Consider the following 288358-nt stretch of genomic DNA (forward strand, 5'->3'; position numbering starts at 1 on the left):
TTAGTGACAGACAGCATGGTTTTGTAAGAGGGAGGTCGTGCCTTACAAATTTGGTGGAGTTTTTTGAGGAAGTGACAAAAACGGTTGATGAAGGAAGGGCCGTGGATGTCGTCTATATGGATTTCAGTAAGGCATTTGACAAAGTCCCACATGGCAGGTTGGTTAAGAAGGTTAAGGCTCATGGGATACAAGGAGAAGTGGCTAGATGGGTGGAGAACTGGCTTGGCCATAGGAGACAGAGGGTAGTGGTCGAAGGGTCTTTTTCTGGCTGGAGGTCTGTGATCAGTGGTGTTCCGCAGGGCTCTGTACTGGGACCTCTGCTATTTGTGATATATATAAATGATTTGGAAGAAGGTGTAACTGGTGTAATCAGCAAGTTTGCGGATGACACGAAGATGGCTGGACTTGCGGATAGCGATGAGCATTGTCGGGCAATACAGCAGGATATAGATAGGCTGGAAAATTGGGCGGAGAGGTGGCAGATGGAGTTTAATCCGGATAAATGCGAAGTGATGCATTTTGGAAGAAATAATGTAGGGAGGAGTTATACAATAAATGGCAGAGTCATCAGGAGTATAGAAACACAGAGGGACCTAGGTATGCAAGTCCACAAATCCTTGAAGGTGGCAACACAGGTGGAGAAGGCATATGGTATGCTTGCCTTTATAGGACGGGGTATAGAGTATAAAAGCTGGAGTCTGATGATGCAGCTGTATAGAACGCTGTTTAGGCCACATTTGGAGTACTGCGTCCAGTTCTGGTCGCCGCACTACCAGAAGGACGTGGAGGCGTTAGAGAGAGTGCAGAGAAGGTTTACCAGGATGTTGCCTGGTATGGAGGGTCTTAGCTATGAGGAGAGATTGGGTAAACTGGGGTTGTTCTCCCTGGAAAGACGGAGAATGAGGGGAGATCTAATAGAGGTGTACAAGATTATGAAGGGTATAGATAGGGTGAACAGTGGGAAGCTTTTTCCCAGGTTGGAGATGATGATCACGAGGGGTCACGGGCTCAAGGTGAGAGGGGCGAAGTATAACTCAGATATCAGAGGGACGTCTTTTACACAGAGGGTGGTGGGGGCCTGGAATGCGCTGCCAAGTAGGGTGGTGGAGGCAGGCACGCTGACATCGTTTAAGACTTACCTGGATAGTCACATGAGCAGCCTGGGAATGGAGGGATACAAACGATTGGTCTAGTTGGACCAAGGAGCGGCACAGGCTTGGAGGGCCGAAGGGCCTGTTTCCTGTGCTGTACTGTTCTTTGTTCAGACTAATTAACCCATTCTGTCCCAAGCAGGATGGATCATCTTGTTTTTGTTTTGCAGGTAACTGAATAAAGCAAGATTTGCAGTAGCTTCAAGACGTTTGAGAATTTATTTGTAGACTTTCAATATAGCAGCAATTATCAACCTGAATCAAAATCTGGTAAAAGGGGGGAGAGGCAATCTAGTGAGGAGTTGCAAAAGATAGAATGGGTGGGGAGTGCGAAGTTGCATTCACCACTATTGAACAACTTTTAGCAACAGCACCGGCTTTATGGCTGTCAGATAATGATGGGAATTATTACACTGCCATAGTGACCCAACAGCATTCTAGTTGGACTGTGTGGTGTGGGTGTTCAAAGTTAGTGAACCGATCACAATGCTGGTTCTAAACACAAAGCACACCTTGGTGCAAATTTTGAAAAAGGGAAGGTTGAGAACTCTATCAGATGTGAGGTGTGCTCAATGGGAAAGCCTGCTCCTGCCACCAAACTGACAGATTATTATAGTTAGGGACGAGAGAAATAACCCAGTGGGATAGATGAACATTAAAGGACCATGTATGTGATGTGCAGATGAGATGTAAGGAACTGAACAGGGCAATAGAAGAGCCATTATAGCGGAGCTGATAGTTGAACAGTAGGACAGAATTAAAGGTGGGATTCATTTAATGGATATTGAGAGCAACAATGGTGAAAAAAGAGACTTTTAAAGGGATTCTAAGAGAAAAATAAAAACAGTTTAGGTGGTAGCTATGGATGTAGGAAGAATTTTTTAAAAAAGAGATAAGAGGCACTAATGGACATTTGAAAGCCCACAACACTGTTTAGCTTTGGACAATTCTGACATAGGAAATAGTGCTGTATGCAATTTACCTCAAAAATGATGTTTTTTAGGATAAAGAACAAGCAATCAAAATATGTTACTGCTTGAAATCAAATAGAAAGATTTGATTTCTGTTTTAAAGATGTTATGAAGCAAACTAAATAGAATTAAGTCATTGAGAACATAAAAATCAGAATTTAAACAACATTAGGGAACTAATTGAGTGCAATTTAATTCATTGGAATATTTTGACTTGGAACAAATGTATATTCTAGTGAAAAGGAAGTACTGATGGGCTAGTAAACTGATAGCTTTCCTTTGGTGATATTTGTGTCCTTGTTCGTGTTTTAAGAGAGCAAAATTTGATACTCTGACCGCCACCCGAGGCATCTGGACCATATGGGCAAAGACTTCAAAAGTGGGCAGATGGGTTACACGTGAACTAACTAATATGTAGGAAATCATCTAAATTGGGCCCATTTAAGGGCCTAGAAGAGCTTGCAATTATACATTGATGAGCAGGTTTCAGACATGCACACTATTTAGAGTCATAGAGGTTTACAGCATGGAAACAGGCCCTTCGGCCCAACTTGTCCATGCCGCCCTTTTTTTAAAAACCCTTAAGCTAGTCCCAATTGCCCGCATTTGACCCATATCCCTCTATCCCATCTTACCCATGTAACTGTCTAAACGCTCTTCAAAAGACAAAATTGTACCTACCTCTACTACTACTTCTGGCAGCTTGTTCCAGACACTCACCACCCTCTGCGTGAACAAATTGTCCCTCTGGACCCTTTTGTCTCTCTCCCCTCTCACCATAAACCTATGCCCTCTAGTTTTTGACTCCCCTACCTTTGGGAAAAGATATTGACGATCTAGCTGATCTATGCCCCTCATTATTTTTTTGACCTCTATAAATCACCCCTCAGCCTCCTACGCTCCAGAGAAAAAAGTCCCTGTCTGTCCAGCCTCTCCTTATAACTCAAACCATCAAGTCCCGGTAGCATCCTAGTAAATCTTTTCTGCATTCTTTCTAATTTAATAATATCCTTTCTATAATAGGGTGACCAGAATTGTACACGGTATTCCAAGTGTGGCCGTACCAATGTCTTGTACATAAGACGTCCCAACTCCTGTAATCAATGTTCTGACCAATGAAACCAGGCATGCTGAATGCCTTCTTCACCACACTGTCCACCTGTGACTCCACTTTCAAGGAGCTATGAACCTGTACCCTGAGATCACTTTGTTCTCTAACTCTCCCCAATGCCCTACCATTAACTGAGTAAGTCCTGCCCTGGTTCAATCTACCAAAATGCATCATCTCACATTTATCTAAATTAAACTCCATCTGTCATTCGTCAGCCCACTGGCCCAATTGATCAAGATCCCATTGCAATCCAAGATAACCTTTCTCACTGTCCACAATGTCACCAATCTTGATGTCATCTGCAAACTTACTAACCATGCCTCCTATATTCTCATCCAAATCATTAACATAAATGACAAGTAACAGTGGACCCAGCAACGATCCCTGAGGCACACTGCTGGTCACAGGCCTCAGGGATTTGACAAACAACATGGCATAAAATGGTTAATGGGGCAGTAGAGTCAAACAGCATCATTAAATGATTAAGGCACTGACACATACTCCATAGGGGAACCAATTTCAAAACAATTGGGACAGAATTAAACACATCAGTATCTGTCAAGAAAAAGGGAAAATTAAAATGAAAGAGTAAAGGAGCGACTCTCCCAAAGAAATTCTAGGTCTCGAATTTGCGTAAGAACAGTAAATCGCACTAATTTTCTCAGTGGAATTTCAAAATGAATCTCCCACACTGTGCACTGCAGAGGCTAAAATCAGCATTCTGAGCTGGCCGCCACATATATCTCTGGAGGATCGCTGAACAAATCCTCCCAGCATTGAAATCGCTGGCCTCAACCCCCCCCAGACATTGCTGGCTGTTCACCCTCTTCCCCCCACCAAAACAAAATCGCTGCTCTCCCCATCTCCCGCTGACCCCGAGCTGCATCACTGTCTGCAAGAAAATAAACGGCCTTCTTCGGGTTGCAACGGTCAGTGCGCATCCCATTCTGAAACCTATGCTGTGCCTACCAAGTCAAAACATCCCCTCAAGGGCAGCCATCAAGGCCCTCCCCACATCCCCCAGTACTGCCTCCAACTCCTGTGGTCCGCACCCCTGGGTGGGGGCATCGTGCCTCAAATGGTCACCGGCAGCCAGGTCAGCATCTGGCATGCAAGTGAGCATCACTTGAACCCTATTTCTAAGTCTTCTTTGAAGTGCCATACTGCACAAGCTGTTTTCCTTTCCTTCCCCTAATGTGTGCTTTTTAAAAAAGTGCTTAATCCTGATGCACCAGGCCCTTCTGGTTTCGGTGCCCCCCTCCCTTCTGCTCCTGAAGATAACCCCCTGGACACTTCGGACAACACCGCAGAGGGAGGTCCTGAGGAATCCTCCGAGGACAGCACCAGTGAATCAGCACAGGCATTAACAACGCCACTCACCACGCCAACATAGAGACGATCACCATGATGGGTCATGTTAGTGCAGAGGCTTCTGGGTCACTTACTGGTGAGCACATCACAGCCGCTGGAGTACATCGGGTGGAGGTGGGCACATCCGAGGGCTCAGGCACACAGAGGTCTGCCGGAGGTGAGGATTCAGCTGGCCCCAAGCCAAATTTCAGGATTTGTTCGTCCTTAAGCTGGTGGACATGCATCAGAAAACACAGAGTTGTGAATGGGCTGTCAGCAACCATGCTGCGACTGCAAGGCTGTTTAGAGTCAAACAGAGTGCTGTCGCAGGTGGTGGTGCCGGCATAACGTGTGAACCAGGTCAACACTGCAAGGGTGGCTTCCGTAGTGGAAAGTCTGGAACCATGGCTTCTTGGGTGATAGGCTCCAGGCCATCCTGGAGACACAGTAGGCCATTGCAGAGACATAATGAGCCACGGCTGGCATCCTAGAGGCCCATCGATCCGTGGCCACGGGTGTCGGTGGCATGTTGGAGACACTGCTGTCCATTGCTGGTGCTCTCTCTGGGATTCTGGAGACACAGCAGGCCGTGGCTGTGAGCCTCGACAACTTAGCCCAGTCTCAGAGGGTTAATGCTGAGAAGTCCCACAGCCTGGCTCGCTCACAGAATGCTGTAGCGGAGGGGCTTCAGAGTTTGGCCGAGTCTCAGAGGGCCAGGGCTGAGGGAACACATGGGGTAGGCACATCTGGGTCTCCAGGACTGCCAGAGCCAGGTGACGCCGAAGCTTGTGGAGTTCAGTCCAGCCATCCTGGCATCCCATGGAGTGTCCCCAGGGTCTATGGACACCCCGAGGGAGGAGGAAGGGCTAGAGCCAATGTCAGGGCCTTTCATCTCCATCTCTGATGTGCATCCTGGGGGAGCACCTAGATGAAGCAGGAGGTCGCACAAAATTAGAAAGTTGTTGGGCCACTAAGTGGCATGTGTAAAGGTCAGTAGTCAGGCTTAAGTTTTGGAAAATGTAAAAGCACAATTAAATGTTATTTTCACCTCACAGCTGTGACTAATCTGTCTCTGATTCTTCTCCTCCCACAGGGCTGAGTGCTCCCCAATCCCACGCATCAAGGCACAAACTGCTGTGCTGTGATAATTTGGAACCATTATTTACCTCACATACAAATTAAGCTTTCTTAACTTTCACCAGGGCAAACATGAATTAGTAGTCACTCAACCAGGAGGTCCAGTGAAGGGGGCTTCAAAATTCATTATGGTGGTACCACAGGAAAGTAGGTCCAATGAGATAGATTTGAATCATTAAGGACAGTTCACTGAGCTGGATCTAAAGGATACATGACCCATAAGGAGGATCTGGCATATTTGAGCATGACAGAATGCTGTTCAGAATCAACATTACATAGTGTGTGTGTCCTTGAGCCTCCAGGGAACACCAGCAAGATTATCGTTGATATTTTACCATTGAAGGAGGCATTTAAAGCAGTGCAGGTGGGCCCTAGGCAGTGGTGCAGAATCACTCCGGAAGCAGCGATCATATCGGGAGGTTTACTTTGTTAAAGTAATCAATTTTGTCTGCAAGTAACAGACTCATTGACTGTGGGAGGGTTCCACTTGCCAGGAAAAATATCAGGATATGTGTTTGGTGCCTGGTGGGATGACTGACGAGTCACCGGGGAAAGTAGTCCAACAGGCCGTGAGGGAGGCTATGGAAATTACCCATGAGTATATCAGGTTCTCCAAAGAATAGATACATAAGGGACGTATCCAGGTGAACCTAGCTACCCAGATTGCCATCAGACTGAAACGATCAGGAATACATCATTGTTGGACATATTTGTTCCGGGATTGACAGGGAACCGCCTAATCAATTGATGGGAAATCATCAGGATAGGGATGACCGTAGAGACAGGGGTAATGCTATTACAGGCCACCATAACGTGCTGTTATCAAAGAAAATTAGTTAAACTGCCTGCTCTGACAGTACTTTGCTATGCTCCTGTGGTTTCCTGTAAGGAAGAAGTGGGAAATTCAGAAGTTGAAATTTACAGCAGAATTGTTTAGGATACCTCCCGACATCTGGACAATGTGCCACCCGAAAGATTCATAGAGGTATTCTCAACATCCTATTGGCCTTTTTGGGTGGTCACCCAATGACCAAACGGGGGAACTGAGGGGGATTAATACCCTTACTAATAATTATGCAGGAAAATAAGTTAAATTAATAACTGTGTCCAGTGAAAAGGTTAACACAGGCAAATCACAAAAGGCTACACAATGTTTAACTGCAGGATAGTAAGCAGCTAGTTCCAGACACCTGACCTTCAGATAAAGAGAAAGATACCATGCTGGGAAAAGGCCTTTCTGTAAAATCATACACTGGACAAGCGAGTGATCCATGTTCTAATATCCACAGTTGGAATGCCTAAAAAACAGGGGAAACAATACTTGAGGCAAGTAAAAACCTTACGTCAATTGGATATTATAATTAAGCAAGTGTAAGGTGATTGTGATTGGTTTTAAAAACTGTATCTTTATATAATATAACCTTAATTAATAATTATCATTGGATGGAAGTAACTCCTATTCTTTTTGTTGGTCTATGCTAATTACTTGCAATTAAAATTGAGATTTTAATTGCCGATGTATTTCTGAAATTTTCATTCTGGTCTGAATTACTTTATTCAGAGTCCTATAGCTATAGTCTTCTTTAATAAATCATCTTAAACTACTGTGATTTTTGTCTGGCTACTTGAAGAGAACAATAGTTTTAAATACAAGAAAACAATCCTAACAGCCATGTAACAACAGGTGTGGGAAAATCATGTTTATTATAGCAGTTTACAGACAAGAGATTTCAACCTGTTCATGACCTTACCATTAGTATCAAATCTGGGGCTCGAATGATAACCATTGATGGACACAAATAAACTTTAGATTTGGGATACTGCTGGCCAGAAGTCTTTCTGTTCCATCAATAGATCCTATTGCAGAGGAGCTGCAGATGCCTTATAGGTTTACAACAACACAAGAAAGGACACTTTCAATCATTTGACAACTTGGTTAGAAGATGCTCGCCAGCATTCCAACTCCAACATGGTCATCATTCTTACTGGAAACGAATGACTTGAGAGTCAAGATGGGAAGTGAAGAAGGATTAAGAGGAAGTTTTTGCAAGAGAACATAGCCTCATTTTCATGGAGGCGTCTGCAAAAACTGCTTCCAATATTGAAGAGGTATTTAGTAATGCAGCTAGGGAGATCTATGAGAAAACACAGCAAGGAGTCTTTGATATAAATAATAAAGCATAAAAATTGGACAACAGCATGCTGCTACAAATGCATCACATTCAAGTAGCCATGGAGGGCAAGAGGCTGGTGGAGGCTGCTGTTGATGTCCTCATTTATTATCTGCTTGATTTGGGCCTATTATCTTACATCCTCTCCTACACCAGTCCAAGACCTGGAGCCATTACCATATGTTTATCTCATAGAAGATATTTGGAAAGTCCTTAGTAAACCTTGTAAGACTTACCGTACATACTGTTCTCAGCAGAAAACTAATATTTGCTTAAGACAGGATTTGAAAATTGAACTTGTACCTATTTAGTTTTCTGACTGCTTTTCTGACTATTTTGCCCTTGACTACAAAATTAATTGCATTAAACACCACAGTAGTTAAGCACAAAAGTGCCTTATCCTTATCTGCACATACTGGTCCAAGAAAGGGAGACCTTTGAGGGTACTTATGTCTGAAAGCATGCTCTTGCCAGTTGTTGCCTATAGGGAGTTTTGGGGAGATAGGTTTGCCCAGGTCAGGCTTGACCTGTGAAGAAAATGCTTATCAGCAGGCAGGGAAGGGGAGTCTGCAAATGAAAAAGGCAGAATTATACCTTAGTGTTTGCTAACCATGCTGTCTGGCAGTTGGTTGCCAGATTTCCTTCTGATGCACAGTCAAACACAGTGATGTCCTGCCAAGCTGCCTCAGCAATATTCCAGTTCAGAACTGTACTCAGAATCCATGCTTTGTGACATGTTTTCAATCGCTGCCCCCTCAACTGACAGTGTCTGCGCTGGCACCATATCCACAAAGCCAGAATCCAATACATTGCAAAGGTGGACAGGAATCTGCACACCTCTGTCAGAGTCTGCCATTGCAAGTTCAGTGTCGCACCATGTTTTCCAGAACTATTATACCCATCTTGTTATTACAAGTATGTGCACAAAGTATCTCAAAAATGAGCTATCATTGGCACAGAAGCACCTTGGCATCTATTACATAACCTCAATAATCTATTGCCTTTTTGTTCTTTTTTAACTTGTCTCAATTTTTAAAGGGCATTTCTATTGTTTTTGGTCCCAACATTTGTTCCAGATTATTCTTCTGCATTAAACTCCATTACTTATCTATATATAAGCTCATACCACAATCACATCACAAATGACTAGATCCAAGGACAATTGTTAATAATGCACACAGCTGTTAAACACAGAAGTTTGAACCACAATAGTGAACTGTTTTATTTACAATGGGACTTACATAAACAAGACTACTTTAAGACATTACAATCATTTTTGAGCTGTTAGTCATGTATATAATTTCAAAGCCTTACATATCGCTACATCTTAACAGTATATTCTACTGGTCAAATATGTTTTTTTAGTTTAACAAATTGTTGTCTTACTTTAATATTTAAATACTACAAAGCTACACTTTAGTTACAGTTTGGTACCAAACCAAACTCAAATCTGCATCACATTAAAAAACACTCATCAATCCTCATCAGGAATTTAGCTATCAAAAATATGGTTATGCTGGAACCATTAAACCATGCTGCAACATTAGTTTTGCATAAATGCTTGAACAGACTTAGTTGTTTACAGACATCTGGCTTTAAATAATTTATAAAGCAGTCATTTGGACATAATTTTTTAGTTTTACATGAGCATAGTAAAATTTGTATATAGTAGTACAAATGGCCATCTTCCTGGCAGTTGTCTTAAACACAATGACTAAAACTTAAAAAGATTGTGTGTAAAATTTGTCACCTCATTTCTACATAATCCATGTAAAATGTTCTCCATTTGTGAAGAGATTTACACGGTGATGTGAATCTGATCAGTAATCACCGAACTGAAAAATGTTGGTTGTGATGCACTGAACTGAGTTTAGTTTGTTCACGATTACAAGTGTAACATTTGTAACAAATTATTGCCAAGAACAATGGTACATCTTCAGAAGTTGCATTTTATGTGCTTAATGTATTTTACAGTAAAAAGGAAACTCTGTAATTATGTGTTTCAACACTTTTAATTTGCCATATACATTTTGAATGATACTGTCATAAATGATTGACCAACATTGGCTATCAAAAACACTAAGCTTTTCTGTTTTAATTATAATGTATAAGCGTCAGTGTGTAAGTTCCAAGGTCTGCAACTCTGTCTGCTTGGTCAAGTTCTGTTTCAGAGAGTGCTTTTGATCAACTGTTGCTGGAACATCTAATTAACCACTAGCCTTTGAAAAGATGAAATAAAAGCAGAACATGCTGGAAATACTGAGGTCTAGTAGAGTAGTTCTGACAAAAAGTCATGCAGCTGGAACATTAATTCTGGTTTCTCTCTCCATAGATATTGTCAGATCTGTAGAGTATTATCAGCATTTTCCATTTTTACATCAAATTTCCAGCTTCTCTTTTGAAAGAATGTCTCTTTGAAAAATTTGTATAACACTTTTACACTTCCATACAAAAAGTATTTAGAGAAGAAGGCAGCTGCATCCACAAATGTGTTCCTGACATTTGACTCAAAATGTTCAGTCAACTCTATATTAGCATTGTACATAGATATTTTGTATTATACTGAATTTAATTGATGTTAGTACTTCATTGTTAACAGTGTGTTAATTGTTATCTTAAACGTGGTGACTAAAGTGGAATTTGACTTAAAAATTGGAAAGATTTATGGTTCGAGGCAGTTCACTCTGAAAGACCTTGGTGGTTTACATTTATATCAAACCATTCACATCTACAGAATATCCCAACACACTTCACTGCCAATTAGTTCACTATTATGTGTAGTTACGATTATTTTGTGAGAAAATAGTACCATGTTACTAAGGCCTAGAGTAATAATCCAGAGAACGTGTTCAAATAGCTCCATGGCATTTAATGGACTGTTTTGAATCTCCAAAATACTGCTTCTGCAATTGTGTAATGACAGAACTGTTCGAGAGGATAAAATAATCCCTTGTAAATTGATTGGTCTTGCAGTAATTGCCCAATCTTTTTTTTTTATTTGTGTATTCTTTTAACTCTAAATACAGTAATAATGTTAGCTGTTAAATGCTTTGATCTGAGTTGTGATATGCTGTCTACTGCAGAACTAAACATGTAGATTGTTTCATGCATAATGTTTGGCAGTGTACTACAATTATTTATGGATCATGCAACCTTTGCAAGGAAAGATAGCGTACAGTTTCCAGTACATGGGAAACAAAATGCACTTGTGGGACTACTATGAAATAGCTAAAGAATAAAATGGCACCTCTAAAATCCAAATTATTACAAATCATGCATTTTAAGGATGATAATGGAAATTAACTTGCTAACTAACTTATAGAAAATAAATCATAAGTTAGTTGCATTTGGGCACTTCCCTCACAACTTAACGGTTGGATAGCATTGTTGCACATTTTGACAGCTGGCCTTCCAGATAACAGTGTGACACTGGTATCAAAGATAGCAATCAAAGTTCACAGTCTAGGTTCACAAATAAGTTCAAAGACAATAATTTTCAACTTGACTGGCTGGATCTCCTATTTGATTTTCATCCCACTGAAATTAATGGGATGAAAATTGAATGGATTTTATATAAAGCAGGTGACACCCTCTGTTCGGTTATTAAACCAGGCAATAAAGCTAAAAATTAGCCCCAACAAAACAAATTAATGTCACAATTAAGTTGTGATTGAATATGAATAAATTATATTAGCATTAAATTTTGTTCTATATTTTCATCCCAATATCAATTGTTGCACACACACACATACACATCATTTGTTGTATGTTGCACTAATGTGAAGTTTCCATCCACAACCTTTACATGAGGTAGCAAGGTCATTTGCATTGGCACATAAATTCTACCCTTATGTTTGTAGGTCCTGAAGCATTGAGTAAAAATGTAACCTACGCACCAAACACTGTGCTAATAATGATTATGTGTCACAACATATAAATGAAGAAAGCTAAACACTATTGACAGGATATCAAACCAATAATCTTCAGTTCTGCAGAAGCATAAGACTATAGTTAAGCCAGGAAAGTACACAAAGCCTACAAGTGATACTGTCCAAATATGTCCTTAATAGTTATTGAGTCTTCCAAGTTCCACAAACGTATGAGAATGTTAAGAAGTGTTACATAAGTTTTTAGGTAAATTGACTTCTAAAAATCTAATGAAAAACAAATTTCTGGCAGACCAGTAGGATAACAAGACACTGTTGTGGCATTGGAGTAGGGTGCAGCAAGTAGGTCTTAAAAGCAAGCAGTTTACCCTTTTGCAAGAGTGCATCATATGGGTGCTGGTAAGGTTTAGCTGTAACTACTTGTCAAGTATTTGGCAAACTGGTACACAAACTTCCAAAAATTCTTATTAATAATGTTATTAAGTTGGTCGATTTGCATGCTACAACCTACTTATGCACATCATTATTATCTTCCATTACTCTTAAAAGATGTAACAACAACTGTTGTACAAATCTATTGTTCAACTCACTATGTAATACAAACATACAGGGAATAATTTTAAGGCATAACGGATCATAGTACAGGCTCAAATTCACATAAGGAACAAATCTCCTTTTGGGTTCTCAACATTCTGTATTGTCATGGTTAACCTGAATACCGTCATCACAAAATGATTTAGGAGCCAAAACCTAGATCTCACATATATTTATAATACTTTCATAGTCTAAATGAGTATCAATGGATTTATAGACAAATTTTACAGACACATTTTAGCCCAGAGAAATTGTAGTTTAAGGACTGCATCTTGCTGAACATGGGCACAATTAAGAATCAACTGGCTGACCACTGTATAGTGATGATGTTTTATATGGTGTCAGTAAAGAAGGTAAGATGAAAAGAGTTATGACATCATAAACAGTATTTGACTACTGCACTTGTTAACATGTTTTTAAGTATCTGAAATTATTGCATGCTCGTTTAACATTTATATTTTTAAATAGAAAATTCAACTCTAAATTATTGTAAGGTATATATATTAGTTGTGAATTTAAATGATTTAAATTTTGATGAAATTTTTAAACAAATTGGCTTGGACTTTATTATTCAATCACCACATGGGAGAAGATTACTAGATGAACCTCCTAGAGTTATACAACAGGCAGGTCAGCATACTGGTTGGATATTAATAGTAAATGAAATGGTAGGGGCGAGGAGAATCCATAACTGCAGAGAATAGCAAAAGAGAATATTTTGAATTGCAATAATCCATCAAAAGTAACGTGTGCACTTTATTTTGTATGTATTTCTTTTAAAATGCCTTTTTCTTTAGTTTCCAATTTGTCTTCCTCTTGCTCCTATCCTGAAGGTAATGACAGTGCTGTAGGTGGCACTTGGTATCTGGTAACTCAATCAACCGATTATTATTCATATTTGAGTACCGAAACTGATTGAAAACATGCTATTCAACAATGAAAGATGTCACAATTGAACCAGATTTTGTTCTTATCAGTTAGCCACAAATTTGCCATTCTATTAATGATTGCTATAGGAGAACTCTGCTGCTTTTTTATTGTCCCTACTCTACAAGCATGCAGCTAACTACAATCCCACTGCTGAAATTAGCTAACACAAAACTGACCAAGAATTAAACCCGAGACCTTCCAGATCAGTATATCCCAGGAGCCTTTGGAATTTTCCAATATTCCTCACTTCTGCGCAGGTGCTTTTGAGGTGGAGTGCAGTGAGAGTGCTCCATTTGACAAAACCCAGACCTCCTGGACTTCAGTTCAGATTATTAACATGGCCTGATGGGGTCCATGTACAGGCTCATCCTGTTGCAGAGACCTGTGCCCAGAATTTTGGCAAAAATCAAGCAATTGCTGTAGGACTGTAATAACTTTAAGTACAGTTAGAATCTCCAAACTCATTTGCATTGACTTAAATTTCTTATGCCTGCTTTAGGCACAAAGTCCATCCCTAGGGTAAAGCTTTGGAAATTCCACAACTAATCATGTATGGTGGAGCTGGGGGAGGGGAGGGGAGGGCAATGCAAAGATTAGCAGAGTCATAGGTCTCTGTTCCTGTTCCCTCTGCTTTGCCATTTTCTCTGGAATAAAAGGAAAGGTCAATCTCAAGATTAAGGGCAAGGTAGGTTGCTTTTTTATATGCTTGGATATCTAACATCAGAAATAGTCCAAACCAACTTACTTGCAATGAAACCAAATGATTTATTGTGAAAGGACTCCACAGCTAGGTATGGAATAGCATGTCCACTCACAGAGCAAGAAAGCCATTTGTATGCCTGCAAGATATTCTGATCAGCCTTCAACCTGCATAAACCAATTTGTTGTTGCATCCTGAATGCAGCTTAGCTTTGTTCCTCCATTAATCAGAATCCTCCTTCTTAAAAGTACAGGTGAAATAAATTAAAAGCCTCTAAATACAAGTCATCAAATAATACAAAGGCAGTATATAATTCCTCAAAATGATGGTAACATTGCCAGAGAGCAGAAGATGAGGGAGAAGAAAGGAAGACAAACTGCATAGATTAGAGAAATCAGATGTTAAGAGTTGAAATAGGAAACCAATTAGCTGATCTTTTTGTGATGGTGAACGTGAAATACTACAGTATATAGAACAGGCCACCATTGTTGCAATGAGCAAACAACTAATTTAGTGGCAAGTCAAACTTGATCACGTGCCAGTAGCAATTACCTACCAAGCCAGATGAGATAAAAACTTCAGGGAGTATAATCAAAAATTCAAATCCAGTTTAGCCTATCTGAGGAGGAGGATGCTATTTTTGTAGAAACTAAACCTACTTCAAAAACAAATATCATTTTTTAAAGTAGTTAACCAATGTGCGAGTTCCAAAAGACATTTGGCACTCAAAAATGTTAATCTATTCGGTTTCATCTCAGTGATGTGTGCCTGTGGCAAAACATTTGTTTGACTTTTTTTGCAGTTCACTGCTGTTGTGACTAGTTTACTTCAAAAAGTATATTAGAATCAGCAGATGCTTCAAAGCCAAAGGTTGTGTTTATATTTAGCATCAGAAACTTTGTCAAGTTTCCAACCATAAAGTTGCCAGATATTGAATAAAGATATAAATTTGGTGCAGCAGAGATAAGGGGAGGTGGAATTCTCCCGATCTGCCCACATGGGAATCATAGTGGGCAGGGGACAGACTACACAAAGGTCCATTGGCCTCGGATGGGATTCTCCAGTTTTGGGACGAGTACATCCAGAGAATCCCACCCACTGTCTTCAATTCCTCTGAAATAATTTTTCAGAAATACAAGGAGAAAACAGATATGTAATTAGAAAATGAACAGCCAAACTGTTGAATGAACCTGGAAATGGTAACCAGTATTATTTGGGGCAATTAAACTGTAATGCTAACTTTAAAGTTGTGTTGAGTGTTCTGGCAAAATGCATTCAAAGCTATAAATATTATTTCTAATACGTTCCTATGTAGATTCCTTCCTGATGTGAACTCAAACTTTCAGCTCTATGGGGTTCAAAATCCAACTATTCACTGTATTTACCAGCGGTTTGTTTGAGATACAAAACAGAATGCTGTTTACAAAATCTTGTACCAAAACAAGATTAGAATGTAGGGTGGATCTGGCGATTTTAACCATTCCCACTAGGCAGGAAATATGTGGCAATGGCAGCTGCCCAATTTACACTCTGCTCCATTTCCTTTCCATTGATTTAAATGAAAAGGAAAAATTGGTGGTGTGTAAATCAGGCAAACCACCCCCTGTTGTAGTTTCTCAGAACAGTTAAATGGTGGGAACAGTTAAATTGCCCCACTGTCTCAGAATTGACACGGGAAAGTTTGGATAGTGTCAATTAAAAATAAAAAACATCTGATATAAATATTTATACTACCTCGAGCAAGTGGAACTGAAACTTATTTTTAATAGAACACATGCACTCACAGATACCTCTGTCTTATGCTGAAACAATAAATGCACTTAAATGTTACCATGTCAGATGAGTATTCAGGATGCACCAATTTGTTTTACTTCTAGAACTCTAATAATTAGTTAACTATACCTAAGTTACAACTAACAAACTAAACTATAGTAAAACAGTAATACTTCAACATCATACTAATCGTTTATCCTAGCTACGTAAAAACATGACATTTTAGAAAAATATGTATAAATGGGCAACACAATAAATAAAAGGTACTGTGTGCAAAAGTAAGTGGTCCAAAGGTCAGGGCTTTTTACTCAAGCCTTACACACTAAATAAACTATCCACATCGAGTGGGAAAGGGTAAAAAGGATCCCATCTAAATTAACTTACTATAATATTACAAAACATAATACTATAAATAAAAGATACACAAATGATAAAAAAAACTAATAGTATGAATCTATGTGGAAAATACAAATAATAAAAAGGAAACAATGTAAAAACGTGTAAACATTAAAACTTCTTAAAAAATTAGAGGTGCGACATTCAAGCTCAGAACTGAGGCTTGTTTCTTTCTTCCTGTTAAATAAATTTCTACTTCAAACCCTCCTGCTATTCCTCAAAATCAGCATAACTACTGCTCTGTACCCAACAGCCACATATTATGCCTGGTCTGGATAATTTGCAACTTCTAAGAATTCACATTGTTGCCATGATTCTTAAAAATATTCTAGTTCTAACTTACACTGCAAGATCTCTTCAGTTTGAAGTATAAAATGCAGACATGCTCAGACATATTAACTGTGGCATGTTTGATAACATAACATTTTCCAATTTACAAACCAAGATGCCTTACTTATTTTAAGCCTACACTATTTAACCAAATAAATTTTGTATCTTTAAGAATCACTTTTTACATGTACTTTCAAAGATTAAGACGTCGATTATGTCTCCTTTCATACACGTGTTCCAATCCAACAATGGCATTACAAATTCTTCTTACTTAACAGATTCAGTTGAAGAAGGTGGAGTAAGAATAGAATCTTCTGCTCTATATTCCTTCCTCAAATGATAATGTGGACTCCGTGTGTAACGAGGTTTTATTCCGACTGGTGGAGGTTGGGAAAAATTTCTTCTGACAGGATGCAACCTAGAATCCTGGAGGCAAAACACATAATACAGGATTATTGGCAACTATATTTATTATCAGTGCTGATACTGTTAGCCTAAACTAATTGTAGCATGAAACCAAAATTAAGCTTTCATGAATGGCCCCTTGCTTGGATAATAAAGAATATTAATTTCTATCATAGACAAAATGATTTCTCAATCAACTTGAAGATAGTAACTTTAAAAAAAAAAGACAATAATCTGCTTTAGCTATATACTTATGAATAATCCCAAAACCAATTAATTGGCTTTCTGTCTCCATATTTTGTTTATGGTTACAAGGCCCAAAATTGGCCTTATAAATACAACAATCAAAGCTTCAATTATTTTACTTAAAAGCAGAGATTAGTAAGTGGGTCTTCACTACACATTGCTAAATGCTGAGATGAATAAAATAATTAGTTATTAAAAGGAAAGCTAGTTAAATTCAACTGACTGTGTTCTTTCCCTGTACCTCAATCATTCAGAACACTGAAAAGACATTCTGCAATCAAACCTATTTGAAGTCAAGCATTTGAAAATAGGTTCTGGGGTTTTATATATTGTGGATGTTTGTTTGATGCACTTAGCAGTGGTTTTGGCTTGTACAGCAAAAAACTGTGTGCTCTTGCAGGCCTTTTAAATGCATTTTTTGTGAGGGCTTGGTTACATCAGTTACAATTTATTTTTGCTGTTTGCATCAATTTAAAAATGTATTTCTCTCTTGGAAGTTGTCTCTAATGTCTGACTAATATTGGATAAACAATTGCCCCAGTTTTGATAAAAGATGTTCCTGGAACATTATTGCAGGAGAGGGGATGGATCGCCTTCTTCCCCAGAGATGGCCATAAGGTGTCATGAAACTAAGAAGCGAAAAACATGAAAGGAGAAGGCTAAATGCCTCAATGCTGCATGCACCATCCATGGGAATACACCTATAGTGTCAGAACAATTCAACAACCTCACAAAAGAGGGGAAAAGCAGGATTCTTCAGTGCTAGTGCATGCTTATAAACTATCAATTATTAATATTGTAACGTCTTCTTTCTTACTAATGCATTTTTTTATTCCAGGAGGCACAGTGATGCAAGGATTAGCGCTGCTGCCTCAGTTTTTTGATTCCGGCCTATGTTTGGGCAACCCAGAACCCCTATAGATATATATCTTGCTGAGGCATGCACCATGGAGAGGTTACTCCTGTGACCCATTAGCATGCAGCCATTGTCTCTCGAGATAGGGAGGCAGGCGAAAGAAAGAATTTTTTAACCCAATACTTCCTAGATATCCATTATGCTGTAGTATGCACGTTCCAATAATTGTCTAACACATCGTTCAGCATAATGACACACAAGACAGTTCAACAATCAAAAGTTGATTGGGGGAGTCTGTTGGCAGGCAAAGGGACGACTGGTAAGTGGGAGGCTTTCAAAAGTGTGTTAACCAAGGTTCAGAGTAAGCACATTCCTTTTAGAGTGAAGGGCAAGGCTGGTAGAAATAGGGGAATGACTTGGATGACTTGGGATGTTGAGGCCCTGGTCTAGAAGGAGGAGGCACATGACATGCATAGGCAGTTGGGATTAAGTGGATCCCTTGAAGAGTTAGAGGGTGTAGGAGTAGAATTAAGAGAGAAATCAGGAGGGCAAAAAGGGGATACGAAATTGCTTTGGCAGATAAGGCAAAGGAGAATCTAAAGAGATTCTTCAAATACATAAGGGGCAAAAGAGTAGGGAGAGAGTAGGGCCTTTTAAGGATCAACAAGGTCATCTATGTGGGGATCCATGAGAGATGGGTGAGGTCCTAAATGAATATTTCTCATTGGTATTTACTGATGAGAAAGTCATAGATGTTAGGGAATTAGAGACAGGATCTATAGGCATTTAGAGAGGCAAGGACTAATTAGGGAGAGTCAGCATGGCTTTGAGAGTGGAAAATCATGGGGGCAATTCTCCCAAAAGTGCTGAATTGGCGGGAAAACTGTTCTAGATCGTGCTAATTCTGACAGTTCAGCTTCTCACCCGAATCTCCGCACTCTCCAGCATGAATCTCATTAAAAACCCAGGGGGGCGGGGCCTATTTGTGCCAGAGTTTGACAGTTCTGGAGCTCTGTGCATGCGCAGTGGCCCCAAACTGTCAAAGTCCTGTTTGCTGGCCAGCTCGATCTTTGGCCAGCCCGGGACTCCCACCCTGCCCCCCCCCCACCCCCCCTGCGGTCCCCACAACAATTCCCGGGCTAGCCCTGATCCTCCCCCCGTCCCAAAGTGCCCCGATGCCCAGGCCTCACGCCCCAGCAGTGGTGATCCCCCCACCCCCAGCAGACACTCCCCCACCGCCCCGGGGTCAGACCCCCCCCCCCCAGCCCGCCGGGTCACTGCCCTCCCTCCATCCCAGACCGATCCCAATGCAGAGTGGCAGCGGGACCTCCACTGATTGTCCCTAGACTCTGCCCACAAGAGGCCCTGCCCCCTTGGCACTGCCCAAAGCCCAATGGGCAGTGCAAAGATGCCCCCTGGGCATGGGCACTTTGCCCCTTGGGCAGTGCTAGAGAGCACAGGCTGGCATTGCCAGGGTGTCCATGCCCAAGGGGGCACCATCCCCCCACCACCCAACCCCTGGGGGGCCCCGATTGCCCTCCCCTTCATTCCGGTACGGTCTCCCACTAGCTCCCTGAACGTGGGGAGCTAGCCTGAACTCCGCCGGAATGAAGCACTCCTGGCGGGGTGGGAGATTCGATCGGGACCTGAAAGGTCCCAATAATTAACTAATCTACATATTTAAAATAGATTTTAAAAAGATTCAAATTACTTACCTGCCTTCCTGCCGGTTTCTAGCATGGTCTGGCTGGCGACTGCTCGCCAGCTCTGAGAGAGGCGGATGTGTTTCCCGTGCATGCGCAAATCCCCATTCAAGGCCGCAGACGCGCGTCTCCCGGTTGGACCCGCCAGAAAAGTGGTGGGCGCGGATGGGAGAATCGCAGCCCTTTTTTGAAGGGATAACCAAGAAGGTAGATGAGGACAGTGCAGTCGACATTGTCTACATGGACTTTAGCAAGGCCTTTGGCAAGGTACCACATCGTAGGTCGTTGCGGGATCTAGGGTGAGGTAGCCAGATGGATACAAAATTGGCTTGCTGACAGAAGACAGAGGCTGGTTGTAGAGGGTTGTTTATCAAACTGGAGGCCTGTGACCAGCGGTGTGCCTAAGGGATTGGTGCTGGGTCCACTGTTATTTGTCATTTATATTAATGATTTGGATGAGAATTTAGGAGGCATGGTTAGTAAGTTTGCAAATGACACCAAGATTGGTGGCATAGTGGACAGTGAAGAAGATTATGTAGGATTGCAACGGGATCTTGATCAATTGGGCCAGTGGCTGATGATTGGCAGGTGGAGTCTGATTTAGATAAATGAGAGGTGATGCATTTTGATAGATCAAACTAGGGCAGGACTTACTCAGTTAATGGGAGGGGGTTGGGGAGAGTTATAGAACAAATAAGTCACAGTGGTGCAGACGGCATTCGGCATGCTTGGTTTCATTGGTCAGAACATTGAATACTGAATACAGGAGTTGGAAAGTCTTGTTGAAGTTGTACAAGACATTGGTAAGGCCACACTTGGAATACTGTGCACAGTTCTGGTCACCCAATTATCGAAAGGATATTATTAAACTGGAAAGAGTACAGAAAAGATTTACTAGGATGCTACTGGGACTTGATAGTTTGAGTTATAAGGAGAGGCTGAATAGACTATGACTTTTTTCCCTGGAGTACAGGAGACTTAGGGGTGATCTTCTTGAGGTCTATAAAATAATGAGGGGCATAGATCAGATATATAGTCAACATCTTTTACCAAAGGTAGGGGAGTCTATAATCAGAGGGCATAGGTTTATGGTGAGAGGGGAGAGATACAAAAAGATCCAGAGGGGCAATTTTTTCCACACAGAGGATGGCGAGTGTCTGGAACAAGCTGCCAGAGACAGTAATGGAGGCAGGTACAATTTTGTCTTTTAAAAAGCATTTAGAAAGTTACATGGGCAAGGTGGATACAGGGGGATACGGGCCAAACGTGGGCAATTGGGACCAGCTTAGTGGTTAAAAAAAAAGGTGGCATAGACAAGTGGGGCCGAAGGGCCTGTTTCCATGCTGTAAATCTCTAGGACTCTAATCACCTTTCTCTCTCAAAATACGCATGACTGTTAACTGCTGTGGTGACGAGATCAAAGAAGGAATTTCTTCATATAAATAAATAACAACGTTTAACAATCCAGTAACTCAGCAGAACGTAATAACTATGAAAACAGGAGCACGAATAAAACAAGTCTTGCTTACAGGTCACCCTCTTGTAGACCGAAAAATCCACACAAGGGGGAGGGGGGGCAATCTTACCAAAAAAATTCTTAACACTGAACAAACATGAAAATGGGAGAGTTTCAGATGTTTTTTTTGGTGAGGTCACAAATGAAATCTTACCATTTGTGTACAATCTGTTTCCTGCCAGTAAGGGGAGGGGGAGTGACCCAAGCTCACCGGAAAGCCAGCTGCTCACAGCAGAGGGTGCAACTACACATGCGCAGATCTCTCTGTTCTGTTGCATCGAACAAAGGGATCTGTTAGTCACCTTCCCCCGCTCTGGATATCGTCCGCCTTCCCGGCCTATTGCACACCCCCACCCCGCCCGATTGTTAGTTGTAGAATGCGCAGTCCAGCCCCCCCCCCCCCCCCCACCTCCCCATTAGATCCTGTCCCCTCAGGCCCCACCTCTTGGCACTGCCTGGGTGCCCAGTGGGCAGTGCCAGGGTGCCCAGTGGGAAGTGTCAGGGTGCCAGGCTGGCACTGACCCCCATGCCCCCAACAACCCGGGGGACCTCAATGGTCCAGTCCTACCAGCGAGGCCATCACATCAAGTCCCTTTTAATGGGGACCATACGTGGATTCTCACCAGTGAGGACCTTCACTGGCAAAGCCGCTAACGCAAGTGAGCTCTGCGAAAGCGTATCGGGCTCACTAATAATACTTAAATCAGCATTAACATTGATTTAAATGTTGAGATCAGCCTCATGCCCTTCCTGGGTGCGAGGCTGATCTTACTGGAAATCCGGGCCCGGTAAGATCGCGAGAGATGAGAAACTGGGCGCGAACCCGATTTTTCGCCACTCGTGCAATCTTACTGGCTCGCCCTGCCCATCGACCGACGGGACGAAAAGATCACCGCTTGCTCAGAACCCTCAAAAGACATCAGTAAAACTATTACATAGGAGGAAGCCTTATAAGAACACTCTATACTTAAAATGACACTCTATAAAACCTCTTCCCCATTAAATTTCAAACCTCCATCCTCCACAATCACAATGAAAGTCATGTCTTAACCATACGGAAGTCTGTCAGGAGCTTTGCATTTGCGTTGCAACTTAGCAATCCTACTAATGCATCTTGCATCTGGAATTGTTGGGACATTGAGAATCTCTACATGAACATTCCTCTTCTACTCTCCCAGCAGAGTCAACTGGCACACCACCTCTTAGTGTATGTCCACAGCAACATTACCTTCAGCCATGTTATCTGTAATAGTTTCTGACTCTGAAATTTTTCCTGACTCCGAGTCACAACGTAAACGAATATGGGGCGGGAGGTGGGCTGGATTTTACCAAAATAATTCTAAGTTCGGAATGGACATGAAAATGCGAGTTTCAGATCCATTTTTTCGGCAAGGCCACCAGTCAAATCCTATGCACTCTGTGCAATAAAAAAAACCCTCGATCTGATTTTTGCCTGTAAGGGGAGGGGCGGGGCCTAAATTGCCCAAACGCCGGCTGATAGCAACAGAGGGCGTCACTGCGCATGTACAGGTCTTTGTGCTCTGAGAGCTAGGGACCTATCACTATCTCTGCTGGCCCCTGTGGCTTAGCATTCCCCCCCCTCACGGAGCTCAGCGGCTATTCTTGACATTCCATCCCCCCCGGAATGATATGGTCCCCAAAAAAGAGTAGGGGGTTTAGTTCAGACAGACAGCATGGTCGGTGCAGGCTTGGAGGGCTGAAGGGCCTGTTCCTGTGCTGTAATTTTCTTTGTTCTTTGAGATCAAGCACATAATAGAGTCATAGAAGTTGACACCATGGAAACAGGCCCCTTGGCCCAATTTGTCCATGCTGCCCTTTTCTTTTTAAACCTCTAAGCTAGCCCCAATTGCCCGCATTTGGCCCATATCCCTCTATACCCATCTTACCCATGTAACTGTCTAAATGTTTTTTAAAAGACAAAATTGTACCCGCCTCCACTATGACCTCTGGCAGCTTGTTCCAGACACTCACCACCCTGTGTGAGAAAAAAATTGACCCTCTGGACCCTTTTGTATCTCTTCCCTCTCACCTTAAACCTATGCCCTCTAGTTTTAGACTCCCCTACCTTTGGGAAAAGATATTGACTATCTATCTTACCTATCCCCCTCATTATTTTATAGACTTCTGTCAGATCACCCCTAAGCCTCCTCCGTGTTGGAATACCACTTGGAGGAAGTACCGAGGATGGCAAGGGCATAGAATGTACTCTGGATGGGGGACTTCAATGGCCATTGGTAATACCACCACAGATCGAGCTGGCCAATTCCTAAAGGACATAGCTGCTAAAATGGAATTGCGGCAGGTGGTGAGGGAACCAACATGAGGGAAAAACATACTTGACCTCATCCTCAGCAACCTGCCTGCCACAGATGCATCTGTTCATGACATTATTGGTAAGAATGTCTCCACAAGACTGTGTGGTAGCCAAAGTCCCGTCTTCACATTGCGGATACCCTCCATTGTTTTTTGTGGCACTATCACCATGCTAAATGGGATAGATCTTGAAACTCAAGACTGGGCATCCATGAGGCACTGTGGACCATCAGCAGCAGCAGAAATGTACTTAACCATGATCTGTAACCTCAGGGTCCAGCACATCCCCCATGCTATCACTACTACCTTGCCAGGGAGATCAAACTTGTTTCAGTGAACAGTTCAGGAGGGCATGTTACTACATCACTAGGTATACCTAAAAATGAGTGGGGGAATTTTCCCAGTCCCGCCTGCCACAGGACCATGCAAAGATCCATTGACCTAGGGCGGGATTTTCCGGTTTTGGGGCGAGCATTGACAGAAAATCCTACCCGAAGTGTCAACCTGGTGAATCTACAAGACGGGACTACTTGCCTGCCAAATAGCATAAGCACCAAGTAAGGTTGATTGACCATGATAAATTGCCCCTCAGTGTCAGGGGGATTAGGAGGGTAATATGTGGGGTTACGGGGATAGGACCGGGGTGGGATTGTGATCGGTGCAGGCTCAATGGGCTAAATGGCCTCCTTCTGCACTGTAGATTCAATGATAATAGACAGAGCTAAGTAATTCTACAACCAACAGATCAGTTCAAAGCTCTGCAGTCCTGCCATAGTAAGAAGTTTAACAACACCAGGTTAAAGTCCAACAGGTTTATTTGGTAGCAAAAGCCACACAAGCTTTCGAGGCTCTGAGCCCCTTCTTCAGTCCTGCCATATCCAGTCATGAATGATGATGGACAATTAAACAATTCACAGGAGGAGGAGGCTCCACAAACATCCCCATCTTCAATAATGTAGGAGTTCATTACATCAATGGAAAAGAGAAGGCTGAAGCATTTGCAACAATCTTCAGCCAGAAATGCCGGGTGCATGGCCCATCTCAGCTTCCTCTGGAGATCCCTAGCATTACAGATGCCAGTCTTCAGCCAATTCGATTCACTCTGTGTGATACCAAGAAACAACTGAAGGTACTGGATACTGTAAAGGCTATGGGTCCTGACAATATTCCAGCAATACTACTGAAGATGTGCTCCAGAAATTGCCTAGTGCCAAGCTGTTTCAATACAGCTATTACACTGGCATCTATCTGGCAATGTGGAAAACTGCCCAGGTACAAAAGAAACAGGACAAATCCAACCAATTACCACTCCATCAGTCTATTCTTGATCCTCAGTAAAGTGATGGAAGGGGTCATCAACGAATGCTCAGTTTGGGTTCCGTCAGGGTCACTTAGTCCCTGACCTCATTACAGCTTTGGTTCAAACATAAAGAGTTGAATGCTCGGGGACAATGGGAATTAGGGGGAAACTCTCTGCTGGTTGGAGTCATACTGGCACAAAGGAAGATGGTTGTAGTAGTTAGAGATCAATTAATTCAGCTCCAGGACATCACTGCAAGGGTTCCTCAGGGTAGTGTCCGAGGCCCAACTATCTTCAGCTGCCTCATCAATGACCTTCCCTCCATCATAAGATCAGATTTGGAGATGTTCGCTGATGACTGCACAATGTTCAGCACCATTTGCGACTCCTCAGATACTGAAGCAGTCCCTGTCTAAATGCAGCAAGACCTGTCCAATTTCCAGGCTTGGGTTGACAAGTGGCAAGTAACATTCACGCCACACAATTGCCTGGCAATGGCTCATTGCCCCTTGACATTCAATGGCATGACCATTGCTGAATCTCCCATTATCAACAATCTGGGGACTACAATTGACCGGAAACTCAACTGGACTAGCCATATAAATACTGTGGCTACTGTTATGAAGTTGGTGTTTGTAAAATTATCTGTAAAAAAGGTGATGTTTTTTTTTAAAAAAATGCAAGAATGCAGAGAGCCCAAGGTGAAGCATTTGTATCAAGAGGCCAGGCAGTAGTGTTGCCAAAACAACAGACGATTTTTGAATTTTAGTCAGTTTAAATTAGGCACTTAGATACCAAGCCCCTATTGAATTTGAAATTGATTATTTTGGCAACTGGGAACCAATCATAGTGTAGGAAATATTGATATGTCATCAGGGGTATAAAAGACAGGGGAATTGGCACAAACTGGGAGAGCCACCTGTCATCACTCAGCTCTGAGAGAGAGAGAGAGAGAGAACTTCTGGCTCTCATAGCTGCATTTATAGAAACATAGAAGATAGGAGCAGGAGGAGGTCATTTGGCCCTTGGAGCCTGCTCCGCCATTCAATACGATCATGGTTGATCAGCCAACTCAATAGCCTAATCCTGCTTTATTTCCATAACCTTTGATTCCATTTGCAAGTGCTATATCCAGCTGTCTCTTGAATACATTCAATGTTTTGGCATCAACTACTTCCTGTGGTAATGAATTCCACAGGCTCACCACTCTTTGGGTGAAGAAATGTCTCGTCACCACTGTTTTAAATGGTCTACCCTGAATCCTCAGACTGTGACCCCTGGTTCTGGACTCCATTGGGAATATCTTTCCTGCATCTACCCTATCTAATCCTGTTAGAATTTTTAAAGTCTCTATGGGATCCCCCCCTCATTTGTCTGAACTCCAGCGAAATCAATCCTAACCTAGTCAATCTCGCCTCATACATCAGTCCCGCCATCTCCAGAATCAGCCTGGTAAACCTTTGCTGCACTCCCTTGAGAGCAAGAACATCCTTCCTTAGAAAAGGAGACCAAAACTGCACACAATACTCTAGGTACTCTTTGTCTGCCTTTGTTAAATCAAAATTGTTTCAAAACTTGATGCAGTACTATTTTTAAAATTTAGATACTTCTCCAAACTTTTAAAATCCAGAGTTATTCAGTAAGGATGCTGCTTTTATAAAAGTCCTGGCCTCACCAAGGCTCTGTATAATTGCAACAACAAATCCCTGCTCCTGTACTCGAAACCTCTCGCAATGGAAGGTCAACATACCATTTGCCTTCTTTACCGCCTGCTGCACCTGCATGCTTACTTTCAGTGACTGTGCACAAGGACATCCAGGTCCCGCTTAACACTCCCCCTCCCAATTTACAGCCATTCAGGTAGTAATCTGCCTTCTTGTTTTAGCTTCCAAAGTGAATAGCCTTACATTTATCCAAATTATACTGCATCTAGCATTAATTTGCCCACTCACCCAACCTGTCCAGATCATTCTGAAGGATCTGTGCATTCTCATCACAGTTCACCCTCCCACCCAATTTGGCATCATCTGAAAACTTTGAGATGTTATATTTTGTTCCCTCATCCAAATCTTTAATATATATTGTGAATAGCTAGGGTCCCAGCAGATAAAGTGGCACCCCATTAGTTACTGCCTGCCATTTGAAAAGCACCCATTAATTCTTACTAGGAAGTTCCTCTCTGCCAAATAGTTTTCTATCCATCTCAACACACTTCCTCCAATCCCATGCGCTTTAATCTTGCACAATTATCTCTTATGCGGGACTTTGTCAAACTGAAAGTCCAAATACGCCACATTGACTAGCTGCTCCTTGTCAACTCTATTAGTTACATCTTCAAAGAATTCCAACAGATTTGTCAAGCATGATTTCCCCTTCATAAATCCATGCTGATCTGATCTTACCACTGCTTTCTAAATGCTCTACTGTAAAGTCCTTGATAATGGATTCGAGAATTTCCCCCACTACCGACCTTAGGCTTACTGGTCTATAATTCCCTGTTTTCTCTCTACCTCCCTTTTTGAATATTGGAGTGACATTAGCTACCCTGCAATCTGCAGGGATTATTCCAGAGTCTATAGAATCCTGGAAGATGACCACCAATGCATCTACTATTTCTAGAGTCACTTCCTTAAGTACTCTGGGATGTAGATTATCAGGCCCTGGGGATTTATCCGCCTTCAATTTTCCCAGCACCATTTCTCTACTAATATTGATCTCCCTCAGTTCTTCCCTCTCACTACATCTTGCATTCTCCAACATTTCTGGCATCTGATTTGTCTCCTCTTTTGTGACGACAGAACCAAAGTATGTATTCAGTTGCTTAGCCATTTCTTTGTCTTCTATTATACATTCCCCAGTTTCTGTCTGTAGGGGACCTACATTTGTCTTCACCAACCTCTTTCTCTTCACGTATTCATAGAAACTCTTAGTGTCAGTCTTTATATTCCCTGCAAGCTTATTTTCGTACTGTATTTTCCCCTTCTTAATCTCTTGGTCCTTCTTTACTGAATTCTAAACTGCTCCCAATCCTCAGGGCCTATTATTTTTCTTGGCCAATCTGTATGCTTCTTCCTTAGATCGGATACTCTCTCTAATTTCCTTTGTAAACCATGGATTGGCCCTCTTACCCATTTTGCTTTAGTGCCAGTTAGGTATAAACAGTTGCTGTAGTTCCCCCATGCCTTTCTTGAATGTTTGCCATTGCCTCTACGCTGTTATCCCTTTAAATAGCTCTCCCCAATCTATCAAGGCCAACTCATGCCTCATATCCTCATAGTTTCCTTTATTAAGATTCAGCACACTAGTCTCCGAATCAACTACTTCACTCTCCATCTTGATAAAAGTTTTTATCATGTTACGGTTGCTCATCCCCAAGGGGTCTTGTACAGCTAGATTGGCAATGATTCCCTTCTCATTACACAGTACCCAGTCTAAGACAGCCTGCTCTCTAGTCGGTTCCTCCACAGATTGGTCAAGAAAACCATCCCGTATACACTCCAGGAATTCCTCCTCTACGGCATTGTGGCTAATTTGATTTGCTCAATCTATGTGCAGATTAAAATCACCCATGATCACCGATATTCCCTTATCACATGCATCTCTAATTTCGTGTTTAATGCCATTCCCAATATCACCACTGCAGTTTGGGATATATATAAAACACCCACTAATGTTTTTTGGCCTTGGTATTTCTCAACTTTACCCATAGCAGACTCCACGTTGTCAGAGCTAATATTCTTTCTCACTATTGTGTTAATTTCCTTTTTAACTAGCAGTGCCACTCCACCACCTTTTCCTTTATGCCTGTCCTTCCTAAATATTGAATACCCTGGGACAATCAATTCCCATCCTTGGTCACGCTGCAGCCATGTCTCTGTAATCCCAATTACATCGTACCCGTTTACATCTAATCTGCTCGATTAGTTCATCCACTTTATTGCAAATGCTCTGTGCATTAAGGTAAAAGAGCCTTTAAGCTTGTCTTCTTAACAATGTTTGCCTTGCTCCCAATATTTTTCTCTATAGCCCTGTTTGAACTTTGTCCTTGGTTTCTCTGCCTATCACTTTTCTTACTCCCTTTTCTATCTTTTGATTCTGTCCTTGCTCCCTCCTTCTCTGACTCCTTACATAGGTTCCCACCCCCCTGGCATATTAGTTTAAACACTCCCCACTCGCTCCAGCAAACAGTCCCCCTAGGACGTCAGTCCCAGTCCTGCCCAGGTGTAACCCGCCCAATTTGTACAAGTCCCACCTCCCCCAGAACCAGTCCCAATGCCCCAGGAATCGGAAACCTTCCCCATTGACACCATCTCTTCAGCCACATATTTATCCGATATATCCTGTAATTTCTACTCTGACTAGCACGTAGCAGCACGAGTAATAATCCATCTGAATAGCAAAGGTACTAAAAGAAGACAGAGGTCCCAGACAGAAGAAACCAGAGAAGACCAGAAGAATCCGGAAGATGTCAAACCTGGTTATAATTTAGAGAGTGACTAAAAATTCTATTTTTTTTTGTTAATAAGTGGGAATTGTATTTATCTGAACAGCATTCCATTAGAATAGTGTTTTATTCAGTTTGTTAATAGTTTAGTTAACTTGTTCACTGTGGAAAAATAAAATGTTATTTGTTGAATTTTTTAAAGAGTCTCAGGTAGTTATTTTTGATTTAACCACAAAAAGTTGCTGAAGAGCAGATTGTACTACTTCTCACACACTTTAACAGATTATGAGGTGAGGTATTCCTCTTTGAGTGGTTAGGTGTTAGCTCTCAGAGAGGGGATCAACCTCCATTTCATAACACTACCACAGCAGGTCAAGGAGCGAGTAACTTATCTCCTGACTCCCCAAAGCCTCTCCACCATCTACAAGGCACAAGTCAGGAGTATGATAGAATACTCTTCACTTGCCTGGATAAGTGCAACTTCAACACTCAAGAAGCACAGCACCGCCAGGATGAATCAGCCTGCTTCATTGCTACCCATTCCACAAGCATTCAATACCTGCATCAAAGAATGAGACCATCCATAATACCGAACAATGTGAAGATATTTACACAAGTGCCTCATCAATAAAATATTTTTCTTTCCTTCATGGTAAGAATTGCAATCTTCACAGAACATTAAACCCCTAAATATTACCGGGCGGCACGGTAGCACAGTGGTTAGCACTGCTGCTTCACAGCTCCAGGGACCTGGGTTCGATTCTCGGCTTGGGTCACTGTCTGTGTGGAGTTTGCACATTCTCCTCGTGTCTGCGTGGGTTTCCTCCGGCTTCCTCCCACAGTCCAAAGATGTGCGGGTTAGGTTGATTGGCCATGCTAAAATTGCCCCTTAGTGTCCTGGGATGCGTAGATTAGAGGGATCAGTGGGTAAAATATGTAGGGATATGGGGGTAGGGCCTGGGTGGGATTATGGTCAGTGCAGACTCGATGGGCCGAATGGCCTCTTTCTGTACTGTAGAGTTTCTATGATTTCTATGATCAGCCAAAAAATCCTGGGATTGCAATTGTAATTTGCCCATTGCCACCCTACGTGTTGCTTTAATGGCCATCGTGCTCCTGATCCCTCACAGTCTCCCTCTCACTAGCAGTCTTGCACCCTTGCCGTCTATAGCTAGGAGCAGGGCAGTGAGCAAAGGGTCCAAGGGTTGAGAATGGGGTGGCGAAAAAAGCGGTGAGTGTGTGTTGACTTCCTGTTCCAGGCGTAATCAAGAGCACTGACTTCTTGTTTCAGTGTGGCAGGAGATATAATGTTGTGCAAAATAGCAGAGCATCATACAAGATCACAATTCACAATGCATTTCGTGCCACCACACTGAACCAGGAGGTTGGTGCCACTAATGTCATCATTATCATTATGTGCCTTGAACAAGAAGTCAGCACCCACTTTTGGCTTTGCTCCCCATCCCTAACGCGACTGGCACCACATCCCTCTAATCGCTTTGCTCATGACCCCACTCACGCTTTGAATCACAGAATCCCACAGTGCAGAAGAGGCCCTTCGGCACATCAAGTCTGCAACGATGCATGAAATGCCCTGACCTGCCCACCTAATCCCACTTACCAGCACTTGGCCCATAGCCTTGAATGTTATGGCGTGCCAAGTACTCATCCAGGTACTTTTTAAAGGATGTGAGGCATCCCGCCTCCACCACCCTCCCAGGCAGTGCATTCCAGACCGTCACCACTCTGAGTAAAAACATTTTTCTCAAATCCCCCCTAAACCTCCCACCCCTCACTTTTAACTTGTGTCGCCTTGCAACTCAACTAAGGAGAATAGCTGCTCCCTATCCACGCTCCTCATAATCTTGAACATCTCAATCAGCTCACCCCACAGTTTTCTCTGCTCTTAACGAAAACAACCCAAGCCTACCCAACCTCTCTTCATAACTTAAATGTTCCATCCCAGGCAGCATCCTGGTGAATCTCCTCTGCACCCCCTCCAGTGCATTCACGTCCTTCCAATAATGTGGCGTCCAGAAATGCACACAGTAGTCCAGCTGTGGCCTCACCAAAGTTTTATATAACTCCATCATGACCTCTGCTTTTGTAATCTATACCCCGATTGATAAAGGCAAGTGTGCCATATGCCTTTTTCACCACCCTATTTATTGCCTTTCCACCTTCAGAGATCCATGGACAAACACGCCATGGTCCCTTTGTGCTTCGGAACTTCCCAATGTCAGACCTTTCATAGAACCATAGAAAATTACAGCTCAGAAACAGGCCTTTTGGCCCTTCTTGTCTGTGCCGAACCATTTTATGCCTAGTCCCACTGACCTGCACTTGGACCATATCCCTCCACACCCCTCTCATCCATGAACCCGTCCAAGTTTTTCTTAAATGTTAAAAGCATTTACCACTTTATCCGGCAGCTCATTCCACACTCCCACCACTCTCTGCGTGAAGAAGCCCCCCCTAATATTCCCTTTAAACTTCCTTGTCAAATTACTCCTTCCAAAGTATATCACCTCACACTTTTCAGGGTTAAATTCCATCTGCCACTTATCCGCCCATTTGACCATCTCATCTATATCTTCCTGTAACCCAAGACACTCAATCACCCGGCCAATCTTTGTGTCATCAGCAAACTTACCTATCCTACCCCCCACATAGTCATCTATGTCATTTATATAAATGACGAACAATTGGGGGCTCAGAACGAATCCCTGTGGTACGCCACAGGCCACTGGCCTCCAGTCACTAAAGTAGCCGTCAGTCACCACCTTCTGTCGCCTACCGCTAAGCCAATTATGAATCCATTTTGTCAGATCACCCTGTATCCCATGTGCATTAACCTTCTTAATAAGTCTCCCATGTGGGACTTTGTCAAAGGCTTTTCTGAAATCCATGTAAACTACATCAACCGCACTACCCTCATCCATACACTTAGTTACATGCTCAAAAATTTCAATCAAATTTGTTAGGCATGATCTCCCTTTGACAAAACAATGCTGACTATCCCTGATCAAACCTTGCCTCTCCAAATGGAAATGATTCTCTCCTTCAGAATCTTCTCCAGTAATTTCCCAACCACAGACGTAAGACTCACTGGTCTGTAGTTCCCTGGATTGTCTCTACAACCTTTCTTAAATAGTGGGACCATATTAGCTGTTTTCAAGTCCTCTGGCACATCCCCGGTGGCCAGGGAGGAGTTAAAAATTTGGGTCAGAGCCCCTGCAATTTCCTCCCACAACAGCCTGGGACACAATTCATCCGGACCTGGAAATCTGTCCACTTTTAAGCTCGCTAATCTTGTCACTCCCTGTGATAATTTTCTCTAGAGCCTCAGTCTCTCTCCCCGAGTTCCATAACTACTTCCCCATTCTCATGGGTGAAGACAGATGTGAAATGTTCATTTAACACCCTACCAATGTCCTCTGCCTCCACCCACAGATTTCCCCCTTGGTCCCTATTCTTTCCCGGTTATCCTCTTCCAATTGATATACTTATAGAATATCTTTCCCTACTTTTAGCAGCTAGAGCTTTCTCATATCCCCTCTTTGCTCTCCTAATTGATTTCTTAAGCTCCATCCTGCACTTTTTGAACTCCATTAATGCCTCCGCAGGCTTAATACCCTTATACTTGTTAAAAACCTCTCTTTTCGTTCTCATTGTATCCTGAATGTCTCTAGTCATCCATGGTTCTCTAAGTTTGTTACACCTTCCTATTACCCGAGAGGGAACATGTTGGGCCTGTATCCTCCCCATTTCATCTTTGAACACCCCCCCCCACTGCTCTTCTGTAGATTTCCCTACAAGTAACATGTTCCAATCTACCATAGCCAGATCCTGCCTAATTTTGTTAAAATCTACACTCCCCCAATCCAAAACCTTTTTCTGCAACTTGTCAATTTCTTTGACCATAACAAATTTGAATTGAACCATGTTATGGTTGCTATCACCAAAATGCTCCCTCACCAACACATCAACCACCTGTCCGGCTTCATTCCCCAGAATTAGGTCCAGCACAGCTCCTTCCCTTGTTGGATCCTCTACATATTGACCGAAGCAGCTTTCCTGTATACATTTTAAGAACTCTACTCCATGTAACCATAACATGATAGCTATCCCAATTAATGTTGGGAAAGTTGAAATCACCTAATATAATTACCCTCTTATTATTTTTACATCCCACTGTGAATTGTACACATTTTGGCTCTTCAATTTCCCACTGACTATCTGGGGGTCTATTATAAACACCTAGCAACGTAGCTTTCCCTTTTTTATTCCTAACCTCTACTCAAAGCTTCATTTGATGCCCCCTCCAATATATCATCTCTCTTTACTGCCGTAACTATCTCCTCAACTAATAATGCAATGCCTCCTCCTCTTTTACCCCCTACTCTGTCCCGCCTGAAGATTCTATGTCCAGGACGTTGAGCTGCCAATCCTGCCCCTCACTCAACCATGTCTCGTGATGGCTATTATATCATAATTACACGTGTCAATCCTCACCCCTAACTCATCCGTTTTACCTTTAATACTCCTGGCATTAAAGTAGAGGCACTCCAGCCTTGTCTTAATCCCTTGAAACTGCCCCTGTATTCCTTCTGACCTGATTGCTTTTTCTATGTTATACTGTGTCCCTATTCTGCTACCAGTCTGGGTCCCCTCCCCTCCCCCGCCAAACTAGTTTAAACTCTTCCCAACAGCACTAGCAAACCCACCAGCAAGGTGTTAGTCCTGCTCTGGTTCAGATGTAGACCATCCCGCTTGTACAGGTCCCACCTTCCCCAAAAATGGTCTGTGGTCCAAGAATCTAAAGCCCTCCCTCCTGCACCAACTCTTAAGCCACGCATTCGTCTGTGCTATTGTCCTATTTCTGTACTCACTAGCTCGTGGCAGAGATTACAACCAGAGAGGTCTTGCTCCTTAGTCTATTGCCTAACTCCCTGAATTCTTGGTGCAAGACCTCATCCCTCTTTCTACCTATGTCATTGGTACCAACATGTACCATGACCTCTGCCTTTTATCGACACTTTTCTTGCTGCCGCCCACTACATGGTAAATATGGTAAGAAGTCTCACAACACCAGGTCAAAGTCCAGTAGGTTTATTTGCAATCACGGGCTTTCAGAGTGCTGCTTCTTCATCAGGTGAGTGGAGAGGTGGGTTCACAAACACGGCATATATAGGCAGAGACACAATGGCAAGATAATGGTTGGAATATGAGTCTTTACACGTAATCAAGTCTTTACAAGTGCAGACAGTACAAATGGAGAGAGGATAATCACAGGTTAAGGAGGTGCACATTGTCTCAAGCCAGGACGGTTAGTGGGATTTTGCAAGCTCAGGCCGAATGGTGGGGGTTACATGTAGTGTGACATGAACCCAAGATCCCGGTTGAGACTGTCCGGTTGAGGACAACTCTCCAGAATCAGTTGCATTCTTGGACACACGCATCTCCATCAAGGATCTCAGCACTTCACTCTACTGCAAGCCCACGGATGACCTCACGATGCTCGACTTCTCCAGCTTCCACCCTAAACACGTTAAAGAAGCCATCCCCTACGGACAAGCCCTCTGGAAACATAGGATCTGCTCAGATGAGGAGGAACGCAACAGACACCCACAGACGCTGAAGGATGCCCTTGTAAGAATGGGATATGGGCGCTCAACTCATTGATCGACAGTTCTGACGCACCACAGTGAAAAACCATACTGACGTCCTCAGAAGACAAACTTGGGACAAGACCAGAGTACCCTTCGTCATCCAGTACTTCCCCAGACAGAGAAACGACGACATCTTTTTCAGAGCTTTCAACATGTCATTGATGAAGACGAACATCTCGCCAAGGCCATCCCGACACCCTGACCACTTGCCTTCAAACAACCACGCAGCCTCAAAAAGACCATTGTTCGCACCAAACTACCCAGCCTTCAGGAGTACAGTGACCACGACACCACACAACCCTGCCACGGCAACCTCTGCAAGACGTGCCACATCATCGACACGAATACCACCATCATACGTGAGAACATCACTCACCAGGTACATCGAACATACTCATGTGACTCGGCCAACGTTGTCTACCTCATACGTTGCAGGAAAGGATGTCTCGAAGTGTGGTACATCGGCGAGACCAGGCAAACGCTATGACAATGGATGAATGGACACCACGCGACAATCGCCAGGCAGGAGCGTTCCCTTCCAGTCGGGAACACTTGAGCATTCAGCCTCCGATCTTCGGGTAAGCGTTCTCCAAGGCGGCCTTCAAGACAGGCAGAAACTGATAGCCAAGTTCTGCACGCATGAGGATGGCCTCAACCAGGATCTTGGGTTCATGTCACACTACATGTAACCCCCACCATTTGGCCTGGCCTTGCAAAATCCTACTGTCCTGGCTTGAAACAATTCACACCTCGTTAACCTGTGATTATCCCTCTCTCGACTCACACTGTCTGTAAAGACTTGATTACTTGTAAAGACTCGCATTCCAACCATTATCTTGCAATTGTGTCTTTGCCGATATATGCCGTGTTTGTGAACTCACCTGATGAAAGAGCAGCACTCTGAAAGGTCGTGATTCTAAATAAACCTGTTGGACTTTAACCTGGTGTTGTGAAACTTCTTACTGTGCTCATCCCTGTCCAACGCTGGCATCTCCACGTCTTGTTTAAATATGTTTACATTGCATAATATTATGGACAGTCCTCTATTTTTGATGCAGGCAGCTATTTGTGGTTGGCAGTGACATTGCAGGCACTGCGATTGCATGTCCTGTTGATGTGCCTCCTGCAAATGCTGTAATTACCTATGGGATTTAAACATTAATTGACCTTTAAACTTTCCACAGAAACTTAAATCTGGCAATTAAAGATGCAAGTACCCTTAACCATGTGATAACCGTCTCTGAAATGGCAATCAATCTCTCTGGTCCGTAAAGGGAATAATTTAAACTATTTAATCTCATTTCTGGATGCTGTCAATTATTATCAAGCAATTTCTAAAAGTGCCAATTTTTAATAACACTTTCTTTTTTTTAACCTGATCGACATGGCTCTCATTTACCCTCAATCTCCGTTGTTCCTGTTTCGTTCTCAATCCTAGTAACCCATCAGGTAAAAAGATGCAGTGTTGGTCCCTACACTCACTAAGGCCCCAGATATCTTCATGTCATAGAATCATAGAAGAATCATAGAAACCCTACAGTGCAGAAGGAGGCCATTCGGCCCATCAAGTCTGCACTGACCACAATCCCACCCCACATATTTACCCACTAATCCCTCTAACCTACACATCCCAGGACTCTAAGGGGCAATTTTTAACCTGGCCAATCAACCTAACCCGCACATCTTTGGACTGTGGGAGGAAACCAGAGCACCCGGAGGAAACCCACGCAGACACGAGGAGAACGTGCAAACTCCACACAGACAGTGACCCAAGCCGGGAATCGAACCCGGGACCCTGGAGCTATGAAGCAGCAGTGCTAACAACTGTGCTACCGTGCCGCCCTGATCACTTTGTATGTCCAGCAAGTTATGGCTCAAATTTTTCCTACATTGAAGAGTAAGAAAATCTAACTAGTGGTACATGCTGTAAGAATTCTCACTCCAGTAAGATTTGGCCAATTGTCAAATGAGGTAGGTTCCGTAGAAATCATAGAAACCCTACAGTACAGAAAGAGGCCATTCACCCATCGAGTCTGCACCGACCACAATCCCACCCAGGCCCTACCCCCATATCCCTACATATTTTACCCACTAATCCCTCTAACCCACACATCTCAGGACACTAAGGGGCAATTTAAACATGGCCAGTCAACCTAACCCGCACATCTTTGGAATGTGGGAGGAAACCGGAGCACCCGGAGGAAACCCACGCAGACACGAGGAGAATGTGCAAACTCCACACAGACAGTGACCTAAGCCGTGAATCGAACCCAGGTCCCTGGAGCTGTGAAGTAGCAGTGCTAACCACTGTGCTACCGTGCTGCCCCCTTACAGTTTAACTGAGGATAAAGTTTTCCCTATCTTGGCAGATTTAGGTAACGCACTAACTAAGTTGAGTAACACAAACCGTTTACTGAAAGAGTCAAATTCAATTCGAAACATGAACTTTGTTTCTCTCTTCTTTAATGCTCCAGTCATGCTGATGATTTTCAGCACTTAAAGGCAGGGGATTAAATTTGGAATCTTCAATCTATATACTAAATTATCGATTAAATAAGGTCTTATGAGGAAAGGTTGAGGGAGTGAGGGCTGTTCTCTCTGGAGCGCAGGAGGTTAAAGGGAGACTTAATAGAGGTTTATAAAATGATGAAGGGGATAGATAGAGTGAACGTTCAAAGACTATTTCCTCGGGTGGATGGAGCTATTACAAGGGGGCATAACTATAGGGTTCAAGGTGGGAGATATAGGAAGGATGTCCGAGGTAGGTTCTTTACTCAGAGTGGTTGGGGTATGGAATGGACTGCCTGCAGTGATACTGGAGTCAGACACTTTAGGAACATTTAAGCGGTTGTTGGATAGGCACATGGAGCACACCAGGATGATAGGGAGCGGGATAGCTTGATCTTGGTTTCAGATAAAGCTTGGCACAACATCGTGGGCCGAAGGGCCTGTTCTGTGCTGTACTGTTCTATGTTCTATTACCGCCCAGTACCGTTCCACCCGCAAATCACTAACACAAATTCTTGGTGTGGGATCACATCATGAGGGAAAAGAAATAATCATTGTGTTACGCTTCTTTCCCCAAGATGGGTATTACCTGGGAGAAATCTGAATAGTAAGGGAGGAAAAACATGTTCCTACCTTCACCTGTTCTTGCTGCATCACAGGAGCTGCTACTGCCATAGGGCTTTGGGTGTAAACCTGGTGGTACGGTGCTTGAACACTGTGATCAGCGTAGGGCTAAGGGGCAAAAGGTTATATTACTGTACAAAGTATACACTACACAATGCTCTGTCAAAATCCAAAATTGTGAATATTCACAAAACTCCATCAAGAAAAATCATGGTTACGTATGTTGAAGTAGGACAAAATTTTCAAATGTGTTTTTAAATATACCAAAGCACCACCATACCCTGACCTCAAGACATTATCACTTCTGTGGTTATCAGCTATTTGGAGCTCTAAGTTTTACTTCAGATCTTCCAATGGGAGGTGGCAGAAAAGTGACCACGCAATGAAAGAAGAGATGTGTGAGACAGTACTTGCACACAATTACCATTGCAGTTCCAATCAATACAAACTCTGCAACCTTTATTGCATCACCCTACAGGTATCAGCCTTAACTCAGTGGTTGCTCTTTCACCTCTAGGTCAGAAGGTGACCAATGGCTGGAGCTTAGTGGCAGATAATCACAGCTTGACAATTGACAAGGGATAAACACAGCTCAGAATTAGAGTGTGGTAGGGGTGGGTACATTACCACTTGCAGCAACAAAGAGAGGTTGTAATCAGCAGAAGGGAGGCCGAAGATTTGATTGAGGGGCTCAGGGAAGCACTGCTCTTACATTTAGCCCAAAGAGGAGTAGTCGTTAAAGTGCTTAACTGCTGGAGCTGGTCACCTGCTTTCATTTCATTGCCAGATAATTCAGCTGAGAGCTGTTTAACACAGAATCCCACAGTTCAATTAGAAGCCTGATTTTAAAAAGGAAGTATCCGATCTTCAAGATGGGATACACACACACCATATAACCCACTGGGCAAGTTGAGGACATATTCCCAATTTTTAATTCACCAACCCTCTCCAACTTTTTGTGGTGATTAATATTGAGGTGGAATTCCACAGGAGGCATATAATGAGTACAGAAAGGACAAGAACTGACTAATATGCTCCTGCATGGACGGCAGCCTTTCAAATACAGGGCCTGCTGTTCAAACTCATCATATAAAACCTTAATCCAATAATACATGGAGTATAGGTTTAAGGCCTAAAGGTGAACTTCTCACCAAATCAGTGTTGGAGGACAGGATGTCTGGCCTCCGAAGTTGTTAGCCGTGACCTGGAACAGGGTCACAGCCAGGACTTTAAAGAGCACTCTGGCACAGGGCAGTGTCAGGGGACCCAGCAAATGTCAACACGGAGCAGAATTCATCAGCATTTTTGTATGGGAAATATATTTGCTGGCCTTTAAGATAAGTGTGCATCTGTTTAATATCTGACATGTCCAAAGTTGCCTTTGTGATAAGGTGATATTGAGAACAAAGAAAATTACAGCACAGGAACAGGCCCTTCGGCCCTCCAAGCCTGCACCAACCATGCTGCCCGACTGAACTAAAACCCCATAGGCTTCCGGGGACCATATCCCTTTGTTCCCATCCTATTCATGTATAAAGATATTCTTAGATATAAACATACGAATTAGGAGGAGTAGGCCACTCTGCCCTTGAGCCTGCTCCGCCATTCAATAAGGTTATGGATGATCTGATTGTAACATCAACTCCACATTCCAAACCACCCTCGATAACCTTTCACCCCTTGCTGATCAAGAATCTATCCAGCTCTGCTTTAGAAATATTCAACAACTCTGCTTCCATGTCCATTTGAGGATCGGTGCTCCAAAGACTCATGACCCGCCAACAGAAATCTCTGTCATAAATGAGTGGTCCCTTCTTTTTAAATAGTAACCCTGAATTCTGAATTTTCCAACAAGAGGAAACATCCTTTCCACATCCACCCTGTGAAAACATCTCAATCAATATCTTAAAAGGGTTCAATCAAGTTGCCTCTTACTCTTCTAAACTCCGGTGGATACAGGCCAAATCTGCCCAACCATTCCTCATAAAACAATCTACTCATTCCTGGTAATAGTATAATAAACTCTCTCTGAACTGCATCCAGCGTATTTACATCCTTCCTTAAATAAGGACACCCATATTGTATACAGTACTCCAGATGTGGTTTCACCAGTGTTTTGTACAACTGAATCATAAGCTCCCTACTTTCAATTCCCCTCGCAGTAAATAATAACATTGTATTAACTTCCCTAATTACTTGCTGTACCTGCAAAGTAGCCTCTTGCGATTTGTATACTAGGACACCCAGATCAGGTGCAGTCATCTGCAGTTGAACAGCCCAAATTTCAGCAGACCTGGGGCAGATGGGGGAAGAGAGGGTGTTGGTGGCTGTTTTCTTAACCAGGATGTAGGTGAGGATCAGGTGCAGTTTGTAGCCTCCCCCAGTTAAAATACAGCCTCCTGCAATCGCAGTCACTATTTCTTTAGGCCTGGATGGATGGTGGGGACTTAAAAGGCACCCCAGGGAATCAACCTCCAGGCCACCATCTACATACCCCAGAGTATTGGGGTAGGTGGGGTGGGAGAAGAGACAGGAGACCAGATGAATTTCCCCCTGTCAAACAGTCTAGATACTTCTAGACCCTGGGGAAAGGTGATTAGGTGGGAATTCAAAGACAACCCAGGGGATCAGCCTCCAGTGCGTTGTCCGTGTTCCCCAGGGTGTTGAGGGGTGGAGGACCAAATGGAGATAGCTGCAGAGGATAAGCATCAAATGAAAGCAACTCTAAGGACACCTCTGATTGGGGGAGCATCTCCTCTGTCAGCCTGCCATTAACACAGTCCTTGTCCAGTGCTGTGGTGACAGAAGATCCTCCTGTCAGTCAGAAGGAGTTTTCCAATGTGGCAGCTGTTCAAGTCCTCAGCCGCTCAGAGGGCGCTGCCAAAGTCATCCAAGGCATTGAGGTAGCAGATCAGCAGATTCTCTCCGGTGCAGTTGCAAGCGAGGGAGGAGCACTGTGCCGGCACACTCAAATGCGTCAAAAGAAAATCCACAGTAATACCAAATGAGCCCATGGGTGCATTCCATATGCCTGTTAACGTTAAGTCCCATAATCAGTATGTAAATAAATCCTGATCTCTTTGTTTTTCATGCCAAGGTATTTTTAAAATACAGTTTACCTGTGGAACTTCTTTAAGGAGATAACTTTATAGTTTGAAGCAGACAGGATACACCTTCCTATTGCACACAATTACCATCGCAGTTCCAATGTATCCTCCCCTCAGTCGAACAACCTTGAGGAAGGAATGGGGAGGAGGTTCATAGACATCCCAGCGGATCATTTGATGGCTGTTGTCTGTATACCCCGTAGCGTCGAAGGATGGAATCAAGTGCAGCCTGCCCCATTCAACAGCTGAAGGTACATCCTCCCTCAATCAAATAGCCTGATTTCTCTTCAACACTGGGGAAGAGCAGAGGAGATGGGTACTCAAAGACACCCTAGGGATCAGTTGTGTATCCAGAGCATGGCAACTGGTGGGGGAGAAGGGGAATCAACTGCTGCCTCCCCTGGTTGAACAGCTCAAGGTGTAGCATCCCACAGTCATGACAGCCCAGGTTTGCCCAGATCCTGGGGTAAGGGGTATGGGAACTTCAAACTCCAACTCCGGACCCACAGCGGATACATGGTCTGGGAGCATTCTTTTTGAACATTAACAAGTTTTCACATCTTAGCATAGGGGAGCTAGATGTTATTAGATGCTTTTGTCCAGAGATGCCTGGGCCATCGCGACGAGAGGAGAGGCAGGCAAGAAGAACAAAACTGGACTCTCGATTTAATGATGACTTCCTGCGAGCCTTCCTCTCTGCTGCTTCAAACTGACAGGATCACTAATGTCATCCAGCGGAAAGAGAAGAAATCCATCTAAAATATTCAGCCTGGGGGGAGATCACTGCTGAGGTCAGCAGCATTGTGCTGGTGTAGTGCATGTGGACTTAATGCCATAAGAGGCTCAATGACCTCATGAGGTCAGCCAGGGTGAATAAGTCCCCAGTATGTCTAAATTTGTGCCAGTGTGCTATAGGTTTTGGGTAATGTGTGCTGGAGATATGTGATTTTGACTGGAACTCCAAGACAGCATGGTGAAAAAGACACTGTTGTTAGCACTGAGGTCAATGCGCATTTATCGCTTTGGTTCAGTTACAGGGTGGGGGCCTGTGCAGATGAGGAAGGTGCACAGCATCTAGATTGCCAAGCATTAATAATGTTTATAACGCGTAGGTGGGATGACATCAAATAAATTAACAGTGCTAGTGATTGCAATGCTATACCTATTTTCAAGAAAAGTGTGCCACAGAGGCTTGACTGGAGGAGGTTTGCCAAATCTTGTTGTACTGACTTACATTTGAGGAGGAGGTTCTTATGCTATTGGAATTGAAGCAATTCAGGTCCACTGGCAGAGATAAGATAGGAGGAAGGCGTCAGTCTGGAGAGATGGCACATGGCTAAACTGAGAGAAAAGAGGGATAGGGCAAGTGTGAGGTCGATGGAGGTTTGGCATGATTCAATGAAAGTCAAAAATCTTGATCCGAAGCTAAAACCCAGGGAAACTTCATACTCAGAAGCTAGCTGTTGCTGCAAGTGTGCATAGTGTCTGCATAGTCTCATCCCTCATGTTACATGTGCCTGAAATGTTGCTGAGCATTGTGCCTTTGCGTAGTTGTGGCAAGATTTGTAATGACTGCTAACCCCCTTATTTCTGTCTCTGTCATCTGACCCTCCCTCACCTACATACCACGCCAACATTCCCCTCCGAGGATGAGAAAGAACTTTTGGAGGTTGCAGCATCACATCCTCTCTCTGTACAAGCATCAGCACAGGTTCTGGCACCTCAGCTGCAATTAGCACATCAGGATGAGAGTAGGCATAGTCTGGGGAGGATTGCCAGTGGTGGAACAGGCTTCGGGCGGTTGGAACAATGTCCATGGTGATCCAGAGACTGATGATGAATCTCTGGAGTTGCCCGTGAGGCAGCAGATGCTAAATATTTAGTAAGAGGCCTGTGGAGGTTTGGTGGATGTACCAATGGGGTTGCGTACTCTGGCCTGTATTGTGGAGGTGTCCATCCAGGCCATGTGCACTGTGATAGCCCACTCTTCGGAGCTTTCTCCATGGACAGACTGCCAAATGTTCTGGAGGGATAAAACAAGCATATTGCACATGCAATCGTGGATATGCACTCTGACCTGTACACCATTGCCCTGGCTCTGGGTTCAGGGGCCCCGACTCAGGGCAAAAAGGGACTGGGAGCATAAGCAACTGCCCGAGGCCTGTTCCACCACTGGCAATTCTCCGCAGACTATGCCGATGCCCTCGTCCCGATGTGTTACTTGCAGCCGAGGTGCCAGAACCTGCGCTGATGCTTGGACAGAGAGAGGACAGGACCTCACAGGAAGGCATGGAGGACCAAATGGAGATAGCTGCAGAGGATAAGCATCAACTGAAAGCAACTCTAAGGACACCTCTGATTGGGGGAGCATCTCCTCTGTCAACCTGCCATTAACACAGTCCTTGTCCAGTGCTGTGGTGACAGAAGATCCTCCTGTCAGTCAGAAGGAGTTTTCCAATGTGGCAACTGTTCAAGTCCTCAGCCGCTCAGAGGGCGCTGCCAAAGTCATCCAAGGCATTGAGGTAGCAGATCAGCAGATTCTCTCCGGTGCAGTTGCAAGCGAGGGAGGAGCACTGTGCCGGCGCACTCAAATGCGTCAAAAGAAAATCCACAGTAATACCAAATGAGCCCATGGGTGCATTCCATATGCCTGTTAACGTTAAGTCCCATAATCAGTATGTAAATAAACCCTAATCTCTTTGTTTTTCATGCCAAGGTATTTTTAAAATACAGTTTACCTGTGGAACTTCTTTAAGGAGATAGCTTTATAGTTTGAAGCAGACAGGATACATCAAATGTCAATAATTGTAGACAGGATAAATGTGCTGAGAGGATGGTGACGTGAGTTTCACATTCCACATGGAAAAAGGTTTGGACCATGCCATGCACGCATCTCTGAGGCTGGGACTTCAGAAATAATTGAAAGGAATAGGAAGATCGTACAGCTTAACAAGTGGGTAAAGAGTTGGTGCAGGTGGAGAGTTCCAGATGTTTGGATCTTTGGGATCTTTTCCAAGGCAAGTGGGACTTGTACAAAAAGGACGGGTTGCATCTTAACTAGAGGGGCACTGACATCCTGGTAGGGAGGTTAGCTAGTGCAACTCAGGTGGATTTAAACTAATAAGGCAGGGAAGTGGGAACTATAATGATTTCAATGAGACCCATAAAGAGTATGAGCTCCCTGACAGAGGTCATAATTGCCTGCCCAAACAGGGAGCCTCACCCCTGTATATAAATATGGCAGTGTCAGGTCCACTTGTACTCCTGATTCTGGCTTTTTACCAGAAGCACTTCAGGAGTGGAATGAAATTTGTGAAAAACAGGAATCTGATGAAGGGACACCGGCCTCTGAAGTGTAAATGACAGAGATGAGGCTCAGTATTATCAGCGATTAATAAGGATGGAGAGTGCGGAAAGTGTAGTGTACAAGTAAATATTAGCAGAGAAAGACAAATCATAGGACTGATTGGGGGCGCATGGTGGCACAGTGGTTAGTGCTGCTGCCTCACAGTACCCGGGTTCAATTCTGGCCTTAGGTCACCGTGTGTGTGGAGTCTGAACATTCTTCCCGTGTCTTCGTGGTTTCCTCCGGGTGCTCTGGTTTCCTCCCACAGTCCAAAGATGTACAGGTTAGGTTGATTGGCCATGCCATTGGCCATTAGTGTCAGGGGGACTAACAGGGTAAGATGTGGGGTTATGGGGACAGGGCCTGGGTGGGATTCTTGTCTGTGCAGACTTTATAGGCCGAATAGCCTCCTTCTGCATTGTAGGGATTCTATGACTTATTTAAAAACCTTGCACCTAATCTGTGCAATATTTGGAATAAAGTTGAAGAGCTGACGGCACAAACCAGAGAAAAATGGGTATGACCTGGTGGGGATTACTGAAATGTGGTTACAGTCGGATCCTGATGTCCAAGGGGGCTCAGTATTCTGAAAGGGTAGTTGAGCAGATGGTGGAGTTACTTTATTGGTTAAGGATGACATCAAGAATGTATTAAGAAATGATATTGGCACGAGGAACCAAAATGTTGAATCAGTCTGGGTGGAAATAAAAAGGGAAGAAACCCCTTGGTTACAGGCCCCCGAACAGTACTTCTGAAGTAAGGCATAATATAAACCAGGAAATTATGAGGGCTTGTGAGAAGAGCACAATGGCAATTATGGGTGATTTTAACATGCATATTGAATCGATTAATCAACTTGGCAAGGGTAACCTCGAGGAAAGGTTCAGAGAGTGTATGAGGGATTGTTTCTTAGAGCAACATGTCACAGAGCCAACCAGAGAACTGGCTACTTTAGATTTGGTATTATGTAATGATTTAGGATTGATAAATGGTCTTGTAGTTAAGGATCCTCATGGAAGAAGTGACCACAACATGCTAGAATTTCAAATTCAGATTGAAAGAGTGCAGGCAGAGTCACATACTAGAGTTTTAGTGTTGGGCAAAAGTAATTATACAGGCCTGAAGAAGGAGTTGGCCATAGTGGACTAAGCAAAAATATTAAAGGACAATGGCAAATGTTTCGGGAGACACTAAATACCTCTCAATTAAAGTATATTCCTGAGAGGAAGAGGAATTGTAAAAAGGTGAAACATCATCCATGGCTTAACAAGAAAGTCAAGAATAACGTAAAGGTGAAAACTGGGGCAATTAAGTTAGAGGCACTCTGGAGGACTGAGAGCTTTAAACGTCAGCAAAGGGTCACTAAAAGCAAAATCAAAAGAGCTAAAATGAACTACGAAAAGAACCTAGCAGAAAACAGAAGCACTGATAACAAAAGCTTCTATAAGTATATAAAAAGGAAGAGAATAGTGAAAGTTCTTTAAAGGTTGATAATGGCGAAGTAATAATGGGAACCTTGGTAGAGGCACTAAACCAATATTTTGTCTGTTTTCACAGTGGAAAATAGTTTTTTCCCCAAAATCTACTGTTAGGACAGAGGAACTTGGTAAAATTACCATAACTAGGGACAAAATATTAAGTAAACTGGCGAAATTAAAGGCTGATGGCCTGCACCCAAGGGTATTAAAGGAGGTGGCAGTGGATGTTTTTGTCATGATATTCCAAAATTCCCTGGATTCTGGAGAGGTACCACTAGGTACCTGAACAATGTGGAAGAGAGGGATATAAGCTGTTGGTCGAGATAGGACAACATGATTGGCGCAGGCTTGGAGGGCCGAAGGCCTGTTCCTGTGCTGTACTGTTTTTTGTACCAGTGGGTTGGAAACACACTAATGTGACACCCTTATTCAAAGAAGGAGACAGGCAAAAAGTAGGAAACTGTAGACCAATTAGTTTGACCTCTGTGTTGGGGAAGTTGCTGGAGTCAACCATTAAGGAGGAGATAACTGAACACTTGGAAAAACACAAGCTCAATTACTGGTGTCAGTATGGTTTTATGAAGGGCAAGTTGTACTTGATAAACTTGCTGGAGTTCTTTGGGGATGTAACCAGCAAGATGGATAATAGGGATCCTGTGGATGTGGTATATCTAGACTTCCAGAAGGCATTTGACTAGGTGCCTCATAAAAGTCTGATCCAGAAGGTTAAATCCCAGGGGATTGGGGTAAAGTATTGGCTTGGATAGAGGATTGGCTGACTGACTGAAAGCAGAGGGTCAGGATAAATGGGTCCTTCTCTGGATGGTAAACTAGTGGGGTGCCGCAGGGTTCAGGTCTCGGACCTAAACTATTTACAATCTAAACAAATGAGCTGCAAACAGGGACGGAATGTAACATAGTAAAATTAGCAAATGATACTAAAACAGGCGGGGAAGCAGGCTGTGATGAGGAGATAAGAGTTTACAGATGGATACAGATAGGCTAGGAGAATGGCCCAGAATCTGCCAGATAGAGTTTAATGTGGAGAAGTGCGAGGTTATCCATTTTGGCTAGAAAATGAAAGGGCAAATTATTATTTAAATGGGAAGCAGATTTAAAGTGCATCAGTGCAGAGAACATAGAACATTACAGCGCAGTACAGACCCTTCGACCCTCGATGTTGCGCCGACCAATGGAACCGATCTAAAGCCCCTCTAATCTACACTATTCCAATATCATCCATATGTTTATCCAATAACCATTTGAATGCTCTTAATGTTGACGAGTCCACTACTGCTGCAGGCAGGGCATTCCACGCCCTTACTACTCTCTGAGTAAAGAAACTACCTCTAACATCTGTCCTATATCTCTCACACCTCAATTTAAAGCTATGTCCCCTTGTGCTAGCCAAGGGTGATTGAAAAGCAGCAGTGCTGGTAAGAGATTAATTGGATTAATTGAATTGTTTATTTATTTAATTAGTCAGCTAGTGTGTGTATTTTTTTGGCCTTTACTTTAACAGCAGTTTTTCAAGTTTAAAGTGAAAACTAGAAGTGGGCAGCAAAGGAGTCTGGGAAGGGTTTTTATTTTAACTTTAAAAGTCAGTTACCTGGGAGGTTCCCCCTCATTGATCCACTGGAGCAAGCTGAGAGGGGTGATTGAAAAGCAGCAGTGCTGGTAAGAGATTAATTGGATTAATTGAATTGTTTATTTATTTAATTAGTCAGCTAGTGTGTGTATTTTTTTGGCCTTTACTTTAACAGCAGTTTTTCAAGTTTAAAGTGAAAACTAGAAGTGGGCAGCAAAGGAGTCTGGGAAGGGTTTTTATTTTAACTTTAAAAGTCAGTTACCTGGGAGGTTCCCCCTCATTGATCCACTGGAGCAAGCTGAGAGGGGTGATTGAAAAGCAGCAGTGCTGGTAAGAGATTAATTGGATTAATTGAATTGTTTATTTATTTAATTAGTCAGCTAGTGTGTGTATTTTTTTGGCCTTTACTTTAACAGCAGTTTTTCAAGTTTAAAGTGAAAACTAGAAGTGGGCAGCAAAGGAGTCTGGGAAGGGTTTTTATTTTAACTTTAAAAGTCAGTTACCTGGGAGGTTCCCCCTCATTGATCCACTGGAGCAAGCTGAGAGGGGTGATTGAAAAGCAGCAGTGCTGGTAAGAGATTAATTGGATTAATTGAATTGTTTATTTATTTAATTAGTCAGCTAGTGTGTGTATTTTTTTGGCCTTTACTTTAACAGCAGTTTTTCAAGTTTAAAGTGAAAACTAGAAGTGGGCAGCAAAGGAGTCTGGGAAGGGTTTTTATTTTAACTTTAAAAGTCAGTTACCTGGGAGGTTCCCCCTCATTGATCCACTGGAGCAAGCTGAGAGGGGTGATTGAAAAGCAGCAGTGCTGGTAAGAGATTAATTGGATTAATTGAATTGTTTATTTATTTAATTAGTCAGCTAGTGTGTGTATTTTTTTGGCCTTTACTTTAACAGCAGTTTTTCAAGTTTAAAGTGAAAACTAGAAGTGGGCAGCAAAGGAGTCTGGGAAGGGTTTTTATTTTAACTTTAAAAGTCAGTTACCTGGGAGGTTCCCCCTCATTGATCCACTGGAGCAAGCTGAGAGGGGTGATTGAAAAGCAGCAGTGCTGGTAAGAGATTAATTGGATTAATTGAATTGTTTATTTATTTAATTAGTCAGCTAGTGTGTGTATTTTTTTGGCCTTTACTTTAACAGCAGTTTTTCAAGTTTAAAGTGAAAACTAGAAGTGGGCAGCAAAGGAGTCTGGGAAGGGTTTTTATTTTAACTTTAAAAGTCAGTTACCTGGGAGGTTCCCCCTCATTGATCCACTGGAGCAAGCTGAGAGGGGTGATTGAAAAGCAGCAGTGCTGGTAAGAGATTAATTGGATTAATTGAATTGTTTATTTATTTAATTAGTCAGCTAGTGTGTGTATTTTTTTGGCCTTTACTTTAACAGCAGTTTTTCAAGTTTAAAGTGAAAACTAGAAGTGGGCAGCAAAGGAGTCTGGGAAGGGTTTTTATTTTAACTTTAAAAGTCAGTTACCTGGGAGGTTCCCCCTCATTGATCCACTGGAGCAAGCTGAGAGGGGTGATTGAAAAGCAGCAGTGCTGGTAAGAGATTAATTGGATTAATTGAATTGTTTATTTATTTAATTAGTCAGCTAGTGTGTGTATTTTTTTGGCCTTTACTTTAACAGCAGTTTTTCAAGTTTAAAGTGAAAACTAGAAGTGGGCAGCAAAGGAGTCTGGGAAGGGTTTTTATTTTAACTTTAAAAGTCAGTTACCTGGGAGGTTCCCCCTCATTGATCCACTGGAGCAAGCTGAGAGGGGTGATTGAAAAGCAGCAGTGCTGGTAAGAGATTAATTGGATTAATTGAATTGTTTATTTATTTAATTAGTCAGCTAGTGTGTGTATTTTTTTGGCCTTTACTTTAACAGCAGTTTTTCAAGTTTAAAGTGAAAACTAGAAGTGGGCAGCAAAGGAGTCTGGGAAGGGTTTTTATTTTAACTTTAAAAGTCAGTTACCTGGGAGGTTCCCCCTCATTGATCCACTGGAGCAAGCTGAGAGGGGTGATTGAAAAGCAGCAGTGCTGGTAAGAGATTAATTGGATTAATTGAATTGTTTATTTATTTAATTAGTCAGCTAGTGTGTGTATTTTTTTGGCCTTTACTTTAACAGCAGTTTTTCAAGTTTAAAGTGAAAACTAGAAGTGGGCAGCAAAGGAGTCTGGGAAGGGTTTTTATTTTAACTTTAAAAGTCAGTTACCTGGGAGGTTCCCCCTCATTGATCCACTGGAGCAAGCTGAGAGGGGTGATTGAAAAGCAGCAGTGCTGGTAAGAGATTAATTGGATTAATTGAATTGTTTATTTATTTAATTAGTCAGCTAGTGTGTGTATTTTTTTGGCCTTTACTTTAACAGCAGTTTTTCAAGTTTAAAGTGAAAACTAGAAGTGGGCAGCAAAGGAGTCTGGGAAGGGTTTTTATTTTAACTTTAAAAGTCAGTTACCTGGGAGGTTCCCCCTCATTGATCCACTGGAGCAAGCTGAGAGGGGTGATTGAAAAGCAGCAGTGCTGGTAAGAGATTAATTGGATTAATTGAATTGTTTATTTATTTAATTAGTCAGCTAGTGTGTGTATTTTTTTGGCCTTTACTTTAACAGCAGTTTTTCAAGTTTAAAGTGAAAACTAGAAGTGGGCAGCAAAGGAGTCTGGGAAGGGTTTTTATTTTAACTTTAAAAGTCAGTTACCTGGGAGGTTCCCCCTCATTGATCCACTGGAGCAAGCTGAGAGGGGTGATTGAAAAGCAGCAGTGCTGGTAAGAGATTAATTGGATTAATTGAATTGTTTATTTATTTAATTAGTCAGCTAGTGTGTGTATTTTTTTGGCCTTTACTTTAACAGCAGTTTTTCAAGTTTAAAGTGAAAACTAGAAGTGGGCAGCAAAGGAGTCTGGGAAGGGTTTTTATTTTAACTTTAAAAGTCAGTTACCTGGGAGGTTCCCCCTCATTGATCCACTGGAGCAAGCTGAGAGGGGTGATTGAAAAGCAGCAGTGCTGGTAAGAGATTAATTGGATTAATTGAATTGTTTATTTATTTAATTAGTCAGCTAGTGTGTGTATTTTTTTGGCCTTTACTTTAACAGCAGTTTTTCAAGTTTAAAGTGAAAACTAGAAGTGGGCAGCAAAGGAGTCTGGGAAGGGTTTTTATTTTAACTTTAAAAGTCAGTTACCTGGGAGGTTCCCCCTCATTGATCCACTGGAGCAAGCTGAGAGGGGTGATTGAAAAGCAGCAGTGCTGGTAAGAGATTAATTGGATTAATTGAATTGTTTATTTATTTAATTAGTCAGCTAGTGTGTGTATTTTTTTGGCCTTTACTTTAACAGCAGTTTTTCAAGTTTAAAGTGAAAACTAGAAGTGGGCAGCAAAGGAGTCTGGGAAGGGTTTTTATTTTAACTTTAAAAGTCAGTTACCTGGGAGGTTCCCCCTCATTGATCCACTGGAGCAAGCTGAGAGGGGTGATTGAAAAGCAGCAGTGCTGGTAAGAGATTAATTGGATTAATTGAATTGTTTATTTATTTAATTAGTCAGCTAGTGTGTGTATTTTTTTGGCCTTTACTTTAACAGCAGTTTTTCAAGTTTAAAGTGAAAACTAGAAGTGGGCAGCAAAGGAGTCTGGGAAGGGTTTTTATTTTAACTTTAAAAGTCAGTTACCTGGGAGGTTCCCCCACATTGATCCACTGGAGCAAGCTGAGAGGGGTGATTGAAAAGCAGCAGTGCTGGTAAGAGATTAATTGGATTAATTGAATTGTTTATTTATTTAATTAGTCAGCTAGTGTGTGTATTTTTTTGGCCTTTACTTTAACAGCAGTTTTTCAAGTTTAAAGTGAAAACTAGAAGTGGGCAGCAAAGGAGTCTGGGAAGGGTTTTTATTTTAACTTTAAAAGTCAGTTACCTGGGAGGTTCCCCCTCATTGATCCACTGGAGCAAGCTGAGAGGGGTGATTGAAAAGCAGCAGTGCTGGTAAGAGATTAATTGGATTAATTGAATTGTTTATTTATTTAATTAGTCAGCTAGTGTGTGTATTTTTTTGGCCTTTACTTTAACAGCAGTTTTTCAAGTTTAAAGTGAAAACTAGAAGTGGGCAGCAAAGGAGTCTGGGAAGGGTTTTTATTTTAACTTTAAAAGTCAGTTACCTGGGAGGTTCCCCCACATTGATCCACTGGAGCAAGCTGAGAGGGGTGATTGAAAAGCAGCAGTGCTGGTAAGAGATTAATTGGATTAATTGAATTGTTTATTTATTTAATTAGTCAGCTAGTGTGTGTATTTTTTTGGCCTTTACTTTAACAGCAGTTTTTCAAGTTTAAAGTGAAAACTAGAAGTGGGCAGCAAAGGAGTCTGGGAAGGGTTTTTATTTTAACTTTAAAAGTCAGTTACCTGGGTGGTTCCCCCTCAGTAGTAGTTTTTTCTTTTCTCTCGGGCCCCTAGCCCTATAAATTGGTGCAGAGGAGATACCCGATCCTCTACACTGGTAGAGGATCCCACCCTTCCATCCTCCTCTAACCTAATTATAAGTGTGGGGAAGTTTTTTGTTTTCTTTTTTTCTTGCTGGTAATGGCATCAGGGATGGCAGTTCAGGCAGTATGCTGCATCTCCTGTGGGATGTATGTGGTGAGGAAATCCAGTAGTGTTTCAGGAGATTTTAGTTGTAAGAAGTGCATTAGATTGCAGCTTCTGGAGGAGCGTGTAAAGGAGCTGGAGGGGGAGGTAGAGGAACTCCGCATAATCCGGGAGGCGGAGGTGGAAGTTGATAGGAGTTATAGAGAAATAGTAACTCCTAGAAATGAGGCTTGGGTCAATTCCAGGAGGAGGGGTAAGAAGCAATCGGGAAGACAATCCCCTGGGGCGGTTCCCCTCCATAATAGGTTTTCGGTGCTGGAGGCTACAGTTGAGGAGGAATCAACTGAGCATAGAGAGCAGATCTCTGGGGGTGAGCCGAGTGAGAAAGCTCAGGTGGTTAGGGGCTGTAAAAGACTGGGCCTTGTGATTGGGGACTCCACAATTAAGGGGACAGATAGGAGGGTCGGAACTAAAGGTAGGGACTCAGGGTTGGTGTGTTGCCTACCAGGGGCTGGGGTCCGGGATGTGTCTGACAGGGTATTCAGGACTCTTAGGGGGGAGGGAGATAAACCACAGGTTATTGTACATGTGGGGACACACGACATAGGGAGGATAGGGGAAGGGGATATTAGGCAGGGATTTATGGAGTTGGGGTGGAAACTAAAGGCCAAGACTGACAGAGTGGTTATCTCTGGACTCTTGCCTGTACCACGGGATAGTTTAGAGAGGAATAGGGAGAGGGAAGGTTTGAATTCATGGCTGAGGGGATGGTGCAGGAGGGAGGGGTTCAGGTACTTAAGCAATTGGGGCTCGTACTGGGGAAGGTGTGACCTCTATGAGAAGGATGGTCTACACCTTAATCAGAAGGGGACCAATATCCTGGGGGGTAAATTTGCTAAGGCCATGCAGGGAGGTTTAAACTGATTCGGGGGGGGGAGGGATCCTGAGTAGTGGGGCTGAAAGTGAGGGATGCATGGATGGGGACTGCAATGCACGGCATTGCAGAGGTGGGGTGGAGCAGGGTTTGAAATGTGTATACTTCAATGCCAGGAGTATTCGCAATAAAGTGGGTGAACTTGCAGCGTGGATCAGTACCTGGGACTTCGATGTTGTGGCTATTTCAGAGACATGGATAGAGCAGGGGCAGGAATGGATGCTGCAGGTCCCGGGGTTCAAATGTTTTAGTCGAAGTAGGGAAGGAGGTAGAAGAGGGGGAGGGGTAGCATTATTGGTCAGAGATTGTATCACAGTGTCAGAGAGGAGGTTTGATGAGGACTTATCTGTTGAGGTAGTATGGGCGGAGATTAGAAATAGGAGAGGAGAGGTCACCCTGTTGGGAGTCTTTTATAGACCTCCTAAAAGTTCTAGAGAGGTTGAGGAAAGGATTGCGGAGTCAATCCTGCTTAGGAGTGAAAGTAATAGGGCAATTGTTATGGGGGATTTTAACTTGACTAATATTGACTGGAATTGTTATAGCTCTAGCTCGTTAGAGGGGTCAGTTTTTGTTCAAAGCGTGCAGGAAGGTTTTTTGACTCAGTATGTAGACAGGCCAACTAGAGGTGAGGCTATATTGGATCTGGTGCTGGGAAATGAGCCAGACCAGGTGCTAGACTTGGAAGTTGGTGTGCATTTTGGTGATAGTGACCACAATTCGGTTACGTTCACCTTAGTGATGGAAAGGGATAGGCATGAACCTCGGGCCAGTGGTTTTAGCTGGGGGAAGGGTAATTATGAGGCTATTAGGAGAGAATTAGGAAACATAGGTTGGACTAGGAGATTACAGGGACTGGGAACGTCCGACATGTGGAGTTTTTTCAAGGAGCAGCTACTGCGAGTCTGTGATAGGTATGTCCCTGTCAGGCAAGGAGGAATTGGTAGGGCTAGGGAACCGTGGTGCACCAAAAAAGTTTCTTTGTTGGTTAAAAAGAAAAAGGAGGCTTATGTTCGGACGAGACGTGAGCACTCGGGTAGTGCACTAGAAAGCTTTAGATTGGCTAAGAGGGAGTTGAAGAGCGAGCTTAGAAGGGCTAAAAGGGGACATGAGAAGACTTTGGCGGATAGGGTTAAAGAGAATCCTAAGGCGTTCTATAGGTATGTCAAGAACAGAAGGTTGGTTAGGGCAAGTTTAGGGCCAGTTATAGATGGCAGAGGGAAGTTATGTGTGGAACCGGAGGAGATTGGTGAAGCATTGAACCAATATTTCTCTTCGGTGTTCACGCAAGGGGACATGAATATAGCTGAGGAGGACACTGGGTTGCAAGGGAGTAGAATAGACAGTATTACAGTTGATAAGGAGGATGTGCAGGATATTCTGGAGGGTCTGAAAATAGATAAATCCCCTGGTCCGGATGGGATTTATCCAAGGATTCTCTGGGAGGCAAGAGAAGTGATTGCAGAGCCTCTGGCTCTGATCTTCAGGTCGTCGTTGGCCTCTGGTATAGTACCAGAAGATTGGAGGTTAGCGAATGTTGTCCCATTGTTTAAGAAGGGGAACAGAGACTTCCCCGGGAATTATAGACCGGTGAGTCTCACTTCTGTTGTCGGCAAGATGTTGGAAAAAATTATAAGGGATAGGATTTATAGTTATTTGGAGAGTAATGAATTGATAGGTGATAGTCAGCATGGTTTTGTGGCAGGTAGGTCGTGCCTTACTAACCTTATTGAGTTTTTTGAGAAAGTGACCAAGGAGGTGGATGGGGGCAAGGCAGTGGACGTGGTATATATGGATTTTAGTAAGGCGTTTGATAAGGTTCACCATGGTAGGCTTCTGCAGAAAATGCAGATGTATGGGATTGGGGGTGATCTAGGAAATTGGATCAGGAATTGGCTAGCGGATAGGAAACAGAGGGTGGTGGTTGATAGTAAATATTCATCATGGAGTGCGGTTACAAGTGGTGTACCTCAGGGATCTGTTTTGGGGCCACTGCTGTTTGTAATATTTATTAATGATCTGGATGAGGGTATAGTTGGGTGGATTAGCAAATTTGCTGATGACACCAAAGTCGGTGGTGTGGTAGACAGTGAGGAAGGGTGTCGTAGTTTGCAGGAAGACTTAGACAGGTTGCAAAGTTGGGCCGAGAGGTGGCGGATGGAGTTTAATGCGGAGAAGTGTGAGGTAATTCACTTTGGTAGGAATAACAGATGTGTTGAGTATAGGGCTAACGGGAGGACTTTGAATAGTGTGGAGGAGCAGAGGGATCTAGGTGTATGTGTGCATAGATCCCTGAAAGTTGGGAATCAAGTAGATAAGGTTGTTAAGAAGGCATATGGTGTCTTGGCGTTTATTGGTAGGGGGATTGAATTTAGGAGTCGTAGCATTATGTTGCAACTGTACACAACTCTGGTGCGGCCGCACTTGGAGTACTGTGTGCAGTTCTGGTCCCCACATTACAGGAAGGATGTGGAGGCTTTGGAGAGGGTGCAGAGGAGGTTTACCAGGATGTTGCCTGGTATGGAGGGGAGATCCTATGAGGAGAGGCTGAGGGATTTGGGATTGTTTTCGCTGGAAAGGCGGCGGCTAAGAGGGGATCTTATTGAAACATATAAGATGATTAGAGGTTTAGATAGGGTGGATAGTGATAGCCTTTTTCCTCTGATGGAGAAATCCAGCACGAGGGGGCATGGCTTTAAATTGAGGGGGGGTAGTTATAGAACCGATGTCAGGGGTAGGTTCTTTACCCAGAGGGTGGTGAGGGATTGGAATGCCCTGCCAGCATCAGTAGTAAATGCGCCTAGTTTGGGGGCGTTTAAGAGATCCGTAGATAGGTTCATGGACGAAAAGAAATTGGTTTAGGTTGGAGGGTCACAGTTTTTTTTTAACTGGTCGGTGCAACATCGTGGGCCGAAGGGCCTGTTCTGCGCTGTAATGTTCTAAAAAAAAAACACCATCCGAGGAAAAAGGCTCTCACTATCCACCCTATCTAATCCTCTGATCATCTTGTATGCCTCTATTAAGTCACCTCTTAACCTTCTTCTCTCTAACGAAAACAACCTCAAGCCCCTCAGCCTTTCCTCATACGATTTTCTCACCATACCAGGCAACATCCTGGTAAATCTCCTCTGCACCCTTTCCAACACTTCCACGTCTTTCCTATAATATGGCGACCAGAACTGTACGCAATACTCCAAATGCGGCCGCACCAGAGTTTTGTACAGTTGCAGCATGACCTCCTGGCTCCGAAACTCAATCCCTCTACCAATAAAAGCTAACACACCGTACGCCTTCTTAACAACCCTATCAACCTGGGTGCCAACTTTCAGGGATCTATGCACATGGACACCCAGATCCCTCTGTTCATCCACACTACCAAGTATCTTACCATTAGCCCAGTACTCTGTATTCCTGTTACTCCTTCCAAAGTGAATCACCTCACACTTTTCTGCATTAAACTCCATTTGCCACCTCTCAGCCCAGCTCTGCAGCTTATCTATGTCCCTCTGTAACTTGCCACTTCCCTCCGCACTGTCTACAACTCCACCGACTTTAGTGTCATCCGCAAATTTACTAATCCATCCTTCCACGCCCTCATCCAGGTCATTAATAAAAATGACAAACAGCAGTGGCCCCAAAACAGATCCTTGCGGTACACCACTAGTAACTGAACTCCAGGATGAATATTTCCCATCAACCACCACCCTTTGTTTTCTTACAGCTAGCCAATTCCTGATCCAAACCACTAAATCACCCTCAATCCCATGTGTCCGCATTTTCTGCAAAAGCTTACCGTGGGGAACCTTATCAAACGCTTTGCTGAAATCCATATACACCACATCAACCGCTTTACCCTCATCCACCTCTTTGGTCACCTTCTTAAAGAACTCAATAAGGTTTGTGAGGCACGACCTACCCTTCACAAAACCGTGCTGACTATCCCTAATCAAATTCTTCCTTTCTAGGTGATTATAAATCCTATCTCTTATAATCCTTTCCAATACTTTGCCCACAACAGAAGTAAGGCTCACCGGTCTATAATTACCAGGGTTGTCCCTACTCCCCTTCTTGAACAAGGGGACAACATTTGCTATCCTCTAGTCTTCTGGCACTGTTCCTGTAGACAATGACGACACAAAGATCAAAGCCAAAGGCTCTGCAATCTCCTCCCTAGCCTCCCAGAACATCCTAGGATAAATCCCATCCGGCCCAGGGGACTTATCTATTTTTACCCTTTCCAGAATTGCTAACACCTCCTCCTTATGAACATCAATCCCATCCAGTCCAACAGCCTGCATCTCAGTACTCCCCTCAACAACACTGTCCCTCTCCAGTGTGAATACCGATGAAAAATATTCATTTAGTGCCTCTCCTATCTCTTCAGACTCCACACATAACTTCCCACTACTGTCCTTGACTGGCCCTAATCTTACCCTAGTCATTCTTTTACTCCTGACATACCTATAGAAAACTTTAGGGTTTTCCTTGATCCTACCTGCCAAAGACTTCTCAAGTCCCCTCCTGGCTCTTCTTAACTCTTTCTTTAGGTCCTTCCTGGCTAACTTGTAACTCTCAAGTGCCCTGAGCCTTCACGTCTCATCTTAACATAAGTCTCCTTCTTCCTCTTCACAAGAGATTCAACCTCCTTAGTAAACCACGGTTCCCTCACACGTCTGCTTCCTCCCTGCCTGACACGTACATATTTATCAAGGACGCGTAGTAGCTGTTCCTTGAACAAGTTCCACATTACAACTGTGCCCATCCCCTGCAGTTTCCTTCCCCAACCTTTGCCAGCTAAATCTCGCCTAATCGCATCATAATTTCCTTTCCCCCAGCTATAACTCTTGCCCTGCGGTATATACCTATCCTTTTCCATTGCTAAAGTAAACGTAATCGATTTGTGGTCACTGTCACCAAAGTGCTCACCTACCTCCAAATCTAACACCTGGCCTGGTTCATTACCCAGTACCAAATCCAATGTGGCCTCGCCTCTTGTTGGTCTATCTACATACTGTGCCAGGAAGCCTTCCTGCACACATTGGACAAAAACCGACCCCTCTAAAGTACTCGAACTATAGCTTTTCCAGTCAATATTTGTAAAGTTAAAGTCCCCCAGTACAACTACCCTGTTACTTTCGCTCCTATCCAGAATCATCTTTGCAATCTTTTTCTCTACATCTCTGGAACTTTTCGGAGGTCTATAAAAAACTCCCAACAGGGTGACCTCTCCTTTCCTGTTTCTAACCTCAGCCCAAACTACCTCAGTAGACGAGTCCTCATCAAATGTCCTTTCTGCCACCGTAATACTGTCCTTGACTAACAATGCCACACCTCCCCCTCTTTTACCACCTTCCCTAATCTTACTGAAACATCTAAACCCTGGAACCTGCAACGACCATTCCTGTCCCTGCTCTATCCATGTCTCCGAGATGACCACAACATCGAAATCCCAGGTACCAACCCATGCTGCAAGCTCATCCACCTTATTCCGGATGCTCCTGGCGTTGAAGTATACACACTTCAAACCGCCTTCCTGCCTGCCGGTACACTCCTGCGACTCTGAAACCTCATTCATGACCTCACTACTCTCAACCTCCTGCACACCGGAGCTACAATTCAGGTACCCACCCCCCTGCTGAATTAGTTTAAACCCTCCTGAAGAGCATTAGCATATTTTCCCCCCAAGATATTGGTACCCCTCTGGTTCAAGTGCAGACCATCCTGTTTGTAGAGGTCCCACCTACCCCAGAAAGAGCCCCAATTGTCCAGGTATCTGAATCCCTCCCTGCTGCACCATCCCTGTAACCACGTGTTCAACTGCTCTCTCTCCCTATTCCTCTCCTCATTATCACGTGGCATGGGTAACAAACCAGAGATAACAACTTTGTTTGTTCTAACCCTAAGCTTCCACCCTAACTCCCTGAATTTCTGCCTTACATCTATGTCTTGAGTGCCTATGTGAACCACAACTTGGGGCTGGTCCCCCTCCCCCTTAAGGACTTCGAAAACACGATCAGAAACATCGTGGACTCTGGCTCCTGGGAGGCAACACACCAACCGCGAGTCTCTCTCGTTCCCGCAGAATCTCCTATCCGTCCCTTTAACTATGGAGTCCCCAATGACTATCCTCTACTCCTCTCCCCCGTTCCCTTCTGAGCCACAAGGACAGACTCTGAGCCAGTGACCTGTACACCATGGCTTACCCCTGCTAAGTCCCCCCCCCCCCCCAACAGCATCCAAAAGTGTACTATCCCCAATTTCTACTACATTTTTTGTTTCTCCCCCCACTTGGATGGCTCCCTGTACCTTGGTGCTGTGGTCAGTTTGCTCATCCTCCCTTTCCCTACCCTTCTGGGCTGCCGGGCCGGAGCCTGCGCCGGAGGCACGGCCACTGTTGCTTCCCCCAGGTAGGCTGCTCCCCGTAACAGTACTTAAATAGGAGTACTGGGTGTGTCCCTGTGCATGACTCGCGAAAAGTGGGTATGTGGGTGCAGCGTATAATAAGAAAAGCAAATGGAATCTTGGCTTTTATTGCAAAAGGACTGGGTTTTAAAAGTAAACAAGTGTTGTTACAATTGTACAAGGCATTGGTGAGGAGTATTGTTCAGAGGAGGTTCACCAGGTTGATTCCAGGGATGAAAGGGCTGTCGTATGAGGAGTGGTTGAACATTTGGGCTTATACTCGCTAGAGTTCATCAGAGTGCCTCAGAGGGATTCACGCCAGAAAGTGGGGGGCAGGGCTTCATCCCACTTGAGAAACCCGAATCAGCGCACTGAACGGGCCACTGCGCATGTACCGATTTGTCCTTGGGGAGACTGGTGCATGTACACTGCCACCCCCCCTCCCCTCACCAACTTCCTGGCATTTTCCCAGGCCCCCTTCTTCCCAATCGTTGGCCCTCCCACCACGATCGCTGGTCTCCTGATCCCCCCTAATCATACCCCCCATGGCCAGCTCTGATGGCCCCCTCACTCCCTCTCCCACTGATCCTATTGCAGAGTGGCAGCAGGTCTGCCACCGATCGGTCCCCCCCGGCACAGCCATTTTGCCTGGTGGGCAGTGCCAGGATGACACTGCTCAAGGGGCACCCCTCGTCCCTTGCCCCCGATCTCCTGGGTGGGCCTCGGTGGCCTCTGTCCCCATCAGCGGGGAAAGTATGCCTGTTCCCCGTTAGTGGGGAGCAATTGTAAACCCCGCTGGTGGGTACCTCTCTCGGTGGGGGTAAGAGACACAAGCAGGCCCAGAGAATACAGTCTCTGGCCTGCTAATCCAATAGAAATTGCTATTTCCATATGGTAATCAACTCCATGCCGATTTCCGGCACAGAGTTGACTACATTAAAAAAAGGGCCTTGGAGATTCAAGATCAGCCGGACGCTGGTCGCAAGTCCTGCTAAAGCCCCCCCCCGCCGATGTCTCCCGGCCCACTGTGCGACTTGAGCAGTGCAGTGGGCTAGGAGAATCCCGACGATAGAGTGAGAGGAGGATGCCATTTCCCTAGCCCTGCACTCAACCCTGGAACACCTAGATAACAAGGACACCTATGTTAGACTCCTATTTGTTGACTACAGCTCAGCTTTCAACACTATTATTCCCACAATCTCCAAACTCCGTGACCTGGGCCTCGGCACCTCCCTCTGCGACTGGATCCTGAACTTCCTAACTCACAGATCACAGTCAGTAAGGATAGGCAACAACACCTCCTCCACGATCATCCTCAACACCGGTGCCCCACAAGGCTGTGTTCTCAGCCCCCTACTATACTCCTTATACACCTATGATTGTGTGGCCAAATTCCCCTCCAATTCAATTTTCAAGTTTGCCGACGACACCACCGTAGTGGGTCAGATCTCAAACAATGGCAAGACAGAGCACAGGAATGAGATAGAGAATCTGGTGAACTGGTGTGGCAACAATAATCTCTCCCTCAATGTCAACAAAACAAAGGAGATTGTCATCAACTTCAGGAAGCGTAAAGGAGAACATGCCCTTGTCTACATCAATGGGGACGAAGTAGAAAGGGTCAAGAGCTTCAAGTTTTTAAGTGTCCAGATCACCAACAACCTGTCCTGGTCCCCCCATGCTGACACTATAGTTAAGAAAGCTGACCAATGCCTCTACTTTCTCAGAAGACTAAGGAAATTTGGCATGTCAGCTACGACTCTCACCATCTTTTACAGATGCACCATAGAAAGCATTCTTTCTGGTTGTATCACAGCTTGTTATGGCTCCTGCTCTGCCCAAGACTGCAAGGATCTACAAAAGACCGTGAATGTAGGCCAATCCATCACGCAAACCAGCCTCCCATCCATTGACTCTGTCTACACTTCCCGCTGCCTCAGCAAGCAGCCAGCATAATTAAGGACCCCACGCACCCCGGACATTCTCTCTTCCACCTTCTTCCTTCGGGAAAAAGGTACAAAAGTCTGAGGTCATGTATCAACCAGCTCAAGAACAGCTTCTTCCCTGCTGCTGTCAGACTTTTGAATGGACTTATCTTGCATTAAGTTGATCTTTCTCTACATCCTAGCTATGACTGTAACATTACATTCTGCACTCTCTCCTTTCCTTCTCTATGAATGGTATGTTTTGTCTGTATAGCAAGCAAGAAACAATACTTTTCATTATGATAATACATGTGACAATAATAAATCAAATCAAATCAAATTAAATCAGGTAGGTTCAAAATTGAGATGAGGAGAAGCTACTTCTCTCAGTGGGTTGTGAATCTGTGGAATTCACTGCCCCAGAGTGCAGTGGAGGCAGAATCAATAAACAGATTCGAGAAAGAGAACTGTTTCTGATGAAAAGTGGGATAAAGGGCTTTAGGGAACAGGCAGGAAAGTGAACCAGGATAGGGTCAGCCATGATCATGATAAATGGCAGAGCGGGCCTGAAGGGCAATTCAACCCACTCCCGCTCCTAATTCCTATGTTACTAAATATCTGCCTTCTTAAGACATTCCTGATATCACAGACACCCATGCAATCATGTCCAGGGCCTTCCACCTGAATGTCGCTGTGTTCCCTCACCTCATCTTCCCCATCATCCTGAGATGCATGGTCCCTATCTGCCCTATCTTCACACTGGAAGCAAAAACAAGAAGGCAGATTGAATGGCTGTAAATTGGGAAAGGGGAGTGTGCAGTGGGACGTGGGTGCCCTTGTCCACTAGTCGCTGAAGGTAAGCATGCAGGTGCAGCAGGCGGTAAAGAAGGCAAATGGTATGTTGGCCTTCATTGCGAGAGGATTCGAGTACAGGAGCAGGGATGTGTTGTTGCAATTATACAGGGCCTTGGTGAAGTCACACCGAGAACATTGTGTGCAGTTTTGGTCTCCTTTTCTGAGGAAGGACGTTCTTGCTCTCGAGGGAATGCAGCAAAGGTTTACCAGGCTGATTCCAGGGATGGCGGGACTGATGTATGAGGAGAGATTGCCTAGGTTAGGATTGTTTTCGCTGGAGTTCAGACGAATGAGGGGGGGAATCTCATAAAGACTTACAAAATTCGAACAGGACTAGACAGGGTAGTTGTAGGGAGGATATTCCCGATGGTGGAGGAGTCCAGAACCCGGGGTCACAGTCTGAGATTCAGTGTAGACCATTTAGGATGGAGGTGAGGAGACATTTCTAAACCCAAAGAGTGGTGAGCCTGTGGAATTCATTACCACAGGAAGTAGTTGATGCCAAAATCTAAGGGGCTGCATCAGTCCTTTTGCATCTCCTTTGGGGATGTATGGTGGCAACATTACCCTCTGGATCCGGCGCAGCTCTGGCACTCTCATGTACCATGCTTACATCCAGGATCTCCTGCAGTGCCCTTCTTCCTCTCACTCTCATCCTCCTCACTGGAGGTTCTGTCTCCCATAGCGATTGCAATCCCTGTGTTTGGCCTAGTTTGAAGAGTGATAGTCCAAATGGATCTCTCAGCACAAGGAAGAAGGCCTCTAAATTAAAAAAGTTCTAAATGCAAACTCTGTTTCTTGCATAAGGCACTTCCAGTAGTCGCACAACTCTGAACTGCTAAGCTGAAACTCAGGGCTCAGCTGAACCATTTAAACCCACCCTAACAAGCTACCTAATAAAAAATTGGAAACACACTTTACAAGCATTTTATTGCAGACACTGGCCAGAATTTTTCCACTGCAGAGCGGAATTCTCCACTGGCCTCGGGCGGGATTTTACGTGCCTCACCTGAGCGAGGTCATAAAATACCGGCCACTAAATCCAATTAATTGCAGTATTAATTAGCTTAAATATCCACTTTAATTAAATTTGAATAACACAGGTGGGCTCCTGGTTTTTATTGTCACCCTGCCAGCCGAATCGTCTGGAACTGGCGTAATGACTTGGGAACGCGACGACATCATCATGTCTGATAGTATATCAGTGCAGGAGCAGAACATTGCCGTTTTCAGAGCTTTTTATTCAGCTCCAAGATTCACTTGCACGTCGGCAATGAATTTGAGACACAGTGAACTGGCTGACAAGCACAAAGCATTGTGGATTAGGAAGCTGATGTCTCTCTTTTTCTTCCTGTGTGCCATCTGCTTGGGTTAGGTAACTTAAGCTTTCTCTCCATGGCTGCACACGAGTTTAAATATTGGGGAGGAAATGCAACTACATGTATCAAGCATGAAGCATTCTAGGCTACTGAGACTGAGACCTTTTTGACTGTTGCTGTAAGTAATCCTATGGGAACATTAAATAAAAGCGATTCATTTAGTTTACTCTTAATCAGTCTGAATATGCTTGCAGACCATCTGATCTGCACGGGCACAGGGATGGTCTGTTAGACCAAGGATCTTCAGGCAGTCCTGCACTGAAATGCCCATCAGTCAAATTTGGAACAAATAAAAGGCCAAAACCATTCTTCCCATTATACTCCCAATATCAGGTTCAAGTCTACTACAGGCACAGGTTCGATTACACCCACTAGAGAAGCTCTATCCAATACAGGACAGTGTGGGTTGCGACCTGATTCTTCAGGCACAATCAAGAACAAACTCTACTGACGAAAAAATAAAAATGTGGAAGTGGAAGACAAGAAGAAAACAAAACAGAACATAGGAGTCAGCAAAAATAAAATGCAGAAAACCAATACAGAGAAAGAAACATTAAGCCAAAGATGTTTTGTTCATGATAGAGAATCATAATAGAGAAGATAGCAACAAGAAAGTTACAATCAACCAGATATAAACAAAAACTACAATCTGTTTTTCTTTTAGTTAACCAATTTAGCATTTTTACCTCTGGCATAGAGGCTTCCATCACTGGAAGTGGAGGAGGTGCACATCCACCATCCTGAGGCATTTCCACTGGTTGATATATTATCTCAGATGGTTGTAGATACAAAACAGAGGCTGTAGAAGCTGGTGACTAATGAAATAAGTAAGCAATGTAAATGGCATACAAAAGTATTTCATTAAGGTACACATCAAAGTAAAACAATAAGACATTATGGTAAGTTTTAGAAAATATTTTGTTGTGTGCACACGAGGCAATGTGATACAACAATCCAGATTTCAGATTCCGACTGTATCACCAATCTACAAAGTGCAAGCGGGTAAAATAAATAATTGGAGATTGACTTCATTTTCATTGGTCTGTGAAACCAAGAATAGAATGCAGGAAATCTGAAAGCAATTTCTAATCAAAGATGCAAAACTTCATTAACCAGTTTTTCAAATATAAATAAAACTAGAAAAGTACAATAATGTGCATTTATGTATGAATATCTGAGGAGTCCTTTTCTTTAACCTTACATACATTTTTTGTGAAAGACTGCCTCTGATTTTCAGATTTGATATTATCTTATTTCATACTAATCATAACTATCGACAAGCTGGCATGTGAGCACCAACCTAAAATTCAGCAGCACTATCCCAAAAACGAAATGGATTTCAATTATATTTTTTCAGGAACTACTTTTGATAAAATTAATTAACTACTGCAAATAGGCTAAATAGCCACAGTGCAGTTTCAGTTTGCTATTCATAAAACTGCTGGAAAACTTGTAAGGCAGTCATTTTGATCTACAATGCTGCAGACAGAAAAAACCTTTTGGTGGAATTTTCTGTTTTGAGACTAAGTACGGTTTAGGTGGCTTCAGTGGTGTCTTTTCCGTTTGCCAGAATGGCAGAACCCTGCACTTGATTCTGCATTTGGAACTTGATTAATTATGCACGGATGAGTTCCCCTCAAAGTCACCTGGAGGCTGATTCATCTAGCTGCTGCCAGTTGGCAAGTTTGAAGGTCACGACGCCATATTTAAATATCAGAACAGCATACTCATATTACTCTCTCCGGCCTACCCACCTGTCTTTACCAAACCGTGCAGGATGTCAACAACCCAGAAGGAAAACCTAGCAGCTTCAAAAAGTTTGTTCCTTGATTTAATCATCTTCTCCCCACCCACCCTCCCCAAGTCCACCACCTGCAAGACATCTAAAGAACAAAGAAAATTACAGCACAGGAACAGGCCTTTTGGCCCTTCAAGCCTGCACCGACCATGCTGCCCGACTGAACTAAAAATCCCTACTCTTCTGGGGACCATATCCCTCCATTCCCACCCTATTCATCGTATATCATATATATCGTATCTGCTTCCACTACCTCCCCTGGCAGAGAGTTCCAGGCACCCCACCACCCTCTGTGTAAAAAACTTGAATCATTCATCTCCTTTAAACCTTGCCCCTCGCACCTTAAACCTATGCCCCCTAGTAATTGACTCTTCTACCCTGGGGAAAAGCTTCTGACTATCCACTGTGTCCATGCCCCTCATAATCTTGTAGACTTCTATCAGGTCGCCCCCTCAACCTCCGTCATTTCAGTGAGAACAAACCAAGTTTCTCCAACCTCTCCTCATAGCTAATGCACTCCATAACAAGCAACATCCTGGTAAATCTTTTCTGTACCCTCTCCAAAGCCTCCACATTCTTCTGACAGTGTGGCGACCAGAATTGAACACTATATTCCAAGTGCGGCCTAACTATAAAGCTGCAACATGACTTGCCAATTTTTAAACTCAATGCCCCAGCCGATGAAGGCAAGCATGCCAAATGCCTTCTTGACTACCTTCTTCACCTGTGTTGCCACTTTCAGTGACCCATGTACAGGTACACCCAGATCCCTCTGCCTATCAAAACTCTTAAGGATTCTGCCATTTACTGTTTATTTCCTATCTGTATTAGACCTTCTACAATGCATTATTTTACATTTGTCCGGTTTAAACTCCATCTGCCATCTCTCCTTCCAAGTCTCCAACCCGATATATATCCTGCTATATCCTCTGATGGTCCTCATCGCTATCTGCAAGTCCACCAACCTTTGTGTCGTCCGCAAACTTACTAACCAAACCAGTAACATTTTCCTCCAAATCATTTATATATATCACAAACAGCAAAGGTCCCAGCACTGATCCCTGAGGAACGCCACTTGTCACAGCCCTCCATTCAGAAACGCAACCTTCCACTGCTACCCTCTGTCTTCTATGACCGAGCCAGTTCTATATCCACCTTGCCAGCTCACCTCTGATCCCATGCGACTTCACCTTCTCATAGAAACCCTACAGTGCAGAAGGAGGCCATTCGGCCCATCGAGTCTGCACCGACCACAATCCCACCCAGGCCCTACCCCCACATATTTACCCGCTAATCCCTCTAACTACACATCTCAGGGACAATTTTTAACCTGGCCAATGAACCTAACTCGCACATCTTTGGACTGTGGGAGGAAACCGGAGCACCCGGAGGAAACCCACGCAGACACGAGGAGAATGTGCAAACTCCACACAGACAGTGACCCGAGCCGGGAATCGAACCCGGGACCCTGGAGCTGTGAAGCAGCAGTGCTAACCACTGTGCTACCGTACCAGTCTGCCATGAGGGGCCTTGTCAAAGGCCTTACTGAAGTCCATGTAGACAACATCCATTGCCCTACCCTCATCAATCATCTTCGTTACTTCCTCGAAAAGCTCGATCAAGTTAGTGAGGCACGACCTCCCCTTCACAAAACCACGTTGTCTCTCGCTAATACGTCCACTTACTTCTAAGTGGGAGTAAATCCTACCTCGAAGAATCCTCTCCAATAATTTCCCTACCACTGACGTAAGGCTCACCAGCCTGTAATTAACTGGATTATTCTTGCTACCGTTCTTAAACAAAGGAGAAACACTGGCTATTCTCCAATCCTCTGGGACCTCCCCTGTACTGTGTGTACCTCCCCTGTAACCAGTGAGGATACAAAGATTTCTCTCAAGGCCCCAGCAATTTTCTCCTTTGACTCTCTCAGTATTCTGGGGTATATCCCTCAGACCCTGGGGACTTGTTTACCTTAATGTTTCTCAAGAACCCCAATACGTCCTCCTTTTGATCTCAACATGATTCAAATTATCTGGAAAAGGACAAGAGCTCACAAGAGCAGGCAGAAGGTCATGGAGGTGGATGAAGAAAACAAATGGCAGAGACAAGACTGAAGGAGGGAAGCTGAATCCTGACAAGGCTGCATGAAAAGCTCATAAACAAGGGGTTATCACACTATTTACTGAAAGGGCATGCGCAAAGACCTCAGATGCAAATTCCCAGACTCATCGTCCACCAAGTCCTCTTTGGTGAATACTGACGCAAAGTACTCATTTAATACTTTTCCCATTTCCTCTGGCTCCACGCATAGATTCCCTCCCCTGTCCTGAATGGGTCAACCCTCTCCCTGGTTACCCTCTTGCTCTTGGGATCCATGCCCCATTTGGACATATACTCAATGCATCTGAGGTCTTTGCGCATGCCCTTCCAGTAAATAGTGTGATAACCCCTTGTTTATGAGCTTTTCATGCAGCTTTGTCAGGATTCAGCTTCCCTCCTTCAGTCTTGTCTCTGCCATTTGTTTTCTTCATCCACCTCCATGACCTTCTGCCTGCTCTTGTGAGCTCTTGTCCTTTTCCGCCCCCTTCCTTATCTTCACCAGGACAACCCTCACCCCACTTAAACTTTGGACCTTTGTTGCATTGGTTACATGAGCCCTGCAGGACAATGCTGTCCAGATAGGTAATGGTGTGTGGCACCAGGGGGAAGGAGACGCTTGTACCCCCAACTCCAGTACTGATTAAACTCAGTCACAGAGAAGGTTCCATGGGTCCAGCAGCATGGTGCTGTCCATGAAGACCAGCTTGATATGAAGATGGAAGGTAGGAAATGGTCTGGGCCAGCAGAGTGATGTACAGCACATCAGGAGCAGGCACAGAACTATGGCAGAAAGGATTTGTTCCACTCATCTCAAAGTCTCTAGCAAAATGAGGACCACCTCATGCACACTGCTCTTTAGCAATCGGGTTTCAAACTGATGTAATTTCATGCTGGAGTGACACAAAATTGGAAGGCCTGACGGTATGCCGCCAGGCATCCATTTTAATGGACATTTATGAGATACAAATGAATGCAAATAGTTCAAAACAACAGCAGCGGGAAGACTGACTCCCTATTAACCTAGTAAGGAGTCTAACAACACCAGGTTAAAGTCCAACAGGTTTATTTGGTAGCAAACGCCACTAGCTTTTGGAGCGCTGCTCTTTCGTCAGGTGAGTGTGAGATCTCCCACTCACCTGATGAAGGAGCAGCGCTCTGAAAGCTAGTGGTGTTTGCTACCAAATAAACCTGTTGGACCTTAACCTGGTGTTGTTAGACTCCTTACTGTGTTTACCCCAGTCCAAAGCTGGCATCTCCACATCATCCCTATTAACCTGCCATTGGGAGAATTGGAACATGATTTTATGCCGCTGCTTTGCCAACTTTATGGCTTCTGCTAGATTCACTGCTCACACCCGCCACCAAACCTGCCACAGGAGATGGAAGAATTCCACCCTTTGTTTTCCATAAGAGAGGAGAGAGATGTAATTTCAAACACCAGCTATTAACAAGTTGGTGCAGCCATTTTATTATTGCTGCTGCATTTATCTTTCAACCATAAAAATAGCTAACTAATCATGCATAAGCTAACAATTAAAAGTTTTACCTGAGGCAATCCCCACTGCCACTGACCTGCGAGACAATGAGCTGGTGCCTGGGAAAAAATAGTAAGTAATGATATACACACTCATACATACTCTTTGGCAGTAACAAAAGTCTTACTTCTTACTTCCTTTCAGAAATGCCAGTCTTCCAGGAATCTTACAAGAAAACAAAGCATGGTCATGTTTCAGGTAATTTTGTTGCAAGCAACAGAGAGGTGCTTGAAATCTCATAAAAATGAGGTAAACAGAAACATCCAGATCAATCATGATTTGCTTGTTAACTCCTGCAGCATGTCTACGTTCTCAACTGCAAGGCAATCCTGATAATATGTGAAGAGTCACAGCTGTCCAGTTCAAATAAAGTATTTACAATAACCACCACCTTCTCATTTGATGAGCTAAGAAAAGTTGCTATCCATTAACAAGAAAAACCACAAGCATTCAGAGAACTGGGCCAAAAATAGTCCATAAGAGCTCACTTCAAACTTCAAGACCCACTATTTAGACAACAATGATGCTGCTGCAGCATTGATGATAGTTAACAATAGTACAAGGATTAAGTCTCTATTGAACTATTGCCGTAGCAGTGAGAAGAGACAGTGATCTATTTTAAGAAAGTTGGCCATGTACTATGGTAAGATTTCTTCAGGAGGTAATAGTACATGGCACTCCAATGAAAGGAGTTCCTCCAACAACTTTGGTCTATTTAATTTACATATTGGAGACATATTTAACAATCCAGATTCTACAGCTCTCTGTGGTAAAGAATTCCACAGATTCACTACCCTCTGAGAATTTATCTGTCTTAAATGGGCCACCCCTTACACTGAGATTATGCCCTTTGGCCCTAGATTCTCCCATAAGGAGAAACAACCAGTCACATACCAGTTCTGCAGCAGGAGACTCAAATGAGGGCTTCAATGAGGATGGACATACACATTGAGAAGAATGATGCACTGACAGGTCTGCCAGATAGCTTCCAGTCACTGGCTAGGAGAATGTACTAGTCTGGCTCCACCATGGTACAGGATATATCACAAGAGCCTGAAATCCATCCTTTCCATCTATCTCCATGGCAGCACTGCCAGAAGTACCCATGATAGAGCATGTCTAGCTGTTGTCTCAGGCAACAGTTACAATGCAGCACAGGCAAAGATCTCCTATAGTGCTGCACTGGAAGCTGAAAAGGTAAAAAGGTTGTGGGAAACCAGTCTCAGTATTCAATAGGGCATGCAAGCTCTCACAACAGTACAGCAATATGTGCTCCAGTAGATTAGGAGGATTGTTGACGTCATTGTACCTCCACTCACCCGTGGAGTGGCAGTGGCACTATGGAGCACGAACTGTTTTCGTCTCTCAGAATTACAGCAATCATTCTCTCACACTGCCACTCTGCCAATGTCTGTGCTGTTGGCTCGATGTGGAGATGCCAGCGTTGGACTGGGGTAAACACTCTGAAACAGCTGGCCCAAATTGTTGCGACCAGAGTTGAGTTGCTGGTGTCCAAAAACTTTGCCCTCAAGGCCCAATGCTGCTTGAGGGCATCCTCCAAAGCTATCTGCAATCTCCCCCAGTGAAAGGCAGCCTTTTTGCAGTCATGCTGCAAACACTGAGGAAAAACAGGCAATGGGACCGGCAAAACAGGCACAAAGGAGAGTACAAGAATGATTAGTTCTAGCAGCCTCACTGAACAGAAAAACAGAATTAATGGCCAGGATTCACCGGATCCACTAGCACCAGGTGGGAACCCCGTTTTAGGCCCAACGCCCGATTCAACAGGTTATTGGGATTCCCACCAGGCAGCAAAACCATTGTGATGCTCCTGGCTGGTCCCACCATGCAAAACCCTTCACCTGCATGTGATTAGCGGCCTGGAAATCCAATTCTCCGCCCTCCCATGATGCACCCGCTTCCCCACCCTGAAGTCACATGAGTGAGATTTCTTGTAGGTCTGAAAATCTGGGACCTGGCACCATGAACTCCAAGGGGGAGCAAGGAGTTAAGTAAGTGATCTTTTCAACATTATTCCGGTTTGTACCCTTTGAAGGGGGGAGGAGGAGGGATTTGTGCTAGTGGGAAGGGGATGTTGTAAGGGGTGTGTGGGGGAGGGGTTTGCCTTGGCTGAATTTCTTCATGGTGCAGTTAAACACAAGCAGCACACTCATTCCAGTATATTTGCTACAACAATTCATTCATAATGTGGCCTTGCTCTTGGTTCATTTCATGAGCCACAGAGCCTCCCACTCCTCTCTGAACTCGTTTCCTTCACAGGGTGCGTCACTTTCACTTTTTTTAGGGTTCTCTCCCCTCAAAGTTTCACTGAGCCCAAGCGGCTGGATCACCTCTTCGATCTTCCTTCATTGACAGCCCCACAGCTGAGGAGGGAGGGACATAGCTGAGGTTACTGGACACAAGGATCCAATGCACCAGTAGCAGCTGAAAGCTGTGTTGGCAGACAGCCCTTGTCACATCAAAGACTTTATTGTTCACACAATCAGTCAATACTCCATGACGGCTTATTACTCTCGCTCTGTCCCTCAGCTGCTCACTCTGTCCTCATCTTTTTCCCACTGGATCACATTTATAATCTCAGACACTTCCTAGAGACCACAACAACTTAATGACAGGACTCTCATTTTACACACTGGCTACAGCAGTCTATGCTGCGAAGCTGTCAACAAAGACAGACGTCCCTAAGTAACAGTAATCTTTAGTGTGTGGCACTAGTTTAGCATCTTCAGAAAGAGCCACATGCCTGCACAGAATTCACATTTGCACCACACAAACAGCTGCCACAGTTCACTTAGGAAGGTGCAAATGTCCATCATTGACGGGCTATAGTGTGAACTCTATATCCTGGAAGGAGCCAGGGGTGGGTCAAATAGTGGTCCACCATTTAATCTGAAAATGCCAGCTCATACTGTGGCCATGCTGCTATTTGGAGTGTGGCAACTATCCAGGAAGAAGGTGACGTGATGGTCACCCCAGATCATACACCTGGCAGCCTTCTTCACTTCTGAGAGTACCTGTGCCCTCTCACATTCATGCTAGCCCTGAGCCTCCTATCAACTGTGGGCGGCACGGTAGCACAGTGGTTAGCACTGCTGCTTCACAGCTCCAGGGACCTGGGTTCGATTCCCGGCTTGGGTCACTGTCTGTGTGGAGTTTGCACATTCTCCTCGTGTCTGCGTGGGTTTCCTCCGGGTGCTCCGGTTTCCTCCCACAGTCCAAAGATGTGCGGGTTAGGTTGATTGGCCATGCTAAAATTGCCCCTTAGTGTCCTGAGATGCGTAGGTTAGAGGGATTAGCGGGTAAATATGTAGGGATGGCAGGGTAGGGCCTGGGTGGGATTGTGGTCGGTGCAGACTCGATGGGCCAAATGGCCTCTTTCTGCACTGGAGGGTTTCTATGATTCTGTGACCTGTCCACCATCATCGCTAAATCAGCTAGGCCCTCGGGCGTTAAACCGAAGTCTGGCTTCGCAAAAAAGACAGGGCCATGGGAATGGAGATCATGGGCCACCGAGGGATGTCCACTTGCACCAGAACATGATATGCTCCATAAGTGGTGAAGTGAAGGGAGAGATCAGCCAGACTAAAGGCCACGAGGCCGTGTCCATGCAAGCAAGTTGGTACCTGCAGAAGCTCCTCAAGCCTGCACTGGGTGGCAGAAATGGTGAGAGATCTTGATACGTTGGATCACAAAAGGGTTAGGGAGGACTTGAGGGGTAAAGGATGTTTTATGACCTTGCTGACAGTCTCTCTCTCTCTCCCTTCCACCTCCTCACAGATTGAGGATGAACATTGGTCTACAGCCAGCGAGCATTATTCTTTATGATTTCTGCCGAGGCAGTTGGGCAGTGGTGAGAAAGCCAGGGGTGGCCCAGGCTTGATCCAGTACCACATGAACCAGCACCGAAACAGCAGGGGGCTGCCACAGAGGCTAAAGTGCCAGCCATCAATCAGGCTGAGGAGGGGTTAAGAAAACAGCAATAAGCCACAAGACGCTGGTCTTAGACAACGTGTACCGCCAAAGACTGTGTCTTCACAGTGAGACAGTGTGGCACCAGTGCCAGGTTCTTGCCCACCTGGCACGAAGAGGAGGAGGAAAACACCCATTCTCGGTTGCCGTGGAAGTAATGCTTGCCCTGAACTTCCTCACCGCAGGGTCTTTCCAGGGCACGAGCGGGGACCTGTGTGGGATTTCCCAACAATCAGAGCACAGGTGCATCCGTGAGGTGACAAATGCCATGTATGCCCAGGCAACGGACTACACTAGGATACCTGGGCAGCGGGGTTCATAGAAATCATAGAAACCCTACAGTGCAGAAGGAGGCCATTCGGCCCATCGAGTCTGCACCGACCATTCTGTGCCATTGTTGGATGCCCCAGGTGCAGGGGGATATCGATGGCACCTATGTCGCCCTGAGAGCGATGTCTTGACAGGAGGTGCCCTTCATAAAAAGGAAGTGGTTCCACTCCCTTAACATCCAGTTGGTGTGCGACCACCAACTGAACATCATGCAAATCTATGCACTCAATCCTGGAAGCATGCACGATGCCTAAATCCTGCAGGCACTTGGGAGGTACTTGAGTCTCGAAGGTCATCCTTAGCTGAAGGGTTGGCTAGTGGGGGACAAGGGCTACCCGCTAAGGCCATAGCTAATGACGCCTGTGCGAAGGCCCCAGACCAAAGCAGAGACCCGCTACAATGAGGTCCACTCTGCCACCAGGAACGTGATCAAGTGGTGCATAGTCTTCTGAAGATGCGGTTTCAGTGTCTGGACCGCTCTGATGGGACTCTACAGTATAGCGCTCAGAGGGTTGCACAGATAATGGTGGCATGCTATGTCCTCCACAACCTGGCACAGCATCAGGACAACATGGTGGAGGAGGAAGAACAGGTGGCATCATCATCTGAGGAGTAGGACCAGGATGGGGTTGAGGAGATGCTCGAGACGGATCTGGAGGATGTTGGACAGGCCATGGCTAGGGTCCAACAGGGCTGGAGGACCAGGCACGCTCTCATAGCCTCCAGATTCGGCACCTAGGAATCTCAAAATTCGGCAGCTCAAATCACACCTCCCCACATTTATCCTCAAACCGTGCCTTGCGGACCCTTGTTCCCTCCTTCTCACCTTTCTCTCCCCTTTCCATAATCCTCATTTTCCCCTTCGCAGACACTTTGACCCCCCCTTCCTCCCAACCTTCCACCCTTTCTCTTCAACCTTTTCCCCCGGCTCACAACCAGTGCTCCTCTTCCCCCACAAGGGTCAATATCACACCAGGGTGATGGGCCTGGACTGGCAGTATCAGCGGGTCTCTTCTCAAGGCAGGAGTGTGATGACGACTCGCTGTGAAGAAAGCTGTGGTGCTCCCCAGATTCTGAGAAAGTCTGGCTCCTGTCCTTCTGATGACAGAACACTAACCTCCCAGCTTATTCCTGAGTGTGTGATGGGACACTTTCTTCTGGTCAAAGTATAGTGGTCAGGTGGGGAAGGAGCAGGTTTTGGCCTCATAGACTGATGTTGTGATTCCAGAATGTTTCAGATTGGTGCGCTCATGTCCTCCCACTTCTGAGTGAGACTGGAAGGCCTGCGCGAAGATCAGAGGTCCCCCTCCAACACACAGCTGAAGGTAAGCAGTGAGAATAAAGTTGGTCTGAATGTGAAAAAACGCTTAATCGTGAAACTTTACATTGAGTGCTCCCTTCTCCCTAACTAAACCGAGCCAACTCAGTGGTCTTGCATCTTCCTAATCTTCCATGGCCTCCCGTTCCTTCTAGATGTTTCCCCAGGTAGCATATCAGAAGTGAAGGCAGTCTGCTGCTTTCAGTGTGCTATGACCTGTGATGCCCTTGGCAGGTGTTCTCTGAAGGGCCCCGGCCGGCTTCCGGGTGTCACAGATGACGCCATGTCACCCTGTTCTGCTCACTAGCCATGTGAAGCGCAGGGGTCAGGAAGGGGGAGTTTCAGAAGAACTGCAGACTGCCAGAGTTGCCTTGGTGGAAGGCCCCCTGTATGGACTCCCACACTTCCTTCTCCCTTGGGGTGCTCTATGACCCCTGGGCTACTACATTGGCTGGAGTGAGCTCTAGAAGCCTCAGCATTATCTGGCGCTACCAGTCCTGATACTTTCAGCCATTGTCCTCTGTGACTGGGACAGGTCCCTCAGTGAGTGGGTTATGCTTTTGAAGACCATCAGTCATTGTCCTCTGTGACTGGGACATAATCATCAATAAGTGGGCCATGCTCTTGAAGACCATCAGCCATGGTCCTCTGAGACTGGGATATATCCCTCAGCGAGTAGGCCATGCTGTCGATGTCCTCAACCATGGTCTTGTCCGACCGGGCCAAGCGCTGGACCGGCTCAGCAACGTCCACCTACACCTCTGACATTTCCATGTGTGACTGGGCCCTGCTGTCCTGGGCTTCATCCATGGACATCACATGGTGAGCCAAGCCTTGGACGTCATCAGACATGGCTCAGACGGACGCCACTCTTGCTGTGTTGGCCTGGGTGCCATGCAATGCTGGCACCATCGTATGCAGAAAAAAAGGCTTCTGGGCTCCTTCAGGTGGCCTTGCATTTGCAGGAAAATTGTTGACAACACCTCCTGTAATGCCTCGCTCTGCTTTTGTATCACAAACTGTGATGGGATAATATTTTCCAGAGACCCAGCATCTGACTTGGGGGCAGCTGATTCCTGGGAGCCAACAGACCTCCGACTGCCTGCCTCCTTGCAAGTTCCTGCCTCTACCTGATGTGCTACAGCAGCTGTTGATGCTCACTGGAGAGTGCCCCAGAAGCCTGTGTGCTATCTCGTCCTACTGAGGCAAGTGTCTCTGCGCTGCTGGATGGTGCTGGTGAAAGCAGTGCCAGGAATTCAATGTCCATCCCAGAATTGTGCTCCGGGGCCCTCTGACGTGTTGGATTGGGGGTGTGACCCCAAATGGAGTTCCTGGAAGAAAGAGGGGATAGGTGTGAGAGATGATAGAAGGTGGCCCTCTTCTCCTCAACGGTGTCCAGCATTTGGTCCATGTTTGTGTCAAGGAAGCTTGAGACAGCTTTTCTTGCAGTCATGTTTCTGTTAGGAATGAGAATGGGTGCTGCTCCTGCTTGTAGAGTGCTAACAGCTGATTCCCGACTCCAGCAAATCAGGCGTTGGTGTAGTCAGAAGATCAGCGCGATTCACATGGGAGAAATGTTGGATCATTTGAATCGGCTGAATGGGCTGTGTTCAGTGATTCCAACGCCAACAGAAACATTTAGAACCGAATCGGGAGAATCGCACCCAATGTTACAGATCTGTAATGCTTTGTCAGAACTAGTGACCCAGTACAGACCTGAAACATTGGGGATGATTCTCCCAAAGAAATTCTGAGTGCTGAATTGGTGGGAAAAATGGTATAATTCACGGTTGTTTTTTCATAGAATCATAGAAACCCTACAGTGCAGAAGGAGGCCATTCGGCCCATCGAGTCTGCACCGACCACAATCCCACCCAGGCCCTACCCCCACATATTTACCCGCTAATCCCTCTAACCTACACATCTCAGGACTCTAAGGGGCAATTTCTAACCTGGCCAATCAACCTAACCCGCACATCTTTGGACTGTGGGAGGAAACCAGAGCACCCGGAGGAAACCCACGCAGACATGAGGAGAATGTGCAAACTCCACACAGACAGTGACCCGAGCCAGGAATCGAACCCGGGACCCTGGAGCTGTGAAGCAGCAGTGCTAACCACTGTGCTACCGTGCCACCCCTTCAGTGGGAGTTCAGACTCGAATCTCCCACACTGTGCAATACAGGGGTCACAACTGGGAATATTCATTATTCACGCCAGAGTCTGACAGTTCAAGGCCTCTGCGCACGCGCAGTGGCCCTGAGCTGTCAGTCTGCAGTTTGCTGGCCAGCCCGGGACCCTCGCAGTGCTGCCCCTCCTGACACCTCCACGGCCCAATCGTGGCCCCCACAAGCATTCCCGGGCCAGCCCGACACCCCCCCCCACCCCGATCACTGGCCTCCCTCCAGCGCCGACTGATCCCCATGGAGAGTGGCAGCGGGACTTCCCCCCCATCTACATCAATCACCCCTAAGCCCGACCCGGTGGGCAGTGCCAAGGTGCCCACTGGCTTTGGCACTTTGCCCCTTGGGCAGTGCCAGGACGCACAGGCTGGCACTGCTAGGGTACCCATGCCCAGGAGACACCACCCACCCATACCCCGATCCCCTGGGGGGTCCCCGATTGCCCCCCTTCATTCCAGCGGGGTGTCCCGCTAGTTTCCCGAAAGTGGAGAGCTAGTCTAAACCTTGCCGGAGTGAAATTGTACTGGCGGGTGGGAGATGCTATCGGACCCGGAGAATTCAGTCCCAGGCCCGATAACCACATTTAAATAACATTAAAAATGGATTTTAATGACTTACCTGGTCTTCCTGCTGGTTCCCTGCGTGGTCCCTACCGTGCCTGCTTTCCGGGAGACATGCATGCGTCGGGAACGCAAATGTGAATCCCGTGAATCGGTGCACGTGCGTGTCTCCCAACCTGACCCACCAAAAAATTAGCAGGTCGGAATGGGAGAATCACCCCCATTAACTCTGTTTTTCTTTTCCGCAGAGGCTGCCTGGTCTGTTCAGCATTTTTCTGTTTTTATTTCAGATTTCCTGCATCTGCATAATGTTGCTTTTGATTAGTTGCTTGTTTTTCATATTATTGGAGTATTGCTGAATGAAGTTATTCTCCAAAGATTTTTGCCGTTTGCTTTTATTGAGTGGTAGCGTCCAAGAGGACTTTATCTTGAGGAATCTAAAGTGATGCTCTGTGAGGGTATTCTATGGATTAAGATATGTAGCTTCTCGCAAGTGTAAGTGTGCCACGCTGTAAGCCATACCAAAATCTTAAATTGGTTGTCAGCGAAATTCATAGAACTCTCATGTTTGTTGAGTAAATGTTGTCTAATTGTAGAATAACAAACAGAAAGAACGTGTACATATTTTGCACCTGTTTCAACTGAACAAAACAGGCGACGCCATGCACTGGTGCATTCCCCAGGGCAATGCCTTGACCAGAGTCAACCTTCCAGGCTTGAATTTAAAAAAAGCTTGGCAGTTATCTGTCAGTCATCAGGATCTGGTACATTCTCCATGGTAATACCTCCACCAATCAGAATCCATTTGCCAACCAATCAGCACTCTCTTCACATTTGGTATTCTTGCGAATGTCCAGTACAAGAGGAAAAACCTCAATGGGCGGAATTTTCCCATAATTTGTCAGAGCATCAGGTTCTGACTGAAAGCTGGCTAATATCTCTCCAATTGCACAGCCGAATTTACAGACCTGGGCAGAATTTTCTGCTTATTCATACCAGTGGGATTTTCTGGTCTCACTGTAGTGAATGGAGATTTGGCTGAGAAACAAATTCTCAGTCCTTGCTTGCCGCGGCAGTAGGGCGTGAACGGCCAGAAAACTCCAGCCCAGACCTTTAGCCACTCTGACAGAAAAAAATCTGGGGATGTTGTTTAAGGTGTCCATCTGGCGGGGCTGGGCCTGTCAGAGCCTGTACGGTCATCTTCACAGAGATCAGAGCGCCATCTTTAAAGAGCGCCCCAATTTGCACTTAAGTTAAAACTCCTCTCCCCACACTGCTCCTGCGGCCAGTGGAAGTATCACAGGCACTCTCTTCCTCACAGGCAAGATCCCCCCTTCACATATAATGGGAAACCCTCCCCCCATGGGGGTCTTTAGAGGGCCCACTCCTCTGAAGTTGACACTGCCAGGTTGTCACTGCTAACCTGTGCCAGGGGACAGTACCAAGGCACTGCCCAGGCATGTACCTTTCCTCTTGGGCCTATACATACCTTGGCATTCGTGGCAAGATCCCCTCGACTAAATCCCCTTGGTCTAAAGCTGTTGTAAACCTTGCCATTTAATTGTAATCTTTCCTTTTTCAAACTGAACTCATGCTTTCAAACTAAGTGAAGAAGCCCATGTCATTGTTCTTTCCATGTCTCCAAAACTCATTCAAGAAGAATCTATTAAGATCATTGGTGGAGCAATGTGTAAATTTATTGTGATCTGGCACTAATTATGACTCCAAGTCTATGCTGAGTTAGTCAAACAGGAAGATCACAATCAACTTGCTTGTCACGAGACAGGCAATGGGAAAAAGGCAAAAGAAAACAGACTTGATTGCCACTCTCAGTATCTAAAGGATAGGAGTCCCATTCATAAGCAAATTAAAAATACATACACCTGCACGAAGTTCTGAGAGAGGAGTTTTAGTGAGGAACTGAAGGAAATCAGCATTAGTACAATGGTTTTGGGGAAATCTCCAGGTCCTGATAATCCTTATCCCAGAGTACTTAAGGAAGTGGCCCTGGAAATAGTAGATCCATTGGTGGTTATTTTCCAAACTTCTTTGGACTCTAGACTGATTGCTATACATTGGAGGTAGCTAATGTAAGCCCACTATTCAAAAGGGGAGGTAGGGGGAAAACGGAACTATAGACGAGTGAGCCTACTGTCAGTCCTGGGGAAGTTGCTAGAGTCCATTATCAAGGATTTCATAACTCAGCATTTGGAACGCAGTGGTATAATCTAACAAAGTCAGTATAGATTTATAAAAGGGAAATCATGCTTGACATATCTATTGGAATTCTTTGAGAATGTTAGTAGAGTTGGCCGAAGAGAACCAGTAGGTATGGTTTATGTAGACTTTCAGAAGGTCTCAAAGAACAGACTATGCGCTTTGCGGGTAATGTTTTGAGATGGATAGAAAGCTGGTTAGCAGAAAGGAAGCAGAGTTGGCATAAATGGGTCTTATTCTGATTGGCAGTCAGTGACTAATGGGGTTCCGCAGGGATCTGTGCTAGGACCCCAACTATTCACATTATATATTAATAATTTGGAAAAGGGAACTGAATGTATAATCTCAAAATTTGCAGATGATAGTAAGTTGGATGGAAGGATGAGATGTGAGGAGGATGCAGAGATGCTTCTGTGTGATTTGGACAGGCTGAGTGTGTGGGCATGTGCATGACAGATGCAGTATGATATGGATACATGTGAGGTTATCCACTTTGGTAGCAGTAATAGGGAGACAGATTATTACTTGAATGGGTGTAAATAGAGAGAGGTAGATACTCGGTGAGACCTTGGTATCCTCGTGCATCAGTCACTGAAAGTACGTGTGCAGGTACAGCAGGCAGTAAAGAAGGTAAATGGTATGTTGACCTTCATAGCGAGAGGATTTGAGTATAGGGATAGGGATGTTTTGCAGCAATTCTATAGGGCATTGGTGAGGCCACACCTGGAGTATTGTGTGCAGTTTTGGTGTCCTTATTTGAGGGAGGATGTTTTCGCTAAAGATGGAGTGCAGCGAAGGTTTACCAGGCTGATTCCTGGGATGGCAGATCTGTCATATGAGGAGAGACTAAGTTGCTTTAGATTATAGTCATTGCAGTTTAGAAGACTGAGAGGGGATCTCATGGAAAATTACAAAATTCTAACAGGGTAAATTCAGAAAGAATGTTCCCAATGGTAGAAGAGTCCAGAACTAGGGGTCAAAGTTTGAGCATAAGTGGTAAACCTTTTAGAACTGAGGTGAGGAGAAATTTCTTCACCTAGAGAGTGGTGAATGTGTGGAATTCACTACCATAGCAAAGTAGTTGAGGCCAAAATGTTGTCTGACTTCAATAAAAAATTAGATATAGCTCTAGGGATTTCATGGATCAAGGATTGTGGGGGGAAAAGGGGGAATCAGGATGTTGAATTCGATAATCAGCCATTATCAAAATGAATGGCAGAGCAGGTTCGAAGGGTGAATGGCCTACTCTTGCTTCTAGTTTCTATAATATATCAACATATATCCAAAGATGTGCGGCTTGGGTGGATTGGCCATGCTGAATTGTTCCTTAGTGTCAGGGGATTAGCAGGGTGAATACATGGGGTTATGGGGATAGGGCCTGGATGGGATTGTTGTAAGTTCAGGCCCAATGGGCTGATTGGCCTCCTTCTACACTGTAGGAATTCTATGATATCATGGAAGTACATTTTTCTGTACACTAGATTACTGCCTATTCACCGATTTTCTGTCACCTTAATTGAAGATTGAAAAGGGAAAGAAAGGAAACAATTTTGAAATTTAAGACAAATCAGATTTTCCATCCATTAAAAAGAGAAGTCCCAAAGATTGCACTACCTTTTTAAAGTTTATTTATTAATCACAAGTAGGATTACACTAACAGTGCAATGAAGTTACTGTGAAAATCCCCTAGAAAATCCACTCCGGTGCCTGTTCGGGTACACTTAGGGAGAATTTAGCATGGCCAATGCACCTAACTGGTACCCCTGTCGGACTGTGGGAGGAAACCGGAGCACCCGGAGGAAACCCACGCAGACACGGGGAGAACGTGCAGACACCGCAGACAATGACCCAAGCCGGGAATTGAGCCCGCATCTCTGGCGCCGTGAGGCAGCAGTGCTAACCACCGTGCCACCGTACCTCCATATCCAATGCGCTCACAAAGTCCATAGAACATAGAACAGTACAGCACAGAACAGGCCCTTCGGCCCACGATGTTGTGCCGACCTTCATCTGAAACCAAGGTCAAGCTATCCCACTCCCTACCATCCTGGTGTGCTCCATGTGCCTATCCAATAACCGCTTAAATGTTCCTAAAGTGTCTGACTCCACTATCACTGCAGGCAGTCCATTCCACACCCCAACCACTCTCTGCGTGAAGAACCTACCTCTGATATCCTTCCTATATCTCCCACCATGAACCCTATAGTTATGCCCCCTTGTAATAGCTCCATCCACCCGAGGAAATAGTCTTTGAACGTTCACTCGATCTATCCCCTTCATCATTTTATAAACCTCTATTAAGTCTCCCCTCAATCTCCTCCGCTCCAGAGAGAACAGCCCCAGCTCCCTCAACCTTTCCTCATAAGACCGACACTCCAAACCAGGCAGCATCCTGGTAAATCTCCTCTGCACTCTCTCCAGCGCTTCCACATCCTTCTTATAGTGAGGTGACCAGAACTGCACGCAATATTCGACATGTTCGACATGGATTCATAAAATCTAATCCCTTTTGAAACATCAGAACATTCATTCACTGCTCACAAAACAGACCAAATACCATTTGGATAACACAAGTTCTTACCTGATAATGGTATGCTGGTTGTTGATAAATTGGCTGAGCTTGATGAGCTACCATTACTGGTGAGCTTGAAATAGAGCGAGGCTGATGGAAAAGAGTAACACAGCAAATCGTACTTTAAAAGCCAACATGCACAGAATACAAAGTACTTAGACTTTACATGATCAGAATTCTCCAAAAGATGACCAGAATTTTACTGCCTCACCTGCCACAGGAATCAGAGTGGGTGCAGGTCGGATCATGGGAAGGTCTGTTGACCTCAGGAGGAAATTTACAGTTTCGGGACGAGCGAGGCTGTAAAATCCTGCCCAATGTCTTTCTCTTCCAAGCAGGTCACAGAATTATTAAGTACTGATGAACAATAACGAGATTATTTGATCCATTCTATTCATCCCATTAAATTTGTATTGAAAACTTTCCTAAACAATCAGTCTGGTTCCACTGTTCCACTTCATAAAATCATAGAATCCCTACAGTGCAGAAAGAGGCCATTCAGCCCATCAAGGCTGCACTGACAACACTTGGTCCCAGACTGTATATAATAGTCCTCTTTTCAAGAAACTGCATATAATTCCCATAAATCTGTATTTAATTGTTTAACTGATTATTTTAACTTTATGCCCTCATAATTATCTCACATCAGTGTTGTGAAATTATCAATAATTACCTCAGCATGACTATTTGTGGTTACAATCTGCATACATGCCAACCTATTTTGACTTTATTTAGATTCCTAATTAAGTTCTCACTAATGTGTACCAGTTGATATTCTGTAACATTGTTCACAAGGATACTAAAATAGGAGTGGAAACTTGAAACCTCAAGTTTGCTATTCAATAGAATCACGACTGATCTTCCACCTCAGTTACAACTTTCTGCACTCTCTTTATATTGCGTGATTCCCTTAGTATTCAAAAACATTTCAGTCTTGGAGTTGAATATACTCGGCAACTAAATATCCACTGCTTTCTATGGGACAGAATTCCAAAGATTCACAACCTTTTGAATGATTTCTTTTCATTTAATTCTAAACGCCCAAACTCATAGTCTGAGTCTATGACCCCAAATGTTCAGGATTCCCCAGCCAGGAGAAACATCTTCTCAACATTTAGCCTTTCATGTGCTTTAGAATTTAGTGTTTCAGTGAGATCACTTTTCATTCTTCTATATGCGAAGGGACTATGCCTCATTTACTTAATTTCTCCTCACAGGAAATATGTACAACCCAGGAACCTTTGTGGCATTTCCTCTGACCCAAGGTATATCCTTCCTTATAGAACAAAATCCATGCTCTCCAGGTGCAGTCTCATCAAGGTCTTATATAACATGCAGTAATACATACTCATATTTTAATCCCTTTATAATGAAGGCCAGCATAGTATTTGATTTATTAATTGCTTGCTGTATTTGCACAATAACTTCCTGTGAATTACATAGAAGGACTCCTGTGTCCCTGTAAATTTGCCAATCTCTCACCATTTAAAAAAGTTCCACTTTATTATTTTCTCAAATAATAACCAAAGGTTATCTTTCCTACCGAAGTGGATAATGTTACACTTCTCCACATTATATTTCATCTAGCATGTTCTTGCCCACTGTCTTAACCCGTCTAAATCCTTCTGCAGCCTTTTTGCACATCCCCATAGTTTAATTTCCCTACTAGTTTTATGTTGGGAAAGGTTGGACTCAACATCTAAGTCACTGATTGTTGGGGGGAATTCACCACCCCAATTGCCACTAGTAGGAATCCTGATGGACAACCGAATAGGGCATTGAGGCTAAATGGGCAGTTATCAAAGTATTTCCCATTCACCCGGCCTTTCCCACCAGCCCCGATTGAGTATCCGCACAGAGCAGGTGGCAACCCAATAGTTATGCAAAAGCCCTCATTGCAATATCATTAGCGGGTTGGACAGCCGATTCAGCGGCCTCCCACAATGAGCCTGCCTCCCCAGCTGAAAGTCACACAGGCGTGATTTGGTGACGCTCCTGAAAAGTGGGCCCTAGTGCCTTGGACTCTGAGGGAGAGCAAGGAGGTAAGTGTCCTGTTCTAAACTTATCTGTGGGGTGCATGAGTGGAGGGATAGGAAGTGTGGATTGAGCTGGAGGGAAAGAAGGTGGGGGGGGGGGGGGGTGGTGTGGCGCGTGTCCTGCCCCGGATACAGGGGTGCCTTAGTTGACCGGCTTCATTATATGTTTAAATATTAGCAACAAACTCCCACAATGCCAATTTCAGGCACCTAACTGTTAAAAGTGTTCATTCCACTCTGTATTCTGTAACAGCTCGAGGTTTTTGCTTTTTGCTAATCAATGCACCATCTGCACCCCTACATTCTTCTATCGGCAATCCACTCAAAATTCGGCTAAGTCCTGAATTCATTAAACGACTGCCAACTGCCGCCAGCCCTCTCAAAACTTCTCTCACTCACAAGACATGATACAAGGGCTCTCTGCCTTTTAAGCCTGAATGAGCACAATCTGTTGTCACAGTTCATGGAACTCCTTCATTGACAGTCCCACAGCAGATGAGGGAGGGAAATCACTGTGGCTGGTGCACACAACGATCAGATGCCCCAGTAGCAAGTGAAAGATGTGCTGGCATACAGCCATATAACATCAAAAGCTGCATTGCCGAGACATTCATTGGCCTCAGGATGACCAGGTGCTCACACTGTCTACCTCTGATATAAGGGTACTCTATGCAGAGTGCGCACTCGCAAGGACGCTGGCCCAGAAGGCATTCCTGGACGGGTACTCAGGGTATGTGCTGATCAGTTGGCTAAGGTCTTTACTGACATCTTCAACCTGTCACTGGCCCGGACGGTGGTTCCCGCATGCTTCAAGCGCACAACCATTGTTCCTGTGCTGAAGCAATTGAATGTGATGAGCCTGAATGACCGCCCTATTGCACTCACCCCCATCATAATGAAGTACTTCGAGAGATTGGTCCTGACTCACCTAAAAGCCAATGTCCCTGCCAATCTCGACCAGCACCAGTTTGCCTATTGCGCAAACAGATCAACGGGAGACGCTATTTCCACTACTCTTCATTCCGTTCTGACCCATTTGCAAGGTAAGGACACCTATGTTAGAATGCTGTTCTCTGACTACAGCTCAGCATTTAACACCATTATCCACCAAGCTTGTCCATAAACCCCATACCCTAGGAGTCAACACCACCCTCTGTAATTGGATCCTGGACTTTCTAACCAACAGGCCCCAGTCTGTTAGGTTAGATAACCTCACATTCCCCCACCCTAACTCTGAGCACCAGGGCTCCACAAGGATGCATGCTGAGCCCCGTTCTCTACTCCCTCTTCACCATGACTATGTGCCTGTCTGTGACACCAATACCATCATCATCCAGTTCACGGACAACACTACAGTGGTGGGCCTGATCACTAATAACAATGAATCAGCCTACAGGGAGGAGGTCCAACATTTGGTGATGTGGAGTGCTGGAAACAACTTGGCTCTCAACACTAAGAAGACCAAAGAACTCATTGTGGATTTCAGGAAGTCCAGAGACAGCACTCACGCCCCTATTTACATCAATGGGGTAGAGGTGGAAAGGGTCTGTAGCTTCAAATTCCTGGGCATCTACATCATGGAGGACTTCTCATTGTCCCTCAACTCCTCCTCCCTAGTGAAGAAGGATCAGCAGCACCTATACATCCTAAGGAGGCTAAAGAGAGCCAACCTGTCCCCCAGCTTCTCTCAAACTTCTACCGGTGCACAATAGAGAGCATCTTGTTGAACTGCATTACTGTGTGGTACGGCAGTTGCTCCATTTCTGACCAGAAAGCTTTGCAGTGGGTTGTCAAAATTGTCCAATACATTATCGGCACCCGGCTACCAGCCATCCAGGATATTTATCACAAATGCTGTCTGCGGAGATCTCTTAGCATCACCAGAGATTCCACTCATCCCAGCCAGACTGTTTGCACCCCTGCCATCTGGGAGGCGCTACAGATGCATACAAGCCTGTACGACCAGGCTCAGGAACAGCTTCTCCCCCAGAGCTGTTACCCAGCTGAACTCCGTCCTTTAACATATTTCCAGGTGATGGGCATTGTGCACTTAATGACTATTGGCACTATTTTATAATGACTAGTGCATTTGCTTTTTTAAATCTTTTTTTGTATCTTGGGAGCTGGCAAGCTCACTTTTCGTTGTATTTGTACATTATACAATGACAATAAAGTTGAATTGAATTGAATTCACTGACGGTTCCATGAAGGCTGCTGCTCTCTGCGACTGCCCCGCAGCCGCTCCCTCTGGTCTCATCCTTACCACACTGAATAACATTAACACTCTCAGAAGCTTGCTGGAGATCTCAAGTGCATTTTGACAAGACTCGCACTTTAACCTATGGCTATATCACTCAGTACAGCCGAGGTTCCAGGAAAGGCACACATTCCTCACTGACCAAAGTCCTTAGTCTGTAGCACCACTTCAGTTTCTTCAGGAGATGCTTGGCTGCACAGAATTAACATCAGGCCGGTGAGCTTCACATCTATAGTGGGTAAGTTGTTAGAAGGTATTCTGAGAGACAGGATCTACAGGCATTTAGAGAGGCACGGACTGGTTAGGGACAGTCAGCATGGCTTTGTGAGTGGAAAATCATGTCTCACAAATCTGATTGAGTTTTTTGAAGTGGTAACCAACGAGGTTGATGAGGGCAGTGCAGTTGATGTTGTCTACATGGACTTTAGCAAGGCCTTTGACAAGGAACCGCATGGTAGGTTGTTGCATAAGCTAAAATCTCACGGGATCCAGGGTGAGGTATCTAAATGGATACAAAATTGGCTGGATGATAGAAGCCAGAGGGTGGTTGTAGAGGGTTGTTTTTCAAACTGGAGGCCTGTGACAAGCAGTGTGTCTCAGGGATCGATGCTGGATCCAGTTATTTGTCATTTCTCTTAATGATTTGGATGAGAATTTAGGAGGCATGGTTAGTAAGTTTGCAGATGACACCAAGATTGGTGGCACAGTGGACAGTGAAGAAGGTTATCGAGGATCGCAGCACGATCTTGATCAATTGGGCCAGTGGGCTGACGAATGGCAGATGGAGTTTAATTTAGATAAATGCGAGGTGATGCATTCTGGTCGATCGAACCAGGGCAGGGCTTACTCAGTTAATGGTAGGGCATTGGGGAGAGTTACAGAACAAAGAGACCTATGGCTACAGGTTCACAGCTCCTTGAAAGTGAAGTCACAGGTGGACAGAGTGGTGAAGAAGGCATTCAGCATGCTTGGTTTCATTGGTCAGAACATTAAATACAGGAGTTGGGACATCTTGTTGAAGTTGTACAAGACATTGGTACGGCCACACTTGGAATACTGTGTACAGTTCTGGTCACCCTATTATAGAAAGGATATTATTAAACTAGAAAGAGTGCAGAAGAGACTTACTAGGATGCTACCGGGACTTGATGGTTTGAGTTATAAGGAGAGGCTGGATAGACTGGGACTTTTTTCTCTGGAGCGTTGAAGGCTGAGGGGTTATCTTATAGAGGTCTATAAAATAATGAGGGGCGTAGATCAGCTAGATAATCAATATCTTTTCTCAAAGGTAGGGGAGTCTAAAACTAGAGGGCATAGGTTTAAGGTGAGAGGGGAGAGATACAAAAGTGGCCAGAGGGGCAATTTTTTCACACAGAGGGTGGTGAGTGTCTGGAACAAGCTGCCAGAGGTAAGAGTAGAGGCAGTTCAATTTTGACTTTTAAAAAGCGTTTGGACAGTTACATGGGTAAGATGGGTTTGGAGGAATATGGTGCAAAAGCAGGCAACTGGGACTCGCTTAGATGTTAACAAAAAGGGGCGGCATGGACAAGTTGGGTCAAAGGGCCTGTTTACATGCTGTAAAATTCTATGACTCTATAACATCCGAAACACACAAACAGCTGCCACATGTCAGACAAGAAGCCACAAGGGACCGTCATTGAGGAAGCCCCCTCGCACACCTGGGAAACGCAAGAAGGGGCACAGTGCATTTTGCTAACACTCAGTATAGCACTGACAGATTCCTTAAGTGTGAGGGAGGGATTGTGAGGACCGCAGTGTTGCACACCAAGGGGCAGTAGGCAACTCCCTGAAGGCTCTGGGGTGTAGTGTCAATTGCAGTTCCTGGCAGGGACCGAGGGTTTTGGGGGAAGAATGACCCAGCAATTGAAAGTTATGTGGTAGGTCCGTGGCTGCTTTGGAATCTACCAATCTGCCAGGAAGAAGGTGGCGTGATGCTCACTCAGGAGGTTCCACCGGCCTCTTCCTTCTCCTGTGAGACCAAGATGTGCCCTCTCTCATCCATGCTATCCAACCAACCTATCAACTGTTCTCATCATCAATAAATCAGCTATCCCCCATGGGTTAAACGTTATCAAGCGTTCGGGGAAGAAGCAGCACGGGCAGGGCTATGTGGCTCAATGCCATGGGGCCACCGAGTGGCCTTCAGTGTCACCACATCATGATGCACTCCATAACTGATGAGGTGAAGGGAGGAATGATATGGCAGGAGACAATGTTGCAAGATGACGGGACATGGGGTCAGTGTCCGTGACCATATGAGCTATCTGGTGTGGACAGTAGTTTCTGTAAAGCAGCGCTGAGTAATAGGAGTGCTGAAGGTTGGTCAGCCTTCAACCACTGGATCATAATGGGATTAGGGAGGAGGTTAAAGAGTGAAAGAATGGATTACACTGTTCACTGTCTCTCTCTTATGTTTCCACATCCTCACAGATTAAAAATGAATATTGGTTTGGAGTCAGGCCAGTCGCGCCATTGCTGCTGATTGACGCCAAGGCATGCAGGAGGTGACGAGTGCAACAGGGCCAGCCCAGGTTTGACCCAGCACCATAGGAGTTGACCCAGGAACATCAGGGTGCTGCCAGAGAGGCTCAACTGCCAGCTGCCTATTAGGCCGAGGACTGGGTAAGAAATAGCGATAATGTAGGCCACATGTCTACAGGAGACGCTGGTCATTTTACAAACTGTTGGACAGCATGTGCAGCCAACAACTCCGCCTTGACTGGGAAACAGTGCAGCACCTGTGCCAGGTACTTGCACACTTGGCACTAAGAGGAGGAAACATGCTCCCAGGGGCTGTGAAAGACATAGTTGCCCAGGTGGTGGGCCTGCTTCGGCAAGGCAGGAGGATGATTATGCCCTGCTGTGAGGAAAGCTGTGGTGCTCCTCATGATCACAAATGATCTGACTCCTGTCTTTCTTACAACATAACACTGACCTCCTTGCTCCTTTCTGAGTGTGTGATGGGGGCACTTTTGGGGGGTTTATGTTGGGGAGAGAGATTCTGGCTCATAGAATGGTGATGCTGTCAACTCAAAATTTCTAACTCTGACTTTCATGGCCCCCAACTTGAGGGTAAAGCTATAAGGCCTGCAGGAAGATCAGAGGTCTGAGCTGGAGACATAAGCACCCCTTGCCCATGCCCCCACCCACCAGATTCATATAGGCTGGAAACTGCCTGAGTCTCTCTGGTGCAAGGTCCTGGAATGGGCTTCAGTCCTTCTCCTCCCTTGGGGTGCCCTGTGGTCTCTAGATTTCTCCATGTGATGGGGTGGCTGCTGGAATGAGCTCCAGATGCCTCAATGTTATCTGACACTCCAGTCCTAGGGTGGGATTTTCTGGCTGCGCTCGCCCCAGAACCGAAAAATCCCACCCGAGGTCAATGGACCTTTGCATGGTCCGCCCCCCCCCCTGCCTGCTACGATTCCCGTGGCGGGCAAGACAGGAAAATGCTCCCCCTAGAATCCCACCATTGTCAGAGCCATGTTCATAATTGGAAGAGGAGCCTAGCAGGAAAGACGGTGAAGCAGCAATGGCAGGAGTTTCTGGGAGTAATTCAGGAGACACAACAGAATTTCATCCCAAGAAAGAAGAAGCATACTAAGGGGAGGATGAAGCAACCATAGCTGACAAGGGAAGTCAGGGACAACATAGAGCAAATGGAAAAGCATACAATGTGGCAAAAATTAGTGGGAAGCCAGGGGATTGGGAAGCCTTTAAAAACCAACAGAGGACAACTAAAAAAGCAATAAGGGGGGAGAAGATGAAATATGAGGGTAAGCTAGCCAGTAGATATATAAAGGGTAAGAGAGAGGCAAGAGTGGACGTTGGACCGCTGGAAAATGATGCTGGAGAAGCAGTAATGTGGAGGAACTGAATGGGTATTTTGCATCAGTCTTCACAGTGGAAGACACCAGTAACATACCAAAAATTCAAGAAAGTCAAGGGGCAGAGGTGCGTGTGGTGGCCACTACTAAAGAGAAAGTGCTAGGAAAGCTGAAAGATTTGAAGGTGGATAAATCACCTGCACCCCAGAGTTTTAAGAAGATAGCTGAAGAGATTATGGAGGCATTAGTGGTGATCTTTCAGGAAGCATTGCAGTCAGGGAGGGTCCCAGAGGACTGGAAAATTGCTAATGTAACACCCCTATGGGCGGCACGGTAGCACAGTGGTTAGCACTGCTGCTTCACAGCGCCAGGGACCTGGGTTCGATTCCTGGCTTGGGTCACTGTCTGTGTGGAGTTTGCACGTTCACCCCGTGTCTGCGTGAGTTTCCTCTGGGTGCACCGATTTCCTCCCACATTCTGAAAGACGTGCTGGTTACTCTGCTGGTGTGAAATTCCCTTAGTCTAGGGGAATTCCCTTAGTCAGTCTAGTACTGACTGTTGGGAGCAAGAACAGCCAGTGCTGGAATTGTGGCAAGGTTGGCCACATTGAAAGAGCTTGTTGGAAGGCGTCAGGGTTTCCTGAACACGGCTCGCAGAAAAAGAACCCAGGGACATGTTAGAAGAAGACTAAGACAAATTCAGCAAACACAGTTTATAACATGGCTGACAAGAATGACAGCAGTCAGGAAGAGGCATTCCAGGAGTCTGATGAGGAGCTAAGACTAAACAAGTTATTGGTCCCAGGGGAAATCACACCAATTTTGGGTCGCCCTACACCGAATGGACAACCAGTCAAATGGAAGTTAACACAGGTGCCACCGTATCTTTAATTCCCAATATCAACAGACACTAAAGCATCTTCCCTTAAGGCCAGCGAACGCGATTTTAGGAATATATACAGAAGAAATTGTGCCTTTGAAAGGCTACATTATCGTCAAGGTGGAGCTCAGTGGGTAAACAGAGGAGCTGCCTCTCCACGTGGACCAAGGAAACTTCCCGACTCACTTTGAATGATCTTGGTTGGAGAAGATCAAGCTGGACTGGACTGTGGTAAACCAAATGGTGGATGCCAAGGTGGACCCACAGCACATTCTTAATAGATATGAGTGTACTTGAAGATACATTTGGCTCAATGGAAGGAATGCAAGTGAAATTCAAAATCAAGCCAAATTGCCAACCAAAAAGCCTCTCAAAGTGAGAGCAGTGCCGAATGCAACTTGTCTTAAGACTGAATTGGAGTTAGAGCAGCTTGTTGACACCAGTGTTTTGGAACCTGTTATCATGAGCAACTAGGCCTCACAAATATTACCTGTCATGAAACTGGATGATACATTCTGCATTTCTGGGGATTTTAAGATGGTAAGAAGTTTAACAACACCAGGTTAAAGTCCAACAGGTTTATTTGGTAGCAAAAGTGGCTTTTGCTACCAAATAAACCTGTTGGACTTTAACCTGGTGTTGTTAAACTTCTTACTGTGTTTACCCCAGTCCAACGCCGGCATCTCCACATCATGATTTTAAGATGACCATCAACCTATGGTCATTATTTTAATAACAAATGGGATTACTATCTCAATGGAAACAAATTAAAACATGCTACCGTGCAAAGGGACCTGGGGGTCCTTGTGCATGAGACGCAAAAGCCCAGTCTGCAGGTACAACAGGTGATCAAGAAGGCAAATGGGATGTTGGCCTATATTGCGAAGGGGATAGAATATAAAAGCAGGGATGTCTTGATGCACCTGTACAGGGCATTGGTGAGGCCGCAGCTGGAATACTGTGTGCAGTATTGGTCCCCTTATATGAGGAAGGATATATTGGCATTGGAGGGAGTGCAGAGAAGGTTCACCAGGTTGATACCGGAGATGAGGGGTTTGGATTATGAGGAGAGGCTGAGGAGATTGGGTTTGTACTCGTTGGAGTTTAGAAGGATGAGGGGGGATCTTATGGAGACTTATAAGATAATGCGGGGGCTGGATAGGGTGGAGGCGGAGAGATTCTTTCCACTTAGTAAGGAAGTTAAAACTAGAGGACACAGCCTCAAAATAAAGGGGGGTCGGTTTAAGACAGAGTTGAGGAGGAACTTCTTCTCCCAGAGGGTGGTGAATCTCTGGAATTCTCTGCCCACTGAGGTGGTGGAGGCTACCTCGCTGAATATGTTTAAAGCGCGGATGGATGGATTCCTGATCGGTAAGGGAATTAAGGGTTATGGGGATCAGGCGGGTAAGTGGTACTGATCCACGTCAGATCAGCCATGATCTTATTGAATGGCGGGGCAGGCTCGAGGGGCTAGATGGCCTACTCCTGCTCCTATTTCTTATGTTCTTATGTTCTTATTAACCTGATATTATGTACAGATCAGCACCCACTTCCACTAATTGAGGGCTGGTTCGCAAAACTATTAGGTGGGCAAGAGTTCAACAAAATCGATCTGTTGCAGGCTTAAATGCAAATGAAGGTCACAACCCTTGCTACCCACCAAGGCGTGTTCCGTCACAAACAATTACCCTTTGGAATCGCTTTGGCCACTACGTTATTATAGCAGTCAATAGATGAAATCCTGAGTATGTTACCCATAGTACAATGTTATCTTGACAATATTTTAATTACATGTGCAATGACCAGGAACATTTGACGAACTTAGCATCAACGTTGCAAGATCTTCCAAGTACATGGCCATGATGTCAAAAAAGAGAAATGTAACTTCTTCTCAACTTCGATACAATACTTGGGCCACATTATTGATAACAAAGGCACCAAAGAAAATGGAGGCCACCATGAAAACTCCATGTCCAAAGAATGTGACACTATTAAGATCATTTCTAGGTCTAGTCAACTATTATGGGAAACCTGTCTCCGATTTAGCTACTTTGTTGAAACCACTACACTATCTATTGTGCATTAAACAGTCTTGGCATTGGACATCCAAATGCAATGAAGGCAGTGAAGGATGCTTTGCAGACATCCAAAGTCTTAGTTCATTTTAATCCAAAACTGCCATTGCAACTCACTTGTGACGCTCTCCCTACGGACTCGGAGCAGTCATCTCACACATTTTGCCTTCGGACAAGGACAGAGCAATAGCTTTTGCTTCTGTCACACTGAGGAGTGCCAAATCTAACTATGCTCAATTGGAGAAGGAAACATTGGGCCCGATTTTACCATTTTCATTCTTAGTGCCGAATCTGGGCGTAGTACAGATCCGACTTAGAAATCCGCTTTCAGCCATCTCCAGTCCCATTCGCGCTGTGGGCGGGGCTTAGCGTGGCCGAAACGATCGGAGCTCTGAACTACGCATGCGCAGTTAGAAAAAAATTGGAAAAAGCACACCTTCAGATTGCTCCCAAGCTGCAAAAAACGGAGAAAGCGGCCCGGGAGTGAAAAGCGGGAGCGAGAGTGTATCTCGGGGTTGGGAGGGCAGATGGATCTCTGGTGGGTGGGTGGGGGGGCAGATGGATCTCTGGTGGGGGTGCGGGGGGGGGGGGGGGGCAGATGGGTCTCTGGTGGGGGGGAGGGGGTGGCAGATATATCTCTGGTGGGGAGGCAGATGGATCTCTGGTGGGAGGGGGCAGATGGATCTCTGGTTGGGGGGGGGCAGATGGATCTCTGGTGGGGGCAGGGGGTCTGCTGCCACTCTGCGGGCGATCGGTGAGGGGGGGGGGGGTGATCGGTCTGGGTAGTGGGGGTGATGGATAAGGGACACACACACACATCACTGTCCCCCTTACCCACCCCCATTACCCAGACCGTTCGCCACCCCTACCCCCCCACCAGAGATCCATCTGCCCCCCCCCCCCCCCCCCCCCCGAGATACATCTTACCCGTCTCCCCCACCCCCCAAGACGACGATCTGGCCTCACTCCCCCCCCCCCTCCGACAATGAACTTGCCTCACTCCCCCCCCACCCCCAGAGATGGTCTGGCCTCACTACCCCTTCCCTCCAGAGGAACATCTGACCCGCCTCCCCCAGACAACGATCAGCCCTCCCCCCCATCACCAGACAACGATCAGCCCTCCCCCCCACCACCAGACAACGATCGCACCCACCCCCCCGCCAGAGATACATCTGACCTGTCTCTTCCTCCTCCGCCCCCCAACCAGACAATGATCTGATCTCACTCCCCTCCTCCCCCCTCCAACCAGAGAATGTTCTGACCCGCCTCCCTCCTCCCCCCCACCACTGATCTGAGCCAGAGAGCCGTTGGAAACACTGAACGCGCCCTTCAAAGGCTGGAGCACCCGACTCAGACTTTTATTTAGCAGGTCCGTAACGGCGCGATTCCGGATCGGCAAATGCGGTGGTAAAGGGGGAAATGCTGATGAAGTTGGGCGGGCAGTTCATTAATTCAATTTAATTGCATGCAAATACATTTAAATCGCCGTTGTGCCCGTTTTGGGCACGAAGCGGATCGCCGCCATTCCCGAGTTTCGGTAAAGTGGCAATCTGCGCGGATGCAGGTGCAGATCGCGATAAAGGCCTCACACCCAACTTTACCACAATTTCGCGCCCGAAAACGGGCGCAAATTGTTGGTAAAATCGGGCCCATTGAGTATTATCTTTGGAGTCTGGAAGTTCCATCAGTGCAAGTATGGCTGATATTTCATCCCATTAACAGATCACTGACCACTGATGACTATCTTCAGGCCACATAAGGTTATATTTTCACTTGCTGCTAGTAGATTGCAACAATGGTCCCTCATCTTATCAGCCTATTTGCATGAAATAAAATATCGACAGTCAGAGAGCCATGCTAACACGGCCCATTATCCCAGTTGTTTTGCCTGTTGGCCACGGACTACTGAGCAGTGTTCCCAATATTTTCTATTTTTCTCAAATAGATAATGCACCAGTGTCAGCATCACAAGTCTAACGACAAACCAGGAATGATCCCATGATAAGAAAAGTACAAGATATGGTGTTAAAAGGAAAGATAACAGGAACACATCCTGATCTAAAACCATACATGTCATGGAAGCTACAATTGACAGTCTAAGGCTGGTTGAGAGGAATCAGAATGAATCTCTCCTAATTTATGACACAAATTGCTGGAGCAACTACACGAAAGGCATCCTGGCAGTGTCCAGATGAAGGGACTTGTTTGGAGTTACCTTTGGGGGCCAGGTTTGGACACCCAAATAGAATTAAGTGTGGGACAATGCCAGTCATGTGCTCGGGTGAGGAATGTATCATCATTGTCACCCTACACTCGTGGGAATGGCCTAAAATGCCATTTCAACGCCTGCATATTGATTTCGTCAGTCCAGCAGATGGGTATATGCTCTTTAGTCAATGCACACACTAAGTCGCCAGAAGTGATCATAATGAAATGCACCAATACAGAGAAAACCACTGAGAAACTGGAGGGGATCTTCACAAGGTTTGACAAACCTGAATAAATTGTCCGTGACAATGGGACACAGTTTACGTCACAAGACTTTGAAGATAGTCTCAAAAGGAGTGGTATCCAACATATCAAATCAGCGTCCTATCACCCAGCTACTAATGTGTTAACTGAACAATTTGTGCAATCTCGGAAACATGGACTGAAAACTTCTCAAGATCAAGGCTCATTAACCAGACATCTCAATGGCTTTTTGGCATCCTACAGGAATACTACATGTTGCTACTCGTGAAGAGGAAGTTGAGAACAATATTTGATCTTTTAATACCACAAGAGATATTGGCGATAGTAGGGCATAACCAAGTAACCAGGAGACTAGTGAGTGCTAAATGATGCTTATTTCACCAAGGGGAGCGAGTGTTGGCACGCAGTTATATTACCCAGGCAACCTACTTTGTCTACTAGTCTTGACTCAGACTGACCCTGTATCATACGTGATCCAAACTAACGGTGATTTGGTTTGGAGACCCCATGTTGACCAGTTGTTGGTTTCCCACAGTGGCTTGTCAGAACCACCCCCTCTAGTTGCTGATGTTCCTGCTACTACCAGAGCCCGAAAGAACTAGCGAGCTTATCGCCTTTGCCAATTTCCTTATTGGCAAGGATAACGACACCCCTCCAAGGCATGAAACATCTACCGATGTGCCCAAGCAATGGATACAACCAGTGAGAGCTCGACTGCCTCCCAATCGCCTCTCAAATTGTTTGTACTGCATTTAATCTGGTTGCATAGCCGAATGTGTACCTTGATTTGTGATGCTAGATATAAACACCTCTGCAATTGATTGGGGGGAGGACCTTAGAGGTCAAGGGGGAGGGATATCACATATTTGGGTAATTGCTGTGTGTGGCATGGTTCCTTCAAGAGGAAGGCCATGTGATCACTCCATGATGTCATCAGGGTCTCCATAGGCTGCTGGCAGTTGGGAATTGAAGCCTGTACACCAAAAATAAACTTACATCCTGTTTTTATTGAAACTTTTGTGGACCTTCTGAATTGAACCGATCTTTGTACCCCCCCGCCGCCCCCAAAACAACACAACACTGTAGTTAGAAGCATGATTGATTAGGGAAAGAAAATGGGAAGGGTGCAACTAAAAGCCACAGATTGTCCTGAAATCCATATTTCCATTTCATAACCAAAGGAAAAGTAAGAGGGGACAACTTTCATTGTGAAAGTGGGTTTGTAATGAAAGATTGGAGCACAAAACCGTAATCTTGCCCTCACTTGAGGTGTGGTGATTCGCAGGTTCAATCACCACCAGTCACAGCCTACGGTCATCTGGGACTATGGCGACTTTACCTTTATTAGTCAAAGAATAAATATTCAAATACATATTTACTCACAGGCCACGGTTGTGGAACAGAAGTGATTTCTGGGCTATGGAAGTAAGCCACTCCATTGTGGTATGTGTAAGGATATCCAGTTGAAGTTGTCAAATACATTGTCCCAGCTGCCGGCATTAAACTTGTTCCTATTTAGCAGACAGTGATGTTAAAAATAAACACCTACTTACCGAAAATAATGACGTTTCTAAAATATACAATTCAAATAAGTTTTGAATAATTATCTGAAGGGGTTGAAGTAAAAATTATTCTAATGATTTAAAGACAACCTATACATCATGCTGGATTGGCAGTGGCATCAATATTATTCTGCTAGGAGCAAAAATTGCAAGAGTAATCATTCCTATCATGGAAGTTAGCTTGACAGCCATGTAAGTCCTGTTGCTGAGATATTAAACCAATAACAAGTGCATTTTTGCCTGAATATAATTCATTACATTTTTATCCCTCTTCAGTTCTGTAGAAGTGTCACCTGGACTAGAAAAGTTAACTCTGTTTCTCTATCCACAGATTCTGCTAGACCTGCTGTGTATATATTACATAAAATATTGCAGATACTGGAAATCTGAAACAAGACGAAAACGCACAGCAGGTCAATCAGCTTTAATGGAGAGAACAGTCAAATGGCTGGATTGCCCTGCAGACTTCTGAGCTAAATGGGGGCCTGGAACCTGCATTTGCGAGCAGTGAGACTGGCACAGCAATCTTCTGGGAAGCAGCCTATTTGGCTCTCAGTGCTGCAGACCTTCAACATGGAGGCACCCTCTGAAGAACTGAATAAATAAACTTTGGTCATACCTGCCAGACCCCGTCACTGTGGAAGGGGACCTCTAGCCAGGAAGGCCTGCTACCATGGCTATGGCCCTTGAAGTCCAGTGGATACATGCTGGGCTGTTTTGTAGGATGCACATCTGGCCACCTGGCTTGCCACTGCCAGGCTTCCATCTACAGGCCAGAACAAGATTGGGTAGACCTGTCTACCATCAGCAAAATCCAGACAGCGTGTGAACACTGTTCTCAATTGGCACTTTCATAGAATCATAGAAACCCTACAGTGCTGAAGGAGGCCATTCGGCCCATCGAGTCTGCACCGACCACAATCCCACCCAGGCCCTGCCCCCACATATTTACCCGCTAATCCCTCTAACCTACGCATCCCAGGACTCTAAGGGGCAATTTTAGCATGGCCAATCAACCTAACCCGCACATCTTGGACTGTGGGAGGAAACCGGAGCACCCAGAGGAAACCCACGCAGACACGAGGAGAATGTGCAAACTCCACACAGACAGTGACCCGAGCCGGGAATCGAACCCAGGACCCTGGAGCTGTGAAGCAGCAGTGCTAACCACTGTGCTACCGTGCCGCCCACTTTAACTGGTCTAATTGGCTACCTGCCCACAGGGTCAGACGCAGGAAGATGGTAGCATAGCTGTACTCTGGCCAATAGTGAGAAATTGTTTAATTGTCTGCTTCCAAGTCAAAATTCAGCCCAGTATTTGATGTGACAACTGTTCACTGGAATGGAAAACCTCCCTACTGGCTGAACCTTCACTTTTCAGGGATCAACTATCCACTGTGTTTTGCCAGCACACTCTATTCTTGTGTCAAGGCTATTTCAATTCCAAAACAGATCTCTTTTGTTTTCTACTTTCCCATTTTCTTGAAATTTCTGGCTTACATAATTAGAGGTATTTTGTCACTTGATATTCTTTTATTATTCTACCCATTATTTGACATAGAAGCATAGAAACCAGAAGCAGGAGTAGGCCCTTCGAGCCTGCTCTGCCATTCATTTTGATCATGGATGAAACAAATTCAATATCCTGTTCCCCCCTTCCCCACATGTCCCATGATCCCATTAGCCCCAAGAACTATATCTAATTTCTTCTTGAAATCTGAAAACGTTTTGGCCTCAACTACATTCTGTGGTACTGAATTCCACACATTCACCACTTTCTGGGTGAAGACATTTCTCCTCACCTCAGTTCTAAAAGGTTTACCACTTATCCTCAAACTATGACCCCTAGTTCTGGACTTCCCCCACCATTGGGAACATTCTTTAATCTACTGTGGGAGGCGAGAGAAGAGATTGCAGAGCCTCTGGCGATGATCTTTGCGTCATCGATGGAGACGGGAGAGATGCCGGAGGATTGCGGATGTGGTTCCTATTTTCAAGAAGGGGAATAGGGATAGCCCAGGAAATTACTGACCGGTGAGTCTAACCTCAGTAGTTGGCAAGCTGATGGAGAAGATCCTGAGGGACAAGATTTATGAGCATTTAGAGAGGTTTAGTATGCTCAAGAATACTCAGCATGGCTTTGTCAAAGGCAGACCGTGCCTTACGAGCCTGGTGGAGTTCTTCGAAAATGTGACTAAACACATTGACGAAGGGAAAGCGGTAGATGTGGTTTATATGGATTTTAGCAAGGTGTTCGATAAGGTCCCCCATGCAAGGCTTCTAGAAAAAGTAAGAGGGCATGGGATCCAAGGGGCTGCTGCCCTGTGGATCCAGAACTGGCTTGCCCAAAGGAGGCAGAGAGTGGGTATAGATGGGTCTTTTTCTAATTGGAGGTCGGTCACCAGGGATCTGTTCTGGGACCCTTGCTGTTTGTCATTTTCATAAATGACCTGGATGAGGAAGTGGAGGGATGGGTTGGTAAGTTTGCCGACGATACGAAGGTTGGTGGGGTTGTGGATAGTCTGGAGGGATGTCAGAAGTTACAGAGGGACATAGGATGCAAGACTGGGCGGAGAAGTGGCAGATGGACTTCAACCCAGATAAATGCGTAGTGGTCCATTTTGGCAGGTCAAATGGGATGAAGGAGTACAATATAAAGGGAAAGACTCTTAGTACTGTAGAGGATCAGAGGGACCGTGGGGTCCAGGTCCATAAGACTCTAAAATCGGCCCCGCAGGTGGAGGAGGTGGTTAAGAAGGCGAATGGTGTGCTGGCCTTTATCAATCGAGGGATTGAGTTTAGGAGTCCGGGGATAATGATGCAGCTATATAAGACCCTCGTCAGACCCCACTTGGAGTACTGTGCTCAGTTCTGGTCGCCTCATTACAGGAAGGATGTGGAAAAGATTGAAAGGGTGCAGGGGAGATTTACAAGGATGTTGCCTGGATTGAGTGGCATGCCTTATGAGGATAGGCTGAGGGAGCTCGGTCTTTTCTCTTTGGAGAGACGTAGGATGAGAGGAGACCTAATAGAGGTATATAAGATGTTGAGAGGCATAGATCGGGTGGACTCTCAGAGGCTTTTTCCCAGGGTGGAAATTGCTGCTACGAGAGGACACAGGTTTAAGGTGCTGGGGGGTAGGTACAGGGGAGATGTTAGGGGGAAGTTTTTCACACAGAGGGTGGTGGGCGAGTGGAATCGGCTGCCGTCAGTGGTGGTGGAGGCAAACTCAATAGGGTCTTTTAAGAGACTCCTGGATGAGTACATGGGACTTAATAGGATGGAGGTTTATAGGTAGGCCTAAAAGGTAGGGATATGTTCGGCACAACTTGTGGGGCCGAAGGGCCTGTTTTGTGCTGTTGTTTTTCTATGTTTCTATTATGGGGAGAAAGCAGGATTAGGCTATTGAGTTGGATGATCAGCCATGATCGTAATGAATGGCGGAACAGGCTCGAAGAGCCAGACGACCTCCTCCTGCTCCTAGCTTCTATGTTTCTATGGGCTATAATCCAGAGACCAAGGGTAATACTCCTAATTCAAATCCCACACGGGCAGATGGTGAACTTTGAATTCAGTAAAAGTCTAGAATTATAAGTCTAATGATGAACATGAAACCATTGTCGATTGTCGTAAAAACCCATCTGATTCACAAATGCCCTTCAAGGAAGGAAATCACATCCTTACCTGCCATCCTTACCTGCACTGACCTACATGTGACTCCAGATTCACAGCAATGTGGTTGACTCTTAAAGGTGCTCTGTAATGGCCTAGCAAGCCACTCAGTTCAAGGGCAATTAGGAATGGGCAATAAATGCTGGCCTAAGACAGTGACACCCTTATCCCATGATTGAACAAACAAAAAGTAGTCACACCTCAGCAGGGTAGTGAGTGGTTCTCAGCAGGCCTCCCACTTCCCAATGCTAAGTCTCTCAATCAGGCACTGAGCACCTTTGAATAATTGATCTTCCCATGGGCCCACAAGCAACCCCGACGGTTTACTTGTCGTGCTTTCAATATGACGAGTTCCCGCCTGCCCTTGGGTTAATACCAGTGGACATAGAACGAAACCCTTCAGCAGGCATTAATTACCCACTTAAGGGCCTCAGCTGGTGCCAGAGGTGGGGCCTTCCTGCCACAGACTTAATCGATGTGGAAGCAGGAAGATGGTGGGGTTCCCAACTGCTACCCTTCCACCTGATTAAATGTACCCCGGCACCAAACTTGTCACGGGGGAGGGCATAAGGTTCCACCTTTCATTACTGCTGACCAAACAGCCACATGCCTATGCAGGAATAAGTCTGGTCATTTTATTTAAAATATTATGCTATGCCAATGCAAAATATAAAATTCTACACACATATGATAGAAAAATCTAAATTGAGATAGAAAAATCTAAATTGAGATGGGCAAGGAGATTAACTCTTATTTTTTAAGAAAATGTAGAATCCCTAGTGCGGAAGAGGTAATTCAGCCCATCAAGGCTGCACTATCTCTCTGCCAGATTAATTTACCTAGGCCTTCTCCCACGCCCTATCCCTATAATCCCACACATTTTCCATGGATAATCTGCCCAGCCTACACATATTGGGACACTAAGGGGCAATTTAGCATGGCTAATCCTCCTAACATCCTTGGACTGTGGGAGGAATGATGTGGAGATGCCGGCGTTGGACTGGGGTAAACACAGTAAGAGTTTTAACAACACCAGGTTAAAGTCCAACAGGTTTATTTGGTAGCAAATGCCATTAGCTTTCGGAGCACTGCTCCTTCGTCAGATGGAGTGGATATCTGCTCTCAAACAGGGCACAGAGACACAAAATCAAGTTACAGAATACTGATTAGAATGTGTATCTTTACAGCTACATTTAAAGATACAGACAATGTGAGTGGAGGGAGCATTAGGCACAGGTTAAAGAAATGTGTATTGTCTCCAGACAGGACAGCCAGTGAGATTCTGCAAGTCCAGGAGGCAAGCTGTGGGGGTTACAGATAGTGTGACATGAACCCAAGATTCCACCCTAAACACGTTAAAGAAGCCATCCCCTACGGACAAGCCCTCCGTATACACAGGATCTGCTCGGATGAGGAGGATCGCAACAAACACCTCCAGACGCTGAAAGATGTCCTCATAAGAACAGGATATGGTGCTTGACTCATCGATCAACAGTTCTGACGCGCCACAGCGAAAAACCGCACCGACCTCCTCAGAAGACAAACACGGGACACGGTAGACAGAGTACCCTTCGTCGTCCAGTACTTCCCCAGAGCGGAGAAGCTACGGCATCTCCTCCGGAGCCTTCAACATGTCATTGATGAAGACGAACATCTCGCCAAGGCCATCCCCACACCCCCACTTCTTGCCTTCAAACAACCGCACAACCTCAAACAGACCATTGTCCGCAGCAAACTACCCAGCCTTCAGAAGAACAGTGACCACGACACCTGCCACAGCAACCTCTGCAAGACGTGCCAGATCATCGACACGGATGCCATCATCTCACGTGAGAACACCATCTACCAGGTGCACGGTACATACACTTGTATGTTCTCTTCCTGTGGGGGAGCACTTCAGCGGTCACGGGCATTCAGCCTCTGATCTTTGGGTAAGCGTTCTCCAAGGCGGCCTTCACGACACACGACAGCGCAGAGTCGCTGAGCAGAAACTGATAGCCAAGTTCCGCACACATGAGGACGGCCTAAATCGGGATCTTGGGTTCATGTCACACTATCTGTAACCCCCACAGCTTGCCTCCTGGACTTGCAGAATCTCACTGGCTGTCCTGTCTGGAGACAATACACATTTCTTTAACCTGTGCCTAATGCTCCCTCCACTCACATTGTCTGTATCTTTAAATGTAGCTGTAAAGATTCACATTCTAATCAGTATTCTGTAACTTGATTTTGTGTCTCTGTATGCCCTGTTTGAGAGCAGATATCCACTCCATCTGATGAAGGAGCAGTGCTCCGAAAGCTAATGGCATTTGCTACCAAATAAACCTGTTGGACTTTAACCTGGTGTTGTTAAAACTCTTACTGTGTGATGAAACCAGAGCATCCGGAGGAAACCTACACAGACATGGGAAGAATGTATAAGCTCCACACAGACTGTCACCCAAGGCCGGAATTGAACCCTGGAGCTGAAAGGCAGCAGTGCTAAACACTGTGCCACTTTTTCAAATTCTGTGCCGTAGGTTTTGTCTAATTAATAACTGTTTTCTGTTTTAGTCACCAACAATGGGGAAAATATTATATACGTACGTGGAATCCCCACTTGTTGTTTTCTTATTGCTGGACCAATGTTCAGTTTTTTATCTTTATAATTCAACTTTTCTGCCTAAAAGGAAATATACAACATATTATAACAGTTGTGTAAGAAATAACACTGTCTTTATATTTTAACATTGCTGTATGAAAGAATGAAATAAAATACAAATTGAAATATATTTAATAACGTAATTTACAAGAAATAACATCAAGAAAATGACTGAAAATATAGTTTAACGTGAATTTGAAAAATAAATCTTCATAAAACCTATTATCATTGAAGAACATTAGTCAGCCACAATCATGTGAAATGTTGTTACCTCTGCCACTGAAACTGGGTGGTGATAATATTTTTGCCCATTTGTTAGTCTGTCTGCCCGTAAGCAATATATTCCAAAAATTCATGGATGAATTTCAACTAGATGTCATTCACAGACAAGGTATAACCCATGGAAAAACTAAATAGTTTTGGCGAAGATGGAGCAATTTTACTTTCTCTTTTAGAATGTTATGGGTTGTTGATGATTGTCTCAGTTGCTGTGGTGGAATTTGCCACAGCTGTCAAAATGTGAGTAGAGTTATCAGAGCAGGTTGTTGGATGTGGATTGGTCAGAAGCCTCCTCAGTGAGATGGATGTGCTTAATAAAAATCTTTCTTTTTGAGCTTTATAGTTACAGAGCAACAGCCAGGCAGGGAGGAAGAGCAATTCTAACAACATTGAGTAAAACATAACATGGCAGAGGTACGCACTCTACTGATCGCCCTCTTTGACTGCATTCATCCTGCAATCATTTCTTGCAGACATTCTGCAGTGAAGTTTCCTTTTTAATTGAACTGTACTCAATGATTCTATTTTTGACAAGTAAAGTAACAGTATCACATTATAAATTTCGAGGAACATTGGCCTTTATTCCGCAAATAAAAGCTTTTCTGACATCTAAAATCAAAGCTTACGGAATGTGGTTTTTAGAACATTCTTGCACAGGAATTTTTGTATCATGCAAGATGGCATTCAACAGATATTTTCTTTCATAAGATATTGGCCTGTAAATTTCAAGCTCCGGGGCAGTGTATTTGGGAGTATTCAAAGATGTGTTGAGGAACTCCCCTCAAAGTTCTGAGGTAAGGGTTGCACAGCAATTGCCGAGGAAGATCAAGCTTCCATTGACTTGCACAGGGAACCATTCGAAATGTGATTTAAATTGCAAATTATTTTAAGAATATCACATGAAGTCAAATCCATTCCACTGGCATTCCAGCAGAGAAAAATAATTTTACGTGTAACATAAAGACTTCCCTGAAACTTAATTCTAATATGGCAGACATCCATATATGAAGAAGTTCCTTCTTTGCCAAAGCACTTATGGAAGCAATGTACGATTAAGTAGAATTTCTTCATATATGGATATCTACCATATTAGAATAATCTCAAATGACTGAATGTAGCTTTGGTTCCTCAGAAAAATACTTTGGGACCAATGAAAAACATACATGACACAATCCTTCCAAAAAAACTCTGGCAACATTTTGAAGCCATATGGGTTACATATTTCACTGAGCTTGAGAAGATAAAGTGCATCCTTCTGAATCATAACACAATCCTGACTCAAGGAGGAAACGACATTTGACAATGAGAATTAAAAACAAAAATACTGTTAAACTCCAAACTATGTGCAGTCAGAAAAAAAAACCTGAGGGCAGGATACGTTGCAATTTTGAATGTAGAGGTTAAATTACATCTGAAATGATTCAGACTCCACCTGTACTTAGTAATTTAACATCTTTTGTATTCAATCTCCACATATAAATTAACAACAAAGTACCACCAAATTCAATGATAGAAAAACTATCATTTAATCTGGTATCCCACTCAGGACAGCGTGACGCATGTTTTTTTTGAACAATTGATAAAATCAAGGAGCTACCTTGCATATCGGCTAACATAGAAGATAGGAGCAGGAGGAGGCCATTCCGCCCTTCGAGCCTGTTCCGCCATTCATCACAATCATGGCTGATCGTCCAACTCAATAGCCTAATCCTGCTTTCTCCCCATAACCTCTGATCCCGTTCGCTCCAAGTGCTATACCTAGCCACCTCTTGAATACATTCAATATTTTGGCATTAAATGACAGCATATTTAGAATGTACTTCAGCTTTCTATGACAGTCCCTGCCCAGGATAGGAATAAAACAAAGAAATACACTGCACAGTGTGGCTGCAATTCACCTGTTTACAGGCTACGTGTCCCGTTGGCGTGAAAATGGAAGAGAATCGCACTAACACTGGGAGAATGTCATGTGAGATTCACCAGATGGATGCAAATATATGCATCCCGCAATTCACGCTGACCAGCTTTGCTGTTCAGGGATTGTGGTCTCTGCGTTCGCAGACTAGTTCCCCTTTCCCTCAAAAACCAAAATGGTGCCCACCCCAACTCCTTTGCCAACAAGGGCAGCACCACCAATCCTTCAGCAAACAGGGCATCCTCCCCCACCCACTGCTCAAATAATGGTAACCCCCCCTACCCACACATGCATGAGGGCGACCAGACCCAACCCTCCCCCTCCCCAGCTCTCACTCAGCCCCCCCTCCTTCTCAGACCCCAACACAGGCTCACTTAAAGGCCACGCATCTTGGCAGTGCCAACAGTGCAATGCCCCCGACACCCTGGCACTGATACCCTGGCCTGGTGCCTTGTGCCCCAAAGGGGGATCAAGGAGGTAATTCCAGTGTACTTGTGCCCTCTGCTTTTGCCAGGCTGCAGAGGAAGGGTCCTCCAAGTTGGGTGGGCTTGGGCTAGGGCAAGGGGTTGACCTCGCTACTCTCCCCCAAGATGAGGGTCTTATGGACCTTCTAACCTTGGCAGAGCTGAAGATCATCCCTGGCATAGTGATTTCAGGCAACTCTGTGATCAAAATCTTCATCCTTGCCTGTCAGCTGTGACAATTTGAAGTTGCATGGTCACTTTAATCTCCATGCCCCCTGGACAGCTGGCAGGTTTTTAAATGACAACAGCACTCAGTTCTGCAGAAGATTTCCCTTTTTCTCTGTCAGAAGTTGCAGATGTGAGCAGACCCGCTTGAAGTCCTCTGCTCTGATAGACAGGAGATGTCAGTTTCACTGGGGGAGGAGTGATGGTGGTGATTGCCGATCTCCACAACTGTCACTCAGCCCCAATATATTCACACAGATTTTCTTTGAAGTCTCTGATCCTTCCGAGAAAGCTGAAATCTTTGAAACATAGGAAATGCAGGAGTAGGCCATTTGGCCCTTCAAGCCTGTTCGACTATTCATTTTGATCATGGCTGATCATCAAATTCAATATCTTGTTCCTACCTTCCGCCATATCCCATGATCCCTTTCGCCCCAAGAGCTATATCTAATTTCTTCTTGAAATCACACAATGTTTTGGCCTCAACTAGTTTCTGTGGTAGTGAATTCCACAGATTCACCACTCTCTGGGTGTAGAAACTTCTCCTCACCTCAGTCCTAAAAGGTTTACCTCTCTTCCTCAAACTATAAGCCTAGTTCTGGGGCAGGATTTTTCGGTCATGCTTGCCACAAAACCAGAAAACCCTGCCCGAGATCAATATGTCTGCCCTTCATCTGCTATAATGGGAAAATTCGGCACATGGGCTCCCCCAGTATCAGGTACATTCTTTCTGAATCTACCCTGTCTAATCCTGTCAGAATTGAATAGGTTTCTATGAGATCTCCTCACACTCTTCTAAATTCCAATGAATATAATCCTAACTGACTTAGTCTCTCCTCATATGGCAGACCTGCCATCCCAGGAATCAGCTTGGTAAACCTTTGTTGTACTCCCTCTATAATAAGGACATCCTTCCTCAAATAAGGACACCAAAACTGCCCGATACAATTGCAGTAAAACATCCCGATTCCTATATGCTATGAAGGCCAACATGTAATTTGCCTTCTTTACTGCCTGCTGTACCTGCACTTACTTTCAGCGACTGATGCATGAGGACACCAAGGTCTTGCTGAGTATCCACCTCTCTCAATTTACACCTAATTCAAATAATAATCTGCCGTCCTATTATTGCTACCAAAGTGGATAACACACTATACTGCATCTGCCATGCATATGCCCATTCACTCAGCCTATCCAAATCATGCTGAAGCATCTCTGCATCCTCCTCACAGCTCACCCTCCCACCCAACTTTGTATCATGTGCAGACTTGGAGATAATACATTTAGTTCCCTCTTCCAAATCATTAATATATAATGTGAGCAGTTAGGGTCCTAGCATAGATTCCTGCGGTAACCCACTAGTCACTGCCTGCCAATTGGAAAAAGACCAATTTATGCCAACTCTTTGCTTCCTTTCTACTAACTAGCTTTCTATCCATCTCAAGACACGAACCACAATTCCATACACTTTTTTACATAGTAGTCTGCTCATGAGACCTTGTTGAAAGCCGGCACGGTATAGGGCGGCACGGTATAGGGCGGCACGGTAGCACAGTGGAGGGCGGCACGGTAGCACAATGGTTAGCACTGCTGCTTCACAGCTCCAGGGTCCCGGGTTCGATTCCCGGCTCGGGTCACTGTCTGTGTGGAGTTTGCACATTCTCCTCGTGTCTGCGTGGGTTTTCTCCGGGTGCTCCGGTTTCCTCCCACAGTCCAAAGATGTGCGGGTTAGGTTGATTGGCCAGGTTAAAAATTGCCCCTTAGAGTCCTGGGATGTGTAGGTTAGAGGGATTAGCGGGTAAATATGTGGGGGTAGGGCCTGGGTGGGATTGTGGTCGGTGCAGACTCGATGGGCCGAATGGCCTCCTTCTGCACTGTAGGGTTTCTATGATTTCTATGAAAGTATAAATAAACCACACCCACCTTTTCTCCTTAGTCAACTCTCCTAGTTACATCTTCAAAGAGTTCCAATTGATTCCCCTTTGTAAATCCATGCTGATTTTGGCAGATTATATCACTGCTTGTCAAATACTGAGCTATGAAATCTTGATAGGACTCCAGCAACTTCCCTATTACCAGGTTAGGCTCACTGGTCTACATACCCCTGGTTTCTCTCTACCTCCCTTTTTAAATAGCGGGCTTACATTAGCCACCCTCCAATCTGCAGAAACCAGTCCAGAGTCCAAAGAATTTTGGAAAATGACCACCAAAGGACCTACTATTTCCAGGACCACTTTCCTAAGTACTCTGAGATGAAGATGATCAAATCCTGGGGATTTATCCACCTTCAATCGCATCAATTTCCCCAAAACCTTTTCTCTACTAATACTGATTTCCTTCAGCTCCTCACTAAAACCTGTTGCTCTCAGAACTTCTGGTACATCATTCATGTCTTCCTTTGTGAAGACAGAGGCAGAGTACAAATTTAGTTCCCCTGCCAATTATGGGTGTTCCTCATTATGAATTCTCCTATTTTGACCCTAAGAGGCCTATATTCTTTTTGTCAATTGTTTTCTTTTTATAGACCCATAAAAACTTTTAGTCAGTTTTTATGTTCCCCGCGAGCTTACTTTCATACTGTATTTTCCCCTTATCAATCCCTTGATCCTCCTTTGCTGAATTTTAAACTGCTCCCAGTTGCCAGGTCTATTGCATTTTCTTGCCAATTTGTATGGAATAAAAGATCTGTGAATGAGGACTTTTTAAAATTCATTTGTGGGACAAGGTCGTCGCTGGCTGCCGTGTTTATTGTCCATCCCCAGTTGCCCTTGAGAAGGTGGTGGTGAGCTGTCTTCTTGAATCGCTGCAGTCCATGTGCTGAGGGTTGACCCACAATACCATTCGGGAGGTAATTCCAGGATTTTGACCCAGCGACAGCGAAGGAATGGCGATGCATTTCCAAATCAGGACAGGCTTGGAGGGGAACTTGCAGGTGATGGTCTTCCCATTTATCTGTTTCCCTTGTCCTTCTAGATGGAAGCGGGTGTGGGTTTCGAAGGTGCTGTCTAAGGATCTTTTTTGAATTGCTGCAGTGCATCTTGTAGATAGTACACACTGCTGCTATTGAGCGTCAGTGGTGGAGGGAGTGGATGTTTGTAGATGTGGTGCCAATCAAGCGGGCTGCTTTATCCTGGATGGTGTCAAGCTTCTTGAGTGTTGTTGGAGCTGCACCCATCCAAGCAAGTGGGGAGTATTCCATCACACTCCTGACTTGTAGATGGTGGATAGGCTTTGGGGAGTCAGGAGGTGAATTATTCTCCACAGTATTCCTAGCCGCTGACCTGCTCTTGTAGCCAGTGTTTATGTGGCGAGTCCAGTTGAGTTTCTGGTCATTGGTAACCCCAAAGATGTTGACAGTGGGGGATTCAGTGATGGTAACACCATTGCATTCCAGGGGCAGTGGTTAGGGTATCTCTTATTGGTGATGGTTATTGCCTGGCATTTGTGTGGTGCGAATGTTACTTGCCACTTGTCAGCCCAAGCCTGGATATTGTCCAGATCTTGCAGCATTTGAACATGAACTGCATCAGCATCTGAGGAGTTGTGAATGGTGCTGAATATTATGCAATCATTGGCCAACATTCCTACTTCTGGCCTTATGAAGCAGCTGAAGATGGTTGGGCCTAGCACACTACCTGAGGGACTCCTGCAGAGATGTCCTGGAGCTTAGATGACTGACCCTCCACAACCGCAACCATCTTCTTATGTGCCAGATATGACTCCAACCAGTGGAGAGTTTGCCAACTGTTACCCATTGATTCCAGTTTTGCTGAGCTCCTTGATGCCACATTCGGTCTAATATGGCATTGATGTCAAGGGCTATCACTCTCACCTCACCTCTGGAATTCAGCTCTTTTGTCCATGTTTGAACCAAGGCTGTAATGAGGTAAGGAACTGAGTGACCCTGGCAAAACCCAAACTGGGTGTCACCGAGCAGGTTATTGTTGAGCAGGTGCTGCTTGATAGCTAGCTGTTGATGATCCCTTCATCACTTTACTGATGATTGAGAGTAGACTGATTGGGTGGTAATTGGCAGGGTTGCATTTGTCATGCTTGTTGTGTACAGGACATACCTGGGCAATTTTCCACATTGTTGGGTAGATGCCAGTGTTGTAACTGTACTGGAAGAGCTTGGCTAAGGGAGCGGCAAGTTCTGGAGTACAAGTCTTCAGTACTATTGCCGGAATGTTATCAGGGCCCATTTCCTTTGCAGTACCCAGTGCCTCCAACCGTTTCTTGGTATCACGTCGAGTGAATCAAATTGGCTGGAGACTGGCATCTGAGATGCTGGGGACCACTGGAGGATGTCACTTATTCCCTTTGAAGAAACCACAGCTGTCAATTTGGCTTATGGTCTTTTAAACATTGCAATTAGGAACAATAAGTGTGATGGGAAAGATAAATAAACACTGCTGACTGGAGGCTGAATAGAAATAAAGTGAGCTGTCAACCAAAGCCTATTTCAAAGAACTGCACTATGAAATTGAAAGAGGTCAAAGGTTTTCAATGTGTTAGAAAGAGCTTCAGACTTCAAATAAAGCTGTTTAAGCACCCACCCCTCTATACAGTTAAATTGACATCTTCTATCAGAGGACTTTTGCTCACACCTGCAAATTCTGACAGTAAGAAGGGGAAATCCCTGCAGCAGAATGGAGCGCTGCTGTGATTTAAAAGCCTTGACGTGGAGATGCCGGCGTTGGACTGGGGTAAGCACAGTAAGAAGTCTCACAACACCAGGTTAAAGTCCAACAGGTTTATTTGGCAGCACAAGCTTTCGGAGCACTGCTCCTTCATCATTTAAAAGCCTGCCAGCTGTCCGGGGACATGGAGATTATAGTCAAAAGGCCACTTCAAATCTTCGCAGTTAATAGGCAGGAGTGACGATATTGATCACAGAGCTGCCTGAAATCACCATGCCAGGGGTGATATTCTGGGGCAGTCCAGCTTTGACCTGTATTTTCAGTGGTGGGTTGGAGGAGGATGCACCTCTTTGCTGAGAGGCTAGTGCTACTCCCCTTTCATTTTTCCAGCCTTTGTACCTCCAGGACCCAGCCCGTTTTCAGCTTCAAATCTTGGGCGAGATTCTCTGGCCTGCCCTCAGTGTTTTTCTTGTCGGCAGGAGGTGGCACACCATTCGCTGGTGGTGGGATCTTCTGGTCCCGCCGCTGTCAGTGGGAATTCCCATTGAAGCCACCCCATGCTGGCAGGAAACCCGCAGCAGGGAGTGCGCCACTGGTTGGACTGGAGGATCTTTCAGGTGCTTTCACCTGAACCATTCACCAGTGCAGGTACACTCACCTCAATGGGATATGTTAGTGGTCAGGTTTCTGGGATACTTTCTGGTGAGCATCACAAAGGTGCATATCAGGTTAGCCAGTATTTGGAGTACCACTGGCTCCTCGGAACCAGCTGCCCCGAAGGCAGATGTTGATCCTCTAGAAAAGCTCATCCCGCCACTGCTACAGAAGGGTGTCCAGAACTGTCCTGCAACTACAGGGCCATCTGGAGGAGACCACCAGCCACTTGTCACAGGAGATGGTGCCGGGAATGCATGCAACCCAGGCCAACACTGCAAGGGTGGTGGCTAAATGGAGAGACTGGGGCAAGTAGTCCAAGCAATGTCTGGCGATATCCAAGGCCTGGCTTAATCTGTGCCCTCCATTGCTGAGGGACAAGACTGCATGCATGTCCAGGTTTTTCCCTGGTATGTGCAGTATTGGTCCCCTTATATGAGGAAGGATATATTGGCATTGGAGGGAGTGCAGAGAAGGTTCACCAGGTTGATACCGGAGATGAGGGGTTTGGATTATGAGGAGAGGCTGAGGAGATTGGGTTTGTACTCGTTGGAGTTTAGAAGGATGAGGGGGGATCTTATGGAGACTTATAAGATAATGCGGGGGCTGGATAGGGTGGAGGCGGAGAGATTCTTTCCACTTAGTAAGGAAGTTAAAACTAGAGGACACAGCCTCAAAATAAAGGGGGGTCGGTTTAAGACAGAGTTGAGGAGGAACTTCTTCTCCCAGAGGGTGGTGAATCTCTGGAATTCTCTGCCCACTGAGGTGGTGGAGGCTACCTCGCTGAATATGTTTAAAGCGCGGATGGATGGATTCCTGATCGGTAAGGGAATTAAGGGTTATGGGGATCAGGCGGGTAAGTGGTACTGATCCACGTCAGATCAGCCATGATCTTATTGAATGGCGGGGCAGGCTCGAGGGGCTAGATGGCCTACTCCTGCTCCTATTTCTTATGTTCTTATGTCAAAGGACCAGATGGACATTGCAGCAGCGCTCCAGAGCTTGGCCCAGTCACACCGGACCATGGCTGAGGGCATTTTCCATATTGTTCAGACCATGGAGGGCATCGCCAGATGACATTGAGGCATCTGGAGCTCACTCCAGCAGCCCCTCTGTCCCATGGGACATCTATCACCCCTGAGGGAGGAGGAGGCACAGGAGCTCCGCTTTCCATCATGAGACGTGGCATTCTCCAACCCTTCTGAATCCCCCCACCCATTCTGATACCAGCGCATCCAGTGGGAATTGGGAAGTACAGAATGACATGACATCAGCAGTGACACCCAAGAGTCCGCCAGGCCCCTCCAGGTCCAGACCCTCCAGAGGCTGTACACTTTCACAATTAGAACGAGTTTCTCTTCGAGTCCAAGTAGCCTTTCACTTTGTGCAGTCACCCTCGTCAGTGGGGAATGGAGTTGGACAGCTCTTCTGTCTCCAGCTCAGAACCCATCAGCTCACAGGCCGGACTGACTTACCCTTAAATAGAAGACCTTATGAGTTAGACTTAGACATGCCACTTCACAACAGTAGTTAACTGCAGAAATTCTGTCCCTTTCCTAACACCCCCACCCCCCAATGACCTTTGGAGGAGGGGAGGGGGAGCACATAAAGGGGTAGAGGGGACAAGGGAGGAAGGCAAGAAGCAGGGGGGACAAGGAGGAGGGCAATGGTTAGGGGACAAGGGAGGGTAGCAAGAAGTGGGGTAAAAGGGATGTGGGGGCAAGGGTGGAGGGGATTGTGTTGAGAGAGGAAGTGTGGGGGGGGGGGTGAGTATGAAACCCATGAAAGGTGTGAGAATAAAGAGGATGGTAGGGATTGAGTTGAGGGACATGTCTCCATTCAGGCGGCAAATCTGGAGACAGTGGGAGCCTCACTGGTCCTCCAGCCCCATAACACCCTGGCCGCCATCTATCCAGCACCGCCAGCTGGTGGTTGCTCACCAGCTTAGATGTTCAGCGAGTGGAACACCCTCTTGTTGATGAGACGGTGCTCGTACAGTGACATGTGTGCTATCAGTCGCCCCCCTAGATCTGGGGCATCCCGGTGATGACACTGAATTCTGCAGCCCTGGTATCCCGGTGGGCCTGGTCCAGCTTAAAGCAGATGTAATCTGATGCCCGGACATTAAGGGCATCTATGACTTGGCGGATGCACCTCGGTATGGACGATTGCGAAATCCCAAACAGATCCCCACTCGCACCCTGAAAAGATCCAATGGCAAAGAAGTTGAGGGTAACAGTGACCTTTAAAGCCAACAGGAGCGGGTGTCCCCCTCCTCTCTTGGTGCCAAGAGATGGAGAACCTGGCACAGTCTTCATCTTCTGCGACAGAAGACTGTGGTCCAGCAGCTCCTCAAAAGACCAGCACCTCCTGTAGACAGGGTCTACAGTATCACTGTCTTCTTGCCCTCTCCTCAGTCTGATGGACAGCCAGCACCTTAGTAACTGCAACAGACCTCTGATCTTCCGGATTCGCCTTCTGTGCTGCAGGGTCATGCCTCGGCTGGCCCTTGGCCTCTCGCAACCTCCTGCATGCCTTGGCACCAAAGATCAGAACCATTGTGATATGGAATGGCTCCAATCTGAAATCTATTTTCAGTCTGTGAGGACATGGAAAAGAGACATTTTTCTAACATCCTCTCTCATCGCTATGTGGTGCAGCGGTTGGAGGATGACCAACCCTCAACATTGCCTCTGCACAGCGATGCTTAACAGCAGTGCTGTCCACACCACCCACCTTTGGTGAGGCTTTGCCCCCTCTTCTTACCTCATGGCCTCCTGTCCCCATCATCCTCACATCACCTTTTTGATGTGCTTAAAGTGGTGAAGACTGAAGGTTTCCTTCAGTTGGAGATATGAAGCTTGGGAGAAACTGTGCTGCACTGAGTGATGCAGGCACTGGTTCGAATACGAGTTTCGATGGAGCTCTTTTGCGAATTCCAGAAAGATTCCAAGAATGTGAATTTGATTTGATTTATTATTGTCACATGTACTGGGACACAGTGAAAAGTATTGTCTCTTGCACGTTATAGACAAAACACACCGTTCTTAGAGTACATAGAGGAGAAGGAAAGGAGAGGGTGCAGAACATAGTGTTACAGTCATAGCTAGAGTGTAGAGAAAGATCAACGTAATTTATGGTAGGTCTATCCAAATGTCTGATGGCAGCAGGGAAGAAGCTTTCATCCATTGGGATAAAGATGAGACATGGTTGTAGGTTACAGGAAGATATAGATGGGTTGGTCAGGTGGGCAAAGCAGCGACAGATGGTATTTAACCGTGATAAGTGCGAGGTGATGCACTTTGGAATAAGAAACACGAGGGAGTATTTAATGAATGGCAGGACACTGGGCACAGCGGAACAGATGGATCTTGGGATACTTATTCACAAGTCCCTGAAGTCAGCAGAGCATGTGAATAGGATAGTTAAGAAGGCAAATAGGGCACTTACTCTTATCAATTGTTGCATAGAGTACAAGAGCAAGGAGGTAATGCTGGAGTTGTACAGAGCATTGGTTAGGCCACAGCTGGTCACTGGTGTGCAGTTCTGGTCACCTCACTATAGGAAGGATGTTATAGCACTCGAGGGGGTACAGAGGAGGTGCACTAGGATATTGCCTGGGATGGAGCATTTGAGCGGTAAGGAGAGGGTAGATAGGCTTGGATTGTTTTCTTTAGAGCAGAAATGGCTGAGGGGGGACATGATTTGAGTTGTATTTGAGTTGAGGGGGACGGACAAGGCGAATAGGGAGCAGCTCTTCCCCTTGGTTGAAGGATCAATCATAAGGGTTTTAGGTTAAAGGACAAGAGATTCAGAGGGAATTTGAGAAAACATATTTTCACTCTGCAGAAATCTGGAATTCACTGCCTGGGAAGATAGTGGAGGCCGGAAATCTTACTAGCTTTGGGGCAGCAAGGTGGCACAGTGGTTAGCACTGCTGCCTCACAGCACCAGGGACCTGGGTTCGATTCCTGGCTTGGGTCATTGTCTGTGCAGAGTTTGCACATTCTCCCCGTGCATGCGTGGGTTTCCTCCGGGTGCTCCAGTTTCATCCCACACTCCTCCCACATCCAAAGACATCCAGGTTACTGTGGGAGGCGAGGGAGGAGATTGCGGAGCCTTTGGCGATGATCTTTGCATCGTCGATGGAGACGGGAGAGGTTCCGGAGGATTGGAGGATTGCGGATGTGGTCCCTATATTCAAGAAAGGGAACAGGGACAGCCCGGGAAATTACCGACCGGTGAGTCTAACCTCAGTGGTTGGTAAGTTGATGGAGAGGATCCTGAGAGACAGGATTTATGATCATCTAGAGAAGTTTAGTATGATCAAAAGTAGTCAGCACGGCTTTGTCAGGGGCAGGTCGTGCCTTACGAGCCTGGTTGAGTTCTTTGAAAATGTGACCAAGCACATTGACGAAGGAAGAGCGGTGGATGTGGTCTATATGGACTTCAGCAAAGCGTTCGATAAGGTCCCCCATGCAAGACTTCTTGAGAAAGTGAGAGGGCATGGGATCCAAGGGGCTGTTGCCTTGTGGATCCAGAACTGGCTTGCCTGCAGAAGGCAGAGAGTGGCTGTGGAGGGGTCTTTCTCTGCATGGAGGTCAGTGACCAGTGGAGTGCCCCAGGGATCTGTTCTGGGACCCTTGCTGTTTGTCATTTTCATAAATGACCTGGATGAGGAAGTGGAGGGATGGGTTGGTAAGTTTGCTGACGACACCAAGGTAGGTGGTGTTGTGGATAGTTTGGAGGGATGTCAGAAGTTGCAGCGAGACATAGATAGAATGCAAGACTGGGCGGAGAAGTGGCAGATGGACTTCAACCCGGATAAGTGTGTAGTGATCCATTTTGGCAGATCCAATGGGATGGAGCAGCAGTATAAAATGAAGGGTACCATTCTTAGCAGTGTAGAGGATCAGAAGGACCTTGGGGTCCGGGTCCATAGGACTCTTAAATCGGCCTCGCAGGTGGAGGATGCGGTCAAGAAGGCGTATGGCGTACTAGCCTTCATTAATCGAGGGATTGAGTTTAGGAGTCGGGAGATAATGCTGCAGCTTTATAGGACCCTGGTTAGACCCCACTTGGAGTACTGCGCGCAGTTCTGGTCACCTCATTACAGGAAAGATGTTGAAGCCATTGAAAGGGTGCAGAGGAGATTTACAAGGATGTTGCCTGGATTGGGGGGCATGCCTTATGAGGATAGGTTGAGGGAGCTTGGTCTCTTCTCCCTGGAGAGACGAAGGATGAGAGGTGACCTGATAGAGGTTTACAAGATGTTGAGGGGTCTGGATAGGGTGGACTCTCAGAGGCTATTTCCAAGGGCTGAAATGGTTGCTACGAGAGGACACAGGTTTAAGGTGCTGGGGGGTAGGTACAGGGGGGATGTCAGGGGTAAGTTTTTCACTCAGAGGGTGGTGGGTGAGTGGAATCGGCTGACGTCGGTGGTGGTGGAGGCAAACTCGTTGGGGTCTTTTAAGAGACTTCTGGATGAGTACATGGGATTTAATGGGATTGAGGGCTATAGATAGGCCTAGAGGTGGGGATGTGATCGGCGCAACTTGTGGGCCGAAGGGCCTGTTTGTGCTGTGACTTTCTATGTTTCTATGCGGGTTAGGTTGACTGGCCATGCTAAATTGCCCCTTAGTGTCCTGGGATGTGTAGGTTAGAGGGATTAGCGGGGTAAATATGTCGGGTGACGGGGATAAGGCCTGGGTGGGATTGCTGTCAATGCAGACACGATGGGTCGAATGGCTTCCTTTTGCACTGTAGCATTTCTATGATTCTAAATATTTGGATGAGCTCTTGAAACATTCAAGGATATGGGATAAGTCCAGGAAAATGGGATTAGTGCATCTTTACTGGTAGTTATTGTTGGTGCAGACTCGATTGGCTGAAGGGCCTTTTCTGCACTGGATGATTCTGAGGGAGCAGTTGGCAAACAGGGGCAGAGAGTAACATCCTTTATGGAGCATCCCCTGTGTGTCTCAGCGATGAAGCTGTTCCTGTGATTTGGGTTACCTAGCAGCACTTTGTTCAGCTGCTGCTGGAGCTCCTGATTTATGTGTGCACTCACCTTTCCAATTCCCCTCCCTCATCTGGTGTGGGAGTGTGAATGAAGGGAGTTCCAAGAGGTGTGCCAGTGTCCAGCACTTATGTCGGGTTTGAAGGGAGAGAGACCTTGGGTCAGTGACACTTGCTGTTGTGGGGCGAATTAAGAGAAGGTTGGCCTGAGTTGGGGGTTTTTGCATGAGAACAGGACTATGCTAGACTGTCAGTGGTTAACAGGCACAGGTATGCAGGGGTCCAGATGTCCCTGGTACATGGTTTCCATGGAGTTATAAGGTCAGAGCTGAGATAGAAGCCAAGCTGCCCCCGTTGAGACCGATAGCAAGACAAAAAAGTTTAAAAATGACAATTCATCTCCTTGCTCCCCTCGGATGCCTTGTTGTCAGGTCCCCACTTTTTAAGAGTAACACCAAATTATGCCTACATAAGTTCTGGCAGAGAGGATGGGTAAATATCATGTGACTGTTGCAACTGCGTTCAATTCCGTTAATGGAATTGATATGATGGGTTTTGCATAACTATCGGGGCCACCCTCAAATCTTAAAGTTTATTTATTAGTCACAAGTAAGGCTTATATTAACACTGCAATCTGTGTTATTCCCTTAGTCGCCACACTTCGGCGCCTGTTCAGGTCAGTGCACCTAACCAGCATGTCTTTCAGACTGTGGGAGGAAACCGGAGCACCCGGAGGAAGCCCACACAGATACGAGAATGTGCAAACTCCACAAAGACAGTGACCCAAGCCGGGAATCGAACCTGGGTCCCTGGCTCTGTGAGGTACTGTAGGTGAGACATATGCTGTCATTTGTGCCCTTGCAAGAACAGGTCAAAGTGTGTTTGGATGGCTGCTGGGATAATCAGAAACCAAATATGAGGTAATGCATTTTGGAAGGTCTAATATAGATGGGAAATATACAGTAAATGGCAGAACCCTTAAGAGTATTGATAGGCATAGGGATCTACGTGTACAGGTACACAGGTCACTGAAAGTGACCACGCAGGTGGAGAAGGTAGTCAAGAAGGCATACGGCATGCTTGCCTTCATCTGCCGCATTGAGTTTAAAAATTGGCAAGTCATGTTGCAGCTTTATAGAACCGTAGTTAGGCCGCACTTAGAATTTAATGCTCAATTCTGGTCGCCACACTACCAGAAGGATGTGGAGGCTCTGAAGAGGGTACAGAAAAGATTTACCAGGATGTTGCCTGGTATGGAAGGCATTGGCTATGAGGAGAGGTTGGAGAAACTTGGTTTGTTCTCACTGAAACGACGGAGGTTGAGGGGCGACCTGAAAGCAGTCTACAAGATTATGAGGGGCACGAACATAGTGGATAGTCAGAACCTTTTTCCCATGGTGGAAGAGTCAATTACAAGGGGGCATAGGTTTAAGGTGCGAGGGGCAAGATTTAAAGGAGATCTACGATGCAAGTTTGTTATACAGAGGGTGGTGGGTGCCTGGAACTCTCTGCCGGGGGGGGGGGGTTGGTTACAATAGTGGCTTTTAAGGGGCGTCTTGACAAATGCATGAATAGGGTGGGAATGGAGAGATATGGTCCCCAGAAGGGTAGGGTTTTTTAGTTCAGTCGGGCAGCATGGTCGGTGCAGGCTTGGAGGGTCGATGGGCCTGTTCCTGTGCTGTAATTTTCTTTGTTCTGTGTTCTATAAAAGCAACTGATGCCATTTCAGAACCCATTCCTCAATATCATGAAGCACATGGTGCCTCCAGGATTATCACTAAACACATCAAGAAGATTCTGAGGCTGCATATCAGGGGCCTCAATTCAGTGAAAGAGTACTCCAGGCAAACTCAAACAAGTATGTTGCACAAGTCTGTCATCTGTGTAGGACTGCTGGTATATGTCCAAGAGGAGGATGAGTTTGCTGTGGTCTTGATCAAGAAAGAAAAAAAATTACAGTGCGACCTTTTGCTAGCTGCTAAATTAGACAAGTTATTATAGTCACATTGAAATGTTGACATACAGCACTCCTTTATTTTACAATATATATTTATCTTTTGCTACTCTTCCTAAGTATTTCCTACTTTGTGTTAAACCATCAATGATCCATATTTGGTTATTAGATAGATTTCCTGTACTTTACTATGATTTTTTAAACGCTGCGCCTCTTCTTTGCGCCAGGATGTGGTCTTTCTCTTCAAGTTCTCATTCTTTGTTGCTTCTTTAGTGGCAGGAAGTACTAAGGAGGCTGGCTGGTGTCTTCCTGTAAGAGCCTCATAGCTGAAGTTCCAACTGTAGGATGCATCCCTACAAGGTCAGTCTGAATATGGGCTACTTTTTCTCATGTACACACATGAGGAACTGAAGAAATGCATATATCTGACACAATTCTGAAAATAAGCATCAACAAATATGGGCACAACCGCGAGGTCAAAGTGAGTAGATTGCATGGAACCTATCAAATCAGCCTTGCAGCCCTCCCTACTCTAATATTAATGGGATCCAGGAAAGTAGTCACAGTTAAACTGCCAGAATCTGCAAATGTCCATAGAGTCTTTGCTGGAGAGATCTCCATGTTGGTGCAACTACATGGTCCAAGTTGATTGCATGACTGTGTAGATTCATCAACATGTTGCAGATGAGTAATAGATTTTCAAATGATCCACCAGCTGCACAACATTCTGGGGTATTGTCTTCACTGCTTGGACATGTTTCATTTTTCTGCAAGCATGTTTCTTGTAACTTGGATACCTGAGATATGTGCCCTATGGTCCTATGGTGGAGGGCAGTGATTTCTTGATACTCCAATTACATCCTCATCATTCACTCAAGTGCCTCCTCGGGACTCATTCTCTGTATTTACTCTTTTTTGTACTAAATAAGCCTTATGGGGGAGGGGCAGGGAAATGGTATAACTGGGTGGTGTTTGCAAGGAAGAATGCACTGTAAGTTTATGAACAGGAGATGGATGTTGTCGAAACGCAGGGACCAGATTTCTGTTGCTGACTATCATGACAGAGCTGGGACAGTGCAAAACGAGAGGCAGCGGGAGTAGATGAGCTGCACATTGGAAAACACATTTGTAAAACAAGTTTGTGAGCTTGAGCACTGGCAATGCAATATGACATTGCATATGAGCAGCAGCAAATGGAGAGATGAAAAGAGGTGGACCAACCTCTTGCTGGTATCTCCATCCTTCTTCATCTCTCATTGGTTCCATTATGCCGACCCGATATTTTCATGGATTCCCCCTCGTGTTTTGAAGCCAGAGATTTGAAATTCTTCAGTCAGTAGCAGTTCACTGTCTCTGGTTGATGGCTGTTTTTTCCCTTTAAGAAAGTAGAGCACATGAAGGCACTTCTTGCCATAATAAGAACATAAGAAATAGGGGTAGAAGTAGACCGTTCAGTCCTTTGAACCAGCTCCATCCTTCAATAAGTTCACGGTGAGTCTTCAACATCAGTCACACCATCCTATTCCCATGTTTCGATTCCCTTTAGATTCAAATATCTGTCAATCACTGACACGAATATGCTCAACAATTGAGCATCCAAAACTCTCTAGAGTAGAAAATTCTGTTGGTTCATGACCTGTTAGGAAATGTCTTTTATCTCAGTTCTAAATGTTCAAATGCTTACTTGGATACTGTGACCTCCAGTTTTAGGCTCTTCAGTCATGGGAAACATCTATACAGCACCTACCCTGTCAAGTCCACTCAGAATCTTTTCTGTTTCAACAAGATTAGCTCCTATTCTTCCAAACTCCATGGAGTAAAGTTTAAAGTTTATTTATTAGTCACAAGTAGGCTTACATTCACACTACAATGAAGTTACTGTGAAAATCTCCTAGTCACCGCACTCCAGTGCCTATTCGGCTACACTGAGGGTGAATTTAGGATGGCCAATTCACCTAACCTGCACATCTTTGAGACTGTGGGAGGAAACCCACGCAGACACAGGGAGAACATGCAAACTCCGCACAGACAGTGACCCAAGCTGGGAATCGGACCCGGGTCCCTGGCGCTGTGAGGCAGCAGTGCTAACCACTGTGCCACTATTCAATCTCTCTTTGGAGGACAACATCCGAAGATTTGATCTAGTGGATATTCCTTGCAAGCCCTCCAATGCAATAGCAAGTCACTTAGAAGTTGTCATCGCATTTCCTAAAATTGTGATTTTTAGTAAAGAACTTTAAATGAATCATTGGTTTCCATAAGAATAAAAGCCAGAGTTAGTTTCTTCTGGATATTTCTCATCTGGAAAAGGTGATATACAAATTTCAATACTGAACCATGCATATGCAGTACTGTATATTCCTCATTGAAATAACTTGTGAAATAAAATAAATCTCTAAATATTGTAGTCAGGTACTTTAGGACCTTTCTCATTAGTGACAAAACATTAAAACATGCGCAGGAAAGCTGTATGTTCCTAAATGAATTCTTACATTCATAAATGAAATAATCTTCAAATAAAATGAATTTCAAGTTACAAAGAATGACATTCACCAGCTGCCTCGTTTCGGATTGACTGGGCTCCTTCTAGTGGCATAAGTTGGTCAGTAAGAAGTCTCACAACACCAGGTTAAAGTCCAACAGGTTTATTTGGTAGCAAACGCCACTAGCTTTTGGAGCTTTCCGAAAGCTAGTGGTGTTTGCTACAAAATAAACCTGTTGGACTTTAACCTGGTGTTGTGAGACTTCTTACTGTGTTTACCCCAGTCCAACGCCGGCATCTCCACATCATAAGTTGGTCAGTGCAGGGAGCAGCTTTAGACCCAGGACATCAACACTTGTTGAGGGTGGGAATGGGAATGAGGAGCAGGCTGAAGAAGTCCCTGGTAGTGGCAACGGACACCGTGGGCTTTAAAAGATGAAAATGGAGGGTGGAAATGGGAACTGGGTTTTGGTGAAGTAGGGAAGGGGGACTTAAGAATTGAAAGCGGGAACGAGAGTGACAGCTGGAGTGGAGGGAAGAGGAGCAATAGGAGAGATCCCCCAGTGGTGATCTGACTCCAACAGTGCTGAGGCAAATGTCATAAAATGTCATCTATGCACATAGGATGTGCAGAACACAGAACAGGACCTGTGACAAACAACATTATAATGAATTTTGCAATGTTATACAGTCCATTTTTATGAATGACGTTGATGTGAAAGAAATAGGGACTTGCTGTCATTCAGTGCAACAATGATCAATAAACTAGGCAATTTCCCTGACAACAGATAAAGGGATGGTGCTTCATTTATTGCTGTGGCGAGGCACAGAGACCAGCTACAGTGGAAAACTGTTGAACGCAATAATCGTGACCCTTCATGACAGCAGGCTTTGCATTAAAAGATCTTAAGAGAATACTTGGGATAAACATTTCTTTGGAAAAGAAACGATAGAGGTTTATAGTATAACCCTTCCTGAGCTGTCATGTGACATTCTGGAAAGATATACTTCAGAGGTATGGTATTAAGTCAAGCAGCCAGGTATTTCCCAGGTTTAATTTGGTCTTTCTTAGATTAGGTGATCTCAGCTCCAGCAGCAATACAATCACAGAATAGTTACAGTACAGTAGGAGGTAATTCAGCCCTTTGGTGTTCACACTGATTCACGACACCAGCAACTCAGCTATTCTCACTCCCGTAGCATTTTCCTGTAACTTGCATTTTTTACTTTTCAAGATATATTGAATCCCTTTTGAAGTCATGGCTGAATCTGCTTCTGCTACACTCCAAGGTGCACTCTAGATCCTAACCACTCATTGCATAAAAATGTGTTTTTTCATGTTATAGAGTCTTAGAGGTTTACAGCATGGAAACAGGCCCTTCTGCCCAACCTGTCCATGCCGCCCTTTTTCTTTTACACCTCTAAGCGAATCCCAATTGCCCGCATTTGGCCCATATCCCTCTAAACCCATTTTACCCATGTAACTGTCTAAATGCTTTTTAAAAGACAAAATTATACCTGCCTCTAGTACTACCTCTGACAGCTTGTTCCAGACACTCATCACCCTCTGTGTGAAAAAATTGCCCCTCTGGACACTTTTGTATCTCTCCCCTCTCACCTCAAACCTACGCCCTCTAGTTTTAGACTCCCCTACCTTTGGGAAAATATATTGACTATCTAGCTGATCTGTGCCCCTCATTATTTTATAGACCTCTATAAGATCACCCCTCAGCCTTCTACGCTCCAGAGAAAAAAGTCCCAGTCTATCCAGCCTCTCCTTATAACTCAAACCATCAAGTCCTGGTAGCATCCTAGCAAATCTTTTCTACATTCTTTCCAGTTTAATAATAGGGTGACCAGAACTGTACACAGTACTCCAAGTGTGGCCGTACCAATGTCTTGTACAACTTCAACAAGATGTCCCAACTCCTCTTTTCAATGTTCTGACCAATGAAACTAAGCATGCTGAATGCCTTCTTCACCACTCTGTCCACTTTCAAGGAGCTATGAACATGTACTCCTAGATCTCTTTGTTCTTTAACTCTCTCCAACGCCCTACCATTAACTGAGTAAGTCCTGCCCTGGTTCAATCTACCAAAATGCATCATCTCGCATTTATCTAAATTAAACTCCATCTGCCATTCGTCAGCCCACTGGCCCAATTGATCAAGATCCCATTGCAATTGGAGATAACTTTCTTCACTGTCCACTATGCCACCAATCTTGATGTCATCTGCAAATTTGCTAACCATGCCTCCTATATTCTCATCCAAATCATTAATATAAATGACAAATAGCAGTGGACCCAGCACTGATCCCTGAAGCACATCGCTGGTCACAAGCCTCCAGTTTGAAAAACAACCCTCTGGCTTTTGTCAAGAAGCCAATTTTGTATCCATTTAGATACCTCACCCTGGATCCTGTGAGATTTAACCTTATGCAACAACCTACCATGTGGTACCTTGTCAAAGGTCTTGTTAAAGTCCATGTAGACAAACATCAACTGCACTGCCCTCATCTACCTTCTTGGTAATTTGTGAGACATGATTTTCCACTCACAAAGCCATGCTGACTGTCCCTAATCTATCCTTGCATCTCTAAATGCCTGTAGATCCTGTCTCTCAAAATACCTTCCAACAACTTACCCACCACAGATGTGAGGCTCACTGGCCTGTAGTTCCCAGGCTTTTCCCTGCGGCCCTTTTTAAACAAAGGCACAACATTTGCCACCCTCCAATCTACAGGCACCTCACCCGTGACTATCGATGATTCAAATATCTCTGCTAGGGGACCTGCAATTTCCTCCCTAGCCTCCCACAATGTCCTGGGATACACTTCATCAGGTCCCGGGGATTTATTTACCTTGATGTGCTTTAAGACTTCCAGCACCTCTTTCTCTATATGTACACTCCTCAAGACGTCACTATTCATTTCCCCAAGTTCCCTAACATCCATGCTTTTCTCAACAGTAAATACTGATGAGAAATATTCATTTAGGATCTCACCCATCTCTTGTGGATCCGCACATAGATGACCTTGTTGATCCTTAAGAAGCCCTACTCTCTCCCTTGTAGCTCTTTGGATTCTCCTTTGACTTATCTGCCAAAACAATCTCGTGTACCCTTTTTGCCCTCCTACACCCTCTATACTTCAAGGGATTCATTTGATCCCAGCTGCCTATGCATGTCATGTGCCTCCTTATTCTTCTTGACCAGAGCCTCAATATCCCGAGTCATCCAGGGTTCCCTACTTCTGCCAGCCTTGCCCTTCACTCTAAGAGGAATGTGCTTACCCTGAACCCTGGTCAACACACTTATGAAAGCCTCCCACTTACCAGACGTCCCTTTGCCTTCCCACAGACCCCCCCAATTAACTTTTGAAAGTTCCTGCCTGATACCATCAAAATTGGCCTTGCCTCAATTTAGAATTTTAACTTTTGGGCCAGACCTATCATTCTCCATAGCTATCTTAAAACTAATAGAATTATGGTCACTAGTCCCAAAGTCATCCCTCACTAACACTTCTGTCACCTGCCCTTCCTTATTTCCCAAGGAGGTCAAGTTTTGCCCCCTCTCTAGTCAGGCCAACCACATACTGAATGAGAAATTCCTCCAGAATACACTCAACAAATTTCTCTCCATCCAACCCTCTAATACTATGGCTGTCCCAGTCAATGTTGGGAAAGTTAAAATCCCCTACTATTACCACCCTATTTTTCTTGGAGCTATCTCTAATCTCCTTATATATTTACTCCTCAATTTCCTGCCGACTATTTGGGGGCCTATAGTACAACCCTATCAAAGTGACTATTTCTCAATTCTACCCATATAGACTCAGTGGCCGAACCCAAGGATATATCCCCTCTCAGTACTGCTGTGATGTTTTCCCTAATCAAAAGTGCAACTCCCCCTCTTCCCTTACCTCCTGTTATATCTTTCCTATAGCATCTGGACCCTGGAACATTGAGCTGCCAGTCCTGTCCCTCCCTTAGCCATGTTTCAGTAATTGCTACAATATGTTGTTATTGGTTCTTTTACCATTCATCTTAAATCAGTCAAGTTTTTGATATTTTTGTTGATGGGAACACTTTCTCCCAATCTACTTTGTCAAGATCCTTCATAATTTTGAACAATTCTATCAAATCTCCTTTGAGCCTTCCCAACTGTAATAAAAGCTCTAGCTTCTCCAATGCATCCTTGTAACATGCGTCTCTCATCGCTTGAAACAATGTTTTCTGCACCTCCTGAATGCTTCAGCATCCGTTTCTTAAAGTGTGGTGCCCAGAATTGGGCACAATATTTGAGTTGAGGCCAAAATAGTGTTTCATAAAAGCTTCATTATAAATTCCTTGTTTTTGTGCTCTATGCCTTATTTTGATGCCCAGGATCCTGTCTGCTTTATTACAAGCCTCCTCAAACTGCTCTGCCACCTTCAATGATCTATGGTCAAAAATCCTGAGGTCTCTATACTCCTGCACTCCCTTTAGAATTGTGTATTTTATATTGCTTCTCCTTGTTCTCCCTCCCAAAGTGCATAACATGACACACTTCTCTGCAATAAATTTCAGTGCCACGTGACCGACCATTGCCCCAGCCTTTGTCCTCTTGAAGTCTATCACTATCCTCCTAATAGTTTACATGAATCCGAAAAATCTCCAGGGCCTGATAATGTACATCCTAGGCAACTAAAGGAGGTGGCCATGGAAATAGTGGATGCATTGGTTGTCATCATCTAAAATTCTGCAGATTCTTGAATAGTCCTAAATTGGAGGGTGACAAATGGGAGGGAGAATGGAGAAAGCAGGGAATTATAGATCAGTTAGCCTAAGGGAAAATGCTAGAGTCTGTTATAAAGGATGCGATTACAGAACACAGAAAAGATCAATGGGATTAGACAAAATCAACTTGGATTTATGAAAGGGAAATCATGTTTGACAAACTTACTGGATTGTTTTGAGGATGTAATGAGTAGAATAGGTAAGGTAGAACCAGTGGATGTGGTGCATTTGGATTTTCAGAAAGCTTTTGACAAATGTCCCACATAAGAGGTTAGTGTACAAAATTAAAGCATATGGGATTGGGGATAATATATTGGCATGGATTAAGAATTTGTTAACAGACAGGAAACATAAGAGTAGAAATAAATGGGTGTTTTTCTGAGTGGTAGGTGGGGACTAGTGGGGTCCCATGGGATCAGTGCTTGGACACCAGCGATTCACAATATATATCAATGATGTGGATGAGGGAACCAAATGTAATATTTCCAAGTTTGCTGATGACACAAAACTAGGTGGCAATGTGAGTGGTCGGGAGGGTGTAAAGAGGCATCAAGGCAATTTAGAGAAGTTGAGTGAGTGGGCAAATACACATAGCAGTATAATGTGGCTAAGTGTGAACTTATCCACTTCGGTAGGAAAAACAGAGTGGCAGTATTATTTAATAGTGATAGATTGGGAAATGTATGTGCAAATGTCCCTGGGTGTCCTTGTCCACTAGTCACTCAAAGCAAGCATGCAGGTGCAGCAAGTAGTTAAAAACACAAATGGTCACCAAAATCTTGCTGCCATTTATGCCAGCAGAAACGCACCTCGGTCACGGGTTTCCCGAGGGATGTGTTCAACAAGAATTCCCGTGGATAATGGCAGGTACATGAGAAATACTCCCAGAGAACGGGGAGGAAATCTTTGCCCCTTATTTATAATGCAAGAGGAATTCAGTACAGGAGCAAGGATGTCTACTGCTGCTGCACAGGGCCTAGGTCTGACCACACCTGGAGTATTGTGCGCAGTTTTAGTCTCCTTACCTAAACTACCAGAGGGAGCACAGCAAAGGTTCACCAGACTGATTCTTGGGATGGCAGGATTGTGGCATGAGGAGTGATTTGGTTTATTACGCCTGTATTCGTAGAATCGTAGAATGCAGAAGGAGGCCATTCAACCCATCGTGTCTGCACCGACTCTCTGACAGAGAGTCTCGCTCCACGCCGGGAGTGGGTTTCACCAGTGGGGTTTACAAATGCTCCCCACTAACTGGGAACAGGTGTCCTCACCCTGCAGTTGGAGACAGAGTCCATTGAGGTCTCCCCTGGAAACTTGGGGTCAAGTGGGGGGTGCCTCTTGGGCAATGCCAGCCTGGCACCACCCAAAGGCCAAACTCGCATTGCCCACTGGGCAGTACCAAGGGGGCAAGGCTTATTGTGGGGGAGATCGGTGGTGGTGGTGGGGAACTCACTGCCATTCTGCAAGTGGAATCGGTGGAAGAGGGAGGGAGGAGGTGATTGGGGCTGGCTGGATGGGGGGGCGAACCGGGGCTGACTGGCGGCGGGGGATGAGGGGGGCAACGATTCAGGAGGCTGGTGATGGGGGAGCCAGGGTCTATTCCCGCAATCCCATAGATTTACCCTGCTAATTCCTCTTTACCTACACATCTTGGGACACTAAGGAGCATGGCCAACCGACTTAACCTGCACATCTTTGGACTGTGAGAGGAAACTGGAGCGCCAGGAGGAAACCCAAGCAGATATGGAGGGAATGTGCGAACTCCACACAGACAGTCACCCAAGGCCGGAATTGAACCCGGGTCCCTGGCGCTATGGGGCAGCAGTCCAACCACTGTACTACCATGGCATCTTGAAGTTTTAGAAGAATGAATAAGGATCCAATTGAAACCTATACAATTATGACAGGGCTAGACAGACTGGATACAGGGATGATGCTCCCTCTGGCTCGGGGTTTTAGAACAAGGGATCACAGTCTCAGGATATGGGGTAGGCCACGTTGGACTGAGGTAAGGAGAGATTTCTTCACTCAGAGGATGATGATCCTGTAGATTTCTCTACCAAAGAAGGCTGTGGAGGCCAAATCACTGAGTATATTTAATGTGGAAATAGATAGGTCTCTAGACATTAAATACATCAAGGGATATGACGAGAATGGGGATATGGTGCTGAGATAGAGGATCAGCCGTGATCATACTGAATGGTGGAGCAAGCTCAAGGGGCTGAATGACTCACTATTGCTCCTATTTTCTATGTTTCCAAGTTTTGTGTCATCTGCAAAATTTGCAATTGTGGTCAATAGGAAATGTCATGGAAATTGACATTTCCATATGACTAGTGGGCTCAGGACAGTATTCTCTGGACTAGCGTCTCGCCCCACGCCGGGAGTGGGTTTCACCAGTGGGGTTTACAAATGCTCCCCACTAACTGGGAACAGGTGTCCTCACCCTGCAGTTGGAGACAGAGTCCATTGAGGTCTCCCCTGGAAACTTGGGGTCAAGTGGGGGGTGCCTCTTGGGCAATGCCAGCCTGGCACCACCCAAAGGCCAAACTCGCATTGCCCACTGGGCAGTACCAAGGGGGCAAGGCTTATTGCGGGGGAGATCGGTGGTGGTGGTGGGGAACTCACTGCCATTCTGCAAGTGGAATCGGTGGAAGAGGGAGGGAGGAGGTGATTGGGGCTGGCTGGATGGGGGGGCGAACCGGGGCTGACTGGCGGCGGGGGATGAGGGGGGCAACGATTCAGGAGGCTGGTGATGGGGGAGCCAGGGTCTATTCCCGCAATCCCATAGATTTACCCTGCTAATTCCTCTTTACCTACACATCTTGGGACACTAAGGAGCATGGCCAACCGACTTAACCTGCACATCTTTGGACTGTGAGAGGAAACTGGAGCGCCAGGAGGAAACCCAAGCAGATATGGAGGGAATGTGCGAACTCCACACAGACAGTCACCCAAGGCCGGAATTGAACCCGGGTCCCTGGCGCTATGGGGCAGCAGTCCAACCACTGTACTACCATGGCATCTTGAAGTTTTAGAAGAATGAATAAGGATCCAATTGAAACCTATACAATTATGACAGGGCTAGACAGACTGGATACAGGGATGATGCTCCCTCTGGCTCGGGGTTTTAGAACAAGGGATCACAGTCTCAGGATATGGGGTAGGCCACGTTGGACTGAGGTAAGGAGAGATTTCTTCACTCAGAGGATGATGATCCTGTAGATTTCTCTACCAAAGAAGGCTGTGGAGGCCAAATCACTGAGTATATTTAATGTGGAAATAGATAGGTCTCTAGACATTAAATACATCAAGGGATATGACGAGAATGGGGATATGGTGCTGAGATAGAGGATCAGCCGTGATCATACTGAATGGTGGAGCAAGCTCAAGGGGCTGAATGACTCACTATTGCTCCTATTTTCTATGTTTCCAAGTTTTGTGTCATCTGCAAAATTTGCAATTGTGGTCAATAGGAAATGTCATGGAAATTGACATTTCCATATGACTAGTGGGCTCAGGACAGTATTCTCTGGACTAGCGTCTCGCCCCACGCCGGGAGTGGGTTTCACCAGTGGGGTTTACAAATGCTCCCCACTAACTGAGAACAGGTGTCCTCACCCTGCAGTTGGAGACAGAGTCCATTGAGGTCTCCCCTGGAAACTTGGGGTCAAGGGGGGGGTGCCTCTTGGGCAATGCCAGCCTGGCACCACCCAAGGGCCAAACTCGCATTGCCCACTGGGCAGTACCAAGGGGGCAAGGCTTATTGCGGGGGAGATCGGTGGTGGTGATGGGGAACTCACTGCCATTCTGCAAGTGGAATCGGTGGAAGAGGGAGGAAGGAGGTGATTGGGGCTGGCTGGATGGGGGGGCGAACCGGGGCTGACTGGCGGCGGGGGATGAGGGGGGCAACGATTCAGGAGGCTGGTGATGGGGGAGCCAGTGGCACTGCGCCGATCTCCATACTGACAGATGCGCAGTGGCCCGCTCAGCACTATGCTGCCGGCCTTCGGGTGGGAATAGGCTCCGCCCACCACATGTATCAGTCTGAGGCACTTAGTTTTGTTTTGGGAGCATCCCTGTCTTTTTTCTGGAAATCAATGCACTCCACGTCAATCATATTACTCTTATCTACCTCATGAAAAAAATTAAATCCAAATTAGTTAAATATAATTTGTCTTTGACAAATTCATGCTGGCTATTCACATGTGTCCAAGTTACTGTTAATTTTGTTCCAGATTATTGTTTCTTAAAGCCTTCTTACCACAGAGGTTGAACTGACTGGCCTGTGTTTGCTATGCTTATCCACACATCCTTTTTTTGAATAGTCAGTACCAGCATCAGGTGATGGACACGCAGCAAATAAAGCTATTTGAGATGAGTATCTTCATGTGGTCACATCTTTGCTATTGGCTGAAGAGACCAATCCCAAAGAGGCAGGTTCTGCTACAAAGGTTGTCCATGAAGTTACCACGTATCATTGCCAGTTATTGTTCGTGGTGCTTTTTTGAACAAGGGTGTAACATTTGGAATTCTCTAGTCCTTTACCTCATCCTTGTATCCAAGGAGAATTGGAATATTATGACCCCGCAATTTCCATCCTTACTTTCCCCAGTATCCTTGGATGCAACTGATGCCATTCTGGCTTAACAACTTTTAAGTACAGCCTTTCTAGTATCTTCTCTCTATCAATTTTTAGCCCATCAAACACTCTCCTCTTTCACTATGAATTTGGTACCATCTTCTTCCTTCCTTGGTGAATACAGATGCAAGAACCATTTAATATCTCAGCATTCATGTATAAATCTCCTTTTTGTTTTTTCCTTCAGTGCCAATAAAGGCACTACAGTTAGCTTTCGTGCCGCTTGATTGGGAAAGGGAAAAACTAAGGCACATTCTACAGATAATACGGGAACAATACAATTTACACAAAATAAATGCTTCATTGTTTGATACATAACTTAAAAGATATTTTAACGAGAGATTCCTGTTTCCTCTTAGAACAGTTATTATTCAGGTAGAACTGGAACTTGGAGAACACATAAACGAAGACAGCACTTCTAACATAAAAGATTTTTGTAAAATGAAAATTATTGGCTCTTACCTCCTGTAAAATCTTTTGAGCATCTTCTTGGGTTTCAAAGGTAATAAACCCATACCTAAAGAAAAGTATGGGCAAGTGTTTTAAAACATTTACATGTATTTACAACAAATATAAGGAACTCACACAAAAAGTGATTGGTGTCATATGATGTGATAGAGATGCAAATTTACTTTAAATTTTTCAGTTTTAAGTCAGTGAAAACTGAAATCTGTTGAAATAGATAACAAAATGTAGCACCTAAAATAAATTGCCATTGGTATAAAAGCTTTCAAAAAAATCAAAAAGTTATCAAACATGGTTCTCAATTTTTTAATAACTTGTTTTAAAATTACTTTTCCCAAGCTACTCCAGCTGTAAGCTTTTAATCCCAGAACTTCTTAAAATGTCAACTTGTCCCCAATAAGGGTCTTCATTTGCTATGTAATTTCAACAGCCTTGAGCAATATTCTGCCATGAAAAGGAAAAGAACACTTGTGCCACTTGATTTAAAAGTTGTCATGATATAGTTGTGACCCTAATCAGATAATCTTTCATGTTCTCACTTTACATTTGTGGCTTGCTTTATTTTTGACTTTCTTTCTCGGTAGCACCTTTGATTATACAAGGGTTGCCAAACCACAGCCTTTCCTGTGCTTTTAATATAATGCAAGGCAAGTTAACTTCAATCAAAGCAGGGACTAAACCCTACACTGTTAGCATTATTCTAAATCACACATCATTGACCTAGGTAAAAGAACTAACTCCCTCCTCCTTTAATTATGATTGAAAGGAAGAAAGCTTCACAAAAACATTAAACACAAAACAAAAGAAACTGAGGAGTTTTGTATTCATTTTAAGAACTGTAACATTAGGAGTGAATTGGAAGAACTGATTTGCATTTAACAAATAAAAATGTAAGACGTGGAGACTGACAAAATTTACCCTTTTACTTCTTGAGCATTCAATTTCTATATAAGATACCAAAAGTAGCTAACAATCAGTTTCTTCTACGAAGTCCAAAATAAATAAAAGTTCCCCGAAATTCTAAGGTTCTCATTAAGCCACTAAACTGGGCGGAGTGGAAATACACTAACCTCATCCCAAATGAAATTGGTGCCATTATCATAGTTGGGTTGGGTCTGAAGGGCATATCAAAGGCATTTGTTGCAACAGTGATGCAGAAAACTAAATTGGCTCTTAGATTATGAAGGAACCATTTAAGAACAAAGAAGAACAAAGAACAATACAGCACAGGAACAGGCCCTTCGGCCCTCCAAGCCCGCGCCGCTCCCCGGTCCAGGATTGAATCCTGAATCCAGGATCCCCGCCCAATTTTCCAGCCTATCTACATCCTAATATCCTATCCACCGAGCTGTCCCTCACAGCTACGATGCTTTGTTCATCACAACCTATTAACTCACCCCCACCCCCCCATTCCAGACCATGTGATCTCCAGGGAGAGGCGAAAACCCAGAGTGAAAACTCCAGGGCCAATATGGGGAAAACAAATCTGGGAAATTCCTCTCCGACCCCCTGAGGCGATCAAAACGAGTCCAGGAGATCACACTGGCCCTGATCGGAAAATGCTTCCCAACCCTATTCATTTCCACTTCTGCTTTACGAACACCATCTGAATTCCCTGCCCCCGAGACAGGTTCCCAACTATCCGCAGTCTCGCTCTGTACTGGCACCAGCAAGATGGTCATAGAATGAAACCTTGAAACGAGAAACAAAGAACAATTAGCCCGCGCCGCTCCCTGGTCTAAACTAGACCACTCTTTTGTATCCCTCCATTCCCACTCCGTTCATATAGCTGTCTAGATAAGTCTTAAACGTTCCCAGTGTGTCCGCCTCCACCACCTTGCCCGGCAACACATTCCAGGCCCCCACGACCCTCTGTGTAAAATATGTCCTTCTGATATCTGTGTTAAACCTCCCCCCCTTCACCTTGAACCTATGACCCCTCGTGAACGTCACCACCGACCCGGGGAAAAGCTTCCCACCGTTCACCCTATCTATGCCTTTCATAATTTTATACACCTCTATTAAGTCTCCCCTCATCCTCCGTCTTTCCAAGGAGAACAACCCCAGTTTCCCCAATCTCTCCTCATAACCAAGCCCCTCCATACCAGGTAACATCCTGGTAAACCTCCTCTGTACTCTCTCCAAAGCCTCCACGTCCTTAAAGGCTGATAAATTTCAAAACGATCCTGTTCTCTTCTGTCTGCAGTCATTATTACAAAGAACTTACAGCACAAAAAACTGGCCATTCAACCTAATAGAACCAGGTCAGTTTATATTATAAAGGCCAAGAATCAATCCCCTGCTTATGCAGTTCTGAGACTTTACAAGGGCTTTCTCAGAACTAATACCAGCTCTAAGCTTGCAAGAGTCCTGCTGAGGGTAAAATAATAGAATTTCATGGAGGCTCAGTTGGAAGTTTAATCCATGTTCCTGTCTGTAACAGATTTTAATGGACTTCCAGAATTGGATGAAACGTTGATGAAATTAAATTCTGCATGAACATCCTGACTCCTGGACAGAAATCAAACATTTTACCTTCTCATTTGTTTTGGGGGCACAGTCTCAAACACAATTATACTGTGGAACTGGTGCAGATATTCACATGTATAACTTGAAAGAAAATGCCCTTGTGAGTTTACACTACAGTACACTGCTTACAAAATAATTAATGCAACAATGTTGGAAAATGCCCATACATTCCAGAAATGCCAGACACATATTGCTGGCTTCTACATTTAAATGGACAACTTAAGATTATCTGTGATTATATCCTAGAATGGTAAAACCACCACAAATCCTGCTACTCCATGCTGTTTATGTTTGTTAGTACTTGCAGTTAGGGTCAGAGTAAATAAAGTTATGGTTCCAGGAATTTGTTGCTACCTCCAATGATGGTCACCATTGAAGCTGAGAAGAATAAGGTCAATGAAGAATTATTATTTGTTAAGAAGCTTGGGCTTTAAAACTCTAAAGGTTGCAGCAGACTTTGGTCCTCAAAGTGCACAAGTTCGAGTGGAAGATATTGGGGGTGATTTTCCGGCCCTGTTCGCCGTGGAAGCAAATCCCATCATGGCTGAAAAATCTTGCAAAAGGGCCATAATGGAATTTGCGCTGGGGAGATTTCAGAAAGGATATCTTCTCCGCTGGCGATGTCATCAGTTTCAAGTCCTCAAATTTAAATGTGCCTGAAAGGCATAACGATCTACTTTCTGGGTTCACCATATGTTGTTCTCCGACCGCATGACATCACACCGACAGGAATCATCACTGGTTTCCGGAAACTGAAACTAGTTGTGATGACCATGCCAGAGTTCATATACAGCCTCTGGGCAATGAGGGAAACTGCTGGGCACTGCAATTGCACTGCCCCCTAGCGGGGCAATGGTGGGGGGGAGGGGAATACCTGCATTGAGGAGGGAAGGTGGGGTGATGCTCGCATTGCCAGGGGTGGGAGGCTATGATGTCCCAATGCCGGTGGTGATGGGTGAAGGGTGTCTTTAACTTTAATTTGAGTTGTTGCCCTTCTCTGGGGAGAAACTTTCCAGCTTTCAATCAGAACCTGACACTTTGCCAGTTTTTTGAAAAACTTTGCCCATTGTGTGACTGTGGTACATTATCCTTCAGTCGATTTTTCTCGAACATTTCATAGAATCATAGAATCCCTACAGTGCAGAAAGAGGCCATCCAGCCCACTGAGTTTTCACCGACTCTCCGAAAGAGCATCCCATCCTGGCCCTCCCGTCCTGTAAGTCCGTGCATTTACCATGGCTAGTCCACCTAATCTACACATCTTTGGACACTAAGGGGCAATTCAGCATGGCCAATTCACCTAACCTGCACATCTTTGGACTGTGGGAGGAAACCGGTGCACCCAGAGGAAACCCACATAGACACGGAGAGAACGTGCAAACTCTACAGTCACCCAAGGCTGGAATTGAACCTGGGTCCCTGACGCTGGTGGGACAGCTTTTGAATGGTTATATTCTTACATACCCAAGAGTAGTCACACCATTCCTAACAATGATTTACACTCTGATACATTACCATCAGGATCTCCCAAAGTACTTTTATCATTTCTCACCCATATTATCCAATGAAAAATTATTCATAGAAAACCGGATTAGCTTCCACATGGATTCCACCCAGCTTTATCTCTCTTCCATCTTACTTGACTCCTCAACCGCTGTGCTATGAGATCGCCCAGTATCCATATTTGATCATGCATCAATTTTCTCCAGCCTAAACATTGGGGAAAATGAAGCTGTTATCTTTAGCCTGAAGGGCAAACTGTGCCCTTACCTTCAATGTGATGCAACTGCAGCCACTGTATCCTAAAAACCTCTCTTTACGTCAATCTGAGGTCCCTATCTGCTTCAAGAAGACAACTATCATCCAGAAACAAAGAAAAGCCAAAAAGCCAAACTATCGTCTGGTGGTTCTGACATCCATCATTATGAAGTGCTTCAAAAAGCTAGTCATCGCACGAATCAATTCCAGCCTCCTGGACTGCCTGGATACATTACAGTTCGCCTACCACCGCAACAGGTCCATGGCAGACGCTATCTCCCTGGCCCTGCACTCAACCCTGGAACACCTAGATAACAAAGACACTTATGTCAGACTCCTATTTATTGGCTACAGCTCAGCCTTCAAAACCATTATTCCCACAAAACTCATCTCCAAACTCCGTGGTGTGGGCCTCGGCTCCTCCCTTGATCCTGAACTTCTTAACCCACAGACTGCAATCACTAAGGATAGGCAACGACACCTCCTCCACTATCATCCTCAATACCGGTGCCCCACAAGGCTGTGTTCTCAGCCCCCTACTATATTCCTTATACACCTATGACTGTGTGGCCAAATTCCCCTCCAACTCGATTTTCAAGTTCGCTGATGACACCACGGTAGTGGATCGGATCTCAAACAATGATGAGACAGAGTACAGAAATGAGATAGAGAATCTGGTGAACTGATGGGGTGACAATAATCTCTCCCTCAATGTCAACAAAACGAAAGTGATTGTCATCGACTTCAGGAAATGTAGAGGAGAACATCAACGGGGACGAAGTAGGAAGGGTCGAAAGCTTCAAGTTTTTAGGTGTCCAGATCATCAACAACCTGTCCTGATCCCTCCATGCTGACACTATAGTTAAGAAAGCCCACCTACTTTCTCAGAAGACTAAGGAAATTTGGCATGTCAGCTACAACTCTCACCAACTTTCACAGATGCACCATAGAAAGCATTCTTTCTGGTTGTATCACAGCTTTGTACGGCTCCTGCTCTGCCCAAGACAGCAAGGAACTACAAACGGTCGTGAGTGTAGCCCAATCCATCACGCAAACCAGCCTCCCATCCATTGACTCTGTCTACACTTCCCGCTGCCTCAGCAAAGCAGCCAGCATACGTAAGGACCCCACGCACCCCAGACATTGTCGCTTCCACCTTCTTTCGTCAGGAAAAAGATGCAAAAGTCCGACGTCACGTACCAACTGACTCAAGAACAGCTTCTTCCCTGCTGCTGTCAGACTTTTGAATGGACCTACCTTGCGCTAAGTTGATCTTTCTTTACGCCCTAACTCTGACTGTAACAGTACATTCTCCTTTCCTTCTCCATGAACGGTGTGCTTTGTCTGAATAGCACGCAAGAAACAATACTTTTCACTGTATGCTAATACATGTGACAATAATAAATCAAATCAAATATGATTGCTACCCTGGCCGTCCATTTAACCCATATTTTCCTCATCACACAAACATTTGCCTAGTTGCATCCTAATAATACTGTCAGTCCACATCCATACCTCAGCCTATCTGCTGCTGCCACTCTCACTTCCGACACTGTAACCTCCAGACTTGATTATTCCAATGTCCTTCTTGCTGGCTTCTCTGCGCTCAACAAACACCAGCTTACCCAGAGCTTTGCTGCCTGTATCCTATGGTGCACCAAGTCCTACTCACCCTTCACCCACCATTCCAATATTGATCACCACTTAATTTCCTGCCCTTCTCTACCTTTGTATACTTTATCATCTCTTAAACACCTCCTCCCCAATATCTCTATTCCTGATTTCAGCCTGTTCTCTCATCTGAGTCTAATTGTTGGCAATTCCTTTTCTAAATCACTCCACCTCTTAAAGTACCCTACAAAAATATAGGTCACTAACCAAATCATAGAATCATAACCCTCCAGTGCAGAAGGTGGCCATTCAATCCATCGAGTCTGCACCGACAACAATCCACCCTAGGCCCTATCACCGTAACCCCAAATATTTACCCCGCTAGTCCCTCTAACCTACGCATCCTGGGACACTAAGGGGCAATTTAACATGGCCAATGCACCTAACCCGCACATCTTTGGGTTTCAAATATTTGGTCATTTTCATCTTCCTTTCCTTGGTTCAGCATCTGTTTTATTTTAGTCCTATGAAGTGAAAAGGCATTAATTGAGTCAGGAATGGCAGCAAATAAATTTTCACAAATTCTTCAGCTTAGTAATTCATAAAACTTTAAAATACTATTGAGTCTACTGTTTTTGTAAACATGACCCATCAGGGTTGTTACATTACAATATTACAACACTCATCACATCTGAATACTTATAAGGAGATGAAAGAGAGAAGATAGAAAAATTTAAAACTTGGGGTGGAATTTTATGAGATTTTTTTCGAAGTGTTCAGCTAGTCTGAAAATGGGAGTTTCAGATCCGTTTTTTTGGGTAGGTTTTAACGCCCACTCTTATGCACTCTGTCTCTGAAAAGATGGGCTAGTCAGTTTCTAGCCAGAGAGGCTGTGGGTGGGGCTTAACTTGCCAGCCAGCCTGTAGAGGGAGGCATTGCAGATGTGCAGACCTCTGATGCTGCACATGTGCATTAGCAGTAGCAGGGTCTGACAGACAGAGAGAGCTGTCAGGCCCCTTCTATTGCAGGCAACCTCAACCAGCAACCCTCCTCCCCGCAATCGTGGGGGCCCAAGTCCCGAGATGCTCTGGGGCCTGAGTTTAAATCCTGCCAAGGCAGATGGTGGAATTTGAATTCAATAAAAAATATCTGGAATTAACAATCTACTGATGACCACAAAACCCTTGTCGATTGTTGGAAAAATCCATCTGGTTTGCTAACGTCCTTTAGGGAAGGAAATCTGCCATCCTTACTTGGTCTGACCTACATGTGACACCAGAGCCACAGCAATGTGGTTGACTCTCAACTGCCCTCGGGCAACTGGGGATGGGCAATAAATGCTGGCCAGCCAGCAATACCCATGTCCCACGAATGAATAAAAAAAAGTTTGAAAGAGTGGTAGTCTCAACTGCTTTGGGCTGACTTTGTTGGGCTGGAGTTGAATTTGTAGTATGTGTTGTTTCAAATAGGAATATAGGAATTAGGAACAGAAGTAGGCAATTCAACCCCTCGTAGTCTGCTCTGCCATTCAATCAGGTCATGACTGATCTCTTCCTGGTTTCAAATCCACCTCCCTACCTGTTCCTCACATCCCTTTAACCCATTTTGTATCAGAAATATATCTACCTCCTTCTTAAAACCATTTAATGATTCAGACTCCACCACGCTATGGTGCACCGAGTTCCACAAATTCACCATCCTCAGTGAGAAGTAGTTCCTCTTCATCACAGTTTTAAATCTACCGCCTCTCAACCTATACCTGTGACCTCTTGTTCCAGATTGCCACATACTTGGTCTGCATTTACTTTAGTATTACTAAAAAATATCTTTTAGTATTCTAATCCTCTCTCATTCTTCCAGCAAGTACAAGCCCCAAACTGTATAATATCTCTTCATATGTCAACCTCTTCAACCCCGGAATCAATCTGGTGAACCTCCTCTGAACTGCCTCCAATGCCACCACATCCTTCATAAGGTGACCAAAACTGGACATAATATTCCAGATATGGTTTCACCAACACCCTATACAATTGCAACACTTCTCTACCTTTATACGTCAGTCCTTTTACAATAAATGCTAACATTCCATTTGCCTTTTTTATTACATGCTATACCTGCATACCAACTTTCTGTGATTTACGAACAAAGACACCCAGATCCCTCTGCCCAGAGGCATCCCGAATCTGCTTTAGTAATAATTTGCCTTTCTATTTTTTTGGCCAAAATGGATAACCTCACACTTATCCACATTAAACTTCATCTGCCAAATTTTGGCCCATTCTCCTAGTCTATCTATATCTGTCTGTAAAATCTGTAATATGCGGATCCAGATGCAAATCCTGGAATTTTAAAGGAATTTATTTTAAAAAGCATGTTGTGGGTTATTTCATTTAGAATGTTGTGGAGTTTCTCAGCTGCTGTGGTGGAATTTGTCACAGCTGTCAAGATGGTAATGCAGAATTTAAATAGACCGAATACACAAATGGTCCAGCATAGTCCACCTAGATAACAAAGACACCTATGTCAGACTCCTATTCATAGACTACAGCTCTGGATCCTAGATTTCCTAACTCACAGACCGTAGTCAGTAAGGATAGGCAACAACACCTCCTCCATGATCATTCTCAACACCAGTGCTCCACAAGACTCTGTCCTCAGCCCCTTACTATACTCCTTATACACCTCTGACTATATGGCCAAATTCCCCTCCAACTCGATTTTCAAGTTTGCTGATGACCGTTATGGGTCGGATCTCAAACAATGACGAGACACAGTATAGGAAAGAGATAGAGAATCTGGTGAACTGGTGCAATGACAATAATCCCTCCCTCAATGTCAACAAAACGAAGGATATAGTCATCGATTTCAGGAAGCGTAGTGGAGGGCATGCCCCCGTTTGCATCAATGGGGACAAAGTAGAAATCGTCGAGCACTTCAAGTTTTTAGGTGTCCAGATCACCAACAATCTGTCCTGTCCCTCCATGCCGACAGTATAGTTAAGAAAGCCCACCAACACCTCTACTTTCTGAGGAGACTAAGGAAATTTGGCATGTCCACTACAACTCTCACCAACTTCTACAGATGCACCATAGAAAGCATTATTTCTGGTTGCATCACAGCTTGGATGGCTCCTGTTCTCCCCAAGACTGCAATAAACTACAAAGGGTCATGAACGAAGCCCAGTCCATCACTCTAACCAGCCTCCCATCCACTGACACTGTCTACACTTCCTGTTGCCTCGGAAAAGCAGCCAGCATAATCAAGGACCCACGCACCCTGGACATACTCTCTTCCACCTTCTTCCTTTGTGAAAAAGATACAAAGGTCTGAGGATACATACCAACCGACTCAAAAACAGCTCCTTCCCTGCTGCCATCAGACTTTTGAATGGATCAACCTTGCATTAAGTTGATCTTTCTCTACACCCTAGCTATGACTGTAACACTACATTCTGCACTCTCTCCTCTCCTTCTCTATGCTTTGTCTGTATAGCGTGCAAGAAACAATACTTTTCACTGTATACTAATACATGTGACAATAATAAATCAAATCAAATAGTGACCTTATATTCCAACACCATCAATCCTATAAATACATTTTGAGTAAATATCTATCTTAAAAATAATAAGCTTTTCAAAAAATGGATGACCAATGCAGCACTCCAAAATGCCAAAAACCGCTGAGAGGTCACTTGGGGCCCTGCTGCAGTCCATTCCTCAGCGACATTGACACTCCTGGCCACAAGGCTGCATGCTCTTCGTAGCCTCACTGCTGCTGGCCACACTGCATCTTGCTCCTCATGGCCTTGCTGCTGCTGTCCACACTGCAGAATGCTCTTCATGGTCTTGCCGCTTCTGGATCCACTGCAATTTGCTCCTCGTGACCCTGTCACTTCTGGTCTCGTTGCAGCCTGTTTCTCGTGACCCTGCTGCTTCTGGATTCGCTGCAGCCTGCTCCTCGTGACCCTGCCGCTTCTGGACTCGCTGCAGCCTGCTCCTCGTGACCCTGCCGCTTCTGGACTCGCTGCAGCTGCTCCTCGTGACCCTGCCACTTCTGGACTTGCTGCAGCCTGCTCCTCGTGACCCTGCCGCTTCTGGACTTGCTGCAGCCTGCTCCTCGTGACCCTGCCGCTTCTGGACACGCTGCAGCCTGCTCCTCGTGGCCCTGTTGCAACTGGATTCACTGCAACCTAATTCTCATGATCCTGCCACTTCCTGACTCACTTCAGCCTGCTCCTCATGATCCTGCCACTTCTGGTTAAATACTCGGGTTCAACCTCTGGTTCACTAAGTGTCGTATTTTGATTTTTCGACAATCTACTTATTCTTGGTCAGATATCATTCTGGAGGGAATGTTCCCTCCTCTTGTTCATTGAATGAGCTCAATTTCTTTCCAGTGGGATTCAAAATGTTCCTTGTCTTTGAGCTCAATCTGCAGTTTGGCTTCTAATGTTGTGCTCTATTTCTCCATATGGAGTTGTAACTCCCTGAGTTTTGTCTTGCTGGGTTGGAGGTTACCTCTCTGATGCTCCAGGATTGACTTCATATTGTGCATGAAGCTCCAACTTTGTTGCTCTAGTTCTTCCTGGTTCTGTGACAGCAACTGTTTGACTCTGAATGAAGTCGGGCTCAATATTCTGCTGCTGCTCCTTCTCCTCTGTATCTTTCCATAGAATCGTAGAATCACTACAGTACAGAAGGAGGCCATTCGGCCCTTTCGAGTCTGCACTGACCACAATTCCACCCAGGCCCTATTTCCGTAACTCCACATATTTACTCTGCTAATCCCCCTGACACTAGGGTTAATTTAGCATAGTCTATCAACCTAACCCACACATCTTTGGACTTTTGTTTTAAGCATGTTGGTGCTCATCTGGAGGTTTGGCTGGTCTGACTGAAGAACAGTGGCCCAGTGACAAAGTTAGCACTGCTGCCTCAAAGTGCCAGGGACTGGAGTTCAATTCCAGCCTCAGTTAACTGTCTGTGTAGAATTTGCATGTTCTCCCTGTGTCTGCATGGGTTTCCTCCAGGTGCTCCGGTTTTCTTCCACACTCCAAAGATGTGTGGGTTAGATTGATTGGCCATGCTAAATTGACCCTTAGTGTCAGGGGGATAAATATGTGAGGTTACGGGGATAGGGCTTGGGTGGGATTGTTGTCGGTGCAGGTTTGAAGGGCTGAATGGCTTTCTTCTGCACTGCAGAGATTTTATGATTCTTAGAGTATTTTCTGCCATCTGCAAAGGAACTAGAATAACTGCCTCTGCAAAACGTGAGGACAATTCCAAACTAAAGCCCCAGTCAAAATCATCAGCAGTGGTGGAACTCCTGGAGTCTTCAATTCAGTGTAGTTGACTACAGTGGTTTTTTTGAGGTCTGCTGTCTTGGGAAGGTTGTGGGTAACACAGACAACTCTGTTCAAGCAAGAAAAGGGTTGACTGCGGACGAGGTACAGAATTTTGAGTATTTGCTTGCTACCATACTGGCACTGCTCTTGAATCATGCCTCTGACTGGTAGTTGGATTCCTCTGGGATGATATAGATTAATTATTGCTCATGGTACAGTAGCACCATTGCATTGGCTCCTCTGTCTAACTCGAAATTTGTGAGGTGACCATTTAAAGATATATGTCAGCATTCCAAAACATGAATCTGGGATCCTTAATTTCTTCCAAGAAGCATTGTTCAACTTCTTCTAGGTGTGGCTCATCTTATGGACTTGTTTGGGATGCTTCACACATCTTGAGATTTTGGACTTACAGATCTTTCCAAAGTGTCCCATGCAGTTGCAGTGAAAGTACTGCAGTGATTGCTGGACATTGCTTGCAGCTGTAAGGGTCTTCTGGCACCACAGCACTGACGTGGTTTGCCATCAACTTGTGTTTTACTTGATGACTGCTTTTTTCCCCCTAAAGTCTTTGTCTCTTTGAGTTGGATTGTTGGGGTTGTTCTGTATTATGGTTTATCTTCATGACGCAAAATCAAGTGTTTATCTTGGAGCACTTCCGATTCTCTGACAATTTGGCTGGCTTTCTCCAAAGTCAGATATTCTTTAAATTGGAGTACATCCAAGAGTATCATCAGCCGCTCCCACTACTGTTCGGTCTCTTATGAGCTCTGATGTAAGGTCACCCCAATAGTCAATCTGTATAACTCGTTTGTTAGAATCTAGTTTTCCTGGGCTTATGAACTCTTGTTAAATGTAGTTCACTCCAAAATTTTATTGCTTAGGTTGGAGTAGATGTCAAAAGACTTCATGATCTCTTCAACGTAATCTGAAGATTCACTTATTCCTTGTCTGACAATTATTTTGTCAGTTTATGGTAACATCCATGGCTGTTTTCAGCACAAGGGCAGACAGCTTTAAAATATGTTTTCTTTCTTCTGTGCTTGTTGGGATTTGGAGGGCTCCTGCCACGATTATGGAGTGTATCAAACTTCAGCAATTCTGCAGAAAATCTTTTGAATGAATAGCTTTGACAAGCTAGCTGTTTACCTAATCTTGAACGATCGAATTTATGCCAGTTTTTTTGCTCTGAATTCTCTTTTTTTTTGTTCACATGCAGTTGCTACAAGTTATGGCACCTATTGTGAAGCCATGATGTGGAGATGCCGGTGTTGGACTGGGGTAAACATAGTAAGAAGTCTCACAACACCAGGTTAAAGTCCAACAGGTTTACTTGGTAGCACAATTGCTTCTTGGAAGTACAGCAGAGAGGGAGAGATTCGCGAGAGGAGTGCTGCGGGTAAGCGCTTTTATTTTTTAACTTACTTTTTCGCGGGTTTTTTTTAAAATATCTAAACCCGGAAGTGGTCGCGCAGGGAGGTCTGGGAGAGAGAGATTTTTTTTTTCCCCAATAAATTGGAACAGAGAGGAATCCCGATACTCTAAACTTGTAGAGTATCCCACCCTCCCTCCTCCTCTAACCTAAAAAAAAAGACCCTGTGAGAGCAGGGCTTTGGAGAAAACAGGAGGAGGAAAGGTAAGTTTAAAATTTTCATTCACTTTTTTTTTCCCTGTGTGTTTAAAAGGGCAATTATGAGTGTGAGGCCAGTATGTTGTTCCCAATGTAGGATGTGGGAGGTCCTGGAGGCTCCTAGCCTCCCGGACGACCATATCTGTGCTGGGTGTGTTGAGCTGCGGTTCCTAAGGGACCATGTTAGGGAACTGGAATTGCAGCTCGAGGACCTTCGCCGGGTTAGGGATAGTGAGGAGGTCATTGACAGGAGCTATCGGCAGGTGGTCACACCGGGACCACGGGAGGAGGGTAACTGGGTAACAGTGAGGAAGGAGAAAGCTCGGTTGATGGTGAGCACCCCGGTGGGTGTGCCCCTTAATAATAAGTACTCCTGTCTGAGTACTACTGGGGAGGACAGCCCACCTGGGGGAAGCAACGGTGGCAGTGTCTCTGGAGCTGAGCCTGGCCCAGTAGTGCAAAAGGGTAAGGAAAGGAGGGTAGTGCTAATTGGGGACTCTACGGTGAGGGGGTCAGATAGGCGTTTTTGCGGACACAGACGGGACTCTCGGATGGTGGTTTGCCTCCCTGGTGCAGGGGTCCGGGATATCTCTGGTCGAGTCCCAGAAATCCTGAAGGGGGAGGGAGAGGAGCCGAAGGTCGTGATGCATATAGGTACTGCTGACATAGGTAGGAAGAGGGAAGGGGTCATGAAAAGAGAATATAGGGAGTTAGGTAGACAGCTGAGAAAGAGGAATGCAAAGGTAGTAATCTCGGGATTGCTGCCTGTGCCGCGGGAGAGTGAGAACAGGAATCGGTGGAGAATGAATGCGTGGCTGAGGGACTGGAGCAAGGGACAAGGATTTGGGTACTTGGATCATTGGGACCTCTTTAGGGGCAGGTGTGACCTGTTTAAAAAAGACGGGTGGCACTTGAATCCCAGGGGGACCAATATCCTGGCGGGAAGGTTGGCTAAGGCTACTGGAGAGACTTTAAACTAGAAAGGTTGGGGGGAGGGAATCGAAATGAGGGGACTGAGAGCGAGGAGGTTAGCTCGCAAATAGATAAGGAATGTAGACAGGGTAAGAGGGAGGTTAGACGAGTGATGGAGAAGGGAAGTGCTCAGGCTGAAGGTCTGAGATGTGTCTATTTTAATGCCAGGAGTGTAGTGAATAAAGTGGATGAGCTTAGAGCGTGGATTGCTGCTTCGAATTGTGATGTGGTGGCCATTACGGAGACTTGGATGTCTCAGGGACAGGACTGGGTGCTTCAGGTGCCGGGTTTTAGATGTTTCAGGAAGGACAGGGAGGGAGGCAAGAGAGGGGGGGGGAGTGGCACTGTTGATCAGGGATAGTGTCACGGCTGTAGAGAAGGTGGACGCCGTGGAGGGATTGACTACGGAGTCTCTGTGGGTAGAGGTTAGGAACAGGAAGGGGTCGGTAACTTTGCTGGGTGTTTTCTATAGGCCGCCCAATAGTAACAGAGATGTTGAGGAGCAGATGGGGAAACAGATCCTGGAGAGATGTAGGAATAACAGAGTTGTCGTGATGGGAGATTTTAATTTCCCAAACATAGATTGGAATATCCCTAGGGCTAGGGGTTTGGATGGAGAGGAGTTTGTTAGGTGTGTCCAGGAGAGTTTCCTGACACAGTATGTGGATAAGCCTACTAGAGGAGAGGCTGTACTTGATCTGGTGCTGGCTAATGAACCTGGACAGGTGGAGGATCTCTCGGTGGGTGAGCATCTTGGGGATAGCGATCATAATTCTATCTCCTTCACGATAGCATTGGAAAGAGATAGGATCAGGCAGGCTAGGAAAGTGTTTCTCTGGAGTAAAGGGAAATACAGTGTCATCAGGGAGGAAATTAGACGGGTAAATTGGAAGGAGGCATTCTTGGGGAAAAGTACCGAAGGAAAGTGGAGGATTTTCAAGGAATGTTTGTCTGGAGCTCTGCATGACAACGTTCCGATGAGACGGGGGTGTTGGTAGGGTACGGGAACCGTGGTGCACGAAGGTTGTGATGAACCTGGTGAATAAGAAAAGAGAGGCGTACAGAAGGTTCAGAGAGCTAGGAGGTGTTAAGGATTTAGAGGAGTATACGGGATGTAGGAAGGAGCTTAAGAAGGAAATTAGGAGAGCGAGAAGGGGTCATGAGAAGACCTTGGCGGGTAAGATTAAGGAGAATCCCAAGGCTTTCTACAAATATGTCAAGAGTAAAAGGATGAGATGTGAAGGCATAGGACCCTTAAAAGGTGAAGGGGGAAAAGTTTGTGCGGAACCGTTAGAAATGGCGGAGGTGCTTAATGAATACTTTACCTCGGTATTCACGGTGGAAAGGGATCTGGGTGGTTGTACTGCTGGTTTGCGGTGGACAGAAAGGATCGAGCATGTGGACATAAAGAAAGAGGATGTGTTGGAACTATTGAATGGCATCAAGGTTGGTAAGTCGCCGGGACCGGATGGGATGTACCCCAGGTTACTGTGGGAGGCGAGGGAGGAGATTGCGGACCCTTTGGCGATGATCTTTGCATCGTCGATGGAGATGGGAGAGGTTCCGGAGGATTGCAGATGTGGTCCCTATATTCAAGAAAGGGAACAGGGACAGCCCGGGAAATTACCGACCGGTGAGTCTAACCTCAGTGGTTGGTAAGTTGATGGAGAGGATCCTGAGAGACAGGATTTATGATCATCTAGAGAAGTTTAGTATGATCAAAAGTAGTCAGCACGGCTTTGTCAAGGGCAGGTCGTGCCTTACGAGCCTGGTTGAGTTCTTTGAAAATGTGACCAAACACATTGACGAAGGAAGAGAGGTGGATGTGGTCTATATGGACTTCAGCAAGGCGTTCGATAAGGTCCCCCATGCAAGACTTCTTGAGAAAGTGAGAGGGCATGGGATCCAAGGGGCTGTTGCCTTGTGGATCCAGAACTGGCTTGCCTGCAGAAGGCAGAGAGTGGCTGTGGAGGGGTATTTCTCTGCATGGAGGTCAGTGACCAGTGGAGTGCCCCAGGGATCTGTTCTGGGACCCTTGCTGTTTGTCATTTTCATAAATGACCTGGATGAGGAAGTGGAGGGATGGGTTGGTAAGTTTGCTGACGACACCAAGGTAGGTGGTGTTGTGGATAGTTTGGAGGGATGTCAGAAGTTGCAGCGAGACATAGATAGAATGCAAGACTGGGCGGAGAAGTGGCAGATGGACTTCAACCCGGATAAGTGTGTAGTGATCCATTTTGGCAGATCCAATGGGATGAAGCAGCAGTATAATATGAAGGGTACCATTCTTAGCAGTGTAGAGGGTCAGAAGGACCTTGGGGTCCGGGTCCATAGGACTCTTAAATCGGCCTCGCAGGTGGAGGATGCGGTCAAGAAGGCGTACGGCGTACTAGCCTTCATTAATCGAGGGATTGAGTTTAGGAGTCGGGAGATAATGCTGCAGCTTTATAGGACCCTGGTTAGACCCCACTTGGAGTACTGCGCGCAGTTCTGGTCACCTCATTACAGGAAAGATGTTGAAGCCATTGAAAGGGTGCAGAGGATATTTACAAGGATGTTGCCTGGATTGGGGGGCATGCCTTATGAGGATAGGTTGAGGGAGCTTGGTCTCTTCTCCCTGGAGAGACGAAGGATGAGAGGTGACCTGATAGAGGTTTACAAGATGTTGAGAGGTCTGGATAGGGTAGACTCTCAGAGGCTATTTCCAAGGGCTGAAATGGTTGCTACGAGAGGACACAGGTTTAAGGTGCTGGGGGGTAGGTACAGAGGAGATGTCAGGGGTAGGTTTTTCACTCAGAGGGTGGTGGGTGAGTGGAATCGGCTGACGTCGGTGGTGGTGGAGGCAAACTCGTTGGGGTCTTTTAAGAGACTTCTGGATGAGTACATGGGATTTAATGGGATTGAGGGCTATAGATAGGCCTAGAGGTAGGGATATGATCGGCGCAACTTGTGGGCCGAAGGGCCTGTTTGTGCTGTGGCTTTCTATGTTCTATGTTCACAAGCCACAAGCTTTCGGAGCACTGCCCCTTCCCGGGATCTTGGGCTCATGTCACACTATTTGTAACCCCCACGACTTGCCTGGGCTTGCAAAATCTCACTAACTGTCCTGGCTGGAGACAATACACGTCTCTTTAACTTGTACTTAACCCTCTCTCCACTCACATTATCTGTCCCTTTAAGATTTGATTACCCGTATAGACTTGCATTCCAACCATTATCTTATAAATTGAGTTTGTATCTATATATGCCCTGTTTGTGAACACAACTCCCACTCACCTGATGAAGGGGCAGTGCTCCGAAAGCTTGTGGCTTGTGCGACCAAATAAACCTGTCGGAGTTTAAACTGGTGTTGTGAGACTTCTTACTGTACCTACTGTGAATCCAGGCTTCAGTGTTCTTCAAACTGTGCTCATTAAACAATCGGTCTACCAGTGCTGCCTGTTTATAGTACGAAAAACAAAAGCTCATTTCGGCCTTTGCATGGGGTTTATTTATCCTATTGCAATCTGGCTAGGTTCTTTGCCACTCTGCTTTCGATCAGGTCTTTCAATGGACTTCTACAAGCTCTGGTGGAGCCCTTTTATACTGCACAGTGTATCTTTTTCTGCCTTCAACCTCCATGTTGTAACAGAACCATAGGAATGTTACGGCACAGAAAGAGGCCATTCGTACCATTGTGTCTGCATTGGCTGGAAAAGAAAAATACCATCCTCTGAATGAGGAGGTTTTTCCTCATTTCCCCTCTAACTCTTCCATTAATCACCTTAAATCTGTGATGCAGTTCTTTTTTTATTCTTTCATGGGCTTTGGGCATCACCATGAAGAAATTACAATATAGTTCCATGTCAGGATGGTGTAAAGGCTTGGAGATAACTTGCAGGCAGTGGTGTTCCCATGTATCTGCTACACTTGTCCTTCTAGGTGGAAAGAGTCGCAGGTTTGGAAGGTGCTGTTGAAGAAGCTGAGTTGCTGCAGTGCATTTTGTAGATGATACATACTGCGCCACTGGGCGTTAGTGAACTGAGTGGATGTTGAAGGTAGTGGATGGGGTGTCAATTAAATGGGCTGCCTTATAGAGCCTATTTAATTGCAGAAAGGGCCCTTCAGCCCATCAAGTCCGCACCAGCAATAACTACCACTAAAGGTGCACTAATCCTATTTTCCTGCAGTTGTGCCATATCCATGAATGTTATGAAATTTCAAGTGCTCATCCAAATATTTTTTAAAGGTTGTAAGGTTTCCAGCCTCCACTACCTTCCCAGGCAATACATTCCAGATTCCCACAACCCTCTGACTGAAAAGGATTTTTTCTCGAATCCTCTCTGAATCTCCTGTCCCTTTCCTTAAAACTATGCCCCTTGTGATTGATTTCTCAACCAAAGGGAACAGCTGCTCTCGACTGACCCTGTCCATACCCCTCATAATTTTATACTCCTCAATCATGTCCGTCCTTTCGCCTTCTCTGCTCTAAAGAAAACAACCCAAGCCTATCCAGTGTCTCCATATAGCTCAAATGCTATATTCCAGGCAACATCCTGGTGAACTTCCTCTAGTGCTATCACATCCTTCCTATAGTGAGTTGGCACAAAGTACTCCAACGCTCTGTACAACTCCAGCATTACTTCCTTGCTCTTATACTCTATACCATGACTGATGAAAGCAAATGTCCCATATGACTTAACTATCCTATTCACCTGCTCTGCTGACTTCAGGGATCTATGAATAAGAACTCAAGATCCCTCTTTTCCTCTGAGCTTCCCTGTGTCCTGCCATTCTTTGAATATGCCCTTATCTTGTTTCTTGTTCCAAAGTGCATCACCTCACATTTATCAGGGATGGATACCATCTGCCACTGCTATATGATTAATGCATCTATATCTTTCTGTAACCTGCAACCATCTTCTTCACCATTAACCATCCTACTAATCTTGGTGTCGTCTGCAAACTTGCTTAACATTCCCCCCACATTCTCATCTATATAATTTCTGTATATAACAAACAATAAGGGTCCCAGTACTGATCCTTGTGGTACACTCCTGGATACCAGCCTCCAGTCACTCGAACAGCCTTCTACCACTACCCTTTGTGTCCTATTACTAAGACAGTTTTGATCCATCACGTAGAGTTTCCCTGAGTTCTATGTGCTTTAACCTTCTCAGTCTCCCATGTGGCACCTTGCCAAAAGCTTTGCTAAAATCCATATAAACCATATCAACTGAACTTCCCTCATCCACACACAATCACATTTTCAGAAAATTCTATCAAATTTGTCCCTCTGACAAAGCCATACTATCCCGATTGAACCCATGCCTTTCCAAGTGGATATTAAATCTCTCCTTCAGAATCGGTTGCATTCTTGGACACACGCATCTCCATTAAGGACGGTCACCTCACCACCTCATTATACCGCAAGCCCACGGATAACGTCACGATGCACCACTTCTCCAGCTTCCACCCTAAACACGTTAAAGAAGCCATCCCCCATGGACAAGCCCTCCGTATACACAGGATCTGCTCAGATGAGGAGGATCGCAACAGACACCTCCAGACGCTGAAAGATGCCATCATAAGAACAGGATATGGCGCTCGACTCATCGATCGACAGTTCCGACGCGCCACAGCGAAAAACCGCACCGACCTCCTCAGAAGACAAACACGGGACACGGTGGACAGAGTACCCTTCGTCGTCCAGTACTTCCCCGGAGCGGAGAAGCTACGGCATCTCCTCCGGAGCCTTCGACATGTCATTGATGAAGACGAACATCTCACTAAGGCCATCCCCACTTCTTGCCTTCAAACAACCGCACAACCTCAAACAGACCATTGTCCGCAGCAAACTACCCAGCCTTCAGGAGAACAGTGATCACGACACCACACAACCCTGCCACAGCAACCTCTGCAAGACGCGCCGGATCATCGACACAGATGCTATCATCTCACGTGAGAACACCATCCACCAGGTACACGGTACATACTCTTGCAACTCGGCCAACGTTGTCTACCTGATACGCTGCAGGAAAGGATGTCCCGAGGCATGGTACATTGGGGAAACCATGCAGACGCTGCGACAACGGATGAATGAACACCGCTCGACAATCACCAGGCAAAGAACAAAGAACAATACAGCACAGGAACAGGCCCTTCGGCCCTCCAAGCCTGCGCCGCTCATGTGCCCACTAGACCATTCTTTTGTATCCCTCTATTCCCAGTCTGTTCATGTGGTTATCTCGATAAGTCTTAAACGATCCCAGCATGTCCGCCTCAATCACCTTGCTTGGCAATGCATTCCAGGCCCCCACTACCCTCTGTGTAAAATACGTCCCCCTGAACAAGACTGTTCTCTTCCTGTTGGGGAGCACGTCAGCAGTCACGTGCATTCGGCCTCTGATATTCGGGTAAGTGTTCTCCAAGGCGGCCTTCACGACACACGACGACGCAGAGTCGCTCAGCAGACACTGATAGCCAAGTTCCGCACACATGAGGACGTCCTCAACCGGGATATTGGGTTCATGTCACACTATCTGTAATCCCCACAGCTTGCCTGGACTTGCAGAGTCTCACTGGCTGTCCTGTCTGGAGACAATACACATCTCTTTAACCTATCTTAATGCTCTCTCCACTCACCTTGTTTGTACCTTTAAGACTTGATTAGCTGTATTTGCATTCCAACCATTATTCTGTAAATTGAGTTTGTGTCTTTATATGCCCTGTTTGTGAACAGAATTCCCACTCACCTGAAGAAGGAGCTTAAGGCTCCGAAAGCTTGTGGCTTTTGCTACCAAATAAACCTGTTGGACTTTAACCTGGTGTTGTTAAACTTCTTACTGTGTTTACCCCAGTCCAACGCCGGCATCTCCACATCGTGATGCCCTAGGACAGAGATAATTAACCTCCAACAATCACAGCCACCTGCCTTTGTGCTATGTATGGCTCCAAGCAAAGCAGAGAGACCCCCCCCCCCAACCATTCCTCAATTCCCATTGACTCCGGTTTTGTTAGTATTCCTTGATGCCACCTTGGTCAAATGCTACCAGAATATCAAAGGCAGTCATTCTCACCTCATCTCTGCAGCTCAGCTCTTTTGTCCATGTTTGTACTAAAGTTGTAATGAGATCAGGAGATGAATGACCCTGGCGGAAACCAAACTGAACATCAATGAGATTATTGCTGAGTAAATGCCACTTGATAGCACTGACAGTGACTCTTTCTATCACATTGCTCATCTTACGCAATCTCCAACTGTATATTTGAGGTCCAGAAGTTAAGCACATTGCTCAGGTCAGACTGCAGTTTCTTTACATCTTCATTCTGAGGGGGTTAGGGGGCCTTCACCTGCTGCTACCACATTTTGGGTTGATGCTATGGTCTAGAGTCTATAACTATATCCATATATACAGGATACAGTCTGACTCAGTGCTATCAACATGCTGACTTGCACCAGTCTCACCACTACACTCTATTACTGCCATGTGATTTTCTACATTCATAATGTGGGACAGTGGAAACAGCAGCGCCCACAGTTAACCTGGCAATCCTGAGCACCCAGATATAAAAAGGTGTAAATTTGTTTCGTGAGAAGGAATTAGATAACTATAGCATTTTATTTGTTCTGTAGTAAAATGCAAAAACTTTGAGACTGTATCAAATAGGTGGAATTGTTAAGACATCAAGAGGGTAGAAACATTCATTTTTCCCTTTGTTTACCTTCTATTACCATTAAGGCTGTGGTAACAAATCACCAAATAACCTTGGTATTTCAGCATTCAATGCAATTGTGCTCGTAATACAGGACTGAGTCCGTACTAACAACAGAACATGACTTTGGTAGATTAGGTACATGCGAAGTGACCAAAGGACTATGGGCAGTGCTTCGCAAGTAATTTTTTTGTCCGTGGCCTGATTTGAACTCATTGCCACCATCTCAAAGGTAATTAGGGATGTACAACAAAAGCTGTCCTTGCCAACGATGTCTACATCTCACAAACAAAATATTTTAAAAACACTGAAAATAAATATAACACCAGACTCCAGCAGAAACAAAATAGCAAAAAACTAACAATTAGCATGCTATTATTAAAGTTCACAGATCATCAAATGTACATGTACATGTATTCTGTGTTTTTAAAGTTTAATGATGTGGAGATGCTGGCGTTGGACTGTGGTAAATACAGTAAGAGTTTTAACAACACCAGGTTAAAGTCAGGTTAAAGCAGCGCACTGAGAGCTAATGGCATTTGCTACCAAATAAACCTGTTGGACTTTAACCTGGTGTTGTTAAAACTCTTACTGTTTTTAAAGTAAGGCAGTCCTCGATTTCACAACGTTTGAGTTACAATGTACGGAACTTGCAATATTTATAAATTGACACCCCACTTCAACTTTACATCGGTTTCGACTTAATGCGCCAGCAAGTTCACATGTCCTGCACTGCACATCTGTATGACTGGACAGGTCAAACGGTCTTTATTAGGTTGATAATAAGAATTTTGTTTTGTTAAATATTTTTGGCACATTGCAATTTGAATGCATTTATATGCTTATGTTGGATTTAATCTGCGCTGGGACTCTCAGACATTCAAGGTTAAACAGGCAACCAAGAATGATTGATGGCTTCAATATACCCCCATACTAATCAAGGAACTTGTGCTAAGTTGTGCAGGTATCAGCAATTACTTCAGTGACTTAACAGGGCAAGAGTTGAGAACATTGAACACCACCGGGCACCGCATGAGTGATTTCAGGCCTTGGTTCAGGAATCAAGCCCCCATTTATACCATTGTTCCAATGGGAAAATAGGTTCTGACTTTCGATGTTTCAACTTACAATGTAAGAAGTTTAACAACACCAGGTTAAAGTCCAACAGGTTTATTTGGTAGCAAAAGCCACACAAGCTTTCGGAGCTCCAAGCCCCTTCTTCAGGTGAGTGGGAATTCTGTTCACAAACAGAGCATATAAAGACACAAACTCAATTTACATGAATAATGGTTGGAATGCGAATACTTACAACTAATCAAGTCTTTAAGAAACAAAACAACATGAATGGAGAGAGCATCAAGACAGGCTAAAAAGAGTGTATTGTCTCCAGACAAGACAGCCAGTGAAACTCTGCAGGTCCAGGCAACTGTGGGGGTTACAAATAGTGTGACATGAACCCAATATCCCGGTGGAGGCCGTCCTCGTGTGTGCGGAACTTGGCTATCAGTTTCTGCTCAGCGACTCTGCGCCGTCGTGTGTCGCGAAGGCCGCCTTGGAGAACGCTTACCCGAATATCAGAGGCTGAATGCCCGTGACCGCTGAAGTGCTCCCCAACAGGAAGAGAACAGTCTTGCCTGGTGATTGTCGAGCGGTGTTCATTCATCCGTTGTCGCAGCGTCTGCATAGTTTCCCCAATGTACCATGCCTCGGGACATCCTTTCTTGCAGCGTATCAGGTAGACAACGTTGGCCGAGTTGCAAGAGTATGTACCGTGTACCTGGTGGATGGTGTTCTCACGTGAGATTATGGCATCTGTGTCAATGATCCGGCACGTCTTGCAAGAGGTTGCTGTGGCAGGGTTGTGTGGTGTCATGGTCACTGTTCTCCTGAAGGCTGGGTAGTTTGCTGCGGACAATGGTCTGTTTGAGGTTGTGCGGTTGTTTGAAGGAAAGAAGTGGGGGTGTGGGGATGGCCTTGGCGAGATGTTCGTCTTCATCAATTACATGTTGAAGGCTCCGGAGGAGATGCCGTAGCTTCTCCGCTCCGGGGAAGTACTGGACGATGAAGGGTACTCTGTCCACTGTGTCCCGTGTTTGTCTTCTGAGGAGGTCGGTGCGGTTTTTCGCTGTGGCGCGTTGGAACTGTTGATCAATGAGTCGAGCGCCATATCCTGTTCTTATGAGGGCATCTTTCAGCGTCTGGAGGTGTCTGTTGCGATCCTCCTCATCCGAGCAGATCCTGTGTATACGGAGGGCTTGTCCGTAAGGGATGGCTTCTTTAACGTGTTTAGGGTGGAAGCTGGAGAAGTGGAGCATCGTGAGGTTATCCGTGGGCTTGCGCTACAGCGAGGTGCTGAGGTGACCGTCCTTAATGGAGATGCGTGTGTCCAAGAATGCAACCGATTCCGGAGAGTAGTCTATGGTGAGTCTGATGGTGGGATGGAACTTGTTGATGTCATCATAGAGTTGTTTCAGTGATTGTTCACCATGAGTCCAAAGGAAGAAAATGTCATCGATGTATCTAGTGTATAGCATCAGTTGAAGGTCCCGTGCGGTGAAGAAGTCTTGTTCGAACCTGTGCATGAAGATGTTGGCATATGGAGGTGCGCAGATTCGAACAAGACTTCTTCACCGCACGGGACCTTCAACCGATGCCAACGTTGTCTACCTGATACGCTGCAAGAAAGGATGTCCCGAGGCATGGTACATTGGGGAAACTATGCAGACGCTGCGACAACGGATGAATGAACACCGCTCGACAATCACCAGGCAAGACTGTTCTCTTCCTGTTGGGGAGGACTTCAGCGGTCACGGGCATTCGGCCTCTGATATTCGGGTAAGCGTTCTCCAAGGCGGCCTTCGCGACACACGACGGCGCAGAGTCGCTGAGCAGAAACTGATAGCCAAGTTCCGCACACACGAGGACGGCCTCCACCGGGATATTGGGTTCATGTCACACTATTTGTAACCCCCACAGTTGCCTGGACCTGCAGAGTTTCACTGGCTGTCTTGTCTGGAGACAATACACATCTTTTTAGCCTGTCTTGATGCTCTCTCCACTCACGTTGTTTTGCTTCTTAAAGACTTGATTAGTTGTAAGTATTCGCATTCCAACCATTATTCATGTAAATTGAGTTTGTGTCTTTATATGCTCTGTTTGTGAACAGAATTCCCACTCACCTGAAGAAGGGGCTTGCAGCTCCGAAAGCTTGTGTGGCTTTTGCTACCAAATAAACCTGTTGGACTTTAACCTGGTGTTGTTAAACTTCTTACTGTGTTTACCCCAGTCCAACGCCGGCATCTCCACATCATCAACTTACAATGCCATTTTCAGAAACCAATTACCACAAGTTTGATGACTGACGGTGCTTACTTTATTAATTTATGTACCCATGTACGTTTCAGCCAAGCTCCCCAAATCCATGGTGACAGGATAAGTGAAGATCTAGTTCTGGAGATCAGGATGTACATAGGAACAGAGGAATTAGGAGCGAGAGTAGGCAATTCAGCCCTTCGAGCCTGCTCCACCTTCCTATGATCATGGCTGATCTCCATTCCATCCTAATTCCACTTCCTTGCCTTTTCTCCATAGCTCTTTATCCCGCTTTTGATCAAATATTTATCTATCTCTTTCTTTAATCCATTGATTGATTCTGCATCCATTGCACACTGGGGCAGTAAATTCCATAGATTCACAACCCATTGTGAGAAGTAGCTTCTCCTTATCTCTGTTTTGCACATCCCCCCCCCCTTACTCTTTAACTATGGCCTCTTGTCCGAGACTGTTCTAGAAGGTGGAACATTTGGTTAAAGAACAAAGAACAGTACAGCACAGGAACAGGCCCTTCAGTCCACCAAGCCTCACGCTGTCATATCTAGACCTGTATCCCTCTATTCCATGCCCGTTCATGCGTCTATCCAGATGTCTTAAATGTCACGAACGTGTCTGCCTCAACCATTTACTTTATCAATCCCGTTGAGTATTTTAAATATCTCAATCAAATCCCCCCTCATTCATCTGTACTCCAGCAAGTACAAGTCCAAACTACTCAACTGCTCCTCATATAACAGCTCCTTCAAACCTGGATCGGTTTGGGTAAAAATGAGAAATAGTGAAAGATAAGAAATCACTTGTGGGAGTCAGACAAGGTATACAGGAAGAAATAATGGAGGCTGGTGAGTACGGTATGGAGATAAGAATGGGTGATTTGAGATTCAACAAATCAGATTGGAAAAGCTAGCCTGGTTGATAAGTTCATAGAATGCCCTTTGGGACAGTTTCTTAGAGCAAAAAGTTCTAGAACCAACCAGAGAGCCACTTACACTAGATTTGGTAATGTGCAAGGAGACAGGGTTAATTAATGCCCTCAGTGAAGGAACCCCTGGCTAGCAGTGATCACAATATGATTGAATTTCGCATTCAGTTTGAGGGAGAAAAGGGTGGATTTACGACTTGTGTTTTAAATTTAAATAAGGGTAATTATGAGGGCACGAAGACAAAGTTGGCTAACGTAAACTGGGAAATAAAGTTAAGGGAGAGGTCAGTAGAGATGCAGTGGCAGATATTCAAGGAGATATTTTAGAATATTAAAAAAGGATATATCCTAGTGAAAAAAAAATCTAAGGGAAGGCATACCATCCATGACTAACTAAGTTAAAGATAGTATCAAATTAAAAGAAAACATATAATTCCTCAAAGATGAGCGGCAGATCAGAGGATTGGACAGAATATAAAGAACAGCAAAGATTGACTAAAATAACACTAAGGAGGGAGAAATTAGAGTATGAGAGAAAGCTAGCTAGAAATATAAAAACAGATAGTGTTCCGACAGATATTTAAAAATGGGCTCCGAGGGTGGCACAGTTGCTTCACAGTGCGAGGGACCCAGGTTCAATTCCAGCCTTGGGTGACTGTGTGGAGTTTGCATGTTCTTCCCCATGTCTGCGTGGGTTTTCTGCAGGTGCTCCAGTTTCCGAAGCACACCCACAAACTATTAAAATCTTTAAGGCGTCAAATAAAAATTGATTTCACATGGTCCATCCACTTTTATGGTTGGTGGGCGGGGTCAGTCAGTCAGGCTGCCTTTACACTTCAAACTCAATCTAAGGCGGGATGAAAGGTCTAGGTGCAATTTACTAAAAAAATATCTGGCGACTGAACACTGCTGTCAGGTGTTGGACGCAAGTTTGCTGCTGTTTTTTCATATCTTTTAATTTGTAGAGGCCTGCAGCCCCCCGAGATTGCTTTGTGGCAGCTGTCCATCTTGAAGATGCCCCAACAAGAGGTGCCAGCCCGCACTTTCCTTTTCTCAGCACTCGCTCTCCCTGGCAGCGTTGAGCCTTTCTCAGCACATATTTCACACTGGCTGCCTGTTAATTGGCCAGTCAGCATGGAATTGCATTCCACAACTGGGAGTTCATTTTGGGGACCCAACAGGCGCAAAATTCAGGCCATGGTGCAGAGGGTAACATATTAGCATGGATAAATTGATTACCTAACTGAAAAAAGAGAGTGCACACAGATGGGTCATTTTCATGTTGGCAAGATGCAATGGGAGTGCCATTGTGATCAGTGCTGGGCCCTCAAATATTTACAATTAACCTTAATGACTTGGATGAAGGGACCAAATGTATGGTTGGTAAATTTGATGATGACATGCAAGATAGATAGGAAAATACGTTGTGAAGAGGAATAAAGAGTCTGCAAAGAGACACAGAAAGGTTACGAGAGTGGGCAGAAATTTAGCAGATGCAGTTTGTGGGAAAATATGAAATTATCCAGTTTGGCAAGAATAGAAAAGCAGTATATTATTTAAATGGAGAGAGATTGTGAAACTCTCGAGAGCTGCAGAGGGATCTGGGTACCCTCGTACATGAATCACAAGAAGTGAGTATGAATACAGCAAGTGATTAGGAGGGCAAATGGAATGCTGTTGTTTATTGCAAAGGGAATGGAATATACAATTGGAATGTTTTGTTACAGTTGTAAAGGGCACTGGTCAGACCACATCTGGAATTCTGTGTACAATTTTGGCCTCCTTATTTAAGAAAAAGTATGATTGCATTAAAAGCAGTTCAGAGAGGTATACTTAACTGATATCTGGGATGGGGAAGGGAGGGGGGTTATCTTATGAGCAAATGTTCAACAACTGGCCTGTATCCATTGGGGTTTAGAAGAATGAGCAATGGTCTTAGAATCATAGCATCTCTACAGTGCAGAAAGAGCCCATTCAGCCCATCGAGTCTGCACCAACCACAATCCCACTCAAGCCCTATCCCCGTAACCACACATAACCCCTGCTAATCCCCCTAACATTAAGGATTGTGGGAGCAAACCGATGTACCCAGAGGAAACCCCACACAGTCACCCAAGGCCGGAATTGAACCCAGGTCCCTGGCGCTATGAGGCAGCAGTGCTAACCACTGTGCCACCGTGCCGCCCCTTAGGATTTTATATGTTTCTTATTGAAACATACAAGATCCTGAAGGGATTTGACAAGATGGATGCTGAAAGGCCATTTCCTCTTCTGGGAGAGACTTAACCTAGTGGGAAACAGTTTAAAAGTAAGTGATTTCCCATTTAAGATGTAGATGAGGAGAAATTTCTTCCTTCAAATGATCATAAATCTTTGGTATTATCTTCTCCAGACAGCGGTGAAGGCAGGATCATATTTTAAGGCACAGGTAGATTTTTGATTAACAGGGGAGTCAAAGGATACTGGAGGTAGGCAGGAATGTACAGATGAGGTTACAATCAGATGAACCATGATCGTATTGAATGGTGGAACAAGTTTGTCAGGCCAAATGGCCAATTCCTGCTCCTAATTAGCATGTTCATGAAGCCTTCCCTCCCCCCCCCCCCCCACCTCACCCACATTGTAATCATCCCTTCTTCCCTAACTATACTCACACCCTCCCCGACCCATTTTCCTCCCCACTCACCTCAGCAACCCCTTTCACAAACTTCCCGCCACTCACTCATTCCCTCCCTCCCCATTCAGCACCCTACTCATGTCTTCCTTCCTCACCTACACCCCACTCACGCAGTCCTTCCCTCCCTCCTCAGCTGGACCCATTCACTTAGCCACTCCTTCTCCACTCTCTCCCCTACATAAATTTCTCCACTTTGCCTGGACTCAACTCCTCTTTGTTTCTGCTGCATATCAGTTGGTGGCTGTAGCTCCTTCTCAGGTTAAACATCAATGGATGTTTAAATGGGGCTGGGGTCCCAAGGAGGACGAGCCACAGGCAGCACAAAGCAGCAACTGTTGCCCATGTCAGGATATGGCTGAGACCATGGTTAGCTGGAACCCCCCCCCCTCCCCGCTGGCAGCATCTGTAAGGAGAGAAAAGGGCTGATGTTTCGAGTCCAGATGACCCTTTGTCAAAGCTAAAAGGCATAGAAGGTTGGAGATATTTATAATGTAGGGTGAAGGAATGAAAGATGAATCATAGCCACAAAAAACAAGGGGAAAGGCTGATAATGGTAGTCCATACAGGGGAATGTTTGACAGCACATTCCAAACCAATGAACCTCTACCATCTAGAAGGACAAGGTTAAATGCAAGGAAAGTGGATATTGCTGTTACGGATATTGCCCATCCCTAGTTGACCTAGGGATAATGGTGGTAAGTAATTTCCTTGAACTGCTGAAATGTGCGTGGTAAAAGGCAGCAAATACCACCACCAAGTCACAAGTTTTTCATACTTGAAAATATATTGCCATGTCTTAGTTGCTGGGTCAAAATCTTGGAATTCCCCTGTAGGAGTACCTTCATCACATGGTTGCAATGCACCTTCTCAAAGGCAAATGTTGGCCTTTCCAATGACATTCACATCCCATGAATGAATAAAAACAGGATTGAACTTTCCCACTCCAGAAGGTTGATAAAGCCAATAAAGCCAAAGCAATAGATCCTCAATAGATCCTGACAAAGATACCAGGAGAGAACGTAGTGTAGGATAAGCAGTGGAGAGGAAATCATCACAGACTATTTCCATCAAAAAAATTATCTTCAACAATCATGATTCAACAATTTTTCAAAATGAAAATACTTGCAAGCTTGTATCTTCATCAGCTCAGATTTTGAAGTCAAAATAACAAGAAAGACAATGGCATTCACTTATTCCTGCACAAATGATGCAGTAATTTCAGGTGAGGGGCAGATGCACAATTAAGCTCAAAAATTCAGAAGCTGTTGTCCAAGTTGAATGGCTGTTAGCTTCACAAAAAATATAACTCTCAATGTGTTTTAATGGCATGGAAGACAGTGAATGACATTAAGTTGCAGAATTTTCACAATAGATCTGAAATTTCATCTGTTCAGCCTAAGTATCTTTAACCTGACGCGATGAGCTAATAGTACTCTCTGGTACTGAAAACTATTATTATAAATGTGGAGTCTCATTCTTTCAGCCTTTAATTGTTGCAGGTTTTATAAATATTAAAACCTTCCCATTTTTCCTCTTAATTCAATATTTCCTTCCTTCCCCATTTCTTTCCGTACCTGATTTGACATAGGGGTGAATGCATTCAAAGTCCTTACACTATAAATTTCATAATCCTTAAATCTGACACGTTAAGATAGTGCTGATAGTGTTGCTTGCCCTGTGCACACAAGTCCCAGATGGCCCATTCCCCTTGTTGCAAAGTTGAAAGTTTGCACTTTCAATAACTTGTCACTCAAAACTTAAAGAAGCTAAATGTTCAAGGGTAAGTCAAACTATGCAGACATAAATTATGGGCCCAAGAAAAGACCTCAATTGAAATATCCAGCAAACACGTCAAAATGCTAAAAATTTGCAACTTTCCCTCTTCTGTGGTGCGATCTCAGTGTCAGGAGCCGTAAGGTTTTTGGTTGGGAACAAACTGATGGGAGCATTCAAAAATTGAGATAGCACTTCTCTCAGGTGATTATATTTTCTGATGTTGTATCTGTTGTCTCCCTATGCAGTGCTGATCAGATGCAAACCAGAAACTTTAATCCTATACTATACTGGAGGATCTGTACTGATGCAACCACATCATCATCAGGAGAAACAACATCAAATACTTGCAGCTATTTCTTGCAGCTCACTTTTATGGGCTAAGGTTCAGTTTGACTAACGGTTAGTATGAGTGCATGCCCAATATTCTGAACTTAAATACTGAAAGCCCGAAAATAGAACACTTAAAGTAGCTTTTGTTGCCACTCCAGAAGCAGCATCTGCCCTCAGAACCCACTCCTGATGAACACATCCTCTAATGTTTCTTTGGAATGCAGGGCAATTTGTGTCTGGGCCCTTTACATATTTTTCTGCCACTATGGAAATGTGGTAAATTCAAGGGATCAATTCTGAATGGCCTGCTTTTGGGCTGTTCCACTCGCTTAGAAGAAACATTGGGTGGAATTTAGTTGAAGAATCAGTGGAAGCCTTGTATAAACTTGCCATGGGAAGCTGGATGTTATTTCAGTACAATCAGGCACTTATGCGGACAGTGTCGGGCCTCCCATGAAATTAAGGCCATACTAGGATGGAAATCCCAGCCTGACAGCAACACTTCAGTACCAGCACTGCCACTGGGAATTGTGGCCATTTCTGGTATTGCACTGGGCCTTTGCAGAGGATCAGCGATGAATCCTTCAGTCAGAGAAATGGGACCCACCAATGCCAAGACCGTTGATCAGATAGAAAGGGAACCCCCAGTCAAAGCTGCAGGGAAACCCAACAAGGTTTGTTAGTGGCCTCCCCAGATGAAGAGTCCCCTTAGGGTGGCACGGTAGCACAGTGGTTAGCACTGCTGCTTCACAGCTCCAGGGACCTGGGTTCGATTCCCGGCTTCGGTCACTGTCTGTGTGGAGTTTGCACATTCTCCTCGTGTCTGCGTGGGTTTCCTCCGGGTGCTCCGGTTTCCTCCCACAGTCCAAAGATGTGCGGGTTAGGTTGATTGGCCATGCTAAAATTGCCCCTTAGTGTCCTGGGATGCGTAGGTTAGAGGGATTAGTGGGTAAATATGTAAGGATATGGGGGTAGGGCCTGGGTGGGATTGTGGTTGGTGCAGACTCGATGGGCCGAATGGCCTCTTTCTGTGCTGTAGGGTTTCTAAGTTTCTATCTACATCTGATTGAATACCAGCACTGAAGGGCCCCAATTGGAATTCCTCCTGCAATCCTTCCCAGTTCCAGACTTAATCGGAGGGGTTTGGAAAGCAGTGAGAAGTCTACACTGCATTTTCTCACCTGATCACACAGCTCCACCTCTCCTTTTGGGGACATTGGTATGGAGTGTGGAGGAAATAAAACTCCACCATTGTCCTTGATGTCTTAATGCTGCAAAAATCAGTCACCCTCATGACAATAACAGCAATTTATATCATCATTAAAAATATTTCAAGACACTTCACAGCAGCATTATAAAACAAAGTACGACACAGAGCCATGTCGAGATACTACAGCAAGTGATCAAAAGTTTGGTCAAAGAAGTAGATTACTGTGTTAAAGGAGTAAAAGGAGGGCAGATATGTGGGGAAGTTATTCCAGAACTTGGGCTCAGGTAACTGATGCCTTGGCTACCGATGGTGGAGCAATTAAAATTGGGGATGCACAAGAGACCACAGTTAGAATTAGAGAATTTTGTCATGCCACATCTCCTGCACTGTGCTGCAGGTGAGGTTCATGGACTCCACCATGAGCAGTCTATGAAAGGGAAATGAGCCTTTAGCTTCGTGACAGTATATCTATGCCTATCTCAAGACACAGTTCAAATGCCATTCTGGACAGTCTTGAAAAGCAGGAACCAGAATTCCATGTCTGAATTCTGGGTTGAGATCCAAGGTTATGTCCTGTTCATGTGGGTTTCCTCCCCACACCTTCATTGTATGGTTGGTAATCCTCAAAACGCTTGCGCTGTACAGAACAAACCTCTCTATTAGTTGGTATAAAGTTCATCACTGTTATGAGCGAGTCTTCAGGCTAAGCCCATAATGACTACCAGTCAGTTTGAAAATCCTTCTACTGCTTCATACAATTCTTCAAGGAAAATGTGAAGATTGGAAAACATGAGAAGACCCATCTTCACTTGCTGCACACCCTCTTCTATCTTGATCTTCTCAACATTAGCTGCCAGATGTTGAATTGGCTATTTCCCTCATTCTTCCATTGCATTTTCTTTTAGTTACTTATGGTCACTCTGTGATTTAGCCCATGATATGCCCTATCAGTATATCTGCTTTCTCAAATTAGTGTATTGATGTTTGAATAAGAAGGGTGCTTTGATGATTTAGTGGATCAGATGGGTAAAACTTGAGATCTGGATGATCGATTTTCTTTCTCTAAAACATTCAGCATTTGAGGGTTAGAAAAGAACAATTCATCCCCAGAGAACCTGGTGCGATGATGTGACCAGACAGTCCATTCCATTACCAACCCAAATCTAAGTTCCCCTCTGACTTCTGAAACTCCAAATTCCTCCCAGGTTTAAGAACATAAGAACTCGGAGCAGGACTAGGCCATCTGGCCCCTCGAGCCTGCTCCGCCATTCAATAAGAAAACATTCAACGGCGCCATTCAACGGCGTACTGGCCTTCATTAATCGAGGGATTGAGTTTAGGAGTCGGGAGATAATGCTGCAGCTTTATAGGACCCTGGTTAGACCCCACTTGGAGTACTGCGCGCAGTTCTGGTCACCTCATTACAGGAAAGATGTTGAAGCCATTGAAAGGGTGCAGAGGAGATTTACAAGGATGTTGCCTGGATTGGGGGGCATGCCTTATGAGGATAGGTTGAGGGAGCTTGGTCTCTTCTCCCTGGAGAGACGAAGGATGAGAGGTGACCTGATAGAGGTTTACAAGATGTTGAGAGGTCTGGATAGGGTAGACTCTCAGAGGCTATTTCCAAGGGCTGAAATGGTTGCTACGAGAGGACACAGGTTTAAGGTGCTGGGGGGTAGGTACAGAGGAGATGTCAGGGGTAGGTTTTTCACTCAGAGGGTGGTGGGTGAGTGGAATCGGCTGACGTCGGTGGTGGTGGAGGCAAACTCGTTGGGGTCTTTTAAGAGACTTCTGGATGAGTACATGGGATTTAATGGGATTGAGGGCTATAGATAGGCCTAGAGGTGGGGATGTGATCGGCGCAACTTGTGGGCCGAAGGGCCTGTTTGTGCTGTGGCTTTCTATGTTCTATGTAAGATCATGGCTGATCTTTTCGTGGACCCAGCTCCACTTACCCGCCCGCTCACCATAACCTTAATTCCTTTACTGTTCAAAAAATTATCTATCCTTGCCTTAAAAACATTCAATGAGGTAGCCTCAACTGCTTCACTGGGCAGGGAATTCCACAGATTCACAACCCTTTGTGTGAAGAAGTTCCTCCTCAACTCAGTCCCAAATCTGCTTCCCCTTATTTTGAGGCTATGCCCCCTAGTTCTAGTTTCACCCGCCAGTGGAAACAACTTCCCTGCTTCTATCTTATCTATTCCCTTCATCATCTTATATGTTTCTATAAGATCTTCCCTCATTCTTCTGAATTCCAATGAGTATAGCCCCAGTCTACTCAGTTTCTCTTCATAAGCCAATCCTCTCAACTCCAGAATCAACCTTTTGAATCCCCTCTACACCCCCTCCAGTGCCAGTATATCCTTTCTCAAGTAAGGAGACCAAAACTGTACACAGTACTCCAGGTGTGGCCTCACCAGCACCTTATACAGCTGTAACATAACCTTGCTGTTTTTAAACTCCATCCCTCTAGCAATGAAGGACAAAATTCTATTTGCCGCCTTAATTACCTGCTCTACCTGCAAACCAACTCGTGATTCTTGCACAAGGACACCCAGGTCCCTCTGCACAGCAGCATGCTGCAATTTTTTACCATTTAAATAATAGTCCATTTTGCTGTTATTCCTACCAAAATGGATGACCTTACATTTACCAACATTGTACTCCATCTGCCGGACCCTCGCCCACTCACGTAGACTATCTATATCCCTTTGCAAACTTTCAGCGTCCTCTGTACACTTTGCTCTGCCACTCATCTTAGTGTCATCTGTGAATTTTGACACAACTCCAAATCATCTATGTAAATCGTAAACAATTGCGGTCCCAACACTGATCCCTGAGGCACATCACTAGCCACTGACCGCCAACCAGAAAAACACCCATTTACCCCCACTCTTTGCTTTCCGTCAGTTAACCAATCTTCTCTCCATGCTAATACATTACCCGTAACACCGTGCACCTTTATCTTATGCAGCAGTTTTTGGTGCGGCACCTTGTCAAATATCTTCTGGAAATCCAGATACACCACATCCACAGATTCCCCATTGTCCACTGCACATGTAATGTTCTCAAAGAATTCCACCAAATTAGTCAAACATGAACCCATGCTGTGTCTTACCAATGGGACAATTTATATCCAGATGTCTCGCTATTTTTTCCTTGATGATAGATTCAAGCATTTCCCTTACTACAGAAGTTAAGCTAACTGGCCTATAGTTACCCGCCTTTTGTCTACCTCCTTTTTTAAACAGTGGCGTCACATTTGCTGTTTTCCGATCTGCAGGAACCACCCCAGAGTCCAGCGAATTTTGGTAAATTACCACTAGTGCATTTGCTTTTTCCCCCGCCATCTCTTTTAGTACCCTGGGATGCATTCCATCAGAGCCAGGAGACTTGTCTACCTTTAGCCTCATTAGCTTGCCTAACACTACCTCTTTCATGATGATGATAGTTTCTAAGTCCTAACCTGCCATAGCCTTCCTGTCATCAATTTTTGGCATGTTATTTGTGTCTTCCATTGTGAAGACTGACACAAAATACCTGTTCAATGTCTCAGCTATTTTCTCATTTCCAGTTATTACATCCCCCTTCTCATCCTCTGAGGGACTAACGTTTACTTTAGCTACTCTTTTTCATTTTACATATTTGTAGAAACTTTTGCTATCTGTTTTTATATTCTGAGCTAGTTTACTCTATAATCCATCTTACTTTTCTTTATAGATTTTTTTGTGGCTTTCTGTTGATCTTTAAAGATTTCCCAATCCTCTAGCTGCCCACTAATCTTTGTCACTTTGTATGCATTTTCTTTCAAATTGATACCCTCCTTTATTTCCTTAGATATCCATGGCTGATTATCTCTTTTTCTACAGTCCTTCCTTATCACTGGTATATACTTTTGCTGAGCACTGTAAAAGATCGCTTTGAAAGTCCTCCACTGTTCCTCAATTGTCCCACCATAAAGTTTTTGCTCCCCGTCTACCTTCGCCAACGCCTCCCTTATCCCTTTGTAGTCTCCTTTGTTTAAGCACAAGACACTAGTATTGGATTTTACCTTCTCACGCTCCATCTGTATTTTAAATTCAACCATACTGTGATCGCTTCTTCTGAGAGGATCCCTAACTGTAAGATCATTAATTATTCCTGTCTCATTACACAGGACCAGATCTAGGATAGCTTGCTCCCTCATAGGTTCCATTACATACTGTTCAAGGAAGCTATTGTGAATACGTTCTATGAACTCCTCCTAAAGGCTGCCTTGACCGACCTGGTTTGACCAATTGATATGTAGATTAAAATCCCCCATGATAATTGCTGTACCATTTTTACATGCATCAGTTATTTCTTAGTGTATTTCTCACCCCACCATGATGTTATTATTTGATGATCTATAGACTACACCTATCAGTGGCTTTTTCTCCTTACTATTTCTAATTTCCACCCAAATGGATTCAATGTTTTTTTCCATAGAACCTATATCGTCTCTCGCTACCGCCCTGATGTCATCCTTAAATATAGGAGCTACACCACCGCTTAGAGGTTGTACAGCTTTTTCTGGTTTACTTAGGACCTGCTGGATGTCATTCCTCTAACTGCTGTTGGTTGAGAAAATAATGCTACTTAGCAAATATAATATGTAATTTAAGCAAAGAATTAAAAAACAAGGTTCCTTTAATCCACTAGCAGCAAAACAGTACAAACTGTCAAAGGAAAGCGGAACTCAAAGAAACAACATTTACAAAGAATATTCACTGCCAATACTCCAGATCTCAGTGCTAGTCAGGGCCTCGGCTTCTCAAAGCAGTACTGAGCAGGTGTGTTCAGGGTTGGCCTGCTTCCCTCTCTCTGCATGAGGCTTCTCAAATTTGAGGGGTGCTGCCAGTCAGTTCTGACTAGGTCCCAATCCCCCCACCTGGTTCTTCACCCACCCTCAGGGACTTCAAGCTGCCCTGAGCTCCTGCCACGCTGCCACTCAAGTCCTGGCTTTGTCCTGACAGCTGTGCCCATAGTCCAGGGTTCCTAATCCGGGGTCCGTGAAGGCTCTCCAGGGGGTCTGTGAAGCTGGTGGATGCAACGTGATCGGTAAATGCTGATTCGAATGTGCAAAAATGATTAAGAATTGGAGAAATCAAATGGCGAGAGCAAGACTTGTTGGGAGCGCTAGATGCCTATAGGTTGATCAGCCTCTCAGCATCCAGTGCTCCAAGAGGCCATGTTCTGATTGGCTCATTTGATTTGCACGACCAACAGCGAGGCCAAGTGAGGCAGGAGACGACTCAGCCAGAAGCTGGCTGGCAGTATTTAGAAAAGGGTGTGTGGTGGGGTGCCTCAGGAAAGGAGCTGGCGGGGTTTAGGCCTCAGGAAAGGAACTGGTGGGATCCAGGTCATGGGAATGCAGCTGTGTAGTTCAAGCTTCAGGAATGAGAAAGTTTGGTTTGGGCCTCGGGAAAGAAACAAAGCAAGGAAGGCCTATTCGGGCCTCGGAGAGAGGTATGTGAGCATGTTTTTGTGAGGTTTTGGGTGTAAGGGTGTGTGTCTGGGTTACACCTAAACTACAAGGGGTGTAAGGGTGTGTGTCTGGGTTACACCTAAACTACAAGGGGACCAATATACTTGCAGGGAGATTTGCTAGTGTTATTGGGGAGCGTTTAAACTAGATTTGCAGGGGGGTGGGAACCAGAGTGGCAGAGCAGATAGTGGAGCAGGGGTAAAAAGACAGGTTAGTTCAAGCAAAATCACAAATGGAAGGGTAGAGTGTGGTGGAAATAATTTTTTGAGGTGTGTCTATTTCAATGCCAGGAGTATTGTAGGGAAGGCAGATGAGCTGAAGGCGTGGATAGACACGTGGAAATATGACATTATAGCCATTAGTGAAACTTGGCTACAGGAGGGGCAGGACTGGCAGCTCAATGTTCCAGGGTTCCAATGTTTCAGGCGGGATAGAGGCAGAGGGATAAAAGGTGGGGGGGTGGCATTGTTGGTCAGGGAAAATGTTACAGCGATACTCAGGCAGGATAGATTAGGGAGCTGGTCTACAGAGGCCCTATGGGTGGAGCTGAGAAACAGGAAAGGTATGACCACATTAATGGGCTTGTATTATAGACCACCCAATAGTCAGCGAGAATTGGAGGAGCAAATCAGCGGAGAGATAGCTGATAGCAAGAAACACAAAGTTGTGATAGTAGGGGATTTAAATTTTCCACATATAGATTGGGACTCGCATACTGTTAAAGGTTTAGACGGGGTAGAGTTTGTAAAATGTGTTCAGGAGAATTTTCTACATCAGTATATAGAGGTGCCAACGAGAGAGGATGCGATATTGGATCTCCTATTGGGAAATAAGTTAGGGCAGGTGATGGATGTGAGTGTGAGGGAACACTTTGGATCCAGTGATCATAATGCCATTAGTTTCAACCTGATCGTGGATAAGGATAGATCTGGTCCTCGGGTTGAAGTTCTGAACTGGAAAAAGGCCAAATTTGATGAAATGAGAAGGGATCTGGGAAGTGTGGATTGGCACAGGCTGTTCTCTGGTAAGGATGTAAATGGAAAGTGGGAGGCCTTCAAAGGAGAAATTTTGAGAGTGCAGAGTTTGTATGTTCTTGTCAGGATTAAAGGCAAAGTAAATAGGAATAAGGAACCTTGGTTCTCGAGGGAGATTGTAACACTGATTAAGAGGAAGAGAGAGTTGTATGAAATGTACAGGCAGCAAGGAACACATCAGATGCTCGAGGAGTATAAAAAGTGCAAGAAGCTACTTAAGAGGGAAATCAGGAGGGCTAAAAGAAGACATGAGGTTGCTTTGGCAGACAGAGTGAAGGAAAATCCAAAGAGCTTCTATAGGTATGTTAGGAGCAAAAGGATAGTGAGGGATAAAATTGGTCCTCTTGAAGAGCAGAGTGGTAGACTGTGTATGGAATCAAAAGAGATGGGGGAGATACTAAATGGTTTTTTTGCATCCGTATTTACTGAGGAAACGGGCATGGAGTCTACGGAAATAGGGCAAACTGGTAGGGAGGTCATGGAACCTTTACAGATTAAAGGGGAGGAGGTGCTCGCTGTCTTGAGGCAAATCAGAGTGGATAAATCCCCAGGACCGGACAGGGTATTCCCACGGACCTTGAGGGAAGCTAGTGTTGAACTTGCAGGGGCCCTGGCAGACATATTTAAAATGTCAGTATTCACGGGGGAGGTGCCGGATGATTGGAGGGTGGCTCATGTTGTTCCGTTGTTTAAAAAAGGTTCCAAAAGAAATCCGGGAAATTATCGGCCAGTAAGTTATTGGAAGGTGTGATAAGGGATAGGATCTACAAATATTTGGATAGACAGGAACTTATTAGGGAGAGTCAACATGGCTTTGTGCGTGGTAGGTCATGTTTGACCAATCTATTAGAGTTTTTCGAGGAGGTTACCAGGAAAGTGGATGAAGGGAAGGTGGTGGATGTTGTCTACCTGGATTTCAGCAAGGCCTTTGACAAGGTCCCTCATGGGAGGTTAGTTAGGAAGGTTCAGTCGCTGGGTATACATGGGGAGGTAGTAAATTGGATAAGACACTGGCTCAATGGAAGAAGCCAGAGAGTGGTTGTGGAGGATTGCTTCTCAGAGTGGAGGCCTGTGACTAGTGGTGTGCCGCAGGGATCGGTGTTGGGTCCATTGTTGTTTGTCATCTATATCAATGATCTGGATGATAATGTGGTCAATTGGATCAGCAAGTTTGCTGATGATACAAAGATTGGAGGTGTAGTGGACAGTGAGGAAGGTTTTCAAAGCTTGCAGAGGGATTTGGACCAACTAGAAAAATGAGCTGAAAAATGGCAAATGGAATTTAACGCAGACAAGTGTGAGATATTGCACTTTGGAAGGACAAACCAAAGAAGAACGTACAGGGTAAATGGTAGGACTCTGAAGAGTGCAGTTGAACAGAGGGATCTGGGAATACAGGTACAGAATTCCCTAAAAGTGACGTCATCCTGGATAGGGTCGTAAAGAGTGCCTTTGGTACATTGGCCTTTATAAATCGGAGTATCGAGTATAAAAGTTGGAGTGTTATGGTAAAGTTATATAAGGCATTGGTGAGGCCGAATTTGGAGTATTGTGTACAGTTTTGGTCACCTAGTTACAGGAAGGATGTGAATAAGATTGAAAGAGTGCAGAGAAGGTTCACAAGGATGTTGCCGGGACTTGAGAAGCTGATTTACAGAGAGAGATTGAATAGGTTGGGACTTTATTCCCTGGAGCGTAGAAGATTGAGGGGAGATTTGATAGAGGTGTATAAGATTTTGATGGGTATAGATAGAGTGAATGCAAGCAGGCTTTTTCCGCTGAGGCTAGGGGAGAAAAAAACCAGAGGGCATGGGTTAAGGGTGAAAGGAGAAAAGTTTAAAGGGAATATTAGGGGGGGTTTCTTCACGCAGAGAGTGATGGGAGTGTGGAATGAGCTGCTGGATAAAGTGGTAAATGTGGGGTCACTTTTAACATTTAAGAAAAACTTGGACGGGTTCATGGATGAGAGGGGTGTGGAGGGATATGGTCCAAGTGTAGGTCAGTGGGACTAGGCATAAAATGGTTCGGCACAGACAAGAAGGGCCAAAAGGCCTGTTTCTGAGCTGTAATTTTCTATGGTTCTATGGTCTGGGTGCATGGACGAGATGTGTCAATGAGAGGATGTGAGCGTATGTGAACGTGAGAAGCACGTGAGCAGTGTGTGAATGAGAGACATGAGCATGTATGTGAATGTAAGAGTCATAAGCGTGTGTGAATGAGACACGAGCATATCTGTGAATGCGAGAGACGTAAGCATATGTGTGAATGTGAGAAACATGAGCGCGGGTGTGAATGAGACAGGAGGCATTGAGTATATGAACATGAGGGGGAAGAGAGATGTGTGTGTTTGATATTAGAGTCAGCTTTCCAGCATCATTCCTCCCATTAAAAATTACAATGGGTAAGGCTTGTATATTTTTAAGCAAAGAACCTTTTAATTACAACCAGATTAATACATGCAGATATAGCTAGAAAGGACTTGTTTACATTTGATTCCTGTATTTGCACCAATTCTGCAAAAAGGGACACTGGTATTCTGAAAATGCTTAGGATTACCTGATGCTCTTGGTAGGTCACTAGGGGTTTAGTGGCTCGAGAAGTTTGGAAATCCTGACCTAATCTCATGGAATCTGGCTCTGTCTTTTTGTTTGTCAAAGGATATGCTTCCTGCAGCAAAAGGCCAACTGGTTTCCCTGCCTGATCCTCCCCACACCACCACCACAGCTCTTGAAGGCCCTGCTGTACACAAAATACCTACTGCGTGTCTCTGCATTCATTCACTTCCTGCTTCTGAGAATGGCAGTGTAGTACATTACTTTCAGCTTCAGGCAGATTGAATAAGCCTTTCTTTGTACATTTTTCCATCCCATCACTATTCCTGCTCCTGTTTCTTATGTTCTTATTCATAACTAGCCATATTTCTTTTTCTCACCTTGATCCATTCTAATCTGTTATTCTGGATGGCGTATTTAGATCATTTTAAGGCATGTGCTTTTCAGTACCAGAATATCCATTGGACTGGGGTATGCAGCAATAAAAGGTCAAATGTTTGTTGCTGCAGGCCTCAGAAGCTTGTGAAAGCAGTAATAGCCAATTGTTTCTGGGCCATACGAATGTCGTCAGGGAATCCTGGAGTTTCAAGTTGATGTAAGACATAAAAACATACTAAATCGGCTCCTTGTGCTTGCTCTGCACTTCAACATGACTGATCTTACATCTCAACACGACTTTATGGCTCCCTGTGGGCCTCAATTCCCCAAGAGTTCAGAAATCGATTGATCTTGGTCTTGAATATACTCGACAATGAAATATTCACAAACCTCTATCTGAGGACGCAAGGTAAGGAATAAGGACCACTAAATGTAGGAGCCTAGGCTTTAATCTGTGTCAAGTATAGACTGGAAAACAAGGCAGGAGACATAGTGATGTTATTTCCATTGCATTACCTTGTTATAATGCTTCGTGGCTTTCTAGATGCAAGTTCCTTCCTTCCATGAGAAGTAAAAGTGCAGCACCAATTGAATCCTGAACTGGTACTAACTGGTATTTAAATGGTCACAACTGGATTTTATTGGATGGGACTAATAAACTGGTAATTCTACTGGACCCTTTTGAAATTCAGTGGTGCTTCCAAGTTCTGAGCGGTCACCAGTGCTTCTCAGCTGGTTTGAGCTGGTACCTACTCGCACTTGCTGTAAATTTAATGAACACTACGCCTCTCTCATCCCTCCTTATCCACCTCACTGCCCATAAACGTCACCCAACCCCTTTACCCTCCCACCTGCATCGCTAACTCCTTGCTACCCCGCCACCCTCTTACCATGCACTGCCATCCGCCCCCCCCCCATGAGTCAAAGGTTCAAGATTTGGTGGATTCAGCCAAGTGTCGGAACCTTGATTGACTGCAATCCAGGGAAGTAGAACCAGATGCAGGATGATATGTTTTATAAAGCACAGGGTATGTTTTTAGCGCAGATTGGGCTAAGGTCAAAGATGGTGCCCCAATCGTTTTGGAGCCAGCCTTGCCAGCTCCATCAGGCTCTCTCTGCCGGAGTGATGGTGCAAACCATGCCCCAGACTTTCTGTGCAGCAAGTGCCTGAAAACTTGGTCTGAAAACTCAGCTGTGCTTCTGGAGAGATACGTGCCAGTTTTCAGTCAGAGCCTGACATTGACAAATTTTGCTAAAATTCTGCCCATACTTTCTAATATGCACTGTAATTAGTCTGTGTTACAGATCTTGCACGCAGACCACACATATTCCTTCCCATCCCCAGGTTCCAGGGCAGTCTGGAACTCAGTGGGAGAGAATGACAGGCCAGAGGATAAAATTGTTATTTGCTAAACTTTAATGAGTCAGTGATTTCAATTAGTCAATGCTTACATTTTCCCTTTTTCTTCCCCATCTTCAGCATGTTTCAGGGGCTGAGCGTAGATGAGGTCTCAAAGGAGTAAAGAAGCTGGTCAGTTATATAACAGAAAATAATGGATCTGAACCATCTGCAAATTCAGCCTGTAATCAATCAGCATTATGATAATGTGCATGAGTTATTTGTGTTTTTTCTAGGAATAAAGTTGCACCTTTACTGAAACCTTCATTCTGAGTGTTTATTTTGCCTGGGATCAATGAGGAATGTTAATTTTGTATGCTTGACATTTTTCACAATAGAATTTGCACAGTTTTCACACATACTAAGGGCAAGGTTTTCTGGCTGTGCTCGCCCCAAAACCGGAAAATCATGCCCGAGGTCAACGGACCTTTGCATGGTCTGCCCCCCGCCCACTATGATTCCCGTTGTGGGCAGGACGGGAAAATTTCCCCCGAAGTGTTTTGTCCAGCTGAAAATCTGCAGAATGATGAAAATACTGAGCATTTCTTTCTATCCTCAAAAATACACATTGAACAGGGGAGTTTTTGACCTCAGTTGATGCTCAAATCTGCACCAATCATTGCGACAAATAAATGCATAAACACTTAAATAAGTGTGAATAATCTGGAAACATGACCAGTTCAAACCAGTACCGGTTATAGAATCATAGAATAGAATCATAGAATCCCTACAATGCAGAAGGCGGCTATTCGGAGTCTGCACCGACCACAACCCCATCCAAGCCCTATTCCCATAAACCAACATATTTACCCTGCTAATTCTGACATTAGAATCAATTTAGTATGGCCAATCAATCTAACCCGCAAATCTTTGGACTATATATATCACAGGTATTCCTGGGATTGCCCATTGGTTTATTGGTACAATCACCAGCATTAACCAGCAATTTCCACTGGAACACCAGTTCTGAACTGTTCTTACTTCCCTGTTAAGAACTAGTTGCAACTGGTACCAGTATTACTGAAGCTTCATTCTGGGTTGGGTTGGAGTTGGGGAAAAAAATGAATACCTGGTCACAGAAGAAAAAACTTAGCACCCTTTAGTCTTGCACAGTAGTCATAAGCTTATTTTCCATGCCCATGTTGATTTACACATAACAAACAGCACAGAAACCCTTCATAGAAATCACTTATGTGAATTGCCATCTTAACTTCTATTACCTTGGCCATTCAATTTTCCTTGACCAGCATTGTTAAAGGTCAGTTTCTGTGATGTTTTCTTTAACTTGTTACTTCCAAAGTTGTCTTCTTACCATTCAGTTTCAATATGCATACATATGCCTGATTCACTTTCTTAAGTGTCTCTTATAATGTTATTTGTAACTGCAGTATTTGTGTTCCTTTGGTTATTATTTTTTCCATTAACTTTGAATTCACTTTTAAGCATTCAGATAGCCGTTCAATATATTTAAAAATATAAATGTGGAAAACATTGTGTAACGGAACACTTTGTTTTGACCAGGTTGTTTCCACTGGCGATTGAAACTAGAACTAGGGGGCATGGCCTCAAAATAAGGGGGTGTAGATTTAGGACTGAGTTGAGGAGGAACTTCTTCACCCAAAGGATTGTGAATCTGTGGAATTCCCTGCCCAGTGAACCAGTTGAGGCTACCTTGTTGAATGCTTTTAAGGCAAAGATAGATTTTTGAACAGTAAAGGAATTAAGGGGTATGGTGAGCGGACCTGCTCCTAGTTCTTATGTTCTTACCATTTTGTTAACTTATTCTATTGTCAACTCTTACCCTACATCGGTATTAATCAGAGAAGGCTTGCCCACAGTGCACTCTGCCTGACATTCTTGTGTTTTAACTATTAGACCAAGACAAGAATTTTCAGGATGTACAGGACCTCCAATATGTAGGGCCCTGCTGCCATAATTGGAGGCTGAAATCTAGTCACTCCTGTCAGTTTAACAGAGGTACTGATTTTTTTCCAAAATCTCAGATCAACAGGCCGGTCGGTAGACTGAAAATTAGTAGGACACCTTGGAAAAATGTAATTTACTTTTTTAAGTCCTCCATGCTCTTGCTGCCTTTCCCTTATAGATATCCGATTTAAAATGCCCAGAACAAAAAAGGCCAAATGTTTAGGTCATTCTCCCTTTGTGTATTTATCAGTGTACATGTAGGGATTAGAGCGCAAGACATTATCATGTTCTTCCTGTCTTATTTGTAGAGCAGCCACATGGTAACACCTCTTCCACATGAGTCATCAAGTGTTTCCATGTCCTTTTCTTCTGCTTTGAACCCAGATACTGGATTCGAGTGCTAGCAGAAGAAAATCAGACCCATTAAACTCTATAAATACTTCCTTTCCTAGCAAAGATTTGTCCATCATTACATTCCAGAAGTTAATCAGACCCCCATTCACTTTCATTTCTTCACTTCGTGAAAAACACTTCTCCAAATTTTAATACACTTTCTCTTCCTCAGCATACTGGTGCTCACTTCTAAACCAAATACTCCTTATCACGTTTCTAAAACCAAAATCTTTTGTTAATTCTCAAACCTGTTTCTTTCTACTATGATTTTTAGCAGCTGGTTCAATCTTTGGTCCCCGAGACAGGTGGACTCAATGCCCAAACCAGAATTCAAGTGCAGATAATTCTAAAGGCATTCCTGTTCTTTTTGAGCAATGGGAGTGGAAAATCTCATGAGAGACCAGAATTGCATTTTAGATTGCCTGGAAGTCTTGCCACGATTATCCCCTGCCTCTGCCAGTGACATAATGGGTTTCCCACCATGCAAAACCAGGACCCTCATTTCAATACTCAGGATCTCATTAAATCGAGCACCCCGCAGCAATAAATCCCTCCACGTTCAAAATCTACCCACAGCGATGTGACATCACGATGGCACGAATCACAATTGCTCTCAAAGTACAGGAAACCTGGCAAGCTAATCTCTGAGGGGAGGCACGTCAGTAATGAAAATTCAGTTGCAGCTGAGATTGTTCAGCTACAACTCAATTAACATGCCTGTAGTAACTGTTCACTCATTTATGCCCACTAAATCACCACTGATGTTTGCAAATACTACTGATTGCTGCTCAGCAGTTAACCCTTGGCAGACAGACCTCCACATTCAGTGGCTGCTATTGTTTTCCTGCACCACTGGCCGAGTGAGCAAGTATAAATATACCCTTTGATAGTGAGCAAGGGCACACTGCTTCAGGAGAGTGCTTCAGCCCATCGGATGTGTGCAGAGGTTCATTGACAGGTGGTCCCCATTGATCAGATTGGACACAAGACCTTGAAGTAAAGTCTTGGTCATGTCTTTTGGTATGTAGATAGGCTGGAAAATTGGGCGGGGATCCTGGATTCAGGATTCAATCCTGGACCGGGGAGCGGCGCGGGCTTGGAGGGCCGAAGGGCCTGTTCCTGTGCTGTATTGTTCTTTGTTCTTTGTCTGCACCTTACAGAGAGCTCAGGAGACAGTAAACTGGCCAAAGCTGTGCCACTCAGTCAAGCTACATGGAACAAGGGTAGTGTGGGATCTTGCCCAGGAGACGTGAGGGGCAAGTTTTTTACACAGGGAACGCTAGGTGTTTGGAACATTCTGCCAGGGATGGTGGTGGAGACAGTTACGATAGGGGCATTTAAGAGGCTTTTAGATAAGCACATGAATTTGCAAGAAATAGAGGGATATGGACCAAAGACAGACAGAAGAGATTAGTTTAATTTGATCCATGTTCGGCACAACATCGTGGGTTGAAGGGCCTGTTCTTGTGCTGCACTGTTCTATGTTTTCAGTGAATAACAGACAGAATTTTCCCTGTATCTGGCAGAGAATGATGGTGTGTGGGAAAAGTGGCATTTAGCTCATCAGGAGCGATGGTGGGTTTTCACGTCACCTTGCCTGAAATTTACTTATTGGCAGCAATCTTGCTCAGTATCCGGTATTTTGTTTTTGAACACAGAACCTCAGGGAATTGCCAGGTCCTGTACAACTATGAGATATAAACATGCCTCACCTGATCAGCCATAGAAATTCACACATGAATTTATGAGGCTGAGTAAGCATGAGGTAATTTGATATATCGCAGTTGTGGGAAACCTAGGCTCGTGAGTCAGCTACAGAAATGACCCTCCTCCATCTAAAGTGGGCTGCAAGATTGAAATCAGGCTTGTTCACCAACCATGACCCCATGATAAAGATCAAAAACATTTAAGACACACTGAATATTTCATGACGAGTTACAGAAAATGCTTAATCATATATATATTAATAGAACTGTCAACTTCAAATGGTTAAAATTTACACTTTAGATGCGGAGGGAGCACATGGCTCTCACAGTCAATGTCGTGTGCAATCAATATGCACCTGACTTTACTTGGCGTTGTTTTACATGGATATAATTCAGTTATAGCGATAGGAAAAAAACTATGCGGATGGATATCAGAGGAATGTGGCAACCCTGTGCATGGGCAACTGTCAACGAATTGTCTCGTGGACCACGCTCAGAATCCAGACAAACCACATGGGATCTCTGGGCCACAGGTTGCCCACCAATTAGGAGTCTAGGATACAAGAAGGAAAAACTAGAAGATATCTAATAATGTCAACTCTCGGCTGAAATTGTCCGATGTCAGACACCCCTCCACCACTGCCAATGAGAATGGTGAATTTGGCACTCAGCCAAATCTCCATTCACAGCAGCAGGACTGGAGAATCCCAGCCACTACCAAAGTGGGAGAATCTTGACCCATGACACTGAATTAGAAAAGTTCAGTATATAAATATTTCCCATGAGTTATGCATACTCCTGAAAATGCTTAACAGTATTCCTGGTAAACTGAATCAAAGTTTTCAATCTCTGCGTATTTATGTCTTTCTTCCATGTACAATGATGTTCTCCCTATTAGCCCTTCCTCACACCATTTTTGAGGTGGTCTATAACTGCTTTTTAAAAAAAATCAAATTTCTTTTGTACTCACCCTTTAGAAACTCCAGCTCTGTCATTTACTATTTTGACTTCTTTAACAGTTCCATACTGAGCAAAAAATTTTCTTAAATCATTTTCATTTGTCTGTGGGGGGAAGAAAAAGCCGCCTGAAACACAAATAGTCTTGAATGTACAAACTTCTACTTAGTTGCAATTATTATTTTACTAATAAATTCAAATGTACAAAACAACTGACTTTAAAATCGATCCCTCCGACAAAAATCCGATTGGGAATGACTGTTCCAAATCTTGGGGCACTGGTTGGGTTGTTATTGTTCAATGGCACAGGAGAAACTGGATTTGGTGATGGAGATGAAGAATCCATCTGTGGCAGATTAGAACTTTGCTGCTGTAAAAAAGGATTTATTTTTAAAAGCCATTGACTAATCAGAACTACAAAACATGCCATAACTGATTTAAACAATTCCTCGAATTATGTACCACAATTTTGTGGCTACTTGCAAGTCTTTTATTTTCTTGAGTTTTATGATGGAAGTTTGTATAGCTGCTCTTCAATCCAAAATTTAAATGTTATTTCAAAAACTAGTGTGAAACTAGAGATGACATTTTATTTTGAGATTAAGCAATCCTACTTTCCCTCTTCCACACAGGTCTTGCCAAATCACGAATCTTCTCCAAGTCAGCAATATAATCCAATGTCTGTTAATTTTCTGATCTATTAATTAATGCAGGTTTAAACATGCTCTTTGAAATCTCCCCCACTCCAAAAGTGTCTCTGAAGACCAAGATGTTTTGAAGATCTTTCACATGGTGACGGAATATAAAAACCAGAAAGTTAGAACAACTTAGAACTGAGCGTAAATTCCTTCAGTCCACAATGAATTTCCTCCACATTATTAACTATAAAGCCTGCAGCACTAATATACTTACTTAGTTTCCCTGGCATCTACTTTCACTTTTATCTCCGTTTTAAAAAATGGGAAAAAAACAAAGGCAATGAGTTCCATCATTGCTCATCCTCAGTAAGCTATTCTCCCATAACATTGAACAGTATTTTGGAGCTGCTTGCTTGTTTTGACTAATCCAGTCAACAGGTGATATGCAATAATAAATTTATTTTAAATTTACTTTTTGTTGATTTCTTGACTTTTGAAGAGATAAAAGATCAGCTCTATCAGGGAATTTTACAAGGTCTTTATTAACATTGCAGTAGAATTACCAATGATGCCTCATTCTGTACTCCAATTCATATGATTACAAGTACAGAACAAGATGAGTGTATTTGGTCCATTCTTTCCAAAATGAATTAGAGAAAATGGCACAATGTCTTTAAGAAAATTAAAAACTATAAAGCTTTAAAATATGCTCAAACTAAGAAATAGTTCTCCCAGTCTCAATCAATGTTTTATTTACAGTTGTATTCATGATAATTGTATGGACACAAACAGACTCACAGGCATTTGATTCTCCATGTCAGTAATTAAGGCCACGATTCTCCATCGCGACCTGCAACTTTTCTGTCGGGTCGGGCCAGGAGATGCGCGTGTTGGCCATTTCGCGGGTTCCCTGACAGCTTTTACGACCTACGCGCATCTCCTAGCCGGGGAAAAATGGCGCCGCCGGGAACCCGCAGAAAACCGACGTGCCGATGTAAACTCATGCTGATTAGCATGAATTTACATACTTTTGCATGCCATTATCGGAATCCACATGGCAATCTCCCCCCACGTCTGAGTCTCCCACGTCTTTGGCATGATATAATTTTGGCACGAATCAGAATAGAAACATAGAAAAACTACAGCACAAAACAGGTCCTTCGGCCCCACAAGTTGTGCCGAACATATCCCTACCTTTTAGGCCTACCTATAACCCTCCATCCTATTAAGTCCCATGTACTCATCCAGGAGTCTCTTAAAAGACCCTATTGAGTTTGCCTCCACCACCACTGACGGCAGCCGATTCCACTCGCCCACCACCCTCTGTGTGAAAAACTTCCCCCTAACATCTCCCCTATACCTACCCCCCAGCACCTTAAACCTGTGTCCTCTCGTAGCAGCCATTTCCACCCTGGGGAAAAGCCTCTGAGAGTCCACCCGATCTATGCCTCTCAACATCTTATATACCTCTATTAGGTCTCCTCTCATCCTACGTTTCTCCAAGGAGAAAAGACCGAGCTCCCTCAGCCTATCCTCATAAGGCATGCCACTCAATCCAGGCAACATCCTTGTAAATCTCCTCTGCACCCTTTCAATCTTTTCCACATCCTTCCTGTAATGAGCACAGGACTCCAAGTGGGGTCTGACGAGGGTCTTATATAGCTGCATCATTATCCCCGGACTCCTAAACTCAATCCCTCGATTGATAAAGGCCAGCACACCATTCGCCTTCTTAACCACCTCCTCCACCTGCGGGGCCGATTTTAGAGTCCTATGGACCTGGACCCCAAGGTCCTTCTGATCCTCTACAGTACTAAGAGTCTTTCCCTTTATATTGTACTTCTTCATCCCATTTGACCTGCCAAAATGGACCACTACGCATTTATCTGGGTTGAGGTCCATCTGCCACTTCTCCGCCCAGTCTTGCATCCTATCAAAAAGAACATAAGAAATAGGAGCAGGAGTAGGCCATCTAGCCCCTCGAGCCTGCCCCGCCATTCAATAAGATCATGGCTGATCTGACGTGGATCAGTACCACTTACCCGCCTGATCACCATAACCCTTAATTCCCTTACCGATCAGGAATCCATCCATCCGCGCTTTAAACATATTCAGCGAGGTAGCCTCCACCACCTCAGTGGGCAGAGAATTCCAGAAATTCACCACCCTCTGGGAGAAGTTCCTCCTCAACTCTGTCTATGTCCCTCTGTAGCTTCTGACATCCCTCCAGACTATCCGCAACCCCACCAACCTTCGTGTCGTCGGCAAACTTACCAACCCATCCCTCCACTTCCTCATCCAGGTCATTTATGAAAATGACAAACAGAAAGGGTCCCAGAACAGATCCCTGGGGCACACCACTGGTGACCGACCTGCATTTAGAAAAAGACCCATCTATACCCACTCTCTGCCTCCTTTGGGCAAGCCAGTTCTGGATCCACAGGGCAGCAGCCCCTTGGATCCCATGCCCTCTCACTTTTTCCAGAAGCCTTGCATGGGGGACCTTATCGAACGCCTTGCTAAAATCCATATAAACCACATCTACCGCTTTCCCTTCGTCAATGTGTTTGGTCACATTTTTGAAGAACTCCACCAGGCTCGTAAAGCACGATCTGCCTTTGACAAAGCCATGCTGAGTATTCTTGAGCATACTAAACCTCTCTACATGCTCATAAATCTTGTCCCTCAGGGTCTTCTCCATCAGCTTACCAACCACTGAGCTTAGACTCACCAGTTGGTAATTTCCTGGGCTATCCCTATTCCCCTTCTTGAAAATAGGAACCACATCCGCAATCCTCCGGCACCTCTCCCATCTCCATCGACGACGCAAAGATCATCGCCAGAGGCTCTGCAATCTCTTCCCTCGCCTCCCACAGTAACCTGGGGTACATCCCATCCGGACCCGGCAACTTATCTATCTTGATGCCATTCAAAGATTCCAACACAACCTCTTTGTTAAAGTCCACATACTCAATCTTTTCAGTCCACCGCAAGCCCGCAGTACATCCACCCAGGTCCTTCTCCTCTGTGAAAACCGAGGCAAAATACTCATTAAGCACCTCTGCCATTTCTACTGGTTCCGTACAGACTTTCCCGCCTTCACCTTTTATAGGCCCTATTCCTTCACGTCTCATCCTTTACTCTTCACATATTTATAGAATGCCTTAGGGTTTTCCTTAATCCTACCTGCCAAGGCCTTCTCGTGACCCCTTCTGGCTCTCCTAATTTCCTTCTTTTGTCCCTTCCTAAAAGCCGTATACTCATCTAGATCCCTATCTTCGCCAAGCTCACTGAACCTTTTGTATGCTTTCCTTTTCTTCTCGACTAGGTCCCGCACAGCTTTTGTGCACCACGGTTCCTTTAACCTACCAACTCGTCCCTGTCTGCTCGGAACGTTATCCTGTAGAACTCTAGACAGACATTCCTTGAAAAACTGCCACCTCTCTTCAGTACATTTCCCCAAGAAGACCTCCTTCCAATTTACTCCTCTAATTTGCTGCCTTATGTCTTCATATTTCCCCTTACTCCATATGAACGCTTTCCTAGCTTGCCTGATCCTCTCTTTTTCAAATGCAAGCATAAAGGAGATAGAGTTATGATCGCTATCCCCAAGATGCTCTCCCACTGAGAGATCTGACACCTGTCCAGGTTCATTGGTCAGTATCAGATCAAGTACAGCCTCTCCTCTTGTCAGCTTGTCCAAGGTATTTAAAAGTCGCAACCTGGCGTGGCAGCCTTGAACTGGCGTGAAGAGGTAAGTGTTGCTAGTGGAGCACGGGGGATGTTGCAGGCAGGCCCTGGAGATGCCTAGCGGCCTTCCTCCTGCTACCTTTAGGTGTTGGCCCATGGACCAGTGATATCTGGTGGGCGGGGGGTGGTTTCTATTTTTTCTCACAGCTCTCTGGGTGAGGTTCCATCAGGGAGTCCCGCTCTCCACCCAGCCCCCTCTCCTAGCTAGCGCTGAAGTGTACTGTGGGAGGCAGCCTCGAGGGCTCCCCCCTTCCCCTCCTCTCCAAGCAGCACTGAAGTGCACTGTGGGAGGCAGCCGTGAAGGCTCCCGCTCACCCTCCCCCTCCACAGCACTTTGCAGTGGCATTGTCTTGCTGCGGGATGTGGTCACGGACTCTACTAAGTGCTGGTGTTCTGGGATGGGGGAGGAGTGTACCATGTGCTGACTGAGGCCTAACCAGATGAAATAGCTACTGCTCCAGACCGGGGTGCAGAGGTTCAGTCATGGACTGCATGGAATCTGCTGTCACTGGGCACACATTTGGTGCTGATTAGCAGTCTTTACCTGTCCTGTGACACGAATCAGCAACACATGCCTGTAACAGATGCTGCAGTTGCACACATAGCAATGGCTCACGGGTGCGCATTGCCCATGTCTGCACACCAACCTGCATAATTTGTGCCAGCATTTATCATGATAGGAATCTCACACAACCCTAATCGGGCCACACATGGCACCATGGATTGTGTGGGGTTGCCAGCTCCCACAAGTGGGGATGCTGGCCCAAGTGAGGGATTGGAGTAGTGCCGGATCTATGCAGCCAATGATAATAGTCTGTCATTCTATGCTCTTTCCAAACCCCACTGTGCAGATGGATCTCGGTTTGCTCGATCTGGAGCTGGCCATGCTGGTGGCAGCAGGGGCAGAGGAGGAGGAGGAGGCAGCGACTCAGGAGGTGGCAGGCGTGGAGAGACCACCGCAAGAGCAGCCACCACCAGACCCTCAGGAGGACAGGGGGCTGCCGCTGAGGGCCAGGAGGTGGGTGAGCTGATTCCCGAAAGGGTGCACAGAAGGCGGAAGGTGCCGAGGCCAAGGAGATCTAGGCCCCGCAATTCCTTCAAGGCCCTCTCGGAGCAGATGTGCCATCGCCAGTTGTGCCTGTCCAAGACCACGGTGCGTCACGTTTGTGAGGTGCCCTCACACCTGGCACCTCAGGGGAGCAGTGGCCCCCCCGCTCCCTGTGGACGTGAAGGTGACGGCAGCCCTCAATTTCTATGCCTCCGGGTCATTCCAGGCTCCCAGGGGCGACCTAGCTGGGATCTCCCAGGCCTCCATGCACAGATGTGTGCGGCAGTTCATTAATTTCGATGTGGGCTGTGCACAGCAGGAGGCCTGGGCTCTCGGCTTTACATCCATCGCCGGGATTCTGAATGTGCAGGATGCGGTGATGGCACGTACATCGCCTCCCATGCAGGGCCGCAGCAATTTTTGAACCGGAAGGGGTTCCACTCCCTGAACATCCAAATTGTCTGCGACCATCGGCTGAAGATCTTGCAGGTCGATGCATGCTACCCAGGGAGTGTCCATGACAGCTTTGTGATCTGGCAGTCGGACATCCCTGGGCTCTTTGAAGACCAGCCCAGGCTCCCAGGATGGCTACTGGGTGACAAGGGTTACCTGTCACCTGATGACAGCCATGCGGAGGTCCCAGACCGAGGCAAAGACCCGCTACAACAAGGCCCATGCAGCCACCCGGTCCGTCGTTGAGCAGTGCATCGGCCTGCTGAAGATGCGGTTCTGCTGCTTGGGGCGCTCTGGGGGAGCCCTCCAGTATGCCCCTGTGCATGCTTCACGCATCATTATCCTTTACTGCGCTCTGCACAACATCGCCCAGCAGAGGAGAGACCAGCTGGAGCAGGAGGAGGAGGAGCAGCAGTGAGGGGGCGAGGTGGGCACCCCACCATATGAAGAGCCGGAGGAAAGACGGCGGGCGGCAATGGCAGGTGTCCTGCAAGGAAAGGCAGCGAGGAACGCCTTGATTGCAGCCCGCTTCACCTAGCTGGTGCTGTGCAATGATGGGGGTGCAACCAACACACATCCACCACACCCCAGGAGCAAGTGCAGTCGCTATTCCCCCACCAAACCAACCTGGGCCCTCAAACCACCACATCACCCTTCCCCTGCTCCTGTCATCCCACCATCCCATCCCCCATAAACATCCGACCCTATTAATGGGCCTTGGCTGGCAATGGTTGTGAGTTTTCGTTGAAGGCTGGAGGATGATGACGACTCGCTGTTGTGCACACTGGGATCCTGCCCCTGGTGCAATGCAAGCCTGACTCCTACCTGTGCTCCGAATGCACTCTGCCACCCTTGCCCATGTAGCTGTATGGGTTGGGGACACATGTTTTTTGGCCAAGAGAGGGGGGGGGGCATTTGCACCAAGGGTCTGGTGGATGTTGGGGAAGGCACGCTGAAACATGGGCTGAATCTGCAAGGCTCAACCGACAGTACCTCTATGTTTGGGAGTTGGGAACACTGAGCTGTGGGGGAGATGGGGAATAGAATCAGAGACACATTCGTCACAGCATGATGTGCAATTAACAATTTATTGTGCTCTTAACATAAATGATTACCAAACCCTGACTAATGCTGACCATCACCCGTGCCCTCTAGTGAACTACAACTTTCTAACTTTGTGCTGTCTACTGCTTCTTCTGGGTGCTACCCCAGGATGCACATCGGAGGTAGTGGTGTCCAGCTGTGACGCATGCCCCATTGCTTGTGATGCCCTTGGCGGACGTCCCCTGGGTGGCCGGGACCTGGAGGGTCCTGGCTGACCTGCGGATGGCACTGTTTCAGTGCCACCCTGCTCATCTCGCTGGCCCTGAGATGCCCCGGTGTGAGGAAGGGGGGAATCAGAAGGTCTCTGAACTTCCGGGATCTCCTGGGTGGAAGACATTCAAGCCCTTCCTCCACCCTTGGGGTGCCCAGAGGCCGCGGGGGCACTCCATGGGATGCCAGGGTAGCTGGACTGAGCTCCTGAAGCTCCGGCATCACCTGGCTCTGCCAGTCCTGGAGGCCTAGATGCGTCTGCCCCATTATGTGATCCCTCAGCCCTGGCCCTCTGAGACTCGGCCAAGCTCCGGAGCCCCTCCACCACAGCATTCTGAGAGCAAGCCAGGCTCTGAAACCCCTCAGCAGTAGCCCTCTGAGTCTGAGCTAAGTTGTCGAGGCTCACAGCTATGGCCTGCTGTGTCTTCAGAATGCCAGCAGGAGTCCCAGCCATGGCCAGCAGTGTCTCCCACATGCCCCCAACACTCATGGCCATCGAACGCTGTTCCTCCTGGATGCTGGAAACACACTCGCCCATGGCCCGGAGTGTCTCCAGGATGGCCTGGACCCTGTCACCCATGAGGACAGACTTCTGAGCCAGACTTTCCACTGCGGTCACCATTCTTGCAGTGTTGACCTGGGTCTCACGCTGTGTCAGCACCACCTCCTGCAACAGCACTCTGTTTGACTTCCCTAAACAGCCTTGCAGTCGCAGCATGGTTGCTGACAACCCTTCCACAACTCCCCGGATTGCATCTCCACCAGCCTTGGGAGGAACAAACCCAGAGGCCCAGCAGCTGGCTTGGGGACAGCTGAATCCTGGCCTCCAGAAGATCTCCATGTGCCCAAACCCTCGGATGTGCCGCCTCCACCCGATGTGCATCAGCAGCTGTGATGTGCTCACCAGATCGTGACCCAAAAGCCTCAACACTAAAGGTACCCACCGTGGTGATCGTCTGTGTTGGTGGGTTGTGTGGTACATGCTAGTGACACTTTGGTGGTGCTGCCCTCAGTGCCTCCTTCCGAGGTGTCATCCAAGGCATCATGGGCAGTTTGCTCCAGAGCAGCGGGGGCGGTGGCAACACCCGAAGGGCCGGGCTCCTCTGGGTCCAGAGCTGGAAAAAAGAACACACATTAGGGTGAGGGAGGCAAAACATTCCATGCAGCATCGCACTTATTTAGAGGAGGACCAAGGTTGAGGGTGCGCTTCTGCTCACATGCATGCTGTACGCCGACCTGGCTGTCGGTGACCATTCGGTATGGCCCATCACCCCCTGCCAGCTCCATGGCCGCAGGTCAGGCACACCACCACCAGTCTGTGTCATCTCCTGTGCATTGCAGATTTCTTTTTCCTGTGGGAACATAAGGTGGATAGCAAGCATCAACATATTGTAGTACATGGTGTGCAATGCGTGTCTGTGTCTTGGACGTTGTGCTGACAATTTCAGGGAAAGCGGTCACTACTGAAGGGTGCTCGTTGAGGGGTGAGGGAAAGGGGTTAGATTCTGTTCCTGGGGAAAGGGTCACTTGTTGCATGCCCTTCAGGTGTCTCAGCAAGGTTGGAGATCCGTGCCAAGGATGCGCGGGGTTCCAAGAGGGATGCTCACTCATCCTTGCTGCTCGCAGAAGGTCGTACATTTTTTGTGACACTGCCTATCAGAGTGCGGTGTCAGGTTCCTGGCATTCACCACTTCTGCCACCTCCTCCCACAATGCCGTGGCAGCTGCACTCCCTGGGTTAGGGCACTGGCCAGGGAACAGACGATCACACCTCTCCTCCATGGCATCTAGCAGGTGCTGTTGGTCTGCCTCCGAAAATCTGGGAGCTGGTTTCCGTGCAGTCATCTTCGTGGCATGACTGGCTGTGTGTCCATTCCTGCAGCTTATGTACAGCTCTGACTTACTAGGGGAGTACACACAGTAAGAAGTCTAACAGCACCAGGTTAAAATCCAACAGGTTTATTTGGTAACAAACGCCACTCTGAGTAGCGTTTGCTACCAAATAAACCTGTTGGACTTTAACCTGTTGTTGTTAGACTTCTTACTGTGTTTACCCCAGTCCAATGCCGGCATCTCCACATCATTATTAGGGGAGTGCAGGAGCAGTGAGTGCGGCCAGTCACGGGCCCGTTGACAACAAATACTTGTGAGAGATTTTGAAGGTTGCATTCAGTCGAGTGTCATTCATCCCTTGGGGTGCTGATTGGCTGCCATTCAATAGGCTGTTGTGTCCAGGGCGGGTGCAATGCTCAAGACTCCGTTTCAAGAGAGGGAATGATCATAAGTTGGATTGTGCATGTCAGCACAACGCTAGTTCTCTGCAGGGCAGCAGTGAGGACAGTATGTTCAAGGGATGGAGTGATTGTGTACCCGCATTATTCAGATCCATGGGGGCATGAAGTGAGCGGGCAGCCATGTCTGTGTATGGGGGGGGAAAGACAGCAATGAGGCCAGCGCTGTCTCTGTGGGGGTGTTGTGGGGGCCAGCGATGTCTCTGGGGGGGTGTTGTGGGGGCCAGCGATGAGGCCAGCAATGTGTGTGGGGTTTGGATGGCAGTGATCTGGCTGCTGGGAGGTCTTTTCAGCGATCTCCCAGCGGTGTGCGCATGCGCGGGTTCCCCTCATCCTGCCGATTTCAGGCTCTTTGGCACGAATGGGCCCTGCCAGAAGGATGTGGAGGCTTTGGAGAGGGTACAGAAAAGATTTACCAGGATGTTGCCTGGTATGGAGGGCATTAGCTATGAGGAGAGATTGGAGAAACTTGGTTTGTTCTCACTGGAGCAACAGAGGTTGAGGGGAGACCTGATAGAAGTCTACATGATTATGAGAGGGCATGGACAGAGTGGATAGTCAGAAGCTTTTTCCCAGGGTGGGAGAATCAATTACTAGGGGGCATAGGTTTAAGGTGCGAGGGGCAAGTTTTAAAAGAGATGTACGAGGCAGATTTTTTACAGAGAGTGGTGGGTGCCTGGACCTCGTTGCCAGGGGAGGTAGTGGAAGCGGATACGGTAGTGACTTTTAAGGGGTGTCTTGACAAGTACATGAATGAGATGGGAATAGAGGGATATGGTCCCCGGAAGCGTTGGGGGATTTAGTGCAGTCGGGCAGCATGGTCGGTGCAGGCTTGGAGGGCCGAAGGGCCTGTTCCTGTGCTGTAATTTTCTTTGTTCTTTATATTCACGGCTGGGACCTCTGCAGTGCACAGAGTGCGGAGATTCGGAAGAGAAGCTGAACTGAGAAAACAGTCGGGATTTAGAACAGTTCTCCCACCAATTCAGCACTTTTGGGAGAATCGCGGCCTAACTTTCTAACATTCAACGTCATACGAAATGGATAAGCTGCCAGTTCTATCTACAACTCTTAAATCAACTCTTTTTGATGGATCTACAATCCACAGATCTACTACTTTGGCTTTCCCCCCCCAAAAACTATTCCTATTCTTCAGTCTGCTTGTTGCAGTTGCCAAAATCATAACAACATCATCAATTACAATGGACACTTTGTCCCGAGTCTCTAATATTCTTCTCTTCAGCTAGCTGCTGGAAGAAAGCCCATATCTAGGCTTAATTAATTAATTGTACTGTCCAATTTCCCCCAATAATCTATTTAAATTCCTCTGCACTTCTGGGCAGTTATTGACATTTGGATATTATGGATGGCAGAAAAGATCTTAAAGTAAGGGAACACTTAGGAAGCAGTGATCATAATATGGTAGAATTCAGTCTGCAATTTGAAAGAAGGAAGGCAGAATCAGATGTGAAGGTTCTACAGTTAAATAAAGGTAATTACAGGCGCATGAGGGAGGAACTGACAAAAATCGACTGGAAGCAGAGCCTAATGGGAAAGACAGTAGAACAGCAATGGCAGGAGTTTCTGGGAGTAATTGAGGACACAGTGCAGAGGTTCATCCCAAACAAAAGAAAGGTTATCAGAGGGGGGATTAGGCAGCCATGGCTGACAAAGGAAGTCAGGGAATGCATCAAGGCAAAAGAGAGAGCCTATAATGTGGCAAAGAGTAGTGGGAAGTCAGAAGATTGGGAAGGCTATAAAAACAAACAGAGGATAACAAAGAGAGAAATAAGGAAGGAGAGGATCAAATATGAAGGTAGGCTAGCCAGTAACATTAGGAATGATAGTAAAAGTTTCTTTAAATACATTAAAAACAAACGGGAGGCAAAAGTAGACATTGGGCCGCTCCAAAATGACGCTGGTAATCTAGTGATGGGAGACAAGGAAATAGCTGAGGAACTTAATAAGTACTTTGCGTCAGTCTTCACAGTAGAAGACATGAGTAATATCCCAACAATTCAGGAAAGTCAGGGGGCAGAGTTGAATATGGTTGCCATCACAAAGGAGAAAGTGCTAGAGAAACTAAAAGGTCTGAAAATTGATAAATCTCCGGGCCCAGATGGGCTACATCCTAGAGTTCTAAAGGAGATAGCTGAAGAAATAGTGGAGGCGTTAGTTATGATCTTTCAAAAGTCACTGGAGTCAGGGAAAGTCCCAGAGGATTGGAAAATCGCTGTTGTAACCCCACTGTTCAAGAAGGGAACAAGAAAAAAGATGGAAAATTATAGGCCAATTAGCCTAACCTCAGTTGTTGGCAAAATTCTAGAATCCATCGTTAAGGATGAGATTTCTAAATTCTTGGAAGTGCAGGGTCGGATTAAGACAAGTCAGCATGGATTTAGTAAGGGGAGGTCGTGCCTGACAAACCTGTTAGAGTTCTTTGAAGAGATAACAAATAGGTTAGACCAAGGAGAGCCAATGGATGTTATCTATCTTGACTTCCAAAAGGCCTTTGACAAGGTGCCTCACGGGAGACTGCTGAGTAAAATAAGGGCCCATGGTATTCGAGGCAAGGTACTAACATGGATTGACGATTGGCTGTCAGACAGAAGGCAGAGAGTTGGGATAAAAGGTTCTTTCTCAGAATGGCAACCGGTGACAAGTGGTGTCCCGCAGGGTTCAGTGTTGGGGCCACAGCTGTTCTCTTTATATATTAACGATCTAGATGACGGGACTGGGAGCATTCTGGCCAAGTTTGCCGATGATACAAAGATAGGTGGAGGGGCAGGTAGTATTGAGGAGGTGGGGAGGCTGCAGAAAGATTTAGACAGTTTAGGAGAGTGGTCCAAGAAGTGGCTGATGAAATTCAACGTGGGCAAGTGCGAGGTCGTACACTTTGGAAAAAAGAATAGAGGCATGGACTATTTTCTAAACGGTGACAAAATTCATAATGCTAAAGTGCAAAGGGACTTGGGAGTCCTAGTCCAGGATTCTCTAAAGGTAAACTTGCAGGTTGAGTCCGTAATTAAGAAAGCAAATGTAATGTTGTCATTTATCTCAAGAGGCTTGGAATACAAAAGCAGGGATGTACTTCTGAGGCTTTATAAAGCACTGGTTAGGCCCCATTTGGAGTACTGTGAGCAATTTTGGGCCCCACACCTCAGGAAGGACATACTGGCACTGGAGCGGGTCCAGCGGAGATTCACACGGATGATCCCAGGAATGGTAGGCCTGACATACGATGAACGTCTGAGGATCGTGGGATTATATTCATTGGAGTTTAGGAGGTTGAGGGGAGATCTGATAGAAACTTACAAGATAATGAACGGCTTAGATAGGATGGACGTAGGGAAGTTGTTTCCATTAACAGGGGAGACTAGGACGCGGGGGCACAGCCTTAGAATAAAAGGGAGTCACTTTAGAACAGAGATGAGGAGAAATTTCTTCAGCCAGAGAGTGGTGGGTCTGTGGAATTCATTGCCACAGAGGGCTGTGGAGGCCGAGACGTTGAGCGTCTTCAAGACAGAAATTGATAAATTCTTGATTTCTCGAGGAATTAAGGGCTATGGGGAGAGAGCGGGTAAATGGAGTTGAAATCAACCATGATTGAATGGTGGAGTGGACCCGATGGGCCGAATGGCCTTACTTCCGCTCCTATGTCTTATGCTCTTATGCTCTTAAAATGACAGCTATGGGCAACACAAAAATGGCTACTGCATTCTCCAGGATCAGATCACTCTGAAGTTATGTGCAAGCAGGAAATGGTTCTCAGTCTTCCCCACTGGCATGGTATGGGGTAAAGATCTCCTTAGATGATACGGAATTTAAAATGCCTGCAGTGAATTTAAGGAACCAACATCAATTTCATTGCTCAGAAAAAACAAACTTAATTGATAATGAAATTTACATTTTTAAAAAGGAAATGAGAACAAGACAAAACAATGAAATAAGAACCACTAGGTCTTTGCAATTTTGCTAGTAGCTCTGACGTACACACCAGAGATCCTCCTCAAACAGATGGAATGCTACCTGAAGTGCGTGGGACAAACCAGACACATCACTGGCTCTAGCAATGTCACCAATGTTAGAACTGGGATGGGAGGAGTGCAGTTGATCTCGCTGCACTACTTCACAAGTATATTAATGATTTGGATGAGAATATAGGAGGCTTGGTTAGTAAGTTTGCAGATGACACCAAGATTGGTGGCATAGTGGACAGTGAAGAGCGTTATCTCAGATTGCAACAGGATCTTGATCAATTGGGCCAGTGGGCTGACGAATGGCAAGATGGAGTTTAATTTAGATAAATGCGAGGTGATGCATTTGGTAGATTGAACCAGGGCAGGACTTACTCAGTTAATGGTAGGGCATTAGAAAGAGTTACAGAACAAAGAGATCTAGGAGTACATGTTCATAGCTCCTTGAAAGTGGAGTCACAGGTGGACAGAGTGGTGAAGAAGGCATTCAGCATGCTTGGTTTCATCGGTCAGAACATTGAATACAGGAGTTGGGGCGTCTTGTTGAAGTTGTACAAGACATTGGTAAGGCCACACTTGGAATACTGTGTACAGTTCTGGTCACCCTATTATAGAAAGAATATTATTAAACTAGAAAGAGTACAGAAAAGATTTACTAGGATGCTACCAGGACTTGATGGTTTGAGTTATAAGGAGAGGCTGGATAGACTGGGACTTTTTTCTCTGGAGCGTAGAAAGCTGAGGGGTGATCTTATAGAGGTCTATAAAATAATGAGGGGCACAGATCAGCTAGACAGTCAATATGGTTTCCCAAAGGTAAGGGAGTCAAAAACCAGAGGGCATAGGTTTAAGGTGAGAGGGGAGAGATACAAAGGTGTCCAGAGGGGCAATTTTTTCACACAGAGGGTAGTGAGTGTCTGGAACAAGCTGCCAGAGGTAGTAATAGAGGCGGGTACAATTTTGTCTTTTAAAAAGCATTTAGACAGTTACATGGGTAAAATGGGTATAGAAGGATATGGGCCAAATGTGGGCAATTGGGATTAGCTTAGGGGTTTTAAATAAAAGGGCAGCATGGACAAGTTGGGCCAAAGGGCCTGTTTTCATGCTGCAAACCTCTATCAACATTCATAGAATCCCTACAGTGCAGAAGGAGGCCATTTGACCCATCAAGTCTGCACCAACAACAATCCCAGCCAGGCCTTATCTCCATAACCCTATGCATTTACCCTGCTTATCCCTGAGACACTAAAGGGCAATTTAGCATGGCCAATCAACCTAACCCACACATCTTTGGAGTATGGGATGGCACGGTGGCATAGTGATTAGCACTGCTGTCTCACAGAGCCAGGGGCCCGAATTCAATCCCAGCCTTAGGAACTGTCTGTACGGAATTTGAACGTTCGTCCCGTGTCTGCATGGGTTTCCTCCACGCACTCCAGTTTCCTCCCCACAGTTCAAAGATGTGCAGGTTACGTGGATTGGCCATGCTAAATCGACCCTTAGTGTCGGGGGATTAGCAAGGTAAATTCCTGGGATTACAGGGATAGGGCCTAGGTGGGTTTGTTGTCAGTGCAGGCCTGATGGCGAATGGCCTCGTTCTGCACTGTAGGAGTCTATGATTCTATGAAACCAGAGCACTCGGAGGAAACCCATGCAGACACAGGGAAAATGTGCATACTCCACACAGTCACCCGAGGTTGGAATTGAACCTGGGTACCTGGCGCTGTGAGGCAGCAGTGCTAACCCTTGTTTAATTCACTCACAAAAATGGCCAATTATTTACCTCCGCTACTATTTGACCCAGAATAAAACAGACTTTAACCAGGCTTCTTTCACCAAATTCAGAATGATTGGTTTATTATAAAAAAAATTTTTTTTTTTAAAAGTTGCAAGGACTGATTAACACACAACTGTAATCTGGACGTATGACCAACAAGCACTTTTAAAATACCCCAACACACACAAAGGACAAACAGGTAGGTTGCGCAGTTAAAGTTAATACTGTTGATCTAGTGCTCCATGGTGTGAGGCAAATTGCCAGTCCCAATTTATACCAGGAGGTTCTCACCAATGGTGCTTCAGCATGGAGGAAAATAGAGCCAGATGAATTGTTCCGGTGGTTTCCAAAGATAGACAAGTTCTTCTGAGATGAAGATTTCTCGCATTCAATGCACATCATGGTTCCCTTTTCCAAATATCATAGAACATAGAACAGTACAGCACAGAACAGGCCCTTCGGCCCATGATGTTGTGCCGAGCTTTATCTGAAACCAAGATCAAGCTATCCCACTCCCTATCATCCTGGTGTGCTCCATGTGCCTATCCAATAACCGCTTAAATGTTCCTAAAGTGTCTGACTCCACTATCACTGCAGGCAGTCCATTCCACACCCCAACCACTCTCTGCGTAAAGAACCTACCTCTGATATCCTTCCTATATCTCCCACCATGAACCCTATAGTTATGCCCCCTTGTAATAGCTCCATCCACCCGAGGAAATAGTCTTTGAACGTTCACTCTATCTATCTCCTTCATCAATTTATAAACCTCTATTAAGTCTCCCCTCAGCCTCCTCCGCTCCAGAGAGAACAGCCCTAGCTCCCTCAACCTTTCCTCATAAGACCTACCCTCCAAACCAGGCAGCATCCTGGTAAATCTCCTCTACACTCTTTCCAGCGCTTCCACATCCTTCTTATAGTGAGGTGGCCAGAACTGCACACAATATTCCAAATGTGGTCTCACCAAGGTCCTGTACAGTTGCAGCATAACCCCACGGCTCTTAAACTCCAACTCCCTGTTAATAAAAGTTAACACACTATAGGCCTTCTTCACAGCTCTATCCACTTGAGTGGCAACCTTTAGAGATCTGTGGATATGGACCCTAAGATCTCTCTGTTCCTCCACAGTCTTCAGAACCTTACCTTTGACCCTGTAATCCACATTTAAATTAGTCCTACCAAAATGAATCACCTCACATTTATCAGGGTTAAACTCCATTTGCCATTTTTCAGCCCAGCTTTGCATCCTATCCATGTCTCTTTGCAGCCGACAACAGCCCTCCACCTCATCCACTACTCCACCAATCTTGGTGTCATCAGCAAATTTACTGATCCACCCTTCAGCCCCCTCCTCTAAGTCATTAATAAAAATCACAAAGAGCAGAGGACCAAGCACTGATCCCTGTGGCACTCTGCTAGCAACCTGCCTCCAGTCTGAAAATTTTCCATCCACCACCACCCTCTGTCTTCGATCAGATAGCCAGTTACCTATCCAATCGGCCAACTTTCCCTCTATCCCACACCTCCTTATTTTCATCATAAGCCGACCATGGGGGACCTTATCATATTTGCATGGACCTCCTTTCCCAAGATTCACATGCACCATGACTCTTTCAATTCTCACTTCACATCTGTTCCCTCACCTTTGTAACATTTCCCACCTGTTGACCGCTGGAAAGCACAAAATGCCATGAAAAGTGTAGGCGTTTTAAGCTGCCTCTATCCTTCTTGCGTGGTCAGCATGTAGTGCTCAAAAGTATGCACCAGATAGGCATCTGGCATGTTACAAGAAAGGGGTAATGGAATTCATTGAGGGGAAGTGTTGCCGATCAGGAACAGAGAAATAACATGACCCACGTAACTGTAGGCATTTCTTATCTTGTCTTCTTTTCCTTCTCTTACTGCAGCTGCAGTCAATCTTTATTAAATTGAATTCTTGTTCCTCTAGAATCCTTTAGAATTTCCCTGCCAATGATACATTATAACCATAAGACCATAAGATATGAGAAGAATTAGGCCATTCGGCCCATCAAGTCTGCTCTGCCATTCAATCATGGTTGATGTGATTCTCATCCCTATTCTCCTGCCTTCTCCCCATAACCCTTGATCCTCTTATTGATCAAGAACCTATCTATCTCTGTCTTAAAGACAATCAATGACCTAGCCTCCACAGCGCTCTGTGGCAGTGAGTTCCACAGATTCACCATCCTCTGGCTGAAGAAATTCCTCATCTCAGTTTTAAAAGAACATCCCTTCACTCTGAGATTGTGCCGTCGAGTTCTCGTCTCTCCCACTGGTGGATACATCCTCCTTACATCCATTCTAGCTCGGCCTCTCAGTGTTCTGTAAGTTTCAATTAGATCCTGATTAATTGGGCGTGATAATTGGTAATCACTGATAATTGGGTGGCACGGTAGCACAGTGGTTAGCACTGCTGCTTCACAGCTCCAGGGACCTGGGTTCGATTCCCGTCTTGGGTCACTGTCTGTGTGGAGTTTGCACGTTCTCCTCGTGTCTGCGTGGGTTTCCTCCGGGTGCTCCGGTTTCCTCCCACAGTCCAAAGATGTGCAGGTTAGGTTGATTGGCCATGCTAAAATTGCCCCTTAGTGTCTCGAGATGCGTAGGTTAGAGGGATTAGTGGGTAAATATGTAGGGATATGGGGGTAGGGCCTGGGTGGGATTGTGGTCGGTGCGGACTCGATGGGCCGAATGGCCTCTTTTTGTGCTGTAGGGATTCTATGATCCCCCCTCATCCTTCTAAATTCCATCGAGTATAGACCCAGGCTCCTCAGCCGCTCTTCATATGACAAAACCCTTCATTCCTGGGATCATTCTTATAAACCTCCTCTGGACCTGCTCCAAGGCAGCACATCCTTCCTTAGGTATGGGGCCGAAAACTGCTCACAATATTCCAAATGGGGTCTGACCAAATGGGGTCTTATACAGCCTCAGCAGTACATCCCTGCTCTTGTATTCTAGCCCTCTAGAAATGAATGCTAACATTGAATTTGCCTTCCTGCCAACTGAACCTGCATGTTAACCTTAAGAGAGTCCTGAACCAGGACTCCCAAGTCCCGTTGTGCTTCAGGTATCCAACGCCTTTCCCCATTTAGAAAATAGTCTATGCCTCTATCCTTCCTACCAAAGTACATAACCTCACACTTTCCCACATTGTATTCCATCTGCCACTTCTTTGCCCACTCTCCTAGCCTGTCCAAGTCTTTTTGCAGCCTCCCCACTTCTTCAGCACTACCTGTTCCACTACATATCTTTGTATTACCCACAAATTTAGCAACCATGCCCTCAGTTCCATCTTCCAGATCATTAATGTATAAAGTGAAAAGTTGTGGTCGCAATAATGACCCCTGTGGAACACCACTAGTCACCGGTTGCCATCCTAAAAAGGACCCCATTATCCCCACTCTCTGCCTTCTGTCTATCAGCCAATCTTCTATCCATGCCAGTACCTTGCCTCGTAAGGCACCTCATCAAAGGCTTTCTGGAAATCCAAATAAATCACGTTCACTGGCTCTCCTTTGTCTAACTTCTTTGTTACCCTCTCAAAGAATTCTAACATTTGTCAGACATGACTTCCCTTTGACGAATAGGGCTGATTCAGCCCTATTTTAACACGTATTTCCAAGTACTCTGCAATTTCATCCTTAATAATGGACTCCAAGATCTTATCCATGACCAAGGTCAGGCTAACTGGTTTATAATTTCCCATCTTCTGTCTCCCTCCCTTCTTAAACAGGGGTGTTCCCTGACTCCAGTGATTCCTGAAAATCGTCACCAATGCCTCCACAATTTCCTCAGCTATCTACTTCAGAACCCTGGGTGATTTGTCCACCTTGAGACCTTTCAGTTTCCCTAGCACCTTCTCCTTAGAGATGGCCATTATATTTACCTCTGCCCGCTGATTGTCTTGAAGTTCTGGCATGTTACTGGTGTCTTCTACTGTGAAGACTGATGCAAAGTACCCATTCATAGAATCTTACAATGCAGATGGAGGCCCATCGAGTCTGCACCGACCACAATCCCACCCAGGCCCTATCCCCATAACCTATACATTTACCCTAACTAACCCCTGACACTAAGGGGAAATTTAGCATGGCCAATCCACCTAACCTGCATATCTTTGGATTGTGAGAGGAAACTGGAGCACCCGGAGGAAACCCACGTAGAGTGACCCAAGCCAGGAATTTGCTAAAAAGTTTACTTTGTCCTGACTTAATCTGAGTTTGTTTATTTGGTTTGACCTAAAAAGAGGGCAGCAGTGCTAACCACTGTGCCACAATGCTGCCCCTCAGTTCTTCTGCCATTTCTCTGTCCCCCATTATTACTCTCCTCTTCTCTGGAGAAATCACAGGGAAGCAAAATTGGATGTGCCAGGCCATTCAACCTCGAGCCCATGGCTTGTAAACTTGCTTATGTCAATTTTTGTTTTCTCCCTCTTTCTATCAATTCCAAGATTCAGCCTCAGGAGATGAATAGTGAGGATTTGGATAATGCTCTGCATGGATCATAGCGCATGAGGAAGCAAGAGAAATTGGAAGTTCAATGAGCTTTCGTACAAGTTCAGGAAGTGGGCTATTGGCTACAAAAAGAACATTACGGCCAGGACTCTACCATAGAATCACAGAATCTTTACAGTGCAGAAGGGGGCCATTCGGCCCATCGAGCCTGCACTGACCACAATCCCACCCAGGCCCTATCCCCATAACCTCACATATTTACCCTGCTAATCCCCCTGACATTAAGGGGCAATTTAGCAGGGCCAATCCACCTAATCTACACATCTTTTGAGTGTGGGAGGAAACTGGAGTACCTGGAGAAAGGAAACCCACACAGACATGGGGAGAACGTGAAAATTCTGCACAGGCAGTCACCCAAGGCCAGAATTGAACCCGGGTCCCTGGCGCTGTGAGGCAGCAGTGCTAACCACTGTGCTACTGTGCCAGCCACGGAAATGGCGCGGGCGAGGGTCCAACAATGGAAATCTCCATTGACCTTGGGCGGGAATTTCCACTCTCGCCTGAACAAGGCTGTAAAATCTCTTTGTGTGTGTAATCGAAATTCAAGACTGAAGGAACAAACATTTTACCAAGCTATTTCTGCCATAACCTCATATTTAGTTTTTTTAAAATTTGGAATTTGTATAACCAGTAAAATTTTATACCGATTTTCTTAAATTATTGAGAATCATAAATAAGCAAGCTGCCCAATAAAACAGAAGAAAAACTGTCAGAAAAAAAATTGAAAATTACACTGTACCTAACATGACAATTTATACTCACTTATGCCTGATCTGAACATGCTTAGCAGAGGAGACAGAACATCAGCCATGAGTGAGGCAGCAGGCCTCCGTTCCACCTCAGCCAGAATGGGGAATCAAACCCACGCTGTTGGCATTATTCTGAACCACATACTAAACCCTAGTTTTTTCCTCATTCTTATCATTCAGTGAAATCAAACACTAATAATCCCAAGAAGTGTACAAAGCTCTTCAAACCAAAGAATATCTATTGTCGGAACTATTCTTTAAATCAGTTCCAATAAAAAAAAACTTCAACCTTAATTGTTCTAAAATATAAATACACACATGCATGGTTTGCATTAAGTTGTGTTAGGTTTAATTTTGTAAATTTAGATTTTGTAATTTCCCAATACATTTCACAACATTTTACTTACACAGGATATGTTTAAAATATGCTTAAGATCTGCATATGAAACAGATATAAGGTAAAAGGAATACTTGATTTGAGTTATTTTCAGTCCAGCTATTCACAGGGATTCAGCTTTGCTTTGTTGCACTATGCTATTCAAAACAAAGTTCCCATTGGATACAGACTGTCTTTCTGAACAGTGGTTTGCAAGGCTCTTGAGAGTAAAATCAGATTTCTCACCTGATCAGAGCACGCTTAATTTTCTAACAAGGGGAAAAAAATCAAGAAACATCTACTGGAGTAATCAGAATTTATTAATTCCTACAACAGCACGGATTAAATTCCCATATCAGCTGTGTTAGCACATGAAGGCTGGCTGCCTAAAGCTCTATGCTTTATGTGGAATAGTGCCTCAGCCAATTGTCTCTAATGGAGAGGGATGCCAATGGTCCTTCATGGACTATGATTAAGTATCAATTAAATAAAATAACAACTTTACATATCTGGTCTTACATCAGTATAGTATGCAATTATGCAAATTAAAATATTAGAATTAAAACTCATTACAAAGTATGGTCTTGGAACAGGAAAAGTTGTGTGAACCATTCATGAAATCGGAAAATGCCTAAGTAAATATGTTTTTCAATGTAGATAATCAAAGTTTAATTTTGATTTCTAGTTTTTAACTTCTAGAAGAGAAATCTAGAAAGATATAAACAATTTTGCTTCCTTTTAAACACCTGGTTTCATACAAAATTATTTTCATTTTCCAATATTTTGAAATATCTAAATTTATGTATTTTACATTTTCCCCAATTCGACTGGATTTCTCTAGATGTTATCCTAATGTTCTACATTAACACATCCAAAGATTTACAGTCCAAAGATGTGCGGGTTAGGTTGATTGGCCATGCTAAAATTGCCCCTTAGTGTCCTGAGATGCATAGGTTAGAGGGATTAGTGGGTAAATGTGTAGGGGGTAGGGACTGGGTGGGATTGTGGTCGGTGCAGACTCGATTGGCCAGATGGCCTCTTTCTGCACTGTAGGGTTTCTATGATTCTATGATCTGGAGAAGCAGTTGAATTCCATCATTACGAAAAGCTCTTACCTGCACTCCCAAGAACCATGCATAATTCACTTCCAAAGTTTCAACGAGTGATTCCATGGTTTTCCGTTTTAAAACAAATTTAAGCATTCTCCAGAAGACCTTTCTTTTCTTTCTGGAGATAGGGTTTGGGTTAACTCATTCAACTTTTGAACTTATTAAAAACCAAAATTTCCAACAAATCGATATAAACACGTCCAAACATACAAGATCACGACTAATAACGCTTCTTAATCTGGACAAACTATTGACATGGAAATGTACAGAAATGTATAACAACTCGATGTTGTATTTATTGCCTGTGATTGAAGCGCTTTTAAACAATAACGCCCGAATTGGAGCCGGCCTCTCCACGCAGGCGCAGTTCCGGCAGCCGTTACCTTGTGCACGCGGCTGCCCCCCGCTCACGGCACAATCACAATCCGCCTCCGCTTTGTTTACTTTTTTAAGTGAATAAATCATGAGGAAAAAATAGATAATACCCGTTATTTCCAATCACCGAATTTTGACTCTACATAGAAATCGGCACAACGAATCTCGTTTGACCCATCCCATTATCAACATTTTTTTGAAAATGTCTTTTAATTTTGCTCACCAATCTGTTTGTGTTTTTTTTGTGAATTAATAATTTTCTGAACACCAGTGGTATATATGTGTGCATGTAGTCCGGTCACGCTGATTTAAAGCGAATGGCAATTCGTCTGGTGTCCGCGGGGATCAAACCAAACTGGCGAGAACTGGAACCAGTGCGTCCCTGCAACGGCTTTTGGCGGGAATACACGGAAAGGCGACGCTCGCAAATTCCACCCCCCGCCCCCCTCATAAACAAATAGATCAACAAAAATAACGTCCAAAGACCATGGGGACGCCAATGTTGGATCTGCTTATTACGGCCGTTAAAATCTAAATCCTACTGTAAATACCGTCAGCAAAGTAAGTTATCCAACTATTCAATACCACTGCTTTCCTCCAACACCACCCCTCACATCGAAGAGTCACGACCAAACAAACGACAACCTCGATTTCGTGTCGAAAATAACCTAATCGCGCAGCACCCCAATAAAAGTTCAAACTGTCACGAACTTCCATTTTATAATTAAAACTAATTCATATTCTGAAAATGTAACCCTGACTGAATTTCGCACCTTTTCATATAATTAAAAGTTGGAACGCGTAATCTCTTCAAACAACTTTTAAATTCAAAACTAAATACACCCAAGACGAAATCCTAGCCTACAATCTGTCACCGCGGCAGCTCCCTTCACACTTGGCGTCGAGGTAAAGCGACGGCGTGGCCATGTTTTGCCGGCACGCCATCCGAGCCTCGCCTACCTCCTAGCCCAAGCAATAATGTCGAAGTGTTTGTTTCTCTTTATCCAAATGTATTAATAGTTCATGTGTATATATATATATATATATATCTGGTTGAGTGAAGGAACCAGCCGTCGCTCTGTCTGCGATTACAATCCGATTATAATCGGATTGTTCAGTGTAACAGACAATCCCTTCTCAAGTGTTTGGTAAACTGCTTCACGGCGATCTTTCTTGGGATAGCTGTGGGGACGCTGCCCAGGTCACTCACCGCTCCTTCGGTGTCCATCTGCACGGACAGGTTGATTTTCAAGGGAGTCACGATTTTACTCAACGCGCAAAAAGCCCGTTGGTTCTGTACTTGGGTTTGTGGGCGACTGGCAGCACCTTAAATTACCGGGTCATACCACATCGAGTCAGTGACCGGGGGCGGCCAAACCCCCACTAGCTCCACTCACAAACCAAACCAATCAAATCCAAGGGGTACTGAGTCCGCCTTAAATATTATTAAATATTCAGTGTCAGTGACGGCTTATTTGTTTCCGAAGAACATTTTAGCACCAAAAAACTTTGTATTCAACCAATAAAATAAACTCTGTGTTTTGCAATTTTCATTTTAGAAAGCTTTACTTTCCTGAAGTCACTACGCAACTGTTGCTGTTGTCAATCATCTCGCAGTTAGTTCAGTATCTATGTAAGTTGGCTAGGTCAATCATGAATATAATGTGCGTCAGAAAATTGGATTTGGGTTTTAGTCACAACGGTTGTGTTGAGAAAGAAAGCTCATACCTACCCGAGGCTACTGACTGCAGTTTGCCTGGAAGGATTCGTTAGTGAGGAGATAGCAATTAACCCGTAGGAGAGGGTGCGTGTGGCTGAACTTTTGCTCTCACATCATCATTCGTGCGGCTTTGACCTCCCTTGCCCAGCATTCCTCTGAAGTATCAGTTGACGGATAAACGCTTCAGTAGGAAACTGAAACTACATCTTACTTATAATGTGTCAAGCTACTTGAAAGCACTTTTATAATGCAGCTTATTTGATTTATTAATTATTGAATGGCGACATGCATCCGACTGGCCTAAATTGTATTAGTCTCCATGGCTAATTTATTTTTGTTTCTTTTTGTTTCAAAATGCAATCTTAGACTGATCATACTGACAGGTATATACACAAATCACGTGAATAAGCAATTGTTCAACAAATTCGTGATCTTTTAGCAGATAGGAGAAAAATCAAATGAACATGGATATATGAGTTGTGTTTTATACAACTTTATAAGCTTAAACTAAATACTTGTAAAACGTATTAAATAAGGAGTTTGTGTTACTAGCTTGCAGGTCAAAAGAATGGAGACAAGTGACAATCATAGATTGTTAATTGAAGAAAATTGCATTTCCAAAAGTTCTGAAATGACTAAAATTTAATCAATTGTGTGGCACAAAATGTGCTGATGAGGCAAAAGTTCATTATTTTACTCATTTGTAGGACGTGGGCATTGCTTACTAGGTTAGCATTTATTGTCCATCCAGAATTGACCTTGGATGGGTGGTAGTGAGACTCCTTCTCTGATCCACAGTAGTCCAGTAAGAAGTTTAACAACACCAGGTTAAAGTCCAACAGGTTTATTTGGTAGCAAAAGCCACACAAGCTTTCGAGGCTCTGAGCCCCTTCTTCAGGTGAGTGGGAATTCTGTTCACAAACAGAACTTATAAGACACAGACTCAATTTACATGAATAATGGTTGGAATGCGAATACTTACAACTAATCCAGTCTTTAAGAAACAAAACAATGGGAGTGGAGAGAGCATCAAGACAGGCTAAAAAGATGTGTATTGTCTCCAGACAAGACAGCCAGTGAAACTCTGCAGGTCCACGCAACTGTGGGAGTTACAAATAGTGTGACATAAATTCTGATTCTAGGATCGCATGATAAAGACTCAGGAGGACTCAGGACTCAGGAGGAAAGACTCAGGAGGAAAAAAGCAGAAATATTTATGTGAAATAGTGTGACATAAACCCAATATCCCGGTTGAGGCCGTCCTTGTGTGTGCGGAACCTGGCTATCAGTTTCTGCTCCGCGACTCTGCGCTGTCGTGTGTCGCGAAGGCCGCCTTGGAGAACGCTTACCCGAATATCAGAGGCCGAATGCCCGTGACCGCTGAAGTGCTCCCCAACAGGAAGAGAACAGTCTTGCCTGGTGATTGTCGAGCGGTGTTCATTCATCCGTTGTCGCAGCGTCTAAAATTTAATAAATTGTGTGGCACAAAATGTGCTGATGAGGCAAAAGTTCATTATTTTACTCATTTGTAGGACGTGGGCATTGCTTACTAGGAATGGATGAACTAGGATGAACTAGGAACGCAACGGATGAATGAACACCGCTCGACAATCACCAGGCAAGACTGTTCTCTTCCTGTTGGGGAGCACTTCAGCGGTCACGGGCATTCGGCCTCTGATATTCGGGTAAGCGTTCTCCAAGGCGGCCTTCGCGACACACGACAGCGCAGAGTCGCGGAGCAGAAACTGATAGCCAGGTTCCGCACACACAAGGACGGCCTCAACCGGGATATTGGGTTTATGTCACACTATTTCACATAAATATTTCTGCTTTTTTCCTCCTGAGTCTTTATCATGCGATCCTAGAATCAGAATTTATGTCACACTATTTGTAACTCCCACAGTTGCGTGGACCTGCAGAGTTTCACTGGCTGTCTTGTCTGGAGACAATACACATCTTTTTAGCCTGTCTTGATGCTCTCTCCACTCCCATTGTTTTGTTTCTTAAAGACTGGATTAGTTGTAAGTATTCGCATTCCAACCATTATTCATGTAAATTGAGTCTGTGTCTTATAAGTTCTGTTTGTGAACAGAATTCCCACTCACCTGAAGAAGGGGCTCAGAGCCTCGAAAGCTTGTGTGGCTTTTGCTACCAAATAAACCTGTTGGACTTTAACCTGGTGTTGTTAAACTTCTTACTGTGTTTACCCCAGTCCAACGCCGGCATCTCCACATCATGACCACAGTAGTCCATACAGTCAAGGTACTTCCACAGTGATGTTAGGACAGGAATTGAAAGATATGTTTCCAATAATTATGAAGGAATGGTGTTACATTTTCAGGTCAGGATGATGTGTGATGTGGCGATGAACATCCAGGTGCAGTGTTCCCATTCATCCTTGTCCTTTTAGATGAATGTATAAACATAAGAAATAGGGGCAGGAGTAGACAACAAGGCCCATTGAGCCTGCCCATGTCATCTAGTATTATCATGGCCAATATTCAACCTCAACTCTACTTCCTCACTTATTCATTAATTCCCTGAGAGACCAGAAGCCTTAAATATAAGTTTATTTATTAGACACAAATAGGCTTACAGTAACACTGCAACAAAGTTACTGTGAAAATACCCTAGTTATCACACTCTGGCACCTGTTTGGGTACACTGAGAGAGAATTTAGCATGGCCAATGCACCTAACCAGCATGCCTTTTGGACTGTGGGAGGAAACCGGAGCACCCGGAGGAAACCCACGCAGACATGGGGAAAACATGCAGACTCTGCACAGACAGTGATCCAAGCCGGGAATCGAACCCAGGTTACTGGAACTGTGAGGCAGCAGTGCTAACCACTGTGCCACCCACATATTTTCAACGATGGAGCATCCACAACCATCTGGAGTCAAGATTTCCAAAGATTTCAACCCTCTGAATGAAGAAATTTCTCCTCATCTCAGTCCTGAATGATTGAGCCCTTTTCTTGTTACTGCCCTTGTCTAGATTCCCCAGTGAAGGGAAATAATCTCTCATTGTCTACTCTTTCAAGTTCTTTCAGCATCTTGTATGCTTCAATGAGATCAACTCCCATTCCTCTAAACTCCAGAATATATATGCCCAATTTACTCAGCTTCTCATTAAAGGAAAACCCTCTCATGCCAGGAACCAATCAGTGAACTTTTGCTGTTTTGCCTCCAAGGCAAGTATATATATTTCCTTAAATATGGAGGCCATAACTGTGCATAGTACTCCCAGGTGTGGTCTCAGGAAAGCCCTGTACACCCGTTGCAGCAAGACTTCCTTGTCCTTATATTATGATCTTCAGAGAGACTGAAAACTTTAAAGAAGAAATTCAAACTTCAATTAATAACTGAATGCACAATGCAACCAGATTTCATGTTTTATAATGTCTACCATATCAAACAGACTAAAAGTCAATTGACTAAATACTACTTTTATAGGTATTTTTTATATTTACACCACAGAATACTGTACCCTTTTTTATTTTTAGCACAACCAAAGAAACCCTCCTCAGGCTACACGATCCTTTGAGTGGTCACTCAATTCTCCCAGAATCAGTCAAGCCAATTCAATGTCAACATGTGCCCCCACCCATCCACCAAGGCGGCTCATATCTCTCATGCCAACTCAATACCAATTCACCCAGAATCCGCCATGAGCAGACCTCAGGATCCATGAGGAGATGAAAAAAACGATCCTGTAACAATTTAAAACAGCTCTCAGTATACAGATGGAAACAACTCCCATTCCTGAAAGCATCAAAGCTTTTAAATCTCAAGTGCTTAATCACTTATAAAAACAAACTTCTGTGCGTACCCTTAATAGAATCTTTCAATGTCAACCGAACTGTGAACTCAGAACCTTTCTGCTGACATAGTTATAGCTTTTGAAACTCAGCCACACATTCATAAGTAATAACTTTTCGGAAAATGTTAACAAATAACATTTCTGGAACAAATACTATTCAAGCTGGCCTGTCAGTTAAAGCAGTTCATCAGAAATTATTTTTGTGAACAATCATTGACAGCTGCAGCGAGATTTTCTTACAGTTTCAAGATAGAGGTTTTAAAAAACATAAGATCATGTTAAACAACTTTATCTGCCCTTCAAGACCATTTTTGTCTACTCCAGCAATTCATGGTTCCCACACTGCAAGTTAAGGTCCTTGCAACAGTCAAAATGAGGTCTGTTTAAATTCAGCACTAAGTTAAATGGTCTTACTGAGTTTGGGCCTCCTCTCTGTGTGATTCATGTCACACTTTTCCCTGTCAGCAAAAATGAGACCTGTTGGAAATAGGGTGGGACTTCTGCATTCAGATCCCACCTGCCATTTTTAAAGACGTGGACCAACTTCACAAAAATCCAGCACTTGATCTAAGATATCTTTATTCCTAATTGGATCCACGTGTATTTCTCCAGGAAATTTTCACAAAAGCATCTACAAATTAATCTTCTGAACACCTTTGCCAGTTTGATTGGTTCAGTCTAAATGAAGATTAAACTCCCCCATCATTTTACATAGCCATTGTTACAATTTCTTGCTTAGTAATCTGTTCAACAGTATGACTATGTTTTCATAGCCCACATACTGCTCCCAGAAGGAAGATGCTGTTGAAGAAGCCTTGGCGAATTGCTGCAGTGCACCTTGTGGATGGTACACATTGCAGCCAAGGTGTGCCTGTGTTGGAGGGAGTGAATGCTTAATGTGGTAAATTGGGTGGTAATCAAGCAGTTGATTTGTCCTGGTTAGTGTGGAGACTCTTGACTGTTGTTGGAACTGCATTCATCTAGGCATGTGAAAAGTATTGCATTCAACTCCTGATTTGTGTCATGTTGATAGAAACATTTTAGGGAGCCAGGATATGAGTTACTCACTGCAGAAGATCCAGTATCTTTTAGACTCAGTTTTTATTTTCATCAACAAATAATGATGGATTTGGAGATAGCAATGCCATTGAATGTCAAGGTATGGTGGATAGACTCTCTCTTCTTGGCTGGCAATTGTGTGGCACAGGTGTTAAACTTATGAGCCTAAACAAGAATGTCATCCAGGTCTTACTGCACGTTGGCATGGAATGCTTCATCATCTGAGGAGCTGAACACTTATCCTTTGATTCAATTCACATTGACTAATTTTACTGTGCTTCTTGATGCCTCACTCAGTCAAATACTGCTTTTGATGCCAAGGACAGTCACTTTCACCTCACCAACTTTATTGATACATAATATGGTAACAGAAAAGCATATTGTCATTCTAAACCTTGATGGGCTTAATTTTAATCACTTTCTGATAACACAGTTAGCAATTTGCCCCAGTACCCAAATATTAATAAATCCTGGTAAGAATCATGGAATTACAGTGGAGGCCATTTGACTCATTTATTACACGCTGTTGTTGGTTCTTCAACTGAAGATATCTATTCATTCCTTTCTCAATGTCCCTTTACATTTTTCACTTTTATCATAGAATCCCTACAGTACAGAAAGAGGCCATTTGGCCCATCGAGACTGTACCGACCACAATTCAGTGAACTATGTATTTGTACTCCTAGGTCCCTCTGTTTCCTCAAAACTCTCGAGGGCCCTATCATTCATTGTATAAGTCTTATCCCGGTTTGACTTTCCAAACTGCAACACCTCACACTTACCTGTGTTGTGGGAAAATCACCACTCGGAGTCAGATTTAAAGATTCAACATGCAGTTTATCGGACAAAGCTTTGGGAGAAGCGCTGGGCTCTCCGCAGTGCTCGCAGTCACCTTCTCAATTTTAAAATGGCAGCTGAGCTTCTTTTATACTTTTCAAAGAATCGACAAGTACAGACATTAGCAGTTATCACATCATTATACATTTCGAAGAGTCAACAAGTACAGACATTAGCAGTTATCACATTGTTAGCCGATTTTATGCTCCCCTATCAACAATTGATCTCGTTAACAAAACTCATTGTTTCGGTTCTGTTTTATCTTAAGCTAAGGTGATCATCTGGACCTCAAGGTCTGGTTTATTTCCTGCAGTAATTAGACAATAACAGGATTTAGCTCGTTGTGCAATGTCTATGCCTAAGTCAGCACATCTTAATGTCTTTCCACAGAGTCCATTTTGTATCAGGTAACCATCTTGTATCTTTTAATTTCGGGATTCCCTCTGGCAGCGTCTCACTTTTACTCCAACACCTGTATTGAAATCCATTTGCCAATCCTCGGCCCACTTCCCTAACTAATCAAGATCCCCCTGTAATTTTTGATGACCTTCTTCACTATCAACGATATCTTCTAATTTAGTATCATCCGCAAACTTACTAACCATGTCTTGTACGTTCATATCCATATCATATATATAAATAACAAATAACAAGGGTCTCAACACCGACCCCTGAGGCATACCACTAGTCACAGGCCTCCAGTCTGAGAAACAACCTTTGACCATCATCCTCTGCTTTCTACCATTGAGCCAATTTTGAATTCAATTTGCTAGCTCTGCCTGGACTCCATGTGACCTATCCTTCCAGACTAGCCTGCCATGTGGGACCTTGTTAAAGGCCTTGCTAAAGTCCATATAAACAACATCCACTTCTCTATCCCCATCCATCTTCTTGGGGTTACCTCTTCGAAAAATTCTAACAGATGGTCAGACATGACTTCACACGCACAAAGTTGTGTTGACTATCCCTAATCAGACCTTGACTATCAAAATGTTGGTAGATCCTTTCCCTTAGAATCCCCTCCAGTAACTAACCCATCACTGCTGTCAGGCTGTAATTCCTTGGCTTGTCTTTGCTACCCTTCTTAAATAACGGAACAACATTAGCCACCCTCTAGTATTCCAGAACTTTGCCAGTGGAAATAGATGAAGCAAGTATCTCTGCAAAGGCCTCTGCAATTTTTTCCCTAGCCTCCCACGAGATCCGAGGGTGCACTTGATCAGGCCCAGGGGATTTATCCACCTTAATGCGCTTTAAGGCTGCAGATACCGCCTTCCTAGTAATATTCATGTGGCCCAAGACATCACCACTTCTTTTCCTTATTTCTTTAGCACCCATGATGTTCTCCTCAGTAAACACCAAGGAGAAATAGTCATTAAAAATCTGACCTCTGACACAGACGACCAAGCTGATTTTTAAGGAGACCTGTACTCTCTCTAGCCACCCTTTTACTCTTAATATAGCTGTAGAACCTCGAAGAATTTTCTTCAACCTTACCTGCCAGATCCATCTCACATCCTCATTTTGCCATCCTGATTTCCTTCTTAAGTATATTCTTACACTTTTTATAGTCAAGGATTCACTTGTTTCCGATTGCCTAAACTCAACGTATGCTTCCTTCTTTTTCCTGACCAATGTCCTCATCAGAGATCCCGAAACTTGCCAGCCTTTCCCTTCATCCTGACAGGAATATACTTCCCCTGGACTCTTGATATCACACTTTTAAAAGCCTCCCATTTGCCAGTCATTCCTTTCCCTTAAAACAGACTCATTCAGACTCAACCTCTGCTAGATCCTGCTTAATGCCCCCAAAGTTGGTCTTGCTCCAGTTTAAGACCTTAACCTGTGGACCTATCCTATCTTTTTCCATAACTATTTTAAAACTAATAGTGTTACGGTTACTGGACCCAAAGTGCTACCCGACTGACACTTCAGTCAGTTGCCCTACCTTGCTTCAAAAGAGGAGGTCCAGTGTTGCACCCTCCCGAGTAGGGCCCTATATATATTGATTTAGGAAACTTTCTAGGATACATTTAACAAATTCTACTCCATCCAGGCCCTTTGCACTCTGGGTGTCCCAGTCAATACTGGGGAAATTAAAATCTCCCATTAATACTACCCTTTTATTAGAACCATAGAACCATAGAAAATTACAGCTCAGAAACAGACCTTTTGGCCCTTCTTGTCTGTGCCGAACCATTTTATGCCTAGTCCCACTGACCTGCACTTGGACCATATCCCTCCACACCCCTCTCATTCATGAACCCGTCCAAGTTTTTCTTAAATGTTAAAAGTGATTTACCATTTTATCCGGCAGCTCATTCCACACTCCCACCACTCTGCGTGAAGAAGCCCCCCCTAATATTCCCTTTAAACTTTTCTCCTTTCACCCTTAACCCATGCCCTCTGGTTTTTTTCTCCCCTAGCCTCAGTGGACAAAGCCTGCTTGCATTCACTCTATCTATACCCATCAAAATCTTATACACCTCTATCAAATCTCCCCTCAATCTTCTACGCTCCAGGGAATAAAGTCCCAACCTATTCAATCTCTCTCTGTAACTCAGCTTCTCAAGTCCCGGCAATATCCTTGTGAACCTTCTCTGCACTCTTTCAATCTTATTTACATCCTTCCTGTAACTAGGTGACCAAAACTGTACACAATACTCCAAATTCGGCCTCACCAATGCCTTGTATAACCTTACCATAACACTCCAACTTTTATACTCGATACTCCGATTTATAAAGGCCAATGTACCAAAGGCACTCTTTACGACCCTATCCACCTGTGACGTCACTTTTAGGGAATTCTGTACCTGTATTCCCAGATCCCTCTGTTCAACTGCACTCTTCAGAGTCCTACCATTTACCCTGTACGTTCTTCTTTGGTTTGTATTCTTACAACTTGTATTCTTACAACTATCTGCAATCTCGCTACATGTTTGTTTCTCTAGTTCCCGTTGGCTATTGGGGAGTCTATAATACAGTCCCATCAGAATGACCATTCCTTTCTTGTTTCCACGTTCTATCCATATGGCCTCATTTGATGAACCCCCCAATAATATCCTCTCTAAGGACTGTTGTTATGGCCTTCCTTATCAAAATGGCAACCCCCGCCCCCCCAAGACCACATCCCTTTTTCTACCAATGTTGTTTGTCCCAATGTGTACAATGACCTCTGGAAATTAACCAAAAACCACTAGATATAAGCAAATAATTGAGAAGGTAGGAGCAGAAATATTAATCAGCTAAGGATAAGTTAATTATCTGTTAGAAATGGTATAAAGGACAGATGTGGCAAGAACATTAAAGCTTCATTTGATAATGGCAGAAGTCAACATTGATGGACATGCTTTGAAACAGTTTGGGATTCTTTGTCTTTTCACTCAGCTTTAAAACAAATAGCTTTGACCATGTACCACTTTAACTCCTCCAATTTATCTTAATCCCGTTACTATTCAATATGTTCATTTAAGTAGGTCAGTGTCATTTATTCACTATGTATTATTCAGGGCCACAATATCAACCAATGTCTCATTTGAGGAATACTGAAATAGAATGATAAGTACAGTTCTGTGTTGATACTTCTTCACCCTACGAGTTCCTGACTTTAGTCATTCCTGTAGCTTACGTTCAAACAAGTCAAGTGGGATGTAGAATGGGTGGCCAATTCAATAGGTTGCCCATTTTACAACATCACCATAAGTTAAAATGACCTTCATTAAGTTATAAATCTTAGTTGTGCCGCTATACAATGGTGCCAAGCATAGTCAAGGCACTTTCTGACAGGCTTCAGAGGAAATAATGGAAGAGTTATCTTAAGCACCTTACGCTATTACAAGCCATGGACTTCTGACAACTTTGATCTTTTTCTGGTAGTACTTCAAAATTACATTGACGGACTTCATTGTGTAGAAAAGTCCAAGAATAAAAAAAAAATCTATGCAATGATATTGAAGACTGCTGTAAAAGCATTATTGCAATTCATCAGCAATGTGTCCAGATGCCAAGATAACAAACATTTTTTTTACTGTTGCTTAATTGAGGAGAATCTCCTTCATACGCTACATATAACCATCATAAGCCAACCATAGAATCCCTACAGAGCAAAAAAAGGCTATCCAGCCCATCAAGTCTGCACCAACTCACCAAAAACAGCATCTCACCCAGGCCCTCCACTCTGCCCTACCCCCATAAACCCATGCATTTAAAATGGCCAATCCACCGAACGTACAAATCTTTGCACTGTGAGAAGGAAACAGGAGAACCAGGAGGAAACCCACACAGACATGAGGGGAACATGTAAACTCCACACAGTCACCCAAGGCTGGACTCGAACCCCGGACCCTAGTGCTGTGAGGCAGCAGTACTAGCCACTGTGCCACCATGCCACCCTAAAGCCTTTTTAAAATATAATAATTTCATGACTTCCCTAACACATATCAATCACACAGAGAAATGCTACTTTTGGTATTAGCAAAAATCTATAGTAAATACACAGCTGTCCTTTGTTAAAGCTCAGGTATTTTAGCATGACAGAATCTTTGTTTTGTCATTATAAAATTGGATATTCCTATGATAGAAAACGTCAGGCCAAGATTTCCACTGAAAATATTGATTCTGCCAGCATCTTTGAAGGAATGGACCGAAAAATGGTTAAGATGGAGACATGGTTAAGAAGGAGATGGTGGGACGGCACGGTGGCACAATGGTTAGCACTGCTGCCTCCCAGTGCTGGGGACCCAGGTTCGATTTTGGCCTTGGGTCACTGTCTGTGTGGAGTTTGCACATTCTCCCCGTGTCTGCATGGGTTTCATCTGGGTGCTCCAGTTTCCTCCCACAGTCCAAAGATGTGCGGGTTAGGTTGATTGGCCGTGCTAAATTGATCCTAGTGTCAGGGATTAGCAGGGTAAATGTGTGGGGTTACGAGAATAGGACCTGGGTGGGATTGTGGTCGTTATAGACTCGACAGGCCAAATGGCCTCCTTCTGTACTGTAGGGATTCTATGAGCCAGAGGGAGAGAGAAAGAGATGGAGCTACACCTGAAGGCAAAAAAGTGACAGCAGAAAGAGGAGCGCCATAGGGAGAATTCCTAGGCACCAAGATTCTCAATAGCTGTGGTGGAGGTCTTGTTGGCAAAGATACGGAGGCCGGTGGTCAGAGCAACTTACCACCTCAGTTATGGTGCCAGGTGGGCAGCGCTGTGGTGCTCGGTGGGCACAGCCAGGGTGCCAAGTAGGGCACTGCCAGGTTGGCACTTCCCCATGGGCATTATCTGGCCATGCCCCCAACCATCTGGTGAGGCCATCACTTCTGGTCTCCTGGATTCTCGCTGGTATGAGATCTGACCAGTGAGGAGGTAAGTACAAGTGAGCCCATCTAGGACTCAGTAATGACATGTAAATCATGTCATTAAAATTGAAATTGGCTTCATGCCCTGCCTGGGCGTGAAACTAATCTTGCCAGCAAAACAGGGCCGGTAAGATTACATGAATTATTTGTGGAATTCCCTGCCCAGTGAAGCAGTTGAGGCTATCTCATTGAATGTTTTTAAGGCAAGGATAGATAAATTTTTGAACAGTAAAGGAATTAAGGGTTATAGTGAGCGGGCGGGTAAGTGGAGCTGAGTCCACAAAAAGATCAGCCATGAGCAGGCGCGAGGGGCCAGATGCCTACTCCTGCTCCTAGTTCTTATGTTCCTATGTTATGTTCTTATGAAGCAAGAAACTGGGCGTGAACCGGATTTTTGGCCTCACTGGCCAGTCAATTGGCACGGTGAGCTGGTAAGATCATGGCCTATGACTATGAGACCAGGAGTATTCACAGCTTTGGCAGGTGACACCTTTTTAGTATCTAAGGACAGAGATTTCCTGAATGGTAATACTTTAACACATCTTCCATAATATGCTCATTCCGAAAGGATCTGGCCTTCCAGGCACCCCAGTGGAAGAGCTTGTAGAGAACAATTTCTTGCTGTAACAAGTAACTCCAAGTGTAATAAAGTGGACCAAGATACCTTACTGTCAGCTGCATGTGCCAACATGCAGAAGGTCATACCAATCTTTTCCACTTCTTTCAAGAAAGATGGTATTCTCCATCTGTATGGCATAATGAAGACTTTCAGACAACCATTCAGATAATCTGTAATACCTATTATATATTCTCTGGAAGAGGACAGCTACAAACATGAATCACCAAGGTTAGTCATGGCACGGATCAATTCCGGCCTTCCAGATTGTCTGGATCCACTACAGATGACATCTCCCTGGCCCTACACTCAACCCTGGAACACCTGGATAACAAAGGCACCTATGTCAGACTCCCATTTATTGACTACAGCTCAGCCTTTAACACCATAAGTTCATAAGATACAGGAGCAGAATTAGGCTATTCGGCCCATCGAGTCCACTCCGCCATTCGCTCATGGCTGATATGCTCGTCATCCCCATTTTCCTGTCTGCTCCTTATAACCTTTCAACCCATTACCAATTAAAAATGTCTAACTCCTCCTTAAATTTACTCACTCTTCCAGCATCCACCGCACTTTGGGATGGCAAATTCCACAGATTCATAACTCTGGGAGAAATAGTTTCTCCTCAACTCTGTTTTAAATTTGCTACCCCTTATCCTAAGAGTATGACCTCTCGTCCTAGAATGCCCCACCAGCAGAAGCATCTGCTCCACATCTACTTTATCCATACCTTTTATCTTCTTGAATACTTTGTAGTTGTATCACAGCTCTGCCCAAGACCGCAAGAAATTACCAAAGGTCATGAATGTAGCCCAATCCATCACGCAAACCAGTCTCCCATTCACTGACTCTGTCTACACTTCCTGCTGCCTCAGCAAAGCAGCCAGCATAATTAAGGACCCCACACACCCGGACATTCTCTCTTCCACCTTCTTCCGTCGGGAAAAAGATACAAAAATCTGAAGTCACGTACCAACCGACACAAGAATAGCTTCTTCCCTGATGCCATCAGACTTTTGAATGGACCTATCTTGTATTAAGTTGATTTTTCTCTACACCCTAGCTATAATTGTAACACTATATTCTGCATTCTCTTGTTTCCTTCTCTATGAATGGTATGCTTTGTATAGCGCGCAAGAAACTGTATGCTAATACATGTGACAATAATAAATCAAATTGAATCAAATCAAATAGACTTTTTTTGTAAGATTGCATCCATAGAGTTTTACATCACAGAAAGAGGCCCTTCAGCCTGCACCGGCCATCAAGCACCGATCTGTTCTAATCCCATTTTCCAGTATTTGGTCTGTAACTTTGTTTGCTATGGAATTTCAAGTGCTCATCTAAATGCTTCTTAAATGTTATGAGAGTTCCCACCTCTACCCTGCTTTCAGCAGTGAATTCCAGATTCCCACCACCATCTGGGTGAATAAGTTTTCCTCAAATCATAGAATCTCTACAGTGCCGAAAGAGGCTATTGAGCCTGCACCGACAGCAATCCCACCCAGGCCCTATCCCCATAACCCCATGTATTTACCTTGCTAATCTCCCTGTCACTAAGGAGCAATTCAGCATGGTCAATCAACCTAATCTGTATGTCTGGGAGGAAGCTGGAGCTCCTGGAGGAAACTCCTGGAGCAAACACGGAGAGAACGTGCAAAATCCACAGTCACCCAAGGCTCAAATTGAACCCAGTACCTGGCACTGTGAGGCATCAGTGCTAACCACTGTGCCACCATTCTGCCCATTGTGCCACCGTACCACCCATAATTACATTGTGGCTCTTTTTTAACAAAATAATATAAGATTAGATTTTTCTACTTGCCAAAGAAACAAGTCCCCTCTAAATCTTCTTTAACTCTCCTGCTCCTTACCTTAAATCTATGCCCCTTGGTTATCGGCCCTCTACCAAGGGGAAAGTCTTTTCCTATCTATCTATGTCCCTCATACTTTTGTGCATCTCAAGCAGATCACCTCAATCTTCTCTGCTCTATGGAAAACAATTCCAGCCTAACCAGCTTCTCTTCATAGCTGAAACACTTCAGCCTAGGTATCGCTTCTCGGCCTTTTGGCTAAGATCAAGTGTATGGTCGGCACCCCATTGTCGGCCGCGCTTGGTCGAGGTCATTGGGTTGCGCTGGGGCTTCATATGTTTCATATGAAGCAATTTTTAAAAGCGGCATCTCGGCCTTTTGGCTAAGATGCAAATGAGCTCAAGACTTGGAGGAGGAACCTCCCCCTTCTCCAATCAGCTTGGCTCATGTAGATCAGGCCCAGGACAGGGTGGTTTGGTCGCTCACCCTGTCTTGTCAGCCTGGATCTGAAATGTCTCAACTTGTTGAGACTCTGAATTGGATTTGATTTGATTGAATTGGAAAAGTATAAAAAAAACATCCTGGTGAATCTTCCATGCATCCTTTCGAGTGCAATCACATCCTTCCTATAGTGTGGAGACCAGAACTGCACATAGTACTCTAGCGGGGTGGCACAGTGGGTGGCCAGGGACCCGGGTTCGATTCCCGGCTTGGGTCACTGTCTGTGTGGAGTTTGCATGTTCTCCCCGTGTCTGTGTGGGTTTCCTCCAGGCGCTCCGGTTTCCTCCCACAGTCTGAAAGACGTGCTGGTTAGATGCATTGACGCCGGAATTTCACAGTAACTTCATTGCAGTGCTAATGTAAGTCTTGTGACGAATAAATAAACTTTACTTTACTTTAGCTCTGGCCTAATGAGTGTTTTATACAGCACCATCATAACCTTCTTGCTCTTATGATTTATACCTTGGCTAATAAAAACAAGTATCCTATAGTATCAGATTCAAGGAAGAAGCATACAAATTGGCAAGAAAAAGTGATGGGCCTGAGGATTGGGAGCAGTTTAATATTCAGCAAAGGAGGACCAAAGGGAAGGGAAAAATCGAGTATGAAAGTAATATAGCAGGGAACACTATAAGTGTTCTGTAGGTGTTTCTATAGGTATGTACAGAGAAAAAGATTGACAAAAACAAACATAGGCCCCTTACAGTCAGAAACGGGAGAATGCATAACAGGAAATAAAGAAATGGCCGAGGAATTAAATTCATATTTTGCTTCAGTCTTCACAAAGGAAGACATGAATAATGTACCAGAGGTTCTAAGAGACACAAGTTTTAGTGAGGAGCTGAAGGAAATCAGCATTGGTAGAGAAATTATTTGGGGGAAATTGATGGGATTGAAGGTGGATTAGTCTTCAGGTCCTGATAATCTTCATCCCAGAGTACTTAAGGAAGTGGCCCTGGAAATAATTGATCCACTGGTAGTTATTTTCCAAAATTCTTAGGATTCTAGACTGGTTCCTACAGATTGGAGGGTAGCTAATGTAAGCCCGCTATTCAAAAAGGGAGGTAGTGAGAAAACAATAAACTGTAGACCAGTGAGTCTAACGTCGGTACTGGGGACGTTGCTAGAGTCCATTATCAAGGATTTCATAACTCAGCATTTGGAAGGCAATGGTATAATCAGACAAAGTCAGCATGGATTTACAAAAGGGAAATCATGCTTGACGAATCTATTGGATTTCTTTGAGGATGTAACTAGTAGAGTTGACAGAGGAGATCCAGTGGATGTGTTTTATTTAGACCTTCAGAAGGCTTTCGAGAAAGTCTCATATAACAGACTACTATATAAAGCTAAAGCACATGTGATTGCAGGTAATGTGTTTAGATGGATAGAAAGCTGGTTAGCAGACAGGAAGCAAAGAGTTGGCATAAATGGATCTTTTTCTGATTGACAGTCAGTGACTAATGGGGTTCCGCAGGGATTTGTGCTGGGACCTCAATTGTTCACATTATATATTAAGGATTTGGAAAAGGGAACTGAATGTATTATTTCCAAATTTGCAGATGATACAAAGTTGGGTGGGAGGGTGAGCTGTGAAGAGGATGCAGAGATGCTTCGGTATGATTTGGACAGGCTGAGTGAGTGGGCATATGCATGGCAGATGCAGTATTATGTGGATAAATGTGAGGTTATCCACTTTGGTAGCAATAATAGGAAGACAGATTATTACTTGAATGGGTGTAAATTGAGAGAGGTGGATACTCAGCGAGACCTTGGTTCCTCGTGCATCAGTCGCTAAAAGTAAGCCTGCAAGTACAGCAGGCAGTAGAGAAGGCAAATGGTATGTTGGCCTTCATTGCAAGATGATTTGAGTGTAGGGATAGGGATGTTTTGCTGCAATTGTATATTATATGAGGCCTCACCTCAGGTATTGTGTGCAGTTTTGGTGTCCTTATCTGAGGAAGGATGTCCTTGCTAAAGATGGAGAACAGCAAAGGTTTACCAGGCTGATTCCTGGGATGGCTGGTCTGTCACCTGAGGAGAGACTAAGTCAGTTAGGATTATATTCACTGGAGTTTAGAAGAGTGAGAGGGGATCTCATAGAAGCTTATAAAATTCCAACAGGGTTAGACAGGATAGATTCAGAAAGAATGTTCCCAATATTGGGGGAGTTTAGAACTTTGTTTCATAGTTTGAGGATAAGGGGTAAAACATTTAGAACTGAGGTGAGGAGAAATTTCTTCACTCAGAGGATGGTGAATGTGTGCAATTCACTACCACAGAAAGTAGTTGAGGCCAAACGTTGTCTGATTTCAAGACAAAATTAGATACAGGTCTTGGGGCTAAAGGGATCAAGAGATGGGGGGGAAGGCGGGATCAGGATTTTAAATTTGATGGTAAAGACATAGCTAAGGAAATTGTGGAGGCATTGATGGTGATTTTTCAGGAATCATTGGAGGAAGGGAGGGTCCCAGAGGACTGGAAAGTAGCCAATATAACACCACTGTTTAAGAAGGGAAGGAGGCAGCAGATGGGAAATTATCGGTCAGCTGGTCTGACTTTGGTCATTGGCAAGATTTTAGAGTCCATTATTAAAGATGAGATCGCAGAGTACTTGGAAGTGCATGATAAAATAGGACTGAGTCAGCACAGCTTCATCAAGGGTAGATCATGTCTGACAAATCTATTAGAGTTCTTTGAGGAGGTAACAAGGAAGTTAGATAAAGGAGAAATGAATGTGATTTATTTTGATTTCCAGAAGGCCTTTGACAAGGTGCCGCATAGGAGACTGTTAAATAAGTTAAGAGCCCATGGTGTTTAGGGTAAGATCCTGGCATGAATAGAAGATTGGCTGACTGGCAGAAGGCAGAGTGTGGGGATAAAGGGGTCTTTTTCAGGATGGCAGCCGGTGACTAGTGGTGTGCCTCAGGTGCTAGAACCACAACTTCTCACAATATACATTAATGATTTGAAAGAAGGAACTGAAGGCACTGTTACTAAGTTTGCAGATGATACAAAGATATGTAAAGGGACAGGTAATATTGAGGAAGCAAGGGGGCTGCAGAAAGACTTGGACAGGCTAAGAGAGTGGACAAAGAAGTGGCAGATGGAATACAATGTGAAAAAGTGTGAGGTTATGCACTTTGGAAGGAGGAATGGAGGCAGAGACTATTTTCCAAATGGGGAAATGCTTAGGAAATCAGAAGCACAAAGAGACTTGGGAGTCCCTGTTCAAGATTCTCTTAAGGTTAACAGGCAGGTTCAGTCGGCAGTTAGGAAGGCAAATGCAATGTTAGCATTTATGTCGAGATGGCTAGAATACAAGTGCAGGGATGTACTTCTGAGGCTGTATAAGGCTCTGGTCAGACCCCATTTGGAGTATTGTGAGCAGTTTTGGGCCCCGTATCTAAGGAAGGATGTGCTGGCCTTGGAAAGGGTCCGGAGGAGGTTCACAAGAATGATCTCAGGAATGAAGAGCTTGTTGTAGGAGGAACGGTTGAGGATACTCAGCGAGACCTTGGTTCCTCGTGCATCAGTCTGTACTCATTAGAGTTTAGAAAGATGAGGAGGGATCTTATTGAAACTTACAGGATACTGCAAGGTCTGGATAGAGTGGACGTGGAGAGAATGTTTCCACGAGTAGGAAAAACTGGAACCAGAGGCACAACCTCAGACTAAAGGGATGATCCTTTAAAACAGAGATGAGGAGGTGGTGCAGTTTAGGAAGAGAGTGTTGTTTACTACCTGGCAGATTGACTCGAGGCTATCAAAAGGATGTTTTTTCAAAGAAATTCCAGGTCTAAAAATTAAAAGTACTTAAGTTGTTGAACTGATGAAAAATGTAATTAGCTTAGATTCTGAAGCAGCTAGTTTCTTATAGAAAGACCTTCATTCTATGTTTACTAATTGCTTTTCTGTCATAACCTTCAGAATGAAACATTTTCACTAAAGATTTCCTTGGGTGTCCATCCAAGCTGTAGCAATAACTTTGTTAGAAGATCTTTGTAATGATGGCTATGGGGGATCATCAATAGATCTCCCAGTGGGCTTTGTGGAGTATGGGTTTCCTTATTGACTGAGCAGAAGCTCACCCAATGAGAAATAGTCAGTAGGGGTTTTTAAACCTGCTGCTCAACCCAGACCAGCGTTGGTGGTCCCAAGATGCAGGCTAAAGAGCCGTATGCCGCAGGCGTGACCTTTGGTGCACAATACATGAAGATGGAGTTTAGAAGGATGAGGGGGGATCTTATGGAGACTTATAAGATAATGCGGGGGCTGGATAGGGTGGAGGCGGAGAGATTCTTTCCACTTAGTAAGGAAGTTAAAACTAGAGGACACAGCCTCAAAATAAAGGGGGGTCGGTTTAAGACAGAGTTGAGGAGGAACTTCTTCTCCCAGAGGGTGGTGAATCTCTGGAATTCTCTGCCCACTGAGGTGGTGGAGGCTACCTCGCTGAATATGTTTAAAGCGCGGATGGATGGATTCCTGATCGGTAAGGGAATTAAGGGTTATGGGGATCAGGCGGGTAAGTGGTACTGATCCACGTCAGATCAGCCATGATCTTATTGAATGGCGGGGCAGGCTCGAGGGGCTAGATGGCCTACTCCTGCTCCTATTTCTTATGTGAAGATCGCGCTGGACGAAATATACACCTCTATGAATCGCCTTGAGATTAAACATCCCGAGGCCTTGTTCATCGTGGCCGGGGACTTCAATCAGGCCAAGCTCAAGCGCATGCTATAAAATTACCACCAACACGTCTCCTGTTCCACCAGAGGCCCAAAGATCCTAGATCACTGCTATACAAATATCAAACATGCCTACCGCTCCATCGCCCGCCCACACTTTGGCAAATCAGACCACAAGGCTGTGCTCCTGCTCCCAGTTTATAAGCAAAAACGGAAGCAGGAGAATCCATCAAAGAGAGTCGTGCAATGTCAGTCCGAGGAATCGGATGATCTCCTACGGGGCTGCTTGGAGTTAGTGGACTGATCAGCATTTAAAAACTCTGTAACCAGCCTGAATGAGTACGCCACTGCAGTAACTGACTTCATTAGTAAGTGTGTAGAAAACTGTGTGCCAAAAAGCAAATCCATGTATTCCCCAACCGGAAACTATGGATGAACAGGGATATCCACTGCTTGCTGAAGTCCAGGTCTGAGGTGTTGAAGTCAGGCGACACTGACCTATACAAGAAAGCCAGATACGATCTAAGGAGATCCATCAAAGATGCCAAAAGATAGTACCAGACCAAGCTAGAGTCCCAGGCTAGCCACACCGACCCCCGCCGACTATGACAAGGTCTGCAAGACGTAACAGGCTACAAGATGAAGGCATGTAAAATCGCCAGCTCCAACACGCCTCTCCCTGATGAACTCAATGCATTCTACGCCCGTTTTGAGCAAGAGGTCAGCAAGAGCATGCCCTCTACCCTGGAAGCCCTGGATGAACCTGTATCTGGGGTCACCATTGCAGATGTCAGAGCAGCTTTCTTGAAGGTCAACCCACAGAAAGCAACTGGCCCAGATGGGGTACCCGGACGTGCAGTCAGATCCTGCGCAGATCAGCTGGCAGAGGTATTCGCAGACACCTTCAACCTTTCTTTACAACAATCTGAGGTTCCTATCTGCTTCAAAAAGACGACCATCATCCCAGTACCTCAGGAAAACCAAGCAGCGTGCCTTAATGACTATCAGCCGGTGGCTCTGACATCCATCATTATGAAGTGCTTCGAAAGGTTAGTCATGGCACAAATCAATTCCAGCCTCCCGGACTACCTGGATCCACTACAGTTTGCCTACTGCCGCAACAGGTCCACAACAGACACCATTTCCCTGGCCCTGCACTCAACCCTGGAACACCTGGATAACAAGGACACTGATGTCAGACTCCTATTTATTGACTACAGCTCAGCCTTCAACACTATTATTCCCACGAAACTCATCTCCAAACTCCGTGGCCTGGGCCTCGGCACCTCCTTCTGCAACTGGATCCTGAACTTCCTAACTCACAGACCACAATCAGTAAGGATAGGCAACAACACCTCCTCCATGATCATCCTCAACACCGGTGCCCCACAGGGTTGTGTTCTCAGCCCCCTACTATACTCCTTGCACACCTATGACTGTACGGCCAAATTCCCCCCCAATTCGATTTTCAAGTTTGCTGACGACACCACCGTAGTGGGTCGGATTTCAAACAATGATGAGACAGAGTACAGGAATGAGATAGAGAATCTGGTGAACTGGTGTGGCAACAATAACCTCTCTCTCAACGTCAACAAAACTAAGGAGATTTTCATCGACTTCAGGAAGCGTAAAGGAGAACATGTCCCTGTCTACATCAGTGGGGACGAAGTAGAAAGGGTCGAGAGCTTCAAGTTTTTAAGTGTCCATATCACCAACAATTTGTCCTGGTTCCCCCATGCCGACACTATAGTTAAGAAAGCCCACCAACGCTTCTACGTTTTCAGAAGACTAAGGAAATTTGGGATGTCAGCTATGACTCTCAGCAACTTTTACAGATGCACCATAGAATGCATTCTTTCTGGTTGTATCACAGCTTGGTATGGCTCCTGCTCTGCCCAAGACTGCAAGAAACTACAAAAGGTCATGAATGTAGCCCAATCCATCATGCAAACCAACCTCCCATCCATTGACTCTGTCTACACGTCCTGCCGCCTCGGCAAAGCAGCCAGCATAATTAAGGACCCCACGCACCCTGGACATTCTCTCTTCCACCTTCTTCCTTTGGGAAAAAGACACAAAAAACTGAGGTCACGTACCAACCGACTCAAGAATAGCTTCTTCCCTGCTGCTGTCAGACTTTTGAATGGGCTTACCTTGCATTAACTTGATCTTTCTCTACACCCTAGCTATGACTGTAACACTACATTCTGCACTCTCTCGTTTCCTTCTCTATGACGGTATGTTTTGTCTGTATAGCGCGCAAGAAACAATACTTTTTACTGAATGTTAATACATGCGACGATAATAAATCAAATCAAATCAAATCAAATCAAAAACAATAAAGGATGTTTGGTGACAGGAAACTGGTGTTTGGTTGAATTATTACATTGATGACAAGGAGAATTTCTTTCTCCATCCCTCCCTCTGGACAACCACCATAAGTCAAGAATCTTCTCCAGTAAGAAAAAGCCATTATGCTTCTTTTTGGGAAACTTGACCCCTTTGACGCCGGTGGGGAAGACTGGGCTCAACATACAGAACACATACTCTGTATGTTGGGCGGCACGGTGGCACAGTGGTTGGCACTGCAACCTCACAGTGCCAAGGACCTGGGTTCGTTTCTGGCCTCAGGTGACTGTGGAGTTTGCAAATTCTCCCCGTGTCCACGTGGGTTTCCTCCGGGTGCTCCAGTTTCCTCCCACAATCCAAAGATGTGCAGGTTAGGTTGATTGACCATGCTAAATTACTCCATATGTCGAAGGGGGACTATCTAGGGTAAATAGATGGGGTTATGAGGATAGGGCCTGGGTGGGATTGTGGTCAGTGCAGACCCAATGGGCTGAATGGCCTCCTTCTACACTGTAAGGATTCTGTGATTCTATGCGTTACTTCTTCCATGTCAACACCATTAAAGGAGATGAAAAACTAAAAGTGATATTGTTGGCAGCCTGCGGGGCTCTGATTTTTAACATGATGAAATGTATGACCTATCCGTGTGGCACAGTGGTTAGCACTGCTGCCTCACAGCACCAGGGACCCGGGTTCGATTCTCAGCTTAGGTCACTGTCTGTGTGGAGTTTGCACATTTTTCCTGTGTCTGCGTGGGTTTCTTCCGGGTGCTCCAGTTTCCTCTCACAGTTCAAAGATGTGCAGGGTAGGTGGATTGGCCATGCTAAATTGCCCCTTAGTGTCAGTGGTACTAGCTAGGGTAAATGCATGAGGTTGTGGAGATAGAGTTTGGGTGGGATTGTGGTCGGTGCAGACTCGATGGGCTGAATGGCCTCCTTCTGCACTGTAGAGATTCTATGATTCTGTGATATCCGGATGCCCCGACTCAAGAACATTTAATGAGCTCATCAACCTGATGAAAAAATAATACACCCTCTGAAATCTTCCAGAGATATCACTTTAACATGGCTGGGAGCACTCCTGGGGAGCCTGTCACTGAGTTCTTGGCTAGGTTGTGGAACTTGGCAGAATATTGTGAATTTATACCACCTCTTAATGAAATGTTGCGAGACAGATTGTTATGTGGCATAAATGATTTAACCACACAAAAGAAGCTGTAGGCAGTGCCCAATTTAGCCTGAAAAAAGCCATTGAAATAGCCTTATCAATTAAGAACACAGAAAAAGGGGCTCAGGAACTATAGGGGGTATCAGGCAGCAAGGCCATCCAACTAGAGGGAGGGACCTCATGTAATCAGTCCTCAATGGAGAGCGATCATGTAAATCAGGTGCTAAAGGTCACCACCAGACAGTCAACGAAAAGCAGTGATGACCCCGAGGGTTAGAGAATGTACTCCAGAAAAATGCAGTTGCCAGACAACGGATTATTGCAAGCACTGTCAAACAATACAGTGCCTATCGATATGCATAGTGGACTCTATGAGTATGCTCACTTGCCCTTTGGAGTCTCGTCAGCATGTGCCATTTTCCAAAGAGTTATGGGGAACATTCTTCAAGGGCCACTCAAGGTAGCAGTATACTTAGATGATGTCTTGGTCATGGAGGATTTGGATCAGGGACACCTTGCCAGCTTAGCAGAAGACTTGCAGAGATTTTCTTGAGCAGAAGTTTGGCTGAAGGGGGAGAAATGCATTTTCAAAGTGGCTTAAGTAACCTATTTAAGCTACTGAATAGATGGCAAAGGGTTACATCCAGTACAGGATAAGGTATAGGCCATCAAGGAAGCATCAACCCCATGGAACACCACGGATTTGAAATCTTTCCTGGGATTGGAAAATTATAATGGAAATTTTATCCTGAACTTGCCTTCCATGCTGTCTCCCTTGCATGCCCTGCTACAAAAATGCCAGGGATGATCCTGGGAAGCCCCACAGGCAGAGGCTTTTTTGAAAGTTAAATGTCAGCTACTGTCATCAACCTACTGGCACATTTTGATCCTGACTTGTGACACTTCTCCTACAGCAATGCTATCACATCGCTGGAAAGACAGGATGGAAAAGCTCATCGTCTATGCCTCCAGGATCCTGTCGGAGCAAATGTCTTCTCAGACTGAGAAAGAAGGGTTGGCCATCATATTTGATGTGAAAATGTTCCATCAATATGTCTATGGTAGACGTTTTCGTATAGTTACTGACCATAAACTGTTAGTAGGCCCTTTCAGAGGACAAGACAATCCCCCCTATTGCCTCTGCTTGGATATAGCACTGGGCCTTGTTATGGCAGCCTGCGAACATTTTCTAGGACACCGTCCTGGGATCTAGATAGCCAGTGCTGATGCACTAAGTCACCTCCCAATGCCCACAAGCCTGGCTCCTTTACCAGGAATGGAAGAGGTTGTGATGACTGAATTTTTTGGAGACTTTATCAGTGTCAACATGGCAGAATAGTGCCTGGATCCAACCTTTTCTATAATAAGGTACATGATCCTACCTGGTAGATTCCAAGGATGACCCTCCGAAGAAATGAAACCAAAGAACAAAGAAAATTACAGCACAGGAACAGGCCCTTCGGCCCTCCAAGCCTGCACCGACCATGCTACCCATCTGAACTAAAATTCGCCACCCTTCCAGGGACCATATCCCTCTATTCCTATCCTATTATTTGTCAAGGTGCCCCTTAAAAGTCCTATCGTCATAGAGTCATAGAGGTTTACAGCATGGAAACTGGCCCTTTGGTCTAACTTGTCCATGCCGCCCCATTTTTTAACCACTAAGCTAGTCCCAATTGCCTACGTTTGGCGATTGCCCCTCTATACCAATATTACCTATGTAACTGTCTAAATGCTTTTTAAAGGACAAAATTGTACCCGCCTGTACTACTACCTCTGGCAGCTTGTTCCAGACACTCACCACCTTCTGTGTGAAAGAAATGGCCCTCTGGACCCTTTTGTATCTCTCCCCTCTCAACTTAAACCTATGCCCTCTGGTTTTAGACTCCCCTACCTTTGGGAAAAGACATTGGTTATCTAGCCAATGCCCTCATTATTTTATAGACCTCTGTAAGATCACTCCTAAGCTTCCTAAGCTCCAGAGAAAAAAGTCCTAGTCTTTCCAGCCTCTCCTTATAACTCAAACCATCAAGTCCCGGTAACATCCTAGTAAATCTTTTATGCACTCTTTCAAATTTAATAATATCCTTTCTATAATAGGGTGTCCAGGACTCTACACAGTATTCCAAGTGTTGCCTTACCAATGTCTTTACAACTTCAACAAGATGTCCCAACACCTCTATTCAGTATTCTGACTGATGAAACCAAGCATGCCAAATGCCTTCTTCACCATTCGATCCACCTGTCACTCCACTTTCAAGGAGTTATGAACCTGTACTCCTTGATCTCTTTGTTCTATAACTCGCCCCAACGCCCTACCATTAACTGAGTAAGTCCTGCCTTGGTTCGATCTACAAAATGCATCACCTCGCATTTATCTAAATTAAACTCCATCTGCCATTTGTCAGCCCACTGGTCCAATTGATCTGCTTCCAGTACCTCCCCCGGCAGCGAGTCCCCGGCACCCACCACCACCACCTTCTGTGTAAAATATTTGCCACGTACATCTCCTTTAAACCTTGGACCTTGCACTTTAACCTAGTAATTGACTCTTCCATCCTGGGAAAATGCTTCCGACTATCCACTATGTCCATGCCCTTCATAATCTTGTGGACTTCTATCAGGTCGCCCCCTCAACCTCCGTCGTTCCAGTGAGAACAAAACAAGTTTCTCCAACCTCTCATAGCTAATGCCCTCCGCACCAGCCAACATCCTGGTAAATCTTTTCTGTACCCTCTCCAAAGCCTCCACATCCTTCTGGTGGTGTGGCAATCAGAATTGAACATTATATTCCAAGTGCGGCCTAACTAAGGTTCTATAAAGTTACAACATGACTTGCCAATTTTTAAACTCAATGTCCCAGCCGATGAAGGCAAGCATGCTGCATGCCTTCTTGACTACCTTCTCCACCTGTGTGGTCACTTTCAGTGACCTGTGTGCCTGAACACCTACATCCCTCTGCCTATCAATACTCTTAAGGGTTACTGTATATTTCCTATCTGTATTAGACCTTCCAAAATGCAGTACCTCACATTTGTCCGGATTAAACTCCATCTGCCACCTCTCCGCCGAAGTCTCCAACCGACCTATATCCTGCTCTATCCTCTGATGGTCCTCATCGATATCCTCAAGTCCACCAACCATTGTGTCGTTCATAAACTTACTAATCAAACCAGTTACATTTTCCTCCAAAGCATTTATATATATCACAAACAGCAAAGGTTCCAGCACTGATCCCTGAGGCATGCCACTTGTCACAGCCCTCCATTCAGAAACACACCCTTCCACCCTACCTTCTTCAGAAAGATGAACCCATGCTGAGCATAGGATCATTCTTTGGGGGTCCCGAGTAATTGTTCCACCCCAGAACAATGTCCAATATTAATGGAACTACATAATGGCCACCCAGGAATATCAAAAATGAAAATGCTGGCTAGCAGTCTGGTGGCTCAGTCTTAATTCTGACGTCACAGACTTGGTGAAACGATGTGACCTGTGGCAGGAAAATCAAAAACTCCCACCCTCGGCTTCTCTACACCCGTGGGAGTGGCTTTGTAAGTGATGGGTGTGTGTACATGTGACTTTTACGGGGCTCTTTATGGGTTCTATGTTTTTAATCATGGTAGCTGCACACTCCAAGAAGTTAAAGATGCACCGCATAGGCTCCATGATATCTCAGGCTACGATCGAAAAATTAGGACAAAACTTCAGTATAAATGGAATATTGCAAGTCTGTTTTTTTGGTAACGGCATGGCGTTTGCTAGCGGTGATTTCCAGAACTTCGTGCTCTCCAATGGTATCAGATATGTCCGAACTGCATCTCATCACCCATCGTCAAATGGACTGGCAGAATAGGCATTTCAACCTTCAAAAATGGCATGAAGAAACAGTTGGTGGCATCCATAGAGACCACGCTGGCACAATTTTTGTTCGATTATAGAATCACACCGCAAACAACAACAGGTGTTACCCTGGCAGAGGGATGACAGCTTTATACCAGTTTAAACCTGCTATTCCCAAACTTGGTTGAGAGGGTGGAGTCCCAACAAGAAAACCAAATAAGAAATTACGGTTTTGCAAGGACAGAAAGAACTTTCACAACAGGTGATCTGGTTCACGTGAGAATCCTCGGAGCTGGTTCCAGTTGGATCACTGGGACCATTATGGAGAAAACCGAACCAGTATCTTATAAAGTCAAAGTCCAGGGTAAAGCCTTAAAGAAGCACTTGGACCATCTCAGAGCCAGGGAGCCCATGCCTGAGCTTGCCTCAGTACCGGCCACGAAGATGGCCGCTGTCAGTGTCAGTCCTCAGCTCGAGCTTGACTCTGCGCTAGCCCCTCTGGATAGTGAAGCTAGTAACTCAGAGATTGAGGCTGAAAAAGTGGGCCTCGAGGCTGAAATTGAACCTGAGGAGGAACCTCCATTGGTAACTCTGCAATGCTCCCACTGGAAACTACAGTCTCCTGTTTGATTTACGCTGCCTGATCTTTCCTCGCTTTCACCGGACCACTAAGGGACAGGAAGGACCTTCTTACTGTCGGGGTGCGGGGAGAGACACAGGTCCAAGGGGGGAAGGATGTTATGATGGCCACAAAGGCCACGGGGGATCATTAATAAATCTCTCCATGGGCTTCGTGGAGTATGAGCTTCCTTGGTGGTGGGAAACTGGCATTTGGCTGAACTAGTCTACAGAGAATCTGTTCGTGCTGCGTATCTGGGATTTCTGCCAAAGTTGCATCAGCAGATCAGAAGAACTTCTAGTAAATTTACAAATGATGATATGCAACTATTGTGGTTCTTTTAACATTTTCTATGTTTATGGGGGTTGATGTATGTGCAATGAAGAAGTTTGAGCTGTGTTCATTCATCCTGCTGCAGGTAAAAATCTTCCAGTATTGTCTTGAAGTGGGTGACCCAGACCACACTCTAGAGAGCTGCACGGGCTTCCAGGTAAACTTCAGTTAAGTTTGTCATGATTAGGCTTATCTTTTCTTTGAACTTTTACCATTCAAACAATGTGCTATGTAAGCATAGATAGATTGGGCCTTGGAATTTTATTGCACAGAAGGAAATCAGTTGGCCCATCGTGTCAGTGCCAGTTGTTTCAGAGAACAATTTTAAAATAATCCCACTGTACTGCTCAATGTGTCATCCTCTCATTCAAATTTTCATCATTTTTCTTTGAAAGGTGCAAATGGTCCTTGCCTTGGTCACTCTCTGTGAAAACAACTATTCTAGGAACTATCTGCATAAAGAATTTTATCCTATACCTTTTCCTCATTTGTACTAAGAATGTTAAATAACTCCGTCACTAACTCTCCAGAGGAATAAGAACTAGGAGCAGGAGCAGGCCATCTGACCCTCTCAAGCCTGCTCCATCATTCAATAAGATCATGGCTGATCTTTTCGTGACTCAGCTCCGCTTACCCACCTGCTCACCATAACCCTTGATTCCTTTACTCTTCAAAAATGTATCTATCCTTGCCTTAAAACATTCAATGAGGTAGCCTCAACTGCTTCACTGGGCAGGGAATTCCACAGATTCACAACCCTTTGGGTGGAAAAGTTCCCCCTCAACTCAATCCTAAATCTGCTTCCCCTTATTTTGAGGCCATGCCCTCTAGTTCTAGTTTCACCTGCCAGTGGAAGCAACCTCCCTGCTTCTATCTTACCTATTCCCTTCATAATCTTATATGTCTCTGTGAGACCTCTCCTCATTCTTCTGAATTCCATTGAGTATTTGTTGCTTTGGAGAAAGGCAGAGGTGTGACTGGTGACAGGATTTTTGGGGTAAGATTTAATTTAAAGTACTTTTTCGCGGGTGTTATTTATTTATTTAATTATTTTTACATTTTGGCGCGAAACCGGCAGTGGCCGCGGGGTTTACTAGGAAGGGTCAAAAGTTATATAAAAGTCAGTTAGTTGGGGGGATAGTCCTCTTTGTTGCTTTGGAGAAAGGCAGAGGTGTGACTGGTAACAGGATTTTTGGGGTAAGATTTAATTTAAAGTACTTTTTCGCGGGTGTTATTTATTTATTTAATTATTTTTAAATTTTGGCGCGAAACCGGCAGTGGCCGCGGGGTTTACTGGGAAGGGTCTTTTGAGTTTTGTTTAGTGCACGGGAGGTTTAAAAGGCAGGCCCCACTATCTAACGGGCAGCGTTGGGAGCGGGCAGCGGAGTGAGAGGGAGCTGAGTGAGAACTGAGGGGCTTTGGCTCATCGGGCTTAGGCAGAAAGGGCGAGCAGGGGTGAGTTTCTTATTTTTTTATTTATAATTTACTTTTCTCTGTGTACCTTGGAAGAAAGGGTGAAATATGAGTGTAAAGCCAGTGTGGTGCTCGCAGTGCAGTATGTGGGAGGTCCTGGAGGCACCTGGCCTCCCGGACATCCACATCTGTGAGGGGTGTGTCGAGCTGCGGTTCCTGAGGGCCCGTGTTAGGGAGCTGGAACTGCACCTTGACGATCTTAGGCAGGTGAGGAGAATGAGGAGGTGATAGACAAGAGCTATCATCAGATGGTCACACCAGGGCCACGGGAGGAGGCCAAGTGGGTGACAGCCAGGAAGGGTAAAACACGGGTGATTGAGAGCACCCCGGTGGAAGTGCCCCTACATAACAAGTACTCCTGTCTGAGTACTGTTGGGGGGGACAGCCCATCTGGGGGAAGCAGCAGTGGCCGTGTCTCCGGGGTGGAGTCCGGCCCTGTAACTCAGAGGGCTAAGGAAAGGAGGAGGAAGGCGGTATTAATCAGGGACTCGACAGTCAGGGGGACGGACAGGCGATTTTGCGGAGGCAGGCGGGAGTCTCGCATGGTGGTCTGCCTCCCTGGGGCTGGGATCCAGGATGTCGCTGGGCGAGTCCCAGAAATCCTGAGGTGGGAGGGAGAGGAGCCGGAGGTAGCGGTACATATTGGTACCGCTGATGTGGGTAAGAAGGGGGAAGGGAACATGAAAAAAGAGTATAGGGAATTAGGGAGACAGCTGAGAAGGAGGAAAGCAAAGGTAGTAATCTCGGGATTGCTGCCTGTGCCACGGGAAGGTGAGGAAAGGAATGGAGTGAGGAGGAGGATGAATGTGTGGCTGAGGGAATGGTGCAGGGGGCAGGGATTCAGGTTCCTGGACCATTGGGACCTCTTTGGGGGCAGGTGTGACCTGTATACTAAAAACGGGTGGCAATTGAATCCCAGGGGGACCAATATCCTGGCAGGAAGGTTGGCTAAGGCTACTGGGGAGAGTTTAAACTAGATAGGTTGGGGGGAGGGGATCAAAGCGACGTGACTGAGAGTGAGGAAGGTAGCTCGCAAACAGAGAAGGGTTATAGGCAGTGCAAGAGGGCAGGTGGACTGGGAACAGAGAAGGGGAGAGGTCAGACCATAGGATTGAGAGGTGTCTACTCTAATGCCAGGAGTATAGTGAATAAACAACTAGCTAAAGGAGGAGAGGGCTTGGGAGATGTTAGTAGCGCTTCAACAAACCGGGTCCAGATAAAGGCTGGCATAAAGACACTTTGCCTGAATGCACGAAGCATTCGAAACAAAGTAAATGAGTTGATGGCACAAATCCATACAAATGAATATGATCTAGTGTCCATCACAGAAACGTGGTTGCAGGGTGACCGGAACTGGGAACTGAATATACAGGGTTATCAGGCATTTAGGAAGGATAGACAGGTAGAAAAAGGAGGTGGGGTAGCTTTGTTAATAAAGGATAATATCAGGACGGTAGTGAGAGACGACATAGGCTCTAAGGAGCAAAACGTGGAATCATTGTGGGTGGAGATAAGGAATAGTAGGGGGAGAAAGACACTGGTAGGCGTGGTCTATAGGCCCCCAAATAATAACTTAGAGGTGGGGAGGGCTATAAACAAGCAAATAATGGATGCGTGCAAAAGTGGAACGGCAATAATCATGGGGGATTTTAACCTACATATTGATTGGTCGACTCAAATTGGACGTGGAGGGCTTGAGGAAGAGTTCTTGGAATGCTGTCGGGATTGTTTCATTGAACAGTATGTTACAGAACCTACGAGAGAGCGAGCTATCTTGGATCTGGTTCTGTGCAATGAGACAGGTAGGATTAAGGATCTTCTTGTGAAGGATCCTCTTGGGATGAGTGATCATAATATGGTGGAATTTCTGATACAGATGGAGGGTGAGAAAGTAGGGTCCCAAACCAGTGTCCTCTGCTTGAACAGAGGGGAGTACGATAGGATGAGGGTGGAATTGGCTAATGTAGACTGGGCGAGCAGACTGGTAGGTAGGACAGCTGAGGAACAGTGGAGGATTTTTAAGGAGACTTTTTTAAGTACTCAGCAAAAATATATTCCGGTGATAAAGAAGGACTGTAAGAAAAAGGATAACCGGACGTGGATAACGAAGGAAATAAAGGAGAGTATTAAAATAAAATCAGATGCGTACAGAGTGGCCAAAAATAGTGGAGAATTAGTGGATTGGGAAAGCTTTAAAGAAAAACAAAGAACGACTAAGAAAGCGATTAAGAAAGGAAAGATAGATTATGAAACTAAACTAGCTCAAAATATAAAAAATGATAGTAAAAGTTTTTACAAGTATATAAAAAGGAATAGAGTGGCTAGAGTGAATGTTGGACCCTTGGAAGATGAGAGGGGGGATTTAATAGTGGAAAACGAGGAACTGGCTGAGACTTTAAATAAGTTCTTTGCGTCGGTCTTCACGGTGGAAGACACAAATAGTTTGCCGAATATTAGAGATCGAGGGTTGGTGGGAGGGGAGGTCCTTAATACAATTACTGTTACTAAGGAGGTGGTGCTTGGTAGACTAATAGGACTGAAGGTAGACAAGTCCCTGGGCCCGGATGGAATGCATCCCAGGGTACTGAAAGAAATGGCTGAGGTAATAGCAGATACGTTAGTAGTAATTTATCAAAATTCGCTGGACTCTGGGGTAGTGCCGGCTGACTGGAAAACAGCTACTGTTATGCCGCTGTTTAAAAAAGGAAGTAGACAAAAGGCGGGTAACTACAGGCCGGTTAGCTTAACGTCCATAGTTGGGAAGATGCTAGAGTCCATTATTAAAGAGGAAATAACAGAGCACCTGAATAAGAATGGTTCGATCAAGCAGACGCAGCGTGGATTCATGAAGGGAAAGTCGTGTTTGACGAATCTACTGGACTTTTATGAAGATGTCACTAGTGCGGTTGACAGAGGGGAACCGGTGGATGTGGTGTTTTTAGATTTCCAGAAGGCGTTCGATAAGGTGCCTCACAAAAGGTTGCTGCAGAAGATTGGGGTACACGGAGTTAGGGGTAAGGTGTTGGCGTGGATTGGGAATTGGCTATCTAACAGGAAGCAGAGAGTTGGGATAAATGGGTGCTTTTCTGGTTGGCAGTTGGTGACCAGTGGCGTGCCGCAGGGATCGGTGCTGGGGCCTCAATTGTTTACCATTTACATAGATGATCTGGAGGAGGGGACTGAATCTAGGGTATTCAAGTTTGCTGATGACACGAAGGTGAGTGGGAAAGCGAATTGCGTGGAGGACGCGGAAAGGCTGCAGAGAGATTTGGATAGGCTGAGCGAGTGGGCGAGGATCTGGCAGATGGAATATAACGTTAGCAAATGTGAGGTTATCCACTTTGGAAGAAATAATAGTAAATTGGAATATTATTTAAATGGAGAAAAATTACATCGTGCGACTGTGCAGAGGGACCTGGGGGTCCTTGTGCACGAATTGCAAAAACTCAGTCTGCAGGTGCAGCAGGTAATCAAGAAGGCGAATGGAATGTTGGCCTTTATCGCGAGGGGGATAGAATATAAAAGCAGGGAGGTCTTGCTGCAACTGTACAAGGCACTGGTGAGGCCGCAACTGGAGTACTGTGTGCAGTTTTGGTCCCCTTATTTGCGAAAGGATATATTGGCCTTGGAGGGAGTGCAGAGAAGGTTCACCAGGTTGATACCGGAGATGAGGGGTGTAGCTTATGAGGAGAGATTAAACAGATTGGGTCTGTACTCGTTGGAGTTTAGAAGGATGAGGGGTGATCTTATAGAGACATATAAGATAATGAAGGGGCTGGATAGGGTAGAGGTGGAGAGATTCTTTCCACTTAGAAGGGAAACCAGAACTAGAGGGCACAGCCTCAAAATAAGGGGGGGCCGGTTCAGAACAGAGTTGAGGGGGAACTTCTTCTCTCAGAGGGTAGTGAATCTCTGGAATTCTCTGCCCATTGAAGTGGTGGAGGCTTCCTCGTTGAATATGTTTAAATCACGGGTAGATAGTTTTCTGATCGATAAGGGAATTAGGGGATATGGGGAGCAGGCGGGTAAGTGGAACTGATTCGCTTCAGATCAGCCATGATCTTGTTGAATGGCGGGGCAACTCGAAGGGCCAGATGGCCTACTCCTGCTCCTATTTCTTATGTTCTTATGTATAGTCCCAGTCTACTCAGTCTCTCCTCATAAGCCAATCCTCTGAACTCTGGAATCAACCTCGTGAATCTCCTCTACACCCCCTCCAATGCCAGTATATTCTTTCTCAAGTAAGGAGACCAAACTGTACACAGTACCCCAGGTGTGGCCTCACCAGCACGTTATACAGCTACAACTTAACCTCTCTGTTTTTAAACTCCATCCCTCGAGCAATGAAGAACAAAATTCCATTTGCCTTCTTAATTACCTGCTGTACCTGCAAACCAACATTTTGTAATTCATGCACAAGGACACCCAGGTCCCTCTGCAGAGCAGTACAGAATCATAATTTTCCATTTATACTATCTAAGTCTTCTGAAATAACTCCTCAGAGGCCAGTGTCCCTTCACCAAATTCCTTTACAAACTCTGTTCCACTCCTAGAATGCTTCAGGTACAAAGTCAGAATTAGGAATGCCAGTGGACTTGACACTCCCATATTTATATATAGGTGAATCTCCCTGATTGGACAGGCAATTATGACTTCAATCAGGGAGCTCATACTCCAAGAGGCCAACCTCATGAGCCTCAGTAAAATCCTCCACTAAGTCTGAGGAACCTCAGCATTTTGCAATACTCATGGGTCGCTTGCGATGTTTCAGCACTGGGTCCGGATCCTCCAACTCGGTGTCTGACATGGGAGGAGTATATCTAACAGGCCCCCGTCTCCTACAACGTGAACGCTGGAGTTCTGGTTCACTCCCTTCCTTGCGTGGCAGAGAAATGGCCATGGCTTCATCCCCAGTGTCCATTTTGGACTCTGAGGTTTTAACTACGGGTGACAGAGAATCGGGGCTGGCCGGCCTGGGAGGACTCCCCTTGGTTATTGGTCTGCTTGGCATAATTGGCTCCTGGACGAACTGTGATTCTGAGGCCTGCACCTGAACCAGATGTTTTTTCAGGATGGTCCCGTCCTAGAGTGCATTGTTCCTGGTAACCATGTGGGAGCATTGGCGTAATTCTTTACCCAAACCTTTTCACCAGCCTCCAATTGTCTTCCCCAGCTGCTATTGTTGTAGCCTTGTGGTGGTTGATGGTAGTGGCCATGGGGTTGGAAGCTACTGTCTAAGGAGTCTTGGTGAGTTCTTACATTGCATCTTGCAGATGGTTGACACTGCTACCACTGTGTGGCGGTGGTGGAAAGAGTGAATGTTTATGGAAGGGGTGCCAATTAAATGGGCTGTTTGTCCTGGATGGTGTTAAGTTTCCTGAATGTGGTTAGAGCTGCACTCATTCAGGCAAGTGGAGAGTATTCCATCACACTCCTGACTTGTGCTTTGTCGATGGTGGACAGGCTTTGGGAGTTGGGGGTGAGTTACTTGCTCCAGGATTCCCAGCCATTGATCAGCTCTTGTAGCCACAACATTTATATGGCTAGTCCTGTTGAGTTTCTGGTCAATGGTAACTACCAAGATGTTGAGAGTGGAGGATTCTGCAATGATAATGTAATTGAATGTCAGGGGCCAATGGTTACCCTCTCTCTTATTAGAGATGGCCGTTGCCTGGCACTTGTGTGGTGTGAATGTTGCTTGCTATCTGTCAGCCCAAGCCTGGATATTGTCCAAATCTTGTTTCATTTGGACATGGATTGCTTCAGTATCTCAGGAGTCACAAAGCATGCTGAACATTGTGCAATCATTAGTGAACAGCCCCACTTCTAAACTTATGATGAAAGGAAGGTGACAAGCTGAAGATGGTGAGGCCAAGGATGCTTGTGAGAAACTCCTGCAGTGATGCTCTGGAGCTGAGATGACTGACCCACAACAACCACAACCATCTTCATTTTTATAGGTATGACTCTGACCAGTGGAGATGTTTCCTCTGATTCCCATTGACTCCAGTTTTACTCGGACTCCTGGATGCCGTACTCCATCAAATGCTGCCTTGATGTCAAAGGCAGTCACTCTCATCTCCCGTCTGGAATTGAGCTCTTTTGTCCATGTTTGAACCAAAGTCAGAAGCTGAGTGGCAGTGGCGTCACCCAAACTGAGCATGAGTGAGCATGTTATTGTGAAGCACGTTACGCTTGATAGCACTGTTCATGTCCCCTTCCACCACTTTACTGATTATTGAGAGTAGACTGTTGGGGCAGTAGTTGGCCAGGTTGAATTTGTCCTGCTTTTTATGCACATGACATACTTAAGCAATTTTCCACATTGTGAGGTGGGTGCCAGTATTGTAGCTGTACTGGTACAATTTGGCTAGTGGCATGGGAAGTTCTGGAGCAGAAGCTTTCAATACTACTGCCGTAATACTGTCTGGGCCTTGGCAGTACCCAGTGTCTTAAACCATTTCTTGGTATTATGTGGAGTGGCTGAAGACTGGATCTGTGATGCTGGGGACCCCTGGAATGAGACTAAAATGGATCATTCACTTGGTGCTAGAGATCGTTGCAAATGCTTCAGCTTTATCTTTTACACTGATGTGCTGGGCTCTCCCGTTGTTGAGGATGGGGATATTTGCGGGGTCTCCTCCTCCAGTGAGTTGTTTAACTGTACACCACCATTCATGACTGGATGTGACAGTACTGAAGAGTACTGTCTGATCTGTTGGTTATGGAATCACTGAGCTCTGTTTATTGCTTGTTGCTTATACAACAGGCTCACAAGTAGTCCTGTATTATAGCTTCACCAGATTGACACCTTAGTTTTAGGTATGCCTTGTGCTGCTCCTGGCATCCCCCCTTGCACTCTTCATTGAATCCCTGGCTTTGTGGTTATGGTAGAGTGGGGAGTAGGTGGACCATTAGATTGTGGCTGAGTACAACACTGCTGCTGCTGATTGTTGCCGAGTCTTGAATTGCCAGATCTGCCCAAAATCTATTCCATTTAGCACGATGGAAGGTATTCTCAGTGTGAAGATGGGACTTTGGGCCTGATTTTACCATTTTGATTTTAAGTGCTAATTTGGGAGTGTTTCAGATCCGACTTTTAGACCCGTTCTCAAGCACTCTGCCTGAAAAAAAAGCAGTGATTCGGAATCACGCTGCAGAAGTCTGTGGGTGGGGCTTATCGCACCTGAAACACTGTTGCTCTGATCGGAGCCTTCAACTGCGCATGCGCAGTAAAAAAAATAGAAAAACGCTCCACTGCCACACCGCTCTTAGGCCCGATAATGTCTCCCCCCTGGCCCCCACAGACATTGCCCCACCCCCACAACATTACTGTCCCCCTTATCCCCACATCCCCCTGCCACCCAGACCAAACGTGGCCCCCTGCCCCCCTTCCCTCCCATCGACTGTACACAGAGTGGCAGCAGACCCCCCTTTCCCTGCCACCAATCGCATGCAGTGGCAGCGGACCCGCCTCCCTCCCCCCCGCCCTCCAGCAGAAAGCGATCTGACCCACCTTTCTCCTACCCCCCCCCACCAGAGAGCCATCTGACCTGCTTCCCTCCACCCCCACCAGAGAGCCATCTGACCCACCTCCCTACTCCCACCAGAGAGCCATCTGACCCGCCTCCCTCCTCCACCCCCCACCAGAGAGTGATCTGACCCACCTTCCTCCCCCCTACCAGAGAGCCATCTGACCCGCCTCCTTCCCGCCCACCAGAGAGCCAGCTGACCCACCTCTGTCCTCCCCCCACCAGAGAGCAATCTGACCCATCTCCCTCCCCCACACCAGAGAGCCATCTGACCCGCCTGCCTCCCCAGCACCAGAGAGCCATCTGACCCGCCTCCCTCCCCTCCCCCCACTAGAGAGTGATCTGAACTGCCTTCCTCCCCCCCCCACTACCAGAGAGCGATCTGACCCCGCCCCCCCCCCCCCCCAACCACTGATCTGAGTCAGAGAGCCGCTGGAAGCTCTGAACTTACCTCCTCAGAAGCTGGAGCACCCGAATTGGACCTTTGCGGACCATGTCTGTTTCGCGCCGAATCTGGACGGGCGAACGTGCTGATAAAGGGGGAAATGCCAATAAGTTTGGGAGTCCAGTCCATTAAGTCAATTTAAATGCATGCAAATACATTTAAATTGCCATCACACCCGTTTCGGGCACGGTCCCAATCGCAGCCATTTTAGGCGCTTGGTAAAGGGGGAGCGGGCGCGGAGGCGGTCACGGATCGTGCTACTCGCCTCACGCCCGACTTTACCAAGTTTTCACGCCCAAAAACGGGTGCAACGTGATGGTAAAATTGGGCCCTTTGTCTCCACAATGACAGTATGGTGGTGAGTATGACTATTCCAGGTTGTTACTTGACTAGTTTGTGAAACAGCGCTCTGAATTTTTGCCTGTTATTGGTAGGTAGGACTTAGCAGGTTCAACAGGTTTGCCATTATCATTTCCAGTGCCTAGGTCAATGTTGGGTGGTCCATCTGGTTCCATTCCTTTTAGACTTTTTTAGCGGTTTGATACAGCTGAGCGGCTTGCTTCATCAGTTCAGAGAGAAGTTAAGAGTATTGCTGTGGGTCTGGAGTCTACAGGTCAGACCAGGTAAAGCTGGCAGATGCCCTTCTCAAAGGGAATGAGCTTTTATGACAATGGTTTCCTCATCATTATTAGTCTTTTAATTCCAGATTTTTATTGAATTCAAATTTCACCATCTGATGTTTCATCATCCCAGAGCTTTGGATTAGTAGTCCAGTTACAATACCATTATACCACCACCTCCCCTGTGTGGCTGGTCAAGTTATGCTTCTGATCAATTTGGGTCTGGATAGGGTGGACTCTCAGAGGCTATTTCCAAGGGCTGAAATGGTTGCTACGAGAGGACACAGGTTTAAGGTGCTGGGGGGTAGGTACAGGGGGGATGTCAGGGGTAAGTTTTTCACTCAGAGGGTGGTGGGTGAGTGGAATCGGCTGACGTCGGTGGTGGTGGAGGCAAACTCGTTGGGGTCTTTTAAGAGACTTCTGGATGAGTACATGGGATTTAATGGGATTGAGGGCTATAGATAGGCCTAGAGGTGGGGATGTGATCGGCGCAACTTGTGGGCTGAAGGGCCTGTTTGTGCTGTGACTTTCTATGTTCTATGTTCTATGTTCTAATGCTGACACCCCCATCCCACCCAAGATGAACGTCTGAGGATCGTGGGATTATATTCATTGGAGTTTAGGAGGTTGAGGGGAGATCTGATAGAAACTTACAAGATAATGAACGGCTTAGATAGGATGGACGTAGGGAAGTTGTTTCCATTAACAGGGGAGACTAGGACGCGGGGGCACAGCCTTAGAATAAAAGGGAGTCACTTTAGAACAGAGATGAGGAGAAATTTCTTCAGCCAGAGAGTGGTGGGTCTGTGGAATTCATTGCCACAGAGGGCTGTGGAGGCCGAGACGTTGAGCGTCTTCAAGACAGAAATTGATAAATTCTTGATTTCTCGAGGAATTAAGGGCTATGGGGAGAGAGCGGGTAAATGGAGTTGAAATCAACCATGATTGAATGGTGGAGTGGACTCGATGGGCCGAATGGCCTTACTTCCGCTCCTATGTCTTATGGTCTTATGGTCTTAAGAATGTTGATGGTGAAAGATTCAACAATGGAAATGCCATTGAAAGCCAATGAAAAGTGGTTAGACTCTCTCTTGTTGGAGATGTTGGGCACTGAAGTACCACATCAGTCAAGGTAGAACGTTAATTATGTCTTGTTGCTTGCAGGCATGGACTGCTTCTAAAGGGAGTGTAGGAATAGAGAAAACCTGGGAGCATTTGCACACAAATCATTGTAATTCAGGTTGAGAACGGTAGCACAGTGGTTAGCACTGCTGCTTCACAGCTCCAGGGACCTGGGTTCGATTCCCGGCTTGGGTCACCGTCTGTGTGGAGTTTGCACATTCTCCCCGTGTCTGCGTGGGTTTCCTCCGGGTGCTCCGGTTTCCTCCCACAGTCTAAAGATGTGCGGGTTAGGTTGATTGGCCATGCTAAAAAATGCCCCTTAGTGTCCTGAGGTGCGTAGGTTAGAGGGATTAACAGGGAAATATGTAGGGATATTGGGGTACGGCCTGGGTGGGATTGTGATCGGTGCAGACTCGATGGGCCAAATGGCCTCTTTCTGCACTGTAGGGTTTCTATGTTTCTATGTTATGTTAGAACATGGGATACTAGAGTTTATAAATACAGGCATAGAGTACAAAAGCAAGAATGTCATGATGACTTTCACCTGATGTGCTGTGTCCAATTCTAAGCACTACATCTTAGGAAGGATATGAAAGCTTTGACAGATTAGAAGTGTTTTAGGAGACATATTCCATTGATGTGGGACTTCAATTACTTGGGTAGATTGGGGAAGATGAGGCTGTTCTCCTTGGGGGAAGAGAAAATTGAGAGGAGATTTGATCACAATGTTCAAATTTATGAGGTGTCCCATTGGCATAAGAGTCAAGAATCAGAGGACACCAATTTAAGGCGAGAAGGAAATCTTTTATGCGGAGATTGTTAAGGATCTGGAAGGTACTGCATGAGAATGTATTGAATGCAAATTCAGTTGGGGCTTTCAAAGGGAATCGGATAAGCAGACTTAATGCAGGCCTGCAGGGATAGGATGGGGGAGTGGGACTAGTTAGATTGCTCTCTAGCTGAAAGCTAGAATGAACAGAATGAGGCAAAAGACAGCCTTGGGTGCTTTATCAATTCTCTTGAGGAGTTGTGAATTTAACTGAACAAGGCAATCATCTGTGAACATCCCATTTCTGAAACTTATGATGATGGGAATGTCATTGCTGAAGCAGCAGGAAGCTGCCCTGTGGAACTCCTCCAGGGACAGGCGGCTCTAACTTGGCGGCGATCACACAGGATTTGGATTAGAGTTATGCACTTCAACTCCTGTGGATTCACCTGAATTGTGAACACCTCAATCCCTGTTTGCTTGTTATATTGAAAGGACCTGGATGATTGACCTCCAACAGCCACAACCATTTTCCTTTGTGCTAAATTTGACTGCAACCAATGGAGAATTTTCCCCCTGATTTCTATTGACTTCAATTTTGTTATGGTTGTTTGATGCTACATTTGGTCAAATGTTGGCCTGCTGCCGAGGGACAGTGACCCCTCACCTCACTTCTGGAATTCCGCTCTTTTGCTTATGTTTAGACCAAGGCTGTAATGAAGTCTGAAGCCGAGTGATCCTGGCAGAACTCAAACTGAGCATCAGTGAGCAGGCTATTGCTGAGTAAGTGTTCTTTGATAGTATAGTGCTGATGACTGAGGTAATTGCTCAAATTAGATTTGCTTTTGTGGACAGGACATACCTGGGCAATTTTCTGTTTCGCCAGTGTTGTAGCTGTAGTGGAGCAGCTCGGCTTCAGGCAAAACTCAAAATGGAACACAAGTCTTCAGCATTACAGCTAGGATGTTGCTGAGGCTCCACCTTGTGACATATCCAGAGCATTCAATTGCTTCTTGATATTGTGTGGAATGAACCAAATTGGCTGAATATTAGCTGCTACGTGAACTGCCAGAGGAGTGTAACATGGTTCATCTATTTGGCACTTCCTGTTAAAGATGGTTTCAAATGTTTGTTTTTTCCCTTGGGCTTCAGCATCCTTAGGGATGTTAATGTTCATGGAGCTCCTCCTCCTGCTAGTTGTTTAACTGTCATAACAACATATGAATTTGGAGCAAGAGTAGACCACTTGGCCCTTCAAGCACATTCTGCCATTCAATAAGCTGATGGGTGATATGATTGTAACCACAGCTCCACATTCTCGTCCACTCTGATGACTTTTCATCCCCCTGTTTATCAAGAATTTATCTATTTCGGCCCTAAACATATTCAAAGACTCTGCTTCCGCTGCCTTTCGAGGAAGAGAGTTCCAAAGACTCATGACCCTCTTGAAAGAAAAAGTTCTTCTCATCTCTGCAATGAGCAATCTCCCTCATGAGCAATCCCTTATTTAAAAATGGTGATTCCCCCGTTCTGGATTTCCCCCACAAGAGGAAACATCCTTTCCACATCGAATCTGTCAAGACCCCTGAGGATCTTATATGTTTCAATCAAGTTGCCTCTTATTCTTCTAAGCTTCAGCTTCAAGCCTAGCCTGTCCAACCTTTCCTCATAAGGCAACACAACCATTCCAGGTATTAGTCTAGTGAATCTTCTCTGAACTGCTTTCGAAGTATTTCCATCCCTTCTTAAATAAGAATATTTTCCATTCAGATTGTCCATTCAGGGTGACTGGCTCTGGGGTAAAAGAAGAACGGGATCAGCAGGGAGATCATAGGAGTGGTGGGGGACTGACAACACTATAAGAATAGTGAAGGTGGTGGGAGAGGGGGGTGGTGAATAGGCTTGATTTTGAGCTTGGCCTCAAACTTGAGGCAGCCTCTGCTGCCTGAGCCGATTTCGGAACCGTCCCCACCCCAAATCAGGCATGAGTTTTTTTTAATTCATTCATGGGGCATGGGCGTCACTGGCTGACCAGTTTTTATTGCTCATCTGTGGTTGCCCTTGAGAAAGTGATGGTGAGCCGCCTTTTGAAATGCTGCAGTCCACGGGGTTGACCCACAATGCCATTAGGGAGGTAATTCCAGGATTTTGACCCAGAGTCTGCGAAGGAATGGTGATATGTTTCCAAGTCAGGGTGGTGAGTGGCTTGGAGGGGAACTTGCAGGTGGTGGTATTCCCATGTATCTGCTGCCCTTGTCCTCCTAGATTGAAGTGGGGTGGGTTTAGAAGGTGCTGTCGAAGGATTTTTGGTGAATTTCCACAGTGAATCTTGTAGATAGTACACACTGCTGCTACAGAGTGTCAGTGGTGGAGGGAATGGATGTGGATGTGGTGCCGATCAAGCGGGCTGCTTTGTTCTGGATGGTGTCAAGTTTCTTGAGTATTGTTGGAGCTGCACCCATCCAGGCAAGTGGGAAGTATACCATCACACTCCTGACATGTCCCTTGTAGATGGTGGATAGGCTTTGGGGAGTGAGGAGGTGACTTACTCGCTGCAGTATTGCTAGACTCTGACCTGCTCTTGTAGCCACTGTGTTTATGTGACGAGTCCAGTTGAGTTGCTGGTTAGTGGTAAACCCAAGGATGTTGACAGTGGGGGTTTCAGTGATGGTAACACCATTGAATGTCAAGGGGTGGTGGTTAGATTGTCTTTTAGTGGTGATGGTCATTCCCTGGCACGAATGTTACTTGTCACTTGTCAGCCCAAGCTTGAATATTGCCCAGATTTTGTTGCATTTTAACATAAACTGCTTCAGTATCTGAGGAGTTGCGAATGGTGCTGAACATTGTACAATCATCAGCGAACATCCTCACTTCTGACTTTATGATGGAGGGAAGGTCATTGATGAAGCAGCTGAAGATGGTTGGGCCTAGGACACCACCCTGAGAGACTCTTGCAGAGAGGTCCTGGAGCTGAGATGACTGAACGCCCACAACCACAACCATCTTCCAAGTGTCCTGAGTCAGGTATGACTCCAACCAGTGGAGACTTTCCCCCCGGCTACACAGTGTTTTCAGTTTTGCTAGGGCTCTTTTTTTTTATACTTTTCCAATTCAATCAAATCAAGTCCAATTCAGAGTCTCAACAAGTTGAGACATTTCCGATCCAGGCTGACAAGACAGGGCCTTCACACTGTCTTGGGCCTGATCTACATGAGCCCAGCTGATTGGAGGAAGGGCAGGGTTCCTCCTCCAAGGCTGGATCTCATTTGCATCTTAGCCAAAAGGCCGAGATGCCGCTTTTAAAAATTGCTTCATATGAATATGAAGCTTAAATGTAACCCAATGACCTCAACCAAGCGCAGCATCCTATCCATACTACACTTGATCTTAGCCAAAAGGCCGAGAACAGATACTACACTTGACTACACTTGATCTTAGCCAAAAGGCCGAGGGCTCTTTGATACCATACTCGGTCGAATGCGGCCTTGTTGTCAAGGGCTATCACTCTCACCTCACCTCTGGAATTCAGCTCTATTGTCCATATTTGAACCAAGACTGTAATGAGGTCAGGAGCTGAGTGACCCTGATGAAACCCAAACACTGTGTTACTGAGCAGATCATTGCTTAGCAGATGCTACTCCATAGAATCATAAAAACCCTACAGTGCAGAAAGAGGCCATTTGGCCTATCGAGTCTGCACCAACCACAATCCCACCCAGGCCCCAGCCCCATATCTACCTGCTAATCCCTCTTTGGACTGTGGGAGGAAATCGGAGCACCCAGAGGAAACCCACGCAGACACGAGGAGAATGTGCAAACTCCACACAGACAGTGACCCAAACTGGGAATTGAACCCAGGTCCCTGGAGCTGTAACTTGATAGCCAGCTGTTGGCAGCTGGGGATCCATGCTTTCAGAAACCCACTGGACATGCCACCAAGCCGAACCACCTACCAGTTGAAGCTGAAATGCTCTCAAAGGACAGTGCCAGCCAGGCTCCCTCTGCTCCATCGTGGCTTTGTGTGCTCGCATCTGTGTGGAATAGCACAATGTGCACTCAGAAGATTACATTACAGCAGTGACTACACTTCAAAAAATACTTCATTGACTATTAAGTTTTTTGAGATGCTCTGTGGTCATGTAAAGTGAAACATAGATGCAAGTCTTTCCTTCCTACTTGCTTTATTTTAACTAAATTCCAAACCCTTATTTTGGGCTTCCTACATATTTGCAAAAAAGTTTCTCCTGAATCTATTTAAGAATTTAATGCCCTCTATACAAGTATATGTTTCTCTAAAGGACAACAGTGTACCAAATGGGTTTTTACAACAGTCAGGTAGTTTCATCGTCACCATTGCTGCTGCTAATTTTTAATTCCTGAATTCCCCAACTTTTGTAGTGATAATTGAACTCAATGGCCCTGATTTTACCAGAACGCCCGCCCCGAGGCTCACAAAACGGCATTCTCCATTGGCCTCGGATGCGATCCCTTGGGCGGGCGTGCCGGTAAAATTCCGGCCAGTGTCTCTGGATTACTAGTTCAGTAATTATTATTATTAATGTGTGCAGTATTCACCAAGCCAAGCAATAGCTCCTGCAGTGGCTAAATGAAGATCATGAGCCCTCCACTGAATTTTCTCAGGGGCAGTTTTCAAATATGTGAATCATTGGGTCCGATGTTGAGCCCACTCTCGCCACCTGCGGGAATGATGGCAGGGGCTCAAGATCTGGTGAAACCCAGAAATCGCAAATCTCACCAGTGAGATCGTGATATCTGGGGTCGATTCTCCTAGCCCGCTGCGCTGCTCCAGCAGCACAACCGGCCAAAAGACATCAGCGGAGGCCATTTAGCGGGTTCCCCGCTCGGTGCCACGACCTCCACGCATCTCTGGCTCCAGGGTTTTTGGAGCTTTTAAGGATCTGTGGACCTATACTCCCAGATCTCTCTGTGTGTCTATGCTGCTGATTGTTCTACCATTTATTTTATAGTTCCCACCTGAATTGGATCTACCAAAATGCACCACCTCGCATTTGTGGGGGTTAAATTCCATCTGCCATTTCTCCGCCCGATTTTCCAGTCTATCAATATCCTGCTGTATTCTCTGACAAACTTCATCACTATCCACAACTCCAGCAATTTTAGTATCAGCCGCAAACTTGCCATTATTTTACAGTTGTGTAAAACGTTGCTTAGGCCACATTTGGAATACTGTGTCCAATTCTGGTCACCACACTACCAGAGGACGTGGAAGCTTTGGAGAGAGTACTGAAAAGGTTTACCAGGATGTTGCCTATTATGGAAGGCAATAGCTATGCGGAGAGATTGAATAAACTGGGATTGTTCTCCCTGGAAAGATGGAGGCTGAGGGGCGACCTGATAGAAGTATATAAAATTATGAAAGATATAGATAGGGTGAACAGTTGGAAGCTTTTTCCCAGGGCAGAAATCACAATTACAAGGGACCGCAAGTTCAAGACAAGGGGGAAAGGTTCAGTGGAGATGTGTAGGGGAAGTTTTTTTACACCGAGGATGGTGGAGACCTGGAATGCACTGCCAAGTGGGGTGGTTGAGGCTGTTATGTTAGCCACATTTAAGACTTATCTTGATAGGCATATGAACAAATGGGGAATAGAGGGATATAAGCAGTTGATTTAGATAGGTAAACGTGATTGGCGCAGCCTTGGAGGGCCGAAGAGCTGTTCCTGTGCTGTACAGTTCTTTTGTTCTTCGAGTCATCAGCTCCACGCCAGAAATCAAGGCGGAGCTGATTTCCTGATTTAAATTTGAATTTGAAGGGGGAACAGGAGGCCCAACCCCACTGGAGGGAATAGAGGCCATGGAGGACCCCCCAGGAGGTGAGGAGAAAGAGGGGCTGCCCCCTCTCCTGGGCAGTGACAGCCTGGCAGTACCAGCCTGGCCCCTTGGTACTGCCCAAAGAGCAAACTGGCAAAGCCCAAGATGTACCTTGGCATTGCCGGGTATTGGGCAGTGCTGGGAGTAGGGCCAGAGGGGGTGGGGCCTATTGGGGGCAGGACCTGCTGGGGGGGCAGTGCATATGGGCGGCTAATCAGTAGGGGTGGGGGGTGTGTTCGCTGCCACTCTGCAATCAGGATCGGTGGCAGAGGGAGGGAAGTGGGTGATCGGGGCTGGCTATCGGGGGGGGGGGGGTGATGTTGTGGGGGAGGAGAGATCGGGGCTGGCCGGAGGGGTCTGGGAGGGCATCGATTAGGGGGCGGGGGAGTCGGAGGGGCAGCAATGTGGGGTCGCACGGCTGGCCAGCAATCAGGAGGCTGGCAGTGCATGGCTACTGCGCATGCGCTGATCTCCGCTCTGGCAGATCGGCGTATATGCAATGGCCCGCTCAGCGCTGTGCTGCTGGCCTCTCCAGTGGAAATTGGCCCCGCCCACTGATTTTCAGTCTGAATCTCACTAGGGCACCCTGCAGTGCTCAGAGTGTGGGAGATTCATTCTGAAAATCACGCTAAAAAAATCAGCAGGAGTTACTCCAGTTTTTATGTGAATTCAGCACTTGTGAACCTGTTGTGAGGATCCCCCCGGGGATGCAATGGTCAGTATGGACCCAGGGGGTCATGGTCAGAGAGTGCCTGTGGTGGGATGTGGAGGAGGTTACTTCCAAAGTGCATAACTGAAGGTGCTTGTTCCTTGGGCTTTTATATAACTTAATTAGAACGACAAGAAGACAGAGGACAAAGTATACAGAGAAGGAGTTGGGTGGAGAATTAAAATGGTAAGAATGTGTCGGGCATAATTGGCTTTGAATACAAAAACAAGGAAGTCAAGCTAAACTTTTATAAATCACTGGTTAGGCCTCAGATGGTGTATTGTATATAATTCTGGGCGTCCCATTTTGTGAAGACCTTGTACAACATACAGAGGAGGTTCATCAGGATAATTTCAAGGATGAGAGTCAATTATGTAAAAAGATTGGAGAAGCTGGGATTGTTCTCTTTACAGATGAGAATGGGAGACTGAATAGAGGTATTCAAAATAATTATGGTTTTTGATGGAACAAGTTTGAAACTATTTGCTCTCCAGAGGCCAGTATCTAATGATCATAAATTTAAAATAATTGCCAAAGGAACTAGAGGGGAAATGAGGAATGCCTTTGCACAGAAAGTTGTTAAGATCTGGAACAAACTACTTGTAAGTATGAGAAAATCTGATTCTGTAGTAACTTCCAAAGGACAATTGGACATGTATTTAATGAGGACTAATTTTCAAGGTTATAGGGAAAAGGCTGGTCTATTGGATTGATTGGATTGATCATTTAAAAAGCTGGATAGGAACAAGAGGCCTAATAGCCTCTGATTCAATGGTTCTTCTATCTTCTGCACATCAACTCTGAAAAGTGAGAAACGCAAATCCTTTTGGTTAGTTATGGACTGTAATTAGGAGAAAAAGGGTACTGGAAGAACACTATCAATATTTAAATCTTATGGGGAGGGAATTTTAATTTAATTTTTTTCTCATAATCTTTCAGTTACATTAATACCAATGAATATTATAAATGAAAGCAAGACATGGTTTTATCATAAAGTTTGGACTGTTTAGCATGAGCAAATTTAAATGGATGATATGCTTTTCTCACCTGATATTCTAGATAATGACTGGTGTAATCCATGCTTTTGTTACCTTCAGATCCAACTATTCCAATGCTTTTCTGACCATCCCCATATCTTCTAAAAGTTGAAGTCATGTAGTATTTCACTGCCCATATCATAACCTATACCAAGACTTTTTCATTCACCTTCCCGATGCTTGCTGATTTATGCCGGCTCCTGGTCTACCATTGCCTCAAATTTAAATTCTCAACTTCATGTCCAACTTTCTCCAAGACCTTGTGCCTCTCTTTCTTGGTAACTTCTCCATTTGTACAACTCTCAAAGAACTTTGTTCCTCCAACTCTCATTTCATGTATTCTCCACTCCTTTTTTCCACTCTTGCTGGCCATAACTTCAGCTATCTAGTCCCTGAGCTATCAAATTTCCTCCCTAAATTCTTTGCTTTTCCAACTTACAGTTTCCTTTAAAACCCATTTTAAAATCTATCTTTGACCAAGCTTTTAGACATCCCTTCTCTTGTTTGGCTCAAATTCAAATTTTGTTTGATCATGTTCCTGTGATATGCCTTGGGACATTTCCCTATAATAAAGATGCTCTAAAAACGCAATTGAATAAAAATTCTACTATTTTGCTCATATTTTAATTAAGATGGAAATAATGTTAATGCTATCTCAATGTTTTACAGTGACTCATCTGATACTCCAGTTGACCTTTGTCTGTCTGGCTGCCCAACATAATTATTCTAATAACATCAAGTTGACTTTGAGCTTTAATGCCTGACAGAGGTACTGAAAAAAAGCTGCTAATCACAATATGGGCTACCTGTGAAGAAGGCAAAAAATGTGATTTATCTTATGAAAATGGATCTTTAACACAGGTGAAACCACGTTAGATTTTTGTGCGTATACAAGCTTAGCATGTAATGTATGATCAAAATTGCAACTTACCACTAAAGTTCATAATTTTAAAGATGTTCAACTTTATAGGGGCGGCACAGTGAAGCACTGCTGCCTCACAGCTCCAGGGACCTGGGGTTAATTTTGGCCTTGGGTGACTGCCTGAGTGGAGTTTGCACGTTCTCCCCATGTCTGCGTGGGTTTCCTCAGGGTGCTGTTGTTTCATAGAAATCATAGAAACCCTACAGTACAGAAAGAGGCCATTTGGCCCATCGAGTCTGCACCGACCACAATCCCACCCAGGCCCTACCCCCATATCCCTACATATTTACCCACTAATCCCTCTAACCTACACATCTCAGGACACTAAGGGCAATTTTTTTTTTAGCATGGCCAATCAACCTAACCCGCACATCTTTGGACTGTGGGAGGAAACCGGAGCACCTGGAGGAAACCCACGCAGACACGAAGAGAATGTGCAAACTCCACACAGACAGTGACCCAAGCCAGGAATCGAACCCAGGTCCCTGGGGCTGTGAAGTAGCAGTGCTAACCACTGTGCTACCGTGCCGCCCATTTCCTCCCACAGTTCAAAGATGTGTAGGTTAGGTGGATTGGCCATGCTAAATTGCCCCTTACTGTTAGGGGGATTAGCGGGGTAAATACTTTGGGTTACGAGAATAGGGCCTGAGTGGGATTGTTGTCGGTGCAGGCTTGATGAGCTGAATGGCCTCCTTCTGTACTGTAGGGATTCTATGATTCTTTATTTCTCAAACCCCTGAATCCTCCAGATCCTTTATTTTCTGGTTAACCACTTTGTTGTCACATTCATTTCAAATACTTAAAATTGATCTTAATTATTTGCTGCGCTGCTGTTTTTCTGCATTTTCCAGTGTGTTTTGGCCAAACAACATGTAATTTGTTACATGTAAAGTAATTTGGGATGTTTCTGTGAAATGATAAGATGTACCACAGTGACAAGTGACAAGTTTGTTAATGCATATGTCTGCCTAGTGCCAATGGCAGTTAATAGATGCACGCAATAAATTGACAAGCTCTCAGAGGCAAACAGCACCCATGGAATTGTACCTGAAATTTAGTTAATTTTCAAATTTCAATTCATATGAACTTGGCTATGACTACGTTGTTGCTAACTGACAGTAAGGAAAAAAACTGCTATTGAAATTGTAAACTCCTAAAATTTACTATATTTTTAATGTTTGTGTTGATTCTATGATTTCCTGAAGGTGTTTTAACACAAAGTTCTTCAAGTAGCTATTTGCTTATGTTTGTATGCTTGAGCCAGACAATGGCTTGCAGGTTGGTGACAAGGCGACTGTAATCAGCCTTAATCTACACCTTTGAGTTCGGGAAGAAAAGTGATCTAAGTTTTTCTTCTGATCTTTATCTACTGTCCTCTTTTGGAAGCAAGCACATAGACATTGGGGCGCCGAAGTCTCTTAGGCTATTGCTGAGATCATGTTCAGTGTTTCCCTTCAGTGCCAGAGTCAATGGGAGGTCACCAGATTTGTATGGGATCAACGGGCCACGACAGAATCTATACCATGTGTAGATTCTGCTTCATCCAAGACCGCAAGAAACTACAAAAGGGTCGTGAATGAAGCCCAATCCATCAAACAAACCAGTCTCCCATCCATTGACTCCGTCAAAAATTCCTGCTGCCTTGGAAAAGCAGCCAGCGTAATCAAGGACCCCACACACCCCGTTCATACTCTCTTCCGCCTTTTTCCGTCGGGAAAAAGATACAAAAGACTGAGGACACATACCAATCGACTCAAGAACAGCTTCTTCCCTGCTGCCATCAGACTTTTGAATGGACCTACCTTGTATTAAGTTGATCTTTTTCTACACCCTAGCTATGACTGTAACACTACATTTTGCACTCTCTCCTTTCCTTCTCTGTAAATGGTATGCTTTGTCTATGTAGTGCAGAAACAATACTTTTCACTGTATACCAATACAACAATAAATCAAATCAAATCAAAATGTGGCTGGAAAATAATGCCCACCTAGATCATATTTTTAAAAAATTCTGTATTGGGACATGGACACTGCTGGCAACACCAGCGTTTCTTGCCCATCCTGAATTGCCTTGAGAAGCTGCTGGTGAGCTGCTTGGAACTGTTACAGTCTATCTGGTGCAGTTACACCCATGGTGCAACAGCTCAGTCCACAGGTGGACTTTCCCCATAATTTGTCAGAATATCAGGCTGTGACTGAAAAACGACATATATGTCTCCAGATGCACTGCTGAGTTTTCAGACCAAATCTTAAGCCACTTTGACAAAAGAAATCAAGGGATGTGGTTCACGCCTTCAGCCTGGCGGGGTAGGGCATGATACAGAGATTGATGTGCCATTTTTAAAGGGCTCCCCAATTTGAACTGAATTCTTGATGCAAGACCTCATTCCTCATTTATTTGTACAGTTGGTACCAACATATACCACAACTTCTAACTCATCACCCTCCCTTTTCAGGATGCCTTGCAGCTGTTCAATGACATCCCTGACCCTGGCACCAGGGAGCCAACACACCATTCTGGAATCATGTCTTCAACTGCAGAAATACCTGTCTGCTCCCCTGACTAATGAATCCCCACTTACGCCCTTCCTTTCTTCTTCCTCCTCCTGTTCAGTCAAACTGATTATGGTGCTAGAGCTTGGCTCTGACTGCACTCCTCTGAGGTACCAGTGCCCTCATTAGCTTCCAAAATGGAGTACCAGTTAGTGAGCAGGACCCCAGGGGACCCCAGGGAACTGCCTGATGATTACACATTTGCTTCTTTTCTCTAGTCCCTTGAGCTGTGGCATGACCACCTCTCTAAACGTGCTATCCATATAATTCTCAGCCTCACGGATATGCCACAGTGTCTCCACTGCTGCTCAAGCTCCAAGATGTGCAGCTGGGAGCACTTCCTGCTCACATTGTAGCGAGGATACTGGAAGTGTCCAGGACTCCCCACATTTGACAAGCTACACATTCCGTTTGCTGTCCTCTCCTGACATGTCTTAAATGTAAATGCCTTAGCCAAGACCGAATCTAGATGCAGTGATAAATAATACTTTTCCCAATAAATAATATGTTTCTTTTAACTTCAGTTCTTTAAACACAGTCCCCAATATCAGTTACTCACCAACCAATAAGCAACCAATCTTTGTACCGCTTTCCTGTCATGTCACTCGCTGAACAATGGCTGTCCCGGTGAAGTGTGTCCCTTGCAGGTCCGGAGCTCTCTGCCACCTGAAGGTGAGTGAAGGCCTCGTCCCCATGCTCTCTTTTATCCTGTCCCGGTGAGGAGTGTTTCTCGCAGGTCTGGAACTCTCCACTGCCCAAAGATGCCGTCACTCCAGCACAATGAGGCCAACACTGCACAGGACTTACTCTCCATAGCAGGAGATGTCTGCACCATGTTTCACCTCATGACCTCCGTGTCTGAGGGATGAACTTCATGATGCAGGGCTTCAACTGCATGGTGGGAATCCACGAGTGACTGCACCAGAGAATGATGGGACTTCTGGACCTTACTCCTGCTGCCCCGCTATCCCACGGAGGACCACTGGGCTCAGCGGGCACCTGAAGGGATGAGGATCATCTGGTGCGCAGCCCAGGTTCTTCCACCCAGTCGGTGTCCAGTCCACCTATCTGAGTCCCTGCTTCCTGTGAGCAGCACTCCTCCAGCCCCTCACACCGATGAAGGCAGAACAACAACTGTGTTGCCCGAAAGCAGGCCAGAGTCCTCAACGTCCAGGCCTCCTAAGGGACACCCACCAAGGTAATCTCAAGCAAGAGGGCATCAGCAGGGCTCGTCAGCCTCAGATGCGAATGCTGGGGAAGCACCTAGACATAGTGGGAGGGCAAGGAAGATTAAGATGTGATAGGCACTTTGTTGGCATGAGTGAATGTAGGCACAAGGGTAGAGAGGTCACTACCATGTATAGAAATAAATAATAAATCACGCCATTCACTTACAGCGCCTCCACCCTGTCATTTCATGCCATCAAGCTCATGAACCTATGCACACACCCAGCGCTACATTCCTATGGAGTGTGAGAATGGCTGTGCTCTGTCTCTCCCACACTAAGGACAGAGTAAAGAAGCCCTGCTGCAGGCAACCGCACCCCTCCCCCAAGCCCCAGTCACCCTTCCAGAGACCCCATTCAAAGAAGGAGCAACTTCTCCCACCCATCAGTCAGGACTAGAGCAGTTCAATTTTGCATCTTTTCACCTGAGTGCGAGAGGCCAAGGGGCTGTCAAAGAGCTGATTACCTGCCCACCTTGGGTGTAAGATGAAGGTGAAAATCTGGTCACTTCCATAGAGGGGCCTGCACAGACTGTCATTCCAGCTTTGATGAACTCCATGATGATGTTTATTGGCAGGGCACATGCAGCTGTTTGTTAGACAGGAGTCAGACGAATCGCTGAGGTTGAGAGAAACATCGCTTTGTCCTAGCTGCAAGTCATCATCATTCTCGTGCAGAGTCAGGCCAATGGCTTCCGCCCCTTGCCATTGCAAACGTGCAACCTAGATAATGCTGGCACAACATCATTGGTTTGACCTTGCACCCATTGTGGGAGATCTCACCACTTGCTACTCCCGCTCATTCCTGAAATGAGAAGAGATTGGAGCATCACTTGCTTGGTGGCTAATTTAGACCCTGTCCACTGCTGTGTGTTCTTCCACCTTCTCCTCAGTATCATCAGGCCCCCCCAACCTCCTCAACATATTCCTCATTTGAGGAAATCTGGTGCTCACCCATCTCCTCCAGGATTAGGTTGTTTTCCCTCTCCAGTGCTACATTAATGGGAATGATCCTCTGGGGGCTGTATTGTAGGGCACCCCACAAATGGTCCAGGCACTGGAACTACATCTTTAACAGCCCAATCGCCTGCTCCACCAACATGCGCTTTGAAGCGTGTGCTCATTAAATCAAGCCTCTGCTGGTGTCTTTAGCCTCTACACTGGCATCATCAGCCACCTTCTAAATGGGTACCCCTTGTCCCTGAGGAGCTATCCCTCCAGCCTCTGATCTCCCTCAAAGCAGCTGGGATTTGCAAGCAGTCCAAGATGTAACTGTAATGGGCACTCCCCGGAAAACTGACATGCACCGACATGATGCGCATTGTGTGGTTGCAGATGAGTTGGACGTTGAGGGAGTAGAATCCCTTGTGGATTTTGAATGGCACCTGATGGTGCTTATGGTGACTTAAGAGCCATGTAGGTGCAGTCAATCAGACCTTGCACCTTGGGCATCCCTGCTGGGTGGGCGAAACCCATGGCAGTGGCATCCTGGCTCACTTGGTCCTTGTCAAAGTTGATAAACATACCAGCCCTGGCATAAAGGGCATCTGTCACCTCCTTAATACATTTGTGAGTGGCCGATAGGGAGATACCGCAAATGTCCCCTGTGCTGCCCTTGAATGAGCCGCTAGCATAAAAGTTCGGAGTGGCTGTAAGTTTAAGAGCCACAGGTATCGGGTGTCTGCCAGTCCCATGTGATGTCAGCTCATGCAGTACGTGGCAGAGGTGGTCCACTGTCCTGCAGTCATCTCCGGCACTGCATCCTGGACAATTGAAGATAGGAACATCAACATTGGAAGATTCATGGCCGATACTGTCTCTGATGTTGTTCCTCCATGAGTGGTCCTGCTCCTTGAACAGCTGCATGCCACTGCTCCTGGTCACATGCAGCAGCATGTCATTGTCTTTGCTGTTGGTCGCTCCCAATCAGTAGAAAGGCCAACTCAACAGGCTCCATGATTCTCCTAAATCATGCACTGAAAGAGTGAGAACATTACAATGAGCGCTCAACCATTGTAACTGCCACCCAAGTGCTTCCCCTTATCTGTGTGAATTTCTGCTCTTCCTCACACCACGCCCTGTGACACTACAGCCACATCCCCACATAGCTTTCTCTATACTCCAGAAGGATGAAGAGTGTTAGCCTCCATTGTCCCATGGCATCTGACCTGCACATTCCCTCTGCACCCCACCCCCACCACCCCACCACCGCCAAAGAACCTAAGTCTCGAGCTTGCATAGTGTTAAAATGCATCACAGAGAATGTATGACAACAAGGTCTGCATCTTGATGGGGCACCTCAAAAATGGTTCCAGACAAGATATTGAACAGGGGGAGTGATGTCAGCTATCATCATCCTAGCTTGCCTGGGGATTCTCCACAGTGCGAGCTGTGTACTGCTAATGCTTGAATTGAAAGACACTTCTACATTCTTGGGGCCTGGTGTTCATAAAGGATTAATCTTTGTCCCCAGACCATGCAACTAGATCTAGCTCTGGATATTAAACTGGCATGCTTCCTTAAATAATCACCAGTTAGTCGCTCAGGCAACAGCATTCATCTTGATGAGACACAGCTGAATTCTGAGAGGTATGCAATTATCTTCTGAAGCAATTCCCCAAAGGGTGGCTTCATTCTTTGGGGCCTTCAATGCTGTGCAGTTAAGCCTTGCATGAGAGCAATAAATGACCTCTCGCAGTACCTGACAGTCTCGGAGTTCTCAGAGAAGTGGATTTTAACTTCCTGCCCAGTAATCCCCTCTGGCCTCACACCATCGATAGAGGCTTTAGGTTTCACCCTTCCCCAATTGAGAGGGTCTTTATGCTTCATGAAACAGGGCAGCTCCCCATCACCGATACCCCCACACTGCCCTTACAACCTAACCTCACTCTTATGTAGACCTCTTGTAAATGGCACTGACATGACGTCACGCTGGTGTCAGCTGAATATTCAGTGTAGCCTCATTATCTGACGTGAGTGCTTGTTAATCAAAAGCTGATGCATTCAAATTAGTTCCCGCCCTTCCCCGGTGTGTTCCCCATCATTGCAGTGGCGAAGTTTGTTCAAAATCTGAAAACGTGATCTCACCGGCAAGAAGCACATTTTTTCTAACTCTCCACATTTTGAGGCCGTACCACCATTCACGTGGATGGAGAGAGTGGGCTCAAGGTCCCAACCTAGGAATGTGAATAATAAAAGGACGTATAGCTACCACCCAAAAGCAAAGAAAGCAAAAAACAAGACAGTCTGCAAAACCTCCCGGGGCTCCCTCAGCCTCGGACGTTTTGGCTCTTTTCTGCCCCCCCTCGGGCTTGACTCTTCTTGGGATCCATGGCCGAATCGATCGCAGAACCCGGTTTGAGAACTCCCGGGATAAAGGATGATAATGATGGCATAAAAAAGGATACTTATTATTAAAGCTAAACTATTTGCTGCAGACAATATCTAAATTTACAATCTTCCAAACAAGTCACGTAAAGGAAAATTTCCCATGAATTTACTTTCCTAATCTTCCAAATACGAAGATTCATTTCAAGATTATGGTCCACAGCTGCCACTCACTTTCACCCTCACACTGGTTATTCAGCCAAATTACCATTATTTATTCATTCAAATAAGCCCAGATAATAATCAAGAGTTGGCAATTTACCAAAGGGCCAATGATCCCTGTCCTGCAAATTTCTGATATGAAAGGGCATGCTCAGATTTTGCTGCATGGCACTTTTCTCACCAGGCCCAGATCAGAAGATTGGCGAAAAATATGCAGCTCCCGACATGGCTAAGTGCAGAGTGGCAATCCGGTGCTGATTGCTACCCCATGGAAGTCCCGGGTCAATGCATCTTTTAGATACATTTGCTGCCAAAAAAGTTTGATTTCCATTATTGTAATGAAATCAGTTTTGTTTGGATTTTTCATCTGTGTGTAAGTTGACACCTGTGGAAGTGACCAAGGTCGTAACATTTAAGGTGCAGAACATACCAGAACATACATTTGATCCAGCCCTGGAAAGGGCGGAACCATGTTAGGAGATATTAAAAGGTTACACCGAACTGTTCAAGGGATAAAATGAGGAGAGGTTAGAGAAACTTTATTTGTTCTCACTGGAACGATGAAGGTTGAGGGGCGACCTGATAGATGTCTACACGATTATGAGGGGCATGGACAGACTGGATAGTCAGAAGCTTTTCCCAGGGTGGAAGAGTCAATTACTAAGGGGCATAGGTTAAAGGTGCGAGGGGCAAGGTTTAAAGGAGATGTACGAGGCACAGGGGGTGGTGGGTGCCTGGAACTTGCTGCTGGGGGAGGTAGTGGAAGCAGATACGATAGTGACTTTTAAGGGGCATCTTGACAGATACATGAATAGGATGGGAATAGACGGATATGGTCCCTGGAAGGATAGGAGGTTTTAGTTCAGTCGGGCAGCATGATCGGTGCAGGCTTGGAGGGCCGAAGGGCCTGTTCCTGTGCTGTAATTTTCTCTGTTCTTTGTTCTTTGTTTTTGAATAGCAGCCCATGGGGAGCAAATGGAGAGGTAGAGAGGAAGGAAGACTCCGAACTGCTAGTGCTGCTTTTAGCTCCACACTGCTGATGGGATTGGGGCTGAAAGAAAGCCAAGGAGTTGTTGGTAGCTACATGCTAAAGAGAGTTTGGACTCAAGGGAATCCTGGAAGCAGGTATTGGCAGTAGTTTAGCTAAGAAGCTGGGATTGTGCCTGTGTTTAGACGCTGGATTGTAGCCTGGTCATCATATGGGGATGGCAGTCTCGATAGTAGGCCACCTTAGCTTGAAAAGGAGACCAAGAAGAATGAACCTGGAAATGGATCTGAAAGAAATTTGGGGCCCTATTTTACCATTTTTATTCGAAGTGCTGGCTGGACTTGAAACTGGCGGGGGGGGGGGGAATTCTCCCAAAAATACTGAATTGGCGGAAAAACTGTTCTAAATCCCGACTGTTCTGACAGTTCAGTTTCTCACCTGAATCTCTGCACTCTGTGCACTGAAGAGGTCCCAGTCGGGAATCTCATTAAAAACCCAGGGGGGCAGGGCCTATTTGCTCCGGAGTTTGACAGTTCTGGAGCTCTGCGCATGCACAGTGGCCCCAAACTGTCAAACTCCCATTTGCTGGCCTGCCCAATCACGGGCCAGCCCGGGACCCCCGCAGTGCTGCCCTTCCCAACCGCACCCCCCCCCCACGGCCTAAGCGGCCCCCACAGCAATTCCCAGGCCAGCTCTGACCCCCACCCCCCTGTCCCAGAGCGCCCCGATGCCCATGCCCCACCCCTCAGCAGTAGCGATCCCCCCACCCCCCTCACCCCAGTAGACCCCCCCCCACTGACTCCCCCCCGGAGGCAGGCCCCCCCAACAGACCACACCCCCTCCCCCAGCCCGCTCCAATCGCTGCCCTCCACCCCAGCCCGATCCCAATGTAGAATGGCAGTGGGACTCCCCACCCCCACCAATTGCACCACAATAGGCCCCGCCCTGTTGGCACTGCCCGATGGCTGGTGGGCAGTGCCAAAGTGCCCCCTGGGCATGGGCACTTTGCCACTTAGGCAGTGCTGGGGCACAGGCTGGCATTGCCAGGGCGCCCATGCCCTGGGGGCACCACCCCCTCCCACCGCCTGAACCTCTGGGGATCCTGGTTGCCTCCCCCCTTCATTCCGGCGGGGTCTCCCACTAGCTTCCGAATGTGGGAAGGTCCTGATAATTAACAAATCTACATATTTAAAATAGATGAGAAACAGATTTAAATGACTTACTTGCCTTCCTGCTGGTTTCCAGCTGGTCTGGCTGGCGACTGTTTGCCGGCTCTGGGAGATGTGCATGCATTCCCAGCACATGCGCAAATCTCTGTTCAAGGCCACAGACGCGTGTCTCCTGGGAGAATCACGGTCTGGGAGTGTTTCAGATCTGACTTTTAGGTCTGTTCTGAGGTGCCCCCATATGCACTCTGCCTGCAAAAATATCAGCGGTTCCAAATCGCGCTGCGCAAACCAAAAAAACACCCTGTTTTGCATTGCACCCAGCTTTTATTTTCTTACATTATTTTTGATGATTCCCAAGCCTCTGGTACATCAACACAGCACATCATCAGTATTGTGTTGACTTAAAGGCAGAATAAAAATTTAGATTATTACTGATACGTTGTTTAAATTCAAAAGAGACTTTTGAGAAGTCTATAGCTTTTCATTTTGTGGTGCTAAACCTTGGAAGTGACCCTCCCAATACCCAAACCCCACCCACCATCCGCTACCAACTCACCCTAACCCCCCAACAAATCCCACCCCCTTACCCCGCACCCCATACTCTTAGGGGGTATAGGATGGGGGTGCTTGTGGGTCAGGGGCTGGAAATATGCAGGGTGTTACGGATGGGAGGATCTGTGGGAGATTTGGGGGAAGATGCTGGGTGGGGCTAAGCACTCACCCTTGCTCCCCAGATAAGGTCATTGACCTTCTTGCGGCCCTGCTTCCCTGTTCTGGGGGCCAGCGCTGTGGCACTATCCGAGGCGGCAACTGCCTCCAAGGCCACATTGCCATCAGCCCCCCTGGGTCTGAGTCCTCCTGGGGGGAAGAGGGTATCCTGCCTCGCCTCTGCCGCATCCAGCAGCCTCCTGAGGTCGCCCTCAGTAAATCGGAGGGCAGGTTGTGTGCTCATTTTTTCCTACACTGCCTGCCATGCCTGTCCATCCTTGGGGTTTTTATGGAGCTGCCCCTCATCAGGGCAGATCAGCTGCAGGCAGTTTGGCAGAGCATTCCAGCAAGTTACATGCAGTTTGCTTGTTAGCATTGAGGGGAAGGCAAGTGAGCACTTGCAGATGTGCTAATGCAGGGGGCGGGGGTGGTGAATCAGTGCCTCAATGATGGACAGGGGAGAGAGAGGGAGGTGTCATACAGCCATCAGTGTCAAGAGGTGATGGGGGCCTTGTGCATGAGAGTCTGGGGTCAGGGGGAAGGGTGAGGGGGCAATCACTCTGCCTGAGATCGGTGGGGATGAGGGGAGGATTACTCTGCCTGAGATCGGTGAGAGGGAAGGGGGGTCCACTGCCACTCTGCCTGAGATTGGTGGGGGAGAAGAGGCTCCGCTGCCACTCTGCCTGAGATCAGTGGGGGGGATGGGTGGCTGTTGCCACTCTGCCTGAGATCGGTGAGGGAAAGGGGGGGAGGGAGTCACGATTGGCCTGGGTGGCGGAGGGGTGGGGGGGGGATAAGGGGGTCAGCAATGTCTGTGGGGCTCAGGGGAGGCATTATGGGCAGCACAGTGGTTAGCACAGCTGCCTCACAGTGCCAGAGACCTGGTTCGATTCTCGGCTTGGGTCACTGTCTGTGTGGAATCTGTACGTTCTCCATGTGTCTGCGTGGGTTTCCTCAGGTGTTCCGGTTTCCTCCCACAGTCCAAAGATGTGCAGGTTAGGTGAATTGGCCATGCTAAATTTTCCTTCAGTGTACCCGAACAGGCACCGGAGTGTGCCAACTAGGGGATTTTCACAGTAACTTCATTGCAGTGTGAATGTAAGCCTACTTGTGACTAATAAATAAACTTTGTTTTACTTTTTATCCTACCCGGGAGGGATATGGCAGGGAAGCAGCATTCTGTCATTTTTTTTTGCGCGTGCACAGTTGGAGGCTCCGATCGGAGCTACAGAATTTCGGATGCATTAAGCCCCGCCCACAGAGGCCCTCTAAGGGGCCACCACCTGATACCCTGCACGAGTCACGCCATCATTTCTTTCATGGCTCCTTCTATCTCCATAGAGACAGAGAGAGGGCGAAGATGGGGAGGTGAGTCAGACCTCCACGTCCTCATCCCCTTTGAAGAGTGGGCACTGGAAATGCCCAGAGAAGAGAAGATGTGGGTTGTCAGCGACAGCATGGTTGGGCTGGAGTCAAGAAGTGAGCATAGAGGTTTAGAGGTTCACAGCATGGAAACAGGCCCTTCGGCCCAACTTGTCCATGCCGCCACCTGTCAATCCTCCATCCAATTTGAGGTGCTAGTGTGCATGCGGAGTTCAGGTAGGAGTCAGACTATTTGCACCAGGGCATCATCATAATGTGCTTAGCGAGTCATCATCACCCTCTTGCATGCCAAAGAAACTCGCTAACACAGCGTACCCATGCCCACCACTCTGATGTGATGATGTTGCAAGAGATAGGACTTTTGGTGGGGTTGGGGGGGGGTGCGGGATGGAACCCACAGACACAGGCCCCTAGTGACTGAACTGCCTGGTGATCAGGGCCTCCCTAGCCGCCCTCGCATGCCTCATTCGAGCTGCCAACCCTCCAGAGCCTGGTTGGTGTTGCTCGACGTGTTCCTCCTCTTCTTCCTCCTCCTCTTCCTCTCCCCCTGCTGGGCTGCCTCCTCCCCAGCGATGCCCGGCTGGTCGGCCTCCACGTCCTCCTCCTCCAATAGGCCACCTCTCTGCTGTGCCAGGTTGTGCAAGGCACAGCACACCACAATGCAGGAAGAGATCAGAGGGCTGTATTGTAGGGCTCCGCCAGAGCGGTGCAGGCACTGGAATTGCATTTTGAGGAGACAAATGCACCTCTCCACTATCTCACGGCTGGCTACATGGGCCTCATTATAGCGAGTCTCGGCCGCAGTCATAGACCTCTGCACAGGCGTCATCAGCCATGTCCGAAGCAGTAACCCATATCACCCATGAGCCACCCCTGCGGCCTGGGATCCTTCTGAAATGCCTCCAGTATGTCAGAGCTCCTGAGAATGAAGCTGTCATGCAACCTGCCAGGGTGTCTCCCGCAGACATGCATCATGTTCATATTGTGATCACACAGCAGTTGGACATTCAGGGAGTGGAACCCCTTTCTGTTGACGAATCTTCATGGATTCTGCAACGGGGCCTTGAGGGTGACGTGGTTGCAGTCGATGGCCCCCTGTACATTTGGCATCCCTGCAATGGCTGCGAACCCTGCAGCCTGGGCTTCCTGCTGGACCTGGTCCAGGTTAAATTTGATGTACTGCCCAGCCCAGGCATATAGGGCTTCCGTGACCAATTTGACACAGATGTGCACAGCTGACTGGGAAATACCACATACATCTCTGCTAGGGGTCTGGAAGGAGCCAGTTGCATAAAAGTTCAGAGCAGCTGTAAATTTGACAGACACTGAGAGTGGGTGCCCTCCCCTTCCCCGAGTGCCAGGTCCTGCAGCAGGTAGCACAGGTAGCACTGTCCCCTTTCAGAGGCGGAGCCGTCAGCGGAACACATTGTCTGAAATCTGTTCAAATGACACTTGTGCACGGAACTGTTGGGTTCTCCACTTCTTCCTTCTCCTGCAGTTCCCCCCAACCTCCCACCCCCACCACGGGCAGATGGCGGCCACCTCCTGCCTCTGGTGGTCGTCTCCTTCAACTCCTGCAGGTGGTAAGGCCTTGGCCTCCTGTGCCGCAATTCTTCTTCCTGCTCCTCCTCCTCAGCTCCAGCAGCAACCAAAAGAACAGCAAGATCAATCGGTTGCATCACAAAAGCCATCTCATCACTCTGAAAGGTGTGGGGGTGGGGGGGGGGGGGGGGGGGGGAGCGAGGCATTGGAGATGGAGAGGAACACACGTAGAGGTTAAGGAATGCTACTTGCCCTTGCCTAGTAACAGTCACTGTCCGTACTGCCCATTCCCCCATCCACATGCTCCCCAGAATCACAGACCCCCATTTCCCCACCCACATGCTCTCAGAATCACAGACTCCCCATTCCCCCACCCACATGCTCCCCAGAATCACAGACCCCCCTATTCCCCCACCCACATGCTCCTGAGAATCACAGAGCCCCATTCCCCACCCACATGCTCCCCAGAATCACAGGACTATGTCACTTATCCACCTTGACAAATAATTCCATCATATTATGGTCATTCATCCCAAGCGTTCTCTCAGAACTAGATTCCTCATTGCACAATACCTAGTCCAGGATGGCCTGTTCTCTTGTTGATTCCTCAAGACATTGGTCCAGAAATTCCTCCTCTATTGTACTGTGACTAATTTGACTCTCCCAATCTTTATATAGATTAAAGTCATCCATAATCAATTGATTTGATTTGATTTATTATTGTCACACATATTAGTAAACAGTGAAAAGTATTGTTTCTTGTGTGCTGTACAGACAAAGCATACTGTACATAGAGAAGGAAAGGAGAGAGTGCAGAATGTAGTGTTACAGTCATAGCTAGGGTGTAGAGAAAGATCAATTTAATATGTGGCAAGTCCATTCAAAAGTCTAATGGCAGCAGGGAAAAAGCTGTTTTTGAGTCAGTTGGTATGTGTCCTCAGACTTTTGTATCTTTTTCCCGAGGGGGTGCGTGGGGTCCTTAATTATGCTGGCTACTTTTCCAAGGCAACGGGAAGCGTAGACAATGTCAATGGGTGGGAGGCTGGTTTGAATGATGGACTGGGCTTTGTTTATGATCCTTTGTCGTTTCTTGCAGTCTTGGACAGAGCAGGAGCCATACCAAGCTGTGATACAACCAGAAAGAATGCTTTCTATGGTGCATCTGTAAAAGTTGGTGAGAGTCGTAGTGGACATGCCAAATTTCTTTAGTCTTCTGAGAGGCATTGGTGGGCTTTCTTAACTATAGAGTCAGCATAGAAGGACCAGGACAGGTGATCTGGACACCTAAAACCTTGAAGCTCTCAACCATTTCTACTTCGCCCCCACTGATGTAGACAGAGGCATATCCTCCACTACACTTCCTGAAGCTGATGACGATCTCCTTTGTTTCATTGCCAATGAGGGAGAAATTATTGTTGTCGCACCAGTTCACCAGATTCTCTATCTCTTTCCTGTACTCCGTCATTGTTTGAGATCCGACCCACTACGGTAGCGTCATTAGCAAATTTTAAAATCGAGTTGGAGGGAACTTGGCCACACAGTCATAGGTCAACAGATGTTCCTTTAACACATGTATCTCTGATTTCCTGTCTAACGCTATTCCCAACATTACCACAGCACTTTGATAGTCTATTACACCCCGCCCCAACTCCCTCCCCTCACCATCGACAAATGTTTTTTGCTCCTTGGTGTTTCTTAACTCGACCCATACAGATTCCACATTGTCTGTGTTAATATCTTTCTTCAATATCGTATCAATATCTTCTTTAATTAACAATGCAACCTTACCACCTTTTCCTTTCTGTCTGTCCTTCCTAAACACTGAATAGCCCTCAATATTTAATTCCCATCCTTGGTCAACATGGAACCATGTCTCCGTAATGCCATCTGTATCATATCAGATGCTCTGAGTATCCTCGAGTCTGCACTGAGAACAATCCCAACTAGGTGCTGTCCCCGTAACGCCACATATTTAATCCGCTAATCTCTCTAACCTACATATCCCGGGACATTAAGGGGTAATTTAGCATGGCCAATGCACCTAACCTGCACATCTTTAGACTGTGGGAGGAAACCGGAGCATCCGGAGGAAACCCATGCAGACATGGGAAGAATGTGCAAACTCCGCACGGACAGTGACCCAAGCTGGGAATTGAACCCAGGTCCCTAGAGCTGTGAGGCAGCAGTGCTAACCACTGTGCCATTGTGCCGCCCTATTTTTTACCTATGTCATTTGTATCAAAGTGTACAACGATCAGTGGCTGTTCACCATCCCCTTTCAGAATATCCTGCAGCGGCTTTGCAACATCCTTGACCCTAGCACCAGAGAGGCAACATACCATCCTGGAGTCTTGCTTGCGGCCACAGAAACGCTGATCTATCCCCTTTATAATCAGTCCCCATAATTAATCCTCCCTTCAGCAGCAGAACCAACAACAGAACCAGCCACAAATTTGGCTGTTGTTGTTTTCCCCTGAGAGGCCATTCCCTCAACAATATCCAAAATTATATATCTGTTTTGCGGGGGAATAGCCACAGGAGATTCCTGCGCTGCCTGCCTAGCCCTCTTGCTCTGCCTGGTGGTCACCCATTCCCTTCCTGCCTCTGGGGTCTGAGACTACGGTGTGATATCTCTCTATACATGCTATCGACAATATTCTCCACCACGCAGATGCTCCACAGTGTCCCCCGATGCTGCTTCAGCTCTGAAATTTGGGCTTCCAGGAGCTGCACTTCCTGCACACATGCTGGCCCCGGCCACTGGAAATATTCCTGGCCTCCCACATGGAGCACGAAGAGTTCACCATGGCCTGCAGCTCTCCTGCCATGACTTACTCCTTAGCTTGCAGGTGACCCCTCTTCTTACATTTGAAGCAGATAAAATTCTTGCACTGGCACATCCTTTGGCGATGGTATCTCCCACACCGAAAATATGCCTTAAACCATGGTGTTGAGTACTCTTCTGAGGCTCAGCTGATTCCTCACTCAGGCTGTTTCTAGCAGCAGCTAGTTACTACCACAACTGGTTCACCCTTTTCTGCACACCTTGCAGCTCACACACTCCTTGCAGTGCACAAATGCATTGCTCAGAACACTCAGTTGCTTGGGCCACCTATATTGCTTTTTCCAGCGAAATTTTAGTTTCAACAAGCAGTTTCTTTTGGATGTAGAGGTTGTTGATCCTACAAACCAAACAATCCCTCAATGTATCTCCCAACAAAGGCCTGAACTCTGGCCACAAAGCTGGAGACTCTTTCCTGGTTTCCAAACAGCAGAGTCGAATTTTTACTTTTGCGTGACAATGGAAGGTCGGAGGTTATAATGATCCCAAAGATGTGTGGGTTAGGTGGATTGGGCATGCTAAATTGCCTCTTAGTGTCAGGGGGACTAGCTAGGGCAAATGCATGGGGTTATGGGTATATGGCCTGGGTGGGACTGTGGTCAGTGCAGATTCGATGGGCTGAACGGCCTCCTTCTGCACTGTAGGATTCTATGATTTAACTAAATTGACTAACTGGTCTAAGGTTTTTGTGCCCAGTGATTCAAGCAATGTCAAATTCCTCAACAGCTTGTAAGTCTATGGGCCGGAGACTCTGAGCAATATCACCTTCTGCTTCTCTTTGGCCATTATGCCGTTTGTTGTGAAAAAATAACTCAGTCTTTCAAAGTATTGCCCCCAACTCTTGATTTTGGGATTGAATGGCTCTATTTTCCTGAATAGCGGGACCTTTAAAACGGAGTCTATATCTTTTTTGCTTTGAACATCAAATGATCACTGTCCTCCCCCTCTAACTCTGCACTGGAGGCTTTTAACGACTGATCCAGTTAGTCCTCGTTGCCAGTGTAGTGACTTGAGGCAACTTGATGTAGCTAGCAACAACCTGGACTCTACTATGCCTCTTTTTTCCCCAGATGTTGGGGCCACCTGTCGTCTATTTCCGATACATCTCTTTTCTATTCCAGATTTCAAAGCTTGTGTCTTAAAAAAATCCTTGCTGCCAGAATGCATTAGTTGTAAAAGTTCTGTCAATGGATGCTGGGAATCTGAAATCAAAACAGGAAATCACAGAAGTACAGAGGTAAAGGAGCTCTTGGTTGCAAAGACATACAAAAAATAGAATTACCTTAAAAAAATGGTCCCCTTTTCTTACAAAGGAGATAGTAATATTGAAGGCAGTACAAAGGAGATTTGCCAGGCTAAATTCCTGGGATGAGACAGTTGTCCTATCAAGGGAAATAGTCTGGTTCTGTGCTCCTTGGAATTTAGAAGAGTGAGGGGTGACCTTATTCAAACATATAAGACCCTGAGGGGGCTTGATAGGGTAGATGGTGAGATGTTTTCACGTGTGGGAGAGTCTCAAACAAGGGGCCATAGCTACAAAATAAAGGGCCATGCATTTAAAACTGAGGTGTGTAGAAATTTCTTCTGGTAGAGGGTGGTGAATCTCTGGAATTCTCTGCCCCGAAGGGTAGTAGAGGCTGGATCATTACAAATATTTAAAATAGAGGTGGATGAATATTTGATAGATCGGGGAATAGAGGACTGTGGGGAAATGGCATGGAAAAGGAGTTGAGGCCGGCATAGATCAGCCATGGTCTTATTGAATGGCGGGGCAGGATTGAAGGACCTGGTGGCCTACTCCTGCTCCTATTTCTTATGTTACTGTGTGTGTGTCTGATAACTGTCAGCTAACTTCTATCTTATGAGTGGAAGAGCACCCAAGGTTTTATGCCCTGGAGTTAGGTCACTGAAATACGCAGACATATCAATTGTTATAAATAAACTGTGACAAACTATTGCATAAGTGCGTATTTAAACTGTTATGTGTTGGTCTCTGGGTAGAGGTTGGAGGGTGGTTAATGTAAGCCCGCTATTCAAAAAGGGAGGTACAGAGAAAACAGGGAACTATAGACCAGTGAGCCTAATATCAGTACTGGGAAAGTTGCTAGAGTCCATTATCAAGGATTTCATAGCTCAGCATTTGGAAAATAGGGGTATAATCAGACAAAGCCAACATGAATTTGCAAAGGGGAATCATGCTTGACGAATCTATTAGAATTCTTTGAGGACTTAACTCGTAGAGTTGACCAAGAGGTGGATGGGGGCAAGGCAGTGGACGTGGTATATATGGATTTTAGTAAGGCGTTTGATAAGGTTCACCATGGTAGGCTTCTGCAGAAAATGCAGATGTATGGGATTGGGGGTGATCTAGGAAATTGGATCAGGAATTGGCTAGCGGATAGGAAACAGAGGGTGGTGGTTGATAGTAAATATTCATCATGGAGTGCGGTTACAAGTGGTGTACCTCAGGGATCTGTTTTGGGGCCACTGCTGTTTGTAATATTTATTAATGATCTGGATGAGGGTATAGTTGGGTGGATTAGCAAATTTGCTGATGACACCAAAGTCGGTGGTGTGGTAGACAGTGAGGAAGGGTGTCGTAGTTTGCAGGAAGACTTAGACAGGTTGCAAAGTTGGGCCGAGAGGTGGCGGATGGAGTTTAATGCGGAGAAGTGTGAGGTAATTCACTTTGGTAGGAATAACAGATGTGTTGAGTATAGGGCTAACGGGAGGACTTTGTATAGTGTGGAGGAGCAGAGGGATCTAGGTGTATGTGTGCATAGATCCCTGAAAGTTGGGAATCAAGTAGATAAGGTTGTTAAGAAGGCATATGGTGTCTTGGCGTTTATTGGTAGGGGGATTGAATTTAGGAGTCGTAGCGTTATGTTGCAACTGTACACAACTCTGGTGCGGCCGCACTTGGAGTACTGTGTGCAGTTCTGGTCCCCACATTACAGGAAGGATGTGGAGGCTTTGGAGAGGGTGCAGAGGAGGTTTACCAGGATGTTGCCTGGTATGGAGGGGAGATCCTATGAGGAGAGGCTGAGGGATTTGGGATTGTTTTCGCTGGAAAGGCGGCGGCTAAGAGGGGATCTTATTGAAACATATAAGATGATTAGAGGTTTAGATAGGGTGGATAGTGATAGCCTTTTTCCTCTGATGGAGAAATCCAGCACGAGGGGGCATGGCTTTAAATTGAGGGGGGGTAGTTATAGAACCGATGTCAGGGGTAGGTTCTTTACCCAGAGGGTGGTGAGGGATTGGAATGCCCTGCCAGCATCAGTAGTAAATGCGCCTAGTTTGGGGGCGTTTAAGAGATCCGTGGATGGGTTCATGGACGAAAAGAAATTGGTTTAGGTTGGAGGGTCACAGTTTTTTTTTAACTAGTCGGTGCAACATCGTGGGCCGAAGGGCCTGTTCTGCGCTGTAATGTTCTATGTTCTATGTTCTATGTTCTAAGAAGAACAGACGAACATTGTCCACAAAAGAAATTACTCTTTCAGTTCTGTCCTAGGAAAATAAACAAGAAGTCCATAACTTATCCCCCACCCCTCCTCCCTCTCTCAGGCTTCATTCCATATGCTGCTGTATGGGACAGAGTTGGGTCAATTTGCTGGCATGAAGAGTCACCCCAGGGTTGAATGTTTATTTACCTATGCCCAGTTTAATTATGAGCTTGTATCACATCCCCTAAGCTGGCTACTCCCACTCTGAAAGATAGGCTGAGAGGCTCTGACAATTAAAGCTGACTGTGCAGGGTTGCTCTTCTGTCATTGTTGTTACTTGCATTATTTCCACACCCCCTGCCGCCACCACCATCCAATCAGGGTACATTTTGTTTTCAACATGGACAGGATCATAGAATCATAGAGTCATAGAGGTTTACAGCATGGAAACAGGCCCTTCGGCAACTGTCCATGCCGTCCTTTTTTTTTAAACTCCTAAGCTAATCCCAATTGCCCGCATTTGGCCCATATCCCTCTATACCCATCTTACCCATGTAACTGTCTAAATGCTTTTTAAAAGACAAAATTGTACCCGCCTCTATGACTACCTCTGGCAGTTTGTTCCAGACACTCACCACCCTCTGTGTGAAAAAATTGCCCCTCTGGACACTTTTGTATCTCTCCCCTCTCACCTGAAACCTATGCCCTGTAGTTTTAGACTCCCCTACCTTTGGGAAAAGATATTGACTATCTAGCTGATCTGTGCCCCTCATTAATTTATAGACCTCTATAAGATCACCCCTCAGCCTTCTGCGCACCAGAGAAAAAAGTCCCAGTCTATCCAACCTCTCCTTATAACTCAAACCATCAAGTCCCTGTAGCATCCTAGAAAATCTCTTCTGCACTCTTTCTAGTTTAATAATATCCTTTCTATAATAGGGTGACCAGAACTGTACACAGTATTTCAAGTGTGGCTTTACCAATATCTTGTAGAACTTCAACAAAACGTCCCAACTCCTGTATTCAATGTTTTGACCAATGAAACCAAGCATGCTGAATGCCTTCTTCACCACTCTGTCCACCTGTGACTCCACTTCAAGGAGCTATGGACATGTACCTCTAGATCTCTTTGTTCTGTAATTCTCCCCAATGCCCTACCATTAATGAGTAAGTCCTGCCCTGGTTCAATCTACCACTCACTGGGTCACTTTTAAACCTTTCCGGTGGGCTAAACTTGCATATCTCAGAGACCTCTCCCCAATTCCTCCCCAGATCAAAAGGTGCTGTGCACACTGTCAGCCCCAGGTTTCCCACTAATTTGGTAAATTGCTATTTACTCAACTTTGTGTTTTGCTCTGATCCATTGAATTTTTTACGTTAATCTTAAAAGTGGTTAGCACTGCTGCCTCACAGCAGCAGGGACCCATGTCCAATTCCCAGCTTGAGTACTGTCTGTACAGAGTCTGCACGTTAACTCATGTCTGTGTGGGTTTCCTCTGGGTGCCCTGGTTTCCTCCCACAGTCCGAAAGACGTGCTGGTTAGGTGCATTGGCCATGCTAAATTCTCCCTCAGTATATTTGAACATGTGTGGCGACGCGTGGATTTTCACAATAACTTCATTGTAGTGTAAGCCTACTTGTGACACTAATAAATAAACTTCAACTTAAACTTCTCTAAATCCTAGCTATGACTGTAAATTATATTCAGCACCCTCTCTTTCCTTCTCCCCTATGTACTCTATGAACTGTATGTTTTGTCTGTATAGCATGCAAGAAACAATACTTTTCACTGTATCCCAATACACGTGACAATAATAAATCAAATAAAAACTCTCCAGTAAGTCCATGACCATAACCATAATGTAACTTTTATGAGCAATCGATTCAGCTGATAAAAAGTGGGTGTGCTGTGGAATTGTTTGCCTCATTGAGGTGTGCTGTGTTACTGAAAAGGTTGGGAACCATTGCAATAGGTGAAAATAATTTTGGCCTTGAAATTATGTTGTGGGATAACATAACTGCCTATTACAGTTACATGAAATTTGCCTCTCAGCTATTTGAGCAGCAGCTTAACCCATTTATTATAATCAGGCTGCAATACTAGAACAATTTCAAACAGTCACTGTAGGTGTCAATAAAATAAAAGCTAAATACTGTGGATGATGGCAATCTTTAATAAAAACATAAAGTGCTGAAAATACTCAGCAGGTCTGGCAGCATCTGTGGAGAAACAAAATTAACGTTATGATTTGAACTGAGGGGAGGTAGATATGCAATTCTTTTTATGCTGTTGATGGGGGAGGGGGAAAGAACAAAAGGAAAGTTCTTGAATAGGATAGAGAGCAGAAGAAGAGATTAAATGACAAAATGCCATGGAACAAAAGGCAAAGGTTAGTAAAGGACTCACATTTAACCCGTTATAACCCAGCTCATTCTTCTATTATCTTTGGCTCCGTGCTCACTTCTTTTGTCAGGCTTCCCCCCCCCCCCCCCCCCCCCCGATCCCGATCAGTGGACCCTTTCAGCACCTTCTTTATTCTCTCGCCATCTGGACCTCTCTCTCTGATCTTTTATCCATTTTTGATTGTTCATTCAGAGATGTCATTGTGACATCAACACTTTTAACTTCCTTGCTCCCCTCACCCATTCTAACCCATCTCTCACTGGACTTGCTGCACTCCGTTCTCTCAGATCTAATCCTGACATTGTTATTAAACCGGCAGACAAGGGGAGTGCTGTTGTTATCTGGCATTCCAACTATCTTGAGGAGCCTCAGTGTCAACTCTCAGACACTTCTTCCTACCTCCCACTGGACCATGACCCTACCACCAAACATTGTTTTCAGGACCGTCACTGATCTCACCTCCTCTGAAAAGCTTCCTTCCACAGATTCCCACCGCATAGCCTGTCAACCCTGAATTGAGCGCTTCTATCTCTTTGCCAAAATCAATAAATCAGGACTGTCCCAACAGACCTATCATTTTGGCTTGTTCCTGCCCCATTGAACCTATTGTTTCCTAACTGGACTCTTATTTTTCTCCCCTTGCCCAGCCTCTTCCCAGCTATATGTGCGACTCTTCAGACATTCAATGCCATTTTAAAATTTTCGGTATCCTGGCTCTAATCATCTCCACTTCACCATGGATATCCAACCTATCTACACATCCATTCCTCACCAGGACATTATGGTGGTGCTCTGCTTCTTCCTTGAACAGAAACCCAAACAATTCGCATCCATCTCCACCCTCCTCCACTTGGCTGAATTTGTTCTCTCATTGAACAACTTCTCCTTTAACTCATCCCACTTCCTTAAAATCAAGGATGTTGCTTTGGATACCCACATGGGTCCTAAGTTATTGTCTTTTTCTGGGTCTGTGGAACTTCCCTTGTTCCAGTCCTACTCAGGCCCCCTGTCCTAATTCTTTTTTCTGGTACATTGCTGACTGTATCAGTCCTGCTCTAGCATGAAACTAGGCTGCCCAACAGCCAGCGGGAGATAGAGGAACAGATATGTAGGCAGATTTTGGCACAGTGTAAAAGTAACAGGGTTGTTGTGGTGGGAGATTTTAACTTCCCCTATATTGACTGGGACTCACTTCGTGCTAGGGGCATGGATGGGACAGAGTTCGTAAGGAGCATCCAGGAGAGCTTCTTGAAACAGTATGTATATAGTCCAATTAGGCAAGGGGCCGTGCTGGACCTGGTATTGGGGAATGAGCCCGGCCAGGTGGTCGACGTTTCAGATGGGGAGCAGTTCGGGAACAGTGACCACAATTCAGTAAGCTTTAAGGTACTGATGGATAAAGAAAAGTGTAGTCCTCAAGTGAAGGTGCTAAACTGGGGGAAGGCTAATTACAACAATATTAGACAGGAACTGAAGAATGTAGATGTTTGAGGGCAAATCAACATCTGGCATGTGGGAAGCTTTCAAGTGTAAGTTGATAGGGATTCAAGACCGGCACATTCCTGTAAGGATGAAGGATAAGTATGGCAAGTTTTGGGAACCTTGGATAACGAGGGATATTATGAGCCTCGTCAAAGAGAAAAAGGAAGCATTTGTCAAGGCTAGGAGGCTGGGGAAACACGAAGCAAATGTGGAATACAAGGAAAGTAGAAAGAAACTTAAGCAAGGAGTAAGGAGGGCTAAAAGGGGTCACAAAAAATCATTGGCCTGCAGGATTAAGGAAAATCCCAAGGCTTTTTATGCATATATAAAGAGCAAGAGGGTAGCCAAGGAGAGGGTTGGCCCACTCAAGGACAGGGGAGGGAATCTATGCATAGAGCCAGAGGAAATGGGTGAGGTATTAATTGAGTACTTTGTGTTTGTATTCACCAAAGAGAAGGACTTGGTGGATGATGAATCTGGGAAAGGATGTGTAGATAGTTTGAGTCATGTTGAGATCAAAAAGGAGGAGGTATTGGGGTTCTTGAGAAACTTTAAGGTAGACAAGTCCCAAGGGCCTGATGGGATATACCCCAAAATACTGAGAGAGGCAAGGGAGGAAATTGCTGGGGCCTTGAGAGAAATCTTTGTATCCTCACTGTCTACAGGGGAGGTCCCAGAGGATTGGAGAATAGCCAATGTTGTTCTTTTGTTTAAGAAGGGTAGCAAGAATAATCCAGGTAATTATGGGCCGGTGAGCCTTACGTCAATGGTAGGGAAATTATTGGAGCGAATTCTTTGAGACAGGATTTACTCCCACTTTGAAATAAGTGGATGTATTAGCAAGAGGCAACATGGTTTTGTGAAGGGGGGGGTCATGTCTCACTAACTTGATCGAGTTTTTCGAGGAAGTGACGAAGATGATTGATGAGGGTAGGGCAATGGATGTTGTCTACATGGACTTCAGTAAGGCCTTTGACAAGGTCCCTCATGGCAGACTGGTGCAGAAGTTGAAGTCGCATGGGATCAGAAGTGAGCTGGCAAGGTGGATACAGAACTGGAAGATAGAGGGTTGCAGTGGTAGGGTGCATTTCTGAATGGAGGGCTGCGACAAGTGGCATTCCTCAGGGATCAGTGCTGGGACCTTTGCTGTTTGTGAAATATATAAATGATTTGGAGAAGAATGTAACTGGTTTGATTAGTAAGTTTGTGGACGACACAATGATTGGTGGATTTGCAGATAGCTATGAGGGTCATCAGAGGATACAGCAGGATATAGATTGGTTGGAGACTTGGACGGAGAGATGGCAGATGGAGTTTAATCCGGACAAATGTGAGGTAATGCATTTTGGAAGGTTCAATACAGATAGGAAATATACAGTAAATGGCAGAATCCTTAAGAGTATTGATAGGCAGAGAGATCTGGGTGTACAGGTACACAGGTCACTGAAAGTGGCAATGCAGGTGGAGAAGGTAGTCAAGAAGGCATACGGCATGCTTGTCTTCATAGGTCGGGGCATTGAGTTTAAAAATTGGCAAGTCATGTTGTAGCTTTATAGAACCTCAGTTAGGCCACACTTGGAATATAGTGTTCAATTCTGGTCGCCACACTACCAGAAAGATGTGGAGGCTTTGGAGAGGGTACAGAAAAGATTTACCAGGATGTTGCCTGGTATGGAGGGCATTAGCTATGAGAGGTTGGAGAAACTTAGTTTATTCTCACTGAAATGACGGAGGTTGAGGGGCGACCTAATAGAAGTCTACAAGATTATGAGAGGCATGGACAGAGTGGATAGTCAGAAGCTTTTTCCCAGGGTGGAAGAGTCAATTACTAGGGGGCGTAGGTTTAAGGTGCGAGGGGCAAGTTTTAAAAGAGATGTACGAGGCAGATTTTTTACACAGAGAGTGGTGGGTGCCTGGAACTCGTTGCCGGGGGAGGTAGTGGAAGCGGATACGATAGTGGCTTTTAAGGGGCGCCTTGACAAGTACATGAATGAGATGGGAATAGAGGGATATGGACCCCGGAAGCGTAGGGGGTTTTAGTTAAGTTAGGCAGCATGGTCAGTGCAGTCTTGGAGGGCCGAAGGGCCTGTTCCTGTGCTGTAATTTTCTCTGTTCTTTGTTAAGAGCCATAACTGGGAGGGAGGAGGGTTCTAAGAATGGAAGGTTTAAAAAATCAGGGGTATATGAGAGAGCGGTGGCACAGGGTAGTGAAGGGAATTTGACTGTCAGAGTGTGACAAGCTGGGGCAAGAAACATAAGCAAAAATGTGCAACATCGAGCCAATCTAGAGTTGTAAACAATTGTAAAATACCAAAGCTGAATGTTCTTTATCTGAATGCACAAAGCATTTGCAGCAAGATAGATGAGTTGATAACACAGATTGCAACCATATGAGTATGTTGTATTAGCTTTTACAGAAACATGGTTGCATTGTGACCAAGACTGGGAGCTCAATGTTCCAAAAGAACAGCCCAAAGGGGAAAGGAAGTTGGCTCGAGTTATTAATCAAAGAAGGTTTTAGAGCAGTGCTGAGCCGTGATATAAAGGCAGCAGATAGTGATGTAGATCAGTTTGGGTTGAAATCATGAATACACAGGAAGGTAGACAAGGGTGGGTGTTTCCTATAGATCCCCAAAATGTGACCTCTCAATAAGTGGTGATGCCAGCGTTGGATTGGGGTAAGCACAGTAAGAAGTCTCACAACACCAGGTTAAAGTCCAACAGGTTTATTTGGTAGCACAAGCTTTTGGAGTGTGGCCCCTTCATCAGATGCGAGAAGAGTTGTGTTCACAAACAGAGCATACATAGACACAGACTCAATTTACAAGATAATGGTTGGAATGTGAGTCTTTACAGGTAATCACGTCTTAAAGGTACAGACAATGTGAGTGGAGAGAGGGTTAAGTATGGGTTAAAGAGGTGTGTATTGTCTCCAGCCAGGACAGTTAGTGAGATTATGCAAGCCCAGGCAAGTCGTGGGGGGTTACAGATAGTGTGACGTGAACCCAAGATCCCGGTTGAGGCCGTCCTCATGTGTGCGGAACTTGGTTATCAGCTTTTGCTCGGCGATTCTGCGTTGTGTGTCGTGAAGGCCGTCTTGGAGAACGCTTACCCGAAGATCAGAGGCTGAATGCCCGTGACTGCTGAAGTGTTCCCCAACAGGAAGAGAACACTCCTGCCTGGTGATTGTCGAGCGGTGTTCATTCATCCATTGTCATAGTGTGTGCATGATCTTGCCAATGTACCATGCCTCGGGACATCCTTTCCTGCAGTGTGTCAGGTAGACAACGTTGGCCTGGTGGATGGTGTTCTCATGTGAGATGATGGCATCTGTGTCGATGATCCGGCACGTCTTGCAGAGTTGCTGTGGCAGGGTTGTGTGGTGTCGTGGTCACTGTTCTCCTGAAAGCTGTGTAGTTTGCTGCGGACAATGGTCGGTTTGAGGTTCTGCGGTTGTTTGAAGGCAAGAAGTGGGGGTGTGGGGATGGCCTTGGTGAGATGTTCGTCTTCATCGATGACATGTTGAAGGCTCTGGAGAGGATGTCATAGCTTCTCCGCTCCGAGGAAGTACTGGACGATGTCCATGCTGGCTCACTTTAGATCAAACTGTTGCCCTGTTCTCTCTCTGTATCCCTGCGGATTGATTTCCCTGAAATGCCCATCCAATTTCCTTTTGGAAACATTCCATTATCTCTGCTTCAGCCACTCATCGGAAGTGAGTCCCAGATATTTACCACTTCAAATGCAAACGAGGAGCAGAGAGCACAAAATGAGGCCGTGTGACCTATTGTGCCCATGCTGCCTCTTCAAACTATCTCAGCAACAAGGACAAGGAAGCCATGTTAAATTCTAACATGTGACTGGAGCTGTCTGCCGTGTCCTGTGTTTGTCTTCTGAGGAAGTTGGTGCAGTTTTTCGCCGTGGCGCGTTGGAACTGTCGATCGATGAGTCGAGTGCCATATCCTGTTCTTATGAGGGCATCTTTCAGCATTTGTAGGTGTCAGATCCTGTGTATACGGAGGACTTGTCCATAGGGGATGGCTTCTTTACCGTGTTTAGGGTGGAAGCTAGAGAAGTGGAGCATCGTGTGGCTATCCGTGGGCTTGTGGTACAGAGAAATGCTGAGGCGACCGTCCTTGATGGAGATGCATGTGTCCAAGAATGCAATCCATTCCGGAGAGTAGTCCATGGTGTGGCCAAAAAGGCCATCTAAAATGGCAATTTGTAAAGCACTCTGGGACAATTGGGCAAGAACTAAAACGACAGGCTGCAGCCTAAAAGACAGAGATAAACAGGCTGCAACCCAGACGAGTGAATACACAGGATATGGGTCATCTCCAGGACAAAAGAGACTTTCTGGTCAAACTGGGTTGTTTACCAGACATAGGGGCGCCGTAACCCCTTATTTGGGAGTGAGGTGTGTACTCTACATGCCCCTAGCACCTGCAGGCATGGCCATTGGGGACACACCCAGAGATTGGTGTGGCAGCACCCGATTGGGCTTTATCGATCAGGGTGATCAAGTCCTGATCGATTGATTGGCAATGGCCAAAAGGAGCGCGAAACCCAACGGGGTATAAAGGGTGCTGCACAACCAAGAATCTCTCTCTCTCTGACCCCACGAACGAGCTACAACAACGGTGACCGTTGCCAGTAACGACCAGCACGAGGAGAGTCACCACACCCGAGAAGGAAGGAAGACCAGAGCCAGAGTGCCAGACCAGACTAAAGGACCAGACTACGCAGAGGACGACCGAGACCAACGCACAGATAAAGGCCAATATCTGCTTGGGTACTTGCCAGTCACGCAAAGTTAAGTCAAGGTCTTATATTGGACTTGAACTCTAGTATTTTCTGTAAGATAACTTATTGTTGGTTGGGTGGGTGATTATTGATTGTGTGTCTTAAATAAATATTGATTGAACTAACCAGATGTCTACTCGCAGTTATTTGTCCACTGTATAAGGGTTAAAACAGACTGTGCGGCAGGCACAACAATGGTGAGTCTGATGGTGGGATGGAACTTGTTGATGTTATTATATAGTTGTTCCAGTGATTATTCGCCATGAGTCCAAAGGAAGAAAATGTTATCGATGTGTCTAATGTATAGCGTCAGTTGAAGGTCCTGTGGGGTGAAGAGGTCTTGTTCGAACCTGTGCATGAAGATGTTGGCATATTGAGGTGCGAATTTGGTCCCCATGGCTGTTCTGTGTGTCTGGATGAAGAACTGGTTGTTGAAGGTGAAGACGTTGTGGTCCAGGATGAAGCGGATGAGTTGTAGAATTACATCTGGAGATTGGCAGTTATCAGCGTTGAGTACTGAGGCAGTTGCAGCAATGCCCATCATTGTGGGGGATGCTGGTGCAGAGTGCCGAGATATCCATTGTGATGAGGAGTGCTCCTGGTTCAACTGCCCCATGTGTGCTGAGTTTCTGTAAGAAGTCCGTAGTGTCGCGACAGGAGCTGGGGGTTCTTTGTACGATGGGTTTCAGGATGTCTTCAACGTAGCCAGAGAGGTTCTCACACAGGGTCCCATTGCCTGATATGATGGGACAGCCTTGTGTATCTTCGGGAGGCAGTAGAGATCTCCAACACAGGATGAGAGGGTGCTCTGAAGGTCTGGATCAAAGGTCTTGATCAGTCTGTTGAGTTGATGGGTGTGTTCTTTGGTTGGATCTGCAGGTAACTGCCTGTAGTGTTCCTCATTGTTCAGTTGTCGGTACACTTCTTTGCAGGAATCCATTCTGTTCAGTATGACAGTGACCCCTCCTTTGTCTGCTGGTTTAATGACAATGTTGAGGTTGGTCTGAGAACATGGATGGCGTTGCGTTGTGCTTGGATGACGTTCGGGTTGTCTTGTGAGTGTGGCTGATGAATCTGGCATTGAAGCACCTCCTGATGGCTTGGGCATACATGTCGAGTTGAGGGCAGCAGCCTTCCAGAGGAGTCCAATTTATCAACAAGTTCCATCCCACCATCAGACTCACCATGGACAACTCTCTGGATTCGGTTGCATTCTTGGACACATGCATCTCCATCAAGGACGGTCACCTCAACACTTCACTGTACCGCAAGTCCACGGATAACCTCACAATGCTCCACTTCTCTAGCTTCCACGTTAAAGAAGCCATGTCCTACGGACAAGCCCTCCATATACACAGGATCTGCTCAGATGAGGAGGATCGCAACAGACACCTACAAACGCTGAAAGACGCCCTCATAAGAACAGGATATGGCGCTCGACTCATCGATCGACAGTTCCGATGTGCCACAGCGAAAAACTGCACCGACCTCCTCAGAAGACAAAGACGAGACACGGCAGCAAAGTACCCTTCGTTGTCCAGTACTTCCTCGGAGCGGAGAAGCTACAACATCTTCTCTGGAGCCTTCAACATTTAATTGATGAAAACGAACATCTCGCCAAGGCCATCTCCACACCCCCACTTCTTGCCTTCAAACAATCGCACAACCTCAAACAAACCATTGTTCGCAGCAAACTACCCAACCTTCAGGAGAGCAGTGACCACGACATCACACAACCCTGCCACTGCAACCTCTGCAAGACGTGCCAGACCATCGACATGGATGCCATCATCTTACCAGGTACACGGTACATACTCTTGCGACTCGGCCATCATTGTCTACCTGATACGCTGCAGGAAAGAATGTCCAGAGACATGGTACATTGGCGAGACCATGCATACGCTATGACAACGGATGAATGAACACCGCTCGACAATCACCAGGCAGGAGTGTTCTCTTCCTGTCAGGCAACACTTCAGCAGTCGCGAGCATTCAGCCTCTGATCTTCGGGTAAGCGTTCTCCAAGGCGGCCTTCATGACACACTTCAACGCAGAATCGCCGAGCAAAAGCTGATAACCAAGTTCCGCACACATGAGGACGGCCTCAACCGGGATCTTGGGTTCATGTCACACTATCTGTAACCCCCACGACTTGCCTGGGCTTGCAAAATCTCACTAACTGTCCTGGCTGGAGACAATACGCACCTCTTTAACTTGTGTTTGGCCCTCTCTCCACTCACATTGTCTGTACCTTTAAGACGTGATTACCTGTAAAGACTCGCATTCTAACCATTATCTTGTAAATTGAGTTTGTGTCTATGTATGCCCTGTTTGTGAACACAACTCTTCACTCACCTGAAGAAGGAGCGACACTCCGAAAGCTTGTGCTACCAAATAAACCTGTTGGATTTTAACCTGGTGTTGTGAGACTTTTTACTGTACCTCTCAAGAAGTCAGAGCATAAATGGGGAAATATCAAGGACATATTTGAAGAGAACTGCAATTATCATGGGAGATCTTAATCCACGTATTGATTGGACAAACCAAACCGGCAAGGGTAGTGTAGAAGAAGTGTTTGTGGAGTGCATCAGGAATTGCTCTTTAGTGCAGTACGTTGTGGAACCTACCTGGGAATGGGCTATTTTAGATTTGGTTTTGTGTAATGAAAAATGATTAATAAGGGATCTTGTGGTTAAGAATCTCCTAGGGGTTAGTGAACACAATATGATAGAATTCCAGATACAGTTTAAGGATGAATGCCATAGGTCCATAACCAGTGTCTTCAACTTAAATAAGGGCAATTATAATGGTGTGAGGCAGGAAGTGAACTGGGTAAACAAGCTAAGATACAGGTCAGTAGATGAGCAGTGGCAAATATTCAAACAGCTGATCTAAAATGCTCAGCAGAAGTTTATCCCAATCAAAAAGAGGGATAAAGAGGCAAAATTCATGGTTAACAAAGGAGGTCAAGGATAATGTTAAATCGAAAAGCAGGATATACAAGTGGCAAGGGATAGTGGTAGACCAGAGGATTGGGATGTTTTAGGATCCAGCAACAAAAGACTAAAAAGTTCATAAGAAGGGAGAACATTCATTCAGAGAGAAAACTTGCATTCTGCATAAAAACAGTGAGTAAGAATTTCTATGGACATACAAATGGAAGCAGGTGGCTAAAATAAATGTGGGAACTCTACCGAACGAGGCTGGTGAATTGCTCACAGCAAACAATGAAATGGCGGACGTGCCAAATAAATGTTTGCATCAGTCTACACTGTGGAAGACATTCCAGATGTTCCAAAGATATCAGATGGGCTGATTTCAAATCCCATGGTAGAACTTACAAAAATCCCAATCACAAGGAATAGAGTATTAGAGAAATTCAAGGGGCTAAAGGTGGACAAGTTGCCAGGACCTGATGAACTACATGCTGGAGTTTAATGGAAGTGGCTACAGAGATAGTGCACTCATTGGTTGAAATTTTTTGGAACTCGTTAAATTTTGGGAGGGTACCAAAAGATTGGAAAACAGCCAATGTGACCCCCTTGTTCAAAAAGGGAGAAAGACAGAAGGCAGGGACCTATAGGTCAGTTAGTTTAACATCTATTATTGGCAAGATGCTGGAATCAATAATCAAAGAGGAGATAGCTAATCATTTAGGAAAGCTGAATATAATCAAACCTAGTCAACATGGTTTTATGAAAGGTAAATAATGTTTGATAGATTTGCTGAATTCTCTGATGATAAAACAGCGAGAATAGATAGAGGGAACCTGTGGATGTAGTGTATTTAGATTTCCAAAAGGCATTTGACAAGGTGCTGCATAAGAGGCAAGTGCATGATGTAAAAGCCCATAGAATTGGAGGAAGTGTGTTAGCATGGATTGTAAACTGGCTGTCAGATAGAAAACAGCGAGTCGGAATAAGTGATTCATTTTCAAAGTGGAAAGATGTAACGAATGGAGTAACGCAGCGATCGGTCCTTGGCCTGCAATTGTTCACTATTTGCATTCATGACCTGGAGGAAGGATCAGAATGTAAAGTTTCTGAATTTGCCGATGACATGAAGATAGGTGGAAGGGCAAGTTGTGATGAGTTTATTGTGATTCTGCAATGGGATATAAATAGATTGGGTGACTGGGCAAAACCTGGCAAAGGGAGTTTAATGTGCGAGGTCATGCAAGTCAGTAGGAGGAATCAAAAGGCAGATTATTATCTAAATGGAGAGAGACTACAGGTGAGTGAAGTACAGAAGTATTTAGGTATTGTTGTGAATGAATGTCAGAAAGCTAGCAGGCAGGTTCAACAAGTAGTTAAGAAGGCAAAGGCATTTTGGCTTTTATCGCAAAAGGGTTGGAGTTTAAAATAGGAAGGTTTTGTTGCAATTGTATAGGGTTAGGCCTCACCTGGAATACTGCATACGGTTCTGGTCCCCTTACCTAAAAAAGGATAGAGTAACATTGGAGGCAGTCCAAAGGAAATTCACCAGGCTAATTCCTGGAATGAAAGGGTTTTCCTATCAAGAGGGACTAAATAGTCTGGGTCTGTATTCCTTGGCGTTTAGAAGAGTAAAGGGTGACCATATTCAAACATATAAGATCTTGAGGGGGCTTGACATCGTAGATGCTGAGATGTTTTCATGTGTGGGAGAGTCTCAAACAAGGGGATATAGCTAGAAGATAAAGGGCCTGTAATTTAAAACAGATGTGTAGAAATTTCTTCTTGCAGAGGGTGGTGAATCTCTGGATTTCTCTGCCCCAAAGGGTTGTGGAGGCTGGATCAGTAAGGGCCTAATGGGATTATCACTGGACTATTAATCCAGAAACTCAGCTAAAGTTGGGGACCTGAGTTCAAATCCTGCCATGGCAGCTGGTGAAATTTGAATTCAATAAACAATATCTGGAATTAAGAATCTACTGATGACCATGAAACCATTGTCAATTGTCAGAAAAACCCATCTGGTTCACTAATGTCCTTTAGGGAAAAAAATATGCTGTCTTTATCTGGTCTGGCCTATATGCGACCATGATCTGGAGATGCCGGTGTTGGACTGGGTTAAGCACAGTAAGAAGTCTCACCACACCAGGTTAAAGTCCAACAGGTTTATTTGGCAGCACAAGTTTTTGGAGTCTTGCTCCTTCATCAGGTGAGTGAAGACTTGTGTTCACAAACAGGGCATATACAGACACAAACTCAATTTACAAGATAATGGTTGGAATGCGAGTCTTTACAGGCAATCAAGTATTAAAGGTACAGACAATGTGAGTGGAGAGAGGGCCAAGCACAAGTTAAAGAGATGTGTATTGTCTCCAGCCAGGACAGTTAGTGAGATTTTGCAAGCCCAGGCAAGTCGTGGGGGGTTACAGATAGTGTGACATGAACCCAAGATCCCAGTTGAGGCCGTCCTCATGTGTGCGGAACTTGGCTATCAGTTTTTGCTCAGCGATTCTGCATTGTCGTGTGTCATGCAGGCCGCCTTGGAGAACACTTACCCGAAGATTAGAGGCTGAATGCCCCCTTTACAAAGAACACTTCAGCAATCACGGACATTCAGCCTCTGATCTTCGGGTAAGCGTTCTCCAAGGCGGCCTTCATGACACATGACAACGCAGAATCGCTGAGCAGAAACTGTTAGCCAAGTTCTGCACACATGAGGACGGCCTCAACCGGGATCTTTCCATGTATTGTGTTAATGCTGAACTTTTTTGGCAAATATTTCTTCAGATTTCCTTGTTTCACAATGTTCATTTTTGAATCTGTCCATATAGTAAGTGAATGTGTTTGTATACATGTATGGAACTCTCAGATGTACTGTAATGCAGCCGGCATATCATGTAGATCGAAGTTATCCTATGTGACAAATTGGTCACAGGGATGTGATGACTGTGTTATTTTTAAAAGATAGGCTTGCAGACCACCAAAGTGCAAACAAAAGCTTTATTTGAAAGGTGTTTACAGGCAAAGGCTGATGATGTCATCAGTAGGTCATGTGATCGGACTCTTAAAGTATCTTATTCTAACTCGGAATAAACATGAATACAGAACACTTTCTGCGCCCCTTTCCCGCCCCCTTTACAAAGAGCAAAGAAAATTACAGCACAGTAACAGGCCCTGTGGCCCTCCAAGCCTGCACCGACCATGTTCCCCATGTGAACTAAAATCCCCTATCCTTCCAGGGACCATATCCCTTTATTCCCATCCTGTTCATGTATTTGTCCAGAAACCCCTTAAAAGTCACTATTGTATCTGCTTCCACTACCTCCCCCGGCAGAGAGTTCCAGGCACCCACCATCCTCTGTATAACAAACTTGCCTCATACATCTCCTTTAAATCTTCCCCCTTGCGCCTTAAACCTATGCCCCCTAGTAATTGACTCTTCCACCCTGGGAAAAAGCTTCTGATTGTCCACTCTGTCCATGCCCCTCATAATCTTGTAGACTTCTGTCAGGTCACCCCTCAACTTCCAGTGAGAACAAACCAAGTTTCTCCAACCTCTCCTCATAGCTAATGCCCTCCATACCAGGCAACATCTTCGTAAATTTTTTCTGTACCCTCTCCAAAACCTGCACATCCTTCTTGTACTGTAGCGACCAGAATTGAACACTATATTCCAAATGCGGCCTAACTAAGGTTCTATAAAGTTGCAACATGACTTGCCAATTTTTAAGCTCAATGCTCTGGCCGATGAAGGTAAGCATGCCGTATGCCTTCTTGACTACCTGTTCACAAACAGGGCATATAAAGACACAAACTCAATTTACAAAATAATGCATTAATGACAGAACTCCCACTCACCTGACGAAGGAGCAGTGAGCGCTCCGAAAGCTAGTGGCTTTTGCTACCAAATAAACCTGTTGGACTTTAACCTGGTGTTGTGAGACTTCTTACTGTGTTTACCCCAGTCCAACGCCAGCATCTCCACATAATGACTTCCCCTGTAGCCAATGAGGGTACAAAAATTTCTCTCAAGGCCCAGCAATTTCCTCCCTTGCCTCTTTCAGTATTCTGGGGTATATCCCATCAGGCCCTGGGGACTTGTCTATCTTAATGTTTTTCAAGACCCCCAATACCTCCTCTTTTTGATCTCAACATGACCCATCATCCACCAGGTCCTTCTTTTTGGTGAATACTGATGCAAAGTACTCATTTAATACCTCGCCCATTTCCTCTGGCTCCACACACAGATTCCCTTCCCTGTCCTTGAGTGGGCCAGCCCTCACCCTGGCAACCCTCTTGCTCTTTATATATGTATAAAAAGCCTTGAGATTTTCTTTAATCCGGCTGGCCAGTGACTTTTTGTGACCCCTTTTAGCCCTCCTGACTCCTTGCTTAAGTTTCTTTCTACTTTACTTGTATTCCACACTTGCTTTGTGTGTTCCCAGCCTCCTAGCCTTGACAAATGCTTCCTTTTTCTTTTTAACTAGGCTCACAATATCTCTTGTTATCCAAGGTTCCTGAAACTTGCCATATTTATCCTTCATCCTTACAGGGACATGCCGGCCCTGAATTCCTATAAACTTACGCTTGAAAGCCTCCCACATGCCAGATGTTGATTTGCTCTCAAACATCTGCCCCCAATCTACATTCTTCAGTTCCTGCATAATATTGTTACAATTAGCCTTCCCCCTATTTAGCACCTTCACCTGAGGACGACACTTTTCTTTATCCATCAGTACTTGAAAGCTTACTGAATTGTGGTCACTGTTCCCGAATTGCTCCCCGACTGAAACGTCAACTGCCTGGCTGGGCTCATTCCCCAGTACCAGGTCCAGTCTGGCCCCTTCCCTCGTTGGACTATCTACGTATTGTTTCAAGAAGCCGTTCTGGATGCTCATTACAAACTGCCCCATCCATGCCCCTAGCACTAAGTGAGTCCCAGTCAATATAGGGGAAGTTAAAATTACTCGCCACAACAACCCTGTTACATTTACACCTTGCCAAAATCTACCTACCTATCTGTTCCTCTATCTCCCTTCTGGCTGCTGGGAGGCCTACAGTAAACACCCAACATTGTGACTACACCCTTCCTATTCCTGAGCTTTACCCATATTGGGTTATAGGAGCCCTCCAAGGTGTCCTCCCGCAGTACAGCTGTGGTATTCTCCTTAACCAGTAGTGCAAGTCCCCCACCTCTTTTACATCCCCCTCTATCCCACCTGAAACATCTGTATCCTGGAACTTTAAGCTGCCAATCCTGTCCTTCCCTTAACCAAGTCTCTGTAATGGCAACAATATCATAGTTCCACGTACTAATCCAAGCTCTATGTTCATCTGCCTTACCTGTTAGACTTCTCGCATTAAAACAAATGCATTTCAGTCCATCTGACCCTCTTTGATCAGTTGTTGTCCCCTGATAGGCTATCCCACACCCTGCCTGCTCTTTCTCAGAGTTTTACCGGCCCTAGTCTCTAGTCCCCCTTCAATTAATTCACCTTTGCTTTGGTTCCCACCCCCCTGCCAAACTAGTTTAAATCTTCCCGTGTAACACTAGGAAACCTCCCGGCCAGAATATTTATGCTGCTCCAGTTGAGATGCAACCTGTCCTTCTTGTATAGGTCCCACCTGCCCCGGAAGAGATTCCAATGGTCCAGATATCTGAAACCTCCCTCCTACACCAGCTGTCTAGCCACGTGTTGAGCTGTACTATCTTCCTATTTCAGGCCTCACCAGGCCTCACCAGTACATGGCACAGGGAGTAATCCTGAGATTACAACCCTAGACATCCTGCTTTTTAACTTTCTATCTAACTCCCTAAACTGCTGCTGCAGGACCTCATCATTCTTCCTACCCATGTTGTTTGTACCAATATGTACGA

General features: G+C 45.2%; 1 protein-coding gene across 3 annotated transcripts; it reads right to left on the reverse strand.

The window, feature by feature from the left end:
• Nucleotides 1-7396: 7396 nt before the first annotated feature.
• LOC144503784 (protein boule-like) lies at nt 7397-204124 on the reverse strand. 3 transcript variants are annotated; one of them, XM_078228651.1, is made up of 12 exons: nt 203980-204124; nt 180077-180229; nt 179873-179964; nt 132216-132270; nt 103649-103724; nt 97212-97339; nt 82274-82354; nt 69107-69154; nt 64349-64477; nt 38119-38217; nt 16773-16927; nt 7397-7855 (listed from the first exon to the last, which is right to left on the reverse strand). In XM_078228651.1, the coding sequence occupies exons 2-12, from the start codon at nt 180203-180205 to the stop codon at nt 7846-7848; spliced, it is 1002 nt and encodes a 333-aa protein (XP_078084777.1). In that variant the 5' UTR covers nt 180206-180229; nt 203980-204124; the 3' UTR covers nt 7397-7845. The 3 variants fall into 3 exon arrangements, with proteins under 3 accessions (XP_078084777.1, XP_078084776.1, XP_078084778.1); XM_078228650.1 differs by lacking the exon at nt 203980-204124 and adding an exon at nt 203458-203565; XM_078228652.1 differs by lacking the exons at nt 69107-69154; nt 82274-82354 and having other exon boundaries at nt 7407-7855; nt 203980-204107.
• Nucleotides 204125-288358: the final 84234 nt, after the last annotated feature.

Source organism: Mustelus asterias, chromosome 14, assembly GCF_964213995.1.
Source record: "Mustelus asterias chromosome 14, sMusAst1.hap1.1, whole genome shotgun sequence".
Lineage (NCBI taxonomy): Eukaryota > Metazoa > Chordata > Chondrichthyes > Carcharhiniformes > Triakidae > Mustelus > Mustelus asterias.

What these genes read in the sequence shown, in the direction of transcription:
- LOC144503784 (XM_078228650.1), bottom strand. An exon ending in CTCAAAAGATTTTACAGGAG is followed by an intron (nt 103,725 to 132,215) that starts GTAAGAGCCAAT and finishes ATTTCCTTTTAG; the next exon opens with GCAGAAAAGTTGAATTATAA. An exon ending in TGCAGCAAGAACAGGTGAAG is followed by an intron (nt 16,928 to 38,118) that starts GTAGGAACATGT and finishes TTTTGCCTCCAG; the next exon opens with GATTCTAGGTTGCATCCTGT.